The following is a 288,358-nucleotide window of genomic DNA, read 5'->3' as shown; positions in this document are numbered from 1 at the left end:
GAAAGGTTTGCCCTCACTCCTCTAAGACCTCTTCCCTCCATTAGGAAAGAAAAACAAAAACCAGTACACAAACATGTACACTCAAGCAAAACAAATTCCTACATCATACTCTCCAAAAAGTATATTTTATTCTGCATCTCAAGTTTATCACCTCTTTGTCTGGAGGTAGGTAGCAAGTTTCATAGTAGATCTTCTGGAATCATGATTAGCCATTGCATGGATCAGAATTCTTAAGCTTTTCAACATTGTTTGTCTTTACAATGTTGTAATCCCTTTTCTTCCTCCATAAAATAGGTCATGTTGTTCTTTTCTTCTAAAAATATCCTTCCCTCTGCTTTCTGTCTATTAAGGTTCTGTATTCAAGACCTGCCTCTCCTATGAAACTTTCTCTGAGAAGGCAAGGCCTCAATAATGAATAGATGTGGGACTCTTCCCATAGAGAAATTGGATCCTCTGAGGAAGAAGTAATTCTTTTGTGTTCCAAGGAATGAGGGCACAAGCCCACAGTAGTCACCAAGAAAGAAATCATCTAGCATTGCTCTAAAAGGAAAAAAATTGATATCCTTTTTCTCAGAGGGAAAAGTTTGTTAAAGGAATCTCTAGGGCTAAGAACAAGATTTGGGTTTCTGAACCACAATCTAAAATACAGGAAGTACAGAAGGATACATTTATAATCCCTGCTCCAGCAGAGACTGAATAACTATGAGGAGATCCTCTATAGAAAAATAAATGGCAAAAATATTCATGCTTGTTTCTCATAATTTCATCAAGAATATCTTCAATATATATGAATATTATTTTCAAAGATTCTGCAGGAATGAAAAAATTGGCACATAAGTTCAAGGGAAAGAAGATGAGAGCACCAAAGGCCGAGTCTTGAGGAAGGAAGTCCATATTTAGAGCATGTGAAGAGCAAGAGTAACCAGCAAACATCAAAAGAGAAGGGAAGCGTAGAGAGATAGGAAAGAATCAACAAACCTTAGTTTTAAAATATCACAGGAGAAAAAAGATTTAATAAGGATATTAAATGAAACTGAGAGAGATTTTTTTTTAAATGGAGAGAAGGCCATTAAATTGTCCATTGCAAGGTTGCAAGCAATTTCCTAAAAAAGCAGTTTCATTAACTTAGTGGAGCCAGAAGTCAAATGATGATGGGAAGGGAGAATTAAGGAGAGAGTAAATAAAGAGAAAACTAAATGAATTCAGGAAACAGACCATTGGCTGAAGAAGTTTGATGATGAAAAAGAAAGAAAAAGGAGAGCTTTAGAGAGTAGCAGAATCAAGTGAAATTTCTTCAAGGTAGGGAGATGAGTGGCAGGTTTGAAGAGATTTGAAGGAGAAGCCAGTTATGGAGAGACTAAAGATACTGGAAAGCAAAGCAGTAAGTATGGAAGCAAGAGACCTAAGAAGTCAGATAAGATTTGGGGAACAGCAATTAATAACTTGGAAATCCCTTGTACATAGTGTATCTCCATTTCTGTCTGGACCAGTCTTGGTTCTCCACCAGTTATCAAGACCAGACTTTTTCTCCAATAGCATATGGAAGTCTTCCATCTTGGTAAGATCTGCCAGAGCTTATGTTCCATTGGTATGTTTTTAGCTATGTTAATTAGTACATTTCTAGGGCACTGAAAGTTGTATCAATTTTTATTCAGTCAAATGTTTATCCTCTTAAAGATCATTTAGTTGAATCCTTCTTTCCATTTTACAGATGAGTAAACTGAAGCCCAAAGAGGTTAAGGGATGTGTGTGTATAGAGATAGATGTAATTTACTAATATCTAGTTATATAAATTTAACCTGCTAATATTTAGTTATGGAACATATAAATATATATAATATATAACCATATAAACTATATATATTATATGTTTTAAAATAAAATATATTTAAAATCTTAATCTGCTAATACCTACTTATATAACAATGGTATTCTCATTTCAAAGTCAGACATGATTCCACTCTATCACATTTCCTCTTCAATGATCTCATTCAATCATTGGTTTATAGATTTAGAGCTAGAAAGAACCTTAGGGGCCAGTTACTTCATTTTATAAATAAAGAAACTGAGTGGCTTGTCAAATGTTTCACACCTAGCAAGGGTAAAGGGTAAGATTTGAACCCATGTCTCCATAACTCTTGGGCCAGTACTCTATTACAAACACCATCTATTCTTTCTCAGTTTTGCCATGGAAGTCATGGAAGTACTCACAGAATCACCAGCTGGTTATCTGAGAATCATGGTGGGGAGGGGTAAGGGGGTGCCATTCTCCAAGTACAGTGACCTAGGGAAACATCAAAACACATGAAACCTTTCCGCATAGACTTTCCATGTGTCAGTAAATTCAGGGTAATATAGGGGCAGCTAGGTCGCTCAGTGGATAAAGATCCAAGCCTAGAGATGGATGGTCCTGGGTTCAAATCTGGCATCATATTCTTCTTACCTGTGTGACCTTGAGCAAGTCACTTCATCCCCATTGCCTAGCCCTTGTCACTCTTCTGCCTTTGAGCCAATATTGCTTCTAAGATGGAAGCTAAGCGTTTAAAAAAAATTCAGGTTAGTCTGACAAAGATGATGAAAAACAGGTCATATTTCCTGTAACTAGTGGGGTTGGTCATCCTTCTTACACACACACACACACACACACACACACACACACACACACACACTCACCACACTCATCTCTAACCCTTCCTTCCAGAAAACAAAGCTGAACTCCTGAACTTAGCTTCATGAAACGAGAAAATTGCCTCAGCACACCTGCTCAGATGATTCTCTTTCCTGTAACCATCTTCCTGATTTAACCTCTCTCAGAGGTTAGGTTCCTCTCAGAGCCAGAACCAAGGAAGAAATCCTTAGGATCAGAGCCAACCTCGGGTGGCAGAAGATTCTCCCCCACTGCCTAAGCAGGGACCCCTTCTGCTCCAAGTGACTGCCAGGGATCTAAACAGGTCCGGCTTACAGGTCTGGCTGCTTTTGCCAGCATTGACTCTTACCCGTGCCCAGTTCCCCACCTGTAAATCTCTGGTTGTTAGCAACACACCTAGACCTCAAAGAGGCTTCCTAATTGGCTACTTTCCCAAGGTCTAGGGAACTATTGACTTAAGAAGCTAATGACTAAGGAAAAAAGCAATCAAGCATAAAGGCTTATCATAAATAAAGCCTTAAAGATAAAAAAGAAGCCTGATAATCACTCCTGGAATTTTTTAAATTATTTCGTTTCCAAAGAAAATACTTTTTCTGCAAAAACTTTGTGAGATGGGTTAAAAGGAATATTTTCCCTATTTTACAGATGGGTTAGTTAAGTGGTTTACCTAAGTTCCCACAATTACTGAGAGTCAAGTACTCTAACTTCAAAATCTAGCTGAGAGATTTTTTTTTAAATACAGAGAGAGGGGCAGCTGGGTGGCTCAGTGGATTGAGTCAGACCCAAAGATGGGAGATCCTGGGTTCAAATTTGACCTCAGACACTTCCTAGCTGGGTGACCCTGGGCAAGTCACTTAACCCCCATTGTCTACCTCTTATCACTCTTCTGCCTTAGAACCAATATCCAATATTGATTCTAAGGTAGAAGGTAAGGGTTTAAAATATATAAGTGACTTGCCCAGGGTCACACAGCTAGGAAGTATCTGTGGTCAGATTTGAATCCAGGACCTCCCATTTCTAGTCCCTACAAATTGCTAATAACAAGAAAAACTCAGATTAAAAGAATTGAAGTTATGTTTCATTACCAGAAAACTAGAAAAAGATAAAAGATGGTAACTGTCATGTTGGAGGGGCTACAGGAAGACAGACATACTAATATATTGTAGCTAGATCTATGACTCAACTGTCTATAAAGATTTACCTGGAAATTCTACTGCTAGATTTATGCCCCCCAAGAAGGGCAAAAATAAAGATTCCATATATACAAAAAAAAATGTATAGCAATTGTGACAATGGAATCACTTTAAAAGACTGATATATATTAATTTAAGGTCGCCAAGGAATTCAGCTATGTAATTCCTAAATGAAAACTCAAGTCAGCTGTCAACCTTTTATGGAGTTTAATTTCAACAGGAGGAAGAAAGGAATTAGAGATAGAGAGAGAGAAAAAGGGAGAGAAGGGAATAGGGCTTAAATACCCTTTCTGTTTAGGCTGGGCCAAAAGGCCCAAGCCCTTAGATAGCTGAGGCAAAGAAAAGAGATCAGTCCCTATTACTCACGTGACCAAAATGGGAAACAGTCTCAGAGGCCCCCACCTTCAGCTTCCTTCAGAGCAAGCTTCTCAGAGTACACTGCCACCACTCCGACCAACTCCTCAACCACCCCAAGTCTTCAGACCCCCCCTGATCTTTAAGGAAACCATCCAAGTTGCCTCCCCTCAGTTTTCACATCTACCAATCACTGTCCATCAATTTCCCTGTGCCAATGGAGGCTCTAGCTTAACCCAGGACCGCCCAGAGGCTTTGCACATGTCTGTTGAAGGTCATATTTTCAAATAATTAAATCTTTGATCCTTTGCTACAGCCCTTTCTAAATCCTGCTAACCTGAGTAGGGTAGAGATTGGAATAATTAAATTTTGATCTAGGCTGCAGCCCTTACTCAATCCTGTTAGGACTGAATAGGGTGGAGATTGATTCCAAGTATCTCCATTGTATCAATTCTAAAATCAATCATGACTCAAAGAAATTCCTGTTCTATGCTTAAGCATAGGTCAAAGTCCTTTCCATTGTTCAGCAAAGGGTTTCTGTCCTAAAGTAATCTTAAGAAAGGAAAGGAGAAGGAACCTCCCATGCCAATGGGATTCACATTCCAATAGTCAAGACCCACTATCAATAGGAAATTTTTCAAGTAGGAAATTTCCCAATGGTGAAATTTCCAACATTTATAAGTCTAAGAAATTTTGAGGTTTACAATCCCCCCTGATGATCATTGGGAGACTAGTCTCCCCATTGATCATTTAACATAATCATTTTGTAGTTCTAAATTCACTTCCAACTAAAGATATACACAATATTCAATTTTCTAGGAGAAATTAGAATAGTGAGAGAGGAAATAGAAAAGAAAAGAAAGCAAAACCAATGTTTGCTAGGCGCATTGACAGAAAGCCAAATTAGGGGCAGTCCCTTTTGGCATAAATGTGTACAGTTACAATAAATGTTCAATCAAAAGTTCAGTCCAATCAATCACATCCAAAGTTCATTCTTGATCTTCTTGATGAAGTGTAGGTTTTCGGCATCTTTCTGCAACAGTTCATTTCCTGGATATAAAAGTTTCAAGCTTCTTTCTTGAAGATCTTTTCTCGAACAAAATCAAAATCTTTGAATTTTTTTTTTTATAAAAGTAAAATCTTAAACAAAATTCTTGGATTTTTATAAAAATACAATCTCAAACAAAAAAAAATTCAAAAATTCTTAGATTTTAAATTAAAATACAATCCCCCCTGAAGTAAGTATTTTAAAAAAAAATATCAAGTTTAGCTCAGAATGCAATGTTCAGTTATGGGGGTGTATGTGTCAATTATCAAAAGAATAGAAAAATAATAAAAAACATAAGAAAAATTCAAAATAGACCTTGTATAGGTCCAGTTTAAAGTAATTTCTATCCCACAAGTATGTAGGACAGAATGCAGTAATATTTCACTTAGCTATTTGTAGCCAAGACTACAGGAAGTTGCCATAATATAAGAAGAAAAGAATTAGAATTCTATTTTGATGGGGAAATGTCATTCCCTTGTCTGATTTTTTTCCTCAGGGATATAGGGAGCCAGCATGATAGTCAAGCTTTGTACTTGTTTGAGTATTTCGAAAAGAGTGTAGATACAAGGAAGTCCTACGACTTAAACATAAGTTAAGCGTTGCAACCTCGAGTCTCACTTTAATATTTCTTGTGTGCTCTATTGGCACTATTCAGGTTTAGTCTGTGCTCCTTGTTTTTATCCCTTTTCCTGGAATCAGACACAAATATTAATCACAGTCCTATAATATTTTATCAATAAATGGCAGGTTCCCATAGTTTAAAGCTTTTAGGCATATATTGATATTATAGCAAGAGTATATATATTAACTTGTATTACTGCAGGGAAAAATAATATTAGTAGTAATTATGTGTACCTTCAGTACAAAAAATGAGAAAAAAATCAAATATTCTGATCAAAAAATAAAAGAAAAAAATAAGAAAAAATAAGAAAAAAATCAGTAATTCAATATATTCTTGAAAAAAAAAAGCATCCATTTGTCTATGGATTATTATCTCCAATTCTTATGATAAGATAGAGTCACAATTCATATGATAGGATAGAGTCAATCAGTCTCAGCAGAAGATGCTTTCTTCACATGTGAGCAGTGAATCCAAGAGTCTCTTTCTCCAATCTTTATAGATGTTGGAGTAGTTAATAATATTTGGAATGGTCCTTCCCATGAAGGTTGAGTTGCTCCAGTTCGCTTGAAATTCTTGATATAAACTTTATCTCCTGGGTTCAGGTCATGCAGAGAAAAGTCTAATGGTCCAGCTTGTACTGCAGCTCTGGATTCATGAAGTTCACGTAGTTTGTGCTGTAACTCCTGTATATAGTAAGCAATAGTAATATCTCCCCCTAATAGCAATGTATAAGCCGGGGAGAAAGGCTTAGCCTGTATAGGCGGATGTCCAAAAAGCATCTCAAATGGTGAAATATGTAAGTCTCCTCTAGGCCTGCTTCTAAGATAAAATAGGGCCAGAGGGAGAATTTCAGGCCATTTTAAATGGGTCTCAGTGCATAATTTGCCAATCATAGTCTTAAGTTCTTTATTCATCTTTCCTACTATTTGGAGAGGAGAAAAAAAAACTGAAAAAGGTTAATCAACAAAATCAATACAATCTAAGAAGAATCATCTTTATTATACTGGGAAGTTCCCTGGGCACCCTCCTGAAGGGCACCTCTCTGAGGATCATTAGCACCTCGAGTATTTTTTGGACGAGCGCCATTTCTCATATATTGTTGTTGTTCATTATCATTATAATTTTCTTTAATTGGAACATTTTCATTAATTTCCCAATTCCTATTTCTATAATTCTGGTTTCTAAAGTTCTTATTTCTATATTCATTATAGTTATTTCCATAGTCATTATTATAATTTCTAGAATTCTGGTTTCTATAACCATTATCATCATTTCTATAGTTATTATTTCTAAAACTATTATTAAACTGTGTATTCCTTCCAAACATCTTAAGAAAGGTTCTACATTCCATCATTTTGTGGCCCTTCTTCTCACAGAAGTGGCAAGTAATGGATTGATAATTGGATTTCTGGAGAGGGGCAATTGTCGTTGGTTCATTATCATGCCCACTTTCTAATTTAGTCATCCTATCTATTAAATATCTTATTTTTTTCTTCACTTCCTCCATGTCATCATTATTTTCTTCCTCCTTTTCCTTGTTTCCCTTTAAAACATATATAGCTGTTTTTCGCAATTCTTCAAGGCCCATATCTGACCATCTTGGGCATTGTGTTCTAACATAATTCTTAATTGCTTTGCAAGAATTGTTTACAAAGATTCTTCTAACTTGTCTTAAACTACTCTCTTTTTTTTTTAATTTTAATATTATTTTATTTGGTCGTTTTCATACATTATTAACTGGAAACAAAGATCGTTTTCTTTTCCTCCCCTCCCCTCCCCCCCCCCCCCGCCTTTCCCTCTCCCATAGCCGACGCATGATTCCACTGGTTATCACATGTGTTCTTGACTCGAACCCATTTCCCTGTTGTTGGAGTTTGCATTATAGTGTTCATTTTAAACTACTCTCTTTAGTTAAGTCCCAATCTAAGTATCTGTCCCCAAACTCGATAATTCTGTCCATAAATCTGGAGGGTGTTTCTTCGTCCTTTTCCTTAATTTTTTCCAGTTCCATCCACTTATCTGTACTGTCTGCACATTCCTTCATAGCCGTGAGGATGGCCTCTCTACAACGGTATAGTTGTAGATAATCCTCAGGATTGTTATAGTCCCATTCGGGATCCTGAGATGGCCAATGTGCTGCATTACGACCCCGGGTTTTGTTGACATGGGCAATTATTTTATTTTTTTCACGTTCACTTAAAAAAGCCTGTAGTAAGTTCTCAACGTCCTTGTAAGACGGATTATACTGAAAAAATATGTCTCCCATCTTTTTTGTTACTAGAAAAGGATCTTGTTCATATGTGGGGATATTTCGTGTAAATTCATTTATTTCTTGGGGAGTAAACGGTATCCTATGTCTTAAAGTCACCACATCCCCATTCCATCCTATTTCAGGTACTTCTCTTAGAGGAAACAGGCCTCTAGTTGAATTTTGTACCTGTGGGTCAGTTTGACAAGGACAGGTTTCTCTAGGAGGACAAGATCTCCCTTGCATTGGAATTTGGTTTTCTGTAGGAGAGGGAACATGAGAAACTGGGATTGCAGGGGAAGGGTTTTGGGGATTAAATTCAGACAAGATTTGCACTACACGAGAGAAGCAGTCTGTTAACTGGGCTATAGGGAAGGTGTTTTCCATCTCTATTTCAGGGAAGGAAATTTCCTCATTCAAAGGTTCAGAAACAGGTCTGTTTCTGGTAGAGTGGTTGTTTGCCAATTGATCCTGTAAGAAACTTTTTAGATCTTCTAATTGGGCTTGCATTTTATCCTCAATTTTTCCTATTTTATCCTCCATATTTCCCATTTTATCCTCAATATTTCCTATTTTATTCTCAATATTTCCTATTTTATCCTCAAGTTTTTCTATTTTATTCTCAATATTTCCTATTTTATCCTCAATTTTTTCTATTTTATCCTCAATATTTTCTATTTTATCCTCAACATTTTCTATTTTATCCTCAACATTTTCTATTTTATCCGCATTTTGTTTTATTTTATCCTCATTTCGTTTTATTTTATCCTCAATTTTTTTTATTTTTTCATCTCTAAATATAGTATTGAGGAGTACAAAAATGACAGTACCTATTAATATAAAAATTTGGAGGTATCCTTCATTCTCCAATGCCCCTACTTCTTCAGCTGCCATATAATTGTCAAAGAATGTAGTACTCATTTTTTTAAATATATATTTTGTAATTCCACAAAACACGTGGGGAGCAGGGCAAAGCCACAAACTTTCCACAAGGTTGTTTTTTTTTTTTAATCCAGGAAGTTGTTCCTTAAGGGAAAGGATATTTAGAAATACCTCTTCCAGCCAGGAGTTTAGAGTCCTGTTGCTGAGATTTAAAACAGCTGTTTTCTGTCTATCAGAGTCACACAGCTGGGAAGTATCTGAGGTCCGATTTGAACCCAGGACCTTCTGTCTCTAGGGCTGGCTCTCAATCCGCTGAGCTACCCAGCTGTCCCTTAAGATTAAAGGGAAGAAAAAGAAAAAACTGCCGATTCCAATTTAACTTAAGGAGAAAAGAGAAAAGAGAAAAAAATTTTTATACTCACGTGTTCTAGCAGCTGTGTCTTTAAGCCAAGTTTTTTGTTAAAAAAAAAAAAAGGGACTAAGTGGTGAGACGGTATAGTAAAAAAGCAAGGAATTTCAAAAGTTTTATTGAGAGGATTCTTTAGACTCCCGTGTGGTCAGCCACAATGTGACAAGGGAATCACTTTAAAAGACTGATATATATTAATTTAAGGTCGCCAAGGAATTCAGCTATGTAATTCCTAAATGAAAACTCAAGTCAGCTGTCAACCTTTTATGGAGTTTAATTTCAACAGGAGGAAGAAAGGAATTAGAGATAGAGAGAGAGAAAAAGGGAGAGAAGGGAATAGGGCTTAAATACCCTTTCTGTTTAGGCTGGGCCAAAAGGCCCAAGCCCTTAGATAGCTGAGGCAAAGAAAAGAGATCAGTCCCTATTACTCACGTGACCAAAATGGGAAACAGTCTCAGAGGCTCCCACCTTCAGCTTCCTTCAGAGCAAGCTTCTCAGAGTACACTGCCACCACTCCGACCAACTCCTCAACCACCCCAAGTCTTCAGACCCCCCCTGATCTTTAAGGAAACCATCCAAGTTGCCTCCCCTCAGTTTTCACATCTACCAATCACTGTCCATCAATTTCCCTGTGCCAATGGAGGCTCTAGCTTAACCCAGGACCGCCCAGAGGCTTTGCACATGTCTGTTGAAGGTCATATTTTCAAATAATTAAATCTTTGATCCTTTGCTACAGCCCTTTCTAAATCCTGCTAACCTGAGTAGGGTAGAGATTGGAATAATTAAATTTTGATCTAGGCTGCAGCCCTTACTCAATCCTGTTAGGACTGAATAGGGTGGAGATTGATTCCAAGTATCTCCATTGTATCAATTCTAAAATCAATCATGACTCAAAGAAATTCCTGTTCTATGCTTAAGCATAGGTCAAAGTCCTTTCCATTGTTCAGCAAAGGGTTTCTGTCCTAAAGTAATCTTAAGAAAGGAAAGGAGAAGGAACCTCCCATGCCAATGGGATTCACATTCCAATAGTCAAGACCCACTATCAATAGGAAATTTTTCAAGTAGGAAATTTCCCAATGGTGAAATTTCCAACATTTATAAGTCTAAGAAATTTTGAGGTTTACACAATGCTGTTGAGAGTGACAAAGAGCTAGATCAAAATATATAACCATGAGTCATGAAATTGCTCAACAAATTGTCTATGAATGTAGTAGAATAGGAAACAGTTGTTCTACAGAAGTTAAAGAAAGATGGAGATTCTGTGTAATTATAAACATAAAGCTTGGCCTCAAAGAAGAGATATGACCTCTCCTTGCAGAGGGGGGACAACAGATGTGGAACATCACACATACTTTCAGACTTGACTGACATGTTAATTTTGCTGAACTGCAATTTGTTCCAAGGGATAATTCTTGGTCTTGGGGAGTAAAGAGGGATGTCTTGAGAAATAAAACTATTGCAAAAACAAAATATATCAATAAAATTCCATATAGATATAACTCTCTAAGTTCCATGGTCCTGTGAATTGAGATTTGTTTGTTTTTTTTTTTAAACCCTTACCTTCCCTCTTGGAGTCAATACAGAAGAGTGGTAAGGGCTAGGCAATGGGGGTGAAGTGACTTGCCCAGGGTCACAGAGCTGAGAAGAGTCTGAGGTCAGATTTGAACCTAGGACCTCCTCATTCCAGGCCTGGCTCTCCATCCACTGAGAAACCCAGCCCTGTCCTCCATGTAATAACTTTCAACACAGATTTTTCTGAAATATAAGATTCAAATTATCTCTCTGTTTCCCCTACTCCCCAGAAGGTAAGCTATTTGATTCAGTTTTACATGTATTATTATCATACAAACATAATTCTATATCAGTCATTGTTGTAAGAGAATAATACTCACATGAAAACCAAATCCCCAAATTAAAAACACAGATAAATTAAAGTGGAAATTGGTATGCTTTAATCTGCATTCTGACTTTCTTTCTCTGGAGGTGAATGCTATCCACATCTAGAGAAAGAATTGTGGGAGTAGAAATCCAGAAGAAAATATGTGATTTATCATTTATTTATATGGGTAGGTGATTTACGGTTTTGTTTTTAAAAGATTGCTCTTTTACAAAAATGAATAATATGAAAACAGGTTCAAGTGGTTATATATATAAGATATGTGTATATATATATATATATATAGATGTATATATATATATGTATGTATGACCCAGTGGAATTGCTTATCAGGTCTGGGAGGGGGGAGGGATGAAGGGAGGAAGAAAACATGAATCATGGAACCATGGGGGAAATTTTTAATAAATAAATAAGAATGGTTCTAGATCATTGTTTTCCTGAGAGTAGCTAAATCACAGTTGATCATTCCACAGTATTGCTGTTACTGTGTACAATGTTCTCCTGGTTCTGCTTATTTCACTCTGCATCAGTTCATGTAGGTCTTTCCAGTTCTTTCTGAAATCTTTTTTTCATCATTCCTTAAAGCACAGTAGTATTCCATCACCATCATATACCACAATTTGTTTAGTCATTCCCCAATTGATGGGTATCCCTTCAATTTCAAATTCTTTGCTACCACAAAAAGAGTAGTCATAAATATTTTTGTACATGTAGGTTCTTTCATTTTGAAAAAAAAATTCTTTGGGATACAGACCTAGGAGTGGTATTACAGGATCAAAGGGTATGCAGTTTTATAGTCCTTTAGGCATGATTGTATCACTTCACAATTCCACCAATAATGCATTAGTACCCCAATTTTGCCACATGTTAGACCGTTATTAGTACCTGTTAACCTCATTGGTCTACATTGTTCATTCTACTTATTATCAAATGAATCCTTGGTAACACATGAGTGAGTACTCTGAATTGTGAATTTGACAAAGCTCCCATTTAATGAACTCATCTCTATGCTAGAGTAAAAGCAGAATCTCCCTCTTCAACTGTCTTTCCTTTTTTACTGTCCTGAAATTTGAAGAACTAGGACCATCTCCCAGGTCAAATGGCAAAATAGTACCCTCTCCTACTTGAACTTCCTCATTTGGAGGCTCCCTATTCTCTTATGTGTGTCAGTATGAAATAATACAGTCAGGAATGCTTGCTAGAAACATCTCTGAGGCAAACATTACAAATCAACCTACTTCCCTATTCCTGTAATTCTTCTCTATTCATCAGAATCTATTTTTAAAAAGAATGAATTAATACCATGAATATATATTAACTTCATGAATGTGTATTTTGATTAGTTCTTTTTAGACTTTGATTTCTGAGGCCCCATTTATTGGCAATTGCTAGCCTTTCTATACAAATGGATTGTACTCTGAATTCTAGCTCTCTGCCTATATCGATTTTCTTTTCTTTTCTTTTTTTCAATCTTACCTTCTATCTTAGTATCAATTCTAAGACAGAGGAGTGGCAAGGGTTAGGCAATTGGAGTTAAGTCACTTCCCCAGGGTCACACAGCTGGGAAGTCTCTAAGCTCAGATATGAACCCAGGTCCTCATACTCCAGGTCTGGTGCTCTATCCACTGTACTACCTAGCTGCCCCAGTCATCACCAATTTTCAGGTGTGACAGCACCAATGTATAGTGTTTGGGGTCCTAAGGAGCCCTGTCACCTCATAGTATTGTGTGTGCCTGTGTCAGAGGGAGCCATGGAGTAATGGACAGAGAACTGGCTTCAGAGCCAGGAAGACTTTGGTTTAAATCCAACTTCCAATGCTTACTGGCAATGGGCTATGTGTAAGTCACTTACTGTCCTGCACTGGTAGGAGTCCACTCACCTAGGAATTCCCTATGCCAATGAATCATGGGTCCAGTTGCTAAGTCTATCATTATTCCTTCTAGTTAATAAATAGGTAGCTTGATGGCACAGTGGATAGAGCTGAGCCTGGAGAAAAGAAGACTTGGGTGCAAATCTGTTCTCAGACACTTACGAGCTCTCTAAGCCCTCATACTGGAATAGTTTCCCCAAGCATCAGATAGTATAGTAGGAAAAAAAACTATCAGTGGGAATCAGGAAATCTGGCTTCTAATCCCAACTTTGCCTCAACTAACTGTGTTTCATCAAAAAGTGACTTTGCTACTCTGGTCTGAGCTCTGAAATGATGAGCTTACATCATTAAGATCTCTTCCAACTCTGACACTTTGTGATTCTATCATGGTTATATTTGTCTGGGAATAAAAGTTAAAGAGAACAAAGAAATACTTCTTGGAGCAGAGAAGAGAAAAGATGTACCAGTTAAATGGATCCTCTCTGAAGCTAAATCTCAAAGTGCTATTACAATAATATTTAGCAATTGTTATGATTATTAACAACTAGTATTTATACAGCACTTTAGAGTTTGCAAAGCACTTCACATGTGTCCATTCATTTGTAATGTTATTTTATGTTACAGACAAACAATCCACTCATACTGCTTTATGGCCAAGAAAGATCAAGCCAAAAATAAAATAGAAACAGAGGAGCAAATCAGACCTTTACAACTGCAATAACATTAATGAAGTACAAGATTACAACGTACTAAATAAGATATCCCCAAAGAATCTGTGTCCATCATTTCTGAATTATTTACAGTCATCAAATCATGATAATTGAGAGGATCCAAAGATCATGGAGCCATGTTATGTCGTCACCACAAAGCACTAAGTCTCTACTAGACCTAAGAACCTATTATTGGAGTTTGACTCTGCATTTCTGCAGTACATCTGGTAATGGTTACACCCTTTAAACATATTAAATATTGGTCTGGATCGTATTAACTTACAGTGGCCACTTCAACTGGTCAAAAGCCCAGAGGTTCCATAATGATACCCACTAACCATCTCTACTAGTAGAGCCAATAGAGTGTGCTATGTTTTCATTTCTTCTAATGCCAAGCAAATGCTATTTGTGCTGAGCCAATATAATAAAAATGGAAATTCTGCCTAAGTTAATTTACATATTCCCTACCATACCAGTCAAACTTCCCAAAAATTATTTCACAGAGCTAGATAAAATAATCATAAAATTCATATTATTATCAAAATCATATCAAAATAAAAATAAAATTCATCTGGAAGAACAAAAGGTCAAGAACATCAAGGAATTTAATGAAAAAATACAAATGGAGGTCAGGATGTACCAGATTTCAATCTGTACTATAAAGCAGTAATCATCAAAACAATTTGGTACTAGCTAAGAAAAAGCATAGTGGGCCAATGGAATAGATTAAGTAATCAATACAAGACCATAGTAACCTATTACTTGTGTAAATGTAATAATAACAGGCCCTGTCGCTGCCAGATTCAATATGAGTAGAGCAAACATCCCTTCCTCCTTTTATGGAGAGAGAGAGAATTTCTGAGAATAGAAATTTGGGTTCCTAGACCTAGGATTAAGATACAGTAATGACTGGCTCATGCCCAGGGATGAAGTTCTTTTTCTAAGCACTTGGAAGCATATATTTGCTTAGAGATTTTCAGGTCAGACCAAAGAGGACTGTAAACTGAAAGTGGGAGGAGTGGAGGAAAATCTTCCCACATACAGCCCACTAATCCATATATCCCCTCTATGGAGAGGGAGGAAGTATTTGCCCTTCTCAGTTGTGAAAGGATATATGCAAGGAATGGATTCAGTCCTGCGGCAGTAAGGCCTCCAAAAGAAAGTTATCAGGCTCTTTCTCAAACTCTCTGATTCTTTACATCCCCATATCTAGGGAGAATCACTTAGAGTTTGGCTTTGACTCATGTGTGAGGTCTTCCCAAAGTGAGGAGTAGAGAGGTACTCTAAGGACAATGTAAATCAGATCTAGGACAGCTCTTTATTCTTGCACACAAGAAAAGTGCTTAATGTACATTAGATCCACAGGCACTAATTGACAGGAAAAAATAAATTAACCAAGGGGAAGAATATATTCTACTGAAAATAAACATCCATAAAGCTGGTTGTGGTACTGTTAAATAGGCATTTTATCCTTCACCTCATTTTTGTGCTTTTCAACCAATTCTCTTTAGACTCATATCTTCCAGTAAGTCAGACCAGGTAATTTTCTACCAAAGGTAATTTTCTAAGTACTGAAATAGTTTCCAGACATCCTTCCAGCTGCCACTTAGCTTCAAATGAGACCTCTTGAACTTTCCGAGTTATCTCCAAGACTGGAAATGCAGATCTCAGGATTACTTCTCAATGCCCTATTTTCAGGAAAGAAACAAAATAAGTGAGGAAATCCCAAAGTTTATACTCACCAGGGTAGAACATAATATTTTAGCTACCATATGCTTGCAATCACCAGGCTGCCAAGGGGCTAGTAGCTCCTTTCCCCTACTCCAGAGAGAGAGAGAGGCTTGAATAGTCTTCACTTGCTCAGCAAATAGAGAGAAAAAGATACCCGGGGGGATCTTTTTCAAGGTCTATTAACTCTATGGGTCTTCCTGCTTGGTGGCTAGCAAGAGAATTGCCTTGTCATTTCAAAGCACCAAGCTTCTTCATTGCTAAACTATACATGCAAACCTATGTGAAGAGAACTCAGCACACATACAAGACTATCCCCATGCATGTTCCATGGAGTACAACTTCTACTACATTAAAGAAAAATGCATGGGGGCAACTGGGTGGCTCAGTAGATAGAGAGCCAGACCTAGAGACAGGAGGTCCTGGGTTCAAATTTGACCTCAGACACTTCCCAGCTGTGTGACCCTGGACAAGTCACTTAACCCCATTGCCTAGTCCTTACCACTCTTCTACCCTGGAACCAATACATGATATTGATTCTAAGACAGAAGGTAAGGGTATTTTTAAAATTGTATATTGTTCTCCCTACTAGTGAAGGTGAAAAGTCTAGAAAAATACTTCTATGTTCTTCCTTATAGTAGAAGATGTAGTGTTCTTTGCAAGAATGGAAATATTTCATGTGCAAAACAAAAATAAAGAACATGAAGAGGTTAAAAGGATTCCAAGCCTGCCAGGAAATTGAAAAGTATAAGAAAATTTACAGAAAAAGAAGAAGAGGACCATTGAACCACTGAAGCTAGGTATAGCCAGGGTTTGGGGTATGTTCAGATTACCTAAATCCCACACATATGGGAGACACTAAAGACCTGCTTCTAGGAGACAAGAGGATTGGCACGAGATTAAACATTCTGTGTTAGCCTTCTCTATGGTTAAGGTTGTATGGGGTGTTTAGGGAGAACTGGCACTTTCCGGTGTGAATGCCAATATTCTGTGCAATATGATGTCACTTGGGTGCCCCGGGAGGACTAACACCTTTTGAGGTGCTAGGCACTCTGCCTCATTTAAATCCAATTGATGTCAGAGTCAAAAGATATCACCCAAGGGTCAGCTAGGTGGCTCAGTGGATTGAGAGCCAGGCTTTGAATGGGGACGACCTGGGTTCAGATCCAGGCTCAGAAACTTCCTAGCTGTATGAGACTGGGCAAGTCATTTAATCCCCATTGCCCAGCCCTTGCTGCTCTTCTGCCTTGGATTGGTACTTGGCTTTTTGTTTGCTTGTTAGTTAATTTTTAAAAGTATTATTATGTTTTATATAATTATAACTTTATCATTATTATATAATATAAAATTAAGTTAATTTAAGGGGCAACTAGGTAGTAAAGTTGATAGAGAGCCAGACTTGGAATGGGGAGGACTTGAGTTCATATCTGATCTCAGACACGTCCTAGTGAAATAGAGAAAGGTAAACTGATTAAACTGTTTCTTCTTGCAATCACTGCTGTCCTCTGGCTTTGACTAGAGAGCTGCTAAGGAAACCTGAAGCTGCTTACTTGAAATGGAGGTAGGAATGAGAAATGCTGAGGGATGCTGGTACACAGGGATGCTTCCACACAGGGGAACTGCTACACAACGGAACTGCTGATGGCTGATGGATCAATCTATTTCCTAACCTCCTTCCTCCCTCACCCTCTCCCTTAACCACCCTCTTCTGGAAGCCTTTGGTTTCCTCCCTCCCCCCTGAGTGGACTATATAATACTCTAATTTTCTTTCTCAGGTAAGGGGTTTATTGTGATAACAGGATGGGAAACTAAGGTAAGAGGGATGAGGATTTCCCTAAACTAAAATGAGGGTTTGAGAAAAAGTCCAGTCACAAGCTGTGACTCTAAGACATTTAGGGAGATAGAGGACAACAGCTGTTCAAAAATCTTCTTTCTTCCTCTTCACAAAATCAGCAAGGTCTCTCAGCTTAATTTCTGAAGATCCCCCCCCCCCGGGGTCCTTCAGTCTGAGACAATTCCCCAAGAAAGAAAACAAAGTTCAAAGTCTCTCAGTTTCTCCTGGCCAGCTCAACTCTTAAATAGACCACCAACTCAAAAGCCACGTTTCTTCTTCTTGTCAACTTCAACTGTCCAAAGCCAGAGAACCTCAAAACCAAGTCAGCCCCACCAGGGTCTGTCAGCCAGGTTCAACTTCCAGGGAGTGACTCCAAGTCAAGTCCCCTCCCCCTGGTCAGCTCAACTGCCAACTCCTGGGAACATTCCATTTTGGAAACTCCTTCTTGATTGACAGGCAGGTCCCCAGCCCTGGTTCTTGCATCTTGGCTTACAAATTCTCTCTCTCTCTCTCTCTCCATGCCTCTACCACACTAGCTATGTGAACCTGGACAAGTCACTTAACTAGCCTAGTCCTTACTTTATCTACTTCAACCTTGGAATTGATACTTGACATTGATTCTAAGACAGAAGGGAAGGGTTGTTGGGGTTTTTTAAGCTAATTCGAGGGGCAGCTAGGTAGCACAGTAGATAGAAAGCCAGGCTTGGAATGGGGAGGACCTGGGTTCATATCTGGTCTTAGACACTTCCTAGCTGTGTGGCCCTGGGCAAATCACTTAATCCCAATTGCTTAGCCCTTCTTGCTCTTCTGCCTTGGATTGATACTTGGTATTGATTGACAGAAGATAAGGATTTTTTTAAGTTAAAATTTTAAAGTATTATAATTTTTATTTTTTGTTATTATGTATAATGTAAAGTTAATTTTTTAGGTTAATTTAAGAGGCAGTTAGGCAGCACAGTAGATACAGAGCCAGGCCTGGAATAGGGAGGACCTGGGTTTAAATCTGACCTCAGATTCTTCCTAGCCAGGTGAGCCTGAGGAAGTCATTTAACCCCAACTGCCAAGCCCTTCTGGCCACTCTTCTATTTCAGAATTGATACTAGGATACAAGGTAAGGGTTTTTTTTTTTTTTAATAAACCACTGATTTGACTATTAAGTAGTTAAGTGATCCCCAAACTGAAGAATCATAATTGGTGGGGCCTCTAACCAATTACTGAAAACAGAGACCCTTCCACACACCCACTGGGGTCAACTGGTCCTGGAGAGGTACCGGAGGGTCTTAGAGAACTCAGGGGAGTGAAATGTTTCACACCTGATCCTCTAAGAGTAGGGCCCAAGGAAACCCCAATTACATATTTAGTAGGAGTTTGAGGCTCTCCCCAAAGAGCATAGGGCTGGCTTTTCTGAGAAGGAAGCAAGTTCTCCTCCATTGACTAGGATCCCCAGGTTCTGCCTGACAGGCTGAAGATATCTAATACTGGTCCCAGGAAGAAGAGACAGTGACTGTGCTGAAGCAGCTTCCCAGGCAATCCTGGGTCATCCTGATATGAGCAGCTGGGAAAGGTGATGTGGTCACAAAGCAGCTATAGGGGGCAACGGAAAAGCACCTCTGAGAGTTGGAAAACCCAACAACCACTTCCCTCTTCTGGGAACACCTGAAGAAAAGGGATCTAAAAGGTATCTCTAGAGATAATGAAGTCTGGGACCTAAAACGCAAGATCTTGGGCTCTATGCTTGGTGTTTTATTCACTAGGTGGTAAAGGGGAGAGAGTGCCCTGCCCAGAGCTGGGAACACCTGGGTTCAAGTCTGGTCTCAGACACTTCCTAGCTCTGTGACTCTGGGCAAGACACTTAACTTTGTTTGCCTCAGTTTCCTCATCTGTCAAATGAGCTGGAGAAGGAAATGGGAAACCACTCCAGTATCTTGGGATAGAGATCCTCGACTCATCCATGAAATATATGAAAAGACCAGAAAGGTGTCACCTCATGCCTGTATTTGAGACATTCACTTTATATCATTGATTCTGTTCTCATGGTAATAAAGTTATTATTTTAATATTTTAAATGACCCAAATGGAGTCATGAAGTCAAACACAAGTGAAATAATTGAGCAACATAACACTGTTATGAGGCTGAGCTTCAGACCAGAAAGGGGCATTTGGGAAGTGTATACCTGTCTGAGAATAAAATTTGGGCTCCTCAAAAAATCAAGAATTAAGATACAGTAATGACTGGCTCACATCCAGGGACGTAGTGCTTCTTGTGAACACAGAAGCATATATTTGTTTAGAGATTTTCAGGTTGGACTAAGAGGGCTTTAAACTAAAAGTGGGACCAGTAGAGAAAAATCTTCCCACATACATCTACTAATCCACATAAAACAGAGGAGCAGGTGCTACCTAGGAAACAATAAGCAGTACAAATACCCAGGGACTCACCACAGACAGAATCTGGAAAGAGAGAAAGCAATAATGCTCTTGCCTTTTGATATCAATATTTAAAAAAAAAGAGAAGAATATCAATCCAAAGAAAAGTGGGCAGGAGCCATAAAAGTAAAGACATAAATTGGGACTGATAGTTATATTGAAGTAAAATGGGATGTGATTCATGCCTGGATTTGATCATGGAGGAGTTTAGCTTATTTAAAAGGAAAAGATTGAAGAACATGATTGTGATATAATATATCAGGAAGTTCTCCACTCCGAGATGCAGCCAAGATGGGAGAGGATCAGGAAGGAGAGAGTCATCTTTCCAGGCCAAGTTGGCATAAAGAGACAGAGAGGTCTGTGTACGCTGGGGAGGGGGGTCTGGCCAGGAGTACAACAAGCTAGGAACACTTCAGGGTGATTGAGGCTGTGCACCAGGACAAGGGGAGATGCCAGATGCATCCTAGAGATAGGTACCAACTGGCAGCTTTGCTATCTACTATCAAGTTCCAGGACTCTAGAGAGACTAAGGAGTGTATCTGCACCCAGGGATGGCATTCTGGGGTAAAGAGTGGCCCAAGGAATGGCTAGGTGGCTCAGTATCCTGAGAATCAGGCTTAGAGATGGGAAGTCCTGGGTTCAAATATGGCCTCAGACCCTGCCTAGCTGTGTGATCCTGGACAAGTCTCGTAATCCACTTACTGACCTTCTGCCGTGGAATCTACCTTTTGTATCAATTCTAACACAGAAAGTAAAGGATTTTATAAAAGGAGGGGGAAAAAAGAATAGCCCAAAAGTCCCTGGCTGGAATGCCACTTCCTTTTAAATAAGCAAAAGCAGGCAGCAGTAATGTGGCTCCGATCCCAGGAGCTAAGCAAGGTCACAAGTCTACCTTCTAGCCCTTTTTAAAATCTGACGAGGCAGGAATCCCAGATAAAAGGGGAACCTAAAATTATGTCACTCAGAACCAACAGTTTTCTAGCTACTTGACAGTGGCTAAGTCAAGCAGCAGACTACTATTGCTCAAACCCAAACCCAGGTCAAGAACTTGCAGCCTTCGGATGAGAGGAGCAGTGATTAGACTTTGTCCTGGATAATATGGGAGAATTGACAGCTTGCAGGTACCAAACCCGAACTATCTGTGAGATCCTGGAATGCCACAATGCTCCTTACCCCCAAGAAAACAGCATGGTTGGCAAAGTTCTCAGCAAAAATGAGCCACGGGTGCCAGGTAACAAAAGCACTCTAAGAAGGAAAAAAAAACAAACCATAGGTCCATTGACCCCACAGAAGGACGAGTAACCTTCTTACAGCTCATAAGCTAAACAAAACAATGTATTCACTTATTCCAAGCTCTTAGAAACTAGTTCACTGGCTCTAGCAATCCACTAGACCCTGCCCCAAAGTCCTTGGATTTGAAACTCAGGCATAAAAATTAGTTACTGAACAAGGTTTCTAAAAACAAAATTGATTCCAAGAGGCAAAACTGACGCCAGACTGACTGTCTTTCCGGCTCTTAGAATTATCTTAACAAGCTAAGGACAATAAACTTCAAAGAAGACAAATGATACTTATCTTCATTGCAAAACCCGCTTCTGTGTTGGATGTTGGACTAGGGCCAGCTTTTTGAGCAGTCAGGCACTTACCTGGTATCTGACAAATACTGAGTCTTCAAATCAATTCATTCATTCAATAAACATTGGTTGAGCGCCTACTACACAAGCCAGGCATTGGTGAGGGAGACAAAGAAGGGTAAGAAAGTAGATATCCCTGAAGAAATCATCTTATATCTTTGCGCCTCTCAGTCTAGGGGCCTGAGATGGGATGAGACATGTGAAGCAATCTCTTGCAAAGAGTGGGCTGGACGCAAAACCCTCACAGATTTCACGGATTGGAAATTGACCCCTGGGAGCTGGAGTTGGGGGAAAGGGACCGAGTTAAGGAATGGGGAATGAGGAGGAAAAGGGAGAGGTGGCCATCATCCTAAGGCTGGGGAAGGAGATTAGTCCCAATTACATCATCAGATTTCCTTCTGGAAGACCATGAGAGTTGGTCAAACTGGTAAATTCATGTGATTGTATTTGCTTTATCACAGCTATTTCTGGAGCCAGATGAGAAAAAAAAAAACAAAAGCCAGTCAAGAGATGAATAAAAAAAGAGCCCTATCCCAACCTTACTTCTATTGGTGTTTCTCTTAAATTTATTCTGTTAGAGAATACGTTTGAGGCAGCTAGGTGGCTTTTTGGATGTTCTGGAGTTAGGAAGACCTGAGTTTAAATCTGACTTCAGACGTTTACTAGCTGGATAAGTCACTTAAACTTATGTGTCTCGTTTTCTTCATCTGTAAAACAAGCTGGAGAAGGAAATGGAAAACCACCTCAGTATCTTTGCTACCCCAAATGGGGTCAAGAAGATTTGGGCATGACCAAGATGACTAAATAATAACAACAAAGCTTTACAAGCCCAAAGACAGTCCCTGTCCTCAAGGAGCTTCCATGCTACTGAGGAAGATAATACGTAAAGGCAGCTGAAGGGGAAGGGGAGGAAGGAGAGGGTTCAAATGAGTAGACTGTCTCTTCAAAAAAGAATATCCAGTCTCCATCCAGAAAAAGAACTGTTGAAGTTGGAATGCAGATCAAAGCATATTATTTTTCAGCCTAGTTTATTTGTGTTTTTATTTAGAAGCTGTGGTTTTTATATGAGTATTCTCTTACAACAATGAACAATGGGGAAATGTGTTTTGCCTGGTAATATATGTATAATCTAGATCAAATTGCTTACCATCTCCAGGAGTAGAGAGGAAAGGGAAGGAGGGAAACAATTTGGACCTTATAACATCAGAAAGCATATGTGGAAATTGTTAGTACATGAAATTGGGAAAATAAAATATCTTTTAAAAAACAAAAAAGGGGGCAGCTGGGTCACTCAGTGAATTGAGAGCCAGGCCTAGAAATGAGAGGTTCTGGGTTCAAATCTGACCTCCGACAGTTCCCAACTGTGTGACCCTGGGCGAGTCTCTTAACCCCCATTGCCTAGCCCTTACCACTCTTCTGCCTTGGAACCAATGCAAAGTATTGATTCCAAGACAGAAGGTAAAGGTTTTTTATAAAATAAAAAATAAAAAAAAAGAATATCCCAAAACAAAGAAGACATTTTGATGCAAAATGAAGTGAGCAGAACCAGGAGTACATGTGTACACAGTAGCCACTATAATGTTTGATGATCAAGTGGGAATAACTAAGTATTATCAGCAACACAAGGATCCAGGACAGCCCTAAGGGATACATGATGAAAAAGCCATAGAAGGAACTTATGAAGCCTGAATGCAGTTGGACGCATGCCATTCTTCACTCTTTCCTTCATGAATTTTTCTCTAATGTAAGCAATATGTGTCTTTCACAATATGACAAACATGGAAATATATATAGTATGATAATACATATACAACCTTTATTGCATTACCTGCTGTCTTGAGGAGGAGGAAGAAATGGGAGGGAGGTAGACATTGTAAAATGTCAGAAAACAGTTATTGAAATTTTATTGACATGTTATCTAGAAAAAAATATTTTAAAAAAAATTTAATGCATTTGCCAGATTTAATATTACTTCTCATAAACTCTTGTGGCCAGCCTTGTCCATTATCACTGCATGTCCCTTGGTTTGTGGCACAAGATGGAGGACTGACCTCTGGTCAGTTATTAGAGATTTGTGCTTTCTAACTGGGGGCCTAACACTAGTCATTTCATATTTACCCCTCTAAGTATAGAATCACTATAAATTCAGGCATAAAGTTACCTCATAGACATAAGTCCTACTAACACATGAATATATGAAAAATCAAATATCAATATCAAACATATAATAGTGCCATGATTAGGAATTGTATCAATGGTTTCATTGATAAAAGGAATTTCTCTATGAGGAAATACCCTCTAAAAATGCAAGTCGGAGTCTTCTCTGCAGTTTACTATATTAGATCTAATAATGCCTAAGGAATGGCAAAGGATGAGACAGAGAGTGTCATGGAAACGAAAAATATGAATTTAGACAGACTTCAGGAAATAGTGGAAGGCAGGAGGGCCTGGCCTGCTAGGGTGAGGTCATGAACAGTCAAAAACAACTGAGTCATCAACAACAAAGAGGACAGAGGGTCAAAAGGCCTTTCCTGGAACCACTTGGCCAATGTAAAATTTAGATTTGAACTCTGGACTTCAATCCCCACAAGTCCTTGCTCCACTTCCCCAAAATGCTTTGTAATCTCACGAAATTCTGAGGTGGGCGAGATAGAGAAGGTATTTAAGCTGATTATAAAGGCTTTTGGTCTTCTCTTGGACTTCTGTTTTGGGGCAGATGTGGCTCTTTCCATAATGTAGGTGAGGTCTTGTCTAGGCCTCTGGCCTAGGCACGTGTTTTTTCTTACTTGTATATTCTTAAATTCTCAACCTTTAATAGACCTCATAAAATATAATACTCCTTGCAGAGAGAAACTAATTTCTACCTGACTCAGTCTCCCCTAAATTTTAATCTTTACACCAATAGATGCCAGAGGCAAGCCCTGAAAGAGGATCTCAGGCTGGCTTTCTATCCATCCTGTCACATAGCCAACAATATCAGAGATTAAATGAGACAGCATAGGATCAATCTGTTAAATGAATAATAGGGAGAAGAGAAAGCACTAAGAATTCAGAGGAGAGAAATATCAGTGGGGGATGAACTCTTCTAGAAAGTTTTCATGGAGAAAGAGAGACTTCCTGTGGGCTTTGTAAGATAGGTTTGGTTTTAGACAAACAGAGAAGAAGGATAAAAGGCTTTGGGAGGTGGAATGAAATGAACAAAGGACTGGAAACCAACCAGTGCTACCATCTTGACAGTTCTACCACCAGAAACTCCTGTTAAAATGCAAATATTCCCTGGGTACCTATGGGTATACCCTTATTAACTAGCATTGTAACCAGAAATTTTTTTATTTCTCAATATTATTATTATGAATCAATTTATTGATATCAATGCTTACTTATCTCTAAAAAATTTTTAAATTCAGAATATTTTTCCATGGTTACATGATTCATGATCCCCACTCCCTTCTTCCCTCTGTAAAGGATAATTTTAGCATTGTGACCTAAACTATATTAATTATTTGATCACCATGGATATCCCAAATATAAAAAAATACCCAAGTCAGCTGGAAATTTATGGTGATTTAATTAATATAGTGGAAAGAAATTAAGAAGAAGGAAGAAGGAAAGGGTGTAGGATTTCTCCTTCCTCGCTTGTGCCAGAAGGAAGACCAGAGGCTCTAGGAACATAAGGTTTTGGAGAGTAAAGGAGGAAGGAATCAGCCTGAACTCCAAGAGGGCTCAGCCAAGATGCCTGAACCTGAATCAGCTCAAGGGCAAACTCATCATCAAAACCCAGACAAACAGCTGCCACTACGCCAAGATGTCAGAACACTTAGCTCACTGCCAGCCAGAGTCACCTCTCCGGGGAAAAGAGGGCGAAGAGAGGAAGTGACGTGCCCTATATAGATGGTTTTACATCACTTTCCTGTGTCTCATCTGTACCAATGATAGCTTAGCTTGACTTAGGACAGCCCAGGGGTCTGTCAGCTGTTTCTGCACATGTCTGTTGAAGGCCATCTTCTTAGATACTTAATCCTTGAGTATGTGTGCAGACATTCCTGACCTTCTTAAACTAAGTAGGGTGGAGCAGTGTAGAGTTCCCAAGGCCTGATTCTGTTAGACCAAGTATCTCCATTGTTACAAATCAGGATAGCTAAATCAAATCTTCTAAAATATGGTCTGAGTAGGGTGGAGTAGTTTTAAAATTCACACCTCCCCCCTCCCAGAGCTAACAAGCAATTCCACCGGCTTATACACATATAATTGTTCAAAACCTATTTCCAATTATTCATATTTGCAGCAGAGTGATCTTTTAATATCAAAACCTTAATCATATCCCTATTGAACTACATGATCAATCATATGTTTTTCTTTTGCATTTCTGTTCCCACAGTTCTTTCTCTGGATGTGAATAGTGTTCTTTCTCATAAGGTAATCTGGATTGTCCTGGGTCATTGCACTGCTGTTAGTAGAAAAGTCTATTACACTTGATGGTGCCATGATGTATCAGTCTCTGTGTACAATGTTCTCCTGGTTCTGCTCCTTTTGCTCTTCATCAATTCCAATAGGTCTTTCTAGTTCACATGGAATTGCTCCAGTTCATTATTCCTTTCTGGCCTTCTCTTGGGACTTGTATTTGGACTTCAAATATTTTGTTTAGGTCTTATTCCTCAGGAATGCTTGGAAATCTTTTATCTTATTGAAAAAATGAATTTTTTCCCCTGAAAGAATATACTCAGTTTTACTGGATAGGTGACTCTGGGTTGTAAACACAAATCTTTTGCCTTCCTGAATATCATATTCCATGCCTTTTGATCCTTTGATGTAGAAGCCACTAGGTCCTGAGTGATCCTGATTGGAGCACTATGGTATATGAATGGTTTCTTTCTGGCTGTTTGAAGTATTTTTTCCTTGACTTGGTAGCTCTTGAATTCAGCTATTATATTTCTGAAAGTTGTTATTTGAGGATTTCTTTCTGGCAGTGATCTGTGAATTCTTTCAATTTCAATTTTATTTTCTTATTCAAGGAACTCTGGGCAGTTATATTTTATAATTCTTTATAATATGGTATCCAAGGTTTTTTCTTGATCAAGGCTTTCAGGTAATCCAACAAGTCTCAAATTGCCTCTCCTAGATCTATTTTCTAGGTCAGTTGTCTTTTCAATAAAATATTTCATGTTTTCCTCTATTTTTTCATTCCTTTGATTCTGCTTTATTGTTTCTTGATTTCTCATGAAATATTAGTTTCTAGATGGTCAACTATGATTTTTAAGGCCTGATTTTCTTCTGTTATTTTTTGGTGCTCCTTTTTCAATTGATCCATTTCTTCTTGTATTACCTTCATTACTTCTTGCTTCACATTCCTTTCTCCTTGTATCACTTTCATTTCTCTTTTCCACTTTTCCTCTGCCTCTCTGAATTGGTTTTTGAAGTCCTTTTTTTTTAACCCTTATCTTCCACCTTAAAATCACTACTGTGGATTGGTTCCAAGGCAGAAGCACAGTAAAGGCTAGGCAATGGGGGTTAAGTGACTTGCCCAGAGTCACACAGCTAGGAAGTATCTGAGGCCAGATTTGAACCTAAGACTTCCCATCTCTAGGCCTGGTTCTCAGCCCACTGAGCCACCCAGCTGCCCCCAGAAGTCCTTTTTGAGTTCTTCCAGAATCTGTGTCCAATCCATATTTTTCTTTTGGGCTTTGGGTGTGTTTCCTTTGCTTTCACTGTCCCCTTCTGCTCTTTATCTCCATAAAAATTCTTTAGAATTAGGTGCTTTTTTTTGTTGTTTGCTGATTTTTCCTATCTAATTGTAGTTAGGCTTGGGGGGAATGATGTGATGGTCTGAGGGATGGAGAGCTCTGAGTGTTGCCCTCCCCCTACTGGTTCAATTGACCCGCGTGATGCTGACAGCTGAAAGACTTGCCTCAGACGTAGGGGTAAGCTTTTGATCTCACTTTGTGTATGTGTGTGTGTGTGTGTGTGTGTGTGTGTGTTGCTAATTTTTTTATAACCACAACAAACTAGTACATAGGATGCCCTGTACAATAACAACACAATAAAGGTTTTAAATCTCTAGGTGTTCCCATGGCAACACTGAAGCTAGTTCAGTCTCTGGTATTTGGAATTTAGGCTGCAGTCCTTGTGATTTAGATGGCTCTCTGGGCAGGAAGCACAGGCCATGCTCTAACCAGACTTAAACAGAAGAATGGTGACCTGGCCCAGGTAGAAATAAATGAAGTGCTTTGTCTCGTGCGTCACATAGCTGCCAAAGTTCCTCCCATGATGCAGTGCCAAGTGGGAATGTACTTCTTGTCAAACTCCTTCTTGATATGGGCTGCTATATCCTTCTCTATGTTGTACTTTACAGGGCCTGGGTGGCACACTCTACAGAGTCCTGCTGTATCTCCTCCAACATGTCCACATTTTTTATCACGGCCTTGTGGTCATACAGGGTTACCGCGGGTCAGGGGTGCTGGAGGCTGCAACAGGTCCCAGAGGGAGGGAGCAGCAGTAGTGTGGCTCAGACACTCTGTCTAACCTGACAGGTTTTTTCACTGCCTAAGCCATTGTGCATCCAAGGCACCCCATGCCAGATGCCACTGCTCTTCAATCTCACTTTGATCTTGGTCAGGTCAGGGACTGATCAAATTCTAGCCTCAGGCTTAGTCTCAAGTTTTTGGTCTCACTGTGTACTTGATCCAATCAGGCACGCCCTTGATTGTCCTGTCTTGGAGTTCCACCTTGAGCAAAAAAATCAGTACTTAGTACTTAGACCCCAAAGTGTGAATTAAATCCTTGTCCCAAGCCCAGACTAGAATTCCCTGGACTGGGGCTCCTGACTCCTCCACAGGTTTGAAATTTCAAGTGGTATGGGTTGGTTTTTACCTATATTTGCTCAGGCAGGGTCTCAGGATCTAGATGTTGGTTGGGACATAGGTCCCCAAACCTCAGACAACAGATATGTGGCGGGGGGGGGGGGGGGGGGGGGGAGTGGTGTTATGGATCATTCTTGCCTTGCTCTTCCCTCCTTTCTACACCTTTTTGTTGGGTCTGCTCTCCTCCCACCCCAGTGCCCCATATGTGCATTGCCTACCTTTTGGGTTTTTCTTTTCTTGAAAGTTGCTTCACTCTGTCTCCTTGTTGGTTCTTTCACTCCTGTATTCATTTTGTGGTGACATTTTAATCTTGACTGGAGAGGATTCTCATGGTGGCCCAGAGCTGCTGAGGATTACTCTAACATCTAACGCTTACTTATCTTTAACCAAGAGTAAGGGCATCTACAAATGGAAGAAAAGTTAGGTACCTTCAAAACATTAGGGATCAGGAATAAAGGGCAACTTTTGTCTTTGTCTACTTTGTCTACAACAGATTCATCCATACCAGCAGGATGGCTACAGACATAATTAAGACAATAAAAGAGAAATGGAGGTGAAGTTCTCTCAGACTGAACCTTAGTCCAGAAGTCCTACATGTGGATGAGCAAGCAGACTGAGGGTTTTCATCCACAGGTCATAAAGTTTATTAACATATAAGCTGTAGGTGCTTATTGCACAGACTAAATGAGAGTGTGCTGGGCTTCATCCTCCCCTTACCATTAAATATTGATTACTCACTCGTGCCCTCTTGTCCTCAGAATTGCTTGCTGAAGCAATTCTTGTGACTAATTAAGTCCTACAAAGTCCAAAGTTATGTTTCTACAAATCCTTAATCAGCATCACTAACACTCCAAAGTTCTAATTCTTTTCCTAGTATATCTTCTACCAAAGCTTTTTGCTCTAGCTGCCTTCAGCACCATAATGGGTCAAGGAATCCTAGTCAAGATATTGAGAGGAAAGAAGGAAGGAAGGAAGGGAGGAAGGGAGGAAGGGAGGGAGGGAGGAAGGGAGGAAGGGAGGAAGGAAGGAAGGAAGGAAGGAAGGAAGGAAGGAAGGAAGGAAGGAAGGAAGGAAGGAAGGAAGGAAGGAAGGAAGGAAGGAAGGAAGGAAGGAAGGAAGGAAGGAAGGAAGGAAGGAAGGAAGGAAGGAAGGAAGGAAGGAAGGAAGGAAGACAAAATAAGTATAAAAGAAACTCAGATAAAGGCCCAAATGCTAGATAGTAACAAGATTTTAGATATAAAGTTGTCAAAGTGAATAGAGCACTGAGCCTATAGTTAGGAAGATCCATCTCCTTGAGTTAAAATATTGCCTCAGACACTAGATATTTGACCCTAGGAAAGTTACTTTTTGCCTCAACTGTTTGTTCCTCATCTGTAAAATGAATTGGAGAAGAAAAGGTGGACCACTCCAGTATCTTTGCCAAGGAAACCCCAAACAGGGTCACAAAAAATTGGATATGACTGAATAACATCTCCACAAAATAATAATATCTGACATTTATATAATACTTTGAGGTTTGTGAAGTATTTTATCATGGCTCTGGGTTCAGGAATACTCTACTCATTCTTGGAAGATTCTGACCCTTAGAAGAGGACAGGCTTTTCTTTAATTTTTTTTTTACTCAAATATATTTTATTTTCCCAATTATATGTAATTATAATTTTCAACATGTGTTATCCAAAATTATAAAATCCATACTATCTCCTTCCCTTCCCCTATACTCAGAGAGGATAAGTAATTTGATCTAGGCCATAAGCGTATTATCATGCAAAACACATTTCCATATTGGTCATTGTTGGATGAGCACACTCATACAAAACAAAAGCCCAAAATAAAGCCATAAATACACTGATGTGGAAGATGGTATGTTTTGATCTGCATCCATCTAATTCAACAGTTCTTGCTCTGAAGATGGATAGCATTCTCCATCATAAGTCTTTTAGAATAGTCCCAGATCATCACAATGTTGAGAGTAGCTAAGTTTTCACAGTTGATCATCATACAATGTTCTCTTGGCTGAGCTTATTTCACTCTGCATCAGTTCATGCAGACCTTTCCAACTTTTTCTGAAATCATCTTGCCTTATCATTTCTTATGGCACAATAGTGTTCCATCACCAACATGAACCATAATTTGTTCAGCTATTCCCCCAATTGATGGAAATCCCCTTAATTTCCTATTCTTTGCCACCACTAAAAGAGCAGCTGTAAGTATTTTTGTACAACTAGGTCCTTTCCCCTTTTTTATTATCTTTCAGATGCAGGTCCAGTAGTGGTATTACAGGATCAAAGGATATGAACACTTTTATAGCCCTTTGACCATAGTTCCAAATTGCCCTCCCACAATGGTTAGATCAGTTCACAACTCCATCAACAATGCATTAGTGTCCCAATTTTGCCACATCCCCTCCAACATTTACCACTTTCCTTTACTATCATACTATACTGGCCAATCTAATAGGAGTGAGGTAGTACCTCAGAGTTGTTTTAATTTGCATTTCTCTAATCAGGAGGGACTTAGAACATTTTTTTTCATGATTATTGATAGCTTTCATTTCTTTATCTAAAAATTGCTTATTCATACATAGCCTTTAACCATTTGTCAATTGGTAAATGGCTTGTATTCTTATAAATCCAATATTTTCTATATGCTTGAGAAATTAGACTTTATCGGAGAAATTTCTACAACAGCTTCACATAGGAGAAAGGAGCTATTAACTGTAGGATTCTGCAGCTAAGGGAGAAAGGGGCTATCGATATCTGATTGGATAAGAAGATCTGGATTTTGTGAGTTTCTTGAATAGTGCAAATGTGAATGTGAATGTGAAAATGTTTGGTTTTTTTTTCCAGCAGTCCGACACAGCTATTTTTGCCCCTCAGGAGAATATGTGATGGGTTATTGTTTCATCTCTTAAATATTTATCAATGAATTCTCATGTGTCTTTTGCATTTTCAGCATTTTATTAGTGGGAAAGAAATAAATAGCTCTCCAATATCAGCTATTTACTTTGAACATTTAGTACATCTTTTAAAGAATTGAGGAGACTCTAGACATGAGCCATCTCTGAGTTTTGTTTAAGATTTTTTCCCCAAAACTCCAGAATGGGAGTGTAATGAGTCAAGGGGTTTGAGAAAAGCCTGTTCATATCAATATTAAACATATGAACACCAAATGGTATTGCCTCCAAATTTTTAAAGGAGAAATTAAATGAGCTTCAGGAGGAGACATTAAAACTATATTAGTGGGAGACCTCAAATCCCTTTCAAATCTAGATAAACCAAGCCAAAAGGGGCAGCTAGGTCGCTCAGTGGATTGAGAGCCAGGCCCAGAGATGGGAGATCCTGGGTTCAAATCTGGTCTCAGGCACTTGTGAAGATTAAATTTAATTCTCTCCTGATTGTGAAAATGAAATTAACTCTCCCCTGATTGTGAAGATTTAAATTGTAGCCCAGGCCTATTTTTAGATTTTAATCCCCAAAAGTGTAAACACCCTACTTAAAAGTTGCCTGTTTTGGGAGGCAGCTGGGTGGCTCAGTAGATTGAGAGCCAGGCCTAGAGACGGGAGGTCCTGGGCTCAGATCTGACCTCAGACACTTCCCAGCTGTATGACCTTGGGCAAGTCACTTGACCCCCATTGCCTAAAAAAAAAAGTTGCCCATTTTAGATTTAATCACTAAAGGTTCAAACACCCCATTCACACTTGAGCGGGGGAGGTCTGTGACCCACGTGTGCAATAGTGGGTGACAAATCCGAATCAACTGACTGCCTTCTGGGCAGTCCTAAAACAGAGCATCAACTGTGATTGGTAGATGTAAAATTAAGGGAAGACAGAGGAAGTGACACAAAGAGAAAATGTCTTTAAAAGGGAGTGACAACTTCCTGAAGGAGTTCAATTCTTCATGCTTTTGAGTTGAGGCTGGTGAAGAGGGGCAGAAGGATCTGCTGACTTGACCTGAGACCCTATTCCTTTAGACTGACACATGGTGAGTGAAAAGCTGTTTCTTAACTGCTGGATATTCAGAAGAGACTAACCTCAGGAGAGACCTATCCTCTTGAGAGAGATTCCCTGCATCCCCAGGGTCTCAGGTACAAGGGCTGAGGCCCCTCTGGTTAAGAACTAACTCTTCCAGCCCAGGGGCAGGGAGTAAATTACTTAGTATTTAGGCTAAATATCTTACCTTATCCTCTCTCTGATTTCTTATTCACTCTTTCTACATTTTGTAAATAAATTGTAAATAAAAATCTCTTTTGAATTAATTAAATTCCTGGTGACAAATAATCAAGTCCAACTCTTTTAAAATTAACCGCTTTTCCACCTTACTTACTTCTTAGCTGTGTGACCCTGGGCAAGTCACTTGATGCCCATTGCCTAGCCCTTACCATTCTTCTGCCTTGGAACCAATACCTAGTATTGATTCTAAGATAGAAGGTAAGAGTTTTTTAAAAATCAAACCAAAAAAAATAAATAAATAAACAAGAAAGAAGTAAAGGAAGTGAAAGAAATTTTAGAAAAAAGTTAGAATTAGAATATCTTCTACCAATTGCTCTTCCTCTTGGTCATAGCCAAGTAGTCATGGTGATCGATAAAGAATGGCTGTGTAAGTCTTTCAGTACAAAGCCAAGGGAAAATTTACTCCTGAGAACCTGACTATCATTTTGCTTCTTACTCATATTACAGAGAAAGGCAAGGTCAAAGTGACCCCTATTTAGGGATCTGCTCCTACCTGCTCTCTTTTACCTAGTAACTCTCCTTAACATATTCACAACTAGTTTAGCTAGGAGTCAACTGGATAGAACACTTGGGAAAATCTGAGTTTAAATTTAGCCTTAAATACTTAATAGTTGTGAGACCCTAGGCAAGTCATTTAACATCAATTTGCCTCAGTTCCTCCTCTGTAAAATGGGGACACACTGGAGAAGGAAATGGCAAACCACTCCTGTATCTTTGCCAAGAAAATCCCATGAACTGGTCTATGGGGTCAAGAAGAGTTGGAAACAACTGAATAACATACGAAAAAATGCCTAGTACCTAGAATACTACCAATCAATCACCAAATATTCCTTGAAAATCAAATAAGCATTCAACACTATTCTACTGTTACCAATAGAACGAATATTGCTCATCTCCCATATATAAAGCCTTACTCTATTACCATGCCCATCATTCTTGGTGTCAATATACCTACCAACATGACTAGAAGTAATGAAATACATTGCTGTACTACTCACCTCCTGAGAGAGAAGTGATGGACTCACAAGTGCAGATTGAGACTTTTTTGTCCCCCAGACATAGCCAATGCAGGAATTTGTTTTGCTTGATTGTTACATGTTTGTAAATGGGGTCATTGTTTTTTCTTGCTTTCCCGATGGCTGGAGGAAGAGAGTAGAATGAAAGATGAGAGAGAAAAAAGGCAAATTTTTCTTAGAAAAATACTTTTTAATAGAAATTCATCATATCTGGCCTCAGATACTTCCTAGTTGTGTGACTCTAGGCAAGTCACTTAACTCCAACTGCCCAGCCCTTACTGTTCTTCAGTCTTGTATTTATTGTATCTATTCCTGTAATGATACTACTTTAGAAAGAAAAAAACAAACAAAGAAAAAGGAAGGAAGGAAGGAAGGAAGGAAGGAAGGAAGGAAGGAAGGAAGGAAGGAAGGAAGGAAGGAAGGAAGGAAGGAAGGAAGGAAGGAAGGAAGGAAGGAAGGAAAATTCAATGATGCTGGGATTGTGGAAAAACATTCTATACATTGCTGTGAAAAAAAAAAATTCTACATTGCTGTAGAATCTCTTTAGTGTGCAGCATACAAAAGCCACAAAAAAAATCATACACTCTGATCAAGTAATTCCGCTGTCGGGATCCATGTCATCTAAAGAAAAAATAGTACAGTTAAAAACGCATATACCAGAATTATTTAAACTGCAAAGAACAGGAAACAGCCTAAATGTCCAACAGTTGGTGAATAACTAATGAACTGTAGTCTATCAATGTAATGGTATATAGCAAAGTCATTAAAATGATAAATTTGAGGAATATAAAGAAACGTGGAAAAACTAATAAGGAATTATGCAAAGCAAAACAAGCAGAACCATAAAAGTATACATATTAACTAGGACTACATAAAAGGAAAAATGTACATACAAATATAGAGATGAGTTAACAGAGAATGGAATGGAGAAAATAACTAACAAGCTCTGTTATGGTCATATAGTACATAGAAACTATTTTAAAGTGTAAATCATTGTAATGTATTTTTTATTTGACTTTGTTGTTTGTTTAAAGTTAAGTACATAATAAATTTTTGTTTTAATTTCAAAAAGAAAGAGACCTGCTAAGCAAGATGAGCCTAGAGGGGAAAATAAAATCCTTCCTCAAAATTTTACGTAGATAGAAAATACAAGGGCTTCTGAAGGCTATGAAATATGATGGTTTTTTCCCAAAACAAATTTGGTTAGAAATGTAACCAGTTTCAAGGGGCTCTAGAATGTCAGATACAAATACCCTGTTGGTAGACTTGTTGATTGGGTCAACCAATACAGAAAGGCATTTGGAATTCTAATTTAAAGGTGATGAAAATGTTCATGCCTTTGATCTCCCTGATGGGCAGAAATTCCAAAATATTCATAGCAGCTCTTTTTATGTTGGCAAATGTAACAACACACAACTGTACAGTCCCTAGAAACTTATGAAGATTGCTTTCTCCCGTTCAAGGAACTCAGAGTTCTGGACCCAATTCCACCAGATCTAAAACAGGCCTGGGAAAACTCTGGTCTCTAAAGAGAAAGGTCAGGTTCTTTTTAACCCAACCCCACACAGACTTCCAATAACAAAACACTTGCTTAGTCAGCAACTCCTAAGCCACAGCTGCCTTTACTGGGTTCCCCTATTCCCCATCCAGGTCCCCTTTATGTGCTATCTTCCTTCATTAGAATGTAAGCCCTGGAAAGGCAAGGACTGTCTTGCTTGTTTTATTTATATCCTTAATTTTATGACTAGGATATAGCAAGTGTTTAATAAGGGCTCTCTATCTATTTACTATTAAATTATTATTCTCTATTAATGTGTTCTATTATGTTATATAATATTATAACATATTCTGTGTTAATTGAATATTATATTAATTGCAATTATCATATATTAAATTAGTAGAAAGAATTTTATTATAGGAATCAAATAGGTTGCAAATTAATTGATGACCATTGCTTTGAATTTCCAAGGAATCTTGAATGAAGAGTTTGGAGATAGTGAAGGAGACAGTGAAATATAGAGCCAGGGATCATTAAGGGAGTTTCATGTCAAACAGAGCACTGAGACCTGAAAATATGAATCAGCATTCAATTTGGCTTAGAAGAGGAAATTTGCTTGAGTAGAAAAACTTTAGAGAGAATGGTTTCAGTGGAATGCTAGGAAACTTAACTTTTTTCTTATTTCCCCCCCTTAATATTACCCACTTAAGGGCATGATTTTTTTAAGGCTTAAGTCAGCTCTCTAGTTGCTTGCTCTCTTTTTTTGACCAATTTCTTGTGAACACTATGGAGGGATAAGGTCTAGATGACTCATTCTCAAGGTGTGGTCCACAGAACCTAGGAATCCCCAAGACCCTCTCTGGGATTCTACCAAGTAAAATCCATTTTCATCCAAATAAGATTTTTTTAAAATCCATTTTCATGATGATACTAAAAGGTTATTTGCCTTCTAAAATACTCCTCCCTTTTCCAATGACACATTTGTGTGAGATCAGATTTTCTTGAAATGTTTCGACCAAATATATCACAACACATAAATGCAGAAGCAAATGAGAATCTAGTTGTCTTCTCTGAAGCCAAACCATGTCTCTTTGCAAAAATGGATAAAACTAGGACAGCTAGGTAACTTACTGGATTGAGAACTGGACCTAGAGACCAGAGATCCTAGGTTCAAATCGGATCTCAGACACTTCCTAGCTGTGTGACCCTGGGAAAGTCACTTAATCCCCATTGCCTAGTCCTTACCACTCCTTGAAACCAAATTCGCAATTTTCTAAGATAGAAGGTAAAGATTTTTTAAAAAGTAAAACAATGACATTCATAAAAACACGTCACTTGTGGTATTGAGTACATTTTATCATATTCATATATATTTTTAAATTTCTCACTTTAATTCCTCATATAGAAAATATTAAATATTTATACATATATCTAATATATATCATATGTATTCCCAATATAGGAAATGTTGACTAAACAAAAGCTTTTGGGGGTCCTCAGTAATTTTCAAGAATGCAAAAAGGTCTTCAATAAATTTTAAGAATGTACAGTGGTCTTCCTAGCTGTGTGATCCTGGACAAGTCACAATCCCCATTGCCTAGCCCTTACTTGTTCTTGCCTTACAATACACAGTATTGATTCTAAGACAGAAGGTAATGATTTAAAAACAAAAAGTGTAAAGTGGCCCTGATATAAAAATACTTTGAGCACCGCTGTCTGGATGATAGATAATAAAGTTAGGTAGAATTGAACCTGTTTGAACATCCAGACTCAAATAGTCATTAGTGTATATCAGCTTAGAGACAGGTTTTCAGCATAGTGCTCCAGTATTGCTCCAAAGCCCTGCGCTGTTAATATTTTTATAAATGCCTTAAAGGCACGAACGACATGATTTTCACATCTGCAGAGGACATCAATCTGGGAAGAATAACATGTTGAATGACAGAATCGAGATCCAAAAAGATCTTAATCTGTTAGAACAATGGACCAAATTTAATACGATGAAACTATAAAGTGTTATACTTTTTAAAAAATCAATTTCAGAAGAAGAGGATTGAAGAGGTGTAGCTGAATAGTATTTATTTAAAGTCTGGGTGTTTTGTTGATTATAAACCCAATAAGTGTTTTGCCCATGCAATATGGCAGCCAAAAAAAGGTTAATGTGATCTCATTGTTCAGTCATATCTGATTCTTTGTGACCCAATAGACTAATTATCCGTGGGGTTTTCTTGGCAAAGAAACTGGAATGATTTGACATTTCCTTTCTCCAGTTTTATTCAGGCAAAGGTTAGGTGACTGGCTCAGGGTCACACAGCTAGTAAATGTCTGAGGTCAGATTTGAACATAGTCTTTCTGACTTCTGGGCCAGTGCTCTAGGCACTTTGCCACCTGGCTGCCTCATAATGGGATCTTGGGCTTCCCTGAAAGAACTGTGTCCAGAATGAGAGAAGAAATAATCCTACTCTCTTCTCTCCTGGCCTGACTCTAACTGGAGTATTCTGTTCAGTCCTGGATGTTACATTTCAGGAAATATTTTGATAAGCTTGAAAGTATTCAGTGATAAGTACCCAGGATTCTGAAGGACCTCAAGAGATAGGCATGTGATGTTGGGTTGAAGAAGCTGGGGACCTCTAACCTGGAGAAAGGGGGATTTAGAGAGGACAGGATCATTTTCTTTAAAAAGCTGAAGGGTAGTCCCTGAAACTCATCCTCCTGAGTTTAAATCCTGTCTCCAACACTTAGGAGGTGCATGACTCTGGGCAAGTCACAACCTTGGTTGCCTCAGTTTCCTCATCTGTCAAATAAGCTGGAGAAGGAAATGCAAACCCCTCCAGTATCTTCTTTGTCAAGAAAATCCCAAATGGGGTCATAAAGAGTCAGACATGACTGAAAAACATCTGAAAAGCAACAACTGTACCTGAAAGAAGGATTTGACTTGTTCTTATTTGTATCAGAAAAAAAAAATAAGAGAAACAAGTAGAAGTTGCAAAGAAGTATATTTAGATTTGATGGAAAGAGACTTTCTACCAATATGAGTTGTCCAAGAGTGGAAGACTGCCTCAAAGGAATATTTCCCTTCCAACAAACGTTGAATTGTCACTTGTCCAGAACCTCATAAAAGGAATTCTTTGGGTACACCTTGGATGAGATGATATCTGAGGTTCCTTCTCCTATGCTATTCTGGGTTTCAATTCAATACAAGGAAAAGTTCCTATTTTTGTTCAGTCATTTCAGTTGTGTTTAATTCTTCATGACCCCATTTGGGGTTTTCTTGGCAGAAATACTGCTATGGTTTGCCATTTCCTTCTCCAGCTCATTTGACAGATGAGGAAACTGAGGCAACCAGGTTTAAGTGACTTACCCAGGGTCACATAGTGAGGAAGTGTCTAAGGTCACATTTGAATTCAGGTCTTCCTAACTCCATACTTGGCTCTCTGTCCATTGCATCAATAAAACTTTTTTAATGTCCTTAAATTCTAAGAGGGAAAACATCTCCATGTTGTCCAAGACTGGGCTAAATGACCCTTTCCAGGTTCAAGATTCTTAGATATGTGATCTAATGCTGCTTCTTTGCTAAACCTCCACAATAGAGCCTGGAATCTAAGCTCTCTTCTCCACTCTATGCTATCCTACTCTTTCTTTCCTATGAGGCCATCCCATCATGGCCAAGAATCCTTATCTCCCCACCTCCAGTCAGATGGGTTAGGAGCCTTTGTGGACCCACCAAGAGCCCACTACTGATTTCATTCCCCAAATCAATGATCATAAAGTTGGACAATTAGTGGGCAAATGAGAACCTAACCCAAAAGAGAATCTACAGCCCACCCACAGAGCCTGGCCCTTGTATTATCCTCCCATATTGTCGCCTCCATCTCTACCATCATATGAGTCTGTGCTGCCCTCCTGTGGGTGACCATCAGTAGCACCTCCCAAATAGAATTCTAAAGAGTAGTGACCACAAGGCAGGATGGAGGCTTTGTTAACAAACATCACAATTTTCAGTCTAAGCTAGTATCTCACTGTCATCCCCCAATCCCTACCCCTTCAAAATAATTTCTTTGGTCAGGTGTTATGGCACAATACTTTAACCTTTGTTACTGTAGTGGCTGAGATTTGCTGGATGGATTGACTGTCAGAATTCTGAGCTCCAAAAGAAATATTTCCAGTCTGATGTCTAAACTAAATCAAGCACCAAAATGGTGAGCCCCTGGAAGCAAAGAGCCACCAAGGAGAAAGGAGACATGCTAGGTCAAAGCAAGTTAAAGCAGGTCATGATTGAGATAAAAATAAAACAAAAACACTTGAGAAGTTATTCCTAATAGCAAAGATTTAGAACTAGAAGGGATCTTCAAATTTATGCATTCCAATTTGCCCATTGGAATTTTACAGATGAAGAAATTAAGCTAAGTTATTTCTGTCTCAGTCCCTATGAGGATTAAATTTCATACTGCTGTGAGGATCCAAAGATGATTGGTATAATATTCAATGACTGAAGTGCTCCATTTCACTCAAAGAAAAACTGTGATGACAATTTCTACTTTAATTTTTCTCCCCCAATGTTCAACTATCGCTTATGACTATGTAAGTGTAAGTCTTACCACTCAGCAGACACTGATCAATCAATCAAACAACTGGCAAGCATTTTTTAAAGAACCTACTATGTCTCAGACATTCTGCTGGGCCTGGGGATAGAAAGATAAGAATAGCTTCTGCTCTCAAGGAGCTTAGATTCTTTTAATTTTTTCATTTATTTTTCTCAGTTACATATAAACAAAAATTTTTTACATTTAAAAATTTTTTGAGTTCAAAATTCTCTCCTACCCTCCCTCCTTGAAAAGACAAGTAAATTGATATAAATTATATATGTGTAGTCATGCAAAATATTTCTTTTTTGTTTTTATTTTTATTTATTTTTCCTTATTAAGTTTTTTATTTTTTTTAAATTTTCTGTGATTCCACAATTTATGTTTTCTCCCTTCCCTTATCCCTCCCCCTTCCCAGAGTTGACAAGCAATTCCACTTGGTTATATGTATATATATATACACATATACATATATAATCATAAATATATATATAATCACTTGAATCCATTTCTATATTATTCATTTTGATAAAAGAGCAATCCTTTAAATCCAAAACCATCAAATCATATACCCATATAAACCAGCAATAAGTCGTGTTTTCTTCTGGATTTCTACTCCCACAGTTCTTTCTCTACATGTGAGTCTTTCTCAAAAGTCTCACAGAATTGTCCTGGATCATCATGCAAAACATTTTCATATTAGCTATGTTGCAAAAGAAAACATAAACCAAAACAAAAAACAAACCCAAGAATGATGAAGAAAGTAAAAATAAAGTATGATTTGATCAGCATTTAGACTGTCATTTCTTTCTCTGAAATATAGCACTTTTCATTATAAATCCTTCAGAATTCTCTTGGACCCTTATATTGCTAAGACATAGCTAAGTCATTCACCATTGATCATGATACAATATTATTATTACTGTGTTCAATGTTTTTCTGGTTCTGCTCATTTCGCTTTGTATCAGTTCATATGTCTTCTCAGGTTTTTATCAAAGCATCCTGCACATCATTTCTGATGGTACAATAGTATTTCATCACAATCATATCCTACAATTTATCCAACTATTCCCCAATTAATGGACATTCCCTTCAATCGCCAATTCTTTGCCACCACAAAGAGTTGCTATAAATATTTTTGTGCATATAGGCCCTTTTTCTTTCATCTCTTTGTGGGTATAGACCTAGAGATGGTATTGCTAGGTCAAAGGATAATGGGGATGACATTATATATATTTGAGAAAACAATATGTATACATATAAGTGGATCCAAAGTAAATAGATGGCTTCCCCAATCCCTAACTTCTCATGTGAGAATTTTCCTCATATTTTAGTGAAAAAATTGAGGTCGTTCACAGAAAGCTCCCTCATTTCTCCTCATCTCACATTACCTAGATGTTTTCTGTTGCCATTTCCTCCTTCACAAGTCTCACATGAATGTTTGCCAAGGCCAAAACCTCTACATGCACAAGGAATCTCCTATTCTCCAGCAGATTGCCTTTCCTATCATACCCACTCTCTCTTTTATCTTCAGTCTCTCCATGTCTACTGGCTGTTTCACCATTGCCTATAAATGTGCCTCTGTCTATCCCATCCTCAAAAAACTCTTATTTGATTCATCCATCTCTGCTAGCTATCATCCCATGCCTTTCCTTCCTTTTGTGCCCAAACTTCATGAGAACATCCTTACTCCCCAATTTCTTTTTCATTTCCCACAGTCTGACTTCCAACCTTATTATTCAACTGAAACTGCTCTCTCCAAAGTTGCTAAAAGATCTCTTAATTGGAAAATCTAATGGACTTTTCTCAATCCTCATCTTTCGTGACCTCTTTGCAAACTGCTGACCACCCTGTTCTCCTAGATATTCTCTTTTTTCTAGATCTTCATGACATCCCTCTCTACTGGTTCTCCTTCTGTTTATCCGGCCAAGCCTTCCCCTTTGCTGGACCTTCAGCTATATTGTGCCTGATACCCAAAGGTGTCCCACAGGGCTCTGTCCTGAACCCTATTTATTCTCTCTTCCCTTTGGATTGATTTCACATGGTGATCTCATGAGCTCCCCTAGATTCAATTATCGGCTCCATGCTGATGACTCTCAAATTTAATTATCCAGCCCCAACCACTTGGTTGATTTCCTGACTGGCATCTTCAACAACTTATTGGACATCTGAAACTGGATGTCCCATACACATTGTAGCAAGAGAGAGATGACCCCCTGTGTAGGGAGACCTGAGAGCACTCACTCCATGTGTGCTTGTGTGGTTTACAGGGAGGTAGAATAAACCTCTCGCCTTTTCTCCCTCCACTTCTCCCATTCTTTAAGAGAAACTAATTCCTGCAAAGAGGGGAAGCAGGAAGATGGGGTGGGGGGTGGGAATAGAAGTATATTTCCCTGGGGGCAGCTAGGTGGCTCAGTGGCTAGAGAGCCAGGCCTAGAATCAAGATGGACCTGAGTTCAAATCTAGCCCCAGATACTTCCTAGTTATGTGACCCTGGGTAAATTATTTAATCTCATTTACCTAGACCTTGCCCTTCTGTCTTAGAGTCATTACTAGGACAGAAAGTAAAAAAAATTTTCAAAGTATATCTACTAAACACCAAAGAAAAACAACTGCTTGAATACATGGGTGGAGGGGATATGGTTGGGGATGGAGACTCTAAATGAATAGCCTAGTGTAAACAACAACATGGAAATAGGTTCTGATCAAGGACATGAGTAATACCCAATGAAATTTCACATTGGCTGCTAGAAGGGTGGGTGGAGGGGAGGGAGGGAAATAATGTGACTCTTGTAACCAAGGAATCATGTTCTAAATTGACTAAATAAATAAATAAAGCATATCTACTTGCTCCCTTAAATATTATTTGTCTCAGGGACATGATCAGGTTCATTCTAACTTTTTACTGCTTTGTCGTTTAGGGAGAAAGAGAAGGGGAATTTTATATCCAAGATTTGATACCTTCCCTACCTAATACTAGTTCCACAATGACCACACATAACCAATAGAAAGGAAAACTAATTTCTTCTTTTTTTTTTTAAGAAAACTTATTTATACAAATGAAAACTCAGAGAAGGCATGCATGTCCAAAATCTCATCCATGGGGAAAACTTGCCAAAGATACTAGTATAGCAGGCTGAATATAGGAATATGATAGAGATTGCCAACTCCTCTTATGTCTTCCCAGAATCTTTTCCTTCAGCAACCTGAAGTGGGATTGGCCTCTTCCATTTTCCCTCTCAAAGTTGGAAGCCAGAAGCATCTGAAGTGATTTGACACTCAAAGAAGACTTGAAACTTGTTAAATCCTCAAAGGGGACTTTCCCTGAAAAATCCTAAATGGGACAATTGAAGACTGATATTCTCTTATCTCTCACAAAGGGCAGGATCCTCATCTCCACCAATAAGGAGGTATTCCTGTACCAATGGGTTTTGGGAAGGGGTTACATATCTAAAACTGAACTCATCATTTACCTTTTCTTCAAAACTTTGCCCTCTTCCCAAATTCTCTGTTACTGTTTTGTTTTTATTTTTAATAATCCTTACTTCCTATCTTAATAACAATTCTTAAGACAGAAGGACAAAGTCTAGGCAATTAGAATTTAGTAAATTGCCCAGAATCACACTGCTAGGAAGTGTCTGAGGTCATATTTGAACCCAGGTCCTCCCCATTGGGGGCCTAGTGCTCTATCCACTCTGCCACCTAGCTGCTCCTAATTCCTGATTTCCACTGAAGGTACCACCATTTTTTCTCAGTCATAAAGAGTCAAAACCTATGTTTCATGCTTCACTTCTCACTTTTTTTCATACTTCATGTCTAATCCACTGCCAAAGTTTTTCATAAAATCTCCCTTTCTCCCCTCTGACATTGGCACCATCAGATGCAGGATCTCATAACTAGACTACTTGTAGGTGATTTTCCTGGCACAAGTTCCTCACTCAAGTCAATATTCCTCTATTCAGCTCTAAGCTCAGTTCTGACTATGTTACTACAATCTCCAACTCCCTAGAACTCAATAAACTCCAGGAGGTCCCTATCACCTTCATAATCCAATATAAAATTCAAAATCCAATATAAAATATAAAGTTCAAAGCCCTTCCTAACCTAGCCCCTCCACCTCTACCTTTCTAGTCTCCTCTCCTTATACATTACAACCACCACCCCTATATGCACACACACATTCTCTATGATGCCTTGGCAGTAGCCCCCTTCCTATTCCTCACAAGACACTCCTTTTCCTGACTGGAACTATCATCTTCCTCATCCTCTCTGCCCAAATCTGGCTTCCTTTAAGCCCCAGATAAAATCCTACTTTATAGAAGAAGCCTTTCCAAATCCCCCTTAATCTTGGGGCCTTCTTGCTCTTAATTAACTCGATTTACCCTATGTGTATCTTGTTTGTACCTAATTATCTCCCCCATTAGACTATGAGATCCTTGAGAGCAAAATTATCTTGTAGTAGAAGACCTAACTCTATTATAATGGAGAGGAAAAGAGGAAAAAGAAAAGAAGCTGAGGTAGAAAAATCTGACTTGATAGATTAGGTTTCCAACTTGGAGTTCTCTGACTCTAAGCCTGCTATTCTTTCCTCTAATTCACACTACCTCCCAGGATGCTGCTTTTTTGAAAAATTCTTTGAAATTCCTCTTTTATACCTATTTTCAGTGCAAGGAGCTGCATTTTTTTTTTAGTTCTTTTGAATAGCACCCAACATTCTTTTGGATATCCATTTAAAAGAATTCTATTTTCTTTTGAATAACTTCAGTGGTAGTTTTGGAAACAGAATGCAAATGAATCAAAAGAAGCCAAGTCTTGTGAGTAAGGAAACTAAATGATTAAGGTTGGTATGCTGATTTAGGAGTCTAGGCTTCTTTTCTGGGGGGTGGGGGGTGGGGCTGGATATGGCAAAGTGAGGGTTTGGCCCCAAATAAAATGTGACCATAAAGTAATGAGACTATTTTTCCCTCATGGTTCCAAGGCAATTTCAAAGAATAGATTTTGTTTTGTTTTTAATTTTTAAGTTTGTTTAAAGAGAAGGAGGGAAAATCAGTCTGATTACTTTAGAATCATACATACCATATCATTATAAGTAGCACTAGCATAGAGATTGTTTAGTCTAGATTCTGTGAACTTTTCTTAAAATATTTTGATACATTTATTTCAATAGAATTGGTTTCTTTTGTAATCCAATGTGTCTTATGTTACAGATTTTAAACAAAATTTTTCTTAGAAGTGGTTCATAGGCTTTGCCATACTGCCAAAGAATTTGTGACACATTAAAAAAGTAAAGAATTCTTAAAGGGAGAATGGATTTGCTTTGGCCTCCTGAAAGTATCTCTAGAAAAGAAATGAAAGTCAACGGTCAGCTACATTACAGATGGGGTCATATACCAACACTCTCACTAACTAATCTGACATTAGTTGGATTTACTTGGCATGGGGCCCACATATCCTCTGGCTCTACATAGGCTCCCCAAATTGGACAAGAAATGGGATTTGCAGCTAGGTGGCGCAGTGGATAGAATCATGTATCTGGAGTTAGGAATTCAAATTTGGCCTCCCTCACTAGGGATATGACTCTGGGGCAAGTCACTTAATTTCTGTTAGCCACAGTTTCCTCATCTTTAAAATGGGGCTATTAATAATTATTATTATTGTGAGAATCAAATGAAAAATAATTGTAAAATGCTTAGCCCCCGAGTGCCATATAAAAAAGTGTTTTATAAATATTAACTATTATTATTATTAATTTTCTTTGGAAAATGAGAGGGTTTAGGATATATCATTTCTGGTGACATACAATTCCAAAGGTCCTCTGATTCTAGGAACACAGCTAGTAAAACAGAATGAGGGAAGGAGTGGGTTGAAAGCAGAAATACTAAATCCCACAAGAGACTCCAAATTCCAGCATCAAGTACTGAAAAGATGGATGGAGAAGATGTCAGTCATTGCTGCTTGTTCTTGAGTCCCTGGGAGATAACAGATCTCTATCCTTTTCATTACACTTAAAAACTTCATCATGATTATTTTATCAAGAAGTCCTCCCCCTTCCCCCATCGTCCTTCCTCCCCGCATTCTGATATTTCTTCCTTTTATGGTAACAAGTTTTTGCAAAGAGATAGAATGGAAATAAAATTGGACTTGGAATCAGAAGATATATGTTCAAATCCTTGTTCAGGAACTTGCTGCATGACCCTGGACAAATGACAAAACCCCTCTCAGTCTCAGTTTCTTCATCTGAAAAATAAGAGTAATGTACTAGCTACCTAATAGGGTGGTAGTAAGAAAATAACTTTCTAAAGCTTAGTGTTGGCTATAATGTAAGTTTTTATTATGAAAAATCTTGTGGTGTAGTAGAAAGCACTGGACTTGGAGTTTTCAGAACAATACATAGTGCTCAAGTGGAGAATGTACCTCCCAGCCTTTCCCATTTCACCCAAATGTGCCCTTCGGAAGGTAAGAAAGAATAAACATTTGTTAGGTGCCTACTATGTACCAAGGTCTTTACAGATCTGATTTCATTTGATCCTCACAACAACTCTAGGAAGTGGGAGCTATTATTATCCCAATTTTACAGTTAAGAAAAATGAGGCAAAGAGACTTTAAACAATTTGCTCAGGATCACACAGTGTCTGAGGCAGAATTTCATCTAAGGTTTCAGCCTGACTCTAGGTCCAGTGCTTTGTCCATTTTGCCACCTAATTGAGGAGTCCTTCACTGCTCACTATAATGGAGAGTCTAGTGTCTGTCCCATGGGGTCTTCCTAATCACTTCCTAGAAGACAGAGAAACACTCTTTCTATTCCCTACTGTATTCCCTTCCATGGCATGGTGGTTAGTCTGTTAGGAAAACCAAATACTAGAAATCACTGCAGGTTCACTTAAATTCTAAATGGTAGAACTGAATTTACTAAAATTTTTTTAAGCTCACAAAACCCTCACAAACTTCATCTTCATTCTGAGACAGATTAAAAGGGGAAAAAAAATTATCTGATTACTCTCAAAACTTCAGCCCCAGGTTTGTAATATGGTTTGAACACCCACTATCTTCTCCGTGAGCCCTGTTTTAGGTGATGGGGGGTGTAGACATTCTGTCTCTATTATTTAATTTCAAGTTCAAACTTTATTATGACTATAGAAGATATATAAGAAATTCAATGGCAGATCATACAATTGCACAGATCTTCAAACTTTAACAAAAGAGATGGTACATAGGATAGAATCAGTCTATCACCAGCTTTCATTCTGTTCTCACAGCACATAGTTATTAAGAGTTCTCTCCCTCCTCAACTTCCATGTACTATACTTATTTTTGTACTTATTGTATTCCTCACTAGTCTTCAAACTCTGTGAGAACTGGACTCAGTCCATTTTTCTTATTATTTATCTCCAAAGCCTAACTTGGTAACACCTACACAAAAGAGTCTTAATAATTTCTGAGGTGTTAAATTGATATGTCCATTTTGGCTAAAGGATAGGTATTTTCCCATCTTAGGACCTAACATAAGAATATGTTGTATAACATAATAATTCTAAATTTCAGTAATTTTCACCAGATGCTTCAGTGGATAGAGCACCAGAGGCTGGGACAGGCTAGATCTGAGTACAAGTGTGACCTCAGACATTTACTAGCTATGTGAACTTGGGCAATTCATTTAACTTTAGTTTCCTCATCTGTAAAATGGGAATAATAATAATAGCACCTTGCCTTCCAGGGCTGTTGTGAGGATTAAATGAGATAATAATTATAAAGTGTTTATGTGTGAAATAATTTGACCCTTGGATCACTACTCTATCTGAGTTGACCCCTGCCTGATTGCTAAATCAATGATTTTATCCTTATGCTAATTCTTAATCAGTACTATCAGTTTAATGTGATTCTGTAGAGGAAGTGATTATTTCTTTTGTATTCACATCTATTAATAAACATCTACATATATACAGTAATTTTTATAAATAGTCTCTTGGATAGAAGAAGTCTCCTCTAAAATATATAGAGAACTTTGTCAAATATAGAAGAATATGGGCCATTTCCCAATTGATAAATGGTCAAAAGATATGATATGAATAGATAGTTTTGGGATGAAGAAATCAAAGCTATGTGTAACTATATATTGTAATGCCCTAAACCATTATTGATTAGAGAAATGCAAATCAAAAAAACTCTGAGACATCATCTTGCACCAATCAGATTGGCTAAAATGATAAAAGCGCAAAATAACAAATGTTGGAGGGAATATGGGAAAATGGAGATACTAATACACTATTGGTGGAATTGTGAACTGATACAACCATCTAGGAGAGAAATGTGGAATTATGCTCAAAGAATTATAAAACTGTATACCTTTTGACCCAGCAATACCACTACTCGTTTTATTTCCTAAGGTGATCAAGGGAAAGAGAAAGAACCTATATGCTCTAAAATATTTATAGCAATTTTCTTTGTGATGGCAAAGTACTGGAAACTGAAAGGATGCCTATCAACTATGGAGTGGCTAAACAAGTTATGGTATATGATTGTGATAGAATACTACTGTACCATATGAAATAATGAACAGATTAATTTTGGAAAAAAACATGGAAATACCTAAATGAAATTATGAAGAATAAAACAAGTAAAACCAAGAGAATATCATATACAGCAACAGAAATATTGCTTGAGGAATGACTTGTGCATGGCCACTTCCAGAGAAAGAATTGATTAATAGAAATAAGTAAGACATAGTTTTACATATACATATATATTTTTGTAAAATCATACCTTCTATAATGGGAGGGAGAGAAGAAGGGAGAGAGTTAACTAGGTATTTTAATGTAACATAAATAAATTTTAAATTTAAAAAGAATAATCAACCAGTCCTAATACATAATATAATTAGGAGTAATTAGATTAGGTTAAAAAGGTTCCTCTTTATATTTGCCTGACTACAAACTGTTCTAGCTAGATGATCTCCATCCACTGGGCTTCATGAGTAAGATCTCCAGACCTCTATCCTTGGTTGGAGCCAAAGGCTTCCATTGTAGGCCTTAACCATTTAAGTCCCAAATGATAGAGATATCATAAACCTCTTTAGAAAGTCCCCTGGTTATTTGAAGAGCCTCTCACCCTTTGCATTTCTCTCTGTTGCCCAACACTGGGTGGTATCTGCCTCACCACAGGCCCATTGCCCTTTTTCCATGGGCCAGTGAGGGGAGAGGGTAGTTCTGATGGCCTGTGACCAACAATGAGAATTTGTATTTTGTACTGCAACATCTGGACTGTCTGAGTCTCCAGGGTTATAAAACTTGTACTTTGGAGCAAGGAAGAATCTCAGATCTTGAAGAAAGTCTGGGATCCTATTAGTTGAAGGAGGGCAAGCCCCTTTAATCAATAGTTATTGGCTCGGAACTCTGCCTCAGTTGTTTTATTTCAGATTGAACAAATTTCTGGAGTTACACTTAGCACAGTGACTGACACAAAATAAATGCTATATAAATGTTAGTTATTGTTATTATTATTACCAAAGCATACTAACCACTTGATAGATTCAATTACAAAATATCCCCTAAAGAAATGAAGAACAATTTAAAAAGCTTGAAAAATATTCTGTGCCCATGGTTAGGTCATGCCAATATAATTAAAGTGACAATGATGCCAAAATTAATTTATACTTTTAATGCTATGCAAATCAAATTACCAAGAGGAACTTCATGAAACTTGATTAAAAATGACAAATTTCATTTGGAAAAACAAAAGATCAAACATATCAAGGGAAAGGATGAAAAGTAGTAGAGATGAAAGAGAAATAGCACTTCCAGACCTCAAACTATATTATAAAGCAGTAGCCATCAAAACCATCTGTTATTCCTGTTTAAAAATGGAGAGACTAGCCAACAGACTAGACAAGGGAGGTTCAGAAACAATAGGACTCAATAACTGAGTGCTTCACCAATTGGAAAACATAAATTGTCTAATGAAAAATTCCTTAACTGATAAAAAGTGCAAAAAGCACTGTAAAGCAGTTTGGCAGAAATTAGGTTTAGACTACACCTTCCACCATACTCCTCAATACAGTCTAAATAGATATGCAATTTTAACATTAGTGATAAGATTACAAAAAAATTAGAAGAGAAGCAGATCATATACTTCTCACAGCTATGGGTAAAAGATGTATACCTAACCAAACAAGTGATAGACACAATTACAAAAACTAAAACTGATAACTTGTATTATATGAAACTGAAAAGCTTCTGTATAGGCAAAATTAATGCGCCCAAGATAAGAAAAGTAGACAAATGAGGGGAAAACATCTTTGTATCAAATTTTTCTGATAATCTTTCGGTCTCCAAAGTATATATAAATAACAAATATATATGACTAACAATTATTCCCCAATAGATAAGTAATTAAAGGATATAAACAAACAGCTCTCAAAAGAACTGCAAAGTATTCACAACCACATGAAAGAATGCCCTAAATTACTAATAAGATAATTGACAACCCAAACAATCCTTTTGGTTTCTCCTCACAGCCTGTAAATTGGCAAAGATGACAAAAAGTGACAATTGCCAGTGTTGAAAGGATTATGAGAAGATAGACATACTAATACACTTAGTAAGGCTTATGTCCTAAGAAAGTAATTAATAAGAAAAAAGCCCTTAAAATATTTTAAACAGTACAATACTCTGACAGCAAAGAATTGGAAGCAAAGTAGATATCCATGGATTGGGGAATGGTTAAACAAATTGCGTGACATTAATGAGTTAGAATATTACTACTTTGTTAAAAAAAATAACGTATGCTGAATTCAGAGAAGCATGGGAAAATCTACAGGAACTGATTGAGTAAAGTAAACACATACACACACATATATACACACCCACTTACATACATACACACAATAACTACAAGTCAATGGAAAGAACAATTGACAAAAAATCAAAAGTGAATGTAACAAAATTATAAATATGGCAGAATTTGAATGAAGCGATTGATATGAAAGGATATTCCCTAAGCCACACCTTTGTGGCAGCTAGAGGTCTCAAGTGTTATAGATTACACGTTTACATGCTTTATCAAAGTATTGATCAGTGATCAGTTGTGCTTATTTTTTTCCCCTCTTTATAAAATTATTTGTTCTATGAGATAGCTCTCTGTGAGGGGCAAGTGAAGGGAAACTTGGGGTTACTGAGATAATCTAAGAAACAGAAGACATCAATAAAAACGTATTTTAAAAAAACAAATAAAATAGTCTTTAAAAACCATTCTATATGGGAACTTTCTGTTCAAAGAATTTCATTAGCAAACTTATATGTAGTTATCAAATGTTGGAAGCACACTAAATGTCTGATATAGGGATGTAATTAAATAAATCGTGGTACATTGACATATTGGTATACTATAATGCATTAAGTCCACCAACCAGTATAAAGAATAGGGAAAAAATGCGAAGAAGATAAAGAAAAAAGAGAAGACTTTAACGTATATTACAAGAAGCATTTAAGAGGAAAAGAGATGAGAATGAAACAAAATCCTATTGGGAGACAATTTATACTTTATGAATAGAAATTAATTTAAATGTAAATAGTTACTTAGCAAGTTTGATTTGTTTATGTTTAATATTAAGATAAAAAAATAAAAACAACTAAATTGTTAAGAGCACAGAGATTTCTCCAAAGATATTATGTGGAAAAATTTAAACTTCCAGGTAAGAGAAGCACCTAAATGAAGTTTGTTTTTTTAAGTGTACAATGCACAGGGAAGAAATAAGTCATCACCACTGAACACACTGGGTTTCCTCAAGTCACAACTTTTTTAAGTTGCCTTAAAATAAGCGCCTTAAAATTTAGATTTATTTTAAAAAAGAAACAAAATACACGCTCTTTGCCGTGCCATTGCTTCCACAATGCCGTGACTCGGATTCGAACCGAGGTTGCTGCGGCCACAACGCAGAGTACTAACCACTATACGATCACGGCGAGCTACCAGAGCGCTACGAGTGCACGTTCTTCTCAATGTTTCTTTTCAGCTATTTCATCACTTGCTCTGGTCTTGCCATTTTCAAGTTCACTGAAGGTCATTGTAAATAAAAATCATCCTTAATTATGAAGTGCCAGCCGATCGCCCCGATTCTTTTCCTGCACAAGAAGAAGAAACTGAAACTGACCCTGAGGCAGCCCCCTCCAGGAGGGATTGCTATGAAATCTATGCGACCGGAGAACAAGAATGGGGGGAGAAAGGACAATATTTATGAAACCACCAGTGTGGGAAGGGGAGGAGAGAAGCGCTACGAGATTTAAACTAGACTTTCTCCTTTCCGGAAACTAATAGGGGAAAGGAACATACACAAATAACTATGATTCAAAATATTGTATGATCAGTTCTCTTGTTGAGTGAATAAGCGAATGGATCGGTCAGTCAAGAAGCATTTATAAATTATTTTCCAGTGTTTGTTAATTATTTATTAATACTATATTCAGTAACTGTGTTGAGGGCCGGGGAGACAAAGAACTCCCCCTTCCCCAAACAAAACAGCCCCAACTCTAGGAGTTAGTTTAATGGAGGATATAATAGGCAATTTTACAGTCAAGCTATAGGTAGGATAATTTGGAGATAACACAGAAAAAGCACTAATATTAAGTGAGAACTGGAAAGACTTTTTGTAGGTGGCATTTATCTTGGACTTGAAGGAAGCCAGGAAATGAGGGAGGGACAGAGAGTGAAAATGCCTGGAGTTGGGAGATGGGATTTCTCATATATATAAGGAACAGCAAGAATGTCAGTGTGACTGGATCATAGTCCTCCAAGGTGAGTAAGGTCTATGAAGGTTGGAAAGGTAGGATGGTGGAGGGTTGTGAAGGGCTTTAAAAGTGAATGAGTGAACGAATGAATGAAGCAAGACAAAGTACTCCCTCTGCGAGGTCTGAACAGGAAGCTCATTACCAAACCTAGGTAGAAACCAAGATTTTACTACAGTGAAGAGGCACGCCCATGTCCAGTCATCTCACACATACACATCCCCTCTTCCGCAAGAAAGCCTCCCAAATTGCCCTTGGGCAAGACTCCATGGGGAGCTGGATGCGGCCTGAAGGGCTCCTCTAACTTGCTGGGTGCTTCCCCCCGCCTCATGCCCACGTGGCCCAGCCGAGCAAGGTCTCCCTCTTTTCCGAGTAGAGTAGTCACGTGGGGAATTCCGCTACCAGCCCCAGCCCCAGCCCCAAATCACCTAGCTGCCCGAGGGGAGAGAATTCTCCCCTCCCCCGCCCTCCCTCATCTCGGGTCCGAAGACGGAGCCATTCGAAAGGAATGGTCTCCCGAAGTCCGAACCGATTTGCCACAGGACGCGGAGGGGAAAGTAACCCGTGGTCAGAGGAGGTAGCAGACTTGCTTGCCTAGGGTCAGCTCCCGTTAGGGTGGAGCAAAACCAGAGCGAGTTGAACGGGAGAACCGCGCGCCTGCGTATCGCAGAGAGAGCCTGTGAAGGAAGCAGTGAGCCCAGGCGCTACACTGATCTATGAGAAATACGTCAGCAGTAGAGGGCGGTGCTTCATACTTAGAAAAGCCTGAGTGACAAATTTTATTGCCAGCTCCCCGGTAGCTTGCCGTGATCGTATAGTGGTTAGTACTCTGCGTTGTGGCCGCAGCAACCTCGGTTCGAATCCGAGTCACGGCATTGTGGTAAACAATGGCACGGCAAGGGGGCTAGATTTTTTTTTTTAATGTATTTATATCCCAATCCTGAACTCAGTAGTCTAGCGACAAGAAACCCTTAGAATCAAGCATATTGTTAAACCTACGGGGAAAAAAAAAAGCTATGAAATTGACGCATAGTAACTATTGGTCCCTAATGCACAATGAATGCGTCCCTTTTGTATTTGTATTTGATAAATCCTTTAATAATTACAAGTATAAAATATGTTTATAAAAACATGAATGTGTACAGAGGGAATTAAGAGCATAATGATATGTACAAATGATCTTGAAAAAAAAACTACAGCATAAATTGCACTGATTAAAAATGAGAAGTTCATTAAAATATTCTCCAAATCTGACTCATTTGATTGTTCTGGCTCGGACTCTTCGTTTGAGAATCTGGTGATCTGGTAATATCTAAAGGACTGGAGATCTGGCTTATATTTACCAATGTGTGTGTGCTCTACCCCCAAGCTCCAGGAGGGCAGAGACTATTGTTTTTGCTTTATATCACCAAGGCCTAGCACAGTAGGCGCTTAATAAGTACTTGTTGGATGGTATTGGATCTCCCATACCTCCCACAGGTTCTGGTTGGTGGATCAGAGATAAGTAAAATGCTCTGAAAACCTTTAAAGAGCTCTATAAATGTTAATTGTTGCTGTTATTATTGTGACTTTCTCCCCATAGGAGAAAGAAAATCTTCCTCGACTCCTTTTTAGTCATCCAATTTTTGTTTATGTGAAAATGTCAGATCCTTAGGATGGTTGTATCTTTCTTTGTATTTGTACCCCCCCCCCCAACAACCTCACTGCCTGTGATAGAGTAGGCGCTTAATAAGTGCTTGTTGGATGGGACTGGATCCCCAAAACCTCCCCTAAGTACAGATACTGGAGAGTAAATAAAATGAGGCAAACAATGCTTTGCAAACCTTTAACGCACTCTCTCAATACTAGTCATTATTATTATACTTTATCCATAAGAAATACAGAATATTCTCCTCTTGACTGCTTTCTAGGGACCCAATTTTTGTTTTTGTAAGAATGTCAGCTCCTGGAGATGATTGCTTCATTCTTTGTATTTGTACCCCGATCACCTACCTCAGTGCCTATCATCATATAGTAGGCGCTTAGTAAATGCTATTTGGTTATTTTGGTTTTCCCTTAATAACAATTCACGGCAGAATTTCTCTTTTCTCCCAACACTTGGAGGGAATTCTGCATTTAGGAAAGATTCCGAAAAGAGTCCTGTAACCGAGGAGCCCTTTTTTAGCTATCTAAAACGGTCCTTCCTCTGGTCCGAGACATTCAAAGCGTAACAATCCTCGGTTGCTTCACAGGCAGGAAATAAATGTCAGACTTTCTCTTCTGGTGGAGTTCTGCGCCTGCGCTCTTAGCGTCGGCCTCCCTTTGGAACTCCTCCTCGAAGTCAGAACGAAGAATGACGTACTGTTAGGGAGGGTCTATCACTGAAGAAGAGACTAACAGTAGAGCAAAACCTACGGGTCCCGGTTAGCTCGCCGTGATCGTATAGTGGTTAGTACTCTGCGTTGTGGCCGCAGCAACCTCGGTTCGAATCCGAGTCACGGCATTGTGGAAACAATAGCACGGCAAGGGATTCAATTTTTGTTTCACTCCGTAATTTTCCCCCCCTTGTATTCTCGGTAATCTTAACATGAAACAACACTTGAGCTAGGGCAACCGCAATTTTTTTACAATAGCGCAGAACCCCAAAAATGATCTTTAAAGAACTTGAATTTCGCTTAAGGTTCATTCTTCTGAGAATAGAATTCTTCTTTCTGCCATATGTTTCGTGTGTACCCCCTCGGGAAACAGCTCCCCAAAAATCTCCCTTGTATTTTAAGGTTCTGAAACCTTTACACGGAAGAGATTTGGGTTGCTAAAGGATCTCTCTAGAGCGAAAAGTCCGATTCCTAGCCCAATTGTAACCTCCTTTAGGACAAGATTGGACTTTTTCAGGCAGAGTAGTAGCATTTAGGGCTAGAAGGAACCTTACACTCCAAATATCTCATTTTGCAGAAGAAAGGTGTTGGATTTGGAATCAGGGAATCCGGTTTTTAACTTGTCTCTCGGACTTGATACTTTGGAAAAATCATCTTCCTGTTTCCTCATCTGTAAAATGAGAGGATTAGACTAGATGATCTATCAGGTTTCTTCCTAGCTCTAACTCTAGGGTCCATATATCTCATGAAAACTAGGACCAGAGAGTGACTGGATTTGCCCACGGTCACACAGCCAAAGAGCACCAAGTCTTTACAATACATTACACCACCCCACCACCGTTCATCTCTGCAGTCCCTCTCCTCTTTGCCTTGTCTTTGTAGACACCCAACAAATCCGTATTGAATTGAATAGATCTTTCTAATCCTATTAGCTAAAATCAGAAGATTAAGATTAGGGCTACTCTGAAGTCTGGGCTATGAGTAGAAATTGGGAAGATTAATTGATTTGAAAGCACCAAATCTAGCTGACTTCCTACTTCTCCGTCCGGTAGGTCTGACAATGGCAGACTTGGTATCTTCTACAAGTCATTGTAAGTGACTAGCATTCCACTGGAGCATGGTGATGTAGATGGAGCCCTTGGTCCCAGTCCTGCACACCGCTGGAGGTTTCTAGAGAATAGCTCTAGTTTCACATCTGTTTAAAGGGGCCAGAATGAACACTAGGGTATAGGGGATCCTAGAGGGATATTATTTGGGAGTCTGTTCCTGTGCTATCATTTCTGACGTCTTCCCAATGAACAATAATAACTCACAGGATTTTCTCAGGATCCCCTGGAAGAGATGCAGCTTCTACCTTACAAGGAAGAGATTTGGGTTGCTAAGGGATCTCTCTAGAGAGAAAGGTACGATTCCTAGCCCAATTGTAACCTCCTTTAGGACAAGATTGGACCTTTTCAGACACAGAGTAGCATTTGGGTCTAGAAGGTACCTTACTCTCTAAATCTCTCTCATTTTTGCAGAGGAGAAAAGATGCTGGATTTTGGAATCAGGGAATCAGCATTTGGATCTGTCTCTTGGCACCCCTTATATAAAATAAGGATCAGAATGAAGAAAACTCCAGGTCTTCCCATTCAAAATACAGGATTCATTTCACTACTCCTAGCTAACTACCTATTTGAACTAAACAATTCAAAGGGCTCTTGTTAAGCACTTCCTCATTTCATAGCAATCAGACATCTCCTCTGATATCTCCTTCATTCCTTGTCAAACAAGATCAGCCAGACTTGATCCCATCCTTCTCATCTTTTTTTTCCCCAGCAGATTACCCCCATGCAGCCACCTCAAAACACTTCAAAGAGAAACATTTCTTGGCAATATAAATAAACAAATTTTAAAATCGGGAAATGAACTTCTGTATTATTTTTCCCTTTGAGAGGAAAAAGAAGAAGCAAGAGTGTATGAGAGGTGAGAAGGTTGGGTTAGGGTAAGGGTGGAGTTAGCTTGAATAGACTTTGACAAGACTTTGATGAAGAGGGCCCTCCTGCTGAAGAGAAACCCAACCTTCTAGCAAGCCAGCAGGCATGTGGACCTCATGGCTTCCCAATGGAGACTAAGAGACAGGAGTTACAGTGAGATAAAGAGAAAAGGGAAATGAGTTAGACAAAAGAAACAAAGACCTATTTATGGTCCAACTTTTAATTGGGGTAAAGCAGCTGCTCAGGCTAACAATCCTTTTGGTGCACTGGTTGCAAATACTTCCTCTTTTTCCTAACTTTAAGAGAAGTTAATATCAGTGTTCAAAGGAATCTAGGATTTCTTGGATAAACTTGTTAAACTGCAGGGCCTGCTACTGGGAGGGAGTGGTGATAAGACATGGGGGGAGGTGTTATTATTAGATTGTTTAAGGAAAAGAGACAGAGGAGTATAAGCCAGGTTTCCTTGATGGAGAGGAAAGGAGGGTGTAGAGAAGTAAAGTGCTCTAGACTAAGAACTAGGAGAAATATAAAATTATGAGGGCAAGGGAGAGGAAGGAGGTCTTTTGTTTTTTTTTTTGTTTGTTTGTTTGTTTTTTATGAGAACAAGGGAAAATAGAGAGAAAAAAGATGGGAAATAAGTTATTGACAGATAAGAAAGATTACAGAACTACTTCTAGGTTACATTCAGACATCTTAGACTCTAGATATGCCTAGAAAATAATTTTTTTTTTCTCACATGGGGAACATAAAGACTATCTAGTTTAATCTTCTCATTTTGCAGTTGAAGAAACTGAGGCCTAGAGAGAAGTACCTTGCCCACAATTAGTCAAGTAAGCATCTGAGGTAGGATTCAAACTCAGACCTTTCTGAACTAGAGTCAAGTATACAGATGCCTGTCCCAGATCACCTCTGCTTGAAGTATCTCTTCTCTGAATTCCTATAACATAATTGGTGGGGTAAGTCATTTTGGTACTTAAATAGAATATCAAGCAATTTGAAAAGGGAGAAAGGACTAGTAACTGGAAGATTTATTAAAAGTTTCATGGGGGAAAAGGGGATAAAGGAGAGAGGGGAGTTAAAGATAACACTTATTTTATAAGGAAAACAACATTGAAGGGTTTCAGTATTTTGATGAATGCAATGTTACGTATCATACAACACAGGACTGATCATAAAGGTGCATCAAAGAGGTTGTAGACTACAGGTAAGGAATGGAGCATAAATTTCCAGACATTTTGCTTGACTATTGCTTTGTTACAGAGGAAAGGTGAATTAAAAAATGATAACCATGTTTTAAGAGGAGGGCATTACTAAAACTTTTTTTAAAAGAGAGTTAAAAATAATTCCTAACTCAAACTGAAGTGAACAGAACCAGGAGAATGTTGTACACAGCAATAGCAAGAATGTATGCAAATCCACTGTAAATTAATTATTATCAGCAATGCAAGGATCCAGGACAATTTCAACAAAAACCCTATTCACTGCCATAGAAGGAACTGATGAGACTTAATGCAGATTGAAGCATACCATTCTTCACTGTATTTCCTCCATCTAGTGTAAGTGAAATGTCTTCTTTTACAACATGATGAACTTAGAAATATGTATTGTGTGATAATACATGAATGACCTATGTCATATTGCCAGCCATCTTGAGGAGGGGAAAGGCAAGAGGAAGGGAGAGAATATGGACTGAAAAAATGTCAGAAAATTATTATTAAAAATTGTGTTGACATGTAAAATAAAGATAATTTTGAGGTTATAAACCTGTGAATCTTAAAAACTGCTTAGACTCTACTTTAGAAGATTTGGTTAAGCTATTCCCTTATTGTAACAAATGGATGTACTTACTTGATCAGGAATATATTGGGAATTTTAACATTACTCCACCCATACTTAGGCACACTTTAGGGGAAGATAAAATTGTAAACTCCTTACTGAACAATGAAAAGTCCTCAACTCATACTTATAGTGAAGCTAAAACCTTAAGCTAGGTCTATTTTTAGATCTCATACAAAAGGGTACTAAGTACCTATAAAGGTTAAATTAATCACTAAAAGATCAAGCAACTTATAAAGGGCAAGCTTAGCAAGAGGTGTGAAGGTTTAGTTTACTCAGGGAAGGCTTAACAAAAGAAGATATGAATTAAGAATGGACAGTCCTGTGAAAAATGTCTACTGTGATTGGTAGATGTGACAATTTAGGGGAGGTGACATAAGAGAAATATTTCTTTAAAAGGAACTGTCTGAATCCAGTTCAGGGGATTGGAGTTTTTGGAGTTAGTGTGGAGGAGTTGGCTCTCTGAACTTAGGGAGTTGAGTTTGGAAGCTGAATTGGAGGGTCTCTCTGAACACTAGAGTTTTGCTTGGAAGGACCTTGTGGTGAGTGATTAAAGACTGACTAGTCTCTCTTAAGGCTAAGGCCTAGGCCATTTGGCCTAGGCCTTTTCCTACTATTTCCTCTTACTCTGTCTCTCTCCCTTCCCTTAATTCCTTCATTCATATTAATTAAAATCTCCATAAAACCCAGCTGACTTGGGTATTTCATATTTGGCAATTTTTCCCATGGCGACCACTTATTTTTTATTTAATTCAAGACACTAAAATTATCTTTACAGTTTTGGCAATTCACAGTCTTGAAACCATATTTTTGTGGTCACAAACCTCAGTAACTAGGAGGATAATAATAATACCCTCAACAGAAATAGGGAAGTTTAGGAGAGGGGCAGATTTATTGATTTATTTATTTTTAAACTCTTACCTTCTGTCTTATTGGTTCTAAGACAGAAGAGTGGTAAGGGCTAGGCAATGGGAGTTAAGTGACTTGCCCATAGGGTTGCACAGTTAGGAAGTGTCTGAGGCCAGATGTAAAACCCAGAAACTTCCATAGAGGGGAAGATTTATGATGGAAGATAACGAGTTTTGTTTGAGGCATGTTGAGTTTGAGATGCCTAAAGATGTCTAACAGGCATTTGGACTGAGTTTAGGAGAGAGATTAGAATTGAATAAGGGAGGGGTCATAGAAGATGAGAGGAGAGCCCAGGGAAGAGCTTTGTAGAGAACTCAGATTTAGGAAGTGAGCGATGATAATGGGATGGAGAAGTAAGCCAGCAATTGTTATAGGTGATAGAAGGAAAACTGGGGGAGAAGTGTTGAGAAAGCTGAGGAAGGAAAGAGAAACTAAGAGGAGGTGATAGCAGTAAATCAAAGTGGAGAGAGTCCAGAATAATGATATAGAAATGATAATTGGCTTAGCAGCTAAGAGATATAATTTCCAAAGAGTGATGAATAGAAATCAGATTGCAAGAATTTGAGAAAAGGTGTGAATAGTGGAACAATAAAGGATTCAGGAATAGAAGATTGTAGGTCTAGGAGTTTGGCAAAGAAAGGGAGGAGATATAGGATAATAGCTCGAGGGGCTGGTCAGGGTCAGGGAGTTGTTTTTAAAGGATAGATATGACTTGAGATATATCTTGATCTTTAATTGTCTCACAGAATTCTATTTAGGCTTTCCAAAGAGATTATAAACTTCTTAAGGTCAGGGACTATTTTTTATTCTTTTAATCTGCCACAGCACTTAGAAAGAACCACGCAGGCATCTGCTTTTAACTGAACTATTCCTGTGAGCTGCTTCAAGGCAAGATAAATATTCTTCCCCCAAAGCTTCTGTTTGTTCACCCACAGCTGACTGGGACAGTGCTCAACAAAACTAAAATCCTTGAAGTTTTTGCTTAGTGCCCCAGGGTCACTGTTCCTCCCAGTAAAAAAGAAAAGAAAAGATCCTTCCTTCCTTAGACCTGCAGAGTACTCTGTTTATACTTTTCCCTATGTTTTTGTTCCTTTGGGTGAAATACTTATTTGTGTAAGTACATCTGCTCATCCTCTGGACTTCTAGACCATGTCTGAATTATCTTTGTAGATTTCTTAGGATCCAACAGGGTATCACACATAATAGACCTTAAATGTTTCATGAATGAATGACTGACTGCCCATGGTTCCCAGTTCTCACACCTTCTCCCTCCTCAAAAGAGGGAAGGCAATTGTTGGTTATTTGATGGGAAGGGGCAGGGGGTGGAAAAGATCAGAGACTGTTTTATTCAAACCCATCTTTTTGTGGGAAGAGATTTCCCTACTACCCCTTTAAACCCCTTTCTTAAGCCTCATCTGATGATTTTCCAGTAGGATTTTATCATTAACAAACCTTACTCTTCCAGAGAATGGAAGGGGCTTTGTATGAGAGTTCTGGAATGTCAGACTGGGTGGGGCCAGATAGTGGCAGGCCTTGGAAGCCAAGAAGAATGACCAAACTGTCTGGTTCCTCACCCCTAGGCATATATAGCAAGAAGTGAAAGCTAGAAGAAAATACTATTATGTAAAGTTAAGCAATCCCAAAGGGAAAAATTAGACCTATAATGTCAAACTCACTTAAAAGGGCTTCTCTGTGTTGAGAATAACTAAATTCAGTTAGTTTTTTTTTTTTACTGCATAGCTGTTTTCCACTTTACACAATAAATATGTTCCTGAAAAATATGCATGATTTAGGGGTAAATTGAATAATACTTGAAATGAAGCTGGGGACATTATAAAAATAAAACTCCGGAGAAATCTTTTTCTATAAAGTAGACACTCACTACCTAACATGTCTCCTTTCTAAGCTTAAATTTTATTTAATTAACAAAATTAAGGAATTAATAACATTATTTAAAATCTCTTTTTTCTAAGCTTCAAATAATAAGCTTGTTTTAAGAAGGGAAAACCTGCCTTCTCATCCAAGATTCCTCTGTGTCTACTTTGGTTGTGTCTTGTTTATGTACCTATACATGTACATATTGCCTCCCCATTACAAGATAAACTCTGGGAGGCTAGAGATTATTTTACTTTTATCTTTATATATCACCAATGTTTAGCCCGGTATCTGAAATATAGCAAGCATTTAATAAAACCTTGTTTATTAATAGATTCTATCAATTTGTTATAGTTATTTTTTGTTTAATCAGTAAAATTTGAAATTGGTTCTGTACTTATTTTGATCATGGAACACCTCTGTCTAGATTTAATGATCATTTCAACTTATTAAGTGCCTTAGTAGAACAGTGGAGAAAATACTGGACCTGGAGTCAGGAAGACTTCAATTCAAATCAGAAACCAAACAAGGTACTTTGCTGCTGTTTGCCTCTGGCTGTAAAATAATAATAGCACCTATTATATATATATATGTGTGTGTGTGTGTGTGATACATACACATACATATATATAAATATATATAATATATATATATGGCACTATGCTGAATGCTAAGGGAGATAGAAAATCCGTAGCATAAAGTCTCTACCCTCCTAAACTTACAATCTTATAAAAAAAAGAACCGATGTGCCCAAATAACTACTAAACAAAATAGGAAGAAAAAAAAACAAGAATAGGAAAGCTACAAAATCCTACAGGATATCTGGGAAAGGATAATTTCTAGGCAGACAAGGGAAGTCTTTCATGGAAAAGATGGTATTTGAGCTCAATCTCAAAGGAGAGCCAGACATTCAATACATGAAGAATTCAGGAGGAAGAACACATAGCATTCTGAACAGCAGTCAGATGGAGAGAAAGCTATATAACAGGGTTACCTGAGCATGATGATACATAGGTAGGTGGTGGGAAGTAGTTCAGTTTATCTGAATTACTGTAGGGTAGCAGGCTAGTCAGGTAGCAATCATAGGGTAAATGATAAGGAGCATTGTGAAAGAAGGTTGTAAAGATATGCTACCACCATACTGAGAAGAACCAAGGAATGCCTGAACTTAATTCTGTCCTGAATGGGGCCTCATACATCCTTCCAGGAGTCAGAATGACTGAGACTTCAGGCAAAAAGATACTGCTTTGAGTAGTCTCAGACCAGTCATGTGAAGTTGAGTCAATGAATGTTTTGTTAAATGCTTGCTATCTGTCAGGTACTGTCCCAAGGACTAAGGATAAAAAGAGAAAAGGAAAGGAGAGAATTTTTTTTAAAAGAAGAAAGGAAAAAACCTGCTCTCTAGGAACTTATATTTTAGTGGGACTAAAGAAGGTAGAGTACAGGGGGAGGAGGTACATAGAGCGGTCATGGTCTAAAAGTTCAGAGAATGAAGGAGAGCTGGTCTGGGCTCTTCCTCAAAATGAAACTTGAAGAAAGAATTCAACAAAGAAAGAAAAGGGGCCACAAAGGTGACGAGAGAAGGAAGCCGGTAAAGACAGGATGGTGAAATCCGGAAAATTAAGGATGACCGGTTTGGGCCCTTCCTCAAAGTGGAGATTCCAGAAAGAATTCACAATGGGAGAAGAGGGTCACAGAAGGCAGCTGCCCTGGGGAATTCAATTCAACAAATGCTTCAGATGTAGGTTATCATTTTTGTCTACGTCAAGCCCCAACATTTTGAAGTATAAACTACCATGCTAATGCCACAAATTAGCTTAGTCCAGTCCTTGGGGAGCAAAGACCTGCTATGGAATTTTCTACCACCACTTCCCCACACTTTGGAGTAGAAATACCAATCTAGTCATCCAACTGATGATCCAATATTATAGAACCTATGGCTAGCAAAGATGTACTCCTCACTACCATAATCCCAGTGAGTCAGTCACCGATTACCAGAGATAAAATCCTCTTCCTTGGCTTCGCATTTCCTCTAATTTATCCTGATTTAGTTAATCCTACTCTTCCCCAGATCCTTTCCTCCTTTGGCTTTCCATTCCATTGTGCCCTCTGAAATTCCCAAGTAATCATTAACAAGTAGCCCTTCATCCTTGATCTCTTCTTTACATACTCTTTTTATCATAGGCAGACATAGATTTTGGGCCAGGTAGGAGGTTGGGGAGCATTACTACTGGCCCTTTGTCCTGGGGGAACACCCACACTCTATGCATAGCTGTGCTTTTTATTCTAATTGGAGATCTGATCCTGTTATTCCCCTGCTTAAGAAGTTCTAATCTCTCCCTGTTGGATATAGGATAAGATGCAAACTGCTCTGGCATTTTAAATACTTCACAATCTGACTCCAGCTTCCTTTTCCTTCCTTACTGCTACTTATTCTCCTTCCTGTATTCTATGTCTTGGTCAAACCATCTCACTCACCATTCCCTTCTTTTTGACAAGGCTAACCTCTATATTCATACCCTTGAATCTCACCCTCTCATTCTTTCTAGAAATTTACTCCATGGATTATTTTCTCTTCCCATTCTGATCTTGACTCTCTTCCTTCCTACTGGTTCTTTCTCCACTGCCTATAAACATGCTCAGGTTTACTTTGTCCTTAAAAACAAAACAAACAAAAAAACTTGATTTGATCCTGCCTTCCCTCAGGTATTCCTTCCTTGGCTTTCACAACACTTCTCTCTCCTACTTCTCCTATCTCTCTGCCTATTTCTTAGTCTCTTTTGCTGATTCTTCATCCATTCTTCATTTATATCCTATCCCATAAGCCTGGTGTTCTCTAGGGCTCTGCCAGAGGCTCATTTCTCCTCTATCTCTTTTTTTACTTTTTAAAAAGATTCTCTTATATCTCATTAGGCCCCACATATTCAAATATTACCTCCATATTGATGATTCTGGATTTGTATATTCAGCTCTAATATTTCTCCTGAAGTCCAATCATATAATAAACTAAACATGTAGAAACTGAAACTCACTTCTAGAAACTTTCCAATTTCTAACCTGGAAAGAACTGCATGAACTGATGCAAAGTGAAGTAAGCAGAACCAGAAACATAATATACAGTAACAGCAATATTGTACAATGATCAACTATAGATGGCTTAGCTATTCTTAGCAATACAATGATTCAAAACAATTCCAGATGACTTATGATGAAAAGTGCTATGTATCTCCAAAGAAAGAACTGATGGAGTCTGTCTGAATGCAGATTGAAGCTTACTTTTTTCTACTTTATTTTCTTTGTGGATTTTTTGTTTTGTTTTATTTAAGTCTTGTTCCACAACATGACAAATATGGAAATATGTCTTGTATCATTACATATGAATAACAGATCAAATTGCTTACCATCTCTGGGAGGGGAGAGAGGAAGTAATGAAAGAATTTGGAATTCAAAATTTTAGAAAACACATACTTAAAATTATTATTACATATAATTTGAAAAAAATTAAATATTATATGAGAAAAAAAAGCTTTCCTATTTCTATTGTGGATACCACCATTCTTATCATCCAAATTCATAACCTAGGAAACATCTTTAGCTCTTCTTTTCTCTCATCCCCACCCCCATAAACAACCAAGTTTTGTCACTTTGGTCTCCAAAGTATCTCTCACATCTTTCTCTTTTTCTTTATTCATACAGTCACTGACCTACTTCCAGTCCTCACTGCTTCTTGCTTTAGACTTTTGTTGCTCTTAAGTTGATTACTCCTTTCCCAAACTTTGTGACCCCATTGATGTTTTCTTGGCAAAGATCCTGGAGTGGTTTGCAATTTCCTTCTCCAGCTCAATTTACATATGGGGAAACTGAGGCAAATAGACTTAAGTGATTTGTCCAGGATCACACTCTATCCACTGTGTCACCTAGATGCCCTTCTTGTCTAGACTAAGTCTTTTAACCATTCCCTTGTTTCCAGTCTCTTCCCTTAGCTGCACATAATTGTTAAAATAATCTTCCTACAACATCTCTAACTAGCTCACTTCCTTGCTCAAAAAACCTATAGGATAAAATACAAACTATTTAATTTACCACTTAAGGTCCTCCATAATCGGTTTCCTTCTTACCTTCCTAGTCTTATTTCACACTTCTCCCTCACAAACTTTACTTTCTTTTTCAAATAAATTTTCTTTTTCATTGAGAATTTGATCATCAACAAATGCAAATATTCCATTATATAAAAAGAATGAAACTTTTATAAGAAACTATGAAATTTTATCTAGAGTTTGTTTTTAATAAATATATATAAAATTTAGCAAGCTAATAGCCAAACAGCTCTATTTAATTTGTATTATCTTTTATACTTAATTTCTGAGTTTAAAAAATGTTTAATTCCCTTATTTGTATCCTTATCATTTACTTACTAATCATACCACTCCTTACCCAGTCAGAGGAGGAGCCCACCTTCACAAAAAATATATGTAGTCCTGAAAAACAAATTACTACATTGGCCATGTCTGTTTTTCAGCCAAACTAGTCTATTGGTTGCTCCTCAAAATCCCAATGCTGTTCATTTGGATAGGTTATCCATCCCACCCCTCCATGCCTTGAATCTGTGGTATATGGGGACAAAATGAACTAGTGTGGATAAATTGGGGTCTTGTGTTGAAACTTTAGAGTCAGAAACACCTGTGTCAGGTCCTGTCTCTGATGCACAATTACTGAATAACTTTGGCCAGCTCAGTAGGGGCAGCTAGATGCTCAATAGTGAGAGTGCTGGACTCAGAAGTCAGGAAGACCCAAGTTTGAATCTAGTCTTAAACCCTAACTATTATTACCCTGGGCAAGTTCCTTCATGTGAGCCTTGGTAAAGGAGAAAAATAATGGCATCTACTTCCCAGAGGGTAAAATTTGTTTTTGCAAACCTTAAAGCACCATGCAAATATTAGCTATTATTAAAATGGTGTTATCAAACTGACTTCTCAGTGTCCCCAGGCGACCCATCCAGACTGCACATTTCAGATGGCATAATAGGTATGAGGTGGTGTTCCCAGAAAGGAATTTCTTCCTAGGATTTCTCCAATACCAGTGAAATCAGTATTCCAGTTTAAAAAACAAAAACTGGGCCCCAGTCCTGGTTTTGCTGCTGCTATGACCTCTGACAACTCATTTATCCTCCATAAACCTCAGTTTTCTTGTCTGTCTAATGGGATGATAATAGTCTCACAACCTGCCTCACATGATTGTAGTGAGGATCAAACGAGATAAATAGATGTTCTTTGAAAAAGCACATATAAATACATATGCAATATATGCTTTTAGAGAATTTACAAATGAGGAAACGCCTTCTATAAAACAAATAGAGCTTGTCTTAGAGCATTGCCTGGGGGAGTAACAAGTTAAATGACTCTCCCATCCGGGTTGCCCTTCTCTTTATGAGCTCCATCCAGCTTGTCTTTCCAAAAATGTGGTGGCCACAAGTACTTCAGATGTGGTCTGTCTAGGGCAGAGTACAGTGGGACTATTACCTCCTTATTACGGGAAGCTAGGTTTTTCTTAATGCAACCCAAGACAGCATTGGTTTGTGTGGTTTTTTTAAAAGGACATAATGGCTGGGGAGAGGGGAGGAGAAAGAGAGACAGCACCTCAGGCAGGGGAGAATGGCATAAGCAAGTGGCCAAAATAGGAATTAGTAATTGTGTACAAGAGCTAGTAGTTTGACTTCTCTGGATCACAGGGACTTTGAGAATCCTTGCCCATTATTTTCAGGTTTACCATTACACCCTTTCTCTATTCTCTTCTGGGTCTGCATAATTACCTCTGGGGTCCCTTTTCCCCCAGACACCCTCTTTCTCTCTCCTAGCCCTTCCCTCATCAGCACCTCTCTCTTCTGGAGCCCCCTATCAACTCCTATACGAGGGTTCTCACTTCTAGAGGGCAAGGGAGAGGAAAGATCTGCTGAGTGGTGGCTATTTAAGTGTTTAGTTTGGGAACGAGGCTGTAGAAATCTGTTTCCTCAACAAAAGCATAATTCCAAGGAGCTACTGGGAGCATTGGATACACACTAATCAAGCACCTTAAAGGAGGAACTTTATTTCTATGATGGAGAAATATCTATAGCCTGAGTGCGTAATATTGAGTCTCGGTGGATAAGGGGCTTTGTGATAGACAGACTTAGAGCTGCTTCTAGACTTGATTTATTGACTTGTCTGTTTCAGTCTGTCACTGATCTGATTGACAGCGAAGCCTGAAATATTATTTAAAGGGAATTTGTGCGTTTGCTGGTGTAAGCATAAGCAACCTAGCTGCATGCGTATGAATGGTTTGTGCCTGTGACCGGTCGGTGTGGTGTGTCAGTGTGTGCCATTTGGTGTCGGATGTATATCTGAGATGTGAGCAGCGTATACGTGGGCATACCCGGGAACCTGTATGTGATGGGTGTCTATGAGAGCTGTGTGTGATGTAGGGGATTGCTATGTTTGGTGAAAGAGGGTATATGGAGTAGGGTTCCAACATTAACAGCATTTAAGAGTCTTATAGAGGGAAATGGGAGAAAGAGCGATTCGACTTGGTGTCGCTGCCTCCGCCTCCCCCAATCCCTCTCCGGATACATTTCCGGCTTTTGGCGGGTAGAGTCAGGCTGGAGGGACCCATTGAGGCCAGGAGATGGGATGGACTCTGCTACCTGAACCGCCCAGAAGCTCAGCTTGGGATGGGGGCGATGTGGAGGGAGTGCTTAAGGCAGCCTGTGATTCCGAAGAGGGAACCCCGGAGTAAGAGAGGGATTCGGCAGGGGTTGAGATTTTATTACCGGAGCCCAGTTTCCCTCTCTCTGCTTTCTGATCTAAGGCCGCCGGCCCCCTTTCCCCGCCTCCCAGCAGCCCAGTCCGGCCCCTGGCTATTGAGCGGAGCTCCGCCCCGCCCCCTCTCCCGGCCCCCTCCCCCGCCAACCTGGTGTTACCGAGCAGAGCTCCGCCTCCGGCTTTTCTCCCCGCCCCCCAGCACCCCCTCCTCTCTCGGCGCTCCCCTCTCCCCCCTCGGCTCAGTCTGGCCGGCCCCATGTTACTGAGCGGAGCTCCTCCCGCGGGCTCGGGCCCCGGGCCGCGGGGAGCGCAGGGGAGCGCGGGGGGCGGCCCTGGGGGGGCCCGTCGGGGCGCTGGGGGCTCAGGGGCCGGCCCCGGGGGGAGCGGCGGCGGGGGTGGCGGAGGTGTGGCCAAGTGGCTCCGGGAGCACCTGGGTTTCCGCGGGGGGAGCGGCGGCGGCGGGGGTGCCAAGCCCGCACCCCCAGAGCCCGACTATCGGCCCCCAGCGCCCGTTCCAGCCTCACCTCCCGCGCCGCCCCCCGACATCCTAGCCGCCTACCGGCTGCAGCGGGAGCGCGACTTCGAGGACCCCTACTCTGGGGGGCCGTCGGGCCCCGCCACTCCAGCGGCTCCCGCCGCTCCCGGCCCCACGCCGCCTCCGCGCCACGGCTCTCCCCCACATCGCTTGATACGGGTCGAGACCCCCGGGCCCCCGGCACCCCCGCAAGAGGAGCGACTCCCGGCCGGCGGGGACCGGGTAAGTGCTGGGATCCGGGGGCGGCCACAAGGGCGAGGTGGGGGTGGGGGAGAGTCCGCTGGGTATTCTCGGGACAAAGGTGGCCTCCGGGTCCCTCGTGTCACGGACGACCCTAGAAAGATGAGCTTTGTACCTGCCCCCCCCAGGGCTGCCCCCAGGACTCCAAGCTTTGTTCTGGGTCTTAGATGACTAATCTGGGACCAGAATCCCCAACTCTACCCACTCCTGGGCTCCATCAGTCAGAGCTCAAGGCCCGCCTTGCTCCCCTCTTTTTTCTGTTTTCTGTGCATCTCTGCCTCTGAAGCGAGCCTTTTCTAACGGATCAGAGTGCCCCAAACCCAGTTTGTTGTGCCTTTTCTGTGCCCTGGAAGGAGCAATGTCACAGCCGTTGTTTCCCTGCTCCCTCTCCCCCTCCCCCAAAACGTATGCATATATATGCACACTGTGGTCACCCCCCTACCCCAGGTCCGAAACAGCACAAAGCCCTGGAGTATTTCCTTCCTCTCTTTCACAATCGACCCCCCTCCTCTCTTTAACGCATCTCCCCCTCCTCCCCCGACCCCCCACCAGGTAATGGTTCTGTCTGTGGGAGGAAAAAAAAGGTTAAGGTATGAATGAGGCTTCTCACTTTGGCGCTGAAGCGAGAACTGAAGCTTTGAACTGCCTAGGTGAAAAGAAAAGCATAATAGTAATCAGGAAAAAGAGGGAATAATGTGGGGGACACCCTATCGTGGGGAACACCTGTCCAAGCTATATTCTGGGACCCTTGCCTGGTCAGCTGCACCCCCTATGCCCTATTCTTTGTCTTTCTCAATGGCTTAGGGAAGTACCTAATCTTGGAACCTGTTGCCTAGGCTGGCTCAGGATCTGTGTGCCCATTCCTTTCACCTTCTGTTGTAATTCTTTTCACCCTGCCCACAGCTGAAGTAGAGGAAGTGAAGTAGATTTTCCTTTGATTCACTCTCTGGGATAAGGTGGGGTAGATACAGAGGGTTAAGTATAGGGATCAAAGCAGTGGAGAATCATTTCCTGGCAACCCAGGTATTGGGGTGGGGAGAAAAAGTACAGGACAAGAATGGTCCCTTTTTCCAAGGGCCAGGGCAGTCCTGTGCCTTGAATAGCAGCCAGCCCCTAGTTGAGAGCCCATCTCTTGCAAATAATTCCAGCCTGGCCCCTCCCAATCAGAAAGTTAACTGCTGAGATTCTGCCTGGATTGTCCTAGTGTTCATTTCAGTTCCCCACAGCTCATTTCCCCCCCTGGTTAGCCCTCCTTTGGTTCAAGATCCTCCCTAAAGCTTTCTCCTTTCACTTCAGGAGGGAATGTTTCATTATTTGAATTGAGAGAGCAAAGTTGCTGTCCTAAACCATCAGATCTCTGGGGTTGATGATTTCAGAGGAGATAAGTATGCTGGTTTAGCTTCTGGATGAGAAAGATTCCTCAAGGTTTGAACAGAAAGCTTCCCCCCCCCCCCTCTTAGTTCCCACTATGGGGCATAGCTATACTTCCTAACCATTAGCTCTTGAAACCAAAAGGCCTGGGGTGGAGGGAGGCACCTCTAGGAGAATACTCTCCAGAATCTCTAGTAGGCTTTGTCTAATTTTCAAAGGTTTGCAGCTGTTAGATGGCATACGATGGGTACAGCTCTTTCCAAGTAGATAGAGGGGAAAATAGTCTCCCTGTTGTGGCGTGATCTGGACCATCTCATTCTTAGAATATCTCCTACTTCTTGCTCTGCACCTCACCCTATCTGCTTCTAGCACATGCCCTGTTTTCTGGCTCCTGTCTTTTCTCCCTCCTGCAGAGGATTGGAACAACAGATAGGACTGCCCAGTCTGTGGCATTGCTAGTCCTACCTCAGGGGCAGAGATTCAGTCCAGTTCCTGGTAGCAGAGTAGATGCAACCCTTTCTCTGAGGATTTCTTTCTGCAGCTTCTTCTACTTGAGCAACTGGGCAGAAATGGGAAAGAGAGCAGAGAATTCCTGCACCCACTTATAGTGTGTGTTGCATTGTTCTGTGTCCTATAAATGGTTCAGAAATTGAGAGAATTACAATTTTCAATCCCTTGTGCCAGTTTTGGGGTATAGGTCTAGGGACAGGAATAAGATCTGGCAGGTAGTAATAAGTTGGTGCTTATATGACCAGTTATAATTTACAAAGAGATTTACATTCATTATTGTTTAATTTTTGTGAGATAAGCAGTACAGCTATTATTATCATGATTTAATAGGTGTGGAATATGAGATTAAGAGTGATTAGGTGATTTGCCCAAGGCCACACAACTAGTAAAGAGAGGAACTGGGACTTATTTCTGGCTTCAACTCCTGTGTTCTTCTCCCTTTACCACAGCTGCCTAAAGAGCTCCCATCAGTCCCATTTGATGGTTTCTCCTCTTCCTTAGGTGTGAGGAGTTGGACCAGGGACATTTCATCAGCTACCACTAGGATCCAGAAATTAGATTTTGGTGGGGTTTTTACTCTCTTTCTGTTTTGTTATTCTTTGGTACTTAGTAAAAGTATGTATAGAAAAATCCTTAGATCCAAGACTAACCATATACCTCCTACCTTTCTGGAAGACCATCTCCCTTAATTTCTTTCTAGAGCTAAGCTAGAAGCAGCCAGGTGACTCAGTAGATAGTCAGGCCTGGAGTGGGGAGAACCTGGGTTCAAATATGGCCTCCAATGCTAGCTGTGTAACCCTGAGCAAATTGCTTAATCTCCATTGCCTAGCCCTTACCATTGTTTTGCCTTGGAAACAAAATTTAGTATTAATTATAGGATAGAAGGGAGGGCTTAAAAAAAAAAGTAAAAAGAGCCAGGTTAAAGGGATCTAGGGACCCTATCCCCCAAGCCAAAGAAAGAACTAACTGGGAGCTTTCTGAATCTTTTACCCCTCAACCCAAAAGAGTTTCATGTATTCTGGGGCCATTTTGAGTGGAGATTCCACTGGTGGTTTTCTGAAATGAGGTGGTCTTAGGTAGACTGTCTCTTGCTGTACCTGACTTTCTGACTCTCTTAAGCCTATGCCAGCATCTTTGCCTGGCCAAGCTCAGAAAGGAGCTCTCCTGTGTGCTTGGCATCTTCCTGGGCCTTTCATCTGTCTTCCTCTCTCAGTCTTATAGGCTTCCTCCACCTGTTACTTTCTTGTTAGCTCCTAAAACAAGATCTTGGCTATTATGCTATGATGGCCCCATCCCAGGCTGGAATTGTGGGGGCAGTTCAGGACTCTCCTGCCTTTGCCTGAGGTTTAAGAATTAGAAATATTCCTGTGACTAGTCTAAAAAGGTTGAGGGAATGTGTATGGTGAGCACAGGGTCAGGACAGGCCATAGAGACCCTAGGTTCTTTAGAGCTCTCTCTCAGGCTGAGTGCTGTCCTTGACTCTTGATGGAATCCGGAGATGTTTGAAAGGGTTGGCCTGAGGAATGCTTCCTGCTTGTGAGGCCCTGACAGCTTCAGGACCATCCATCTAGCCTTTCTTCCTGTGAAAGAATATCACTCCCTGTAGCTGGCATGGAGAGACCATCCATCTGGGTGGGCTGGGCTGGGCAGGTGGTGGTGCAGCAGGAGCTATTTATGTCATGGAAGCAAACAGGGCCCAACAATCTGGCCATGTGAAGGTGGGAGGCTGGGCACAGGTTTTGCCTCCAAGCTTGTCACTAACTCGAGGGCTAGGAAACCATTTCCTCCTATTTCTTCCTCTTACTCATGCAATCAACGAGCATTTTGGCACTTCATAGCTGTGTGACCCAGGGCAAGTCACTTAACCCCAATTGCCTAGCCCTAAGTGCTCTTAGATTGTAAGAAGGTATGGGTTAAAAGGAAAAATCACCAAGCATTTATTAGGTGAATACAATGTGTTTCATACTGAACCAAGCCCTAGAGATTAAAGAAAGGGAAAAAGGCAAACCCTTAGTCCTATCCTCAAAAAACTTACATTCCAATAGAGGAGACAATACCTAAATGCAATGCATGTTGTCCTTGACTCTACTTAGTTACTCCATTTGGTTTTTCTTTTTGGCAAAGACACTGGAGTGGTTTGCCATTTTATGCTCCAGCTCATTTGACAGATGAAGAAACTGAGGCAAACAGGGTTAAGTGACTTACCCAGGGTCACACAGCTAGTACATGTCCAAGGCCAGATTTAAACTCAGGAACATGAGTCTTCTAGACTCTAGACACAACACTGCCCACTGTGCTACCAAGCTATCCAAATGTAACACACAGATAAATGCAAGATTTATACTGAGTAGATGAGGGTAATCTGAAAGGGGAAAGCATTAGTGGCTGAGGGTAGGGATGAAGTAGCCAGGAAAGGCTCCTGCAGAATGCAGAATTTGAGTTATCTTGAAGAAAAGCAGGGAATGTAAGAGGTCTCAGAAGCAAGGAAATAGAACATTCCAGGCATGGAAATCATTCACCATTGCAAAGGAATGGAACTAGTGATAAAGTCTCCTGTGAGGAACAAGTGAGCCAGCAGAGCTGGATTTTAGAGTATACAGGGTAAAAAGGGTAAATTACAAAGAGCTTTAAATGCCAAAAAAGACTTTATATTTAATCCTGGAGGTAATAGGGAGCCATTGGAACTCACTGAGCAGGGGAGTGACATCAACAGATCTATACATTAAAAAATATCACCTTGGCAGCTTGGTGTCCACCAAGGTTGGATTGAAGTATGGAGAGGCAAACTCTTAGGAGACCTATTGCAATGATCCCGGTGAAAAAGCTGAGATGGTCCAGAGATGGCAGGTAGAAATTACAAGATTTGGTAATGAGTTGGATATGTGGCATGAGTGAGAATGGGTCAAGGATGACTCAGATTGTGAACTTAGACCTTAATCAGAAAGGCTCCGGAAAACCAGGCAAAATTCAGCAAAAGAAGATAATGAATTATAGGGAGGTGGCGATGATTAGATAAAGTCTAGGAAGCCACTCGTCTTGGTGTTAGGGATAGTTAGAGAGTAAGAGCTGGGTGTAGGGATAGAGACGGGACCAGGGATTTCATTGGAGAAAGGCAATTGCTGGGTTAGGGGAGCACCCTCTGCCTTTGGTGGTCTTATTTGCTGAGGGCACTGCCAGGATGTGGCAGTACCAGGAAGGACTTGAAGCCAGGACTGGTCCTCTCTGTGACCTGGTATTGTTTCTCATATACTGGGTATAAATGCACAGATACAAAAGTTTCTTTAGAGCCCGCATGATGGGACTTTATTAGTGAGCAGGTATTCAAGGACCCTGTGCTAGGCACTAGGAGAAAGGGAAATACAAATACATGAGAATAGAGTTCCTGCCCTGAAGAGGCATTCAATCTAAAACCTTTCAGCTTTGTCCATTTGGCATGGACCCTCCCTTGTGAGAGCTACTCCTTAGCCCAGGCCTCTTCTCTAGACACAAACAGGAAGGGGTATTAGGGAAAGAGAAGAGCTCAGGAGGGCAGATAGGTAGCACAGCGGATAGAGAGCCAGGCCTGGAGTTGGGAGAACTTGGGTTCAATTCTAGGCTCAGGGACAGCTAGGTGGGTCTGTAGATAGAGCATCAGACCTAAAATTGGGAGGTTCAAATGTGGCCTTAGACACTTCCTAGCTGTATGACCCTAGGCGAGTCACTTATCCCCATTTACTGCTCTTCTACCTTGGAAACAATATTTAAATATAGATTCTAAGACAGAAGGTGAAATTTTTTTTTCTGGGGGCAAGGGGGGGGTGTCTGGGCATAGATATGTCCTACCTATCTGACCCTGGGCAAGTCACTTAACCCCAATTGCCTAGTCTTTACTGCTCTTCTGTCTTGGAACCAATACTTAAATATAGATTCAAAGACAGAAGGTGGGGGTTTAAAAAAATCTGACCATAGACACTTCCTAGCTGAGAGATGCTGGGCAGGTCACTTAACCCCAATTGCCTGGCTTTTGCTGCCCTTCTGCCTTAGAACTGATGCCAAGACAGAAAGTCAGGAATTAAGAAAATAAAAAATAATTTTTAAAAAGAGGAAGAAATTAAGTATTGGGGGAAGACTACCTTATAGGGCTGGGGTGAAGAATAGGAGAGACTTCCCAAGGAAAGCGCTACTTTCTTGAACCCCTGTCCATTCCTGTTGTTAGCTAGCTATGACTTGACCATCCAAGCTTGCTCCATCTCTCCATCCCCTCCCCCATTCTCATACACACTAGAGGGCTGGAAGAAATCTGCTGCCAGGCTGCTGGCTAACTACACAATGACACCTCAACCCTGGAGTTATGCCAGCCAGGAGCCAGGAACAGCTGGGATATTGCAGGCTTTGTTGTGGTTGGGAAGGGGCTAGATGAACTGAGACAGCTTGATCCAGGGGCAGAGTCTTTAAGGGATACCACCTCCCTCCCAACCATAGCAGCTTTAGCAAAGCAACAGTGATAAATAGGGCCCCACCTGACAAGGTTATATGCCATAGTAAATGGGGGCTAGACTTGCGTCAGGAAGCTTTGGGATCAAATTCTGCTTTTGGTACTAACCTTCAGCAAATCATATAACCTACCTAGGACTCAAGTTTTCTTGTCTTTAAGGCAGGGAGATGGGTGAAGTTAGGTAACACAGTGGATAGAGCACCAGGCCTGGAGAGGAGAGGTCCTGGGTTCCAAACTGACCTCAGATATTCCTAGCAATGTGACCTTGGGCAAGTCACTTAACCCTAGTCACCTATCCCTTACTGTTGTTCTGCCTTGGAACTGATATTTAATGTCCATTCTAAGATGGTAAGAGTTAAAAAAAAAAATAAAAGGATGGATTCAATGGCTTCTCAGCTTCCTTCTGGTCCAAAATCTTAAGATTCTGTACACACTGAGCCAATGCTCCCCAACCCTACTCGCCAGCCTCCCTCTAGCCAGAGTAAAGGAGTTTGAAATTTAATTGTAACTACCAATTTCTTCAGGTATTGGTAGGCTCTCCCCCCTAAAGCAGATCCCACATCCGGGATAGTATGTATGCCTGGAATGTCTTTAGAACTCTGGTAAACCAGACTATCCCTGTTTTACAGATGAAGAAATTGAGGTTTAAAGAAATTGAGGCACTTTTCTCCATGGAAAGTTAGGTGGTGTAGTAGAGTGCCAGGCACTTACTAGTTATGTGACCCTGGGCATCTTACCTCACCTTGGTTTGCCTTAGTTTCCTCATCTATAAAATGATCTGGAGAAGGAAATGGCAAACCACGTCAGTGTCAGAAAACCCCAAATGTAGTCATGAAGAGTCTGACACGACTGAACAACGGCCACATTTTTCTGCCTGGAGTGTGAATGAAGTGGGAAATGGTAGCCCATTGGATTTAGGAGCTCAGCCCCAGCACATAAAACATTTGTCCTTCTCCTCCTCCCCCTCTCCACATATATATTCTTTATTAGCTGATCCCCACAATAACTAAGGAAAATAAGTAAAGATCCCTGTTCTACTGTTGTGATGACTGAGCCTAGAATGGTTAAGTGATCTTGGGCAAATCACTTCAAAAGGTATAATCAAAGGCATCTGAGATGATCCATTTTTTCCTGTCTAGTTCTGAGCTCTGATTCTGTGGTCTCTGCCTTTCAGCCCATCCTGAGTACCTGCCCCACAGAGTCATGAATGATGATGAACTGCCTCTAAACCCCAACCAAGCAGCAAATGACCACAAATCACTACTGGGACTCTATTGGTCACCTAGACATTGTGATGAGATCTTAGAGCTGAAATGGACCACAGAGACCATTGAGTCTGCTCACTTTACAGATAAGAAAACTGAGGAAATTAAAAAAAAATTCTATCTTTTTATATTAAAAATCTTTTATATCTAGTTGTTCCTCAGTTTTTCAGTCATTCAACTCTTCATGACCCCATTTGGGTTCTTCTTGGCAAAGATTCTAGAGTAGTTTGTAATTTCCTTTTCCAGATCATTTTACAGATGAGGAAACCGAGGCGAACAAGGTTGAATGTCTTGCCCAAGGTCACATAGTTTGTATCTGAATTTGGGTTTTAAATCAGATCTCCTTGATTCCAGATCTGGCACTTTATCCATTGTGCCACCTACCCACCCCATTCTTTACCTAAGGGTGACTACAAGAATCGGATGGAATTAATAAAAGGTAGTACCCAGGACTAGTGAGATGACAGTAATGTTGTTATAATTTACCCTGCCCACATCAAAACAGGAGCAGTGTTGTTAGGAATAAATGAAATGGGTTAAGCAAATCAATTTCCCAATTAAAAATGGCTGAACAGAAGTCTGGCTGAAAAAATTGAAGGTTAGTGGACCCCAGACTTGCTGAGAGCCTGTAAGGTGACATGACAGCCCCAAAAAAATTGAGATTCTTGGCTGCTTTGAGAAGGGCAGAGTATCAAGTTTAGGAAATCAGAGGCACAGTGCCTGGCACATAGTAGGCGATTAATAAATATTGTTTGGTTGAGAGTATTATACCTCTAATAACCAGTAGTGTGGTTCAGTATCCCAAAATCTCAGTGCAATTTTAAGTGTTAATAGCTTAAGCTGATTTAAGTAAGCATTTCTGTTAGGCTGGCATGGGTAGCCATTATAACTAAAGTTATTAAGGCTTAAAAACTGCATTAAAACTTTTGGAGAAATCTGTCTTCAATTTTAGGAGGGGCATTGATAAATTAACATTAAGATCTGAGGAAGGGTAAACTAGGTGGCTCAGTGGATTGAGAGCCAGACCTAAAGATGGGGGGGAGATCCTAGGTTCAAATCTGGCCTCAGATACTTTCTAGTTGTGTGATTTGGGGCAAGTCATTTTATTCCCATTGCCTAGCTCTTACCTCTCTTTTGCCTTAGAAATAATTGGTTCGAAGACTGAAGGTAAGGGTTTAAAAAAAAAATCAGAGGAAAGCCATCTGGCTGTTAAGGAGACTCACATTCTGTGACTTTGAGTGGAAGGACTTAGAGAGGCAGCCTGACCCAGTGGATAAAGGGCATTGGATTCTGGAGTCATAAATATCTGGATTCAAATCCCCTTTCAGACGTGTTTGACATTGTATGACATTGGACAAGTAACTTAACTTCTGTTTGCCTCAGTTTCTTCAACTGTAAGATGTGGATGATAACAACACCTATCTCCCAGGCTTGTTTCAAATGAAATAATTTTGCCAAAGTGCTTAGCTCAGTGCTTGGCACTTCATAGTGCTTACAATTTGTTGGTCAGTCATTTCAGATTCTTGGTGATTCCATTTCTTGGCAGAGATACTGGAATGGTTTGTCATTTTCTTCTCTAGGTTATTTTACAGATGAGAAAACTAAGGCAAATAGGGTTAAGTGACTTGCCCAGGGTCACACAGCTAGGAAGTATCTGAGGCTAGATTTGAACTCAAGTCTTTCTGACTCCTATCCTGGCACTCTCAGCCAATTCACTACCCAGCTATCTTTAATAGAGCTTGGAGTAGGAACTTAATAAATGCTTGTTTCCCTCTTCCCTTAAGCTGTAAAAGGAGAGGTTAGGCTCCCTGGCCTCTAAGCTCCCTTTCAGCTTTAGCTTTGTGATCTTAGGTTTATCTAGAGAAGCACTGAAGGTAAGGTGGGGGAACATTTTGATTGTCTTCAGCTATTTAAAGAGTCCTAGAGAGGAGAGGAGGGCATTAAATTAAACCCTTAGTTGAGGAGGGTAATAAAGCTTTGTTCTACTTGGCCCTGGAGGGTAGAAACAGGACCAATGACCAGCACCAAGGAGAGTGTAAGCAATAAGGAGGAAGATATCCGATTAATACCAGGATCAACTTCCTGACAGCTAAATCTGTTCCAAAATTGATGGGGCCTGATCAGTGGTAATGAGTTCCCAGTGACTATTGTCAAGGGAATTCATGCTTCACATGTAAACTGGGCCAGATGAAGTCTGTTTTTCCTTTCCAACTCGGAGATTTTGTGATTCAGGGATCTGGGAAGAGGTTTTCATAGCCAAGTAAAGATAACGGATGTAGGAACCTAAAGAGAAGGTGGGGGCTGGAAGTTATGGTTGCTTCTACTTCAGTTTTCAGAAGGAGGGCAGTAAGGAAACACAGCTAGACTTGGGCAAAAGAAGATTGGATTTTGATTCCTGCTACTGACTTATTAGATGTGTGACCCTGAGCAAGCCACTCACTCTTTTTGAGCCTCAATTTCCTCATCTATTAAGTTCAAGATAATAACAGTACTTACCCCAAAGGAGTAATTTGAGGTAGCATGCAAAGCACTTTGCAAATCTTTTTTTTTTTAATCCTTACCTTTTGTTTCAGAATCATATTGATTCCAAGCCACTCCTACTTTGCAAATCTTAAAGCACTCTATAAATGTCATCTATTATTCTTATGGCTGGAAGGCTAAACAACTGAGGTTGGATGACTTGTCCAGGGTCACATAGCTAGGAAGTGTCTGAGGCCAGGTTTGAACCTAGGAACTACTTATGAAGGTGCCTGATAGCCATTGAGTAAAATTAAAACATGAAGAATTATTTTAAAAAGGGCCTGGCTGTATTCTCTGAGCCACCTAGCTGCCCTTACTTTGCAAATCTTAAAGCACTACATAAGTACTATCTATCATTTTTATGGTAAGAAGGTAAGACAATTGAGGTTAAGTGACTTGCCCTGGGTCACAAAACTAAGAAGTATCTGAGGCTGGATTTGAAGCCAGGACCTAGTTCTGAAGGTGCCTGCTCGCCATTGTATAAATTTAAAACATGAAGAATTTTTTTTAAAGTCCTGTCTGTATTCACTGAGCCTCCTAGCTGCCCTTACTTCACAAATATCAAAGCATTGTATAAATGCCAGCCATTGTTATGGCAGGAGGCAGGGCATAGACAAACTGTCCATGGGCAGAGATAGATGGAGGCAGTTTACTGCCTGCCACAGTGAGGGAGAAGTCTAGGGAAAGTCCCACAGGTAGGACAGGTCAGGTATGTATGCTATGCCAGCTTGGGCGGCAAACATTCCTTGCTCCTGCTGGCTCCCTCCCTATGGGCGGGATCCTGTGGAGTGTCCCAACCCAGGGATGGGGGCAGCAACTTCCAGATGCAGGGTGTGGGAGCTGGGAACCGAATAGTAGAGTCATTGAGGTAGCCGCCACTCTGTCACCTGTGCTGCCTACAGGCACTGAGGTCTGGAGCTGAGGCTGTAGAAATCCACACTGCCACTCTGGGAGTGGTAGTGGCTGTGGGCACTAGCCCAGAATGGCATATAGGTAGGAGGAGAATAAGGTGCCAGGTCTGGGAGGATGACTGCCAGACCCAGGCCTTAGGAGCAAAAGCCTAGTGTTTCCCTTTCATCTAGAACCCACAACAGTAGCAGAACAAAACAAGGGATTGGCTGTGTGATGGATGGAAGGGAGGCTATTGAAAGCATGATAATGTTTATTTTTTTTAATTAAATGAAAATTTTAATCAACAAGCACTTCTTTTCTCCCTCCCCCAGCCCTCCCCCCCCATTTAAAAAGAAACAAAATAAAACCTCTCTAACAAATATACATAGTTTAAGCAAAACAAACTAACATTGTTGACGTACAATGATACAATTTTCATTCTGTATCTATCACTTCTCTCTGTCAGGAATTGGACAGCCATAATTCATCCTGGATCATCTGGAAAACCATGGTTAGAGGTTGCCTTGATCAGAGTACTTACCTCTTTTAAAGTTGTTTGTTTTTGCAGTGTTTATTATTGTGCAAATTCTGCTCACTCTGCATCAGTTCAGACAAGTCTTCCCTGGTTTCTCGGAAACTGTTCTTTTCATCATTTCTTCTGTCTCAAATAGATTCCATTAATTTCATATACCATAATTTGTTCAGCTATACCCCAATTGGGAATCCCTTTGGTTTCCATTTCTTTGCTGCTGAAACAAGAACTGCTACAAACATTTTTGTACATATAGGCCCTTTTCTTCTTTGATCTCTTTGGATCTAGTAGAAATATTAATGGGTCAGAAAGTATGCAAAGTTGAGAAGCATTTGAGCCATACTTCCAAGTTACTTTACAGAATGGAAGAGGTATTGGAGATCCTAGAGGCAGCTGGATGGCTAAGTGGATAGTGTTGGACCTGGAGTCAGGAAGATCTAAGTTTAAATCCAGCTATGTGAACCTGGGCAAGTCACTTAACCTCTGTTTGCTTTAATTCACTGGAGAAGAATATAATGGCAAACCACCCTAGTATCTTTGCCAGGAAAATCCCACTGATAGTATGGTCCACAGGGTCATGAAGAGTTGAACACAACTGATCGATTCAACAATGATTGGATAACCAACAGGGAGATTGAAATCTTATTCTAAGAATTGGAATTTTAGAACTGGAAAGAACTTTAAAAATCATCCAGTACAGAGAGCATCTAGGTCGCTCAGTGAATTGAAAGACAGGCCTAGATATAGGAGGTCCTGGGTTCAAATTTGACTTCAGATACTTCCTACCCTTGGCAAGTTACTTAACCCCCATTGCTTAGCTCTTAGTGCTCTTTGCCTTGAAACCAAAAACAAAGTATTGATTCTAAAACAGAAGGTAAGGATTTTTTCTAAAAAATCATCCAGTATAGCCTTTATTGTAACAGATCAAGAAACTGAGGCCCAAGGAATGAGTGACTTCCCCAAAGCACTCCTATAGAATGGGACAGAGCCAAGATTTCAGGCCAGGTCTTTATAGACTCCCAAACTGGCATTTTTCCCACCATTCCATAGTTCTGCTTGGTCTCGCTTCCAAATCCACTGAAAGTCCAGAATAGGTTAAATAAGACCTCAGCTCTGAGAGTAATAATAATAATGATAATAACTTGTATTTACATAAAACTTTTAGGTTTGCAAAGTTCTTTATACAAACTCTCATTTAAGTAAAGAAGAATTAAATTGCTCACATTCCACATCTTATATACATTTGAAGTGAGAAGTTCTCTTCAAGGGAGAAATCCCTGTCTGACACTCTGGGATTCTCCTTCATTCTCCCTTTTGCCCCATCATCATCATCATCCAACTGACATTTGTATAATTCATAATATGCAGGCACTTCATAATTATTATCTTATTTGATCCTCATAACACCACTGGGAAGTAGATGCTCTTATTATTCCCATTTTGCAGATGAGAAACTGAGGCAAAGAGAGTTTAAGTGACTTGCCTAGAGTCACACAGCTAGTAAGCATCTGAAGCTGGATTATTTTTGACCCAGCACTGGACCTTCTATCACCCCACCTAGCAGTCTGTTAGTAGAAGACCCTCCTAATGGATTTGCCTGGACTTTTGTAGCATTTTCCCAATAGGTTTTAATGTCTTTATTTTCTTTTTAACCCATTCAGTCCCTCTTTCATGTACTTGCTGCTGCCAGACTTCTTGTTTGTTTGTTTTTCAGAAGATTTTGTCTTCTGAACCATCATGTCATTTCTCAGCCCCCAAATTTCTTTGTTTCCCTAATGTTTACCAAGTAAAGGTCCTACTCTGGCATTCAAGGCTCCTCACCTCACAATCTGGTACCACCCTACCTTCACAGTCTTATTTCATATTACATTCCTTTACATGTTTTATGCTTCCACCAAGCCAAATTACTTTACTAAAACTATCCCATACTTTCTCCCATCCCTAACCTTTGCTTGGTTGGTTTTCTGTACCTGAAATGCTTTCTTTTCCCTTTTTTGCCTATTGGAATCCAAAACCACCTTTGAAGTCAAACTTAAATGTCATGAAGCTTTAAGCCCCAATGCTAACTCCTCAGCCAAAAAATTTGGTAATGGGCTTTTCCACTATTCCTCAGACTTCACATAATTCTTTGTCTATGTCTGCATCATAGTTATTTGTGTTTATATAATCTCTACCTAAGAGATTATAAACTCAGTGAGAGCAGGGATGATCCTATCTAAATATACATAAATTTTCAAGGTTTAACACTGAGCTCTTCACTATCAACTCTTAATTAAAGGGAGAAGGATACAAATTAAGTTGGAATCCTGAATAATTTATTTGGTTACTGTTTGTTGAACACCTACTACATACAAACACAATAGAACCAAAGCATCTCAGTGGTCCTTATGTTATTGAAAAATTATTATTTTTATTTATTTCATTAAATATTTCCCAATTATGTGGAAAAACCATTTTAGCATTCATTTAGAAATTTTTTGAGTTCCAAATTCTCCCCCTCCCTTACCTCTTGAGAAGCCAAGCAATAGGATATCAATAATACGTGGGAAGAGAGGCAGCTGGGTAGTTCAGTGAATTGAGAGCCAGACCTAGAGACATGGAGGTCCCGGGTTCAAATCTAGTCTCAATACTTTCTAGCTGTGTGATCCTGGGTAAGTCACTTAACCACCATTGCTTAGCCCTTCCCACTCTTCTGCCTTAGAACCAATACACAGTATTGATTCTAAGACAGAAGATAAGGGTTTAAAAAATAATAATATATGGGAAGTCCTTCAAAATATTTACATATTAGACATGCTGCAATTGAAAACACACAAAAAAGGCAAGAAAAATAAGAATCTCCCTTCCAAAGTATGCTTCCAACAGGCTTCAAGTTCATCAGTTCTCTCTTTGGAGGTGGATGATAGCATTTTTCACTGTGAGTCCATTGGAATTGCCTTGGATCATTGCCTTGATCAGAGGACCTAAGGCTTTCACAGTTGATCATCCTTACAGTATTGTTGTTACTAGGAACAGCATTCTCCTTGTATTGCTCTCAGTGGCACTTATCTTACTGACAATAGGGACTATTTCCTGGGTAGGTAGATGGCTTCTTCTGGAGGAGAAGAACGAGGAGGCATGATTCAGTCTGAGCTTGTAGGGAAAATTTGCCTTTATTATTAATTTCATAAGCTAAGAGTAATTAAGTACAGACAAATGAGAAGGAAATAAAGAAAGGGAAGGAACTAAAACTGGTGTAAATGGAGTTACAAATAACATTTTCCCATATATTAATATAAACAATTTGATCTTATTGAAGCCCTTAAAGAAGAAGATTTAAATTAAAAAAAATTTTTCCCCTTTCCCCTCTCTTTCTTATTTATCTTTTCATGTTTCTCTTAATTTTTGTGTTTGGATATCAAACTACTTAGTTCTGGTCTTTTCTTTACAAATACTTAGAAATCTTCTATTTTATTGAATGCCCATACTTTCTCTTGGAAGTATATAGTCAGTTTTGATGGGTATGTGATCCTTGGTTAAAGACTAGATTCTCTTCCTTTTCTGAATATCATATTACCAAGCCTTGGGGTCCTTTAGTATGGAAACTGCCAGATCTTGTGTAATCCTGATTGGTGAACCTTGATATTTGAATTGCCTCTTTTTTGGCTTCTTGTAAAATTTTCTCCTTAGAATATCTACCCTTTGATCCAGCCATAGCACTGCTGGGTCTGTACCCCAAAGAGATAATGGACAAAAAGACTTGTACAAAAATATTCATAGCTGTGCTCTTTGTGGTGGCCAAAAACTGGAAAACGAGGGGATGCCCTTCAATTGGGGAATGGCTGAGCAAATTGTGGTATATGTTGGTGATGGAATACTATTGTGCTAAAAGGAATAATAAAGTGGAGGAATTCCATGGAGACTGGAACGACCTCCAGGAAGTGATGCAGAGCGAGAGGAGCAGAACCAGGAGAACATTGTACACAGAAACTAATACATTGTGCTATAATCGAATGTAATGAACTTCTCCATTAATGGCGGTGTAATGTCCCTGAACAATCCACAGGGATCCAGCAGAAAAAACACCATTCATAAGCAGAGGATAAACTGTGGGAGTAGAAACACTGAGGAAAAGCAACTGCCTGACTACAGCGGTTGAGGGGACATGACAGAGGAGAGACTCTAAAGGAAACCCTAATGCAAATATTAACAACATAGCAATGGGTTTGAATCAAGAACACATGTAATACCCAGTGGAATCACGCGTTGGCTACGGGGGGTGGGGGGAGGAAAAGAAAATGATCTTTGTCTTTAATGAATAATACTTGGAAATGATCAAATAAAATATTATAAAATAAAAAAAATTTTTTCTCCTTAGCTTGGAAGCTCTTGAATTTAGCAATTACATTTCTGGGGATTGTCTTTTGAGGATTTAGTGTAGAGGTTGTTCTATGAACTCTTTCAATGCCTATTTTGCCCCCTTGTTCAAGTACATCAGGGCAGTTTTCTTGGATACTTTCTTGTAGTATGCTATCAAGATTTCTGTTTATATCTGGGTTTTCAGGTAGATCGATGATTCTCAAATTGTCTCTTCCAGTGGTTTTCCTGATCTATTATCTTGTCAGTGACCTATTTTATGTTTTCTTCTATTTTGTCAGTCTTTTGACTTTGCTTTATTAATTCTTGCTGTTTTGCAAGATCATTGGCTTCCAATTGCATGATTCTGGTCTTTACGGACTGGTTTTCTACTATAATCTTTTTATTTTCCTTTTTGGTTTGATCTCTCCTGCTTTACGTGGCTTCCAGCTATTTCTCCAATTGGGAGTTCTTGTCCTTTAAACTGTTCTTTTCTTTTTGAACTGTTTCCCACTTTTCTTGCCAAAATCCTTCCATCTTTTTGATAAGCTCCAATTTAAATTCTTCGAGAGCTTGTGGTCAATTTCCATTTTTTGGGAAGGGTTGGATGCATTTATTTGTATGTCATCTTCTGTTATTTCCTCTGTAGTCTGGATTTTTCCTCCATAAAAATTATCCAGAGACAATGCCTTCTTGTTTTTCGTGGTGTTGGGAAGTTGTTTTTCTTGGGCGTTGTTTGCCATCACTATGGTGGTTTTTTCTTCCCTTTCCAGTCAGAAGTCTGAGTGAGGGGGGCAGGCTCTCTGGGCATGGAGCTAAGGAGCATGGCTTTCACCTGAGGCCACCTCTCTGGTCTCTGCAGCTTCTACTGTTTACTGCCCTTCTCTGTGTGGGCTCCCAAGGTCTGCCCTCTTCAGCCTGCTGGGGTCTCAAGTCTAGCTGCTCTCAGGGGTAGGTCCTCGGTGGTCTCATTCAGCTGCCAAGGACCCAGAGATGCCCCTCACTTACTCCAGAGGTTCCTCTCACTCACTCACTGATTCTAGTGCATGTTGGCTCTGACTCTGGCTCTGTAGGTGGGGTGGGGAAGGGTGGATCAGCTCACATTTTGGTGGAAGCTTTTTCACCCCCTTATAGTGTGGAAATGCCCAAATCCTATGTACCTTCAATGCTGTGTCCTATTGTAGAGTCCCTTGGTTCATGTGAATTTGTTTTTTGTTGTTGTTGGGGTTTTTTTGCCTTTTAAGATAGCCTATATCCGTAGGTGGTGAGGAGAGGTGGAGTCCTGTGTCTAGACTGCCATGGAACAAAACGAGTTTATGGATTCATAGCTTCCACACTGGGAGGGTCCTTAGCAGTTATCTCATTTAACCTCTCTATTTTTTTATTTTTTTAAACTCTTACTTTCTACCTTAGTAAAAACTCTTGGGGGCAGCTGGGTAGCTTAGTGGATTGAGAGTCAGGCCTAGAGATGGGAGGTCCTAGGTTCAAATCTGGCCTCAGACACATCCCAGCTGTGTGACCCTGGGCAAGTCACTTGACCTCCATTGCCTAGCCCTTACCACTCTTCTGCCTTGGAGCCAATACACAGTGTTGACTCAGACAGAAGGTAAGGGTTAAAAAAAAACAAAAAACTCTTAAGACAGAAAGTCAAAGGCTAGGCAATTGGGATTATGTGACTTGCCCAGGGTCACACAGCTAGGAAGTGTCTCCACATTCCAGGCCTGACACTCTATTCATGGTGCCACATAGCTGCCCCACCCCCAATATTGTACAGAGAAGGAAACTTAAGCCTAGAAAATTAAATGATTTGCCAAAGTTCATATAGGTACTAAATAACAAAGTCGGAATTTGAACCCAACTCATTTGACTCTTAAATCCAGTTCTCTCTAGGAAACTGAAACAAGGAATTATGATTACTGAACTGGCCTGTCTTGTGGCACAGAAATCCTCAGTACAAAAGGGAGCTCCAGAAGGGCGGGTCATGGAAGTCTAGGAACCAAGAGGAGATATCCAAATTAGAGAGATTTTTCTCCATCTCTTGCCAGCTAAGGTCTCTTTGTGAGAGGCCAAGAGGAAAGAGAGCCATCCAAATCCCAGCTCCTATGCTCAGGTGTAATTTGAGTCACACTCAAAGCCTCTGACCCAATTGGATCATGCAGCCCTAATCTGTCCGAGACACAAACCCATTGCTGGCCTTGGGCCTCAATTCTGGCAAAAAGTGAATGGAGCTGCTCACATTCCCTCAGGCCCCTCAAAGCCGCTTCCTGCCTTGCTTTGTTCCCTTCCCATCCCACTCCCCTCTTTCCCATGTGGCTTGTTGGTATTGGCAGCCCCTCGGTGGGATGGGTGCTTTTGTCTCCCTCCCACTGGTCCCCCGGGAGCAGGGTTGGGTGCGACTGCTCCCTCAGCCTCTCCAGCCTTGTGCCCTGCTCTCAGAAAGGCTCCATTGTCCTCCAGACTGCACCCTGCTGCCCGCCTCTCCCTGGGGCTCCTGGGAGGAGAACATCAAGTATCTCTTAAGTTGGGTGATGGGGCCAACAGGGATTTTAAAAGCATTGTTGAGAAGTTCAAGAAAAGGTGGCATTGTGGGTCATGTTTGTAGGGGACAGAGAGGGATGATGTGGGCAAAGGAACCTTGGGAGATTAGCCAGTAGAGAAAGGGAAGGAAGGGTGAGTGTAACAAGCTCAATTCTTCTTTTATCTATTATAACCTACCCCTAATCCTTACCTTTCCTGTACCTGGGGCCAATGCCCTCTGCTCCCAGAGCCTGGTCCCTTAGTTCATTATTTACTTGACAAATATTTGTTGAGTACTCACAAGAGCCCTGGAACAACTTTCCACCAATGTACTACTCCAAACCCTGAACTAGAGGGTTTCTTCTTGCTTCTGTACCAATGCCAATGGACAGCTGGATGGCATAGCAGATAAGAGTGCCAAGCCTGGTTCAGGAAGACCTGAGTTCAAATGTGGCCTCAGATACTTGTGTGTGACCCTGGGCAAGTTACTTAACCCTATTTGCCTCAGTTTCCTCATCTGTAAAGCAAGCTAGAAAAGGACAAGAAAACCACTGTAGTATCTTTGCTAAGAAAATCCTAAAAGGGGTCACAAAGAGTCAAATATGACTGAGAACAACTAAACAATAACAAGAACCAATGCTAATAGGGTAAATCCCATCTCCCTTCTCCCTGACTAAATACTGAGAAATATTGGCTGGTGCTTATTCCCTGGTCACTCAGTTAATCCTTCTTCCTTCCTTCCTTCCTTCCTTCCTTCCTTCCTTCCTTCCTTCCTTCCTTCCTTCCTTCCTTCCTTCCTTCCTTCCTTCCTTCCTTCTTTCTTTTTTTACTTTTGCCAAGGCAAGATAAGGGTTTAAAAACTTTATTATGAAATTAAAGGACCCAAGGGTTCACAGCTTAAGTTAGTAAAGTTATTGTAAAGAAAGGTGATTTTATGCCATTTAATACTGTCAGCTTCTATCTTGAGTTCTTTGGCCAAACTCCCACTTTATCTTTTCTTCTGACCTTTCGGAGTCCTTCCAACTTGGTAGTTGAGGGGGATGCTAGGCAAGTGAAATCCACTCCCTTTGTGAAGATAATCAGTAGATTCCAGTGTATGCTGCAGCCAGGTTGAACCGGCTCTGAGCTGATTGTTAAATTTTCAGTGTGAGCATTTATATTTTAGAAATTGGAGAATCCTAAAATTTATTGATTTATTGGTTATTCAGACCTAACAAAATATTGGAGAAAATGTTAATAATGCAGATTAAACTTGTGTGTTTTGGGCACATTTCATTTTGCTTTGGAGAACCTATTGTTAAATATTTATCAGCACACTGTTTGGAGCTCTCATAAAGTGAAAGAAACTGTTACACATTCAACATGTTAAAAACAAAGTTTATTGAACACTTAAAATGAGAGATACTGAGGCAAACTGGAAAATGGTCCCTTATATTTCTACTTATATTTCTATACCTCTATCATTTTTTCATTTATCATTTGATTACCTGGCTTCTTGGGGTTTGGTTTTCTTAAACTCTTACCTTCAGTCTTAGAATTGTTACTAAAGGAGCAGAACCAGAAGAACATTGTACACAGAGACTAATACACTGTGGTATAATCGAACGTAATGGACTTCTCCATTAGTGGTGGTGTAATGTCCCTGAACAATCTGCAGGGATCTAGGAGAAAAAAACGCTATTCATAAGCAGAGGACAAACTGTGGGAGTAGAAACACTGAGGAAAAGCAACTGCCTGACTACAGCGGTTGAGGGGACATGACAGAGGAGAGACTCTAAACGAACACTCTAATGCAAATATTAACAACTTGGCAATGGGTTCGAATCAAGACATATGTGATACCCAGTGGAATCACGCGTTGGCTACGGGGGGCGGGGGGAGGAAAAGAAAATGATCTTTGTCTTTAATGAATAATGCATGGAAATGATCAAATAAAATATTATAAAATTTAAAAAAAAAGAATTATTACTAAATCAGTTCTAAGGCAACAGAGTGAAGGGCTCTAGCTAGGAAGTGTCTAAAGTCAGATTTGAACAAAGGACCTCCTGTCTCCAGCCTAGCTCTCTATTCACTGAGCCACTGAGCTGCCCCTTCCTTAAGAGCTCTTATCCTTTTGTCATGTCATGGACCCCTGGCAGTCCTGGGAAGTCTGGATCTCTTCTTCTCAGAACAATGTTATTAGATGCATAAAATAAAATACTTAGGATTACAAAGAAAAATAGTTATACTGGGAAAAGTTCTTTATTTAAAAAAATTCATGAACTCTAGATTAAGAACCTCTGCTTTATTTTTTCCTCTTTTATCTATAAAATTTTTTAAATTTATTAAGTATTTATTCTTCCTCTTTACCTTGCCCCCCAAAAAAGAAAAGAAAAAGCACAACCCTGATAAAAAGAAGTAAAGTCCCATGTTGGCCATGTCCAGAAAGGGATGGAGAATATTCATCAATAGTCTTGGAGTTGATAACTGCATTTGATCAGAGTTCTTAAATCTTTCAAAAACTGCTCATTTTTTGCAATTTGCATTATTACATTTTTATGTAATGTTAATGTTCGATAGGACATCCCAAAAGTTTTAATTCAATTTTAAAAAACCCTTACCTTTCTTAACAATACTGGATATCAGTTTTAAGGCAGAAGAGTAGTAAGGGCTAGGTAAGTGAGGTTAAGTGACTTGCCCAGGGTCACACAGCTAGGAAGTATCAGACCACATTTAAACCTAGGACCTCCTGTCTATAGACATGGGGCTCTATCCACTGTGCTACATGGCTGCCCCTTAGTGGAGTTTTAATTTTTGAGTCTCCTGCTTTAGGTAGAAAAAAACTGATTCCCTCTGAACCTTAATTTTCTAATCTATAAAATGGGAATAATTATATTTATCCTACACACCTACAGGGTTTTGTGAGGAAAGCTATCAGGCACTATGTGAATTCCAGAGAAGGTGGTAATGAAGGGAAATTTTTTTGCTCTCAAAATTTTCTTCCAGGGCCTTATCATGTTGTGGGGGATGACCTCAGAAAGTCCCAAGGCCTGCTATCAAAACACAAGAATCTACTAAAGTAGAAAAGCCTTAAATGCAGGCCCAATGACAGCCTGGGGAGGCTCCTCCATAGCACAAAGTTGGAGCCAAGTGATAGATTGATTTTGCTATAGCAGTTCCTGTAACCGTTTGCTAAGTAAGGCATGGTCAGGGGGAGCAGGGTGTGTGTGTGTGTAGCAATTAGAAGTACTGAAACAGAATCCGTGTCTCCCTCAGGGCCCAAGTCCACTGGTGGACTTGAGGTCAAACATGGAACTTGTGGACAGTTCTTGGGAGTGAGTGTCTCGGTCATACACTCCCTTATTAAAGCAGCAGAGGGCAGAGCTTTGCCGCTGGGGATTGGAGTGGAACTAAGGGCAAGGAAGCTACTCGATGGTATGTGTTGGGTCTTGGCTGCGGTGAGCCTTGGGCTCCTTTTGACAAGTGGTTACAAGCAGTCCTGCCTCTGCCTACACCCCCATCGAGATCCAAAACCATTTCCTGGCCAGTTAGTTATGCCCTGGCTCTAGGCTTCGATGGAGTGGGGGAACCAGAGACAGGAACAATGACAGGAAAGACACTTGGCTCAGGCTACAGCACGGTATTATTCACCGACTGCCTGGGGGCCAAGAGCTTAATAAATGAAAGAAAAACATTTATTAAATGCTTCCCTGATAAATGCCAATTGCCCTGCTAAGCGATGGGGACAAACAAAAAGGCAACCCCTGTTCTCAAGAAGCTCATATTCTTATGTGGGAAGGGCAAGGCATAGAGGGGCTGAAGGGCCACTGGAAAGTTCCCAAGGGTTCCGTTACAGGGCAGATGGCAAGGCCCATCTTAGGATGAACTGAGATTCCCAGCCCCATTGGAGTGGTCTGCCACTATTTGGGAAATTGGTGGAGGGAGTGGGAGTTTAGTGACACCGCGGTCTTCATTTAATCTAGGTACAGGGACTCCCTGTAATTCTGAGAGTAGAGTAGGACCTGGAGCATCTTTCCAGACTGAAAGGACCAATATCCTGAAAGTGTGGGTCTTCGTGGGGAGGAAAAAAGAAGTGGGGGTCGCAGATTTAGAGCTGCGAGGGCTTGCAGAGGTCCTCCAGTCCCCCTTCTGGTTTTATAGATGAAACTGAACTCCAGAAAATTCTAGTGGTCAGCTCAAGGTCAGGCAGGATTTCCATGGACTCAAAGCCCCAGGGCTCTTTCTGCTCTACTGCAATGGCTTTTATAGATGTTTAGGTGGTTGTCTAAATCAGGAGTTCTTAATCTTTTTGGTGTCATGGACTCCTTTTTGGCAGTCTTGTGAAGCCCGTGGACCCTTTCTCAGAATTGTCTTTTACAAAACATAATTTAAAGACAAGATCATGAACCTCAGGTTAAGAATCCTTGGTAAAGGGTCTGCATAGGCTCTCTCCCAGGCTCCTTTTATTCATCTCTTTCTCCTCCTTCCCTCCAATACCCTCGTTCCCCCTGCAGCTGGCAATCTTAGAAGACTATGCCGATCCTTTTGATGCTCAAGAAACAGGCGAGGGCCCAGCAGTACCAGTGGGCCCGACGGAGAAAATGCCGGAGAATGATGGCTACATGGAGCCCTATGAGGCTCAGAAGATGATGGCTGGTGAGCATCTGGGGAAGGGAGAACAGCACAAGTCAGGCAATAGATTTGAGAGACTGACATTTCCTAGTTCCTAACACCGTATGAGTCTGTACGTTTTCACTTGTCTTCTTTCTTCCAGCATTGTGCAATAATCATAGCGTCCAGAGCTAGAAGGAGCCTTCAGGATTACATTGCCCCATGCCCTCCCACATTACAGATGAGGAAAACAGAACAAATGTGCCAAGCGATTTGCAAAGTACTTAGCATAGTTCCTGTCATGTAGCAGGTGCTTAATAAATATGTTTCACTTGCCCAGTTACACGATCATGGCCCTAAGCTTTTTTGAAGGGGAAATGTGATTTACACCATCCGAGATCATGCAAGATAGGCCATAACCAAGTGCTGGATGTGAATGGTACTGATAAGAAGTGTTGGTCTGGCCTTTGGGGATATTCATAGTTGCTGGGAGTGCTGAAGGAAGTAGGCAAGATGATAAAAGAGATATTGAAGAAGCCATTAGAGAGGTAGAAGAATCAATATAAGTGGAGTTTTGAGGGCAGAAAAGCCAGGATGGCAGAATATAGTGAGGACAGCTGACCTTGATGCCAGGAAGACCTGGGTTCAAATCCTGCCTATGACACAGACTGGCTGTATGACCCTGGACTTAACCTAGTGCTCTGAGCGACTCTCTAAGACTGTTGTCCCCAAGCGTAGTGTTTCAGTCATGGCTTGTTCTTCAGGACTCCATGGGGGGTTTTCTCAGCAAAGATACTAGAAGGGTTTGCCATTTCCTTCGCCAGCTCATTTTTACAGATGAGGAAATTGAGATGAAACAGGTAAAGGACTTGCCAAAGGTCACAGAGCTAGTCAGTGTCTGAAAGTAGATTTGAACTCGGGAAGATGAGTCTTCCTGACTCCAGGCCTGACACTATTCACTGCTCTACCTAGCTGTCCCTAGAAGGTGCCAGCCAACCTGCACAAGGAGAGAGCTTTTCCTCACCTGGACGTTCCCTCTGTCAGTGAAATCACAGGTCTCCCATCATTGTAAAGACAAATCTTCCTGAAGAGGGGGTGAGCAGCAATGCTAAATGCAACAAAAACGGCATTCTCTGCTTGTGAGTGACACCAGTCCTACCTTACACCCCAGGACAATAGGGATGGAGATGGAGGTGGAACTCTCACGCAGGTCCTCATGCTGGATGATCCCGGGTCCTACCTAACTAGCCAACCCTTTCTTCTCTGGGCTTCCCCTTCTTTGTATCTCCTGCTGTCCATGTGGGGGAAATACGTAGCTGTGGGCTTCTATCCCAACCCTAACCAGCTTCCATGCCCAGGAAGGCTCTGTTGGCTCCTTTGGCGTAGCGGCTGGTCCCTTAAGCCCCAGAAGCTGCTCCAGGTCCTACCTTGTGCTCAGAAGTACAGATAGTCTCTGTACCTAAATTAAATGATGGGTAGGGTGCCATTAGGCTCCCATTTACACACACACACACACACACACACACACACACACACACACACACACACACACACGTCCCCTTTCCCAAATCAAGGTGGATAGAGTCTGGAATCAGGATAGATAGTTCAAATTCACATTTAGACACTTACTAGCAATGTGACCCTGGGCAAGTAACTTGACATCTGCCTCTGTTTCCTCATCTATAAAATGGTCATAATCGTAGCACTCTGTCTCCCAAGGTTGTAAAGATTAAATGAGATAATTGCACAGTGCTTACTTAGCGCATAGTAAGTGCTATATAAGTGTTAGCCATTATTGTTGTTGTTATTATTGCTTAGATTAATTGCCAGAGGAGAGGCTCTGAGCTGGTTAGGGCTTGAAGTTCCTTTCTTTTCCTCTTACTGCCTCACCCTGGCAGAGATCCGAGGCTCCAAGGAAGCAGCTGCCAAGCCCCTGCCCCTGTATGATACACCCTATGAACCAGCGGAGGAAGGGCTCAGCCCGGAGGGGGAGGGGACTGGTCGGCCCCGGGAGTCCCGTCTACCTGAGGATGATGAGAGACCCCCTGAGGAGTATGACCAGCCCTGGGAGTGGAAGAAGGAGAGGATCTCCAAGGCCTTTGCTGGTGAGTCTCTGAGCCTGGGAGGGAAGCCTCGTGGGTGCCCTGCTAGAAAGCTGACCTCTGGAGCCTCGGTTACTACCTCCCTCAAGGGTGGAGGTGCGGAGAGTAGGATGCCACCATATAGGGGAGGCAGAGCCATCTTCCAGGACCCTGGGACGCTGGGCATGGGGGGTCCTCTCATACCACTTTGTTTTAGCCTCTGGACTTTTCTTCAATTGTTATACGAGAAGCGCTGCTCAGTCCCTTATGCACGTCAGTTGTAGACTGAGCAGTATGGGAATGGAGGGAGTCAGGAGGCCAAAGGCGCTGGGCTCCCGAGTGGGTAACAGGGAAGGCAAACAGTATATTTGTTGAGCCAGAGTGTGTGGAGTAATGTTGGAAAGGGTTGAGTGGGTGTGGGGTGGGGAGGACAGAAGCAGGTTATTAGGAGACATGTGGTGGAATTTATTCTAAAGTTTTTCTGCAGAGCCCCTTGCTTGTCCATCTGGTATGAGGAAGATCGTTAAGGAGAAAGATGGCAGTTATGATGACCCAGAGTACTAAGTTGAAGGTGTTTGCGTCCCAAAGGTGCTCTCCCTTCTAAGCGACCCTGGAGTCTGTCTTAGAAAGGGGGAAACGGGGAGGGAAGGAAAGAGTAGGGGACACACTCTAACTCTTGAACTTAGAAACTAAATGCAAAGCTTTTAAATTCTGTTAGCCGGCAGCCGCCCACTCTGCCCCTCCCCAGGCCCAAGGGGAGTGGGTCCAGCCCCCTTCTTTCTCCTCTCTCCTTCCCAGGGATGAGCCCTTGGCTAGACTGAGAAACCACAGGTTTCTCATTTGCTTCCTAGGAGCCCCAGTGTATGTGCAACTGAGGATGGGCCTGTTTATCTCCTGAAGTCTCCTTGGAGAATCAATACTGTTTGTATTGCTTAATGGGAAAATCTATGCTCGTCATTAGGAAACCTCGTTAGCAATCCCGTGGCCGCCAGTGGCATCACTCCTCTAATTGGCGATGCTCTGGATCTAGGGGAAAGTTAAATTTTAATAATGTATCTCTCCCCACGTCTAGCTGCTATTGACAGGCTGAAAACTAGGATATACCCAACCCCACTCTCTGGAGTTGTGTGGTGGGGAGGGAGAACAGGGATTGCAAAGAGAGGAAGAGGGATTATAAAAGCCTCCTTTGAGAGGGCAGGGGGACTACTTCCTCTCCTTATTCCGCTCCCTTGTCCATGGATCATTTTTTTTCTTTCTAAACACCTATCAGAATAGATAGCTCTTCCTCCAGACCTGACTTTCTCTACCCTCTCCTGATGCCGGTCCCTTCACAGCCCCAAGCAGTAGGGGAGGGAAAAGAGAGGGAAATATAGGCAGGCAAAAAAGACCCCCATCTTGCCTCTTCCCTGACCCCTCCAGCTGAACTGACCAGGTCAACCACTGAAGTCCTTCCCAGAGGCTTTTACCAGTGTTGCTTCTCAGTCAGCTGGCCTCCCTTTCTGTCAATGAGGCCATTCTGAGGACCCCCCTGTCTCTGTGCCCACGTCTTCTGGTTCTTTCCCACTCAGCCCTCTCTGTGCATTCTTTTCATCAGGCTCTCCTGTACTCTGGGTTTCCATGTCTCAACCTCTATTTCTGTCTCTCTGTCTGCTTCTGTCTTCCTACTTCTGCCTCTGCTCCAGTTGATATTAAGGTCATCAAAGACCTACCTTGGCCACCGCCTGTGGGACAGCTGGACAGCAGCCCTTCCCTCCCTGATGGGGATGGGGACATCTCTGCTCTGGTCTCACCCCTCCTCCCTGAACCCAGCCTGGAAGACAGCAGTGGTGGGTTGTGAGACTGGGGGAATACTGGGAAGGGTGGGCCTTCCATAGGCTCGGTCACAGGGTGATGGTATCCTCTCTTTTCCCCGGGCTCTGAGACTCCTTCCTTCAGAACAGCATATGGAATGGGGGAAGGGAGGAGGGAAGTATAGAACAGAGTGGAACCATGTGTTGAAAAGAGGTATAGAGGGTAAAGAGGGAATCCCCTTCTACATAGTTAGAAATGTTTTGGTTCAGAGGAAAGATCCTACATTCTTCCCTCTTGGGTGGACAGGCAGGTCTCTCTATTATGGCCCAGGGTCAGCCTGCAGGGCTCTGTAGGGAGCCCAAGGCACATGCCCTCATTCCTTCCCAATATATTGAACTCCTTTTCCCCACCCAACTCATTTGTTTGGGTTACTGATTGCCCTCTACTTATATCTTCCTTTAAAATCCATATGCTTCTTCTGGGAAATAGGAGGGGCTAATAATACATGGAGTCCCTAACAATTTGTGAATGAATTTATCCAGTTAAATGATCAGGAAAGAATCTATCCAAACCTTCCCTATAGTGATTGGAGCAACCCATTGCAGGAATTCTTAATCTGGGTCTTATGAACTTGCCTTTTAAATATTCTGATAACTATATTATAAATATAATTGGTTTCCTTGGCAATCCTATGGCTTTTATGCCTTTAAAACTGTTATTCTGGGGGCAGCTGGGTAGCTCAGTGGATTGAAAGTCAGGCCTAGAGATGGGAGGTCCTAGGTTCAAATCTGGCCTCAGATACATCCTAGCTGTGTGACCCTGGGCAAGTCACTTGACCCCCATTGCCTAGCCCTTACCACTCTTCTGCCTTGGAGCCAATACACAGTATTGACTCCAAGACGGAAGGTAAGGGTTAAAAAAAAAAACCAAAACTAGTTATTCTGCAAAGGACTCTTTAAGTTTCCCTTGTCTGTCAAAGGGGACCCTGATACAGAAAATGTTATGACCCCTTTCTCTGAACTGAGGGCTGTGGCTTTGGCAGCATTTGCTGAAAGGAGGCTAAAAAAGGCACAAGGGAAAATGGGAAATACCCAAGGCTTGAGGTGAACTCCTTCCCAGTATTTGCCTATATCTACATAGTCACTGAAATGTCCACTGTGTGAACAGGACCCTGTCTTGTGAGAATACCTGCATGTATTTCTGAGTGCTGATGGCTCCGGCTACACAGCATACATACGTATGTGTACACTGGATAACATCAGCAGTCAGGCTTGCCCTGATCTAGGACAAGAGAGAACAGAAACAGCAGAGGCAGCTGGAGCCACATAGGGGGGAGGCAGGAAGGAGGCCCCCCCCTCCCCAAGACAGTGAAGAAAGTGATTTCGGTCCTTTAGGGGAAAGGAGGGAGGGCAGGCAGGCAAACAGAGGCTCTGGGCAGGATTAGCCTGTCAGGATGGCACTGAAGGGAATCTAGTAATTGTTCTAAGATCGATAAGTCATTTCTGGAGAGTGGCTTGGCAGGGTGATGTGGGGAACGGTAATGAACTCTGAGAAGGGGAGAGAAACAATATTATCAGCACTGAAGTCACCCTTAGGGGGATGGAATAGAGAAGGCTGCCTGGACACCCTAGAGGGAAAAGCTTAAGTGGTTTCTTGTGTTCTTCTCTCCTTTCCAATCTTCCCTTCCCCCTTCTCCCACGGCTTCCTCTACCTGACATTGTCATTGGGGACCCTGCATGGAAAAATACCATCAAATTCTGGAAGGGGGATTAAGCTACTTTATCCATGTCACAGCTATAGAAACTGAGGCAAGCAGGGAAGCAGTTTTCTCAGGGGTTTTCAGTGAACTGCTAGAGAGAGGGGCCCCCTGGCTTGCATGAGGTTCCTTGCACGTCCTTTGGTGCCCCTTTACTGCCTGTGGGAGGGCTAAAGGATAGGAGATCCTGCCCGTATCCATTCAGACCTGGGTATAGCCAGCTCCTGTAATAGGCTTTGTGTCTTCTCCACAGCCCAGTTTGAAGGGTCCGAGAACTGCTTGTCACCCAGCAGGGAAGAGAAGGGTCGGCCCCTTCCTCGGCTTCCTGGAGTGAACTCCAAGACAGTGAAGCCCCTGAGCATTGAGCCCAGCAGCCCCCTGGGGGAATGGACAGACCCAGCCCTGCCTCTGGAAAACCAGGTGTGAGTGTCTGTGTCCCATTGGGGCTCCCTCCCACCATCACCCTCACCCTCCTGCTGGGGCCAGAGCCTCTTGGACTTCAGTACTTATCCCTCTTCCTATCCCCTGCAATGGGAAGCCTCCCCTGGTCCCTGAGAACAGGCCTACACCTGCAGGGCATGGCCTGGGAGGGGGCATCCTGAGTGGGTGCTTCCCCCAGATCGCTACAGCCAGAAGGAGACAAGCAGAGATGCCCTCCCTCCTTCTCCCCCTCAGTTGGTACCATGGGGCCATCAGCCGAACGGATGCCGAGAACCTGCTGAGGCTATGCAAGGAAGCCAGCTATTTGGTGCGAAACAGTGAGACCAGCAAGAATGACTTCTCCCTCTCCCTCAAGTGAGTAAAGGTGGGTGGGAGGGCTGGCTGAGCTGATTGGTAGGGTGATAGAAGGGGAGCCCAGCAGGTTCAAGGAAAGAGCAGCTCTGACACATTGAGGGCAGGAAAGGTCTCTAAATTTCTAACTCCATATCCAGGCCAGGTTTGGGGTGTAGATGAAGCACAAGGCAATGTTCCTGGGGCTAAAGAAGGGACCCATATTCAGTCAGGAAAAAGGAATACAGTTGAGTGTCACTTAAGAACTAGAAGATAAAACCTAGAAGAGGCCCAAGATGAGCAACCCTCCTTTTGGGGTCCTCTTGTCATCATGAAGAGAGAAAAGACCTTAAGCTCTGATCTAGTCACTGAAGGGAGGCATCTAGGGCTGAGGAAGAGCAGGGCTTCCAATAGCCCAGAAGAACCTATGCTCCAGGAGAGCTTGCCAAACTGTCAGAAAGGAAGATGGCACTCCCCCATAACACCATTATGCAAACATCACATCTAGGAAAAGCTGCCCAGGATGGATCACTTCCACCTGCTCCCCAATGCTGACACCTCCAGTAGACATATCTCCCCCAGTCCCGACTATCAGTAAATATAAGACAGGAAAACTATCTACAAAAATATGTGATCATTCCTTTACGAGTGTTCAGCCTAAGATCACACTGGTAGAATCACTGAAGCTTGAGCTGGGAAGGATCATCACTGGATCATAGATTGAGCATTGGAAGGGAAGGTCTTCTAGGTAAGATACCAGAGGAAACTGACCCAGAAGTATGGGTTCGGGTCTGAACACTGCCACTTCCTTACCAAGGCCCTGGCAGGTTGGGGCTGGCCTCCCAATCCAGTGCCAATTCAGCTGCTAGCAGAGTTTGGTTTGTAGATCCTGTTCCATAAAGTGAGATGTTGAACTCTGGCAGATATGGCTGCCCAGGGAAGGGGAGGGAATTGTTTGTTCTTTCAGTGCTGCTCTGTTGGTACTGGGAGGGGGAGGGGTGGTGAGAGGGCACTTCTGGGAGGGATGAGGGGGCTGGCTGGAGGTTACCTGCTGTTGGTAGTAGTGGGGCTGCTGATCTGACCCTTAGAGCATCTGTCCAACAAAGCCTCATTTGCATATAAATGGGCCTCTCTCAAATATAATTATGGTTTCCCTTCTCTCCATAATGGAAGGGCCTTTGCTGGTAATTAAACAGCTTCAGTCCAGAGCCATCCCCAGCTCCTGCCCGGGGGCCTAGAGGCGCCCTTGGCCTGGTTCCCTAAGGAGAAAGTAGATTGGGTTGGACTAGGCATTTATATAGTAATAATCCCTTGAGGTTTTCTCCCTGGGGCTCTGTCTACTTTCCCTTTTATTTGCTTTTAGCTTCTGAGAAGAAGTCATACTCTAGAGAGGGGAGAAACTGAGACCCAAGAGAAGTCCTGGGTCATTCACTACATCAGTAGGTGAGCCTAGATTGCCCAGTGCACCAGCCACTAGACTGTGCTCTCTGGTCAGTCCAGATGTTGAGGGAAGCTCAGATCAGGGGCAACTCGGGAATTAATCCAGGCTCTGGGAAAGGGGTGATTCTGCCTTGTAAGGCTACTGCCTATAGGTCACAGTATTTGGACCTTGGGACAGAGGAGAGTGTTTTAGTTCTTTCTCTCTTCCAGTCTTTCATATACCTCATCCTTCTACCCTCTCACCAGCCTTTTTCCTAATTCCTTATTTCCTTTGGTGCCTGGGTCCAGTCATTATGTTCTTCAAAGGGGCAGATGGATGATCACCACCTCCTATGAGAAGGCTCATAGGGCAGCAGAGACAGACCTTACCTTGCTGCTGGCAAAAGCTTCAGGCTACAGTGAAAGAAATGGGATTGGGGAGAGGGGTGAGCTGCTCACCAAAGCTTGCAGGGAATTTGTTTTTTCCCCTCCATCTTACTCTCTTTCCCTTTTACCTAGTCTCTTTCCCTCTCTCCCCAAAGAAGTTCTTAGTTGGGGCCTAAAGAAAAGCCACTTCATACTCTGAGCTTTGCATAGAGGGGATGGACAGGCCAAGGAGGGGGTGAGGAAGCATGATTAGAATCGAGGCACTCTTAATAGACCCTTGCACCCATGGGGCTTGAAGGAATAGGAAACCCGAAGAATTTGAAGGAGCAGAACTGCTGTGGGGAGTTGGGGGGTGGATTGAGTTACTTTTTCCCATTTCTAATCTCTAAATCCACTAAACCTACCCAGGAGGGTCTAGTGTTAGATTCATGGAAATGGGCAGAATGAGTTATATCTTTTCCCCTCCCCCTCTAATTCCCCCCAATTATATAGCACCTGAAATAAGGCTGTTTTGCACCTTGCCATTGGGTTTTAGACTTGGTGTCCAACACTAGGGCAGGCCAAGTTCAAGTGGGAATTGAAAACAAACTCCAGTCTGGGTCTTGGGCTTTAGCATCTTTGCTCCGCCCAGGCCTGGACTCCACTTCCCATTTCAGGTCATTTGGGTCAGGAGTGCTCAGGTTGTCCAGACCTACATTAGATTAGGGACCGGGCACCATGGATTCTCTCTGCCTGTTTGCTAGACTGGAGCCAGGATTCTAGGGCAGCAATGGAGTATGTCTTCTATGGAGGAAGACGTCGCTGCAGCCTTGAGAAGAGATGACATCATTCCAGACTGATGGGGGGAGGGAAAAGGGGGGGATGACCAGAGGCTCAGGGGAGGTTCTCTGCCCTGCTTGGCCAGAGTGGGAGGGTGAGGGGAGGAGCTATCTGAGGACTTTGACAGGCCTGAGCAGCTGTGGAGGAGGGAGGGTTAGCATACTAGGTGGTAGGGAGAGGAATAGTTGGGAGTACTATGAAGCTAGGGAAAGGAGGGGGAGGGTGCAATGCAGCAACTCCCCCAAGCTCAGGCTTTTCAGGGAGACCTAGCTATTTCTGACTTCCTCCTAGATATTAGGGTTTAGCTGTCTCATCTGATTGCAGCCCAAAAGAGGGTGCCAGCTCCTAAGAGACACAAATGAGCAGTTTAAGCGTTCTCCCCACCCACCTCCACTCCCAGCCATAGACCATGTGCTTTTTTTTTTCTCCTGTTGTAAGCATAGGTCTGGACAGTCAGCCTACACCCACCTTCATACCCTGCTGTCCACCACACACTTCAAATAGTGCTCCCAGCCAGAACTTCTTCCCATTCATGCCTCCTCCCCATCTTTCTTCACCACCTATGTATACAGCAACTCACCCCATGACCAAAAGTCTCTCCCCTCTTTCCCTTCTCCACATTGTCCCCTTCCTCCCTGTCCCCTGAGACAGGGTAAATGAGGACTAGCAGCTTCCTCTGTTAGCTACAGGGCAGGCCAGCCACACTGGAGTTTACCGAGCTCTCCTCCCCTTTTCCCAGGAGCAGCCAGGGCTTCATGCACATGAAACTTTCTCGGACCAAGGAGCACAAGTACGTGCTGGGCCAGAACAGCCCACCCTTCAGCAGCGTCCCAGAGATCGTTCACCATTACGCCAGCCGGAAGCTGCCCATCAAGGGGGCTGAGCACATGTCTCTGCTCTACCCTGTAGCCATCCGGACTCTGTAAGGATGGAGGATCAGCAGCCATCACTTTCCCAGGGCTGAAAAGTAGCCCCCACCTAGGATCACTTCCAGTCCCTCTGGCTACCCCCTTCAACCAGCTGTTGAACTTCTTGGCTTCTTCCAAGGAGAGAAGTATCAGCCAGAACCTATGTGGCCCCTAAGGGCTCCTCTCTTCTCCCTGGTCCCCTCCCATTCCATTTTCCCCCAGAGGCTGAGAGGAAAGCTTCTTTAATTTATTCTAAAAGGGAAAGTCAAGGGTTTTGTGGGTAGGGGAGATGTCCCTGAGAGAAGAGTAAATTCCATGGGACAATGAGTATTTGGGGATGGGGCATCATTCCCTTTCTAAGGTCTTCTGGAGCTAGAAGCCTTTCTACCTCCTGGTGCTGGGATAGTTTTGACCTGAGAGGTGGTGAAGCCCTCTGTGGCACTCGCCTAAGGCTTCAGGAGGTCCAGGATGAACGACTCCACGACTTTCAAGACTGGAACCTGAATGGCAAGGAGGGCCTGAATCCTCAGCCCTGGCATTTGGAATCCTTTAGAGGGTGGGTCTGGGGCAGGTTTCCAGACCAATAAGTGGCCATCTCCTTCGGCTTCAACTCAACCTCCTCTCAACATTCATCACCATCCTCAGTCTTAAGAAAGTTCCTTGTCGGGAGGGAAAGAGGGAAGCTAAAAGGAGGGAGTTGGGGTCTGGTGATGCTAGGCCTTCCGAATCGAGGAGATGGGGAGAATTTGAGGGAACCGAGGGAGCCAGTTCTGCCAGTTGTCCGAGGTGCCAGTATCAATAACTGGTCCCCTCCCCCAATTGTCTGCCCCCCTACTTCCCAGAAAGACGACTCGGGGAGAAGAGACGCGGTGCTGGGGGTGGGAGGGGATCTGCAAGCAGCGAAGCTCGAACAGATTCTGTTGATAAATCAGTTTCATAGCAGTCACTGAACGGCGGTGAAAAGCACTTTCCGAAGCATCAAGTTCTTTTTCTTTGACTAGATGTCAAAACATTACCCTCTCTCAGCCCCCACCCAGCACTGCACTGGGGTCCAGGAGGCGTCTGGCAGCGGTAGCGGCGCCACGCGCTCTCCCGCTTCTTCCCCCCCCTCCTTCCCTGCCTTCCCCCGCTGCCTGCGCCTCCCAACGCAGCGCGTAAGAGCAAGACTCCCCTAGGAGCGCGTTCAATTTCCTGTCAGGAATCATTTGTTAAGGAGGAGGGGGAGCTGGGGAGAGAGACAAAGAGCCGGAGACAGACACGCAGCTCTGGAGAGGGAGGGAGAGTGGAAGGGTGGGCACACGGGAGGGGAAAGGAAGGAGACCTTGACACGCGAAAAGCTGAGCACCAGGGGGAGGGGGAAATCCGGTCCCGGGCTGGGGAGTCGGGGTGGAGGCTGCCGGGACAGGACGGGGAGGTTGGTCTCCTTTGCTTTCCAGTGGGCGGTTGGGAAGCCTGGTTTCCTTCCCTTTCGTATTTCTGTCCTGGCTGCTTCATGAGGACCAACCATATCCCCGTGCAGTCGCAGGGAAGACGGAGTTGGGGGTAGAAGCCGCCGAGTCGGCGAGCAAAGCCAGGGCTGGAGCTCTTCCCCCTTGCCAACGGCCGCATCCTCGAGCGCAGAGCCAGCGCGCCCTCCCTGCCCCCTGCTGGAGGCCGCCTGTAACTGCGAGTACGAGAGTTTGGGGGACTAAGGGGCCTGGCCGCTGAGGTCTTTGGGCCCCGGTTGGAAATGGGTTCAGTCTCTTTTCTTCGACTCGAGAGGACTTTAAGAGCTAAGAGAGGCTTTAAAGATTACCAACTCCGCGGGTTCTTGGGGTTGGTGAATAAATTTCAGGGGGGAAAGAATCACATCCTTATTTTCATAACCACTAACTGAAATTTAGCATTTCTTTAAATTATTAAAAATATTCCAAGGAGTCCTTAAGGTTTACTCTGAGGTTCGGGACACAAAAAGGTGAAGGACCCCTGATCTAGTCCGACTCTCTAATTTTAGAGATGAAAGGAAGCCCAGAGGGAGAGGTGGACATGCTCTGTGTCCTAGTTAGCTCCTAGGATATTAGCCAGACCAGATCTTACAGTATAGGCTCTGAAGAAGGAAGTGACACATAACTGGCAGCAGCTATAGAGTTGGCTGACTTTGTCATGGATACCTACCATCCGGTCTGCCCTAGCCCATTATAACACACTCCCCACCCCCACCCCAACCAGGAAAGTATTGATCACTCCAACAACCACTGGCTAAGTAACAGCAGAAGTTCCCTGGTGGATCTTACAGCAGCTGGGGGTGCTCTACACCAGACTCATCCGATCCTGAAAAGCCCACAGAAACCCTGGGAAATTCTCCATGACATCCTGATCTAGGCTATCAGACCCACTGCATCATGAACCAACCTGCTGTTTGTTCTTCCTAATCAGAGCAGCTTTGTGGTGCATGGAGGTTCTTGTGTCGAGACAAAGCCCAAACTTTTCTTTTACTGTCTGTCCCATGTAGGTCTCTCTCCCAAGGCCCCAAAGAACTTGAATAAATGCTCTCCGTGTCTCTGGACTCTGTAAGCATGAGATTGATCTGTTGTAGGGAAATATCTATGGAACCTCACTTTCCTTAGGGCTATGTTCTCCATTGGCTCAGAAGGGCAGAGTCCATTGGAATCCTCGGCACTGATGGGACTTGAGAAAGATGAGGGCCCTTAAAGGAATAGGAAGTGGGCCAGGATATCAAAGAATGTCTTTATTGTAGGTTTGGTCTCAAGCACTACTTCATAATTACCTCCTTCCTGGGACTACTTTTGCTATGTTTATAGCATTTAGAGGTTTACAAAGCATTTTCCTCACAGTAACCTTGTAGGGGTGCTGCAAGTATTATACCCATTTCACAGAAGAATAAAACTGGCTGAGAGGTTAAAAGGGCTGCTTGAGGCAACAAAGTAATTGACAGAACCAGGACACAAACCCAGGTTTGTTGACCATAGATTAAAGTCTTTTCATTATATGTCTACCCCTCTTACCCTCAACCCAATATACATTTGCATCTTCTCTCACCTAAGGAGACCATAACTTTTTATTTTAAAATTCTTACCTTCAGGGGCAGCTGGGTGGCTCAGTGGATTGAGAGGAAGGTCCTAGGTTCAAATTTGGCCACAGATACTTCCTAGCTAAGTGACCCTGGGCAAGTCACTTAACCCCCATTGCCTAGCCCATTGTTCTGCCTTGGAGCCAATACACAGTATTGATTCTAAGTTTGAACATAAGGGTTTAAATTTTTTTTTCTTACCTTCTGCCTTAGTATGAATTCTAAGAAGAACGGCAAGGGTTAGGCAATCAGTTCAAATGACTTGCCGGGAGTCACACAGCTAGAAAGGGTCTGAGACCGAATTTGAACCCACGTCCTCCTGACTCCAGGCCTGATGCTCTATCCATTGTACCACCTAGCTGCCCTGAAACCTTAATTTTTAATGGATTTGAGATCATTTCACTTTTTATCTGATAGAGGTTTGGGGGACTGGATAAGAAACTTCCTCATGGGAAAACCTGTATTCTTTTCCTTAGCTCCCTCCCTGGTGGGAATCATGACAGACTAGGATTAGTGTTGGGCCCCAGGCTCCCTGGGCACAGCCTGGCTAAGATATCAGCCCTGCCCAGCTTTGGAGGGCCCTATTGCAAGCATTGGCAGAATCAGTGTTCTTGGGTTCTACTGGCAAGAGGGCAGAATTAAGAAACCCCAGAAATAAGAAGGGCAGGAAAAATTATTTATTTGCATACAACACTAAATGAATGGAATGAGAATATTCCAACTGAAACAGGGAGACGGGCAACCTCAATGAAAGGAAGAGAACAGGAAGCCCCAGGTCAAGTTCTAGGAGAATAAAATGGGCTATTTAAAAACTTGGATTAGGATCCTGAGGGAAGGCTAAGTGGGGTCAGAAGGGAGAGTGTGCAAATCCAAGGAGAGGTAAAAGGTTAGATGGTCCCACTCTTGCCCCCTTTCCCATGTCATCCATTGTTCCTCAGTCACATTGGCCCCATAGCAGTGTCAGAGGGGGCTAATATCTAGCCTCTCAATAGCATTTTAAGGTTTGTGAAGCTCCTCACATGTGTTTTATTGCTTATGTGGAGTGTGGGGACCTCAAAAGATGCCAGCATCTGTACCCTAGGAATGCTCCCACTCCCAATGACAGGGAATAGCACAGAAACAGCTTACAAAGGAAAGGATGGCTTTTTTCTCTCTCCCCTCTTTCCCCCAAAAGTAATAGTTTCCCTCCACCACAGCCCCTGATGTTCATGTGTTATTCACCCCATATCAATCATGGTGCCAGGTCAGTGGGCCTGGGCATAGCCTGGGTTCTCACATGTGACCAAAATCACTTGAGAGACTTCAGTGGGCAAAAGAGGTGCTTAGGCTGGGCAGAAGAAGGAACAGTTGTCTGAGCTCCAGCTTAGCAGAGGTAGGCAGTGAGAGGCCCTCTATCCAGCCTCAGAAATTCTCGTAATGATGGGAGAAGTGAGTCCCGTCCTGCCGGTTGATGAGCTGACAGGCCTTCTCTACATTTTTGGTCATGCCAGGGGGACCACAGCTGAATACCCCAATTTTCCGAACCTGAGTAGAGGAAAGGGAAAGGCCAAAGGGAAAGGTTACGGTTCTGGCCTGGCACAGCCTGAGCAGCAAAGGGGGAAGGAGTCGGGAACCAAGTCTGGAATGGGGGAATCGGTGCCAAGGTGGAGAAGAGTCTGAGAGAGGCCCCCAGAAGGCATCAAGGGGGAATAAATAACCAGGTGTAGTCACGGAGGGACAGTGCTGGGGTTAGAATCCAAGGGCTTTTAGAATCCCATTAAAAATTAATTTAATTTAGCAAGTCTTGATTAAGCACTCAGGCACTGGGAATTCAAAGTCATAAATGAAAAGAGCTAGTCTGTTTGCTGATCTTCATACATAATATTCCATCTTCCTCCATTCATTTGCAATAGGCTGGCCCCCATGCCTGGAATGTACTTCCTCAGCATCCCTGACTTCTTTTAAGGCTTAGCACAGGTATTGCCTCCTACAGGAAGCCTTTTCTGATTCTCCTATTAGTACTGTTCCCTAATTACTTTGTATTTCTTTTGTATCTGATTCATATTTGTGTACATGTTGTCCCCTTCCTCTAGTAGCATGTTGGCTCTTTCAGGAGAGGTATTATTTCAAATTATTTTAAAACCCTTTCTGTCTTAGAATAATACTTAGTATCAGTTCCAAGAGAGAAGAAAAGAAAGGGCTACGCAATAGGGGTTAAGTGACTTGTCCAGGGTCATACAGCTAGGCAGTACCTGAGGCCAGATTTGAATTCAGGTTTTCCTGACTCCAGACCTAGCTCTCTCTCCACTCAGCCATCTAGCTGCCAGGTAACTCAAATGTTATTAACACCTTTTTGCAAGAGGAGGAGGAAGAAGGCCTAGAAAATTAAAATGACTTCCCCGTGGTCCCTTGAACCAAGATCTTCTTGACTAAATCCCACATACTCTGCACCATTATGCTATGAAAGGCAGCTTGCTGAAGAGGGTAGAGAGCTGGCCTCAGAGCCAGGAAAACTGAGTTCAGGTCCTGCCTAGGACACATATTGGCTGCAGGAGCTTGAGCAAGTCATTGAAAGGTGACTCTTGGATACTTTCCAAGTGTATCCTGAATTTGATTAAAATGTAACTGGGAAATATTTAACAAAATAAAACGCTAAAACAAAGGTAATATTACATTTTAAAACAAAGCCAACATGTGGCTGTAGGGATCCATATGTACAGATTAGAGGCTCATTTCTGGTTGAGTCTGACACCACTGCCCTGGGCAACTGAAAAATTAAAAGTTGCTGAAAAGGTACTAACCTGCTCTGGTAGCAGGGATTTCCTCACATGGGAGTTCCCCAACACCAAGGAAATCACAGGTCTCATCCTTATCTACTACACTCCCTGCAGGGCATCTTCCTCTTGGGCAAAGCAGCCTCATGGCCTTCTACTCCATCTCCCAAGGTGGTTGGTATCTAAAGCTCTCCATTTTCTTCCCCACCTCCTGGACTCCAGGACCTTAGTGGCAATTGATTCTATCTGTCAGAGAAGTCCAGGGAACTTAGTCCAGGACTCTGAAGGGGCTATGGGAGGAGGTTAAGGGTTTGGGTACTTGCCTGTGGATGGACCTCCTGCAGAGAGCTGAAGAAGGGGCCAAAGGGTGGGCGACCAAAGTGGGTGATGGAGCGCAGGCCAGTGAAGAGGCTCCGGTTCAGCACCTTCTGGAAATGTCGCTCACAGATATACTAAGAGAAGGAAGGAAGGAAGGAAGGAAGGAAGGAAGGAAGGAAGGAAGGAAGGAAGGAAGAAAGGATGGAAGGAAGGAAGGAAGGAAGGAAGGGAAAGGAAGGGAAAGGAAGGAAGGAAGAAGGAAGGATTTATTTAGTGTCTATTACATGCCAGGTGATCCTCTCAACAACTCTGGGAGGTAGGTGCTATTATTATCCCCATTTTATAGTTGAACAAACTGAGGCAAACAAAGGTTAAGTGATTTGCCTGGGGTCACATGGCTCATAAGTGTCTGAGACCAGATTTGAAATCAAGTCTTTCTGACTCTAGGCCTCAAGCTACCTGTAAAAATGGGGCCAGGGATAGAGTAGAGGCCAATAGGTAGATTACCAGGTGGGAGAGGGGAAATGAATGGAAGCAGGCAAGTGAGCAGGTCATGGCCAATCAGATACGACCTTCTCTCCCTGCTCCCAGCCAGTTCTTACCAACATAGTGGTCCTGAGATCAAACTTCTCAGCCAGCTGAGTGATGTAGATGTGCACAGACACCAGATCCTGCCGGTCATTCTCCTCCACCTCCCGGATGATGTCTGCCAGCCACTCAAACTGCTTTTGAGTCCTCGTCACCCAGATGAAATAGATCTAAGGACACCAGCTTACAGTCAGCACTCCTAAATTCACAGTCTTCACTCTCAAGGAACCTCAAAACCTGAAGGATCTCCCCCCTCTCTCTCTATTTACCCCCTGCCCTCACAGACACCGGGATACCTCTCCAACTCATCATGTCTATTAGTCCTCTCCATATTATCCAACAAAGATGTTGTCCCAGATTAGGGGAGCTCCTGGCCAAAGGACATGGCTATGACCAGAAACTGGGGGCAAAGACAGGAAGAGGGAAGCTAGAGAAAGATCTTGGCCTCTGATGAGAGGTCCCAAGCCCCTTTCAGACTCAGCGAGTGGAGAAAGTGGGAATGAGGCAGACTTTATGGGGTATCTGAAATTGTTAATCCAGGGATGGAAGATTAAGGAGTCTTTGGAATGACTACTCTGGGGTGTGATGGAGGAATTCTGAGATATGGGGAACATCTGGTAAGGAGCATTCTTCATATCTGATACTATTCTCCTGGGGTCTTTCTCTCTCTTTTTTTAAACCCTTATCTTCTAGCTTAGGTTCCAAAGCAGAAGAGTGATAAGAGCTAGGTAATTGGTTTAAATGATTTGCCCAGGGTCACACAGCTAGGAAATCTTTGAGGCCAGATTTGGACCCAGGATTTCCCATCTCTAGGCCTGGCTCTCTATTCACTGAGCCATCTAGCTACCCTAGCCCAGGGATTCTTAACCTGAAATATGTAAAACTTAGATTTTTAAAAAGTATTTTATTTTATTTTGTTAAAGAAATATATATGGTTTTTATTCATGAAAGTGGCGTTCAAGAAGATGCAGTCATCAGTCTTGCTTCTTAACCAAGGTCTATGGTGTCTTTCCCTTCAACTTGCTGCTGAAACTTTCTATCAGCTTCTTAAAAAGTATTTTAACAATATAGCAACATAATTGAATAGAAATATAATAACCATGTTGATAAAATTAGTTTTCTTTGGAATCCTATTCATATCTTATACATTTAAAAATGTTATTCTAGGCAGGGATGCATAGGCTTTTCTAGACTGCCAAAGGGGTCCGTGGCACAAAAAAGAATAAATGCCTCTATTGAGAGAGAAAGAAAGGGATGAATCTAGAACCTTAGATGCTCTCCCCATTCTCCACTGTGGCAAGTTCAGGTCTATCTGCCCAGAGGCAGATTGCCTCCCCCGTGGGAGAAAATGACAAGCATTCTTGAGAAAATCTTGCACCCTATATCTGTAGAGGTCACGGATGGTTTAGGCCTGATCTCAAAGATGAGAGGGAGCAAAAGTGGGTTCAAATGCCTGTAAAAATACAAGGCTTAAGTGGGAGCTTTCCCATATACAGACCTTGCTCAATTCGGGGTGGGGGGTTGGGGGATTGGGGGGGCCTGGAAGAGAGAATCAGCAGACACCCCAGAGGAATAGGTCCCTGACATTTCAATGCTCAACAGGTGGAAATGCTGAGGAGGGGTGGTTAGGGGAACTAAGGGGAGAAGGAAAAGAAATGACTTACCAGAGGAGGAGAATTTACAAAGCAAGTTCTCTGTCATCCACAGATTGCTGCCTGGGTAATGGGCTGTGCCTCTGCCTGACACATTCCTGCCCCAATGACTCACTCAACTGAGCCTAGGGAGGCGAGCAGGGGCCTGCCACTCAGGAGCTAGGCAGGGGCACAAGGGCAGGGGCTCTTGTATCATTGGAGACCAAGTAGTTTAGACTGACTACATGGACCAAGGGTTGTGCCCTCCTTTGCTTCCCCAACCTCCCCAAAGAATCCTGCCCAGCCTCCCTGGGTTTCCTGTCTCTACTCCTCCCCAATATCCCCAAACTCCAAAAGAAAGAGAGTTTCATGGAGCCCCACCTCTGTTTCTCCTCCCCCATTCCCAGGGCCTGGCGATGCTCCAGGTGTCTGCTCTGTTAGGGGGGATCCACCCTTTCCCATCCAATCCAACCCCTGACTAAAGAGAACCTCAGAGACCTAAGAGGGCAGGGGGAAATCACAGAACCTCAGAACTAGAAGTGGCCAGTTTGTCCAACCAGCAAGTGGGTTATTCCCAAGGCAGTCTGATCCTTATTGGGTTCACCCTAATTAGCAAGAAGATTTTCCTTAGGTCAAGGCCAAATCCTTTACAATTCCTAGTTCTGCCTTCAGGAACCAAGAAAGGCAAGCGATCCTCCCCTTCCCAAAGACAGTCCTTCAAATACATGAAAATGACCATCACATCCTCCTTGGATCCTCTGCTCTGGGACAACTAATCCTCACATGACATTTTCTCCAATTCTCTCACTCTCCTGGCTACCCTCTTCTGAATGGTAATGTTCAGTTGTTTCAGTCGTGTCCAATTCTCTGTCACTCCATTTGGAGTTTGCTTGACAGAGATCCTAGAGAGGTTTGCCATGTTCTTCTCCAGCTCATTTTACAGAGGAAGAAACTGAGGCAAACAGAGTTAAGGGACTTGGCCAGGGTCACATAGCTAGTTAAGTGTCTGAGACCAGATTTGAACTTGGGAAGATGAGCTCTCTCTACTTGCACCTAGCTGCCCTGATTGTTTAGACCTTTTAGTTATGCCTTTAATTCGTTGTGACTCCATGGACCATACCTAGCCATGGGGGTTTTCTTGGCAAGAATACTAGAGAGGTTTGTCATTTCCTTCTCTGGTGGATTTTTTTTGGTCAGGTAATCAGAGATTAAGAGACTTGTCCAGGGCCACACATAGGTGTGTGTGTGTGTGTGTGTGTGTGTGTGTGTGTGTGTGTGTGACTTCATTTAAACTTGGGTCTTTCTGACTCCAGGCCCAGAATTCTATCCCCTGAGCCACCTAGCTGTCTTGTTCACTAGTTAAATAAAAATGTTTTGAGGGCCTACTATGTGCCTAACTAAGTGCTGGAGATAGAAAGGCTGAAATCATCCTCTGTTCTCAAGCAAAGTCTGATGAGAGAGACAATGAGCTATTAACATTATATACAAATAAAATATCTAAAGGATCATTTGGAGAAAATCAACAGAAAGAAGGCATTAGCAGTAAGGGGGATCAGGAAAGGCTTCCAGTGCAAAGGCTTTGAAGGAAGCCAGAAAAGCCTGGAGGAGACATGAGGAGGGAGAGAATTCCATGTTTAGGGAATAAAAATACCCAGAGAAAATGTCCAGAGTCTGGAGATGGAATTTCTTAAAGCTTAAGGAAAAGCAAGGATAGAATTCACCCCAGAATTATCTTGAGCGCATAGAATTCCATTCTACAACTTGTCTACATGTGTTCTAAAATGTGGTGCCCAGAATTAAACTCAGTACTTCAGATGAACTAAGCAGCTCAGTGAATGGAATGCTGGGTCTGAAGTTAGGAGGACCTTTGTGCAAATCCTGCCTCAGACACTTAAGAGCTGTGTGACCCAGGGCAAGTTGTTTAACCTCTGCCTCAGTTTCCTCATTTGTAAAATGGAGGTAATTATAGCATTTATCTCACATGATTATTGTGGGAATCAAATGGACAAAATGTGAACTTGGAAAATCTTAGAGTTTTATCTGTTGTTTAGTTGTTTTTCATTCATGTTCAACTCTTTGTGACTCCATTTAGGGTTTTCTTGGCAAAGATATTAGAGTGGTTTGCCATTTCCTCTTCCAGGTCATTTTATACATGAGGAAACTGAGGCAGGCAATGTTAAATGATTTTTCCAGGGACCCACAGCTAGGACATGTTGAAGGCCAGATTTGAATTTAGTTCTTCCTGACTCCAGGCCCAGCACCCTATCCACTGAGCCACCTCGATGCCCAAAGAGCTAGATAAATGCTGCTTATTGTTCCTGTGAGATCCTTGAGAGTAAGACTGTTTTTTGCTTCTTTGCCTCTGTAGCACTTAGCATGGTGCCTGACATATCGTAGAGGCTTAATAAATGCTTGTTGCCTTAACTTTATTGGGGCATTGTAGAATATGATGATTCCTCTTTTAGTTTGGACACCATGCTTCCCAATTCATCCCGGAGTGTTGGGCTTAGGGTCAGGAAGTTTCCCCTTGGACACACAATAGCTGTGTGACTTTGGCTGGGCACAGGGGCCCCAGGAGGGATTTGCTGCTGTCACTGTTCTTTTTCCTCAGAGCTGGGGCCTGGGAGAGGAGTTCTCACCTTTTTACAGGGCATTTGGCAGCTTACTGATGACTTGAAGACAAGGTCTTTGAGGATGGAGGCAAAGGGGGTGACTCCAATGCCTCCACCCACCAGCACAGACACCTCAAACTTGTGCCACTCTTGGTGACCTTCTCCAAATGGCCCATCCAGGTATAACTGTCATAAGGGAAAAGAGAGAAAGTATAGTCTGACCACTCAGCCTTGTACTGTGTCAGACATGAGGTAATGGGACAAAGGAGATTATGGGTAGGGAATTACCAAGCCTTTCACTGCTCTGAGTACACAGTGTGTGACGGGGGTTTCTAGAATTATGGGCCCTGCATCAAGGTTGGAGGGATCCTTTGGGGAATCTCTTTAGAGTATAAAGAAGAGATTCTGGGTATTTATAAGGTACCTTAGGGTATTTGATGCTGCTGGTGCCTGGTGGAGGAGAATAGATCTCTCTGAGTCGGGTGGTCCAAGGTCCCACAGCCCTGATGTGCAGGCTGAGTGTGTCTTCATGGGGTGCTGAGGTGAGTGTGAATGGATGGTATTCTGTGGTCCCCAGGGCTAGGCAGGCTATACGGACCCACTGCCCTGACTTATACTCAAAGCCCTGGGGTCGCTGGAATCGAAGGTGAGTCACACCTGGGGACAAAGGAGACAGCCAAGGGAGCATCAGGCATAATTACACCTACAGTTTCCAGGAAGCCTCCACCTGCAGTCTCAGCCCTGCTCTACCTGCTGGAACCACATTACACGCCTCCACTCGCCAAGTTCCATTCCCTCCCTAGGGATGGGAGGAAGGGAGAGAAATTGAATTAGACAACTTTAGGGTAGCCAGAAAGCAGAGTGTGAGAGACCCCCATGATGCCTCTTTCACCAGAATTTCTCATTGGGTTCCCTGAGCTCTGTTGCTCATTTCCCCCTTCTTCATCATAATATGAAATGTTCTGGGGTCTGGGGGCAGAAAAGGACACAGGAAGGACTTTGTGTCACAATAAGGGCTTCTCTCAGACCATTCTTGCCTTCCCAAGGATGCCCTAAAAGGTTGGATGCTAATTGTCCCAGCATTTCTGTCATGGTATTTGGGAGAGGTCAGATAATGGGTGCTTAGCAGATCGTGGGTGCATAATAAATGCTGCTTGACTGATTAGAGGTATCTTGAATAGAAATGTGTGGTAGTGAGACATGAGCGGCTCATAGGGTCATATATTTAGAATTGGAAAGGGCCTCAGAGGTCTTTGAGTCCAACCCCCCTAATTTGATAGATGAGGAAATGGAGGCCTCAAGAGAACTTACATCTCTTGCCCAGGATCAGACAGATACTATGTCTGAGGCCAGATTCAAACCCTGGTCTTTCTGACACTGAGTCTAGCATTCTACATATCCCACCATGCTACTGTGAGAGGAGAGAAAACGGATGAAGATAGGAAGAGGACATCTGTACAGCTCAGTCCTGGGTCTTTCCCCCCTTATATTAACAATGTGGTGTGTTGGAGGGTTCATGGGCATCCATGATAGTTGAGGGGTTGAGGCTGGTGTAACTTCAGAACCCACATCGAGAAAGACAGCTAGGTGGAAAAGTAGATGGAGCACGGGGTTTGGAGTCAGAAATACTCATCTTCCTGAGTTTAAATATGGCCCCAGATACTTAGTAGCCATATGACCCAGGGCAAATCATTTAACCTTGTTTGCCTTGCTTTCTTCATTTGTATAATGAGCTGGAGAAGGAAATGGCAAACCACTCCAGTATCTTTGTCAGGAAAACCCCAAAATGGGGTCATGAAGAATCAGACACGACTGAAAAGGTCAAGACAGAATTGTGGGAGCAAGTGATGGGGTAAGGGTATGGGATCATAGACCCAAGAGCAAGAACCTTCCATCTTAGAGATGAGGAAACTGAAATCCAGGGGAGTTTAAATGACTTGGCCAAGATTGCCCAGAGAGAAAGCAGCAGAGATAGGAATTAAATGGAAAGTCTCTGGACTAATGTGCTCTACACTCACTTTGGCTACATATGGTAAGGTCCAGCCTATAGTTCCCTGTCTAAAAGGTACAAGTTCAGCTTGCTCTTGATTTCTTGTCCCTAGAAAAGGATATCTAGGGACAGCTAGGTAGCATAGGTCTGGAGTCAGGAGGACTTGGATTCAAATTTGGCCTTAGATACTTCCTAGCTGTGTCACCCTAGGCAAGTCATTTTCAATTGCCTATCTCTTGCTGTTCTTCTGCCTTAGAACTGATTCTAGACAGAAGTTAAGGGTTAAAAAAAAAGAATAAAGTGGGAACTGGGCATGTAACACACTCCCTGTTGTAGGCACTCAACTTGGAGTCTATGCATTTAGTGTAAAATTTTTCTTGATAACTGTATTTCACTATAGTTGATTTCCTTTGTACTCTTCTGCATTTATACATTTAAAAATATTATCATGAGAAGAGTTGCATAGACTTCACCAGAATGCCAAAGGGATCCTTGACAGAATAAACAGTTCAGAGCCCTGATCTGTTGGGAATGTATCATATGCATTAGGAGCCTTAGGAAAGGCTCATTGAGCCAGGGATCTTTATATCATCCATGGCCTCTATGAGGGCAACTCTCCCTTCTAGGTATCTCCTACCCTACACCTTTCCCCTAGACCCGTGGCTGAGGCTTGCCAGAACATCCTAGGCAAGGACGATGCCCCATCAGCATTCAGGGGGGCTTGTAGATTTTCAGTTCCTGAACATGGTCAAGGAAGACAGTGGTGGAGTTGACCAGATGGCCCAAGCATCTTAGCATCTGAGCCCAATCTGCCCAGACCCTGATGATAGGATTACCATTCCCTTTCCTTTAGGTTATACCTGAGGGAAGCAGTTCAGCCTTCACCACACTGATTTCCACCTTCTTCCAGCTCAGGCTCACCAGTTTGTCCCCACCATAGATAAGAGCTGGGGCCAGGAAGAACATATGGAATCGAGGTAGCTGGATGAGGGCAAAACTGCCATGAATAATGAGCTGAAAAGACAGAACTAGTTAGTACAGTGCACATCCAGGGATAACCTTCCCCATTCACCACAAAGGTCAAGATAAGAGACTTTTGTACCAAGCCCTTGCCTCACACATGTCCACCTCAAATACTGAGCACATGCCATATTCTCAGGTAATCGGGATAAATCACATTTAGTGATTACAGGACCTGGACATCAGAAGTTAGCAGAGGCTGGATGACCAAGTTAGCAAGAAAGATTCTAAGAGAAATCTCTGACTTCCTAAGCCAATAAAGATGGATGAGACTATTTTTAAAAAACCCTTACCTTACCTTTAAAACCGTACCTTTTTAAACCCTTACCTAAAACCTTACGTTAGAATCACTATGTATTGGTTCCAAGGCAGAGTGGTAAGGGCTAGGCAATGGGGGTTAAGGGACTTGCCCAGGGTCACACAGCTGGGAAGTGTCTGAGGCCAGATTTGAACACAGGAACCCCACCCTCCCATCTCTAAGTCTGGATATCTATCCATAGAGCCACCCAGTTGCCCTCCGTATGAAACCATTTTTAGACTACAGTGAAGGAAGTTCCACAACCTCCTCTTTTAGAAAATTGAGAGCAATTCTTTACCACATTTCTATCTTTTTTTTAACCCCTGCCTTTTGTCTTAGTAACTATTCTAAGACAGAAAGTGCTAGGAAATTTGGTTTGTGACTTGCCCAGGGTCACACAGCTAGGAAGTCTCTGAGGCTAGATTTAAACCCAGGTCCTCCTGACTCCAGGCCTGGAGCTTTATCCACTGTGCAACTTAACTCTTCCTTTTCACCATTTCCACAAAATGTCTTAGAATCTTAATAATGGAAGAAACTTTAGAAACCATCTAGTCTAACCTTTCCTCCTCTTCCATTAAAGGAATCCCTTTCACAAATTTCTTGTTACATTTAGTCATACAGCCTCTGCTGACCTTTAAGCAACCATCAAGTGGTTCTGATGTTGTTTCCTCTAGATTGTCTGATCACTGCCATATTTCTTTTCTTTTTTAAAAAAAATTAAACATTTTTTCCAATTGCATGTAGAAAAATGTTTTGACAATTGTTTTCTGACATTATATAATTCAGATTCTCTCCATTCCTCTCTCCCCACTTTCCCCAGGCAGTAAATAGTCTGCTATAGGTAATACCAGTGCTTTCATGCAATTTTTCCATATTCCTCATGCTGTGACAGAAGGCACATTATCACACATTCAATAAAAAACTCATGAAGGAAATAAAGTGGAAGATGTCATGCTTTGATCTGCAGTCAGACTTCAACAGTTCCTTCTTTGGCTGTGGGTAGCATTTATTATCATGAGTCCCTTGGCATTATCTTGGGACCATGTCTTGCAGATAATAGTTTAGTTCCCATCGCCTTTCATCATTGGGCTTTTCAAACCAATCATCTCTATCACAAGCCTCTATTTCCCCATCAATCCTTTCTCTTACTATCCTCTTGTAGTCCAGCTTCTGTCCCTGCCACTCTATTGAAACTGGTCTCTCAAAGGCCATCAATGACCCTTTCTTTTCTTTTCCTTCCTTTTCTTTTCTTGAAACTCTTACTTTCTGTCCTAGAATCAATACTGTGTATTGGTTCCAAGACAGAAGAGTGGTAAGGGCTAGATATTGGGGGTTAAGTGACGCCCAGGGTCACAATGACCTTTTCTGATGAGCAAATCCAAGGATCTTCCTCCCCACCCCAATCTTATCAATTTTGACCTTTCTATAGCAACTGGCCCTGTTAATCTTTTATAAATTTTATATTTATATTTTATCATTACATATAATACATATTTAATATTAATGTGCTATAATATTAATTATGTTATCTATTTATACTTTATAATAACTTATTTAAATTATAAAACAAGAATTGCAAACATTAGACATATTTTCATAGGGTAAAGGCCCTGTTAAACCTTTTTTGCCTAGAACCATGCTAGGTGCTGAATTGAATAAGCACTCAAAAAATGCCTGTTAAATTGAATTGAAGGGCTCTCTTCTACCAATGCCTTTTATTCTTCCTTTTCTTCAGAATTATTCCCAAATCTCTTAACCTTTCCTCACAAAACTAATTTAAAACCTCTCGAAAGCTATGTGAATTCTCTCCATTTTCTCCATAAACCTCCTTTATAAAGCATTCAACCATCACTGAATAAAATGAGAGGCTGACTTTACGCTCTCGTTGATGCACTCAATCTTATGCTGACTTTTTTTCTTTAAACCACAGGGCTTTATCAAAGATTCATTGTTGTCTTGGAGTTTCACCATGACACCCAGGTCATTTACTGCTCTATTAACTCCCAGTCTTCTCTTGTCTCCTGACAGTGAGGTTTTCTGGTTCACTCCTGGTCTCTTCCTCTGTACCCCAATCCTTTAATTGCCACCTTGACAATGCTACTGAAACACCCTATTTGCATCAAGGAATCTCCAAATTCAAGAGCTATATCTGAGCTTAGTGAGAGATTCTCTGGTCCTACCTAGCCCACAGTGAAGAATAGAAGGAATTAGGAGGACGATTTCAGAGCAGTTGAGCCTAGAGTGGTCTAGGAGAGTATCTTGGAATGTCACTGGCCTCCTGCCTCCCTGGACCAAGCAAAAGAGATGACTGACAGTCCATAACTTAGATAAATCAGAAGAGAAGGAAGGATCTTGATCTCAGGGAGTTAGCTTTTTCACACTAGGGTACTGGGTCAGGTAGCACCCATTATCTCACATTCTTCTGGGTGTCCCATACATATCACAGTTGCTGATCTATTCCAAAGAACTTAGAAAATCACTTCCCACTCCTTGCAGAGACATAGCTGGAAAGAGGCCAAGGTTCCACCCATTGTTGAGAAGGTAGAGATGAAGGTAGTAGACACAATTTCTTTTAAAAAAATTTAAAACATTTACCTTTTATCTTAGAATCAACACTAAATATCAATTCTAAGGCAGAAGAGCAATAAAGCAATTGAATTTAAGTGACTTGCCCAGGGGCACACAGCTAGGAAGTGTCTAGGATTGAATTTGAACCCAGATCCTCCAGAATCCAAGACTGGTGCTTTTTCCACTGTGCTACCTAATGGCTCCTAGCTATTTCCACTCTTGGAGACATTTAATTAGTGGGGAAAATGTCCAAAAATCAAGCATAAAACAACCTGTTTGGTATTTCCACTTAATAATTACATCTCTGCCTTCTAGGGCCAAAAAACCAAATCTAATTCTTTTATAAGACAGCTGAAGATAGCTCTCCTTTTCTAATTCTCCTTAAAACACACACACAAAACTCTTAACTTCTGTCTTGGAATCAATAGTAAGTATTAATTCCAAGGCAGAAGGGCCTTTAAGGCTAGGCAATTGGAGTTAAATGACTTGCCCAGGGTCACACAGCAAGGAAGTGTCTCAGGCAGATTTGAACCCAGGTATTCCTGACTCCAGACCTGACACTCTATCACCTGTACCAGTTAGCTACCTCTCTATTTCTCCTTTCCTCCAACCTAAATTCTTTAACTCCAAGCTCACTTTTCCCCAGGACTTTCCACTGATCCTCAGAAGGATCTTGAGGTCCTTCTCCATCTTGGTTGTCTTTCTCTGGATACTCTCCAGCTTAGCAATGTCCTTCCTAAAATATGGTCCCAGAATCCAAGACAATACTTCTTTTTTTTTTTAAATATATTTTCTTTGATCATTTCCAAGCATTATTCGTTAAAGACATAGATCATTTTCTTTTCCTCCCCCCACCCCCCATAGCCGACGCGTAAGTCCACTGGGCATTAGATGTTTTCTTGATTTGAACCCATTGCCTTGTTGATAGTATTTGCATTAGAGTGTTCATTTAGAGTCTATCCTCTGTCATGTCCCCTCAACCTCTGTATTCAGGCAGTTGCTTTTTCTCGGTGTTTCCACTCCCATAGTTTATCCTTTGCTTATGAATGGTGTTTTTTTCTCCTGGATCCCTGCAAGTTGTTCAGGGACATTACACCGCCACTAATGGAGAAGTCCATTACGTTCGATTATACCACAGTGTATTAGTCTCTGTATACAATGTTCTCCTGGTTCTACTCCTCTCGCTCTGCATCACTTCCTGGAGGTTGTTCCAGTCTCCATGGAACTTCTCCACTTTATTATTCCTTTGAGCACAATAGTATTCCATCACCAACATATACCACAATTTGCTCAGCCATTCCCCAATTGATGGGCATCCCCTCGTTTTCCAGTTTTTGGCCACCACAAAGAGTGCAGCTATGAATATTTTTGTACAAGTCTTTGTGTCCATTATCTCTTTGGGGTACAGACCCAGCAGTGCTATGGCTGGGTCAAAGGGTAGATATTCTTTTGTCGCCCTTTGGGCATAGTTCCAAATTGCCCTCCAGAATGGTTGGATCAGTTCACAACTCCACCAGCAATGAATTAATGCCAAGACAATACTTCTTAAGGGTCTGAACAGGACAGAAAACAGCAGGACCCTTTCTTCCATATTTATGGAAACTATGCTTAATGTAGCTTAGAAGCTCATAGTTGGAGAGAAGACAACAATAAGAGAGTCTAGAATTCTTTGATGCTAATAACCAGGTCTTAAGATGGGGTGGGAGGAGAGTTACAAGGGCTTAAAAACTTAAAATAGGGGCAATGAGAGATCCAGGCCTCGATCCAAGAAGTTCTGACTTTAAATCTGGCCTCAGATACTTCCTAGCTGTGTGAACCTGGGCAAGTCCCTTAGCCCTGGCTGCCTAGCCCTTATCTCTCTTCTGCCTTATTACCGAATCTAAGACAGAAGGTAACTGTCAGAGTATAAATGCAGATCAAGCCATGCCATTTCTTATATTATTTCCTTCATGAGTTTTTTCTTACATGTGCGACACTTATGTCTTCTTTCACAACATGAGGAATCTGGAAATATGTATTCCATGACAATGCTGAAATAATAATATATTAGATTGTTTGCCAACTAGGGATGGTGGAGGGGAGGGAAGGAGAGAATTTGGATTTCAAAAGGTCAGGAAAGCAATTGTTCAAAAACTACTTCTATATGTAGTTAAAAAACTAACGAAAGGAATGAGTTGGTTTAAAAAAACTCAGTATAGTTTCTGATTGCGATTTATACTACAAGGGGCCATTTTTATGAAAATGGTAAAATAGATGGACTCACACAGATCTGACCAAAAGCATTGCAAAGAAACAATTAAAATCAGTTCAGAAACTAAATGGCTAAACAACCTGACTCTTCCTTCTTCTTTGAGAAAAGAAGATGGGGGCAACCAGGTAGCACAATGGATAGAGCTCCAGGCCTAGAGTCAGGAGGACTTGGGTTCAAATTTGACCTAGTTGTATGACCCTGAGCAAGTCACTCAATTCCAATTGCCTAGCCCTTGCTTTTCTGATGCCTTAGAATTAACAACATTATAGGAGATGAGATAAATTAAAAGAAAGAGAGAGAAAGGGAAAGGATGTAAGAAGAAATGAAAAGAATGAGTAAAAGGGGAGAATTAGGTAGGAGAGGAAATAAGAATAGAGGAAAGAAGAGAATGGAGGAAAAGGGAAGAAGACAAATGAAAAAAGATGAAGAGGAGAAGAAAAAATGGAGGAGAGGACAATGGAAGACAGGAGACATGATGAGAAGAAACTGGAAGATAGGAAAGGAGAATAAGAAAGAGGGGAAAGGAAGGGAGGATGAGAGAGATAAGGAAGAGAAGAAGAGAATAGATAAGAACAGAGGAGAATGGAGAAAAGAAGGAGAGGAAGAAGTAGGGCAGGGATAAAAATGAAGAAGAGAATGGAAGGAAGAAAAATGGAGAGAAAGAAAAGGAAAATGGAGGGAAAGAAAGGAGAATGGAAAATAGAAGAATGAATGAAAAGAATGGTATGGAGACAGGGTTTCTGGGGAGAGGAGGAGGGGCAGGTTGCAGAGGACAAGAAGATGGGTGGAGTTATATAATATTTTTACTGGCAATCTGTGCAATGGAATTCTAAGCAAGCTCATTAATTTTCCAAGTTCATAATGCTTAGCTGGGTGGGGTTACTAACACCCTGAAAGTCAAAAACAGAAACAAGGTGACCTTGGCACATTTAAAAAAATATTAGTCCAAAAGAGGATAATGTTCCAATAAGGAACAGATAGATGCAAGGTAGTCTACACAGAGAAGCAAAACAAACCACTTAAGAAGATGGAAGATTGGCATGGGAAAGAAAATTATGCAGGGTATTGTAGGGCCCCACGTTAAACGTGGGTCTATAGTATAGAGCTGTTATTGACATTTGTAGTTGAACAGAAAAGTTCTTCTCATCAGAATCAGACTACTAGATAGTCAATTTTTGTTTTAAAAGGGATGTGGGAGGGGGCAGCTAGGTAGCCCAGTGGATATAGTGCCAGACCTGGAGTTAGGAAAACCTGGGTTCAAATTTGATCTCTGACACTTCCTAACTGTGTGACCTTGGGCAGGTCATTGAACCCCGGTTCCCTAGCTCTTGCTGCTCTTCTGTCTTAGAACTTAGATACTAAGAGGGCAAGGTTTAAAAAAGGTTGCTTGTTTGTTTTTAAGGATGTGGAAAAACTGAGAAATCATATGTCAGAGTGAGTAGGCAGCTGGACTATGAGTCTGGATAACCTAGGTTCAAGTCTTAGCCTTGACACATACTTGTTGTATGAACCTATATAAATTACAGGCCTACCATAAATGTCCAAAAACATTTCTATAGCACCTCTTTTTGTAGTGGCAAAGGATTGGAAACTAAGGAAAATCCCATTAATAGTGAGATGGCTGGACAATTACAGTATATGAATACAATGGAATACTCTTCTGCTATAAGAAATGAAGAAAGGAATGAATTCAGAGAAATCTGAGAAGACTTGTATGAACTGATGCAGAGTGAAATGAGCAGAACCATGAGAACAACTTATACAATATAACTACATCATAAAGATAAACAATCTGAAAGACTTAAGAATTCTGATCATTAGGGGGCAGCTAGGTGACTCAGTGGATTGAGAGCCAGGCCCAGAGATAGGAGGTCCTGAGTTCAAATGTGGTCTCAGACATGTCCTAGCTGTGTGACCCTGGGCAAGTCATTTAACCCCCCCTGCCTAACTCTTACCACTCTTCTGCCTTAGAACCAATATTGATTTAAGATGGAAGGTAAGGGTTTTTTTAAAAAAGAATTCTAATTGTAATGACCAGCCACAATTTTAGACGACCAATGTGGAAAACTCTACACATCTTCTGATAGAGAGGTAGTGGATGCAAAATGAGACATATAATTTTGAAATTAGACAGTGTGAGAACTTGTTTTTCTTGACTATGTGTATTTGTTATAATGGTTTGATTTTTCTTTTAAACATTAGGAATAGAGTGAGAGGAGGAGAAAATAAATATTTGGTAATTAAAAGTAAAATAAAATTTAAAATGTATAAACTTAGGTCTGGACCAAAGCAAATTGAGAAACTATAGAGCACCAAAGTGATCAATGAACTGATATTCTCATCCTTCTTTGCTTCCTGGGATTACTGCCCAGCTCCCAGCAACAGTGAGCTGCCCTTACCAGGATGTAGAGCAAAATGTAGAGGTGGTGGGTCAGCCAGAAACCTCGGAAGCTGCGCCGGCGGAAGTGGTGGGAAGCAAAGACATACATGATGGCCAGGACCATGAGCAGGATAACTCCTGTTAAGCCTAAAGAGCAGGAACAAGGGGGAAAGGAGCAGAGAAAATGAATGGGAGCAGGTGAGAAGAGCAAGGATGAGTTGAAAGCATACATAGGGTCCCCTTCCCCTCTCCATGCCCCAAGGCAACAGAAGCAGCCCAGAGCTTCTCTCCCAAGGTTCAGTTTTCCACCTCATCTTCAGCAGAGCTCAAAAACCTTCTGTCATCAACACCAGCATGTTTGACCTGGTTGCCATGACAGCATCACTCTTCCTGTCACTGTTAATCCTTGTTTATTGTCACAGCTAACCATGTCATCAGCACTATCACTGTCCTTAGTCAATGGTCTCCATCCCTGTAAATGTCACTGCCTTCCATCTGTCATTCTAACTTCCAAGTACCAGAGAGTCTAGAGCACTATTTTTTAATGCCTTTATCTTCTGTCTTAGTATCAGTTCTAAGAAAGATGGGTGGCAAGGGCTAGGCAATGGGGGTTAAGTGACTTGCCCAGGGTCACACATCTAGGAGGTGTTTGAGGCCAGATTTAAACCCAGGTCCTCCTAGCCCTGGCACTCTATCCATTGTGCTACTTGGCTGCTCCTAGAGCAGTTTCCAATGTGAAAGACCCTTTGTCTTATATTGGGATGTCTTTGGATCTTGGGCACTAGACTCTAGCATGTAAGGACCCAGAGCCCAGAGCCCAGATTCTGTAAACCCCAAATCATTTTGCAAAATGTAAAGTCCTATACAAACATGAGGTAATAAGAGACAATATCCACTTTCAAGCTGTGTGGCTCTAGGCAAGTCACTTAACCACCATTTTGCCTAGCCTTTGACAAATAGATAATAAGACCGAAGATAAGGGTTGAGAAAAGGAGTGAGATAAAGGGAGGGAGGGAAGGGAGAGAGCAAGAGAGAGAGAAACAGATAGATAGACACAGAGACAGAGAGAGGGAGAGACAGAGAGAGACAGGGAGAGGGAGACACAGAGACAGAATAGAAGGAGAGACAGACAGAGAGGGAGAGAGAAACAGAGAGAGGGAGAGACAGACAGAAAGAGGGAGAGGGGAAGACAGAGAGGCAAAGATGGAGAGAGAGAATATGATATAGGAACTAAAGAGTTGATCTTTGAGACAAGAAAACTTAGGTATGGGCCTGGCCTCTGATACAATCTGGCTATGAGATCTTGGACAAGTCAGACTGTGAGATTCCTTGGAAACTCTCTAAAATGATAAGTTGCATTGAAAGTCTATATTCATTGGTAAAAGGAGTTTCTTTGTTGGGAATTCACTATACAAAAGAAATCACAAGTTTGGTCACTGTTCCCTGCCCCTTACCCCCCAATAAGGTAACATTATGATTAGCAGCTCTACCTTTTCCTGCACCTCAAATACTTCAGGATATTCTAGTGACCATAACTCGTGAAGAATGTAAGAGAAGGAGGCAACTAGGTAGCTCAGTGGATTGAGAGTCAGATCTAGGGATTAGAAGCCCAGGGTTCAAATCTGACCTCAGATACTTCCTATCTGTGTGGTCCTGGGCAAGTCAATTGCCTAGCCCTTAGTGCTGTTCTGTCTTGGAACCAATACACAATATTGATTCTAAGATGGAGGGTAAGGGTTTATTTTAAAACAACAACAAACCTAACAGAAAAGATTCAGGGGAAAGTACTTAAAATAACTAGAAATAAAGGACAGATTGCAAAGAGAATGGAATGGCAAACTCAGAGAAGGTTAAAGCCTAAAAACATCCTCATGACTTGGAGAAAGGGTCCATAGATTCATCCTCTAAGTCCTGAAACTGTGAAATTAGGATGTAGAATGGAAGCTCTTTGTGGGCAAGAATTGCTTTGCTTTGAATCCATTTCCTGACTGCCTGGTGCCCATCATATTTGGTTCAGAACTGTGACTCCATCAATATACAGGATCTCCCAGGGAAGCTTGTTGTAGTTCAGTCATTTTTCAGTCATATCTGACCCTTTGTGGTCCCATTTGGGTTTTCTTGGCAAAGGCACTGGAGTAGTTTACCATTTTTTTCCTCCAGCTCACTTGACAGATGAGGAAACTGAGGCAAACCAGGTTAAGTGGCTCTGACTTCATTGGTATAAGGAGATCCCAGGAAAGAATCTCCCTCAACCAGTGCAAATAAGTTGCTGTTTTAGAGTCTTAAAGAGTTGCCTGGAGACCCAGAGAACTTAAGTGATTTGCCCAGTATCTCCCAGCCAATGTGATCATAATGTCAATGGCAGGAATCCAAGTCTTTTGGTTCCAAGTCTTATATTATGCCATATGGCATCAGTTTGCACACAGTAGATGCTCATAAGTAGTTGCTGAATTAAATTAAGAAGCACCCATTAGAGTTTGAAGAAACTAGTTTTAGGGGAGAAAATGAATGAATGAGAAAGCATTTATTAAGTGCTTACTATGTGCCAGGAACTGTGCTAATTGTTAGGTATACAAAAACAGGGGGGGAAAAGGCAGTATTACATGACGGGTTGTGGAGGAGAGAATTTACAATGCATGCAAAGGATGATGTCCTTTGCATGCGTTGTAAATTCTCTCCTCCACAGGGTGGTCATTTTTTATAACCTGTCACCCCAAGAGATAAGCTAGGCTAAAAATAAGAAAAAGTTCAAGAAGCTTTTAGAGAAGCGAGGTTCTTCCCGAGTTCAAATCCAGCCTCAGACATTTACTAAGTCGTGTGACCCTGGGGAAGTCACTTGACTGTTTGCCTCAGTTTCTTCATCTGTCAAATGAGTTGGAGAATGAAATGGCAAAGCATTCCAGTATCTTGCCAAGAAAACCCCAAATGGGGTCACAAAGAGTTGGACCTAACTAAAACAACTGGATGACAACAAAAGAAGATTTTAGAAACACTGGTGGATGATAGATTTGCAACAAGTAACCAATTTAATCAACAATGATTATAATAGGGGCCGTAAGGTAGCTCAGTGGATAGAGAGAGTTCTGGAGACAAAAGATCTGGCTTCAAATCTGGCCTCAGATTCCTAATTAGCTACTTACCCCCAACTGCCTCAATCTTACTGTTCTTCTGCCTTGGAACTGATACCTAGTATCAATTCTAAGACAAAAGGTAAGGGTTTAAAAGGGGGGGGGGCAGCTGGGTGGCTCAGTGAATTGAGAGCCAGACCTGGAGATGGGAGGTCCTGGGTTTGAATTTGGCCTCAGACACTTCCTTTCTGTGTGATCCTGGGCAAGTCACTTAATTCCCATTGCTTAGCCCTTACTGCTCTTCTGCCTTAGAACATAGTATGGATTCCAAAATGGAAGGTAAGGGTTTAAAAAAACTCCTATAAAAACAATGATCATAATACTGGCAGCTACAATACAAGGTCAGGAATATGAGTTCAAATACTGTGTGACTTTGGACAAATCACTTAATCTAAGTGTGTCTCAGGGTCTATGAGAAAAATGGGGATAATAATAGCACCTGTCTCACAGGAATAAATAAAGTATATCTGTAAAGCACTTAGCACAACACCTAGCACACAGTAGGTGCTAAATAAATGCTTATTTCCTCCCTTCCTTCATAATAGCATCTGGGATTCTTAAAAGCTCTGCCATTGGAGCCTAAACTCCAAAAATTTCTACTGACCTGGAAAAGTTTTCGGTTCTGGACTCAAGATGGACCTGTAAGGACTAGTCTATGTGCAGAGATTGGCTACAAGAAGAATCAAATTTTTCAGCCATACCAAGAGAGAAGGGTTGTAATCTGTACCCATGGAGAGGGGAAAAGGAGCTCTATACTAGTGAAATATTAGATTCCCGAATATTGAATAATTGCTCATGTCTCCACAGTATTTTCATAGTTGACAAAATACTTTTCATATACTCTCTCCTTTAATCCTCACAACAACCCTATGCGGTAGTGCCATTGGGATTATTCCCCAAAGCAACTTGCCCAAGGACACACAGCTTTAGAACTTTGGGACACTTGGGATATATCCCTTGGGTTACTCAGTCATAGATAGGATAGAAATGTAATATAAACCACACTGGTTTATAGGGGAGTCAGCATTTCCACAACCCATGAAAAGGACAGGGTTTCTGGAAGGTCCCTGATAACAGAAAAAGGAATTTCCATTTCTCACAGTGGGAAAAAGAAAGGCACAGTACGTATGGGACCTCGGTCAGTGTTTCACAAATACAAGATCACAACACAGAGACTTCCAGGGTCCCCAAGCAAACTAGAACTAACCAACTTTCTCTTTCTCTCTCTCTTTCTCTCTCTCTTTCTTTCTTCCTTCCTTCCTTCCTTCCTTCCTTCCTTCCTTCCTTCTTTCCTTCCTTCCTTCCTTCCTTCCTTCCTTTTTCTCTCTCTCTTTCTCTCTTTTTCTTTCTTCTTTCTCTCTCTCCTTTCCTCCTTCCTTCCTTCTTTCCTTCCTGTCTTAGAATTCATACTAAGTAGTGGTTCCAAGGCAAAAGAGCAAAAAGGGCTAGGTAAACAGGGTTAAGTGACTTGACCAGGATCACACATGAAAAGCGCATATGTGAATCAGAACTTTTTCTAACACAATAGCAATGGGTATCAGAGCTCGGGACCCAGAACCTGCAGCATACCGTCTAAATCCAGAGCCTATATCTCAGATCATGAAGTCAATTAGTCCAAAGCACTTGCTATGAATCAGGCACTGTGTGAAGTGCTAAGATTACAAAGAAAGGTAAAATGCAGATTCTCCTCTTAAGAAGCTGAGTCTAATGGGGAAGACAACATGTGGTGGAATTCAACATCTAGATCCTAGAGCTTAGAACCTTAGGTCCCTAACCCAAATCCAGAGTTTCTAATCTAGATCCTGGAACCCATCATACAGGCTCATAATCTTGAACCTAAAATTCAGATCCTAGAACCCAGGATCCAGGCTCAACATCTCAAGTCAGCAGAACCTAGAGTCTAGATTCTAGAGTCTAGAACCTAAAGCCCAGACCTATAACAATAGGTTTAATCATGTGAGGAAAGAAAAGTTCTCACCTGGGACTGTCTGGAAGAACCACCAATAGTATTTCTGAGGCAATTCAGACCTGCCAGGCAAGAAAGAGTTACTAGGGAGGCAAGAATTTATTAATCCTTTCAATCTCTAGTCTCCAATGTCCCTCATCTCTGCCCTCCTGCCCTGCTGCCCTCTCCTGTCCAGCCCCCCAACAGCACCTGGGAGCAAAAAGGATTCAGCAGAGCTGAGTAAGGTTCTACCAAACCATTATCCCTTCCCTAAATCAAAAGCATCCTTGAGCTTTTCTATACCTTAGAGGGCCAGTTGATGCCTTAGTCTACCCCCTTTTATGCCCAAGGGAGCCTATACTCACCCATCATCCTGGAAGTATCCAGGGAAAAGACAGGACAGGACACTGAGTGGACTGACAGAGAACAAGTAGACATTGACCACGTGGCCCATACTATGTAGGACTGAGGAAGAGAGAAACAGCTAAGGTCATGGAACATCAAAACCAATCCCTTCTTTAGCCCAAGGTGAAAGGAACCTAGCCCAAAGTGGGAAAGGGCTTGACTAAGAATCTTGTGAAGGGGCAGGTAGGTGGCACAGTGGATAAAGGCCTGAAGTCAGGAGGGCCTGGGTTCAAATCTGGCCTCAGATACTTCTTAGCTGTGTGATCCTGAGTGAGTCACTCAACCCCATTTGCCTAGCTCTGGTCTTTCTGTTTTAGAGTTGATACTAAGACAGAAAATAAGGGCTTAAAAACTCTTGGGGGCCCAGTCCTCTGACTAAGTCCTATCTGATTAAGAGAGTCAAGGAGAGTCCTTCAATTCTCTCTCTCCCACCTAGGGGTCCCAGAAACTGAAATTCTACCATAATAATTCCTCCCTTCCTATACCCTATCCCACATGCCTCTTTGTTTGCACCTTACTAAAGCTTTGGATCCAATACCTCAAAGACCAGCAACTGGGTGTGGAGGGGGGACTATCTTCACTAAAGTAAAGCACAATCTTCAATAACCTGCAGAAAGAGTTTTCAAGAATGGCTGTTATGGAGCCTTAGATCTAGATCTGTGAGGGAACACAGAAGCCAACTAATCCAACCCTTTTGTTTCATAGAGAAAGAAACTGTGGATTAGAGAGATAAGTGTATCTAGCTAGCCCACAGGATAGAGAACACCATCCTGAGTTCAAATCTAGCTTCATATGCTTACTAAGCTGTGGGACCCTGGGCAAGTCCCTTAACCCTGTTTGCCTCAGTTTCCTCATCTGCAAAATAATTTGGAGACAACATGAATCATGTAAGTTTGGAAAACTTATGTGTAAATTTGTTATGGGAATAAAATAAAGAAAACATTATTTAAAAAAAAGAAAGGAAGAAAATTCCAAATGGGATCATGAAGAGTTGAACAGGACTGAAAAACATGTCCTAGGACTCCTTGTGTATCAGTTTGTGGTCCACATTTCTATTAGAGTTCGACACCAATGATCTACACTATGCTTTCTGCCTCTCTTACAGTCACTCAGTAGGAATTAAAAAAAAAAAAGCACACCTTATCTTTTGTCTTAGAACTGATACTTCATATCAGCTCCAACGCAGAAGAGTGTTAGTGACTTGCCCAGGGTCACACTGCTAAGAAGTGTCTGAGATCAGATTTGAAGCCAGGACCTCCCATCTCCAGACCTGACTATCTACTGAGCTATCTATCTAGGTGCCCCCACGTAGTAGGAATTTAATAAATGTTTTTAAAATGGTTGCTCCAAACTGACCAGGCTAGCCCTGACCTCTGATCACCCCAAATGACCATTGACATAGAATTTAGAACTAGATCTTAAATCATTTAGTCCAAGTCTCTCATTTTCCAGATGAGGAAATTGGGGCCCCAAGAGATTAAATAATTTGGCCAAGGTCACACAGATAGTAAGTGACAGCACTGGGATTTGAACCCACCTCTTTTAGCTCCAAATCTAGGCCTTTTTCTATTGTGCCATACATCAAGTGAGGTCATAAATAAGCATTCACCAATTACCTACTATTTGTCAGATAGTGCATCAAGCAAACAAGATTTAAATCAATATGAAACTTGCACCTAGTGCAGGTAGGAAAGAAGGAATAACAAACAGGAAAAAAGGAAGAGGGAGAGCAGAGCATCCAGGGTAGTAAATATATCCCTGGCTCTGAAGTCAGAGGACTGGGGTTGAATCCTGGTTTTGCCACTTATGACCTACATGATCCTAGACAAGTCATTTCCCCTCTGTAGGTTGACTCAGTTTCCTCACTGTAAAATGAAATGACTGGACTAGAGAGCTTCTTGGCTTCCTTCTAACCACGTCTATGCTCTTATAAAAGAGCAGATCTGGGGAATCTGGGGCTGAGTTTGGTTCATCCAAGCCAGACTGGAGGAGGAGGGACCTCCCTGTCCAGGGCTGTCACTCCCAGCAGCCCCAGACACCCTAGGCCAGGACAGACCAGGAGGCCCTCCCTCATTCCCTTTCTTGGTCAGGGTCTTGTGGGAGAATGGCTTTTAGGAAGTGAGACCAGAGGGGAGGGGAGGATAAGTAGGAGCTGTTCTCCTGGTTCAGTGGTCCTGGGGCTTTCCAGAGACTGACCTGTGAGCACAATGGCTGTAGCAGCAATGATTCGGTGGAAGTCCACTGCAGCATCGAAGGGCACAAAGCGGTTGAGGAAGGTCTCCCGTAAGAAGGTGATGAGGTTTCGGCACATGGTGAGCAGGATGTAGGAGAACATGAAGGAGATGCTGGCTGCTGTTCCTCGGGACAGGATGATGCCTACCCGGGTGGTGTCTGTGATGCTCTTGTGGTGGGCCGCAAAGGCATAGACTAAGGAGATGAGAGTTGAGGGAGGCAGACTCATCAGAGCCAAGTTGTTGAAGGAAAAGCCCTAATTTGGCCTGTTTCAGCCCCAGGGTCTGTCACAACACACCCACCTTCTTCACAGGTCACTCAGACAAGACCCCTTTGCCATGACTGTCAGAGGATAAGACTCAAAGTCAGAGCTACAACTAACGTGAGGCAGAAGATGCCTTGTTCCATGGGGTGACGGGGACATCTGCTTCGTCTCCAGGGCCATAGATTTCTTTACCACCCCATAACTATCTCACAGAGCACTGGCACAACCAGTCAACACTCTTAGAGTCCCATCATCATGGTGCCCTGCCTCAGGGGTCCACCATTCTCAACAACTGCACAGGAGAAGGGCCAGACTCAGTGGGGATGAATCACTCCATCTCCCCATGTACCCAAGATCGGACTATGCTCTGAGCCATACCCGCCTAGGCATAGTCACTGTTAGTTGTGGCTCTACTCATTGAAAACCCCAAGAGTTGTCACTCACAGTAGGCTCTCTCCAGAAAAAGTCCGCCAGCAATGAAGTAGAAGACAGCAGCACAGCCAATATGCCTACGGTAGTTCTCTATGAACCGTTTGAATTGCTGGACAGTCTGATGCCAACGACTTCGTTGCAATTTTTCACGACGTGCTTCTGTGAAGGGACTGGGCTGGAACGATGTCAGCCTGCATGACGAAGTGATTGAGTTCTTGACTCCCAGGCACCCTCAAGTCTAGTTGCCCTGGTCATCTGGGGCACTCCAAAATGGATTCTGGGGAGCATCCCAGTGCTGTTGGGTGCCAGGAAGGGGACAGGAGAATAACAGCAGAAATGATTCTCATGTAAATGTATCAGAAAAGGACAAATAGATGTACACTCTAAGTATTGGTGAGCAACATAAGAATGTTTTGCAAATTGGTTCTGGGAATAAAAAATAAAGAGGATGGGTATTTGAAAAAAAGTCTCCCAACCCCCCCACCTGCCCCTATCCCCACCCCAAGATGGACAATAAAACATAGATTTAGGGCTGGAAGGGGTATTAGAAGCCATCAAGTCTGACCTACTCATTCTGTAGAAACTGAAGAACAGAGAAGTTAAGTGATTTGCCTAGAGTCACAGAGCTAGTTAGTATCTGAGGCAGGATTCAAACTTGCATCTTTCTGACTCCAAGTTCAATGTCCCATCTATGCTGCCTCTTGTGGCGGGAAGTCCCTTCTTTTCTCTTCATTCCTGCTCCAACCTTTATGAATACTCTGTCCTCACTCAGTTCATAATTATGTGCGCCCACCTCTGTAGGGCTGGAAGGAAGGAATGGGACATACTTTTTGCCAAACCTCTTTCGGACCTCCTGGGGTGAGTCTGTATCTTCTGGGCTCTTGAATCTCTGCATTGTCGATTCATCAGCTAGATCACTAGGGAGACATTCAAAGACTTGAACAGGATACAAGGTAGGGGTAGGAGACTGCAGTAGTAATGACCCAAATTTCAAGGGACCCTTCCCAACTGTTCAGGATTCTAAGTTCTGGGAGAAGGGACAGGGGCAGGAGAATAATAAGGGCCAATAACAAAGCCACCAGGACCCTTTTGATTCTCAGTTGTTCCTATGACTGAGCCCCAGAGTCATAACTAGCAGGACTACCAGACCTTTGCCCTAGGGCAAATTCAGTGGTCCTTTTTTTTTTTTCTCCTGGGGATGGGTGGAAGCTTCCTTCCCATAATGATCACAGTACTATACTTCATGGGCCTAAATCAGTCCATCAGCTCCCAGAGAACCATGATTGTGGTGCCCATCTCTAAGGGACTACACTTTTCTCACCCCCAACCCTTGTGCAGCTCTACCCAAGGTCATATTATCCTCTCCATTTTCGCCTCTTCCTTCCTTCTCTACCCTCTCCCATGTGAATTTTCTCTAGACACTAGAATTCTTAGTTATTGCTTTGTAGACCTCAGACCTGAGAATACAGGGTAAAGGGCTATGCCCTCAGCTACTGGGAAAAGGTAGATGTTTCCCATAAACCAAGCTATAATCTCATCATAGAGTGAGTAGTCCCTCCATTCTAGAGAAAACCATTCAATGCCCCAAGTCCTGCCCTTTGCCCCCATCCCCCAAACTACAGATATCATTCCTATGCTATGCTTACCACATTTTATCTTGGCTGATGAAGGAGACTCGTCGGCATAGTTGTTTAACAACTTCAGGAACTTCAACACCTACAAATCCAGAAGAGAGCTAGTAAACAGTGACATATCCAACCTGGAAGCCAGAGAGAGAACTGGCCCTGGACCCTTTTCTAGATACCTGGAATTCTCCTTGGCTCTCTGATGGAGCATGGATTCTCCTGCTTTCAATCCCTAGTTAGGTTCCACTTAAATCTATTATCCAAAGATCTTTCTCCAATGGTAGTCTTGGCAGGGAATAGTTGGAACCCTAACATGCACCTTCCTGACTCCATGTTCCAAAACAGCCTGCACAAACTATTTTTTTAAACCCTTACCTTCCATTTTAGAATCAATACTATGTATTGGTTCTAAGGCAGAAGAGAGGTAAGGGCTAGGCAATGGAGATTAAGTGAGTTGCCCAGGGTCACACAGCTAAGAAGTGTCTGAGGCCATATTTGAACCTAGGACCTACCATCTCTAGGTCTGGCTCTCAATCCACTGAGCCACCCAGTTTCCCCTGTCCTGCAAAGACTATTTTTCACACCCTGCCACTCCTCTGTATCCCCCCTTTCAGCACAATTTCTCTGCCCCATGAGGCAGAGGAAAAAGAAATGACTCTAGAGTCAGAAAAATGGGGATCAAATCTTACCTCTAATACTTGCTATCAGAGTGATCTCGGGCAAGTCCCTTAACTCCCTGAGGCCTCAGTTTCCTCCATCTCCTGACTCCAAGCATTTTTACTGACCATCTGTCACCCAATTCCCATGCCCAGAATGTTCTTCCTTCTCATCTCTGCCTTCTAACTTCTCTGGTTTCCTTCAAAGCCTTTCCCAACCCTTTTTAATCTCTGTGCCTTCCCTCTGAGACTATCCCTAATTCATCCTGTGTGTATATCTTGTTTGCATGTTGCGAACTTTAGAGTGGGAGTTGTTTGAGAGGAGGGAGAGTTTTTAGTTTTTATTCATATGCTCAGCACTTAGCACTGTGCCTAGCATATAGCAGATGCTTCATAAATGCTAGCTGACTGACTGACAATCCCTGATAATTTTTTCTTTTTGTTTTGTTTTCTGTCTTAGTGACAACTCTAAGACAGAAGGGCAAGGGCTAGATAATTGGGATTAAATAACTTGTTCAGTGTCACACAGCTAGGAAGCATCTGAGTCCAGATTTGATCTCAGGTCCTCCTGACCACAGCCTGGTACTCTATCCACTGTGCTACCTAGCTGTCCCCTTGACACTCTTCTATGAATGAGCTTAATTGCTCATGAATTAATGAATTCTCTTCCTATAGGTGGAAACTGCTTATTATCATTCTATTATAACATTTGTGATATTTCTAAGATAAGATTCTGAACATGTAGGCTTCCTGAATGTGGGGATTCTCTCATTTTTGTCTGTCAGTCAGTATAGTATCTGACACTTGGGATACCCAGTATGAATGTGAGCTATTATTTTATTGCTAATTTCTGTCTGAGGACACTTGGTTAAGAGTAATCTACCCCTGTGTAGCATTAGAGATTCTTCCCAATACTTTCTGTTGCTTCTGCCCTATTCTTGCAAATACCTCTGTGCCCTTATCCTAGAGATCCCTATGGATCTCAACAAATTAACTAACTGATTGGAAGGCTGCTACTATTTGGTGGGCAGCTAATGCTTAATGAGTTATCCAAAGAGAGTATCAGAGGGGCAACTAGATGGCTTAGTGGATAGGGCACCAGGGAAGTGTTGGGTTCAAATCTGGACTTAGATACTTCCTAGTTGTGTGACCCTAGGCAAGTCATTGAACCCCAATTGCCTAACCTTTACCACTTTTATACCTTGGAACTGATACTTAGTATCCATTCTAAGAGAAGACAAGGCTTTAGAAAAAGGTTTTACAAACATCTTTTCTCACAATCCTGGAAGGTAGATGGGTAATGTGAGCATTTGTATCGCCTTCATTTTATAGATGAGGAAATTGAGACACCAAGAGGCAAGGTGACTTATCCAAGGTTTCACCAGTACCATTCAAACCCAGCTCTCCTGATTCTAAGTCTAATGCTTGCACCACTATATGACACAGGTAGTCTTCTCCTTTTAAGTTGAGTGAGCTGAATTACTTATTAATTACTGGGTATATGAAATTATAGGCCAATGCCTTTATGGTTGTTTTATTGGTTTTTTCTTAAAGTCCTAATAAAGTTTCTTTGGGGAAAAGAATGTTTTAATCGAAGGGACTGGTCTACACCCAGTTCTAAAGAACTAGGGGGAGCTGAATAGCAATTCAAGTCAACAACAGTAATAAATGTAGTTATGCTTTCTTTGGCAGCACATATACTAAAAATTGGAATGATACAGAGAAGATTAGCATAGGCTCAGGAGCAGGTAGGCGGGTGGGCAGATTGAATGTCAGATCCAGGAATGAGAAATCCTGGGTTAAAATGTGACCTCAGCCACTTCCTAGCTGTGTGACTCTGGGAAAATCCTTTACCCCACCATTGCCTAACCTTTACCACTCTTCTGCCTTGGAACCAACACATAGTATTAGTTCCAAGATGGAAGGTAAAGGTTTAAACCCCCCAAAAAGATTAGCATGGCCCCTGCACAATGATGACATTCAAATTCATTAAGTGTTCCATGTTTTAAAATAATAATAAGAAGAAATGCAGTTCCTCTTAGATGAGGGGTTCTTAACCTGGGGTTCATACACTCCTTAGGGATTCATTGATAGAGTTTATAACGGGTGTGTGAACTTGGATGGGGAAAAAATTACATCTATATTTTTACTCACTCTTAACTGAAATTTAGTACTTCTTTCAATCATTAATATAAGTAACAAATATTATTCTGAGAAAGGCTCTATAGCAGTGATGACAAACCTTTTAGAGATGGAGTGTTTGGCCCCTCCTTACCCTACCCACACAGGGGAGGGAGAAAGTGTTCCCATTGGGTTGCTGGGTAGAGGGGCAGAGGATGTGGAAAAATGTTGTCAGGCATGGTGGAGAGGGGGAAGGGAGAAGCTCCACCCAAGTCCCTCTGCCTTTCTAGTAACCAACTCTGGGGGGTAGGGGAGTGGGTGAGGAGGGTAACTGAATGCCCATAGACAGCACTCTGTGTGTCGCCTTTGGCACCCATGCCATAGGTTTGCCATCACTAGTCTATAGGTTTTACCAGACTGCCAAAAGGAACCATGACACACACACACACACACACACACACACACACACACACACACACACAAATTAAGAACCCCAATCCTAGATAGATCTTGAGGGGCTGAGCCTAATTCCCAAGGTTCAGCAGTGATAGTGCCTCTCTTCTGAAAGATTCCCTCACATCTTCCTCAGCTAGATCTATATTTTTAAAATCCTGAGGAAAAAGACTCAAATGAATAAACCTCTAATAGGAGGTCAGGCACACTGGCTGGCATATATCTAGGGGGCAGCATACCCTAACTGATGTCCTTTAAATCCCATTGGGCAGGCAACCATCTATTCACCTTACATGTTAAGGCTGACTCTACATTCCTATACTGTATCTTATCTTTTCCCACCTAAGCTTTCAATCCAGGCTTGAATAGGTTCTTATACATTTCTGGATTTTATACACTCAGATTTGAAACTAAAGACAATAATCTTTCTTATATCCAATATGATCTTATCACTCCTCTGCTCAAACATCTTCAATGGTTCCTCTTGCTTCTAGAGAAAGTTCAAACTCTTCAGCCTGGAATTTGAGGATTTTCACAACCTGATACTAACTAATGTTTTGAGGCATCTTAATCTTCTCTATTCCATGCACTCTGTGCTCTTGTCATACTGTACTACTTGTCCCCTCTAAACACATGCAATTGTGCCATTCCTGTTATCTTTGCTTGAGATGCTTGAACCCTACACTTCAAACAACCCCTTTCCTTCTCTTATCTATCTGGTGAATTTTTATCCTTCCTTTAAAGCACCCCTTAAATGCTATTGCTTCCACAAAAGCCTCCCTTGATAATGAGCTTCACTCTCAGACTTTAGGTAGACATTTGCTTCTCATCTCTCCAATTAATTGTTATATTTGTGTATGATTGTTAGATCCTAAGCTCCATGGAGGCAGGGACAATGCTTTAGATAAACTTTGTATCTCAGCATATAGCACAGTGCTGTGCAACACAGTTTAGACTTCTTAATGTTTATCGTATTATATTATCTTGTTCTCCATCCTAGAAGATGGTGAGTTAGGCAGCAAACTAAAGGACACATAGAAATGGATAACTGTTTGGGGTGGGGGAGCAATACAGATTGGACCTAAGTCATAGATTCATGTGCATAGTGGTCTGCTCCAATAGAGATCAACTTCTAGTATTGAGGGCAGAACCAGGTATGGAAAAGAAGGGAAAAGGAGAGTTAGGGGATAGATAGCCCAGTGAATTGAGTGCCAGGGAGTCAAGAAGATTCCTTTTTCCTGAGTTCAAATCTTGCCTCAGATATTTACTAGCTACGTAATCCTGGGCAAGTCACTTAATCCTGTTTGCCTCTGTTTCTTCATCTGTAAAATGAGACTGAGAAGGAAATGACAAATCACTCTAGTATTTTTGCCAAGAAAACCCGTAGCCTAGACATTTACTAGCTGTGTGACCCTGGGCAGGTCACAAAACCCAGTTTGCCTCAGTTTATTCATCTGTAAAATGAGCTGGAAATGGCAAACCATTCCAATATCTTTGTCAAAAAGCCCCAAATGGAGTCACAAATTGTCAGACAACTGAAAAACAGTGAAACAACAGCAACATTGTATGATACAAGCTCATAAGCTTGAAGAAAAAAACTAAGCTCAGCCTAAAATACTAGTAAAGAAGGCCTCTCTGATAAAAAATAAAACTCTCTTCTTCCCTTCTTTCCTATACCTGGTTCTGCTTTTGGTACCAGAAGTTGGTGCCTCATACAACAGACTCCTAAGTTTGGGCCTTTGACCTAGAATCAATCTATTCTCTCATTCATTCCTAGGTATCCTTCAAACTCCTGCTTAACTCTGTCTTCCAGGATAGAAGCCAAAAATCGCAATATCCTAAACTTCCAGTGCTTAATCAGTCCCCCAAATTGCCAGAATCATAGGATTTAGAGCAGGAAAAGACCTCTGGTTTCATTAAATCCAATGTCCTCATTTTATAAAGAAACTGCTAATGAGTGACACAGCTAATGAGTGACAACCTCAGGATTCAAACTCAGGTCTTTTGACTGTAGGTCTAGGGCATTTGCTTTCCACTGGGCCAGGTTTCCATGATAATTCTGTTCTCATTCCACCGGTTGTCTGTGTCTCTGACTTGCTCTCCCCTTTACTCCACCAGCATTATAGTATGGATTGTCCAAACACTCATAATTCTGGGAGAGGCTGGGTTTAGTCTCAACATGTTTCCAGCATGATTCTGAGCCCAGAAGCCACCAAAATGTGACTAAGTCCAGACTAGCCCACAGATCCTCTCTCCATATGGACACCACCTAGCTGACCTCTACTTTTAGTACCCTTGTCCAGAGTTCTAGCAGGTCTCTGTTGGGAGGAACAACAGAAATGCAGTTTCCCATCACAGCCTCTAACCTTAGGGCCCAAGAGAAGGTGATGGGATGGGGGTGAAACTTTTACTGAGTACCTCCAAGTCTTCTCTGGCTTGGGGGGTGTGGTTGCAAAGAGAGAAGACGTTGTCCCCCATGTTCCCTACCCTTGCCCCAAGCTAGCTGATGGACCTCAGATACAGAGTTGTATAAAACAGAATACTATTCTCCAGTTTAGGTCACTCCTCTCCCTTTCATTCTGTCTCCTCCCATCCCAGAAATCCACCTTTAATGCAGAGTTGGGTGAAGCGGAGCTCACTATCGTGGTCCCTCAGCATGAAATGGAAGTCCTCCCAGGTCAGCTCCTCCTTGTCTTGGAAGCCAGATTCTCGGAACATGGACTCCACTACCTCAGCCAGCTGGGCTTTGGACAGGCAGTTGTTGGAGATCTCGATGAAGGACCTGAACTCAGAACCAGAAATAGAGAATCAGGCCTAGGGAAGTGAGGCCCTGGTAGGGAACAGGCCAAACTAAGGAGTCCTGAGTTCCAAGTCTCCGGGACTCTGTTTGAGTGCCAACATCTGCCTAAAACAATATAGACAGGGCAATAATCTAACCTCCTCCCCCTTCACATTACCTGTATCCTCCCCCACTCTCAGAGTCGAGGCGCCCTCTCCCTCTCCCCCCCCTCACTCCTTCCTTCTCCCCCCTCCCTCTTCCCTCTCTCTGTCACCCTCTCCACCCTCTCTTCTCTCTTGGTAGCTGTCATGGTGCTGACCTAAGCATCCTGATGAACTCCTCCTTGGAAATGAGGCCATTGCCATCAAAATCATACATCCGGAACATGAGACGGGACTTCTCCTCAGGGGAGCCTGGGTAGAGGAAAGTCCCCATGGATCATTTCCAGAGGAAAACCTCCCATGATCCCCCAACCTAGATAAGCTCATGAGCCATGCTGGAGGAATTTCAGCTTTAGAGAGATCTCACAGCAGCAGAGATCACAACCATGTCAAGAAACTGGGTTCTAGGTACCTCATTGTTAGACTAATACCAGTAGCACCTATTTCTATAGTGCCTGAATATTTAGTGTTTCCTTCACAATACTTCTTGAGTAAAGATGAAATTGTGCCTATTTTCAATGACTTTTCCACAGAAAGTAAATTTCAAAGCCAGTACTAATTGACTCTAAGTCCAAGGCTTTCTCCATTAAATTTATATCTCCTGGCACCATATTTCAACTCCCAGGCCCCTTAGTCCCTACTCTGCCATTGCTGGAGTCTCTCTCTTAGTAGTCCCTTAGAAGTCCCACTTCCCTATTGCAATCCTATCTCCAACAGGGTAAGCTCACCAAGCATCCCCTACCATCACCCTGAACAGCTCTCCTTCTAGGCTCGAGCTCCCTAGGCCATGTCCTCCCTAGTGAGCCTCCTCGTTCCCTCTTCTACCAGTCTAGCCTAGATGGACAACATCCTCACTCTTGTCCTACCTTTCATGAAGACCACCAGGATGTCCAAGAACTCCCGGAAGGATAAGTAACCATTGCCATCTTTGTCAGCCAGAGAGAACATGGACTCTACAAACATGGCCTGAGGCTTGAGGCCAAGGGACTCTGCAAACTCTGCCCTGCTCAGCTCACAGGCCAGGGCCTCTCGAACTTTCTGAGATGAGTCCAGGGGCAGACTCCCTGCATCTGCCTGGTCAATGTCCAGCACCTGCAGTTGGATAATGGGAGAAATAAGAAGGAAGTGGGTCAGGAAGCATATCTGGATTGGAGACCTGAGAGTCTGAGCTAGGCTGGAAAAGAAATGGGCTTAAGAGGTCTGGAGAATTCTAGTCACAGGCTCTCTACAGCAATCCAAGAGCCAGGGACCCTTGGAGGATACAAAAGGCAGATGGGGAAGATTAAAGTTATAGGAAGAAGGGGAGTTGTCAGGTCCCCTTTAATAGCTAAATCCTAGTCCCAAACTATCTTTCCAGTCTTATTCTGTTACATTCCCTTCTGATATGAGATCCATCCAAACTGTCCCTCCACACGACATTACAAATCCCACCTCCTTGCCTTTTGCATAAGCTGTTCTCCATGCTTAGAATAAACTTTCCTCACTTCCACCTCATAGAATCCCTCTGTTCCCTTTAGAACTCTTCTCCAGTACCCTCTTCTATATAAAAGTCTTTCCTGATCCTCCCAGCCCTTCCTCCCTCCCTATTTAGCAACTTCATATATAGTCTCTTTATATTTAATCTGTATAACTTTTCTACCTGTTTTTTCCTCCGCTTAGGATGAAAACTTCTTGAGATTAGAGATTGTTTCATTTTTTTATATTCATATCCCCAGTGTCCATCAGCACAGTTCCTGACCCAGAGTAGGTACTTAATGAATGCCTATTGGGGCAGCTAGGTAGCACTGTGGATAGAGCACCAGGCTTAGAGTTGGAAGGACCTGGGTTCAAATCTGACCCCAGAATTTCCTAGCTGTGTGATTCACTCCAGCTGTCTAGATTGCTGCTCCTCAGCCTTAGAATCAATACTTAGAATCTTAGTATTGATTCTAAGATGAGAAAGAAAGGATTAAAAAATAAATAAAATAAATGCTTTTTGGCAGACCGATTAAGCAAATTACTTAAGATCAATGAGCCTTGGGGGCAGCTGGGACCTTCAATGAATTGAGAGCCAGGCATAAAGATGGAAGGGCCTGGGTTCAAATCTGGCTTAAGATACTTCCTAACTGTGTGTCTGTGGCAAGGCACTTAATTCCCATTGCCTAGCCCTTACTACTCTTCTGCCTTGGAACCAACACTTAGTATTAATTCTAAGATAAAAGGTAAGGGCCAAAAAAAAAAAAAGATCACTGAGTCCCTATTCTTCATCTATAAAATGAAGTATTTGCACTGGACGGGTAATTAGATCCCTTCTAGCTCTAAGTCTAGGGTTCTATAATTAATTTAATCCAATAAACATTTATTAAGTGCCTTCTAAGTGCTAGGGCAGCTAGATAGCACAATAAATAGAGTGCTGAGCCTAGAGTCTGGAAGAATCCTCTCCCTGGAAGAATCCAGCCTCAGACACTTACTATGTGACCCTGGGCAAGTCACTTAACCCCATTTGCCTCAGTTTCCTCATCTGTAAAATGAGCCAGAGGAGGAAATGGCAAACCACTCCAATATCTCTGCCAAGAAAACCCTAAATGTGGTCATGAAAAGTCAGACCCAATTGAAACAATTGAACAGCAGCAACACAGATATTAGGAAATATTAAACAATCTTTTACCCAGGACAGGATATGCCACCACTAAAAGCCAATATCTGCTTTCTTGCTCATAGGAAAGAGGGGGGAAAAGAGTGCCCCCAGGGTCTTTTGATTACTTCTCTCTTTTCTCCCATAAGCAACAGGAGCACAGGCAAAGTGGCAAAGAGCTCTTCATATCTTGATTCCATCTGAATTCCAGGGCAGTTGCAGAGACAGTGCCTAGGCCCTAAGGAGCGAGTTAGTCCAGCTGAGCTTTGCAAAATGAGAGGATCAAGGGAACCCAAAGCCATCCTCTATAAAGTCATGAGACAAGTGTCAGAGAAACATTGCTACAATTTTTCCATATAAAGTTAGAAGAAAGAGTGACAAGAACACATTTCAAATCTCAGAGGAATTTCCTTTGAAATATAACTTATGACTGTTTGGAAGCAATATTCCCCTCCAACCCACCTAGCAATCTGGTTGGGGTTTTTTCTGTCACACTAATGCACTTATAATCTAATTGCACAGGGTGTCCCAAAGGTCTCAGAGCAATTAAAGTTCTTGGAATACTCTGTATATGTGTTAGCTTTCATAAATAGGAAAGTGCTTTGAAAGTAAAGAAGTACATATATTATGAGGCTGCTAGGTGGTACAATGAACAGAGCTCTGGACCTGAAGTCAGAAAGCTGTTTAGTTATTCCAATCTTGTTTGATTCTCCATGATCCAATTTGGGATTTTCTTGGTAAAAATACTGGGGTGGTTTGCCATTTTCTTCTCCAGTTCATTTTACAGATGAGAAACTGAGGCAAACAGGGTAAAGTGACTGCGTAAAGATACTGAAGCAGTTCCCCATTTCCTTCTCCAGCTCATTTTACAGATGAGGAAACTGAGGCACACAGGATAAAGTGACTTGCCCAGGGTCAAACAGCTAGTAAGTGTCTGAGGTCAGATCCAAATCTAATGAGTCTTCCTGACATCAGGTGATCTATCTACTGCACCACTCAACTGCCCCACGTTCAAATCTGGCCTGAGACATTCACAGAGGAGACAAGTCACTTCTGACATGAGGATGGCAGTTACCTGAGTTATCTCAGTAGTTTTATCTACAAAGTCATTGCTGGGTGAAGTAAGTCTCCCCAAACTAAGGGAAACCCAATTCTTGGCATATTTGCATGTGGTTGTTGCTAATAGAAGACAATGTATCAATTATGAGATCTCCAATTTGGCCCAAACCTCCCTGTTCAGCCTTATCTTCCACAGCTAATTTAGACGAATCCTCTGCTCTAGGCTCCTTCGTCCCCAGACATGCCCTGCCCCACCCTGCCTCTTCCACTTGGCTCACACTCTTTGCCTTTATCTAGGTTTCCTTCTTGGCTTCTCTCCTCCTAGTCACATCCTACCTGTCTTTGAGGGCCCAGATCATGCCCATCTCTTTCATGCTGTCTTCCTTAACAATAATAAAAAATTATGATAGCTAGAATTTACATAGTGCTGTAAGGTTTACAAAGTTCTTTACAAGTATCTCATTTTATCCTCACCACAATTCTAGGAGGTTAGGTGCTATGATTATTCTTTTTTTACAGATGAGGAAACTGAGTCACAGATTGGTGAAGTGACTTTCCTTGGATCACATAGCTAGGGAGAGTCAGAGACAGGATTCAAAGTCAGGTTCTCCTGATGCCAAGTCCTGTATTCCATACATTATTCCACCTAGCTGCTCAACAGTATACCCCAAAATGATCTTTCCATCTAAATTCCCAAAGCTCCTTTAGCCCATCTAGTCACTAAGTCGTTGGCTCACAAGACTCAGAGCTGTCACAGACCTTACAAATCATGTGAATACTGCTTGTGGATAAGTTATCTTTTCATGTGTATATGTTGTTGTTCAGAGTTTTCTTGGCAAAGGTACTGGTGTGGTTTGCCATTTCCTTCTACAGCTGATTTTACAGATGAGGAAACTGAGGTTTCCTTATTATAGGCCCAGTGCTCTATCTACTACACTACTTAGCAGCCCTTGTATATATTGCTTCTCTGCAATTAGAATGTAAATTAGTTGAGGGTACTGTATTTCCAATCCTTCACAGTACTGGGCGCTGGGGACACTGTGGGGCAGAGAGAGGGGTGGGGTGGGGGAGGGAGAGATAATGGGGAGGAAGAAGGTGAGGGGAGGAGGGAGGATAAGGGAAGGGAAGAAGATGACAAGGAGGAGAAAGAACGAGAATGAGGGAGGGGGAAGTTAGAAAGACACCTGACTTAGCCTTAGAGCTAAGTCTTGAAGGAAGTCGATCAAAGAGGCCGGGGTGAAGATAACAAGAGAAGGAGAAAGAGACACAGACACAGACACAGACACAGACACAGACACAGACACAGACACAGACACAGACACAGACACAGACAGCCAGACAGGCAGAAAGTCAGAGACAGAGTCAGAGACAGAGAGGGAGAGAGGTCGTCTATGGATGGGGTTGTGCAGGAGGGATGGGTTTGGAGATGTAAAAATTCTTGTGAATCCCCAGGCTTATTTCAGAACACCAGGAAATGGCTGTAGGGGCAGTTTTGGTTGAGTGGAAGTTTATAGACCAGGCTGAGAACAAGGATTGGTGATCAAGGAAGCATGGAAGGAAGGATATGACTGGAGACTGAGCTTTATGTTTAGAGATTAAGTGAGAAGAAGTTTCACTTGTATGTCAACTTCAGAGCTGGATGGAGGAGTGATTTCTGGCTAAGAGTGATTCAGAGGATATATGGTAGAGAGTGCAAGTGTGAGTAAGCAGATGCATGTTAGGGCAAGAGTAAAGCAGAAAACCTCAAATGTACATTAGCTCCAGAGTGAAAGAAAATCCATATGACCTTGGCCCTAGTGTCATCATCCACATACACAATCACACATCAGAAACAGAACTTTGATGAAAAGCGCATATGTGAATCAGGAGATTTCTGAGATCTGTGGCAAGTAGTTAGTGGTGATAAGGATCAGGCCCTTCATCAGGGTGGTAGCATATTGGAGGACAGAATAGAAACCAAACAAATAGGGAGAACAAAGACAGCAAGAAGGGGGACAGCTGGGTTAAAAAGAGACAAAACATAGATGGAGCCTCTTCTTAAGTTCATAGATCTAGACACAGAAGGGAACTTGGAGGTCGTCTAGCCCAACCCTTTCATTTTACATATGAAGAAAATGGGGACCAAGTTGGATATAACTTGCCCAAGTCCAGGTAGGTAATTTTAGAGGCAAGAACTGAACCAAGATCCTCAAATTACAGAGTCAGTACTCCTTCCCCTGTACCATATTATTTCTCCCTCCAACTTGGGCATATAAGAAAAGTACTCACAAAGACTGAGATGGGTAGCCAAAGAATATAACTTGGAAAAGAAATGCAAAAAGGGGGTTAACATTTTTCTTCAAAGAGTGTTTAAACTTTTAATGTAAGGCATAGCAAGAGATGACACAGATGATTCTCAGAATATCCTGGGCATAGCTTCAATAAAATAAATGGGACACTGACTGAATTTGTAGGAATTGCTCTAGGGCTGAAGGGAAGGAGCAACAAACTCCACCTGGGGTTGAGAAGCAAAGAACAAAGACTCATCTTGGGCACTGGAGTTAGGCTGAGTTCATCTCTGGGAGGTGCCCGATGCACATTTTTCAGCCAGTTTCTAACTAAGGGTGGGGTTTGGTCATTAAAATAATTAATGAAGCAACTATGAATCAAAGTTGGTCAGGTCACCTTCTTTAGGGTATGCCAACTCTGGACAAAATCCCTTGGAGTTTTTTCCTCTTCAGTAAAATGGGGATAATGTGGGGCTACTTATTTCCATAAATAATTCCATTTTGTTTCTATAAAATAAGAAAGATTCTTAGTAAACTTGAAAGTGGTGTATAAACATGAGGCAGCATTCCAACTAGAGTGAAGAGAATGCTGGACTTGGAATCAGGAAGATCTGGGTTTGAAGCCTACCTAAGACATTCATTAGCTGAGTGACCCTGGGAAAATCACTTCAATTATGGGGCTCAATTTTCCCATCTATAGTCATAGGAACTACTTCACAGGTTTGCTGTGAGACTCAGATACCGTAGATTATATGTACTGCATTACAAAACAATAGAAATATCATTGTTATTGTTATCACAATAGATTTATAATTTAGTTTAATGTTATCTGAATGCATGTGTGAAGTTGAATATGTTATGTACCGAGAAAGAAATGGAAGGAGGGAACTTTAGGGAACTCAGCCTGGTCTTAAAAGGAGAGTAGAAGCCAGATTGGTCCTAAAGAGCATGGAGAAGGAGAAGGAAAAGAAAAGGAAGCTAGAGGGAAGGAGGGAAGAAATCGGTCCCATCTTGGCCTCTAACAACCACACTTTCCTACACTGCCTATCTTCACTCTAGTGCAAGACAGGGTGCATGGTAAGAGGCTATGTGTGACTGAAGCAGACTTGGGCAGTCCCTTTGGGAAAAAATCAGTTCCATGCATACATTTGGATAAGTCACTTAATCTTCAAAAACCTCAGTTTCTTCATTTTTTGGACTACATAGTCTCTAAGGTCCTGTCACATTCTAGAGCTATGATCCTATAACCATGGTGGTAGCAGTCTTTCATATCTGCCTAGAATTTTCAGAGCTTTTTCATACTCATTTTTCTCATTTGGCCCTTTCTGGGGCAGCCAGGTGGTAGAGTAGATAGAGCACTAAGTCCAGAGTCAGAAAGACCTCCTGAGTTCAAATGTGACCTCAGACACTTACTAACTATGTGACCCTGGACAAGTCACTTAACCCTATTTGCCTCAGTTTTCTTATCTGTAAAATGAGCTTGAGAAAGAAATGCATCTTTGCCGAGAAGACCCCAAATGGGATCATAATGAGTCAGATACAATTGAATCTACTGAACAATGAACAAAGAGCCTTGTTTACAGGCTGGATACATGCTAGCAGCCTCATTTTAATGATAAAAGACACAGAGAGGTTAAGTTAAGACCAAGATCATTGAGAAAGTCAATGATGAGCCTAGCCTAGAACTCAGATCTTTTAAATCAAATTCAGTCACCCCATGACCTCACTCTCTCTCTCTCTCTCTCTCTCTCTCTCTCTCTCTCTCTCTCTCTCTCTCTCTTTCTCTCTCTCTCTCTCTCTCACACACACACACACACACACACACACACATGTATGTATATATACCCTCACTCTACAATCAGACTGCTCCATACAACACCTGGGAGAAGAGATGTCTGAAGAAGGTCTCCAAGATGTGGCTTCGACGCTTCCTCGTCACAGCTGCCCTCATCATTTCCTGTTCTCGGAGCTCCCACTCCTGGAAACTCAGCCCACTGTTCTTCAGGGTCTCCTGAAGGCTCTGAACAAAAGCTTGACGATTCTCCTCCAGGTTAAAAAGCAACAGCTAACAGTAGGAAGAGATCACAAAAATGAGCCAGTGTGGTTCACTCAGTTCCCACAATTAACCATTTGTCCTAATTCCTCTCATTTTCTCACAAGAATAGGGGACAAAAAGAGAAGAGGCTAAGGGTAGTTGGGCTTGCTGCTCTATGTTTCTGACTTAGCCTTCCACCAAAGACTTCCATATTCAATAGGATCTCAAATAATATGGGGTTGGCAGGTCTCCTTAGGGTCTCCAGATAAGGATCTCCTTAGAAAGAGAAGACCCAGAAAAGAAATAATTGTCAGAAGGTATTGAATAAAATCATAAGAGAGACCTTCTGAGACCTGAGGCTAGATCAGACTAGATCAGAGTCTTTGACCTAAATGGGTGTTGATGGTGAAGGATTAATAACAATCCTGTGATTTTTAGTAATAATTTAGTGATAATTAGAGTAACTTTGGGCAGGATAACTTCATTTGAAGTGTGCTAGCCCTGGCCAAATCACTTAACATTCCTTTATAGGGCACAAGATGAAAAGTAGGAGTAGTGGTTAAACAGAGAGATGTACCAGGTCATACTCCTTTGGAATCTTGAGCAGAAGTGCTCGTCGGCCCCGGTTGTTGGACTGGATCAAGTTCATCTTCTGGGAGTCCCGGAACTGAATGACCCGGAGTAGTGAGAGACGGCCACACAGGACTTGAAGCTGCCCAGGCTGAAGATTCAGGAGCACAGGCCGGCAGGGCTCTTTCTTGCCCTGCCACTCAATGGCTGGCAGGTGTACAGACACAGAGAGACATAGTCAGGCAGAAGAATCATTAGGGATATATGGGGGAAATGATGATCTCTTAGCTAAAGAGGAGCCTAATGGAAAGCTAGAAACAAGGTCCAGGATCAAGGAATCTGCCAGTACATGATTTTCTCCCTATTTTTTCTCAGGTCCTTAGGAGATGCTCCCCCCCCCCCCCCACCAAACTCTGCTTTATAATTGGACATAGACTGACTATAATCACAAGGAGGAGAGGAGTTCTATAGCCAAGGGCCAAAAAAGAAAGGATTTCTAAGAGTTATGGGAGTCACATTTTTTCATAGAAGAATAATTTAATAGCATTGTAGACCTTGCAGTGGGTCAGGGTAGGGATGGACTAAATGACCTTGAAAGTTAATCATAATGACAATAACAATTTATATAGTGCTTACCACACATTGGACACTGTATTAAGGGCTTTACAAATATCATTTGTTCTTCACAACAACCCTGGGAGGTAGATACTATTCTTATCTCCATTTTACATTTAAAGAAATAGAGAGAAAAAAAAAAGAAATAGAGGTAGACAGAGAGAAAGTGACTTGCCCAAAGTCACATAGATAGTAAGTGTCTGAGGTCACATTTTAACTCATAGCATCTCATTTGAGCTTCACAACAACTCTGGAAGATAGATATTATTATTATTTCCATTTTACAGTTGAGAAAATAAAGACAGAAGGAAAGTGATATGCCCAAAGTCACTCAGACAGTAGGGAAACACTAAGCTGGAATTTGAACCCTGGCCATCCAATTCCAAATCCAGCACTTATACCTGATCACACTGTCTCTTTTCCCAGTCCAGGTGGGGCCATATGATTTGTTGTTGTTTCCTTGTGTCTAACTCTTTGTGACCCCATTTAGGGTTTTCTTGGCAAAGAATCTAGAGTGGTTTGCCACTTCCTTCTCTAGTTCATCTTAACAGGGTTAGGTGATTTTCCCAGGGTCACACAGCTAATAAGTGTCTGAGGTCAGATTTGAACTCAGGAAGAGGAGTCTTCTTGACTCTAGGTCAAGAGCTCTATCAACTGTGCCACCTAACTGCCCAGGGGTCACATGGTAACCATTGAATAAGCCCTGGAGAGATCTACTATTGCAGACTATTGGGAGGAGAATTTTCAGGAGTGGGAGAGGGTAGTTTTGGTGATACTCTGCAAGAGATTTAGCATCAAGATGTTTGTTTCTAGGCTGATATTCTTCTCTTTGTATTCCCTCAGAAAAGGGGGACTACAACACTGGAGAATGTAAGCTCTTTGAAGGCAGGGACTTTTTTTTTCTTTCCATTTTTGTCTTTGAATCACCAGTGCCTAGTACAGTGGCTGGTAGTGCTCAATAAATGCTTATTTAATTGAAATTAATACAAGGTGACAGGCAAATCACTTCTAAGAGGCCTCCTGGTTCTCTAACCCCAGTCTCCTGCATCTAAATAAGCATAAGATGTTTGGAAACAAGAGATTGCCATCTCTTCTTCTGGGCAACTCATAGAGTAGCTGGTAGGATGGCATTGCAGCTCTGATTTTGAAGCACCCTACTTTCTTTCCTTCTGAATCCTTTATCTACCCTCACCTCCACCCCACATACCAACCCCAGGCCTACCTTCCACACCCTCCACGAATTTCTCAGACATGATGCTGTGTCGATCCTGAGCCTGAAGCCTCTTAAAATTCCTTCTCCGGAGTCGAGCAACAATCCAGGCACTCAGCAGACTGACTGTAGGAAGAAGCAAGGACAGGAGGGAACTCAGGTATTGAGTAAAGGATGTAGCAAGAAGGAATTAGTTGAGGGAAGTAATGAGGATTTTAGAGGAAAAGAATGAGTACAAGATTTAGGAAAAGTCTCTGGAGGCAAGGATGGGAAGTGAGATTAGAGGGCAGACTGCCTTTGTCTCATTCTTCAACTTCTCCCTTGTTCCTCTATCGCCTAAGGCCACAGTTCAGCAGAAAGACCTCTTCAGTTCTACCTTAATCTTTCAGGCCCTTGAAATCTGGCCCTCCTAGGACCTCTCCCTCCACCTTGGGCTGCTTGGACCCCCCCCTCCCCATTAGAGCTGATTTTGGACCAGGCTCTGGAAAGGATAAAATTAAGGATTTGCCATTTGCAAAGCCCAGTATCTCCCCAAGACCAGCTTGATCTGATCTGATTCCACACTCCCCTGACTTTTAGGGCCGGGGCATCAGAAGTATTCTCTGTTGACCTAAGGCCAGAATTCCACACAATTGTCCCCTATAATCCATGGATGGCTGTTATACCAGACTAGCTCATTGAAGAAAGGAATGATAATAAGGCTTAAACCATTGATGGTTATCTCCCAAAATAGTTCAAGGGAAAAGGCAGTAGGGATGGGGATAATATAATAACAACATTTATTTAGTTTTTTTTAAGGTTAGTGAAACATTTTACATTTGAAAGGAAGAACATACTCACTTATTAAATTCTTACTATGTGCCAAGCATTTTGCTAATCACTTCACAAATAGTCTATCATTTGGTCCTTGACAACAATTCTAGGAGGTAGGTGCTACTACCCCCATTTTACATTTGAGGAAACTGAGACAGACAGAGGTTAAACGACTAGTAAATCCCACAGCCAATAAGTGTCAGAGGCTAGATTTGAACTCAAGTCTTCCTGACTCCAGGATCAAAGTATAATAATAATAATAACAATAATAAACTAAAATTTATAGAGTGCTTATAGTGTGCCAGTCACTGTATTAAGCACTTTACAGTTATAATTTCATTTTATCCTTGCAACAATAATGGAGGTAGGTGCTATTATTATCCCCACTTTACAGATAGGATAACTGAGGCAGAAAGAGATTAAGTGATATGTTCAAGGTTACATATCAAATATGTGTCTGAGGTGGGATTCCAGGTCGGGTCTTCCCAAATCCAATCCACTATAAGAGGCTGACTGCCTTGGGAAATGGTAGTAGTAGAGAAGGAGGGAAAATCGTGGCTTAGAAGAAGAGCAAAACCAGCTGGCCATGGGAGCAAGGGAGAAGGCAGGAGCTATCAGTGTTGTATCTTGAGTGGCGGATTAATAATTAAAGCTTAGATGAAGAAATGCCAACAAAAATGTTTTTTCCCAGATCTAATAAGGCTGGGTGTATAGGTGGGTGGGAAAGACTTTGAATTTTAATGACTAGTTAAGTGAGGGAGGCCTTCATGTGTCACTTCGAGGGTGAAACTAGAAATAAGGACAGCGAATAAAATTGTTTCCAATTTTGTTGAGCTCAAGAGGGCATTAATTATGACCCGTTGGGTGCCATAGTCTCCCTGGGTACCGAAACTGCCCCTAATTCCTAGACACAGATGGGGAAGAATAGAATAGATTACAGAATATTAAAAGTAAAAGGGAGTGGCAGCTAGGTGGCTCAGTGGATAGAGCACTGGGTTTGATGAAAGGGTGTGAGTTCAAATCTAGCCTCAGATACTTTCTAGTTATGTGACTCTGGATAAGTCACTTAATGCCCATTGTCTAGCCCTTACCGATCTTCTGCCTTGGAACCAATGATTAGTAGTGATCATAAGACAAAAGGTAAAGTTTTTTTTTTTTAAGTGAAAGGGAGCTGAGAAATCATCTATTCTACCTTCTTCACTTTATAAATGCAAAATGATGTAAAAATGGAGACTTAAATCCAGGACTCCAGTCCCAAAAAGTCCTTGCTCACTTCCCAGAATGCTTTGTAATCACACTGAACTCTCACCTGGGTGAGATCACAAATTATTATTTAAAGGAGTTCTCCACCTACTGAGGCCTCTTTCCTACTTCTGCTTTGCAGCAGACACATCTCATGATGTGAGTGAAATTTGAATGGGCCTGTCGGCCCACCTAGCTCGTGCTTCTCTTACTTGTATATTCTTAAATTCCTTATCTTAAATAAAACTCTAAAAATATAAAACTCCTTGCAGAGAGAAACTAATTTCTACCTGCCTCAGTTTCCCTAAATTTTAACTCTTACAATAAGACCCAGAAAAATAATCTGTGTGTGTAAGACTAGAACTCAGGCCCCATAACTTCTCTTCTCATCCAGCCTCCTTCAATACTATGAGGTGTAGTGAAAAGTGAAGAGGACTGAATAAAAAACTCTGGTTTCCTTACTCACTTCCCTATTCACAGGTGAATGTGGAAAAATCATTTCAATTCTCTGAACCTCCATTTTTCATATCCTTAAAATGAAGCCTGTGTCCCTGTCTGCTTACCTGGAGTCATGAGCACCCAATGAAATAGGATGGGTGAAAATGCTTTATTTCCATTATCCTTTTCCACTGCTTACCTCGTTCCTTGGTCTCTGACCTGCCCAACCATGGGGAGACTGGAGAACATCCAGTACCCTAGTTACATTGTGGTTGAAGAACAGGAAAACCTATAACCCCAGGAATGTATGGCTGGACTTGTCTGGAGGAGCTAGGGGAACATCTTTTGTGCCCCACCCTAAGCCTTGCCCTGTTTTGGGCTCGCAGACTATGGAGCTATGCCAGGTGAGAGTCTTTGGACTTAGGTAGTTTTGGGGGGAGGGGGATGTGCATGTCATAGGACAGAATACCAGCTTTCAGTGAGTATAAGAAGACTCTATGGGCCATGTCTGCAGAGAGAGAATCAGACTAAACTCAGAGTGATCTGGAGTACTGGGTCCACTTTCCAAAGTCTCTGGGAGTAAACCCCAACCTTTGGAGACAGGATTATATTTGGGAGGGAGCTTGTGTCCTGAGAAGGGGCACTCCTTCTGAGTATTGAATACTCCCTATTCCCTTTCTCCATTTATCCTTCCCATTTTCTGTCTCTTTGATTTTCCCCAGAGGAAAGAAGGAACTGTCCAGTGTGCATTCCTCACCAGCCTGAGTTGCCTCTTCTTCATAATAAACCCTCCCAAGTCCCCATCCAGACCCATGTTTCCCCGAGTAGGACCTCCTTACCCAATGGGAAGCAGCAGAGGGCCCCAATTGTGATACCAAATCCAAAGCCACTGCCTTTGAAATAATCCAACACCACCAGGGGTACACAGCTGGGCAGCCCTTCAGCTGTGATTTGCCCAGGTTGTGGGCAGGGGTCTCCTAGTAGGACAGAGAGATGAGTGTCAGGAGCCAGCAGAAGAGTTAACCACAAGCAAGATCATAGGATCATAGGTTTAGAGAAGAGGCCATTTAGTCCATTTCCCTTCATTTTACAGAAGGAGAAAGGGAGTTTGGGAGTGATTTGTCCCAAGGTCACACAAGTAAGGAGTGGCAAGTACTGGAGCAAGCTTGAATTGACACCAAAGAGCTGATTGTTAAATTTTGGTGGTGAGCATTTATGTCTTCCAAATCATCAGCGTTCCAAATCAGGGATTAATTTGTTTTGCAGATTGTCTAAACTTAATGAAAATAAAGGAGAAAAATTTAATAATGCAGATGAAACTTTAAAATGGGTCATGTAACTTTGGAAAACTTATGTGTAATTTTTTTATTGGAATAAAGATAAGATTTTTAAAAATAAAACAAAGCACATCAATAAAGCTTTAAAAAAATCCTAAAATAAATAAGTAAACAAAATGAGCCATGGGACAGCTAAGTGGCTAGTGCTGTGCCAAGCCTGGAGACAAGAGGTCTTGGCTTCAAATATGACCTTAGATACTTCCTAGCTGTGTGATCCTGGGCAAGTCACTTAACCCCCATTGCCTAACCCTTTTCACTATTATGTTTTGGAACCAATGCTGACTAGTGATTCTAAGACAAAAGGTAAAGGTTTAAAAAATCACAGAAGTCAAAAGTATAAGGCAGGATTTGAACTCAGATCCTTTGGATCCAATGCCCTTTAGACCATAACATAGAACTGTTTGCTGCCAAGGGCAGGACCAATGTCTCTCCTATATCCATATTTTGCTTTCAAGCTTCATTGAATCAAACCCACTGGGAGAGGGAAACAAGGGAAGAGGGATAGAATTTCATGCCAGCTCATCTCCCTGGCCATTCTCCACAAGCCCCTTGCCCTCTGCCCACAGTCACTTACCATCTTTCCAGACAAAGACTTCGGGTTGCAGGGCACTCAAGCCCACGTTGGTGACATCAGCCAACACATCACGGAAGGAGGTCTTTCTGATCTTGGCCACCTCTTCCTTGGAGAACAAACTGGGAGAGGAACATTGAATTGGTTTTGAAGGAGAGGAAGGCAGCCTGATGATACCTTTAAAATCCAAGAACAAAAGTGAAAAGGAGGTAGGAGAGTAGATGGAAGAATGGAAAAAGTAGGAGAAAGGAAGGAAATGCAATAAGGCTGATGCCCAGGATTCAAGGTGAGGGGTTCATAGGGAAGAGCTTCTGGAATTCACAGTAGACATGAGGCTCTGGTGTGAGATGGGGTCTGAGGTCCAGTTCTAGAGGTAAGTGTCAGAAGAAACAGGAGCTAGAACACATAGTCAGGACCAAGATTGGGAAATGGAATTCCAGGCCAAGTCTCACCCATTCTTTGTGTTTTCAAACCAGTATCGGTCTCCATCTCGAAGTCGCATAAACTGATCAAGGATGATGGCAGTGAAGAGAGGTCCAGGATCCCCTCGACATTCCAGGAGCCCCCCAGGAAGCAGTTCCAGACGAGACAGGTCATGATGGTACATGGATGCTGTTGCTTCCAGAACCTGGGGCCATATTGGGGATAAGAGTGAGTGGTGGATCAGGATATTGGCCCCATGTGAAAAAAGGTGATACCAAAATCTCCTCTACCCCGAACCATTCTCCCAGGGTCCTAGATCAAGGAAGAGGAAATTCACCATATCTGGAGAAATAGGACCTTGTATGACCTCAGGAACCCTGACATGCAGAGCAGAGCACCCTGCCTGCCTGGGAACCCTCTATATCGTGTTGAAAAAGAAATAATTGGACTCTGCTTACTCCTAGTGCCTACTCAATTCACTGGGTCTCCCAAGCCCTCCCTTAGTTTTCCCACATGCTTTCCCTCTTCCCCAGCCTCCACTTCATTCTCACAATGCCATTCCTTTGAGAAAGTTCAGGGTTGATATCTTGCCACTGGGTAACTGGGGCTAACCCCATGGCCACCCTAGCCTGGTTGTAAGAGGGCAGTCCCAGGTCCCGTCCTCGTTGTAGCCAGCTTGCTGAGTAGTCAGTACGAGAGAACTTCAGTGGCCCCGGCCAGAAATCTGGAAATGAGATAGTCCCTGGATCAAACCCCAACTAGGTTCTAGCCCCAGTCCATGCCCCAGATACTAAACTCCCCAGTTCTCAAACCTGCTAATTAACTCCAACCAAGCTCTCTCTACTATTAGACCCAGTTTCTGGCCCTCAGGTCTTTAGTCCCAGTTCATGATTCCCCTACCAAAAGAGACAGCAATGGCTACAGGAACGTTCATTAGTTTGGTTTTATTGAGAAAACTGGGGAGAGTAGGGACTTTGCCTCAGTAGTACCTTTCTGAAGCTGGTTTACCACCCCAAGGCAATCTGGGCCCGAGATTCTTGGGGGGGGGAGGAAAACGGGTGAAGGGATGGTGCCCAGGGAAATCAGCTCACCTCTAAGGTCCTCTACTACCACATGATCCTCCCTCTCAGCAATCTGGGACGTCATGCCCAAAAGTAGTGCATCCACACCTCTGGTACTGTGCAGGTTTGGGTTCTTGGAAGAAGAGAGGGGAAAGAAGGAAATTCGATGATGGGGCTGGAGTCTGGATAACCATATTCTGTCTGACTGCCTTGGCCTGCTGTTCCATGCTTCAGGAAAAGAAATCTCCCCCTTTGGAGAAAGGAGGCCTCACTCCACCCCAGGCATCAGTTTTCCCATATTACATATAACCAGGCCTTCTCTCAGAGGTTTCCTTTGAACTCCTGTTCCAAACTGGCAGGCCAGCCCTCCCCTGCAAGCTCTTTTCACAGCCAGGATTTGTAACAGCTGGCCAAAAGCCAGGGCTATTGAGTGTCAGGTAGAGATAGCAAAGAAGGGAATGTTCCTATGATGAATGTCCTTTACAGATTTGTTCTTGTGGCTAGCACAGTATAGTAGCAAAGGCCACAGGCCAGAGGCCAGGAGGCTAATTTTTTGTTTTTTAAACCCTTCTCTTCCATTTTACTATCAATACTGTGTATTGGCTCTAAAGCAGAAGAGTGGTAAAAGCCAGACAATTGGGGTTGAGTAACTGGTCCAGAGTCATACAGGTAGGAAGTATCTGAGGCCATATTTGAGCCCAGGACCTGGTCTCCAGGCCTGACTCTCTATCCACTGAGCCACTGAACTGCCCCAGAAAATTATATCTTTTCAAAATATGGACACTGGGGCAGAAGACCACTCTGGGTCACCTAAAGAATGAGTATCAGGAGCTTCTGCAGTCAGAAGCCACCGTCTGTGTGAACTTGGGCAAGGCTTCAAATAATATATTTAATTTAATTAATATAAATTAATTTAATAAAACATATAAACAAAATGTTGACTAAGACAAAGTCTATGATCTTATGATCCTTCTCTCTTCTTTGGGCACAATCTGGCAGAAAAGCAAGGAAACGTTGAGGCATAGAATGGAAAAGAGAATAGGGAAGAGTCATAAGAGGAACACTAGACTTAGAATGCAGACCAGAGTCTTACTAAGTTGTGAGAGGAGAGGCAGTTTGGGGTCATCGATGGAGAATTATTGGCTTTGGAACTTTGGAGTCAAGAAGAACTGAATACAAGTACTGTGATGTGCATTAGTTGTGTGACTCTAGATAGGTCATTTAACCTTACTGTCCAAGGCAACCCTCCAAGACACTAAGCTACAGAGAAGATGCTGTCTTGTATTGATAAAAAGAACACAATGGGAACTCACTACACCAATGAAATCACAGGTCTAGCCAGTTAAAAAAGGTTGTGTGAATGGTCAAGAATAAGGATGCTGAAGAGAGCTCATGGACTCTCCAGCAATCTCTCAAGGAGCACTGAGAATTAGGGAATGGCTAATCCCACTTGCCTGAACTTCTCAGTGGAATGAGTTGGGTGGGGATCATTCTAGAATGCCTTCCCCTTTCTCATGACGTATCAGCCACTCATTCTTAATCATCTAGACTCTATTTTCCAATAGCATCTTCCAATGATACCTTCCCCTCAGCACAGAATCATCTCCCCAGCCATAATAATATTCCTTTACCTCTCGATTCCAGTAGCTGTTGCAGACCCTGAGAGCTGGGAAGACTCCTGACTTCCCATTGGTGATCTCCTGAAAATGGCAGCTGGAATTTCTAAAATGGGGAGGGGGGAAGAGGAGGAATGCTTTTACCAAAGAGGTCTTCCAAGCTGATGGTTCCCTGCTCTTACTTCTCTGGAGCAGAGAGAAGATAACTCTTATCCTGAAGAGACCTCCCCTAGGAAGCACCCTACAACTGCAACCCTCAAACTTCAATCTCTTGTCATTGTTGCTTAGAAGTAGAGTTGAGAATTGGGAAGCTGAGGCCTCCATGTAGATGCTACTTTCCATCTTCCATTTCCACCCTTCTCTCTGTTTTCCTCTCACTCTGCCCTTTCTCTACCTTTTTGCCCCTTTCTTTGTGCTTAGAACCATAGAAGGAAACTTTTTTAAGCCTTTACTTTCTGTCTTAGAACCTCTAAGACAGAATAGTGGTAAGGGCTAGGCAATGGGGGTTAAGTGACTTGCACAGAGTCACACAGCTAGGGAGTATTTGAGATCACATTCCAACCCAGGACCTCCCATCTCCAGGACTGGCTCTTTAATCCATTGAGCCATCTAGCTGCCCCACATTTAATAACTGTTCATCAACTGGCTGAATATCTCTCTTCAGCTTCTGCCTCTTCCATCCTAGCCTTTCCATTCACCTCTTGTAGACACCAGGAGGCACCAGAGTGGAGAAGAATTGTTTGGAGGCTGCCAGAAACTCAGGGGAGATGCTGGGATCCAGAAATGATCGATACCCTGAATAGGGGAGTAGAAGGCAATATGACACTGGGCTCATGATTCCCTCCAGGCATTGTCCATTCCCAACTAGCTTCAGCCTCAGTCCATGCTCCCTCCTTCATGCTTACTAGGTGTTAACTTTCCCCTGCTTCATCTCACCTCCATACTCCGGTGTCTTTTTCTGTAGGAAAGTGGGCAGCCACTCATACAGAACAATGTTCTAAAAGAAGGAGAAAGATGAAAGGGATTTATGGGAAATGGAGGGAGGGAAGAATAGAATTTGGTTTTCATTTCTTACTCTGCATTCCCAGTAACTAGAACAATGTTTTGCATATAATAAATGCTTAGATAACTTAGTTTAAATTAAGTAATTTGCTTAGTAAATGCTTTTTTAAATGGCATCAAGTATTTTGGATTTTTAAAATACAATTTATTTTTAATTAATGAAAATAGATTTTTCTCTCTCTCCCATTTCCCAAAAAAATCTTGTAACAACTATTCATAAGCAAGCAAAACAATTTTTCATGATGGCTATGCCAAAAAAGTCTCAATATGCATCCTCAGCCTACTGCCTCTTTGGCCAAAGGTGGAGGTGAGGACTAGAGAGGAAAAACGGAGACAGCAAAGGGGCAAAGAAAGGAGTGAGGCATTATTTGAGGGAAACTTTTGTGGGAGCCTTGCTGGTAAAGTAGAGACCTACCTTTGCTCATGATCTGTTCTCTATGAGTTAGACAATATCTTATATTCATAAAGGATTTGCCATTTTATATAGTTCAAAATATTAAACTATACCATAAGAAACTATGCAGAGAAACCTAGGAAAATTTGTATGAACTGATTCATTTGGGGGAAGTATGGCCAGTGTAGAAAGTTATTTTGTTGGCTTAGATATAATTGTTACAAAAGTGGTTTTTTTTTTCATTGAGAGAGATGGAAGGGAGAAAAAAAATCTGTTTTAGTTCGTTAAAAATTTTTATTTAAAAAACAAAACAACCCTAAGTATTCAATCCAATCTAATAAACATTTACTAAGCACCTTCTACTTATATGAGGTACTGTTTTAGACACTGGGAATGCAGAGCTAAAAAATGAAAACAAGCCTCTGCACTCAAGAAGCTTATATTTATTAGCAAAGGAAAGACAAAGGCATTTATGGGGCAACTAGGCAGCACAGGGTCTAGAGTGCCACATCTGGAGTCGGAAGGATCTGGGTTCTAATCTGACCCAAGAGTCTTCATAGATGTGTGCCCCTGGGCAAGTCACTTAACCCCAACAGCCTAGCCTTTGCCCTTCTGTCTTAGAATTTACTAATGCAGAAAGTAATCTTTTTTTAATTTTTAAAATTATTTTAGAAGATATTTATTGAGCACCTACTATGTGCCAAGCACTTCGTAAATATTATTTCATTTGATCCTCATAAGACTGGAAGGTAGGTGCTATTAGTATACCCATTTCACAGTTGAGGAAACCTGAGTCAGTCAGAGATTAAGAGACTTCTGCAGGTCCTACAACTACTAAATATCTGAGGAAAAATTTGAATTCAGGTCTTCCTGACTTCAGGTCCAGCACTCTATCCATTGTGTTACTTACCTACCTCTGGGGAATACAATATCACTACCAGGTTTGCATGCCAAAGGAAAAAAAAGGAGGAAAAGATCCATTTGTACAAAAATATCGATAGCAGCTCTTTCTGAAGTAGCAAAGAATTGGAAATTGAAAGGATGTCCATCAATTGGGAAATGTCTAAACAAATTATAGTATATGATTATAATGAAATACTATTGTGCTATAAGAAATGATGAACAAGAGGATTTCAGAAAAAAAAAAACAACCTGGAAAGTCTTACATGAACTGATGCAGAGTGAAATGAGCAGAACCGGGAGAATATTGTACATAGTAACAGCAATATTTGATGATAAACAACAATGAAGGACTTAGCTATTCTCAGAAATAGTGATTTGAGATCATCCTAAAGGACTCATAATGAAAAATACCATCTGCCTCCAGAAAAAGGATTGATGGAATCCCAATACAGATAGAAGCATCTGATATTTCACTTTCTTTCTTCATCCTTTTTTTAAAATGACTAATATGGGAAGATGTTTTACATGACTACACATGTAAGATCTATTACAGATTGAATACTGTCTCAGGGAGGGGAGAAGAGAGAAGGAAGAATGGAATTTTGAACTGAAAAAAATTTTAAATGAATGTTAAAATTATTTTTATAAATTATTAGGGAAAAATAAAATATTATTTAAAAATATTTTTTAAAAAGACTCTCTCCTGGTAGGACTTGAACTAGGATGGGATTGGAAGTGTCTCTAAAAAGTATTCCTACGCCTTGTAAGCCATGAGTGGGTTTCTAGATCCCAGAATCTTAGAGAGGCATGGGAAATTAGCCCATTTTAACTTTCCCCTCACTTTATGAGTGGGGAAATTTAGACCAGAAGAAAGACTTGCTGAAGTCATATGACCAGTTGGGAGAGTGTAAGGGCTCCATTCCTAGAATGTCAGTTCTCAGAATTCCCAAACCAATGTTCTTTCCACTACACCTGTGGAACTGTGTGTTGCACAGAAGGATATGGCCTCTGGGCTGACCTGGTAGGTAGCGATGACCCTCTTTCGGGCATGCTGGAACAGCTCCTCATCTCCCCAGGTTGGGTGCTTCTGGGCCAGCCTCTTAGCCCACAGATTGTGGTATCGGAACCAGAGGAGGCTCAAAGCCTGCAGAAATGGGTTTTGGTTCCCCCTCTCAGCCCCAAAGGCTACAACCAACAGGAAGGAAAGAAGACATTAACTGAGGTACTGATCTCCAACTCTCATATGATTCCCTCCAACTATCATTAATCCAATGAACTCAGTCTCTCACTAACCTACTGTCCCCTTAAACCTTTTCTTAAAAATTTTCTATTTTACCCCTCCAGATACCTGGAGACCTCACCATATAGCCTTTGGGGGCCTCGTTGCCCAGTAGAAGGATCTGGTGCTGTCCACATGAGGAAAGGTCCTTGAGTATCCCTGGGGAAAGCAGGATCTGGCCCTGATGCCAATTTGCCACCAGAGAAGCTCCTCAGGGCATCACTCCAAGAGTGAGAGGAGCCATAGATGGCACTGCCATCTAACCAGCCAGTTACTTCATTCGTCTAGGAATCAAGTGATAGACATAAGAGAAGGCATAGTATTGGCTGGCAATAGCCAAGTTCATAGATCAAGTACTCACCTGGGGACACCACAGACATCGTCCCCACCCCACTCTTGCCCAACAGGAGACCTCCAATGATAATCCACTGTCTTTTCACCCCTCCCCATCACTATTATAGTAGCTCTATAGTATATAGAGCTTTGGAGACTGACTAGATGGCCATCAGGGAAAAAAGAGGGTATTAGTGATGGCTACTACCAACTCCCATCCTCCCAGTTATATGTTGGTCCCCACTTATCATCTCACCTGGCCTCGGGGGTTGCTAGGGCTCTGTCCAGTTTCTGGGTCCCATTGGCTTCTCTGGAATGGGAGGACCACATCTCCCCTGTCACTGGGGTCAAACACTGGGTCCCCAGCTGGGATACGAATATTCAGGAACTCAGTAGGACAGCCTGCCCGCTCCACACTCACCACCTCTGAGAGTACATGGTACCCTGAGAGATAGGGAAGACGGTCAGTTGAGGATCAAGGAAGAAGAATAGAGGCTTTACTGGTTGACACCCTATACACTTGGGCCCCACACAGAGGCACCTTCCTGTAGTGGATAGAGCACTGTACTTAAAATCTGAAAGGTGAAGGTTCAGTTCCCATCCCAAATATTTACTGTGTGATGCTGGGCAAGTAATTTAGCTTCTCTGAGCCTTGATTTGCTCATCTGTAAAATGATAGCACCTACATTACAAGTGTGTTTTGAGGATCAGATGAGATGATATATTTGAAGTGCTTTGCAAACTTTAAAGTAATCTCTAGGTATCAATTATTATCCTACCCAGCTCTCTCTTGGAACTTCTGAAAACTCACCTCCCCAAGACAGACAGTCTCCAGCCCAGTCCCGCACCTCCTTTGCCCTGCAGCCCAATTTCTGTTGTGTCCATACTGTTGTCATTTCCAGTTTGGCCTTCTCCTTGGCAACCAGGGAGGTGCCCAGTGAGTTTGCCCTGACAGGTAGGTTGGCAAAACCCGTTCCAACATGCCAGCTGAGAGCCTGCCCAGGAAGGGCCTGCCCAATCTCAGTGGCAAATGCAGTTAGGTGAAGAGAGAAGGGCATCCTTGCTTGTGAGCATGTGAGCAAAAGAATAGCTTGGTTGGACTGAACCCAAGAAGGGCACCAGAGTGGGTGCTCTGTTTTCTTACAGATCAAGGCTGATAATATGTACTTCAGTTTCTTCTTTTTAAAAATGAGGTTGTTGACTTATATCCCTCATATTTTAGACAAAGTCTTGCACATAGTAGGTGGTTGATTAATGTTGAAATGAATTAAATTGAATCTGCTACGTCATAGACTCATAGATTCAAACAAAGGATCTAGTCACAGGATCATAGATTTAGACTTGGAAAGAACCTTAGAGGTCAAATCCAACCATAGATCTACAATAAGTATTTGAAGCAGGATTCCAACCTAGGTCTTCTTGACCTCAGCTCCAGACCTCTGTCCACTGGACCACCTGGCTGCCTCTCAACTCTAACTCCTTCATTTTACACATAAGGGAACTGATGCATAGAAAGGTACACTCAATAGATCTAATAATCACTTATTAAGTCCCATTCTTCCCTTAGGAACTTTCCCTCAGCTTCCTTAGATGGACATAATCCCTGACCTGGACCTAAAGAGCCACAGGGACCCAGACTTATGATTTTTAGTTACTGAATGAAAATCTTTCCTTTCCCAGAATTTTAGCCAAATTATATGGGAAAGTCTCCCCCTTGGCTCCCACCTAATCCCACAAGAATCTACAATTCCAGGCAGGGTGGAGATTTGATGATATGATTCCTTTTTCTGCCTTTCCCCCTCCCACATCTATCCCCAGCTAACAGAACTCAGCTGCTCTCCCTTATCTCCTTCTACTTACTATCTCCTTAGGTCTTCAATCTTCTTCCATTCTCCTCCCCCTCCAATAGCCTTCTTTCCTTTCAAGTTTACCCCAGTTCCTTTTTACTGCTCCCCCCTCCCACTTGACTCTCACCAAAGAAGACCCAGATCACTGTTCGGTTTCGAAAAGAGGGCTTCCCTGATGGACCCTGCATGGCGACATTGCTGAGATTTCGAGGATTGGGCAGATATGGCTCCTCCAAAGGCTGGAACACACCATCTGCATAAGTGGCAGGAACCAGCCGCCGTAGCCGGGAGCCTGGAAGGATAAAAAGAATGTGGACAATTAAATGTCCAAGTTTGTCCTTTATCTGGACACCTTCTAAGGGATTCCCATATAGATAGATGTTTGTAAGATTCTAAGATTGTAGACATATATAAGATTGTAGACATATAGCCGAAAGGTGTCTTAGAAGCCAATAAGTCTAACTCTCTTATTTTACAAATGAGAAAACTGAGGCAAAAGAAGGTAAGTAATTTGTCCAGGGTCAGAGCTAGTTAGTGTCTGTTGGGACTTGAACCCAGGTCTTCCTGACTTCAAATGTCTAATCCACTATTCCAAACTGCTTCTTAAGGAAGGACACCCCCTTTCACCTCCCCCACTCCCATCTCTGTCTTTTCTTACCCTTCTGCTTCCATATTCAGTCCTTTTCACTCCTTTCTTACTCCCTCCCAATTCCTACTCATTCCATTTTCCCCTTCAGTCCCCATAAACCCCTCTATTCTGATCAGAGTTGGCCCTGGGGAACCTATCTCAGACTACTTCCCACTTACCTTTGCTGCCCCATCTGTGCTCTGCAAGATTGTTGTACCAGCCGTCGAATCGTTGTACCTCCCAGGAAATGGAGCTCTGGGCACCTGCAAAAGATAGGCATGTGGTGGGGAGAGTCTGTTTAGGAGAGGGTAACAATGGCAAGTAGAAGCTGGACACTGTAATCCAAGCAGGGAACCCCAAGTTGGCAAATAAATGGAAAGAACATGAAAAAGAGAAGGCCTATGCTGGGGATTCTTAACCTTTTTTGGGTCCTGAACCCTTTTGGCAGTCTGGAGGGTCAATGGATTCCTTCTGAGAATAACAATGACTATTAATTCAGACTCTTCACTGGAAGGACAAATACTGAAGCTGAAGCTTAAATACATTGGCCACATTATGAGGAGACAAGAGTCACTGGGGGAAAACCCCCTGCTGCTGGTAAAGATTGAAGCAAAAGAAGAAGGATGAGATGGCAAAAGGTAAAGGATGAGATGGATAGAGAGTGTCATGGAAACAATGAACACAAACTTGGATAGATTTTGTAAGATGGTGGAGGGTAGAAGGGCCTGGTGTGCATGGGGTCCTAAAGAGTTGGACAAACAACTGAACAACAATAAATATAGTTCATTAAGGTTTATAGAGAACTTTACAAATATTACTCATTTTATTCTTCCAGCAATCTTGAAAGGTATTATTATTCTCATTTTACAAATGAGAACACTAAAGCACACGGAGAGTAAAAGACTTGGTCAGGGTCAGAACTAGTAAGTTTCTAAGGCAAGAATTTAGCTCAGGGTCTTCCTTGAGATCTTGAGTTTTAGCCTGTGCCCCACCTAGATGCCTCTATGCTTTTAAATGCATAAAATACATTTAATTTCAAAGAAGACACATTATATTGAAAGTCACCAATTTTTTTTTTATTCAAAGATCCCAGGTTAAGAACCCTGGGCCTACAAGGATGCCCAAATCAATACCTCTGTTTAGAGCCTGCTGGGTGCCTAGGGCAAGGAATCCCTAAAAGTCAGAGAGGAATTATTAACCAAAAAGGGGAAACTAGGATACTGAGAAGTCTGCTGAGGGCAGTGGAGATGGAAGGAAAAGAGGGGGGAGGAAAGGGCTAGAGAAAAGAGTACAGATAAAGAGGCTATATAGAGGAATATAAGGTCTGAGGAGCAGAGAAGGGAGACTGAAAGAAATGCAATGCATAACAGTTCAAGTTGTAACAGTACAAGAACCACTTAATGCCCCCCCATAATATCAAAAAGCTACAGGATGAACTGATTTTAAACTTAAAAAGAGAAGCAGGCTGCCCATAATAAAGACCTACAGTTTCACTTAGAACTTCTGTTTTACAATGTATCTAGAAGTGCTCAATTTATTTATGCTTCCATTCAGAATAAAAATAAAAGATCACTAAGAAAAAAGGGAGGGGGATATTAGGAGGAAGATCCCAGCTCTACCCCACAGGGGAGACAGGAAATGTCACTTCATTATAAGCTCAACCTCCTCATAGGGGTGTCATTGGGTGGGGTCAGGGTTGGCTCTTACAGATCTGGCCCAGGGCAGGGATTGGAGTCAGAGAGACCATGGCATTTGTAGCCTCTTCTTACCCTGACTCTTCTCCCAGTCCCTGGGAGGAATTGAGGTCTGAACTGATGATACTGATAACTTCACCCTCCAAATCCTCACTGAGCACCCCACTTCCCCTGAAATTTTTAACACCCCTCCCCGGGATCTTGTATCTCCTGGGTCCCATAACATTGCTCTCTAAAACCTGGTGGATGGGAGAGAGGGGAATAGGAGGCAAAGGGGGTAGCTTCTTGGCTAGTAGGAGAGGAGTTTAAGGGCCTAGGATAAAGAATGGGAGGGGTCCTGCCAAGCAGAAGGTAGAATTGACCCTTGTTCAGACTCCTCACCCCAAATCATGAGACCATAGAAGGGGAATTCAGCAGCTTACCTGCCTGGAAACGAGAGAGCCTTTATGGGCAGGTGCCTCCTCTTTGACTCTTGGCAACAATTTCCCTCCTCTTTGCCTCACCCCCCAGCCCATCTATCTCTGCCACATGCCCACCAAGCATAAGCATGGGGAGCATTAGGGCAACATGAGACATGAGTCACTCACTCTCTGGAGTTTGAGTAAAATACTGAGCCATCGATTTAGGAATTAAGGGATACAGATCAGGGTGGTGACAGAGCAAGACCAAGGAAGAAGGGAAGAGAAAAAAGCCTGGGAAAGAAAAAGTGAAAAATCAAGGTCAAAAAGAGAGACAGAGACAGTGATGATCCTAGGAGTCTGTGAGTCCCCAAGCATTTATTAATTAAGGACTTAATATGAGGCTTACATACTTACTATGTGTGTGTTTTGACATTTTTCAGTCATGTTCAACTCTTTATAACTCCCATTTGGGGTTTTCTTGGCAAAGATACTGGCATGGTTTGCCATTTCCTTCTCCAGCTCATTTTATAGATGAGCAAACTGAGGAAAACAGGGTTAAGTAACTTGCTCAGCTATATAGCTAATGAGTGTCTGAGGTCAAACTTGAACTCATATCTTCCTGATTCTAGGTCCAGCACTGTGCCACCTAGCTGTTAATATTTTTAATAATAACTAATATTATCAACATGCTTGATAATATTATGATATGTTTATCATTAATGGTTATTATCATTAATATTGTGATACATAATATTATTAGCATGTTTAATATAATCAAATTATGTTAAATGTATACATATATAGAGAAACTTTATATTTGATCCTAGAGTTTAGGATTGAATCATTAGAGCTGATTGAGTAGTTGGGTGAACACAGACAGACCTATACCTTGGAAGAATCATCTTGGCAACTGAATGAAGGCTAAAGGGGAGTGAAGAAAAATGAGGCTGAGAGGTTGATTGGAAGGCTTTAAAATAGTCCAAATGGACTATGCCCAAAGGGGGCTAAAAAACTTATCTGCCCTTTGATCCAGCCATAGCACTGCTGGGTTTGTACCCCAAAGAGATAATAAGGAAAAAGACATGTACAAGAATATTCATAGCTGCGCTCTTTGTGGTGGCCAAAAATTGGAAAGTGAGGGGATGCCCTTCAATTGGGGAATGGCTGAACAAATTGTGGTATATGTTGGTGATGGAATACTATTGTGCTAAAAGGAATAATAAAGTGGAGGAATTCCATGGAGACTGGAACAACCTCCAGGAATTGATGCAGAGTGAAAGGAGCAGAACCAAGAGAACATTGTACACAGACACTGATACACTGTGGTACAACCAAATGTAATGGACTTCTCCATTAGTGGCAATGCAGTGATCCTGAACAACTTGGAGAAATCTATGAGAAAAACCACTATTCACATTCAGAGGAAAAACTGTGGGAGTAGAAACACTGAAGAAAAACAACTGCTTGAATAAATGGGTTGAGGGAATATGACTGGGGAGGTAGACTCCAAATGAACATCCTAGTGCAAACACCAACAACATGGAAATAAGTTCTGATCAAGGACACAAGTAATACCCAATGAAATTGCGTGTTGGCTGCAGGAAGGGTGAGTGGAGGGGAGGGAGGGAAATAATGGGATTATTGTAACCAAGGAATAATGTTCTAAATTGACTTAATAAATTAATTTTAAAAATAAAATAAAATAGTCCAAATGGGAGGGGATGAGAACCTGAACTAACATATAAAGCCCAAATTGGCTGTATAAGTAGAGAGAAGGGGACAAACTGGAGAGATTTGGGAGTGGGTTGGATATGTGAAGTGAATTAGAGTGGAGAATTAAGGATGATGCCAAAGTTGCAAGCCTAGATGGCAGAGAGGGTGGTGGTGCCCTCTACAGTGATAGAAAAATTAGGAGAGGAGAGGATTTCAGGGAAAAGATATGAGTTCTCTTTTTTGATACTCTGAGTTTCACATACCTGTACGATATCTAATTCAAGATGTCCAAAAGGCAGGTGGTGATACAAGACTGGAGTTTAGGAGAGAGATTAAGACTGGATATCCAGATCTGGGCATGGAAAGAGCTCACGGAAGTTGATGAAACTAGCAAGTAAGATATAGAAGAAAAAGAGAAATAGTCCCAGGACAGAGTTTTATGGGGATCACCCATAGCTAATGGTCTCAGGGCTCTTTTGAAGCTAGCTCAATTTGAACTAATTAAGATGAGACAAATGCTACAGAAAGGTGAAAAAGAATAAGAACTGAGAAAAAGCCAATGCATTTTGACAATCAAGAGCATTAGTTTCTTTATTAGTTATGTTAGAGAGGGCAGTTGCAGCTGGATGATGAGATAGATGCTAGACGACAGAGAATTTAGAAGAGAGAGGAAAGGAAGTAGAAGCATCTTGTAGAGATGACCTTCTCAAGGAAGTTAGCTGAAAAGGTGAGGAGAGACATAGGACAATAGCTTAAAGGGATAGTAGGATGGAGCAAGGCCTTTTTAAAGGATGGGGAGATGTGGGCAGGTTTTTTTGTTAGTAGAGAAGATACCAATAGAGAGGGAGAGATTGAAGATTAGAGAGAGTGGGAATTAGAATGGGCATAATCTACCAGAGAAGACAGGAGTCAATAGATTCAAAGTTGCATGTAGAGGGATTGGCCTTGGCAAGTAAAACCTCTTCTTCATGTGTGACAGGAATCAGAGAGGAGATGGTATAGGAAGACATGGGACTGATTTTGCGTGGCAAAATCCCATCTCTCTCCCACTGATAAAAAAAAAACAACCACAAAAATCTCCTATTCTTAAATACTTCCCTACATATATCCAATAAACTTCTTTCCATTCCTATTTTTCCTACCCTTTTAAGTCAGGAATTCCTTTCTTGTGTCTAACCTAATCCCTTTTTGTAGCAGTTTATGTCCACTGCCTCTCATTCTGTCTATAGAGATAGAAATTACCGAATTTACCATCTTCAGTTTAATAATACTCCAAAGATTCGAAGACAACTATTTAGCCTTCCTTCAGATGTTTATCTTCTAGGCTAAACAATTCTAGTTCCTCTAAGTTTACTTCCATTTTTTTTTGGCCTCTGTGTGTGTGTGTGTGTGTGTGTGTGTGTGTGTGTGTGTCCTGTTGTTTATATATATAGCTGCCTCCCCTCTGTTCTCCACATTTCAGAAAGTGGGTAAGACTAGTAAAGAGTTTAACCAGGGTAAAGTGTAGCACTATGATGTCCCAATAAATTAAACTTCTGTCAATCATTTTTTAACACTAATTTGCCTTCAGTTTTTAGGTCACTCTGACCCTTTCCTTTCTCGACCTACAAGTGTTAGTCATTCTTGTCCTATCAAAAGTCAGAATCAAATTCTAGAAGCAGATGAAAGATGAAAGGAAGAAGAACATAAAGTCTTCAGGATGAGGAGGAATAGATTAGGAGGGATGAAGGAGACAAGATAGGCAAAGCTATTTATTGAAGCATCCCCAGGCTGCATAAAAGGGGTGAGAAACCTGGGATTCCAGAATACTCTCAACTCTGAGGTCCTGGATTATGTCCCTATTAGGATTTGTATAAATTTATAAGATCAAGAGTTATTCCTCTAATGGAGAAGTAGTCAAAGGATATAAACAAGCAGTTATTGAAAGAAGAAATAATCATATGAAAAAAATGTTCCCAATAAAAAATAATGAGAAATGCAAATTGAAACAATTCTGAGGTTTCACCTTGTAGTCAGCAGATTGGCAAAGATGACTAAACAGTAAATGTGGGAGTAGCTAGGTATGTCAGTGGACAGAGAGCCAGGCCTGGAGATGGGAGGTCCTGGGTTTAAATATGACCTCAGGGGGGCAGCTGGGTAGCTCAGTGGATTGAGAGCTAGCCCTAGAGACGGGAGGTCCTAGGTTCAAATCTGGCCTCGGACACTTCCCAGCTGTGTGATCCTGGGCAAGTCACTTGACCCCCATTGCCTAGCCCTTACCACTCTTCTGCCTTGGAGCCAATACACAGTATTGACTCCAAGATGGAAGGTAAGTGTTTAAAAAAAAATTTAAAAAATATGACCTCAGGCATTTCCTAATTTGGGGACCCTGGGCAAGTCCCCCATTTCTTAGTCCTTACCACTCCCTTGCCTTGGAACTAATACACAGTATTGATTCTAAGATGGAAGGTAGGGATTTTTAAAAACCCCAGTAAATGTTGAGAAACTGTGAAAAGACAGCCATATTAAAGTATTATCGGTGGAACTATGAAAACATCCTGGAAAATAATCTGAAATTATATATATATATTTTAGTTTTTTTTAAACCCTTACCTTCCATCTTGGAGTCTGTGTATTGGCTCCAAGGCAGAAGAGGGGTAAGGGCTAGGCAATGGGGGTTAAGTGACTTGCCCAGGGTCACACAGCTGGGAAGTGTCAGAGACCAAATTTGAACCTAGGACCTCCTGTCTCTAAGCCTGGCTCTCAATCCACTGAGCTACCCAGCTGCCCCCTGAAATTATATATATTTTAAAAGCCATTAAGCTATACATAACCTTTTTACCATCTACTGCTAGTGGTATATCCGAAGGAAGTCAAAGAAAGCAAAGAAATGTTCCTTAGATCCAAAATTATTTCTAACAGTGCTTTTTGTAGTATTAAAAAAATGGAAACAAAGTATATGTCTGTCAATTTGAGAATGGCTGCACAAACTTTGGTATAAGAATTCAATGGAATATTGTTGGGCCCTAAGAACCAACAAATGTGAGAGATTGAGAGAGAATTGGGAAGACTTCTATAAATTGATATAGAGTGGAGAGAACAGAATAAGAAAGCAATTTACATGATACAGTTTTCAGGACAGAGGAGGGATAGAATAAGAGAGGAGTCAAGATAGGGAAAGCAGTAAAGAAAAAGAAAATTGAAAGATTTCAAGCCTCTGATCAATGCAATGGTGAGCTGTTACTTTCAAAGACTCAATGGTCAAGTATATCTCCCTACCTTGGTAAAGAGGTGATGTGCCCATTATCACTGTTACAGTTTAATATTGTACTATTAATTAATTAATTAATGCTAGCTATAGCAATAAAAGCAGAAAAAGAAACTGAAGGAATTAGAATAGGCAATGAGGAAACAGTTATCACTCTTGGCAGATTATATGATGTATATATAGAGAGAGAACCCTAGAGAATCAGCCAAAAATCTAATAGAAATAACCAACAACTTTAGCAAAGTTTCAGGATACAAAATAAATCCACATAAATCATCAATACTTCTATTTATCATCAACAAAGTCCAACAGCAAGAGACAGAAAAAGAAATTCCATTCAGAATGATTGTAGACAATATAAAATACCTAGGGATATACCTACCAAAAAAAAAACATGGCAACTATAAGAACACAACTACAAAATACTTTTCACACAAATAAAGTCAGACCTAAACAATTAGAAAAATATTAATTGGTCATGGATAGGCTGAGGCAATATAACAAAAATGACAATCCTACCTAAATTAATTTGCCTATTCAGTGCCATACCAATCAAACTCCCCCAAATTATTTCATAGAGTAAGAAAAATAATAACAACATTCATCTGGAAGAATAAAAGGCCAGAAATATCAATAGAATTAATGAAAAAAATATGAAGGAAGGATGACTACTCATACCAGATCTCAAACGATACTATGAAGCAGTAATCATCAAAGCAGTCTGGTACTAGCAAAGAAATGGAGTAGTGGTAAAGAGGTGACAGACAACAGATTCGAAATAAGGCATATATTTTCAGACATGACAAATATGTTAGTTTGGTTTGTTTGACTATTTGTCACAATAATGGGTTCTGGCAGGGAAGAGGAGAAAGCTATTGAAAAGTGATAGTGATGTTAAAAAATGAAAATACATTTTTCTATCTGTGTCTCAGTTTACTCTTCTCTCAAATGGAGATAATAATAATGCCTACCCTATCAGCTTCACAAGAGAGCTATGAGAATCAAACAATAATGAGTAGGAAATAATTTAAAGTATTTTAAAATATATTAAAAAAGGGAACACCTTAAAATTTTTAGGTTCCCTACTTCTCTCCAATTTAGTATGCTACTCACCTTCACAACCCCATAGGGCAGCCAGGAGTGTCCATGCCAGTCCTAACTTCCAGCTCATGATGCAAATTATAGCAGGTCAAGATGCTGGGAGACTCCACACTGGAGACCTTTGAAAGAGAAAGAGAAGAAAAGATGGGAGGACATAGACAATTCAAGGGCTTTCCAGACACAAGCAACTCCAAGGGAGCTGGGGATAAGGCCACCCTGACCATCATGAAAAAACTGACAGAAGGGATCTCATTTATAGTTGGGATTAATTGAAAATCCTGTACTGGGTCTGTTCTCTTCATAATAATCTCTGGTGAAGTCAGTGAGTCAATAAACTTTTATTAAGTGTGCTGTACTAAAGCTGAGGGTATGAAGAAAGGCAAAAGGCAGTCCCTTCACTTGAGATGCTCACAATCTAATTGGGGTGACAACATGCAAAGAACTGTGTACAAACTACATACAGGATAAATAGGAAATAACCAACAGAGGGAAGACACTAGGATTGAGAGAAAGAAAGAAAAGAGTAGAAATCAAGGATCTTGGGTTCTAGTCCTAACTTTTACTATTAATGGTGTGTGACAGTTTTTTATCTGTGTTTCGGTTTACTTTTCTATCAAATGCTGAGGTTCAATGATAATGAGTGTAACTCATTTTTAAAAAATCTTTGCCTTCTGTCTTAAAAGAGGTATTCCATTTTAAGGCAGAAGAGTTGTAAGGGCTAGGCTACAGGGATTAAGTGACTTGCCCAGGGTCACACAGCTAGGAAGTGTCTGAGGCCACCTTTGAACCCAGGACCTCCTTCCTCCAGACCTGGCTCTATCCACTGAGTCACCTTGCTGCCCCAAGTTCAAAATCATTTTGAAAAGTTAAATACAAGTTTAAGGGATGACAACTACAATGATGATGATAAATGACATTTTTGTTTGGATGTCCCTTAGACATTTCAAACAGTATGTCCAAAATATAAATTCACTTTCATCCAAACCAATCCCTTCTCCAAGCTTCTGTATTACTGTCAAAGGAAGTTAATTCTATCTAGTTGACCACAGAGCTTTGTAAATTCAGTTACCCTTCTCACTTTTTTCTTGATGTTAATTATGTCTCTAGATATCCATATTTAATCAGTTGCCAAGTCTCATCTATTCTTATCTATTGTCTCTCCACAAAGAGCATCCTTCAAATCGGTTCTCTTCCCTCAACTCATAATGGTTCTACCCTATTTCAGTTCTTTACCACTTCTTCCCTGGACTATTGCAATAATTCACTTATTGTTCTCCAGGTTGCCCATTTCTCTGCTCTCTAATTTGTCTTCCATGGAGCTGCCAAATTATTAATACAAAATTACAGAATTGATCATGATGCTCTTCTACTCAACAAACTTCCATTCATCCCATTCCTTATGATTAATAATTCCAATATTATTAATTTATTATTATTATCCCAATTGCTTCCAGGATAGTCCTCAACCTGGCACACATCCTCCATAATCTGTACTCAAGATAACTGTGGCCTATGAAGAATTATATACTGGGCAATAGTATATGACAATGGGGACATGCTAAATTTCCCACAGAGATACTATTTTCCAAGATATTGTCTCTTCAAGATCCCTGCTTCCTGTATTCAAAACTAATGAAGCCCTCTCCATCCCAAGGTACTCAGTACCTCAAGATACTGTGGGGGGGGGGCAGCTAGGTGGTTCAGTGGATAGAGAACAAGGCCTGGAAAAGGGAGGTCCTGGGTTCAAAAGTGGCCTCAAATATTTCCTAGCTGTGTGATCCTGGATAAGTCACTTAACCTCACATGCCTAGCCTTTACAGCTCTTTTGCCTTGGAACCAGTGTCCATTCTGAGTTTGTTTTGTTTTTTTTTTAAGGATGTTTGCGGGCTGGATCTTCACTAGGATTGAAGTAGAATATAAGTATCTTCTTTACATTCTACAAAATCATAAAAGAAAAAATTGAAGTTTATGCTGAAATGGTCTGTCAAAGTCTAAGAACTTCAGGGCAATGATAAAAACTCTCTGGTGCCTAGAGAACAGTCGACCCCAGGATATTCTGATGGGAGTAGCCCTGAGTTTGAGGTAGCCCCAACTCTGAGCTTCAGGGACCCCTTTTTGAGCCTATTAGTGCTATCCCTACTGAACAAAGCTACCACATTTGGTATCGCCAGCATTCCTTGTGTCCCCAAATACTTAGGGGCGGAAAGGGAAGTGAATAATGAAGGGATCATTTCTGGCGGAGAGGAGAGAGCTCTGTAGAATTGGAGATGGAGAAAGGAGGAGGTCTACGGGTCCCATTTTTTAACCCTGGGAGACCTAAAATGAGAACGAAATCCCTGCACCAAGGGCTGAAGCTGGAAATCCACCATTGCCCTCCAGAAACGTAACTGAAGAGGAGTTACTCATCAGTCAAGGGGCCTCAGGGATCGCCCCCACCCCCTCCCGGAGTCAGGCCCCCTTCACTGTGCTAACAACATCTCGGGAGAAATCCTTCCCCTCATCTGACCTGAGAGCTACTCTCTTCCCTGGCCTCCAGAGTGCAGCGTGGCTCCAGCCGGCCGTCCGGTCCCAGACTCTACTCCCGGCTCGGTTTCTGAGCCGGGGCAGGGCGGAGTTGAGGAGAATATGAGTGGAAGGCGCGGCCCAGACTCCGGGGCGCGGTGGGGCGGGCACTAGGAGCTGAACCCCACTGGGAGGAGCAGAAAGGTCTGGAGAGGAGCGGAGGGGTGCATAGAGGAAGAGGTGAGACGTCTCTGGGTCCGGGCTAGTATTCATGCCGCAGGAAAGCTAGGGTTGAGGTCACATCAGGTTTGAGGTGAAGGAATGAGGCGGGTGGCAGAGTACCCACGTCCTTTGGGGCACCTTGAATTAGGGACGGAGGAATCTGCTCTTTCGAGGCTTCTCTGTGGCGAAAGGGTAGGGATCTAAATGATCTAAATACCCGAGGGCAAGGATCTAAATGAGAAGGGATTCCACTCCCACCTCCATTTCCAGTAGTCTCTAGACAATAGTCCCCAGACCATACCCAGCTAGATCAATTCACGCTTTAAAATAGGGGGAAATAAAGAAAACCGCCGCCACCACCACCTTTTTCCCTGCGCCAAGCAGGACGTAGCTAAAGTAGGACTTCTTAAAACCCAGAAGTCATTTGTGCGATTCTTTGAGCACTAGTCTCTCCCACTCTCCACTGCGAAGTCCCCAAGAGGTCCCTATGATATCTCTGGAGATCAACACTCTCACGACCGGTGCGACTGGACTGTACGCAATCTAAGGTTAGAGGGAGTGCGGTAACTGCACTGGGAGGTGGTGAATTGAAGGAGATAGACCCGGAAAGGGCATGAGAGGAAGAGGGTCTCAGAAAAGGGCCACTGAGCTTGAGAACACTAGATGTGACCACAGTTGTAGTCTGGGGCCAAATAGGGAGGCATGCGAGAAAAGTTGAGGGCTGCTGTTTCTACCTGGGCTCCCAGTTTCTGTACTCCCACCCTCCAGCCCACTTGACCCCAGTGCAGCCCATCCGGTGGGCTGGAATGGAAAGAGCCTCACATTGTGGGAAGGACCCAGGATCTCGGGCTCTTTCAACCCAGCCCTAGTTTTGGTGAGTCCGGAGAATGGGGGAGAGGGAAGGTTCAGAACGCCGTTCTTGGTTTTAAGTCTGAGAGAGGAGAGGATGAGACAGAAAGAGGAGTGAGGGTCAGCAGGAACCCGAATGGTGATAGTTAGGGAATCTAAATGGCAGACACACTCAGGGTGTCTGGTACAGCTACTTAATGCAGAATTTAGTGTTACTGGGAAATCAGTAAGTTAGGGGACACACAATTCTAAGTAAATGATAAGAACTTTCAAGTAGTTGTGAAGAAGACCTCAGAAAGGAACAATGATCCCCAAATTTCTCCATGTGATACCTAGTCTAATAGTCAGGCTCATGACAGCTTTTGAGAAAAATATTTTACCTAAGCAGTGGATTCTGAAAAAGAAAATGTGGGAATTTAAATCATTTATTTACTTAAAAGAAATTGGTGGTAACTGATGGAAGCTACTGTCTCTGGTGGAATTTTTTTTTTTTGGTAAGGGAGCTGACCTGCAGGTCTGGTTTGAGGATGGGTGGAGCTCAAGCTATCTGGAAAGGCAAGGAAAGGCAAGGAATAGATGGGGGGAAGGGAGAGAATGAGGGAGGTAGGAGAATAGAATGGAGACTTGGAGAACAGAATGGAGACTTGTCAAGAGATAACCTTAGTTGGAAGAGGCTCCTACATCCTTAGCTCTCTTGATTCGATTCCTTTTGGCTACCCACTGTCTCTGCTTCAGTTCTGTGACCCTCCCAGGGTTTGGTGGGTCATATAGTGGATGTCACACTTGCCACTGTAACAGCCCAGTAGGGTCCTCCCTGATACTGATTTAATTACACAACCATTTATTAAATCGATACTATATGGAAGATTCTAGGAGTCCAGGGCAATTACCTTCCAAGATTTTTTGGTCCCACATCGCCATCAGTTTAGAAAAATAAAAATAAAAACTTTTGGACATATCTCCACAATATTTTGGAAGTCTAGTGCAGTTTTACACTACTAAAAGCCTCAAATTTCACCAAAACTTTAGGAACATCCTGTATGTGTATTTATATGCGTATAGACATGCATTATTGTATGACTTACATTATGCAACCCCAATACAAAAGGTCCAATACAAAAGGGGGTCCTCTTACTCCCTATGTAACCACAAAGTCCATGCTAAGAGTTATCTGCCTACCAAAGGCACAAGATTGATCCAAGGGACACAGGGTGGGTATGCCAGGAAGGGTGGAGAGGGGAATATTTGTAATGGCATATGTGCAGTTTCTGCTATAGGTGCTCCAATAATTGTTTAAAGTATAACTGCCCTGAGGGGAAATAGGGGAGAGGTTAAGAACTTGCACAACAAAAGTGGGGGCAAAGGGGAGTGGAAAAGAGGAAAGTAGACAATATTAAGGGTAGTGTGAAGGGTAGAATGGTTAGGGTAGAAACAAGGGTGGTAGGGTTCAGGTCACCTTCCCAATCTTCAATTGATTAAACAAATACCTCTTTGGGTCATTCTAGGACTTCCTCTTTAGAAACCTCTGCTTTAGCTCACTCTGTTGGGCTTCAGTTCCTGTTTCAAGGAACCACAGGAGGATCTGGGTTTAAATATGGCCTCAGACATTTCCCAGCTGTATAATAACTCTGGGCAAGGCATTTAATACCAATTGTCTAGCCCTTGCTGCTCTTCTGTCTTAGAATCTATATTTAATATTGAAGACAGAAGGTAAGGGAAAGGAAGGAAGGAAGGAAGGAAGGAAGGAAGGAAGGAAGGAAGGAAGGAAGGAAGGAAGGAAGGAAGGAAGGAAGGAAGGAAGGAAGGAAGGAAGGAAAAGAAAACACAGGTTTTGAAATCACAGAACCTAGATTTATATCCCATTCCTCAAAATTCCTACTTTTGTAACATTGGGCAGTTGTATCACTTCAACTCTTTGGACCTCAGTTTCCTTATCTGTAAAATGATGGGTTTGGACTCTGAGGGATTTCTTAGATCCAGGATAGGGAATGGACTGATGCTTTAATTCATATAGGGAACTCCCAGGCAAGTAAACTCCCTCTATCAGTAGAGGATTGGATCTCCTCTGTAATTTTCTATCTTAGACTTCTACACTATCATGCAGCCAGTACACGCAACACACTATAGAATGCTTTCCTTTGTGTGTGTGAGTATTTATTTGTATTTTGGTATGGAAGAGGAATAACAAAATAATTTCATAGTTTTTTCTTCATATAGATAGTTTATTCTCTGAAAAATTCCCAAGATAAAATTGAGCAGGTTAAGGTTATTTGTTGCAAAAGTAATGAATTTATGAAAAATGGGTTGGTGATAGGCCTAACTTCAGGCCTGAGACCTTTTTTATTTTTTGACATTAAAAATTTTTTTGAGCTCTAAAATCTCTCTCTCTCTCTCTCTCTCTCTCTCTCTCTGTCTGTCTCTCTCTCTCTGTCTGTCTCTCTCTTTCCCTTCCTCACTTCCAGGTTTTACTCTGATATCAATTTTACATATGTAATCAAATGTTCTACTATTTAAGAGTTTTTCAGAAATAGCTATTTTTTTAAGGAAAACCAAAGTCAAGAATATTCCATCCAATTCAGCAAATGTTTATTAAGGGTAGGCAATAGAGAATACAAAGTTGAACTAACTACATTCTCTATCTTCTGGGAGTTGACCTTCTAATGGGTACACAAAGCACACCAGCACTGCTTTCTGATTCAAACCTAACAGAAGTCTAGCCAAGTTTGTTTTGACAGGCATAGCTTAATTCTGTTCCTTCTCTCCATCCTTATCTTATGAACTCTTTCCCCCAAATCCTTAAAAAACAAACAAAAAACCTCGCTTTCTATCTTACAATCTATATAAAGTATTGGTTCAAAGGCAGAACTACAATAAGGGCTAAACAAATTGGAGTCAAGCCCAGGATTACACAGCTAGAAAGTATCTAAGATCAGATTTGAACCCAAGACTGCCAGTCTCCAGGCCTCACTCTCAAAAGCCACTGAGCCACTTAGTTGCCATCAAAATCCTTTTAACCTAGGTTCACTTTCCTTTCAATCTCCTTTGTTCCCTTCCCTCTAGGGAAGGTCTTAGAATAGAGCTAGATCTCTAAACAGGAAGAAAAGGGAATAAATATTTATTAAACACCTACTATGTGCTAGATGGAATGCTAAGCACTTTATAAATATCTCATTTTATCTTTTTTTAAAAAACCCTTACCTTCTATTGATTTGTGTGCCACTCTTCATCTGAGAAACAAAGCACCTCTTTTCAATCTTTGCCTACACATTCAGAGCAACACCCCAAAGAAACTTTGCCTGAGTAGTTGCAGAATGTCAGAGCTGGAGAGGAACTTAGAGATCAACTCAAGTCTTAGTGTTTGAATTTATAAATGAAAAGACTGAGAATGGAATAAAGTGATTTCTCCAAGGTCATACAGCTAGTCATGAGTTCAAATTCAGCCTCAGACACTTAATAGCTGTGACTGTAGACAAGTCATTTAATCTTGTTTGCCTCAGTTTCCTCATCTGTCAAATGAGCTAGAGAAGGCAATGACAAACCACTCCAGTATCTTTGCCAAAGGGGGAAAAAAACCCTAAATGGGGTCAGGAAGAGTCAGATAAGATTGACACAACCCAACAATAACAACAATATGAGGAAGAAGGTGGGATGGATGAGATGGGCACTAAGTTTTCCATATAGCTCTAAGATTTCAGGACCCAGAAACCCACTCCTTTCTCACAAAGCACAAGAACACTTTATAGAGGAGAGACATTTCCAATCCTGTCTGAAATGACTGAGTAGCAATTGAATCTCACTCATATTTACATTCTCTAAACCATAACCACCCCCTTCCCTGAACCATTCTCCATCTGTAGAAGTTGTAATACATACTAATTGTACACTTAACTGGCAGTGTGTGTTGGATTACTGAATTGGAAGAAGATGCCTAGGCATTTGTGTAACCCTTTGTGTGAGAAGCTTAGCATTTGGGGAGCAGAGAGGCCCCCTGGCGGACTTCTAGTCAGTGACAACATGAAAGAGGACCCAAGAATTCCAAAAGGCATTGGAGTTTCCAAACTGGCTTGGTTAGCCCTCTAATCAATCCCTGTTTAGTCAGAGTCTCTGTGTCACTGTTTCTGTATGTGACCATATTTTATGTGAACATGGATGGGTTCTGTATTTGCATGTTTTTATTTATCTATGTTTTCCATCCAATTTTATACAAATACTTGTTTAAGGTTGTATTTTTCCTCCTATTAATGTTTTAAAAATTATTTTATTTTTTCAATTAGCAAGCCTTTGTTTTCTCTCCCTCCTACCAACCCTTACCAAGTGAAAAGAAAAGTAAAATAAAAACCTTGTAACAAATATTCATAGAGAAGCAAAACAAATTGCTACATTATCCATGTCTGGAAATGTATGCCTCATCCTACATCTTCAATCTATCACTTGTCGACTAAGAGGTGCACAACAAAGAGCATCAGTCCTTTGCAAATGGGTTGGGCCATTACATTGATCAGAGAGCTTAATTCTTGAATGTCTGTTTTTGTGTGTGCCTATTTTATTGTTGTTCAATTGTTTTAGTCATGTCCAACACTTTATAACCCCATTTTGGGGTTTTCTTGGCAAAGATACTGGAGTAATTTGTCACTTCTTCAGCTCATTTTATTTTATTCTTTAATTTTTTTATTTAATTGATTTTTACATTAAAATTCTTTTTTACTTACCATCCATCTTGGAGTCAATACTGTGTATTGGCTCCAAGGCAGAAGAGTGGTAAGGGAGTCAAATGACTTGCCCAGGGTCACACAGCTGGGAAGTGTCTGCAGCCAGATTTGAACCTAGGACCTCCCATCTCTAGGGCTGACTCTCAATCCATTGAGCCACCCAGCTGCCCCCTTACATTAAAATGCTTAGATATTGCCTACTCTCCCTCCTGTCTCTGCACTAGGGAAGGCATCATTTATCAAAAAGATATATGTATATATAAAATTATAGATGAGGAACTGAGACAAACAGGGTCAAGCACCTTGGCCAGAGGCACACAGTGTCTGAGGCCAGATTTGAACTCACGAAGAGGAGTCTTCCTGATTCGAAGCCCTGTGAATAAGTTTGTGTATTTTTCCAAATCCTTGTGGTGAATCCAGGGAGATGGTGGATAAATTGAATAGAGATTGGTCCATCTGGGATTAAGAGAGAATAGTGGTCCCTTTTCTGTGAAACTAGAAAGGGAAGCCAAGAGTAGACAGAGAGAAGAAAGGGTAGGGTCTAAAAAAGATGATCAAGAATAGGAGAAGTGGGCAGTGGGACAAAGAGAAGGGAAGATACTGGACAGATGGGGGAAATGAGGACAGGAAATAGAAGAATCAATTTGGAGACAGAAAAAATCTCAGAAAGCATGGAGTCTAGGGCCATGGTTATGAACCCAAGCTCTAGCACAGAGTTTGCCAGAGTTCATTACTAGAAAGCCAGAGGGATGTGGGCCTGGGCTGCTCCCTTTCCCCTCTCCACATGTGCCTGAGGACATTTTCTGCCCCTCTAAAAGGTTCACCATTGCTGGTCTAGGCACAGCCAGGTGGCTTAGCAGACAGAGTACTAGGGTTGGAGATAGGAGATCTTGAGGTCAAATATGGCTTCAGACATCTCCTAGGTGTCAGACCCTGGGCTTAACTTAACCTCAGTTGTCTAACCTATAATACTCTTCTACCTTAGAATTAATACTTAGTATGGATTCTAAGACAGAAGGCAAGGGTTTTTTTTTTTTAATTCAAAAAGTAAAGAACGCCTTGAGTCTAATCTCATTTCAAAGATGAGGAAAATGAGGGCTAAAGGACTTGGTGATTTGCCTAAGATAAATCTAGTTAGTTGCAAAGCTAAGTCTCTTGATTCTTGTTCAAAACTTTCTCTTCCCCCCCCTTTAAATCCATACTTTTTGTCTTAGGGACAACTCTAAGACAGAAGGGCAAGGGCTAGGTTAAGAAGGTTAAACGACTTGCCCAGGGTCACATAGCTAGGAAGTATCTGAGGTCAGATTTGAAACCAGGTCCTCCCAGCTCCACATCTGGTATTCTATCCTCTGAACCACTTAGCTTTCCCTTGATACTCTAAGAAGAGGTGATAGTATTTCAGTAAAAAGAATGCTGGTTTAGAATAGGTAGGAAATGGATTCATATCTTAGCTCTGCAACTACTTGTATGATGTTGGACAAGTCATTTGACTTCTCTGGACCTCAGTTTCCCCTTTTGTATAGTAAGAGTGTTGTACTGTACTTGATGACCTTTAAGGACCAATCTGGGGCTAACCATGATGCCATGACAGGAGATATCATGCAGTAGGCATTTATTCATTTCCTTGGACTCAGAATTGGAAACTTAAAATAAAACAAAAAATTGCCCCTGCCCTTAAGGAACCTTTAGACAGATGTGCAAGGACATTTGAGAGGAGGAAAGAAGATTAACAGTGAGGGAGATCAGGAAAACCTGACAGTAGGAAGTGGTACTTAAATTGAATATTGAAGGAACCTAAGAACTTAATATGTGGAGCTGAGAAGGGATTGCACTGCAGGCATGGGGCATTGTCTGTACAAAGACACAGAGGAGGCAAATGAAATGATGAGTGTGAGGAAGAGTTATTAATCCAGATTGGTTGGAGAGTAGAGTTCATGCAGGGGAGTAGTATGGAATAAGACTGGGAATGTAAGAAGGAGCTCAATAAAGAAGGCTTTACTCCCTCTCCCCTTCCCCCTGCCAATAACATGTAAAAACAATTTATAATGTTCTATTTTTGAGTTCCAAATTCTCTTCCTTCCCCCTAATCACCTATCCTCGCCACCCTCCCCCAGGTAGTAAACAATCTGATATAGATTTTACTTATGGAATCATGTAAAACATTTTCCCATAGCAATCACTTTATGAAAGAAAACTTGAGCAACAAAATGAAGAAAGTGAAATAAAATGTGATTTGATCTGCAATCAGACACCATCCCTTCTTCCTCTGGAGGCAGATGGCATTTTTCATCTTGCATCTTTTGGGATTGTCTCAAGTCACTGTATTGCTGGGAATAGTCAAGTCATTCATGGTTGATCATTATATGCTATTGCTATTACTGATGCAGAGGGCTTTAAACAATAGCCTATGGAGTTTGTATTTTATCCCACCGGCAGTCGGCAACCCCTCAAGGTTTTTGAGCCAAATGTCAGCCACTTGGAGCCATGTTCTTTCTTGTGCCTTAGAGTACTTTGGCAGCTGCATTAAAGTTATGTTGGAGAAGAGAGAGACTCATCACAGGAAATCAGTTAGGAGATTGTTATAGGAATCTAGTTGAGTAATGATGAGGGTCTGAACTCAGGCGGTGATTGAATGGAAGAGAGAGGACAGATGCAAGAGGGATAGAATTGGGAGGTTTTGGCAGCTGAAAGTGGTGGGAGTGGTGGTTGCTATTGACCCCATTTCAGTTTTTCTTGGCAAAGATACTGGAGTGATTTTCCATGCCCTTCTCCAGCTCATTTTGCAGATGAGGAAACTGAGGCAAACAGTGTTAAAGTGTCTTGCCTGGGATCACACAACTAGGAAGTATCTTAGGCCAGATTTGAATGATGAGTTTTCTTGATTTGAAATATGAATCTTCCTGACTTCAGGCACACAGAGGTACCCATATTTCAATTAGGAATTGCCCATATTTCAGCCTCAATGTTACTTGTAATAGAAATCACCTATATAGTAAATATTGTTCTTTTCATCAACTTTTTGCCTGTGTAATTGGGGCAGGAAGCATATAAAAGTGGGGTTCGGAGCATGTCTTGAGACCATAGCCCCAAAACTATAGATGAAAACACAAAGTTCCAGGTGGTAAAAGCACTACTTTGGGGAACCTGAAGGTTATCCTATAGTATCCTACTTAGTATCAATTCTTTCTTTTTATCTTAGAATCAATACTGTGTATTGATTACAAGAGAGAAGTTCGGTAAGGGCTATGCAATGGGGGTTAAGTGACTTGCTCAGGGTCATACAGCCCCAAAATATCTGAGGTCAGATTTGAACCAGGACCTCCTATTTCTAAATCCACTGAACCACCTAGCTGCCCCTACTTAGTGTCAATTCTAAGACAGAAGATAAAGCTTTTAAACACACACACACACACACACACACACACACACACACACACACACACACAAAGATGTCAAAGAAAACAATGATCCCTTAGATGCCAATTACATAACCAGTGGGGAAGAAAAATAATAGATGGGGATGAGAAGCTGGGGCTGGGGTGCTAATCCATGACCCTGTACTGTTACAGCTGTCTGCCTCCTGACCCAGCGCCAAGATGTCAGCCCTTGGACACACATTCCCCTTCTATGCTGGCCCCAAACCCACCTTCCCCATGGATACCACTTCAGCAGTCATCATCACAGTCTTCTTAACCCTACTGGTCACTTTCATCGGTATCCTGCCTGGTATCAGAGGCAAGATGGTAAGAGATATGCTCCAACCTTGACATAACCCAGCCCGAAGGAACCCATGCTCCAAGAAAACTCCAATCCCAGCCCCAAATCTAACTTCAACCTTAGGGAAACCCCAGCCTAACTAAGATGACTCTATCCCTGGGAGACTCCAACTCAGAGTGACCCCCAACTCTAGAGATACCCAATTCTCAATTCAGGGGGAGACCTTAAAATATTGTTCTTTAGAGTGGAATGGGGAGGGAGGGAGGGATCTGATTACTGACCTCATCCCATAATTCAGAGGCTGTTTTGGCTGCTTCGGGTTGTGACCAGCCTATTCATTGGAGCAGCCACCCTGGGTGAGTATGGATGAAGTGAAACCAAATGCCCATCCCTGAAAATGTGACCTTCCATTTCCCCCAATTTTCCCCACCCCCACTTCATTCCTTTCCTTGAAACACAGATTCTCATTATGTTTGAGAAACATCTAAAAGCCAGTTACAGTGGTGGCATATACCTATTACCAGGGAAACTGAGGGTGGTGAATCATTTGAGCTTGGGGAAATTCTGAGCTACAGAGGGGAAAAGCTGATCTAGTGTCCCAACTAAATCTGGCACAATATGGTAATCTCTCTCTCAAAACTCTTACCTTCTGTCTTAGAATTGATAGTTAAGTATTGATTCTAAGGTAGAAGAACAGTAAGGACTAGGCAGTGGGGGTTAAGTGACTTGCTAGGAAGTGTCTGAGGCCACATTTGAACCCAGGACCTACCTTTTTCAGGTTCCCTACCTGTCCCAAATATGGTGATCTCTTGAGAACAGGAGTTCACCAGGCTACCTAAGAAGTAGCAAACTGATTCAGCTGGGAAACAAGAGCTTCCTTGTCTTAACAGTAGTAGGACAGGACCTGTGAGGGACTGCTAAACTGCTATCCTAGGCAAGATAGGAAGACCAAGTCTAAAATTCTCTCTCCCTCCCTCTCTCTCCCCCCCATCTCTCCCTCTTCCTCTCTCTCTCTCTCTCTCTCTCTCTCTCTCTCTCTCTCTCTCTCTCTCTCTCTCTCTCTCTCTCTCTCTCTCTCTCTCTCTCTCTCTCTCTCTCTCTCTCTCTCTCTTTCTCTCATTCTCTCTTGTTCTCTCATTCCTCATTCTCTCTTTCTTGATCTCTCTCTCATTCTCTTTTCTCTCTTGTTCTCTCATTTCTTTCTCTCTCTCCCTCCCTCTCTCTCCCTCCCTCCCTCCCCCCCCCTCTCTCTCTCCCCTTCCCTCCTCCACCTCTACCATACCAAATACTCTCTCTGAAGAAGAAACAAGAGATAGTGAAAATAATCATAAATGAGGAGTCTAGAGTCTTGGTTTCTAGTTTCAAGTTTCAGATCTGCCATTAATTAGCTGAATGACTTTTGAACAAGTCACTACCTCTTTCTGGGCCTTGCTTTCATATCTGTAAAAGGAGGGAACTGTATTAGAAGTCCATGAGGCCCTTCGTAGAAACAAATTCCATAAATCTATGAATCTATAACATCCTTTTCCTGTTCTCTTATTGTCACTCATCTTCCTGAGTTCCAAACTGGCCTCAGATATGTACTAGCTATGTGACCCTGGGAAATTCACTTTAATCTTGTTTGCCTCAGTTTCCTCATCTATAAACTGAGCTGAAGAAGGAAATGACAAACCACTTCAATATCTCTGCCAAGAAAACCCCAAATGGGATCAGTAAGAATTGGACATAATTGAAAGGTCTGAACAACAACAAATCTCATTTGATTTTCTTTCTTCTTCTTCTTCTTTTAAACCTTTACCTTCCATCTTGGAATCAATACTGTGTATTGGCTCCAAGGCAGAAGAGTGGTAAGGGCTAGGCAATGGGGGTCAAGTGACTTGCCCAGGGTCACACAACTGGGAAGTGTCTGAGGCCAGATTTGAACCTAGGACCTCCCATATCTAGGCTTGGCTCTCAATCCACTGAGCCACCTAGCTGCCCCCTCATTTGATTTTCTTAACAATCCTGGGAGGAAGGTACTATCATTATTACCACTTTACAGTTGAGGAAACTCAGGGTCATACAGCTAGTAAGTATCTACAGTTGGATTTGAACTCAAGTCTTCCTGATTGGGGCCAACATCCAGTGCTCTATTCATTGTGTCACCTAACTGCTTCTCTTTGTGGTATGGTGCTAAAACCCTGGGGTTACAAAAGGACAAAGTTGTCTAAGCATTCTCACTCCTTAACATTTTGATGTAGTTGAAATCAAGTTAAAGTAAATGCCTGAATCTAAGATGTCCTTGTAAGAGTGTGGTAATAAAAATGGAGAAGTGGATGACTTCTTGGTTACAGTGAATAGAAGAGGAGTTTCCATATTGATGCTATTTATTCATTAGGGCAGCTATGTGGTACAGTGTAGAGTGCCTGATTTAGAGTTTAAACTCAGGAAGACCTGAGCTCAAAACCATTCTCAGACTCTTATTATCTGTGGTGTCCTGGGCAAGTTTCTTAACCACTCCCTGCCTCAGTTTCCTCATTTATAAAATTAAGATGATAATAGCACCCTACCTCCCAGGGTTGTTATGAAGCAACAAATGTTAAGTGCTTTGCAAATCTTAAGGCAGTATATACATGCTAGTTCTTATTAATAATAATCCCATCCATGCTGATTCATTTTTCTTTTCCCCTTTTGCTTGGGATAGTATCTCTCAAGGGAGTGGGTGGGGACTCAGACAAAGGGGAGATCACACCTACCCCACCATGCACCCATGATTCTCATGCCATCTCCCCATTCTTCCTCTCCTCTCCTTTCCAGCTGTGAACTTCAGTGGGGAGTGGTCTGTGGGCCAGGTCAATACCAATACTACATATAAGGCCTTCAGCCCCTTGAGGATCAATGCAAATGTAGGGTTGCAAATTGGTCTTCGAGGGATCAATATTACCCTTACAGGTAAAAGGATGTGACTGGGGGAGTCCTGGTAGGATTTGATCTTTGGAAGTCTGGGAAGCAAATGGGATTTCTGTGACTCTGGGCAAGTGTCTTAACCTTGTTTGCCTCAGTTTTCTTATCCGTAAAATGAGTTGGAGAAGGAAATGGCAAACCACTCCCATATATTTGCCAAGAAAACTCCAAAATAGGAGTCACAAAGAGTCAGACGTGACCTAAACAAATGAACAAAAGAGGGGTTATGGAGCAGCTAGGTGGCCCAATGGATAGAGTGCTGAAGTTAGGAAGACTCCTCTTCTTGAGTTCAAATCTGGCCTCAGACTCTAGTTGTGTGATCCTGGACAAATCACTTAACCGTTTGCCTCATTTCCTAACTGTAAAATTATCTAGAGAAGGAAATGGCAAACCACTCCAGTATCCTTGCCAAGAAAACTTCAAATGTGGTCATGAGGAATCAGACACCATTGGAAAATGGCTAAACAACAAGAGGGAGTTAGGGACACAGAATGTACACCATGGCAAAAACACTGGCTCTGGAGTCAAAGAAGATGGGTAAATTTCTGCCTTCAAAGATTCTGTGTGGCCAAGGCCAAGTTACTCAACTTCCTCATCTTTGTTTTCATTCATTTATTTTTTATTACCATTACCTTCAGTTTTGAAGTAAATAAGAAAGAACAGCAAGGGCAAGGCAATTGGGTTTAAGTGGTTTGCAAGGGCTAGACAATGGGCATTAAGTGACTGGCCCAGGGTCACATGGCTAGGTAATGTCTGAGGTTAGATTTAAACTCAGGTCCTCCTGACTCCAGGCTTGGTGCTCTCTCCACTGTACTACCTAACCATCCCAGTTTCCTCATCTTTAAAATGCAGAACCCCAACTAGAAGGTCCCTGAGATCTCTTGCTTTTTGTGGTCTAAAATTCTATGATCCCTGAGACTTGCTTCCTCCCTTAGCCATAGCCAAGGTTTTCTCCCCTTGCTCATTCCCATGCCAACAACTCCCCAGGATGCTATCTTTTCCTTTTGAATCTGTCCCTACTGAATACACAGGACATAGGGGATTATAAGGCACTCTCTGAATGTCATAGGGGACTCCCACACAGAATCCTCATGGTCCTGTTTCCCCTTGGTCCTTGGATCTTGGCCTTCCTCCCTTGTCCCTTTGCCCCAGGGACACCAATACGGCAACTGAATGAGACCATTGACTACAATGAGCAGTTCAGATGGCATTTTGGACAAAATTATGCTGAGGAGTACATTGAAGCGCTGGAGAAGGGGGTGCCTGACCCAGTACTCTACCTGGCAGAGAAATTTACTCCAAACAATCCCTGTGATCTGTACCGCCAATACCGGCTGGCTGGACACTATGCTTCTGCCACACTCTGGTAAGGATAGAGGGCTGGGCAGGGAGGCAAGAAGACCCAAACTTTAGACAACAACACTCCTCTTGCTATCCAGGAAACCCTGGTAGGAGGGACTGGCACCCTAGGCACAGAGTCAGATTAGTACTTAGCCCCACGGTCCAACTGGGTGAAGCAATCAAACCTCCCCAGAATCTTGTGGCTCCCCTTCTTCTCACTTGAATTATGTCTTACCAGGGTGGCATTCCTCTGCTGGCTATTATCGAATGTGCTGCTATCCATGCCTGCATTAGTTTATGGTGGGCACATGCTCCTGGCCACGGGAGCCTTCCTCATCTTCTCATTGCTCTTCTTCTCCTCGGCCACCACACTGACCCCACTGTGCCCGCTCCGCCTGGGCTCTGCTTCCCTGCACATTCAACGTGGACCTGCCTTCTGGATCACACTGGCTACTGGTGAGGACTCTCATGGAGGGATTGCAGGAAGGGGACCCAAGAAACAAGAGGGAGGAATGGGGTGGCCTTTCCCAGTGAGAAATTTTAATTTAATATAAATTTTGACATGTTTAACTTTTAACATTTAATATATTTTAATTAATTACATTATATAATTATATATAATATTTATCTAGAAAAGAAATTATTTTATTATTATAGTTATATATAATTATCATAAATGTTATATATAATATATAAAACATTATAAATATATGACATAGATAAATATATACATAGTCCTTAGCATATCTTAATGTGCAAAATATAAATACTGGCTATTACTGTCCCTTTACAAACTCTTGGCCCAGCCATCTTTCAAGTCCTCTTGTTTATACTCCTTCCTTCATCCTTTAAGGACTAGATAAACAATTACTTCTCATTTACTATGCACCAGGTATCCTACTCAATTCTGGGGATATAAAGATAACATCAATTCTTGTCCTCATTTCAATGGGATGAAACAACATGTAGACCTCTGACTGTACAGTGTGTTCCAAGTAGATAACAAAAGAATTTGGGAAGTCACTAATAGCTCTTCCTGTAGAGGGCAGCACATGAGCTGTGTATGCTCTGAAGCTGGCCTTTGATGTAGGAGAGATGACTCCAGCATAGGATCTTAGATAGAAGGAAATGGAGATCAGAGAGGGTACCTATGCATCAGAAGCAGGATTTGAATTTAGCTCCCTAGGACCAGTGCTCTTTCCACTGCTTCACACTATCTCTCTGCAGCAAGGCAAAGAGGAGATGAAATGGAATATTCAAGGAACAACATTTAGGATAGAATCTATCTTTCCAGACCATTCACTGATTATTCTCCCTCTCCCACTCACTGTAAGGGAGAACTATTTGTGATTGGTCTGAAAAGATAAGCTAGAGTCAAATTGTAAAGGGCTTTGATGCCAGATTAGAAGAATCTGCATTTCATCCTGGAGGGAATAGGGAGTCACCTAGGCTTCTTGAGCAGAAGAATGCCATGATCAAACTTGAAATTTAGAGACCATCAATTTGGCACCTAGGTGGAGGAGAAATGGGAGAGGAGAAAAACTATTTAGAGAAATGATGGGGGCGGGGTTTGGGAAGATAATGAATTGTTTGGGGGTACAGCACAGTATCATATTGAATTTGAGATGGTTATGGACCATTCAGCTGGAAATGTCAAGTTGTTGGATATTCAGGACTCAGCATATAGAGGTCTGGATAAATTGAGAGTCAAACTGTATACAGGTGATAATTGAGCCCATAAAACCTTATGAGATCACAAAGGCAACTAAGTTGCTCAGTGGATAGAATGCTAAGCCTAGAGATAGGAGGTCTTGGGTTTGAATCTGATCTCAGATACTTCCTAGATGTGTGATCTTGGGCAAGTCATTTAACCCCCATTGCCTAGCCTTTAACCGCTCTTTTGCCTTGGATCTAAGATGGAAGGTAAGGACTTTAAAAAAAAAAAAGACCTTATGAGATCACCCAGAGAGTGTATCCAGAAAGAGAAGGGAACCCAGGCCTGAGCCTTAGGGTACACCTATGAAAAGAGTCTGGAGTGTGGATAATCATCCCAGTGTGTGCTCTTCCTCCCCTTGTTTTTGTCCTGAGTTATTCTCTCTCTCCTTCCTCAATTGTACCCAATGTTGTTCCCATTTCTTCCCGAATGCCTTCCTTTCATATTGAGTGCCCTTCCTCCACCCCTTTCCCACCTCTCCTCATCTGTCTCAGACTTCTTTGCCAACTCTCCTTCTCCTCCTTAGGGTTGCTGTGTATTCTGCTGGGCCTGATTGTGATGGTAATGCACAGAATACAACCTGACAGGCTGAAAATTTTCTTCAACCAAAGTGGGATCGAAGAACCTGAAAAAGGAGCAGGTCCAGAGGAAGGAGGACTCTTGAGTCCCCGATACAGGATTTCCCAAGAGAGCCCTGGGGACCAAGACATAACTCTGTCAGAGGCTCCCAGTGAGGAGTGCCCTAGGGAGGGACCCATCAGTCCTGTAGAGGATCCCCTGAGAGAGCCAGAGAGTTGCTTATAACATTCTATCTCCTATACCACACTGGATTTAGGAGTTGAAGAAAGTCTGGAGATGTTCCGTCTCAAGGGTTTACAGTTAGCATGCACTTTTACCCTTCCAAATTGTCACCATTGGAGACTTTCTTTCTAGTTCCAAATCTCCCTTAACTCATTGAAACAATGATTGCCACCCTAAGTTTATTGCTGATATCTTCCCAGAGAGACAATGTGGTATGAAGAAAAAGATCATTGGACTTGGAGCCAGATCTGGATTCAAACCCTAGCTTGAATCTGGTACACGAATTCAGTTTAAAACAACAAGCATTTATTATATGCCAAGCATAATGCAAGGAGATATAATGACCTAGCAAGAAAGAAACAGTTCCTACCATGAAGGAGCTTACATTCTGTGTGTTAGCTGTGTGACTTTGGGCAAGTAATTTCACTCCTTTGAGCCTCAGTTTGCTTATCTTTAAAATGGTGGAAGAGAATGGATTAGATCAGTCATTACGGATTTGTGGGTGTATGGGTCTTTAAATCCACAAGGTTATCAAATAAAGACATTTCAGTCTTTACCTCCAACAAAATGTCAAGGGGGTGGGGGAAGGTTCTGGCATTTTTTTTATGGTAAAAAGAAATTCTTTGACCCTCTGATCCTCATATTTAAAAGCTCAGGAACCACCAGACTTGGGGGAAATTAGGTGAAGACCCCTTCCAACAGCCTAAGATTCTAACTCTTCCTGTGGAAGTCTGAGCAATGAATCTGAGCCACAGCAGGTGGTTTAAAGGCTAAAGGTCTTGTGCGGAACAATCAAGTCTCTTCACCTCCCTTGGCCTCAGTTTCTTCCTATGTAAAATAGGACAGTTGGACTAGATGCCTTTCCCAGTACCTAGTCGCCCTCAATCTGTGATGCTATGATCCCTTCTACCAATACCAGATCAAAGATGAAGGCACTTTGAGTTCTCATTTCAAACTTGTCTGCCTGGTTTTTTTTGTTGTTATTTGTTTGAAGAAAACTTCCTTTTCTCTTTGAAGATGCTCTGGACTTCATTTTAATTTGCTTTCTTATGGTTCATTGTGTTGGAGGGCATCTTAATTTGTCTGACTCTACTCCACTGAGTAGACACTATCATCTCCTTCACCTCCAATTTCTCCATTTGGCAGTCTGCCTTTTAATTAGGCCCCTAGTCCCACCACCACGTACACTTGAGAATCCACAAGGATTTAGTGTAAAGAATATTGAGTTAAGAGACCAGTGTTCAAGGGGGTTGCCTCCCCAATTCAATGGCTATTTTGTAAATTAGCCTCACCCCAAAGGTCTAGCTAGAAAGAAATTGAGGGAATAATAATCTCGGAAACTTCTCTGTTTCTCACCCTCCCGGTCAGGTAGGGACTCCCAAAGAAACCCGAGGGACCTAACGAACTATACAGTCACATGATTTAAGACTGGGAAATGGACTTATGGGAGAGAATCAAAAGTGATTCCCCTCAGAGCCCACTTCCTGGGCTACTTTGGGGCTCCTCCCTAGCTCCGGGCTACTGCAAGTGAGAAAGCCACTGCACATGGTGCAGAAGAAATACACGCTGGGAAGAGGAAGCCACTGAGGACTAACGTAGAAGGCACAAGATGTCCAGGTCTAACCCGACGTTTTACGCTCGAGATGGTAGAGTGGACTCTCATTCCGAGACAGATTGTTCGCAGTTCGGCCTCTCCGTACCTCCACTAGGGGGCGGCACGGGCATCTCAGAGTTTCTCCCCAGGCAGCGTTGTTGCCCTGCCGGGTCGTCGGATCAAGGGCATCTGGAGTCAGACCCAGCAGAGAAGCTGAGGCTTTGTGTACAACCCCCTCCCCCTTTTGTAAGGTCGGGACCGCGGCCGAACTGTCCCCAGCATAGGGAGCAGCACTCGGGGATGAGGAATCTTAGATGGCTAAGGCACGATGCAATCCCAGAACCCTCCCAGGCTGCGGAAATCATCAGAAGGGTTTTTTTGTTTTTGCTTTTTAATTAAAAAAAAAAAAAAGTATTTACAATCGCCGCCCAACTGCCCCTACTCTTAGAGGGGAGACAGCTGCGATGCCTTCTCTCTCCGCCCGCGGAGAGTGGAGGGGGGAGGTCCAAAAGGCCCCTTATATCCCAAACGACTCCCACGCACCCTCTGAGCTGGGGAACAAAAGTCCGGAGCGTAAAGGTCCGCTACAAGTGAACAGTGAGCTGTATGTCTGGGGTCGCCTGTTTGCATTTTGGGGACAGGTGAAGCGGATTGCTGTAGAAATGGGGTATCTCGCTCTTGGCTTGGACTACGTGGTCGTCGCTCAGGTCCAAGAAAGTTCGCAGGGCGCTAGGCTTTGTGTAGTGTAGACACACCACCATCCCTCCCAGAAGGAGGCATAAGATACCTGCAACAGATTGAGGAAGGGGAGGTGGTGTTAGCGGCCATGACTAGAGCCTGGCTTTAACCCCAGGACCTCAGACTGCACCTAACCTGACCCTCACCTTTATTCCTTTTTAGTTTGCTTTAAACTTTTGTTCTAACTTATTTTCAACTGTCTATTCTATTTCCCTCTCACCTCTTTCCCCCATAAAAAAACCAAAACCAAACAAACAAAAACTATATCCAGCTTTATTCCCGAGTTCTCATCTGCGTGGCCCTTTTCCTTCCTCTTTTAACTCCCTGCAACCTCCCAATCTCGGTATTACTCTTAGAAGCCCATTTTCCGGCCCCAGATCCCAGTGGATTTCGCTCACCTGTGGCCAGCGTGATCCAGAAGGCTACCCCATAGTGGGTGGTGAGAAGTTTCGAGCCTAGGTGGATCGGGCATAGGGGCACACTGGAGATGGAAACGAAGGAGAAGATAGCAAAGAAAACGAAGGCGCCAGCGAACAGCAGAGAGAGCCCTCCATAAAGTGGGACCGGCATGGAGAGCAGCGCGTTGGAAAGCAGCCAGAAGCAAAATGCTACCCTGCAGAGGAATGAGTGAGAAAAGTGAGAGCAGGCCAGCAATGAAGACCATTCTGTTGGGGCAGGACCAAGAAATCCTGGGAGTAAAGAAGCGGACTTTCCAGCGTGGCCTGGCGATAAACTGCTGGCCTTGGGAACAGGTAAGACCTAGGTTCAAATTCTGCCTCTGACAGTTGTTAGCTATCACCTGAGTTTCCTAATTTGTAAAGACGAGGGATTGGACTTCGATTACATTTAAGGTTTCTTCTAGCTCTAAACCTTCATATTGGAAACTGGGAGAGAAGTCGCCCCGCTTCAACCGTCAGAAGATACTAGACCTCGGCTCCAGCCCCACCCTGGAGGAGCATCGCCTGGATTCAGCGATAAAAGAGAAGCTCTCTAGACAGACCCTTCCCCCACTGCCTCCCAGCCCTCCTGCAGGCAATCGGAAATCCTAATTACAGGCTAGATCCTGACTGGCTTCTGTAGTCCTTTTGCCAAAAACGAGATGGGATGTTCAGCGGGTGCTGGGATTGAGACAGGGAGGTGAGGGGCCCCCGGGACATGAATAGATGGAATGAAGTCCTAGTTTAGGTAAGGACTAAAGGCCTGCGGGTGGTTGGTGTCAGCCACCGGAAAAAGCGGGAGCGATTAGTTGGGACCTGCTGACCCTGGGGGTGATAGGAGTTCCCAGTTTTCGTTATTTGGTTCCCTGGGCTGCCAGGCGGGTCAAGCCGGTTGAGTCCGGCGTGAGAGCCCGCCTCCTCGCGGGGTGCTCCTCGAGGTCCACTTGTGCACTCACCAGAGTGTAGCTGAAGCATAATGTCCCGCCAGTCGGTATTGGCGGTACAAGCCACAGGGACTGGCCGGGGTGAATTTCTCCGCTAGGTAGAGCACCGGGTTAGGCAGCCCCCGCTGTAGCGCCTCTTCGTATTCCTCCTCGTACTTGTCTCCAAATCGCCAGCTAAACTTTTCGTTGTAGTTGATGGTCTCGTTCAGTTGGTACACTGGGACTCCTGGAGGGAGGAGCCATAAGTGGAATCAGCCAGGATCTGGCCCAGCCAGGATCTGGCCAAGCCAGTCTCTACGCCTCGTCGTGGGGGTCTTTGTGCGCAGTGGGATCATCCAACAGCAAAATGGGAGTGGGAAACGCGGCCGCAGAACGGGACAGATGAGCCGTTTGGCCAGTGCAGAGAAAGAGGGAAGCTTTTCTTGGAGGCCTCAGGTCCCAGTTCTGGAAACCTTCGTTTGCCCAAATGTCTACACACCCAGATACAGGGCTATCTTCCCCCTGCCTAAGTCTCCATCTCTGGTTATGTGCTAGAATAAGCCACGGAGTCACCTCCAGAATACAGAGGGGGCCAGGGAGAAGCACTTCGGTCTTCCTCACCTCTGAGCGTGATGTTGACTCCTTCTAATCCAACTTGCATGCCAATATCTGCATCGACTTGGGCAGAGGTGAAAGCCTTGTAGGAAGTGTTGGCTCTTACTCGGCCCACATACCATTCTCCGCTGAAGTTCACCGCTGAGAGGGAACCAGATTTTTTTCCCCATAAGGATGTGGAGGATTGTTTGAAGAAGGAGAAGTGAGGGGAACATGGGGGTGGGGGTGCTTGATGGTGAAGTTTAACAGTGGGGACGAGGCATGGACACGTAGGGGCCACGATGAAGGGGACATGATGGGAAAGACTGGGGAGGGGGGCACAATCCATGGGAGAGACTAGAAATGAGCAGAAGACACTCAGAGAGAGTGGCAAAGGGGGCAGTGTCTGGCAGTTCTCCTAGTCTCTCTGCTTTGCTGGGCCACCCATCACCCAGAGACAAACACTCACTCACCTACAATCTCTGCACCTATGAACAGACTGATGAGAATGCGAACACACCAGTACCAGCGCTGCAAGGACAGAAAGATCCGTAACGATGAGAAGATGATTTTTGTACCCCAACTCCCAAGATCCTTCCTGCCCCCATTATTTACTCTTGTTCACAGCCAAAGGGACAACCAGCTCCTTATAAACCTTTTCTCCCACCTTTTAGAATGAATCTCCAAACTATTAGAGACTGACTTCAGTCTTGTCAGACTACAGAGCTGCCTGCCCCTGCTAGGCACCTGACCCAATAAAGGCATTTTTCCGGTTCTGAAATCATTCTCTTCGGACACTCCTCACACTCCACCCCTCAGAGTCATAGCTCCAGGAGCTTATCTCCTTCACTCTCCATTTCTTTGCATTCCCCATTTCAATCCACAGGCTTGTCCCTCCAGGCTCTTCTGGTAAAATGGGACTCACAGATTCCAGGGGCAATGAGAAAGGGTGGACCTACCCTGAGAGAGGAAGGTTCTGTGACTCAGTTTCTGAGAAGAGTAAGGAGTAATAAACTCAGAGACTGATCCAGTGACACTGACCTCTTTGCTGTTCACCACCCATATTCCAATTCTACCATTTTCACCAGCTGCCCCCCTGGAAAGCTCTCCTCACCTCCACCTTCCGACTTCCCTAGCTTTTTTTCAAGTCTCACCTCAAGTCCCACCTTCTTAACCTTAGGGACTCCTGAGGTTATTTCCAATTTTTTTCCTGAATACAGCTTGTTTGTACAAATTGTATGTGTGTTGTCCTTCCCATTAGACTATTAACTCCTTGAGACTATCGTTCACCTTTCTTCACATCCCTAGCATTTAACATAGTTCCTGACACATAGTAGGTGCTTACAAAATGCTTATCAGTGGATTCTCACAAGAATCCACATAGAATGATTGTCAAGATTAGTTTGCTTCAACAAATTTTTGAAAAGCAAATTCACAATTTAAATTCAATGGGATCATGAAGGAAAGAGAACTTCGATCCCCGAAATTCGAATTCCCAGCGTTGAATCTCTAAGACTTGAAAATGAAAGACATTCACCCACATCATAAGAGAACTCCTAGAGATGTACACAACAGAGACATACTAATAAAACGAGACTGTTCACTACATCCAGTCTTGTGCACTTATCCTAAATCCTCCAGCAATCTTAAATTTAGTGCTCCAACAACAAGTTCAACATTCTGAGAAAGATTACAATGGGACGGACACCAAAGGGAAAAGGGATTTGAGCGTTTAAAGGGCGGAGGAGAGAGAAAAGGGTCCTGGACAATCAATCCATAGGTTGACATTCTTCAAAGCTGTGATCAGCTAAGAGCATTTTGGTTCTGGGATCGCTAATCTGTGATGGTGCTGGAAGCTTTCCCAATAAGTTTAGGGTTCAGGATTGGAGAAGGGATGCTCCTTGATTCAGATCTCCACTCTTCTGGTCAGCTCTGTCTATGCTTCAGTTTCCCCATGGGTGATATTCACTGCTCTCCCCACCCCTGGCCCCCATCCCAGAAGAATGTCAAGCTTCACCAGTTCCCACTGTTACTGGAGACTTCAAGGTCACCCAAGAGGAGATGGAGATGGATCCCTCCTCTCTCGGCTCTCACACTCAGCCCCCTAATTCCCTCGTTCCCTTACTCCCTTGATCCTAATGTGGTGCTCAAGCCCAGCCTCACCGAGTGACCGCGGATTCCAGGAAGAATGAGTAGGAAACTGGCTGCCAAAGCCAAGAATACTACGATGACCACTAACAGGGGCACGCTGATACCGGCGGCAAAATGGGGTCTGGGGTAGAAAGGCAGTTCTCCGTTGAACAACGTCATGTTGCCTATCACCAGAGGAAAGATCAGGGGGTCCGAGTGACAGAAATCCACTTGTCCTACAGCCAGCAACCTGAGATTAGGAGAGAAGGAGATTTTAATATGGTCCCCCTCCCCACGTCCTTCCCTACATCTTTCCTCAGTATATTCCCACAGCATCTCACCCTCTGGCTACATACAAGGGAGCAGGGGCGGGTGAGAGATATCCCAAACACAGCAAGCTGGTCAATCAGACCCAGAACAGAGCTCAAGGGTTCTTCTCTCTCCAGGAGAGAAGGTGAGAGCCGTCCCCATGGGCACTGCTCCCCCCAGGCGCTCCAGTTCCCTTCACACCGAGCGCCCTCAAGAGCTACTCTATGCTAGGGCATCCGAGGCCAGAATCCGGCTCTTTCTCACCGGTGCTGTCCAGCTCTCTACTCTCTCTCAGTTTTGTCTGCTCCGTCTAGCTTTTTGAGAGTTCCGTTTCAGGCTACAGACCCTTTTATAGTAGAGCGGTTCAAGTGAGCCCCGATTTCCCCCCCTGGAGTCCAGGACTAGAGGTGGGGAAAGGGGGTTATGCAAATGAAGGGCGGGGTGTTAGGTCAACTGGTCATACCTCCGGGTGTGATTTTATGCAAATCAGAGGAAAGCCCTCTCGGGCGGGTGGACCTGGAGCTGTAGACTAGCCGACAGCCCAGAGGCTCACATTCCGGGCCAGACTCGAATCTGAGCGGACCCTTGACAGGAGACTACAGATCTTCAAGAAAACGAGGAGGGCTGGAGGTAAGTACACAAACCTCTAGAGATCTAGGGAAGGAAGGGCAGCCAGGTGAGGGAAATGGAGACAGATCACAAGGTAAGAGGGACGAAATCTGTAGCTGAGAGGGTAAGAGGAATGACCCAGCCCAAACCCGTGGTTTTACAGATGAGGAAACGAAAACCCAGAGAGGTTAAGTAATTTGTCCGGGTCACACAGCCGGGGAGTCCTTTTTCAAATCCAGGTCAGGTGCTTTCCTTGCCACACCGCTTTGACAGAAAAAGAAACATGAATAGGGTTTCATATACTATGTGAAGATTGAAGGAGTTCTTTCTTCTCCTTTCAGAAGGGGGCCTTCTAAGGAACTGATATTTGAGGATCGCCCTCCCCATACACACATACCCCACTACCATATTCCTTTTGTATTTTGTGGTCATTCAGCTCCTTCCAGCAAGCACAATGGCTCTAGGAGCATCTGACTAACTGGCCCTCAATTCTTTATCCTACATATTCCTACTCCCAGTCCACTAATTAATACTGACCCCTTGCCCCCATCTTCATTTCTGTTCCCTTCTTCTCACTCCTGAGTGATGTGGAGTTGAGGAAAGAACAAGGAAGCATCAAACCACAGGGAGGAAACAGAATATGTGAAACCCTGAAGGTTTTTAATAGGTGTATATATGTGGGGTGAGGAATCATAGACTTTTGGGGGCTAGAAAGTACCATAGATACTGATAGTACAGGCCCTTCATTTTTACATACGAGGAAAATGAGGCTATGAGAGATGTGTGAATAGGAAAACCAAAGTTAGGAAGAATACAGGTCTCCTTATTCCTAACCTAGTGGCCTTTCCATTGAGCCATACTGGCGTAGTGGGGGAGGAAGAAGGGAAGGATAGAAGCTTATGAAGAACAGCAGATAAGTGTCTCTAATAGAAACTTCTGGCCCAGTGTCAGAGGAGATTGGAGGGTCTACTTTGGAGAGGCCTACCTACTTTGATTCTATACCAGTTTCACTTTCTATAATGGGGGCAAATAGATGCTAACCATTAAGACAAGTGTTGAGGAGAGATTTGTGGTCTCCATGCCTGTACCGACTGTAGGAGTAGGGGCTTGTCTATCCCAAGCAAGTTCCATCCTCCTTCCATCTTGCCCCCTAGACCCTGGGATCATCATGTGCAGTACATGGCTTCTGGTACTGCAGATTGTTCTGATTGGACACTGGGATCCAGTGGGTAAGTATGAGATGCCCTGAAGGGAGCAGAAATTCAGATGGTATAAGCCTCTTTTCCTCAGTTTCTCCTTCTGGACCTCAAGATGGGAAAAGCAGAAATCAAGGTGAAGGGGAAAGGGTCAATACTCTTCCTCTGAAAGGCTAGAAGACCATTTGAATCAGCTCCCAACTCAATGAACCTTACCTTCTCTCTGACCAGCCTCCATTCAGGTCCAGCTGGTTTGGGCAGGTTGGGATACTCTAGACTTTAGGGGTAAAGACAGTCATTATTCTTGGGGAGAAGGGAATCTACATGTCCTCAGGCAGGCTTTAGGAATGAGTAACTGGGGAGGGCCAGAAGCAATTACCAGATTCCTGAGGAAAGAGGGGGAACTCCTTAAGGACATTGGAAGTCTAAGGAAGGAGAGAACAAGAAATTCTTTGCCTGCAGGGGCCCAAAAGTCTCTCAACATATCCTGGGAAGTCCAGCGCTATGATGGCTGGTTCAACAACCTGAGACACCATGAGCGAGGCTCAGCAGGTACCTAAAGGACTTGAGTTAACCAGGGAGAGGGAAGTTAGTATGGTGATGGAAAATTCTTGGGACAAGCAAATTCACTTTCTTGAGATGCTCATTAGGCTGCAGTGGGAAGTTTGGCCAGTAGGTGGAATGAATTTGCTCTTCCCTCTGGAACTTCACTCTGATGTAGGGCAGAACTGGGAGGACCAAATCTTGGCCGGAGCAGGGACGGGGAGGTTCAGAGAATTCTTTAAGAGTTAGTTAATAAGATCCTAACTTTGGATAGAGGAATTGGAAGTTGACTAGGCCTGGGCCAAGGGGTTCTTGGCCAGAAGCATCACATCTATCCCTCCCTCCTGGTCTCAGGCTCCAAGCTCCAGCGTTTGGTCCCTGCCACATACTCAGATGGTGTTTACCAGCCCTTGGAGGAGCCATATCTGCCCAACCCTAGAACCATCAGCAACTTTGCCATGAAGGGTGCTTCTGGGAATTCCTCCTTGCGTAATCGAACTGTGCTTGGGGTCTTCTTTGGTGAGGAGAATGTCCCTGATTGAGAGATACTTCCCTGGATAGAGGAATAGGGAGGGTGGTTGGAACCTCACTCTCCTCAGTACAAGTCCCACTGTCAGGTGTGAGCTTAGTCCTAACCCTGACCTTGCCCTCTCTTCAAAGAGACCTAGTGTTGAAAAAACAGATTTATAGATTCCAAGACCTTATCCACTTTCTCCTTGTTCCCCTCCCTCTTGCTCACTCTACTCCAAACACAAGCTCCCTGACTATAACTATTGGCCATGGATTCCCCAGACCCTCCCTCTGAAATTTAGCTAAAATAAAAAGAACTTCTCTCTGATACAGTGATCAGTTCTTAGGAAGGAGAGATGTTCAGATTTTTCCTAGCTGACCCTTGACTCTCCCTGCCTGCAGGCTACCATGTCCTTTCTGAGGTGGTGAGTGTGGAAAGGCCAGGCTGTCCTGCTGAGTTTATGAATATCCGAATCCCCAAAGATGATGAAGTGTTTGGCCCAAACCAAACTGGAGAGGATGTGGTGCTGCCCTTCCAGAGAAGCCAGTGGGACTCACAAACAGGGCAGAGCCCTAACAACCCCCGAGACCAGGTCCTCCTAGAAGAAGGGTCCCTAGACCCAAGGGGCTGGGGGGGGGGAGAGAGGCTCAAGTCAGGCTTCCAATTTCTTTCAGGTTCTGGATGATGATAAAGAGCAGAGAACAGAGTTGGGCACTGGAGGGTTCTTTTTGTGAGGGAGGAGTGAGGGATTGTGGGACTCCAGGGTAGATATTTTGTCTCCTATCATCTGTTTATTACTTCACAGCCCCTCATATTGTTCCTGATGTCTGTCCCCAGATCAATGAGGTCACCAGCTGGCTGGATGGCAGTGCCATCTATGGCTCCTCTCATTCCTGGAGTGATGCACTGAGGAGCTTCTCTGGTGGGAAACTGGCATCAGGGCCAGATCCTGACTTTCCCAAGGACACTCAGGGATCCCTTCTCATGTGGACAGCACCAGATCCTTCCACAAAGCAGGATGGCCCTCAAGGGCTATATGGTGAGTCAGGGGAGTTTGAAGATCTGGGAGTCTGGGAGTGGTATGAATTGGGAGGAAAGAGGAGGTAAGAGGAGAAGGATGCAGGTCATTTTGGAGTTTGGGATCCACAAGGGTGATAGAATTCACTTTTTTCTCCTCATGTTGGTTGTAGCCTTCGGGGCTGAGAGGGGGAACCAAAACCCATTTCTGCAAGCAGTGGGTCTTCTCTGGTTCCGGTATCACAACTTCTGGGCTCAGAGGCTAGCTGAGGAGCACAAGGACTGGGGAGATGAGGAGCTGTTCCAACATGCCCGAAAGAGGGTCATCGCTACCTATCAGGTCAGCCTCATGCCTTTTGGCCCCCCAGACAGGATGACCCTTCTTTCCACCTCAGCACAAAGAGCTGTATCACAAGTAGAATTCATATTTATGTGAGACTTCATAGGTTGTCTCTTTGTTTTAGTTCAAAGCAAAAAACATTTGATCAAACAGCATAGCAGACAAAAATGACAAGAAAAAATGTTTGAATGCACACATGGAATTCTCCCACCAGTAGGTTATCATTCTACCACTGGGGCAGAGCATACATGCAAAGAACATGTGACCAAGGAACAAACACACATGGAAGACATCCTTGTAGGGGACACATATAGCTAGACTTGCCTAAAGGGGTCTTCTTGTTGGTTTTTAAAAATCTTTTCCTTCTGTCTTAGAAAGGATAATATCAATACTAAGGCAGCACAGATAGGGGTGGGTAAATGGGGTTAAGTGACTTGCCTAGGGTCACACAGCTAGGAAGTATCTGAGGCCAGATTTGAACCCAGGACCTCCTGTCTTCAGACCTGGCTCCCAATCCACTAAGCCACCTAGCCATCCCACTTCTCCATAGACCAGGATCTCTAAAAGACTTCTAAGGAATGTAGATGGGATAGGACACTGAACTGAGAATCATAGAACCTGAGTTTGAATCCCAGCTCTGCCATTTTCTGAGTATGGCACACTGGACAGGACACTTCTGGGGCCTTTTGATGAGGGGATTGTCCTTTTAGATCTAAATCTTTGATTGTGTGAGCCCATGAATAGCATCTTCCAAAGGTCTCTTTCCCTTCTCCCATCTCTCTTGCCTAACTCATTCTCACCTCTTTATTCTTACCTCCTCCCAATCCTCCCTTCTCATTCCCCTGCCCCTGTGGTTCCCATCAACCTCTCATTTCTCTCCCATTTCCTCCTCAAACAGAACATTGTCCTGTATGAATGGCTGCCCAGCTTTGTGAATAAAACTCCCCCAGCATATGAAGGTAAGAGGAAGTAGGGAGAGGGTTCACCAGTAGGGACTCTGGGTTGGGTATGGGCAGAGGGTATGGAGTGGTGGTGTAGGCAGGATCTTGAGGAGTGAAGAAGGGCTGGGAAGAAACCAAAGCTCATGATTGTACTCTCTCTAGGGTACAAGTCATTCTTGGATCCTAGCATCTCCCCCGAGTTCCTAGCAGCCTCCCAGCAATTCTTCTCCACCATGGTGCCCCCTGGTGTCTATATGAGGTAAGGTGGGGGTGGGTAGGAGTTGAGTGGGCTTGTGATGGAGAGGGGCAGGGGTGGTATTTCTTCTTTAAGACATCCCTCTACCCACTTCTGAATCCCCATGTAACCATCTCCAGAGAATGATGACAAGAAAGGAAAGATAGGCAAGAGATTAGAGGGCAGGAGTTGGAGTAGGATTGAGAGAAAGCACAAGTGGCAATCACTACCTCTAGCATGTATCTTCTAGAATATAATTGTGATGCCATCTTTAAATGAAGCCTTCTTTGATTTCCTCCCAACCCATCCAGAGGGGTTGTTGTCCTCTGATACTTAAATGATTTGTATTTATTTTGAACCTATTTACATATGTATATGATGTATTTATTTTTATCTATTTACATATGTATAGGTTGTCTGCCCCAATAGAATGTAATCTCTTTGAGGAGAGGAACTATTTCATTTCTGTCTTTGTAGAGCTAGTGCCTAGTACATAGTTTAGTTGTTATTCAGTCATTTTTAGTCATGGCCAGCTCTTTGTGACTCCATTTGGGGTTTTCTTGGTAAAGATCTTAGAGTGGTTTGCCATTTCCTTTTCCAGCTCATTTTACATATGAGGAACTGAGACAGAGTTAAGTGAGTTGCCCAGGGTCATACAACTAGTCCCCAGCTAGATCTGAGCTCATGAAGAGAAGTCTTCCTGATTCCAAGTCCATGGTGCTTTATCCATGGTGCTACCCCCTTTACTAAGTAGTAGATATATAATAAATGCTAGCTGATGAGTGATTGTTAAACAACTTTCCTTAAAGAAGGATTAGAGTAAGGGTTGGATTAAGAGCTGGAATAACCAGGGTGGGAGCTAAGGGCTTCTATTCCTCCACCATCCATTCAAATATTCACCGATCACCTTCCATGTGCAAGGTCTTTCTACAAATTTCCCAACCTCAGCCTTCTCAACAAACACTCCACCTCAATCCACTCCTAACTCAGATTTCTGATTCCTTTGGACTATTTTGGGTCTTTCCTTCTGTCTCCTTTTGACTTCCTATCACTATTCCCACTGTTCCCTCTGTTTCAGAAATGCCAGCTGTCATTTCCAAAACATCACCGAGGAGGACCAGAACTCAGCAATAGCAATTAGAGTCTGCAACAGCTACTGGAATCGGAAGGTCAGCTGGAGGTGAAAGGGGGTTGGGAAAGGAAAAACTGGTGTTCTAGGAGGAGGGTGCTGGTCAGTCTCCTCCTGCTCTTAGTTCCAGCAGAAAGTGATAGTTTCAGTCTTCTGGATTCCATTATTCCAAGATGATTGTAGGGATGATAAGAATGAGTAAGAGGAGTCTTTAGGGACAGCTTCTTCAGAGTAAGGACCAGTACAGGATAGAGATTTGGAAGAGATTTTATCTAGTCTAATCTAGAACTGAAGAGGAGCCCACAGTACAGCACTCTGAACATGTGCTCACACAGTCTCAGTTAAAAAACCTTCAGTGATAGAGAACCCACTCTCATGGGGGCAGCTGGGTGACTCAGTGAATTGTGAGCCAGGCCAAGATACAGGAGATCATGGGTTCAAATGTGGCCTCAGACACCTCCTAGCTGTGTGACCATGGGCAAGTCATTTAACCCCCGTTGCCTGGTCCTTACCTCTCTTCTTTGGAACCAATACACAGTATTGGTTTAATGGGGGGAGGGGGGCAGTAAGGATCTACTATCTTTCAATTTAACCCATTCCCTTTGTGGAAAGCTTTAGATCTTAGGAATTTCCCCCCTATATCTAGCCAAAATCTGCTTTTCTGAAACTTCCACCAATTGTTCTGGGGGTGAGAAACAGGGACCTAATACATGAACCTGGGGGAAGTGGCCAGGAGAGGGTCTTTTGTACTAAACCTTGACTATTATGTCCTCATCCAGAACCCAAATCTGGACAGTGCTGAAGCAGTGGACAAACTACTCCTAGGGATGGCCTCACAGATCTCCGAGAGAGAAGACAGGATTGTAGTACAGGACCTGAGAGGTAAGGAAAAAGCCAGCAGACTGAAATCACTATGGACTGACCCTATCTAGGAGCTAGAGAGGTCTTAGGTCAGGAAAGAAAAGTAGATGTGATGAGACATGAGTAGGTAGAGCTTTTAGAGTTGACTGGAAAGGAAATGATTTCTTGGCCTATCCAAAGGATGACTGAGTCAGGATCAAGTCAGTGTGCTCCCACTAGTCAGATTTAGGAGAGGGAATAAAGATTTGGGTTTCAGGGATCCCCAGAAGCTAGGGGGTGATGATGGTTCTGTCTATCAACTATTTATAGACTATTAATTCTACTTATCGCTAAGTCATACAATGAACCCTGGTGGGACATTCAGTGGTAATAACAATAGCTAATGCGTATGCACTTGCGCGCGCGTGCACACACACACACACACACACACACACACACACACACACACACACACACACCTTTGAGGTCTATAAAGTAATTTACAAATATTGTCTCATTTTTTCCTTACATCAACTCTGGGAAATAGGTGCTATCTTTATCTTCATTTTACAGATGAAGATACTGAAGTAAACATCAGTCAAGTGATTTGTTCAGGGTCACATGGTGTCCAAAAGCAAGTTTTTCTAACTCTAAGCCCAGTGTTTTGTCTACTATGCCCCTAAGCTTCTTGTGTCTATAGGGGATGGCTCTTCTCTTCCCCTGGGGTTACAGTGACTAAAGACAAAAGAGAAACTGGTGAGGTGAAGAAGCGTTCTTGATGGTGCCAGGGTCCCCAGCCTGATCCAGCCTCTTATTTGGGAATGACTGTTTATCTGCTTTTTCTAGATTACTGGCCAGGCCCTGGAAAGTTCTCACGAACAGATTATGTGGCCAGCAGCATTCAGAGGGGCCGGGATCTGGGACTGCCCAGCTATAACCAGGCCCTTGAAGCATTGGGGTTGGAGACCCTGAAGAACTGGAGCACCCTCAACCCCAAGCTGGAGCCCAATGTGAGGAATACTTTCTAGCTAGGAATGGTCCCCAGAAAAGCCTTCCTTCCCAGTCCAAGAGCTTCCTGGTTCAAGCTCCCTTTAGGTTGAAAACTATCCTGGGCCAAGCAGGACCCCAGAACAAAGATCAAACTCACTAATCCTCAGATATCTGACAGTGACTCAGAGTGCTCATAGAGAAGCACAGAGCCCTGAACCAAGAGGATTAGGGGAGAATCTCTCTGAAGAATGACCAGGATCTTCCCAACAGAGTTGAGAGGGAGAATCAGGAGTCAGGAATAAAAAGTCAGACTTGCTGCAGACCCAAGGTCTCAAAGGACTATCTTTAGGGCTGGGAAGTATAAGTAGGAATTTTAGCATCTGGGACACATTCATTCAGGAGATAGAGAAGGGAGGAAGGCATGCACCCTCTGCCTGAGAAGCTGCCCATACCCCTGGGGGAATTGTAAGGGAAGATAAGAAATCTTAGGGGAGGCAGCCTGACTTCTAAGTACAGTGATGGGCAGAGAGTCTACTTCAACTTCTTTTGAGGCCCTTCCCCAACCCCCTATCCACAAAGAGAGAGGCTGATTAAGGATCTCAAAGTAAAGGGATAGCAGTCTACAAGCCACATGAGGAGGCAACATGCCCACCTATCTTGGCTTTTAACACCTTTTGCCTTTTCGTTCACAGGTCTTGGAGGAGATAGCCACCTTGTACAACTGGAGCCTGTCTCTTCTAGAGATGCTCCCAGGGGGCCTCTTGGCGAGCTATGGGAACCCTGCACCCCTGTTCAGTACCATCGTCTTTGACCAATTTGTTCGGTTACGAGATGGAGACCGTTATTGGTTTGAGAACACAAAAAATGGGTGAGAATCTGTCTAGAATTTCCAGAGACTTTATCCCATAGCTGGTCCCAGTAGAGATACCAAATTTTCTTGCCCTCCAACACACAACCCTAGTCTAGGCTTCCATCCCTTGCACACAGTTCCCTTGTGTGAGACCCAGATATTTCTTGTCTGATGAATGCCCCCAAAGTGGTGCTTTGTCCTTGTTTCCTTTTACCTCTCCCATGAACCTCAAGTCCTTGGATCTGCTATAAATCTCCCTCTCATTCTTTTCTACCCCTCCCACTTAACCTCCTTCCTTCTATGACTTTTTCCTGATATTAACTCCTGGGGCTCTTGATGGTGCTATGGATCTGCCTTCCCATTCCTTCATTCTAATAATTCTCAATTTCTCTCCTGCCTTCACTTAGGTTGTTCACAAAAGAAGAGATTGCTGAAATCCAAAACACGTCCCTCCATGATGTCTTGGTTAATGTCACTAACATTAGTCATGATGCCCTGCAATCCAGTGTCTTTTTCTGGCATGAGGGTGAGTAACCATGGAAGAGGGACCATGAAATAAGGGACCTTGCAGAGATTTATCAGGAGGAGTGACCCCCAAAGGGAATCACTGTGGACATGACCATTATTGCATGCCCATGGTTGAGTGTGACCCAGATAAGAGCCTTGGAAGCCAAGTCTATCTGATTTAATGTCTTGTCCTGTTCAGGGCTGCAATGTCTCAGGTAGGAATAATCTCAAAAACTCAGTGGTATGTCCTTGGTAGTAGTTGCAAGGAGTGTGTGTGTGTGTGTGTGTGTGTGTGTGTGTGTGTGTGTGTGTGTGTGTGAATGAGAGGCTATGCTATGCAGTAAGATCAGTTAGATGTGCAAAGAAGGAGGCAGAAAATCCCAATGTCTTTGGTGCTCAAAACAGAAAGAGGGAAACTGGGGTGAGGAGCAGAATCTTTAGGGAGCAAACCCTTGCCTCAAGTTCTGATGTTTCTCTTTTCTCCAGGAGATCCATGCCCACAACCTCAGCAGCTTACAGAAGATATCTTGCCCCCTTGTGCACCCATGACAGTGTTAGACTACTTCAAAGGCAGTGGTCCTGGCTTTGGGCTTACTATTGTAGCCCTCTTCTGTCTCCCCTTAGGTAAACCATTTCAACCCACTATTTCTCATCTGTTCTCTCTATTTTTCCTTCTTCAGACTTCCTCATATTATGAGTCTTTCCCCTGGCTGTCCCAGAGTTCCTGTCTACTACATCCCAATATATAATACATGAGTCACTCAGACATCCTTTTCTGTGCTCTGGCCTCAAGGATGGTCGGATTATAGAGGAAGCAATGGCATATACACTCAGGGAAAATTGGGGTGAGGGTGGTAGTGGTTTCTACTTCTCATAAGTTTCTGATGACTTTCACGTGTTTCCTTTCCCCTCTCCACTCCAGTGAGTCTGTTCATTGCCTGGGTGGTAGCACATTTCCGAGGCAGAGAGTTCAAGAAGCTACAGAAGAAAGAGAAACAGAACTCAAAGAAGGAAATACCCATGGAGGTGGTACCAGGTGAGAAAGGAAGTAAGGAAGAGGCCAGGTGGGGTAGGGTTGAGCTGAGGGAAAGCTTCTTGGTGAGGTGGAGATCACGTCAAGGAGGGACCAGGTGAGGTGGGATCAATGGAAGGAAGAGATCCAGGTGAGGTGGGGGTCAGGTGAAAGAGAGACCAGGTGAGATGGGAGTTAAAGGAGAGAAAGGATCAAGGTGAAGGTAGGGTCTAGATGAGGAAGCTTTCAAATGAGAAGGACCAATTGAAGTGACAAAGAGGTAGGGGTCAGTCTAGCCTTCAGCTCTCCCTCTTTCCATCCCACCCTCATTCCTCTCTCCTCACCAGCAATGGAGTGGCCAGGCCCAGGCATGAGGAGCTCTCCTGTATATCTAGAGCTACTCCCAGAGAGATCTCTCCGAGTGCTAGATGAACAGTCTTCTATGATCCGGTCCATCCAACTCCAGCCTTTAAAACAGATGAATCTGATCCAGTCAAACAACCATGGCTGTCGGACACTGCTACTCAAGATCCCTAAAGAATATGACCTAGTATGGTCCCTATGAACTTTCCCTTTGTTCTTCCTTCCCTCCCTTCTTCTTATACCCTCTCTGCCAATACCCCAGATTCTTTGTTTTCTTTTTAGAAGTAGCCCAAAGGGAAGCCAGGTGGCTCAGTGGATAGAGTCAAGCCTAGAAGTCTTGGGTTCAAATGTGGTCTCAGACACAGTGACTCTGGATACATAACTTAACCCCCATTGCATAGCTCTTACTGCTCTTCTGCCTTTAAACTGATACTTAGTGTTGATTCAAAGACAAAAGGTGAGGTTTTCTTTTTAAAGTGATCCAAACCAACTTATTCTATTACAGTCTCCCCTTGCTAAGTATCCTTAGTTAACCTTTCCCCAATTGTGACTATACTGGGGAGGACTATTACACCCTTCCTCATTCAAGTCAAGGCCCCCTGGGTTTGGGTGGGAGACTGAACTAGAAGCCTGAGCACCCTTTCTTTTTACTCTTTCCCTAGGTGCTGATGTTTAACTCTGAGGAGGAGCTGGGTACCTTCGTCCAGCACCTTCGGGGTTACTGTGGTGACTGGGACCTGGACTTTGGGCTGTCACATATGAGGGAAGAAGACCTATTCAAAAAAGCTGTGACCAAGCAGCAGCGGGAGCATATCCTTGAGACCTTTTTCAGGCACCTTTTTGCACAGGTACCCTAGCTGATGGAACAGGCAGGAGGTGGGGAGCTGAGGAGAGATGTGGAGAACTTGAATTGGGACAGAGAGCTCTTCTAAGATATAACCCGATCTAGTTCCTGCCATCTCCCCAAATTTCCTGTAACAAGGACAAATGGGTGCCTTCAAAGCTGGCAAAGGAACAAGACCTCTGCTTACTATTCTTCCAAATAGCCCTCAACTTGAATCATCTTTCCTCAATCTCTTTATCTCACAGTTCCAACAGAAGCCTTCCATTTTCTCCTAGTTCTCCAGCCTCAGGGAGAAGTGGACTCCCAAGACTAACAGTCAGGGCTCCAATTTTCTTGTCTATTCTCAAGCAGCAAGTACCATAGTCCCTAAAATCAGAAATCTGGAGAACAGATAGATTTACCATGGAGATGAGAGGTGGTGTTTCATGTGTGAGTAACAGAAATAAAGATAGTTTGGTCAGATCCTAGTGTGTGGCAGGGGAAGCTTTTGGATGGCCCAATGGATAGAGAGCCAGACCTGGAGATGGAGCCAGTCCTGGGTTCAAATATGGATTCAGATACTTCCTAAATGTGGGACCCTGAACAACCCCATTGCCCAGCCCTTACCACTCTTCTGTCTTGGAACCAATACACAATATTTATTCTACAATGAAAGGTAAGGATTAAAAAAAAAAAAAGCTAATCAGGGACAGCAAGATGACCCAGTAGATAGCCAGGTCTGGAGATGAGAGTCCTGAGGTCAGATCTGGCCTCAGACATTTCCTATTTGTGTGACCTTGAGCAAGTCACTTAAACCCAATTGCCTAGCCCTTACCTTTCTTTTGCCTTGGAACTGATACTTAGTATTGATTCTAAGATAGAAGGTAAAATTAAAAATAAATAAGTAAAACTAAGCAAATTAATCATGTGAACTGTTTCCTTCTTTGTACTTGTATCCCTAGTGCCTAGCACATAGTAGGTGCTTAATAAATACTTATTTGTGAGGTGATCCAGTCGGGGACCCTGTCTTCTTTCAGGACAATAACAATAATGCACTTTATAGTCTACAAAATATTTTCTTTTCGCACAGACCAAAAAGCACTGGATTACACTTCTTCAAAGTAATAAAGTCAACTTGTTATAGGAGAAAGTGTCCTGAAATTAGACTTTTGCTTTCCTTCTCTGTTCCTGTTTTCTAGTGTGTAAAATGAGGCACTTTCTGGGATTTCTTACAACTCTAATGATCCAATGATCTAGTTAAAATTTCTGGAGCCTACCTTGGTTCTCTAGCCATGAAGCATCTGGTTCCTCCATGACTCCAGGAGAGAAGGTTACCTCCCATAGAACACTCTCCTCCATCTAGGATTTGTCTATTTAGGATCTCATGGCTCTCCAGCTCAAATTCCATGGTTTATTTGAGTGATTCCAGTTTTATTCTCTCTCTCTTTGTTGTATTGTATTTTTATTCATCTTGTTAGACATTTCTCAATTACATTAAAAAAAAACAACAACAACCTTCCTTACTTTCTGTCTTACAATCAGTACTGTGTATTGGTTCCAAGGCAGAAGAGCAGTAAGGGCTAGGCAATGGGAGTTAAGTGACTTGCTCAGAGTTACACAGGTAGGAAGTGTATGAGGCCAGATTTTAATCAAGGACTCTTGTCTTCAGGTCTGGCTCTTAATCCACTGAGCCACCCAGATGCCCCTTGATTATATTTTAATCTGATTGTAGCCCGATTATGAAATTTTGCCAGAGAGTTGCTACCAGGGCCTGTAAATGAGTACTTTTTTTTTTTAAACCCTTACCTTTTGTCTTTGAATCAATATTTTGTATGGGTTCCAAGGCAGAAGAGCAGAAAGGGCTAGATTAAGTGACTAGCCCTGGGTGACACTGCTAGGAAATGTCTAAGGCCAGATTTGAAACCCAAGACCTTCCATCTCTAGGCTTGGCTTTCAATCCACTGACCCACATAACTACCTCCATCCCATTCCCTGTAGTCTCTCTTTTTTGTTGCTTTAATTTTTTCCCCCTGAATTTAACAAACACCAAATAAAATGGTCATTTGCTTATCAAAATAGAATGAAAAAAGAAGGTTGTATTTGAAACTACAGATCCCTTATGTACTTGCTTATCTTTTTTCTTTTTAACTAATTTATTTTCAAAATATTTTTCCATGTTTCCATGATTAATTTTCTCCCCCCCCCCCCCTTTCCTCCTCTCTCCTGGAACCAACAAGCAAATCCACTGGGTTGTACAAATGTTATCACTTGATACCTATTTCCATATTGTTCATTTTTGCTATAGAGCAATCTTTTAAAGCCAAACACCTATATCATATACGCATATAAACAAGTCATGTCATAAGTTTTTCTTTTGCATTTCTATTCCCATAGTTCTTTCTCTCAATGTGGATAGCATTCTTTTTGTTTTTCTTTTAATGCATGTTATTGGTTCAACTTCTAGTCTTCAAAGTTTTTCAAGTTTACTCTTAACCAAACAGAAAACCTCCACATTATTGGCAATTTTTTGGTTAGTCCCTTAGCTAACTAGAAATTTCCACTTCTTTGAACCCAAAGGGGAAGGCAAAGTGTACATAATAGACTCTAATAAATGTTCTTTGTTCAACTGAAACAAATAGCATCATTGTTTACAACTCTCCCCCAAATATCTGTTACACTTACCCCCAGGAAGGGGAAATGATACTTATAGCCAGGTCTGAACTCCTCTTTCTCTCTCCCTCTTTCCTCTACTTCCATTTGTAGGTGCTGGACATTGACCAGGCAGAAGCAGGGATCCGGCATTCAGACTCATCTCAGAAAGTTCGAGAGGCCCTGGCCTGTGAGCTGAGCAGGGCAGAGTTTGCAGAGTCCCTTGGCCTCAAGCCTCAGGCCATGTTTGTAGAGTCCATGTTCTCTCTGGCTGACAAAGACAACAATGGCTACTTATCCTTCCGAGAATTCCTAGACATCCTAGTCATCTTCATGAAAGGTAGGGATGGGGAAATGATGAACTAGTCTGAACTGGACCTGGCCACACAGCCAATCAGCCTCAAAAATTCAAGAAGGCACACAGCTTCCTTCCATGCTCTGCCCTGACTGTTCTCTGATCCCTAGGTCTCCAGTCTGACTTGAGAGCTTAATGGAGTTCTCGTCTCCTGGAATGGACTCTGACATGAGAATGGTGCCAAGGCTAGGAAAGCCAAAGGTGGGGGGCATCTCAAGTTCTCTCCCTTTCCTCCTAGGCTCTTCAGAGGACAAGTCTCAACTCATGTTCACCATGTATGATCTGGATGAGAATGGCTTTCTCTCCAAGGAGGAATTCTCCACTATGATGAGGTATGGGTTCCAAAAAAACTGTCACAGAAAGGGAATTTCATGGGTAGAGAAGAATGTACTTCCAGAAGGAAATTAGAATGAAGCCATGGGGACTATCTGGGGCAGAAGAAATTTTAAAACATGGAAGGAAATGCAAGGGGTCTTTCCATAGTCTTCAGAAAGGACTGAACCTAAATTACCAAAACAGACCCTCCCAAAAAATCCCATTTAAAAATATCCAGGAAGAAAAATTGCAATACTTCCTCTGAATATCTTTAATACTCCCTAATGGTGCCCACCTCCACCCCAGAGCCATACTGAAATCCCTACTGTAATACTATGAATATAAGAAATGTTGAATAAATAAATAAATACTAAAATCATAGGGATTTAGAAATGGAGGAACCAGGGACATCATAATTTTATTAGTTGAATAAATGAACTGGATGAATTATTTATTTTTTTATTTTTTTAAACCCTTAGCTTCTGCCTTAGAATTCTGATTCCAAGGCAGAAGAGTGGTAAGGGCTGGGCAATGGAGGTTAAGTGAGTTGCTCAGGGTCACACAGCTGGGAAGTGTCTGAGGCCAGATTTGTATCTAAGACTTCCCATTTCTAGACCTGGATCTCATTCCACTGAGCTTCCCAGCTGCTCCCTGAACTAGATGAATTAAATGAATCTCCCTCAATCATCTAGCTCCCTGCTAATCTGGCAAACAAAGCATTCTTCCTTATGACCAACCTGGCTTTCTTTCTCCAACCTAAGCCCATTCTTTTGTTTGTTTATTATACTGTGGAGTTTGAGAACAATTAATGAGCATCTTTTGCATAACAGTTTCAGCATATTTGGAGACTATTCTGATGTAACCCATAATCTTCTCTTCAAGATCAACAGCCCAAAGACCTCTCTAAACTTCTTGTCTCAAAGAATTGCTGTTGCTCCAGGCCTCATCCACTTTCTTTACTTTCTTCTCAAACTGTAGAAACCCAAATTAGTGTTAAAGTAACACCAAGCATAGTAGAAAACTCACTCCCTCATTCTTGCAAATTGCATGGTGATGCATAACGGGTAACTGAGGTATCTCATATCATCAAGCATCTAAGATCTAACATCATAATGGGAGAATTATTGGAAAGACCTGGGTTCAAATCCCATCTCTGCACTTAGTGCTGGAGAAGGAAATGGCAAACTACTGCAGTGTCTTTGCCAAGAAAACTCCAATTACAGTCATGAAGAGTCTGGCATGACTGAAGCGATGGAAGAACAACAAAAATATGAGACCTCAGTATTAAGAGGAAGTATCTGGGACTGACTTAGACAAGGGTCAGGAAAACTAAGCCCACCCAATCAGTGCCTTGACCTGTGCAAGACTGTGGAGGTCTAAGGTGGGTAACTCAGTGGTTCAGGCTTATCAATATAGATCTGGGGAGACATATTGTTCTCTGAGTGTCCAGTTTTCTCATCTGTAAATTAAGGTTAGCTATAGGTACATTAATAAATAGCTGAAATAACTAGCATTTATATTGCATGTGTGTGTGTTTAAACTCTTACCTACTGTCTTAGAATCAATACTAAATCTTGGTTCCAAGGTATAAGAGCAGTTCGGACTAGGCAACTGGGGTTAGGTGACTTGCCTAGGGCCACACAGCTAGGAGGAGTCTGAGGCCAGATTTGAACCCAGGACTTTTCCATCTCTAGGCCTGGCTTTCTAACCACTGAGCCACCTAGTTATCCCCATTTATATAATATTTTAAGGTTTGCAAAATGCTTTATAAATTTTATCTTATATCCTCATGACAGCCCTGGGAGGTAGGTGCTATTTTTATTCAAAATGTATCTATTGGATTTATTATTTTTATTACAGATGAAGGAACTAAAGCAGGGAGAGGTTAAGTGATTTGCCCAGGATCACACTAATAATTGTCTGCGATTGGATTTGAACTTGGGTCTTGTTGACTCTAAACCTAGTACTCTATCCATTGTGACACCCAGCTACCCCTAAACTAGTGTTTAGTTGACCTCTAAGATCCTGTTCTCATCTATGATTCCATGACCTTCAATGTCTTTCTTTAATCGCCAGTTTTTGAAGACTTTTATCCACTCTACTTGCCATTCTCCCAATGGTTCCTGCCAATGAAGGTGGGAAAAGCACCAATAGAAAAAAAGATGGACCAGACAGGGAGAGAGGACACAAGGAAGGCTGGTGTTATCAGTCACATCACAGGTTCCCACCAGGGCTACGATGTTCTTTTGTTGGAATCATAGGTGGGAAGACTGAAGTTTATAGATAGAAATGAAGTGATTTCCCCAAGGTTATACAGCTAATTGGTGTCAGAGTTAGACTTAAAGCTCTCAGCTTCCAATACTTTTTCTAATGGGTTATCTTACCTTTTTTTTCTTAAAAAAAATTATACCCTTACCTTCTATTTTAGAATCAATACTAAGCATTGGTTCCAAGGCAGAAAAACAGTGAGGGCTAGGCAATGGAAGTGTCTTGCCCAGGGTCCCACAGGTAGGAAGTATCTGAGGTCACATTTGAACCCAGAACCTCCCATTTCTAGGCCTGGCACTCTATCCACCCAGCTGCCCTCGACCCTTGCTTTTTATTTTTTTTAAACCCTTACCTTCCATCTTAGAATAACTACTGCATATTGGTTCTAAGATAGAAGAGCAGTAATGGCTAGGCAATTGGGGTTAAGTGACTTGGCCAGGGTCACACATCTAGGAAGTGTCTGAGGGCAAATTTTAACTCAAAACCTCCCATATCTAGGCCTGGCTCTCCATCCACAGAGCCACCCAGCTGTCCCCTACCCTAGCTTTTTAGATGGTCTATTTCTCCAGTTGGTCAAGGTCACTTTTAGTTCAATTCCAGTATTCTGAGTTTAGCCAGTTAGTCACCCCTCCCAGCTTAGTGTCAACTGCAGACTTTTTAACATTTATATTCTCAGTCCTACTTCCTGGGTCACTGACAACACATAAGCTAATCCTCTGGTCTGCCTGCCCTGCCCTGAATATGATCGGTCTGGCCTGCCTGGAGCCTGACCGCACTGGGTGACTGCTCACTTACTGGCCCTCTTGCTCTGTTCTCAATCAGGTCCTTCATCGAGATCTCCAACAACTGCCTGTCCAAAGCCCAGCTGGCTGAGGTAGTGGAGTCCATGTTCCGAGAATCTGGCTTCCAAGACAAGGAGGAGCTGACCTGGGAGGACTTCCACTTCATGCTGAGGGACCACGATAGCGAGCTCCGCTTCACTCAGCTTTGTGTGAAAGGTAAAGGATGAGGAGAGAAGGAAGCAGAAGGAATCATCATCATCATGATAACAGCTAGCATTGGGGCAGCTGGGTTGCTCAGTGGTTTGAGAGCCAGAACTAAAAACAGGAAATCCCCGGTTCAACCCTGGTCTCAGAAACTTCTTAGCTGTGTGACCCTGGGCAAGTCACTCAACCCAATTGCCTAGTCCTTACTGCTATTCCGCCTTGAAACCAATATACAATATTGACTCTAAGATGGAAATTAAGGTTTAAAAAATAATAATAATAGCTAACATTTATATGGCACTTCCTATAAGGCAGATACTCTGTTAAGTATTTTACAAGCATTCTCTCATTTGATCCTCAAAAAATTCTGGGAGGTGAGTGTTATTATCTCTATTTACAGGTGAGGAAACTGAGGCAGGCAGTGGTTAAGTGACTTGCTCAGGGTCTATAGTTAGTGAGTATTTAATGCCTTATTTGAACTCAGGTCTTCTTTTTCTTTTTTTTTTTTTGGAAAAATTTATTTAATTAGTTCATTTAGAATATTTTCCCATGGTTATAAGAATCATGTTCTTTCCCTCCTCTCCTAACCCCCTCCCATAGTTGACATGAAATTCCACTGGGTTTTACATGTGTCCTTGATCAAAACCTATTTCCATATTATTGATATTTGCACTGGGGCAATCATTTAGATCTACATCTCCAATCATATCCCCATCAACCCCATGTGATCAAGCAGTTGTTTTTCTTCTGTGTTTCTACTCCCACAGTTCTTCCTCTGAATGTGGATAGTGTTCTTTCTCATAAATCCCTCAAAATTGTCCTGGATTATTGCATTGTTCCTAGTAGAGAAGTCCATGACATTTGATTGTACCACAGTGTATCAGTCTCTGTGTATAATGTTCTCCTGCTTCTGCTCTTTTCACTCTGCATCAATTCCTGGAGATTATTCCAGTTCCCATGGAATTCTGCTTGTTCATTGTTCCTTTGAGCACAATAGTATCCCATCACCAACATGTACCACAATTTGTTCATCCATTCCCCAATTGAAGGGCATCCCCTCATTTTCTGATTTTTTGCCACCACAAAGGGTGGGGCTATAAATATTTTTGTACAAGTCTTTTTTTTATTATCTCTTTGGGGTACATGAACTCAGATCTTCTTGTCTTCTGACACTCTATCCCCAGTACCATCTCGTGACCCTTTGAGGACAAGAGACCTAAGGAGAAAATGGTCATGCAAGGGATGCAACTAAGATCTCTCTTGTATTTTTGTATACACGCACACACATACCTAAATTATGCATAATTTAGGTATGTGTGTGTGTATGCATATGTGTAAGTGTGTATTGCATGGAAAAATATTGGATTTGAAATGGGAAGACTTGGGCTCAAATGCTTTTTTTTCTACTTCACCCACATGACATTGGGAGTGATGCCATGGAGGGTCACTTAGGACATGACTGGTAAGAGGATTATAGGGCAAATAGAAGACTAAGAGAGAAAACTTTGGCTTGGGTCAGGATTGGTTTGGGGGGCATAGAAGTGAGGGGACTCTACTCTCTAGAACCCAGGTTTTTTTTAATTGTCTAGAGTGATTTAAAAATAGATATATTCTTACAGGATTCATTTTTTCTCCCTCTCCTTTTCCCTCCTGCCTCCCAGAGTCAACAAACAATTCCTCTGGGTTATACATGTGTTATCATTTGATACCTATTTCCATATTATTCGTTTTTGCAATAGAGCAACTTTTGAAACCAAAACCCCAAATCATGGACCCATATAAACAAATGATAAGTCATATGTTTTTCTTCTGTGTTTCTGCTCCCACAATTCATTCTCTTGATGCGGATAGTAGTCTTTCTCATAAATCCCTCAGGATTGTCCTGGATTATTTCATTGCTACTAGTAGAGAAGTCCATTACATTTAATTGTGCCACAATGTTTCACTTTCTGAGTACAATATTCTCCTGGTTCTACTCATTTCACTCCGCATCAGTTCATGGAGGTTCTTCCAGTAGAACCCAGGTTCTTAACCTCTGTTTGTGCCATTGACTCTTCTGGCAGTTTGGGAAAGTCTATGGACTCCTTCTCAGAAAGATGCCTTTAAAATGCATAAAATAAAATACCTAGGATGGCAAGGGAAACCAATTATGCTAAATATAGTTACCAAAATATTAAAATCATGTTCTTGGTGTTCATGTTAAGAATGCCTGCTTAAAGTAAGAGATTTAGACATGGCCAGGTTACAGGCAACAGAGAAAGTAGTTAGGTGGAGACAGTGCTGTGAATATGAGTCAGGAAAACATGAGTACAAATCCTGATTCATCTACACTTACTAGTTGTGTGACCCCCACCCCTACCAAAGTCTCACTTTACCTTGACCTTAGTTTCCTTATCTATAAAGTGGTGATAATAATAGTACTTATCAACCTATGATGAAAAATGCTATCTACTTCCAGAGAAAGAACTTATAGAATCTGAATGCAGATTGAAGCATATTATTCTTTAACTTTTTAAAAAACTTTTCTATTTTCTTTCACAACATGACTAATATGGAAAAATAATAATGTCTACTGCACAAAAATGTGAGGATAAAATGAGATATATTAAATGATTCATTTTGTATTTATTATTAACATTAAATATTAAAGTGCTTTGCAAACCATAAAGCACCATAAAAATGCCCATCTTCATTATTATCATTAGAGAATGACCTACCCTAGAACTCCAGGAAATGCTGTCGGTAGTGCAGTGCTTAGTGTGCATGACATAGAGTCAGGAAGACCTGAGTTCAAATCTTACTGACAATAGAGGAGCAGCTAAGTGGTCCAGTGGATAAAGAGCCAGGTCTGGAGAGAGGAGGTCCTGGATTCAAATCAGGATTCAGACACTTCCTAGCTATGTGGCATGCTTTTACATATGTACACATATAAAAATGTATATTTATGTACGTATATAAAATGGCAAGAGAGATCTTGGTTACATGCTTTGTATGACCATTTTCTCCTTAGGTCTCTTGAAAGAGTAGCTAGGTGATACTGGGGATAGAGTGTCAGGAGACAAGACAACCTGATTTCAAATTAGGCTTTAGATACTTACTAGGTATGTGTCTGTGGACAAGTTGCTTAACCTCTGCCTACCTCAGCCAGTTTCCTCATCTATAAAGCCACTTAACCCCAGTTGCCCAGCCTTTACTACTCTTCTGCCTTGGAACCAATACTTAGTATTGATTCTAAGATAGAAGGTAAGGATATTAAAAAAATATGGACCTCAGACACTTAGTAGCTATGTGATCTTGGGCAAGTCACTTAACCCTATTTGTCTTAGTTTCCTCTTCTGTAAAATGAGCTGGAGAAGGAAATGGCAAAACACTCTATCTCTGCCAAGAAAACCTCAAATGGGGTCAAATTTCTCTTTCTGGAGTTTTGTTCAGTCATTTTTCAGTTGGTCACAACGTGAGTCCAGTAGAAAAAAATCCTCCCCTGGCTACTTATCCCCATCTGTCTTGGTCTGAGCCCCAGGGAAACGTGTTCATTTGCTTGTTTTCCTCCCCAGGTGTTCCAGATATCTTTAAGCAGAATATCAGCAACCGAGTTTCTTTTATCAACAAAAAACGGACAGGAGGGTGAGCAAGGGACCAGGGCTATGGGATGTCACTAATGCTGGGCACAATGATCTTTCCCGAACTACCACCTCCAGTTTCTTCACTGCATAGGAAAGTGCAGACAGCTAAATCACCCCTTAGGGAAGCAGCAAGATTGTATCCCTTTTCAGGTCCCCACCACTATATAGCCTCCATCCATAGGATTTAGAGTTGGAAGAGAATGACATCTTTGATCATATAATCCATTACCTTTATTTTGTAGATGAAGAATTGACTTGTTCAACGTTAAGGCAGGGTGGTAGAAGGCACTGGCTTTGAAGACAAAAGACCTGGGTTCAAGTCCTAGCTCTCTCTCACCTGTGCCTGATGTTCTCTGAACCCCAGGTTCCTCATGTGTAAAATGAGGTTGGACCTTTAGACCCCTTCTAGCTCTAAAAGTCATGATGCTATGATCACTCAGGTGGCAGAATTCAAACCCAGATCTCTTGATTCCAAATTTAGGACTCTGTTCCCTACTCTCAACTGTCTCCAGGTCTAATTGAAAGGTCTGCTTATTTATCCCCCCCCTCACCCATCCTCCAGGATAATGCTGGAGCCATCTCTTACTGGCTCCGAGAGCCAGTTGTTAAATTTTCAGTATGAGCATTTATATATCAAGGAAATCAACAAACTACAAATTATGGCTTGGTTTATTGTTTTGTTGGTTATCTGGACCTAAAAAAATGTTAATAATGCAGACTAAGCTTAAAAGTATGTCAAGCTACATTTTTCCCCTGGAGAGCCAATTGGGAAACATTTGCCAGCACACCATTCCAACCCACCCCCATCCCTTCTTAAACATTTATCTCTTTCATTATTACAAGATCAAGGAGATGGATGGGATCATGGCAGAAAAGAGGAGCAGTAATCCAAATTCATTTATATATTGTCTCTCCCACTTTCAAATTTCTGATCAGAACTTGGAATCAGGGCCAGAGTTGATGTAAGATTATTCCTTCCCTCCTCCTCCTTCATTCCCATCCTAACCCTATCCTGCTCAGGTCTCTAAAAGACAGATAAAGGGGGGTAAAAAAATATATATATATATATTTTAATAATATATAAATATATATATATATGTATAATGTGTATAGTATACATCTCTATTATATATATTTATATACATTATATGTATAATATATCTATATTATATAGTAATATATGTATACATATATATCTCCCTTTTTTCTTTTCACAGCATGAATACCAATGGAGTTGAGATTTTATCCTCGGAGACCTCAGACCCTGGCAGCACTGGGACAAGGAATAGGTTTGTCAAGAAGTAAGTCTTGGAACCTTCAACTGGAGACAGAGCTCTTGAGCCTCGAACAACTTACCCGTGTGTGTGTGTGTGTGTGTGTGTGTGTGTGTGTGTGTGTGTATGTGTGTGTGTGTGTGTGTATGTGTGTGTGTGTGTGTGTGTGTGTGTGTGTGTGTAAATCCATGCTGGAAGGATTTGAATCAATGGCTTTGAAAGTTGAATTCTCTCTATCTTTTCCTTGGCTAATGAAGAACTGCCTTGGGAATCACTCTCTTTGAGAACTGATCCCTAGGAAACGTTCAAGGGACTACCTAAAACTCTACTTATTCTGTTATAATCAGCTTTTGTGAGCTCCCCTCATAACCAAACATGTCCTCCTGCCCAAAGGAATCCATTTCAAAAATCAGATCCATTCCCAGATCTGGTAATACATCATTGGCTCCCAAATCTTGGGAAAGAGAATAGTGTCAGGAAGTACATATTTTGAAGAAGATAAAGGGAAGGAAGCTCAGAAAGTCAGTTGTCAGATTTTTTAAATAGCCAAAGGGTAAAGGAAGGATTAAGAATCTGAAATAAGGGGGCAGCTGGGTGGCTCTGTGGATTGAGAGCCAGGCCTAGAGATGGGAAGTCCTGGGTTCAAATCTGAATTCAGACACTTCCCAGCTGTGTGACCCTGGGCAAGTCACTTGACCCCCATTGCCAAGCCCTTACCACTCTTATGCCTTGGAACCAATACACAGTATTGATTCCAAGGCTGAAGGTAAGGGTTTAAAAAAAGAAGAATCTGAAACAAGATGGAGTAACCTGTAAATGATTGGAGTGATAGAAAGATGGCAGTCAGCCTGAAAAAGAAAACTTTCTCCATGCCTTCATCTCTCCCTGGTCCCTAAAAACCTGACCTCAAGGGAATGGGCACTGGAAACAAAGTGTTATCTGTGCTTTTACTGGGGATAGTTTGTGTGAAATCAGGGCAGTCCCTTCACCACTTACACTTGGGTCATGGGCCAAGGTTATATCATCTTTGCCTTGCCTTTGGGGGTAGAGGGGTGTCTCTCATGCCTGGATTGTTCTTTCTCCTCATCTCTCTTTGCTTTTAGGAACCCCTAGTGTCTTTCAAAGCTCCATTTCAATGCTCCATCTTACATGAGGCCTTCTCTGAACTCCCCATAACTGCTAGTGCATTCTCTTTCCTCTCAAAATATTGTGTATTTATTTTATATATTTACTTTTAAGTATATTTTAATGGATATCTTTTGTCTTTATACCAGTGAAATTTTTCCCATTCCTACTACTTCCCAGAGTCCACCTTTATTACAAAGAATGTCTCTTATATTTACTTCTGTGCGTAAATGTTGTCTCCCCTGATTCATTATAAACTCCTTGAGGGTAGGAATGGTTTCATTTTTGTCTCTGAATCATTTTTACCTAGGAACTAATTGATTGATTGACTGATTGACATTCTCCCAGGGTAACCACTCGTGCACCCAGGCTATATACAGAGGCCCAAAGGGAAAAGCTTCCTGGAAGCCAGTTTTCTCAGAAGCTGAAGCAATTTAAGCGTTTTGTGGAGAATTATCGGCGACATATTGTCTGTGTGGCTATCTTCTCTGCCATCTGTGCTGGTCTGTTTGCAGAGCGGGCTTACTGTAAGTGTCTCTAGGGTCTGAGAGTTGGGAGAGGGGGAAGGAAGGGAATAGCATCTAAGCCCATGTTGGTGAACCTATGGCAGGGAGGGAGCTGCTCTTTTCTCCCTTTCTACTGCACCCGAGGACATTCCTCACTTCACCAGTCCAATGGGAGCGTTTCCTCCCTTCGCTCTCTCGGGTAAGGGGGAGGCTCGCATGCAGTCTGAGGGTGCAGTTTGGGCACTTTGATTCTAAAAGGTTCACCATCACTAACCTAGCTATTCCAATCCAAGAAAAAGAGTCTCTCCATGAAAATAAGGCACCAGAAAAGAGAATTTGACCCAAACTCCTTTCAAACTTCACCAGACTGTACAATCTGACACAGGAAAATAGGAATCAGTCCATAGACATTTATTAAATACCTACTAAAGATTTGGCACCATGCTAACTATCTAGAAATAAAAACACAGAAATGAAAGTCAGCCATCAAATCTCAGGAAAACAGTATATATGGTTAAGTATATACAAACACATAAAACAATTAAGGATAACAAGGGGAAGGGAGAAGGAAAGAGTTAATTAAAGGGAAAAGAAAGATCTCATACTCAAATCTGGGCTCAGATACTTCCTAGTTGTGTGACCCTGGGCAAGTCCCAGTTGTCTAGCCTTTACCACTCTTCTGCCTTGGAACCAATACTTAGTATAGATTCTTAAAGGAAAGGTAAAGTTTTGTTTTTTAAGAAAAAAGAAAGAATGTAATATCTTGTGGAGGAGATGGTATTTTGAGCTGAACTTGGAAGGTAATTGGGCATCTAAGAAGGAGAGGCAAAGGGATGGGAATTCATTTCAGGCATGGGGAAGTATTTGGAGTGAGGAAATGGAGTATTGGGTGTGAGAAACAGCAAGTAGTTTAGTTTGGTGGGAACAAAGAGTGGCTGAAGAATGATGAGAAATAAATCTGGAAAGGGAAGATGGAACCAGATCAGAGAGGATTATCAATGCCAAATAGAGGTGTTTGTATGTTATCCTAAGATCAAAAGGGAGTCCCTGAGACTTCTTGATCAGGGGAGTGTCATCATCAGACTAGATCTTTGGAATATCACCCTAAATCAAACCCAAAAGTTTTGCCTCCATTATAATTCCTTCCATATCTATGGTGTTATGATAACAGGGTCCTGTCCATGACAAGGCCTTACTCCCCAGGAGCCCTTTGTTTCTGAGCTTCTATGGCTTGAACCCTGACCCAAATACATCCACTCTAATTCTGTCTCTAACTCTTTACCTCAGATTATGCCTTTGCCTCACCAAGCTCGGGCATCTCACAGACTACACTTGTTGGTCTCATCATCTCCCGGGGCACAGCAGCCAGTGTTTCCTTCATGTTCTCCTACATCCTGCTCACCATGTGCCGAAACCTCATCACCTTTCTACGGGAGACCTTCCTCAACCGTTATGTGCCCTTTGATGCTGCAGTGGACTTCCACCGATGGGTTGCCATGGCAGCTCTCATCCTAGCTAGTAAGTGACCCACGAAGATGTTCAGAAACCCTCATCCCCATTCCTTCTTCTTCTTTCACTCATTCAAGCCTCTGCTTTGGGTCTCAGCTGTGGTATCATCAACCTCAAACTGAGATGACTTCCTCAACTCACTCTTTTCAGCCACAAAGATGTCATAGGGAGAGGAGAAAAGATGATAAAATTTTATAGGATCACAGATTTAGCTCTAGAAGGGACTTTGGAAGCATTTGGGGGCAGCTAGATATCACAGTAGATAAGGCAGCAGACCTGGAGTCTGGAGGACCTGGGTTCAAATTTAGCCTTCGATACTCTCTAGCTGTGTGACCCTGGACAAGTCACTTAACCTTGATTGCTTAGCTATTGCCACTATGTTGTCTTAGAATTGATACTAAGAAAGAAGGAGAAAGAGAAGGAGGCAGAGGAGAAGAAAGAAGAGGAGGAGGAGGAGAAGAGGAAGAAGGAGGAGGATGAGGAGGAAGGCAATAACATTTATGCTAACAATATCACTTTACAAATTAATGAAGTGAGGCATAAAGAAGTTAAATGATGCCCAACTAGTAAGTCTTTGAGGATGGATTTGCACCCAAGTCCAGGACTGAATTCATTACTCCTCACTGCTCTCCTGCCTATGTCTCTAGAATATATGGGCTCTCTCTCTGTGTCACTGATTGATCTTGTCTTTTTCTTTCTTAATCTTCCTATTTCTCGGGCTTAATCCTTCTTTCACTTTCTCAGTCTCATTTCCCCTTCTATGCCTCGATTCCTGAGTAACCATATGTCTGTCTCTTGCAGTTTTGCACAGTGCTGGCCATGTGGTCAACGTCTTCATCTTCTCCATCAGTCCACTCAGTGTGCTCTCATGCATCTTCCCAAATGTCTTTGTGAACAATGGGTCAGTACAGATAAAAATAAGTCCAAGGGTCAAATGGAAATCATAATAAGAGGCTATGAGACAATGTACTCTTGGTAGTTTCTGGAGGTAGGAGAGACAGAGAATAGAAATGGCTCTAGAATCTCTACCTATCTGTCCAAACAGCTTTTTGGAGCTCACTGACTTCCTGGGGAACTATGCCAAGAAGTGTCTGAGGAGTAACTCAGTGGGACTACAACTTGCTTCAAGTGGGAACAGCTGTGTTTCTCTGGGCTGGGGGGCTAGCAATGTTTTTTTTTTGTGTGTGTGGTGGTTTTTTACCCCTGGAGCAGAGTTGGAGAAGCTCCTTTTCTGGTTCTCTTTGGAGCCAGAGGAAGAAAGCCGTGGGAATGTGGCAGATTCTATCTTGTCTTTTGGATTTATCACGTCTCTGCCTGAGCATAGCTACCCAACACTCAACCTGGGCCAGTCTGGGGTAGGGCCAGTTACTCTGCATCCTATTCCTCCACTCCATCCATCTCTCTCTCTAAATTACTTATAGGACAAGCAAAGGCTATGGGATGGAAAGAGAAGAGAGAGAGAGAAACAGAAACAGAGACAGAGAGATGTTGAGGCACTATTTCATTCCTTGAAGAGATCAGCATCTTTCTAGGCTAGGGAAAGGTGATCCTCTATGGAAGGAAAGGGTCCAGTATTTAAAGTTAAGTCTCTCTTTACCCATCAGGTCCCAGCTGCCCCAGAAGTTCTACTGGTGGTTCTTCGAGACCGTCCCAGGTAAAGAGTAGGGTGGAGAGGGATGTGTGAACCTCAATTTTACTATTTGTAAAGTGAAGGAGTTGAACTAGTGAACTTCTAAGAGTCCCTTCCAATCCTAACATTCTGTGATTCTATTATTTTTCTCTTTGTGTTTCTCAGTGTCTACAATCATAAGAGAGAAAGTTAATGGCATCTTCAAATGTCTATTCTTCCATTTGAGGACACAAACTCACTTATTCATTTCAATGGGAGTAGAACAACTAAAGTCTAGTCCTTCCCATGGTCCACCTGGCTATCTGTATAGAGTATACTCTGGGGTCTTGGAAGGAATAAGCTAGCCAGCAGAGTATATTTATTGAGGAAGGGAATTCTTTCTCTACTCAATAGGAGACAAGATAAGGAAAGCCCAGTCACAAAGATAAGGGCAAGGTTACTTCTGTGGACTGATCATTTCCATTTCCCTAGGCATGACAGGAGTGCTTCTTCTAGTGGTTCTGGCAATCATGTATGTCTTTGCCTCCCATCACTTCCGGCGACGAAGTTTCCGGGGCTTCTGGCTGACCCATCATCTTTACATCCTGCTGTACATCCTGGTGAGGGGTGACATGATGGAGGCAGGGTCTAAGTGAAAGAAATGAGTGTCCCAGAAGAAGAAGAGAATGAATGGACAAAGGGACTTGTTACATTCAGGCTCTGGTTGTGGTGGAACCTAGAAATTCAGGAGTCTTCTTGCTTGAAATCAGTCCTCAACTCAACCCTGAACACCCTGGAAGGGGCCTTGTATGAGAGTAGAGTAGGGAAAGAGCTGGGGGATTCCACTGGGTCTGAACTACCCTAATGGGCTTTGTTTTCTAGCTCATCATCCACGGCAGCTATGCTCTGATCCAGTTGCCCCGTTTCCACATTTACTTCCTGATTCCTGCTCTAATTTATGGTGGGGACAAGTTGGTGAGCTTAAGCCGGAAGAAGGTGGAGATCAGTGTGGTGAAGGCTGAACTGTTGCCCTCAGGTATGGGGCTCTGCCTAGGCATGAGACCTTATCAGCATAGTACAGGGGTGAACTGCTAGAGGACCATGGAAGTGGGATCTTATGGAATCACAGAGACCCATGAGTCAAGCTTCTCTACTGTGGTCCCTGAATTGTGTTTGTTGTGTTTTTCCTAATGGAATTAAGCTTATATTTGTGCCAGGGAGAAAATAATTGATAAAAATTGATATTGAAATAATATATGGAGAAAACTAGGAAAGGGAACAACTGACATGTCTGAATCAGTCAACTGGTCTCCATAATTGAATGTTTACTCTGTGCCAAGATCTGAGGATAAAAAGAAAGACAAAAATCATCCTGCCCATAAGGAGCTTACCTTCTATCAGGAAGACAACATATAAGATATATGATAGGGCCCCTGTATTCCTCCTTTTATCACCTCCACATACATGTTGGGTAACAGACAAGATGATGAGATCATCCAGAGAGAACTCTTTATCTCTCAAGAGTATGAGATTCCCCTGGTCTAGGGGTTCAGCCTCAGGAATCTAGAACTAAAAGGCGGTAGTGTCTGAGCTAAGTGGGAAGAGGACTTGAGAGAACAGGGAGCATGGAAGCTCTAGAATTGGCAAATAGCTGGGTTCTGGGTCATGCTATTAGATGTGAGCTCCTTGAGGCAAGGGACTATTTTGCCTTCATATCTCACAGGGACTTACACAGAGCTTGGCACAGGGAAGGTAACTAAATATCTTTTGATTAGTTGATTGATTGGTTAAATTGATTGGGTAAAATTCATTGATTAGTTGATTGATTGATTGGGTAAATTGCTCAGGAAAGGGCAAACCAACATGACTGCTTACTTCCCTGGCCAACTCTTGCCCTAATATTTCTCTGGAACCCCAAGAAAGACCTTCATGGTTCATAGGGATAGGAAAAGATCACTGCCAGCATTCATCTTTGAGAGAAATTCCCAAGAATGCCTTCTGATCTTGTTCAAACTAGTTCTTTGATCAATGTTTGTTGAATTATAATAACATTTTCCCTCTTTCCTGTTCCCTCTCTCAATAGGTGTGACCCACCTGGAGTTCCAGCGGCCCCATGGCTTTGAATACAAGTCAGGGCAATGGGTTCGTATTGCCTGCTTGTCCCTGGGTACCACAGAGTACCATCCCTTCACACTCACCTCTGCACCCCATGAGGACACACTCAGTCTGCACATCAGAGCTGTGGGACCTTGGACCACACGACTTAGAGAGATCTATTCACTTCCACCAGGCAACAGCTGTACCATATATCCTAAGGTATCTCCCCTTCCTAACTCTGGGGGCTAGAAATGCCAAATATTTTCAGGATCCCTTCAGCATAACCTGGGGTTAATGATAGTAGATTCCCCAAAATTTACTTCTGACTTAAGTCCAAAGCCAACAGCTCCAAATGTTCTAAGATTTTCCTTATACTCCCTACTCCCTGGTAGACAAAGAGGAAGCAAGAGTGCTTCATTAGAAGTCAACCATTATTCACTCACTGCATTCTCTTCCCTTTCCCATTTCTCACCTTCCTCTTCCTTCTGGCAGTTGTACCTGGATGGCCCATTTGGAGAAGGCCACCAAGAATGGCATAAATTTGAGGTATCCGTGCTAGTGGGTGGGGGCATTGGGGTTACTCCCTTTGCCTCCATTCTCAAAGACCTGGTCTTCAAGTCATCAGTCAATAGCCAACTGCTCTGCAAGAAGGTGAGTCTCTTACTAATCCCACATAGGCTGGAGGAGAGATAATTATTCCCTTATGCTGATTTGGGGGTGACAAGGTAGCTGCCTTGGTTAATTGTAGTGAATTTACATTTTTCAATTCAATTCAATAAACATTTTTAAAGCACCAAGAAAGGACACAAAGACTAAAGTCTACATTTATCTGGAATATTAAGGAGAAAGCCCTGAGGGTGGAAAGGAGGATACATACCATTAGGGACTTCTCTGGGATTGACATCTATTAGCTAGGCACTTCCTCTTCACTTATTTGCTATGGGAGACTACTGGGGAATCTGAGGGAGGTGTTTTGGGTGCTAATTGGAGGATCCTAATCTTGAGGTCCCCTTGAATACCACATTCATCACCTCAATATGACTTTGGTTTCTCAAGATCTACTTCATCTGGGTAACAAGGACTCAAAGGCAGTTTGAGTGGTTGGCAGATATCATCCGAGAGGTGGAGGAGAATGACCTTCAGGAGCTGGTGTCTGTGCACATCTACATCACCCAACTGGCTGAGAAGTTTGACCTTAGGACCACCATGTTGGTGAGGGCTGGCTGGAGTTCAAATCTGCACAGCCTTGACTCTAGCTTCACTTCCTTTTCCAACCCTCTCTCTTCCCCTACCTCTTTGCCCTTCCCTCCAACCTCAGTTTCTTCATCTTGAGCTTTGTGCTCTATCTTTGGGTGTAACCTAAGTATCTCTCTTTCTCTTCTCAGTACATCTGTGAGCGACACTTCCAGAAGGTGCTGAACCGCAGTCTTTTCACTGGCCTGCGCTCCATCACTCACTTTGGTCGTCCCCCCTTTGGCCCCTTCTTCAGCTCCCTCCAGGAGGTCCACCCAGAGGTTAGTTGCTAGTACTGGGGAGCAAACCCCTTTCTATTCTGATCTCTTGAGTTATTGTCAGATAGAGATTTCTTGGGTCCCACTTGTATAGAGTGAAGTCTACAGTTTGGAATTCCTACTACTACTCTCTACCTCTACCCCACTTTGACTCTCTATGTCTAGGGTCAGGGTCCCATTCCCTCTGTACTATAGTATCAGCCCTGGGTAGCCATTTCTTTCCTGGGGATTCTGTACTTCTAAGCCTGTGTTTCTTTGTCTCCTCCAAACTACCTCTAGGTTCGGAAAATTGGGGTGTTTAGCTGTGGTCCCCCTGGCATGACCAAGAATGTGGAAAAAGCCTGTCAACTCATCAACCGACAAGACCAGGCTCACTTTATACACCATTATGAGAACTTCTGAGCAGCTCTATTTGGGTCCTGGAGATCATGGAAAACTTCATGAAGGAGGGCCCTGGCCCCAATCCCACCATGCTGATATACATACATACATATATATATGTATGTATATATACCATCTTCATTCCATGTTTTTGTGTTCTATCTTTACCTGAAGACCTGGAACTTCAACTCCAGTTCCTACCCTGAGCCACTTGGCCTTCATCTGATCAGTGAATATTCAACATAACTATCAAACCCAGACCCTCTCTGCTGCTAGGCCATCTTCAGGCCATCAGTGCATGTATATAGCACTCTTTTCCTACCTCCTCCCCATTATTTCTCCCTCATTTTCCTCTGGTTGAAATAAAATTAAAATTACTATTCCTGGAAAGGATGGATAAATTAGTTGCCCTATGGCTTCATTTAACATTCCTGTGATTTCCTTAACTCAAACACCCACCCTGTCTACCACTCCCCTATGGATGTTTTTTTCCCCTCTTAAAATGTAAGCCACTTGAGGGCAAGGACTGTTTTGGGTTTTGTATTTATATCCCCAGTGCTTAGCACAAGTCCTAGGACATAAGTTCTTAATAAATTTTTTTTTGTTCATTCAAAGAGGTCGCATTTGATCTGGTCCTTGACAAATAGGGCTTTGACAAATAATAAGAAGAACTGTCTTAAATATTTTCCCTTCTATAGGGCAGATTGTCCTCTGCCCATTCTCTCCCAACAGCTTGTCTTTCTGAATGACTTGAACACTGGGTGGGAAGGGGAACCTCATCCTTCCAGAGTTCCATCTGGAGAGCTAGACATCCCCTTTATAAAATTGTTTCTCTGTATCTTCTATAATGATGCCCCCAAAGTGCCTATTCTTATAATCAAAATGAGGTAGACTAAGGTACAAAGTTCTAAGCACAATCAATTTATTAGTAAAGCCTGATTTTACCTGTAAATGTTATCTTAGCTTCTCCAGCTAAGCTAAGAGCCCTAGGGACACTTCTCTTTTACAGTTTTTTGAAGTACAGAACAAAGAACAAGATTTCATAGGTGGGGTACAAGTTATGATTACTTAAAAGAGCTAAGACTTCATGAATGATGAAATCAGTATAATTGGTTACAGAGTTGAGGTGTGGGGAACAATAGAATTAGTTGGAAATCAGGAATGAGAAGCTAGAAATACCCCCCCCCCCCAATGACTAAGAAATACTCCTTGTTTGAGTCTACCTGCAAGATTAGATATAATGGACCAGAATTCTTTGGTTAACAAACCAGACATCCCTGATGGATAGTGTAGTGATGCAAAGATACTAGATCAGACTCCCTGGTGTCTACTTGCCTCCTTTAAGGATAACACATTTCCTTGAGGCAAGAATAGAACAGTGATTAGCAGAACAGAATTTCTAAGCTTAACTCATTATGATTCAGCTGAATTTCTGAACTAAGTTCAGAGACAAAGAACCATGATTTGGACAGCAACTCGTCTTCTAATTCTAGAACTAATGTTCTTTCTATTGAACCACAAGTCCAGACTCTTTGGCCTGACCTTCAAAACTCTCAATGCTCTCATTAAAAGCTTTGTTGTCTATCATTTTTTACCTTAAGAATTAGTTTTATTTTTTAATAAACAGAAATCTATTTTCTCTTCCTCCTATTCCCTACTCCATTGGGAAAAGAAAAGAAAAACATTCCTTGTAACTAATATATATAGTTAAGCAAAATGAATTCCCTTATTTGCTGTGTTCCAGATATACATATATATATGTATTATATTTATTATAATTCTCATTCTGCACCCTGAATTCATCACCCAACTGTCAAGAGGTGGATAGCATGCTTTATCATTAATCTTCTGGAATCATGGAAAAGGGAGTTGGAATGGCCTCACTGGCTTCCTTTAAGTCTCAGCAAAAATCTAACCTTTCCCAGAAAGTCTTCCCTAACACCTTTAATTTTAGTGCCTTTCTTTGGTTAATTATTTCATATTTATAGATTATATTTGTTTGCATGTTGTTTCGCCTCTCCCCATGGACAGGGATTGTCTTTTGCCTCTATTTGTGTCCCCATTGCCTTGCACATAGTAGGTGCTTAACAAATGTTAACTAAGGGGCAGATAGGGAACACAGTGAATAGAGCACCAAGTTTGGAGTTGGGAGAACCTGGGTTCTAATCTGATCTCAGGCACTTCCTGGTTGTGTGACCCTGGGCAAGTCACTTTATCCCAATTACCTAAATAGATGGAGAGACAGACAGACAGACAGACAGACAGACAGACAGACAGACAGACAGATAGATAGATAGATAGATAGATAGATAGATAGATAGATAGATAGATAGATGTTAAGGGAGGGAGAAACATACACTAAGGAAAAATAGAGGAAGGATGGGGAAAATTATAATCCTATCATTCTTCAGACTTACCAATTTAGACTGCACCATGTTCATTACACACACCCTATACTTTTCTGCTTCTGTACTTTGACTCACATTAAATATATCATCATCATTCCCTCCTAAGAGGGAAAGGATGAGCCGAGTATAAAGAATAAGAGCTCAAATGGACAAGCCACGTAAGTGTTCCAGATGGTAGTTAGATGATCCTCTTTTATGTTGGATTTATGGGAGGACAAGAATCACACAGGGATTGGTTGTAATCTGCACTATTGGAAGGCATCCCTCCCCACCATCAATGAGACCAGTAATCTACTGAAATTTTGAAACACCTTCTCTCTAAAATATTTTCCTACTGAAATCCTATTTATCCTTCAAGGCTCAGCTCTTTTATGTTTTCCATGATTTCTCAACTGGATGCTACCTCTCCCTTCTCATTACATTTTTCTACCTCTTTCATAGTCCGTAACATTTTCTGCTTTGTTTTATAATTATTTATAGAACTTGTTTGTCTGTGCACTAGATTCAAAGTTCCTTGGGAACAAGGACTGTGTTTTATTCATTCATCTCCCTACAGCACCTAGCACAGAAATTTGAATTTCATATATACCCAACCAATCTTTGTTCAATTGAATTCACATGATTGTGAATGACATGCTTTATTCAAATTCCTCCCTGTGGCTTCACCCATCCAGTACCTCCCCCACCACCATTAGCAAGTCACCAATCTAGTCCTTTAATTTCTGACCCCAATTTCATTTTTCCTTTTAAAATTTTACATTTTCCTAATTGTAACATTTAAAAAAATATTTATTTTTAGAAATTTTGATTTCCAATCTCCCTCCCATCCCCAAACAAGCAATTTGATATTGATTATACATGTATAACCATACAAAATAAATGTTTATAGTCCCAACCCCAATTTCTATACCCACATCTGATATCTCTACAATATCCTCATGCCCATTCAAAGATCTTCCAGAGCCTAAATTTGTACTCTTATTTTTCTTTGTGAATTATGTACAGAGCATCCATAAGTATATTCTCTACTCATGTACACTTGCACATAAACTTAACTGTCAATATGGATGTGGTACCATTCCTGCATCTATTCATTAATCACTGGACTAAAATCTTAGGTTTAGGATCCTTACAATTAAAGTAATATTCATAGAGGTCAACAAACTGTGTGATTCATTGTATCATCTGTCACCTTTTCTACCACCCTGACCCTGCAGAAGTAGTTAATCAACAAGCATTTCTTAGGTTTTTATTCATCAGGCACTGTGCCAAGTATTAAGGTTGCAATGAAAGACAAAATTAGTCTCTTCCCTCAAGGAGTTTATATTCTAATGGAAAAATAATGTGCAAATAACTATGCACATTCAAGATATATGCAGTATAGGGAGCAGGTAGATGGCTCAGTGGATTGAGAGCTAAGCCCAGAGATGGGAGGCCCTGGGTTCAAATTTGGCCTCGGACATTTTCTTGCTACATGACCCTGGGCAAGTCACTTAACCTCCATTGCTTAGCCCTTACCACTCTTCTGCCTTGGAACCAATACATAGTATTGATTCTAAGATGGAAGGTAAAAGCTTTAAAAAAGGACATATGGAATGTAAACAGAAGAAAATTTCAGAGAGTTCATGCAATCAGATGTCCAATCCTCCAAACAGCAGCGGAGAGATCAGGGGATACTATCAATTCTATTAAAATCAGATAAAATAAAACGGGATAAAATAAAAATCCCCTGGTGTAATTGCCAGATTCCTTCATTCTTCTCTGAGGCACCTCTTCTCTTTCCTTTTTCCACAAGCCTCCCTCTGTCTTCTCTTTCTTCTCTCCATTCCTGTAAGTATCTTTTTTTTCGTGATCTTATTTTCATTTTCTATACTCTAATTCCACCTTTCCCCACTGCTTTTCTCTCCTCTGAACTTTGGCTCACAAGGAAGATGTCATAATTTTCTTTCTCTCTCCCACTCTGCATATAGTAGTGCCTGGTGGAAAAAAAGAAGGATCCCAGTCTCCTCCTGTTAAGATTAAAATTCTCTGGAGATAGTATCTTAATTTGTAATTATTTGTTAAATAGTAAAAAGCAGGCCAGAAAGAGAAAAGGCAGCAGCCACATGCAGCTAATTAAATGTTCTTTTCACAAGCTTCTTATGTAAGCCAAACCTCAGAGGCGGTGACTCTCTACTGACCAGCCCTGAGTCCATCCTTGTTTGTATCAGAGCTCCTCTAGTCAGCACTTGGCCATGCTGGCACTCTCCTAGCCACCTCCCCCAGAGCCAAGTGCATAGCTACACTACAGGCAAGCCAGCACTCTTTGTCTCTCCATGGTTCTAAGGCAAAAAAGACCTTCTTCCTTTCCTGCTCCATTTTATGCTCCTTGTGACAACCCTTTCCTGAGCCCCTCTGACCTCAATCTATATTAGAGGTGGGTTTTCCAGACACCAAGAGTCACCGCAAGGTCCTTAGAATGGTGGCACTGGGTTCAATGTCTCCCAACATTGTAGGGAGGACTCCACCCACAACTTCAGAGAGGTATGGTTCAGAGGTTCAGAAATAAGGTCCTTTGTTTTAAAATCCAAAATTAACCTTGGGTATCAAAGAAAAGGGTACAGGCTAGTGTTAATTTTCACATTCCTGAGCAAGTGGCAGAATCAAAAGACCAGACTGTGTGGAGCTTCGGGTTAAGATGGCGGCTTAGAGAAAGCTAAAGCTCAGATCTCCGGAAAACCCTTCCCGACCGATCTCAAACGATAAGCTCCTAAGGCGCCGAAATTCAAAACGATCAACAGCACAGACCCTGGGAACCCTCCTCCTGGACCTGGACCCGGTTCAAAAGGTACGGCTCCCCTTAAAAGCCAGAACCCGAGATCACTCGGACCTCAGGGGTAGGAGCGCAGAGTCCAAGGCTCCCGGAAGCCGCAGCCCGGCCGGGCTCAGAGAGCAGAACCCTCAGGGCCTTCTACAGTCCCGGTGAAAGTTACTGCCTGGGGCTTCCGCTGCAGAGAGCTGGTCGAAACAACAGCAACCCTCAGGGCGGGCAAGACAGCCTCACAGGCTGGATCCTGCTATCCAAGTCTCAGTGAAAGTCCTTGCCCAGAGCTTGGGGAAGCTACAGCCGATCCCCCGCAGGCTGACGAAACAGCCTCACGGCCAACGATTCTGAAGGCAACTTCCGGAAAGCGAGCCGGGGGGAGAGTGTGGCCTCGTGGTCCGACCCTTCCATTCCAGTTCCAGTGAGGCATATTCAGTTTAACCCAGGGAAAGCTCATAGAACCATCTGCCCAGGACTGCCTCTGAACACCAGACAGAGGCAAGAAAAACTAATCCTCCACATTCAGAAATGGCAAACTCCACAGAACCACAGAAGCCCCAAAATACCAAGAAAAATAAGAAGAAAGGGGCGACTTTGGACACATTCTATGGAGCCAAAATACAAAATACAGAGCAGACAGAAGATAATATAAAAGAAAATGCTCCAAAACCTTCCAGAATCAAAAGACCAGCTTGCTATTGAGTCCTTTCTCCACAACTACTACACCAAACTGTGAGATTGAAATTACTGTCTAAACAGAATTTCATGTATTAGATTAGATTAGATTAAGATTGGATGGAGAAAGAATGACTCTGTGGTTGACCTGCCTCATTTCTCCGGAGTCTTAGGACTGTGATGATGTCACTGGATAATGGTGCTTAACAGGCAATTTGGGATTTGCATGGAACAGAGATGGGGTTGTATTGAAATGATTAAGCATCCCCTGCTAGGATAAGCTGGAGTTTGAGGCTGGAGTCCTCTTTCCTATTATGTAAGGTAAGACTTTGAGGTCTCTACTGAGTCAGTCATTTGATCAATCAATATGCATTTATTAAGCACCTACTATGTTCCAGGTACTACAGATGTGTCAAAAGAGAGTCCATGCCCTCAAGAAACTACATTCTAAGAGCTGGGAAGACCTACATGAACTGATGTAGGGTGAAATAAGCAGAACCAGAAAAATATTGTACACAGTAATGGCAATATTGTGGAATGATCAACTGTGGTAGACTAAGCTACTATCAGCAATACAACAATCCAGAACCATTTTGAGGAACTTATGACAAAAAAATACTCTCCACCTCTGGAGAAAGAACTGTGGGAACCAGAATGCAGATGAAAGCATATGATTTTTTAATTATTTATTTGGGTTTATGTTTGTGGGGGTTGGATTTTATAAGATTACTCATTTACAAAAATGAGCAATATAGAAATTTAAAAAAATTCTTCCTGGGGCATTCCATTGTGCTCCCAGATAATAGAATATATGTAAAATAGATATATAGTGATTTGGGGTAATGGGGTGGGTTTGATTAAAAAGTTGAGAATTAGGCAAGGCTTCTTCAAGAAAGTAGAACTTAAATTGAATCTTGAAGGGAATTACGAGTTCTAAGTGGAAGAGTTGAGGAGGGAGAATTTTATAGGAACAAAGGATAGCCTTTACAGAGACAGAATGAAGAGAGGGAATGTCATGTATAATCTACAACAATGGTGTCAAACTCAAATAGAAATGGGGGCCACTAAACCATACATAAGGATATCTGCAGGCCACATATTAACTTAGCTTTAAAAAATAATATTATTTAATTTTAAATTTTTTGTTAAATATTTTCAAATTACATTTTAATCTGGTTCTAGCTACACTAAGGGATGCTTTAGGTCACAGGTTGAAGGTAGCATATTTGACACTTTTGGTCTACAAAATTGGTAGGCCAAATTGCCAAACAGAGGCATTTATATTCTATCCTAAAAGCAATGGTGAGTCATTAAAGTTTATTCAACAGAAGACTAGCATGGTCATTGCTATGCTTCAGCAATGTCGATTTGGCAAATATTTGGAGCCAGGGTCCACAAACTTTTTACACAGGGGACCAGTTCACTGTCCCTCTGATGGTTAGAGGGCCAAACTATAAAAAAACAAACAAACTATGAACAAATCCCTTTGCACACTGCACATATCTTATTTTAAGGAAAAAAAAAACCAAAATGGGAACAAACACAATAATTAAAATAAAGAACAAGTAAATTTAAATCAACAAACTGACCAGTATTTCAATGGGAACTACAGGTCTACTTTTGGCTAATGAGATGGTCAATGTCCAGTTCCATATTTGTCACTGCTAGCCATAACAAGTGATGCAGGTGTGCATCAGTTAGTCTAGATCTGATTGGAGATTTCAGATGTTTCATTCTGGAAAAAGTCTGTTCACAGACATAAGTGCTGCCAAAGATGGTTGCCATTTTGAGTGCATGATTCCTGAGATTAGGCTATGTCTCAGAGGGGAGAGATGCAAATTAGGCAAGCTGCTTGACTTGAATGAGTCTTTCAGAGAGTCACAATTCTGCAATTCAGCCAGTTCTATTTGGTAAATTGTATCCACATTTTCAATGTCAATAGAAAATGGGTTACGGGAAAGCTGTATCTCTTGTTCATGGAGATGAAGCTCTTTAAATCTGAATTGGAACTCCTTTTGCAACTTTTCCAGTGCATACATACATGTTTCTTTTGGGAATGCAATCAAGGGTTTTTTTGCTAACAGATTTTGAGGTAAGGGGAGATGGCAGAAATTTTCCTTCTTCACTTGTTTGATAAGGAGGCCTAATTTTACTTCAAATGCTTTCACGTGTGATTCACATCACATCACAGACGAGCTTCCTTTTTCCTTGAAGTTGCACATTGAAACTGTTAAGTAGCTCTGTTATATCTTTCAGAAAGGTGAGGTGCCATTTCCATTCTGCATCATTGAGCTCTGGTACTTCTTTGTTTTTTGAAAGCATAAAAGCTCTAATCTGTGGAAATAAGTCATGGAAATGTCTCAAAACTCTCCCTCGACTCAGTCAACAGACTTCTGTGTGGTACAGAACATCTGCATAGGAAACATTTAGCTCAGACATAAATTCCTGAAATTGTCTGTGGTTTAGTGCATTAGCTCTAATGAAGTTAACACAAGATACCACAATTACCATAACAGAGTCCCACTTCAGTGATTTACTACATAGCAGCACTTGTTGGTGGATGAGGCAGTGTATAGCTATTGAATAAGAATGGTTACGTTTGTCCATCTCTTAGTTAATGTGAGCAATTATTCCTTTCTTAGAGCCCACCATGCTAGGAGCACCATCAGTTGTCACACTGGCTAGTTTAGCCCAGTCCAGCTCCAAATCCTTCATAGTTTGGGAAACATTTTCATAGATATCCTCTCCTGTAGTTGTTCCTTTGATGCTTTGCAGTATAGCAAGCTCTTCTGTGACTTTGAAATTGTCATTTGTCCCACAAATAAAAATTCATTCAGATCCATGAACATCATTGCTCTTGATGAGTGCCAAGGAAAAATAGGAAAGTTTTCTTGAAGAGTTTTGCAAATGTTGATACAAATTATCTCCCATTTCTTCAATCCTTTGTGTAATTGTAGATCCTGAAAGACTAACTGTACTAAATAAGTCTGCCTTTTCTGGACACATCTCTTTGGCAACAGAAAGAAGGCACTCTTTAACAAATTCTCCCTCCAGAATTGGTCTGCCAGTGCATGCTATTAGCTTGGCAACTTGAAAACTTGCTTGCAGTGTTGAAATATTTACCTGTTGCTGCTTCACAAAAGTATTTTGCTGAGTTGTCAATGTATTTTTCAGTTTTAATATTTTATCTTTTCTCACATCTCTAACCAAACAATTATATTTATCTTTATTTTGAGTTTGATAGTGTCAATGCAAATTGTATTCTTTGAACACAGACGTGATATTCTGGCATATCAAACATATAGCTCTTTTTTTGTACTGCATGAAAAAGTAATCATAAGTCCACTGTTCTTTGAATATCCTACACTCTGAGTCAATTTTTCTCTTTCTTGACATCATTGTTTCCTAGGGATTCCAAATTCCTATTAATAAAATACCTATATACATATGTATGTATAGATATTTATATATAGTCCTACAAAAACATATACCAACAATAATTTTGCCCACACAGAGGTATACAGACTGCATTGCCAATCAATGCAGTCTGATCTGTGTCCATCAATTCAGCCTTCCCAGTTCACATCATTTCAGCCTCACCAGTGGCCATATTGGTAGAACTCCACTTTTACCTTAGGCTCACACTGGTTCAGTGTGGGAACCGGCATGATTACAGAGCCAGTTCCTCCACCACCTTTCCAGTTCACACTACCCTGTGTGAACCTCACTGAGATCTGTGAACTCATACAGGATTCTGATTGCATAGGTAAGACCCAAATGCAATCAGGTTCCACAGCAGGAAAAAAGAAGTATCCTCTTGCAATCCGTATTTATGGATCTGTAATTATAGACCATAATACAAAAAACACATGCCTCATTTCCCCCACATAGTACAATGGCAACCATATTCCCCCAGATGCACAACATTGTGGCCCCTGTAATAGTATATAATATATATAGTATATAATAATATAATAACATTATGTTATATATAAAATATAAATTATATAATAACACAATATAATAAAATAATAACATTATATTATTATATACTGTATATATAACATACAATATATATTATATACTATTATAGGGGCCATTGTGTTGTGCATCTGGGAGAGTATGGGGGCCATTGTACTACTGTGTTTCCCCGAAAATAAGACATTGTCTTATATTAATTTGATCCAAAAAAAATACAGGAGGTGTCTTATAAAACACCCAGTGGCAGTGGTGGGCTTCTCACAGTAGAGGCCCACCGCTGATGTCACAGGCCAGATCACCGCTATCTGATGCCTGTATATAGTACTGGAGGTGGTGCTGGGCCTGTGACACTGTATCCCGCTGTCTGGGATAGCGGAGGCTGCAGCGCTGGCTGTGTTGGGCCTGTCACACCTTGCACAGACTCATCACTGCCACCACTATACCAGGCAGCCGTATACACAGTGCGGAATCCCCTCCCCCAGATCACCACTCACCATCCCGACGTCTTCCATTGTGCAGCCACATAATCCTTTGTGCAGCACCTTGTTCTCATACAATTACTCTCAGAACAAGGTGCCACACAAAGGATTATGTCACTGGAAGTAGTATTGTACATGAGCGCCGCCACATGCCGCCACGCACCACCACATACAGAACTCCAGGAGCACAGGATACAGATGCATGCTGTGCATCCTCTCACTGACCACCAATGAAAGAGGTGCCCCTTTTGGAAGTGAGGTGGGGGGTCAGATAAATGGCCTCAGGGGGCCTCATGTTTGGGGAGCCCTGATTTGGAGGATGGATTGGAGAGGGATGTAGAGATTGGATGCAAAGGGAATCAATTAAAAGGCTACTCCAATCATCTAAAAGAGAAGTGATGAGAATTTGAACTAGGATGGCTGTGAAGTGACTTAGAGAAGAGAATGAAAGTGAGAAATGTTGAGGAGCTAAAATTGGCTGATTGGATATAAGGAGGCAAGTGAGATGGAAGAGTCAAGGACATCATAGTTTGGAAATCTGGCTGGTAGAAGAATGGCAAATGACCTCAACAGAAATAAGCTGAGAAAAGATGTTAGGAGGAGAGGTGGGTTTAAGGGGGAAGATCATTAGTTCTTTTTAGGACATGTTGAATTTGAGATGCCTAAGGAATATCCAGGAGGAAATGTCTAGCAGGCACTTAGAGATATGAAACCAGAACTCAAGAGAGAGAGAGAGAGAGAGAGAGAGAGAGAGAGAGAGAGAGAGAGAGAGAGAGAGAGAGAGAGAGAGAGAGAGAGAGAGAGAGAGAGAGAGAGAGAAAGAGAGAGAGAGAGAGAGAGAGAGAGAGAGAGAGAGAGAGAGAGAGAGAGAGAGAGAGAGAGAGAGGGAGAGAGAGACGAGAACTGGTTAAGTTGATTTGTAAGTCATTTACATAAAGATTATTGGTGAACCCAGGATATCTGAAAATTTTGCTTTGAGGGAGATAATAAGAGGAGAAAGCCCAAAACAGCCTGAAGGTTTATCCACACATCAAGAGGCAAGTATGGATGGTGATCTTGAAAATGAGACTGAAAAGATAGCAATATCACCAAAGTTTAGGAAGGAAATAGTCACCATAAGGAGGGAATAATCAATGGAGTCAAATCCTACACATAGATAAAAAAGGATGAGGACAGGGGCAGCTGGGGGACTGAATAGAGAGCCAAGCTTTGGGATGGGAGGTCCTGGGTTCAAATCCAAGTTCGGACCCTAGACAAGTCACTTAACCCCAATTGCTTAGCCTTTACTGCTCTGCTGCCTTAGAATCAATACTTAGTATTGATCCTAAGACTGAGGGTGTCACCTAGCTGCCCCTAGCCTCATTTATTAGCTATATAACCCTGGATAAGTCACGTAACTTCATAATTTTGGATAAAAGCATTTAGTTCCCAGGGTTGTTGTGAGGATCAAATAAGATTCTAATTGTAGGGGCAATTGGATAGTCCAGAGGGTAGAGGCAGGCCAACCTGAAGTTGGGAGAACCTGGGTTCATATCTAAACTCAAACACTTCCTGGTTCTGTGATCCTGGCAAGTCACTTAACCCCATTTGCCTAGCCACTCTTCTGCCTTGGAACGGATACTTAATATTGAAGAAAAATATGAGTTTTTTTTTAAAAGATTTTAATTGTAAAGTGCTTAGCACAATGCCTGGCACATTGTAGGCCCTGTATAAAGCTTATTCTCTCTCCTTTCCACAGTACACACTTTTAAGTTTAATCTGCATTATCAATATCTTCTTAAGTTTAGATAATTAACCAAATAATAAATCAAGCCCCAATTTGCTGTGATTGTTAGATTCTAAGGTCTAAATGCTTAGAGTAAAAATTTAACAAGACTAGTAGAGCTGGTTCCAGCATTTCCTTGGACAAAAGTCAAATTGCAGGGCCCTGAGAGGGGAGAAAATGGAACATAGGAAGAGTCATCCTTGAGGAGAGGAACTGATGGTCAGGGTTTGGCAGTTACTTTCTCCGTTGGTGATAGTAAAAAAATTAGGATCAAACAACTTTGTATAAAGCCACAATGGCTAGCTGCCAAGCTAGTTTATGTCATTAGGGCGAGGGAGGACTATTGATTCCAGGGAAATTTACTAGGCATTGTGTATTGAAAGAGCAAAAAGCAATGGAATTCTCTTGAGTATTTTTTCATGAATTTACCCAAGTAGTGCTTTCCAGTCAGACCGCCAACTCTGCTCTAAGTGCCTGTCCTATAGTAACCTTCATTTTCCTTATTTCTTTCCTGTTGGGGAATGTAAATCAATTTAGCTACTACCTTGGGGAGAGGGACCTTTTCTGCTCATTGGTTTTTTTTTTTGTTTGTTTGAGTTGCCTCTCCTTTTCCCTAATTGTCGCCATAAAGAAAGAAACTGTGTACACTGGCACCACCTGTCCAAGTACCCTACAACCTATCCTGGCTTTTCTTAGAATTGGTTAGCACAGAAAGAAGGAAGAATTGATTTATAGGCCCTCTCACTTGACACAGTATTCTGCTAATTCCTGCTGAGTGGGTGCAGAACAGTAAATGGACACAAGGCTCAGGATGGAGATAAGGATAAAAAAGGGGATGGAAATGGAGATGTAGATTAACTTTTAGACACAGATTGAGGTAGAAAGGGGAGGGATAGAGCTGGGAATTTTGATGAGGATGAGGATGGGATAAAGACTGGAAAGAGGAGTAAGAATAATAGATAGAGTCTGGGAGAGATGGAAAAATGGAGCCTGAGGGATAGAGTGTACACAAACTGTGAATTTGGATACAGGGTCAGAGAAACTATCAAATAGATTATTTTCTCCGTTTTCTGGAATCCCAAGTATTCTTTTTGACTGTCCAAACCCAGCTACAGGGTGAAGTTGCCATCACTCTTTTCTATCAAGAGCCTTTTACAGAAACGATTTCCACATCATCTGCTTTCAAATAGTTTCTGGCTTTGTGGGTTGGGGAGAAGTAGCTTATTCAATCCATGAGAATTCAGTCTATCTTTTCCATTTCTCTAGAAATGAGTTTGATTTTTGTGCAAACCAAATCCCTCCCTTCTCATCCCCACCATGCTAGAGAGGAACAAAGATGTATCAGATTAAAATCTCCTGTCTTCAAGGTACATAAAGTCTAGCAGAACAGGGAAGCTACATATGCAAGTCATTATCATCCTTACTCCTCCCAAATCTCCAATAAATAATAAAAATATATAAACAACTAAAATTACTGGAGAGCCAGAGCACTGACTCAGACCTCTGCTGGGAAATCTTATCTTCCAGTGACATAGGATTAACTATAATTAATCATAAACAGGCTATCAAATCTCAGAGACAAAGGGAAGGCCATTTTCATTCATTCTATAAAAGGATCATTTTTCAGTATTCTAAATCCCTCCTAATTAAAAAAAAATGTAAATTAAAACAATTCTGTGGTACCACCTTACATCTGGCTGATGGGCCAATATGGCAGCAAAGGAAAGAGATAAATGTTGGAGGGGATGTGGCAAAATTGGGACACCAATATACTGCTGGTGGAGTTGTGAAATGGTCCAACCAATCTGGAGGGCAATTTGGAACTATGCCCAAAGGTTGCTAAAAGACTGTCAGGGGGGCAGCTAGGTAGCTCAGTGGATTGAGCACCAGCCTACAGACTGGAGGTCCTAGGTTCAAATCTGGCCTCAGATACTTCCCAGCTGTGTGACCCTGGGTAAGTCACTTGACCCCCATTGCCTCGCCCTTACCACTTTTCTGCCTTGGATCCAATACACAGTATTGACTCCAAGATGGAAGGTAAGGGTTAAAAAAAAAAAAAAGACAGTCTGCCCTTTGATCCAGCCATAGCACTGCTGGGTTTGTACCCCAAAGAGATAATAAGGAAAAAGACTTGTACAAGAATATTCATAGCTGCACTCTTTGTGGTGGCCAAAAATTGGAAAATGAGGGGATGCCCTTCAATTGGGGAATGGCTGAACAAACTGTGGTATATGTTGGTGATGGAATACTATTGTGCTCAAAGGAATAATAAAGTGGAGGAATTCCATGGAGACTGGAACAACCTCCAGGAAGTGATGCAGAGTGATACGAGGAGAGCCAGGAGAACATTATACACAGAGACTGTACAATGTGGCACAATCAAATGTAACAGATTTTTCTTTCTTTTCTTTTTTCAAATTAAAACCTTTACCTTCCACCTAAGAATCAATATTGTGTATTGGTTCCAAGGCAGAAGAGTGCTAAGGGCTAGGCAATGGGGGTTAAGTGACTTGTCCAGGGTCACACAGCTGGGAAGTGTCAGGGGCTAGATTTGAACCTAGGACCTCCCATCTCTAGGCCTGACTCTCTATCCACTGAGCTACCTAGTGGCCCCCTAACAGACTTCTCTACTGGCAGCAATGCAATGATCCAGGACAATACAGAGGAACCTGTGAGAACGAACGCTATCCACATTCAGAGAAAAAACTGTGGGAACAGAAACACAGAAGACGATCACATTTTGATGGGAATATTATTAGGGCTTTGAGGTCAAAAGATTACTGAAAACATGAATAACATGGAAACATATTTTGAACGTGTATAACTCAGTAGAATTGCTAGTCAACTCTGAGAGGGGGGATGGAAGACGGGTGGGAAAAATCATGAATCATATAACCATAGAAAAATATTCTAAATAAATATTTTTTTAAAAAAAGAATCACTTTTCTTGGGACTTAAATTAATATAAAGGAAGCCATCTTAAAAGCAAAGCACTGCCCTCAATTTCTCTAGCGTTTATATTTCCTGGCTAGTTATTATAAGCGGTCACGGGTTCTGGATCCTAGGCTTCAGCACCCTGGCTGTGTGACTTAGCAAATTCATTATCTCTGGGTTTCAGTTTCCTTATCTGAAAAATGAGAGCATTAGGTTAAATTCCATCAGTCCGTTAAGCCCTTACCCCTTTCAGTCATTCATTTGACATATATTCTTTCAATGATGTGTGAGGTTTTCATAAATATCCTTTTTTGGTTCTTTATTTTATTGTGAAGGCTGCTCCAGGAAAGCATAAATACTGGCAGGTTTTACCAAGCTGGAAATGTTTCAGAGATCCATTCAATATAATTACAATTAGGCTCATCACCAGAAGATTTGACTACTAGATTATTATTTTTTGACCATGGAGATCCATGAAACAAACGTACGAAAAAGGAAACTAGCCCCCAGTCCCTTGTGTCCTGCTTTAGCTAAGGCCTTTCACAACCTGTCTCCACCAGCTCCTTTCCAGTCTTCTTCCATTTCTTGTCCTTTCCGGACGTCTACATATCTTATCCAATCTCACAAAAGTTGCCATCTCCTGTCTCCTTGGTTTTCCATTGACTGTTCCCCAAGCCTGTGTAATGGGGGTCTGGTGCATTTGCAGACCTCACCAGTCTGCTTGGCTGATGTAGCCGCTCCAAACTGAGGACAGTGGGGTTTGTTTTGGGGAGAACTATGCTGGTATTTAAGGAAAGTGCCATGGAGAGACTGTAGAATGTGTCAAGACATTTGGTAACTAGGTTCAATAGACTAAACATGTCTTTCAAGCCGGTTAGCCAGAACTGTCTTTGTTTTTAAAAGACCTGTTGGCATCATCCATTTTTCTTTTCATTTCATTTCCACTTGGGGAAGCTTGGTAACTGTTCCTCTTCTGGCATCTGGTGAGGACTTTCTTTTCCTTTGAAGTGATAATGACCTCTGAGACACAGGCCTCATTGTTTGTTGTTTAAGTCTTTATTCTAGGTGGAGGGTATAAAGGGAAACTCTAACCTTGGTGTGTAAGGATTAAATTGGGGTTTTGACTACATAAAAGAGTTATAAATTCAATGTTGTGGTCATAAAATTCAAAATATTATCCATAAATCAGAAAAAAAACTATTAGCAGCTTTTATTTATAAAGTTTGGAAGTATGAAATGTAGGAGAGAAAGAGTTAAGGAATTGCCTAGCCTACCCTAATTGCTGATTCAAAGAAATTCAGCTTGTTCCCTGACAATGTTCCAATCTCCTCGTGGAAGTCTGAGTCACTCACTAGGAAGCCACTGTAAGATCCAAGGAAAAAAAGTCTCTCCGCAGAAGTCAGAACTCAGAAAGGAGTGTCCCACCAAAGTGCCAACAAGCAGAAAGAGTGTTCCTGCAGAGCCACCAAGGCAAGAATCTCTTCAATCCAGAAGTTTGAGAAGTCCAAAGAAGTCCCAAGGAGCTGTCCATCAAAGAAATCCAAAGGAGAAGAGATGAGGAGAGGAAGTTTCAGACTTTTTAATAGTCATTTTTCCCTGTTACTTCCTGTCCCTTCCCTTCTTCGCAGTACCAATCACAGCTTCCAAATTGCCTAGCACTGCCCAGGTGGGCAGTGTCTGCGGGATTCACCTCCCATCCTCTGAGGGTATAAATTCTTATCAAAGAATTCACAAGTTTCTGACTGATTGAATTAAAAGAGTGGAGTGACTTGTGAATTTTCTTAATTGGTGGTTAACAAAGTGTTAAGTAGGGGTTTCTTGATTTATTAACTAAAATAGACAAAGAGAATAAAGAATTCCCTTTTACAGAAGGAAAAGTAAGTCACAGAGGTCACTAGCCCCTAACAATGAGGCTAACAGAGTCAGTTGGGGTTTGAGCTAGTGATGATTGACAAGAGATTAGGTCTACCCTAGAATCCTGGTGGGCTTGGTTCTGGGAGTGAGAGACCAAGCATATATATCACTCCAAGAATGTTCCCCCTCCTCACATCTACCACCTGGATTTCCTGACTTCCTTCAAGACTCAGATAAAATTCTACTTTCTACAGGGATCTTTCCCCCTACCTTCCCTCTCCCCTCTCCCTTGAATTTACTTACCATAGTAATTCACTAACTTGAGAATACCTTCCATTTATACACTATAAATCTTTTATATGTATAGTTATTCTGTATATTGTTCCCCCCAAAGGTGTATAAACTTCTTGAAGGGAGATATTATTTTCTGTCTTTCTTTGAATCCTTAGCACTTAGGATAGAATCTAATAAATATCAAGAGCTTACTAAATGCTTGTCAACTGACTTCTTTAGTACCAGGGTGGTGGAAAAGGTGACATAAGCTGCCACAAATCACATGATTTGGATCTCTGCAAATATTACTTTAACTTTTAATTTCCTAAATGTGAAGTCTTTGTCCAATGGCCTGTGAATATGTATATTGTTAAGGGAACTGGATCACATATATGTTGACATTTTTAGAAAAGAAATGATACATCATAGAGGTGGGTGAGAGTTGTATTTCATCAAGGCATCAAGTAGCATCTAATCATGAGATGCTTGTTCATTTCCCCTTATAGTATCCCTCCCCACCAGGGCTTATGATTACATAATTTTTTTAATCAGCAAAAATCCACTTTCTTTCCCTCCCACTTTACCAACTCCTTATAAATGAGAAAGAAAGAAAAACAAAATCCCTGTTACAAATATATATTGTCAATCAAAGCAAATTCCCACATTGGCCATGTTGATCCTTTCCCCCAGACTCCAAAAAAAAAGTTTATTTTGAAATGTTAGTTCTCCACCACTCTATCAAAAGGTAGGTAGCATATTTTATGAGTCTTCTGGAGTCATGAATGGACATTAACATGGATCAGAGCTCTTAAATCTTTCAAAATTGTTTGTTTTTGTGATAATGTTGTTATCTTTGTATAAACTATTCTCTTGGTTCTTCTCATTTCATTCTGCATCAGTTTATATCAGTCTTCCTAGATTTCTCTGGAACTGTCCTCTTCATTTCCTTAAAACTTTTTAAATTTTAATTAATTCATTTAAACCTTTACCTTCTGTCTTGGAGTCAATATTGTGTTTTGGTTCCAAGGCAGAAGAGGGGTAAAGACAAGGCAATGGGGATTAAGTGGCTTCTCCAGGGCCACATAGCCAGGAAGTGTCTGGGGCCATATTTGAACCCAGGATCTCCTATTTCTAGGCATGGCTCTCAATTCACTGAGCCATCTAACTGCACCCTCCCACCTCATTTCTTACCGCACAATAGTATCTCATCACATTTATATGCCATAACTTGTTTAGTCATTCCCCAATTAAAGTACACCATCAATTTCCAATTCTTTACTACTTCAAATAGAGCTACAAATATTTATGTACATTCTCAGAATTTGTTCTACTCAGGACCAATCCCTCCCTGAGTCTATCCTCTCTTTAATATGCTCCTTTCCCTTCTTCCCCTTTCCTCCTATTTCCTCTTAGAGTGAAATGTATTTCTTTACCCAATTATGTGTGTGTTTTCCCTGCTTTTAGCTATTGTCCTTTAAGTCTCAACTAATATCCCACCTTGTGCAGAAAACTTTTCTTAACCCCTCTTAACTCAGTGCTTTCTCTGTTAATTGTTTCCTATTTATTCTGTATATAGCTTGCATTGTACAATTATTTGCTTGTGGTCCCCTTCATTAGATTTTAAGCTCCTTAAAGACAGCTACTGTTTTATAAAATTTCTTTTTTGTATCCCCACTATTTAGCATAAAGCCTCTTACATAGTTAGTGCTTAATAAATGTTTGTAGATTGATTGGTTGCTGTAAGAAATGAGGAAAATTATTGCAAAGACATGGAAAGATTCATTTGAATAAATGAAGGGTGAAGTGAACAGAACCAGGAGAATGAATTCTATTGTGGTAGCAACACTGCATACACAAGCATTTTTTAAAACTATAAGAATCTCACAGAATGAAAGGACATGCATGCTTAGATCAAGGAATGAACCTGGGCAGGAAGTTACATGGGATCATGGGATCAAAGATTTAGAGTTCCAAGGACCTTATAGGTTGTCTAATCTAAACCTCCTCATTTTTCAGATTAGGAACTTTGACCAAGAAAAATTAAATTATTTTCTCTTGGTCATTCAGGTAATGAGTGGAAGAGCCTGGACTTGAACAAAAACATAAACAAAAACCAGTCCAACCAAGTCCTTCCATTGCATGGGCCCTTTTTGTCCTCACCATTTACTTCATCAAGATTTGGGGTGACCTAGTCTACAAAAGGGGAAACAATCAGTGAAAACCTGACTGAGATAGCTTATGTTTTTTGAGCCAAAGAATCCTAGAGGAAGCTGGGTTTCATAAACCAGCTAATCTTCCTTTTCTTAAGTGTCAGAGAGGGTCAAGTAAATAATTTTCTTTAGCAGTAGGGAAACTGTGGGGATCCACCCACTTGAGGCATAGTCATCCCTTCTAAACTATGAAATGATGGAGGAGTAGCTGAGATCTCTATAAGCCTACCTCCTCATTAAAATATCCACCAATCAAGAATGCCAAGAGAGGTCCAAATGATGAGGCCAATTAGAACCTAAGTATAAAATTGGGGGCAATTTGGTGGCTCAGTGGATTGAGAGCCAGGCCTAGAGATGTTAGGTCCTAGATCTGTGATGGCAAACCTATGAGACACATGTCAGCACTGTCACACATAGCCATCTTTGATGACATGTGCCCACGTGTGGCCGCATACAGAGAAGTATGGGGCCACATGCCGAGAAAGATGTCTCATTCTCGGCTCCTGCACAGCCAGGTGAAGTAACCAAGGATAAAACATTTGCTGTAGTGTAGTGTATCTTCTATCACTGTCCCCCTGATGGAGAATCCAAAAAATAAAAAACCAAGGTTAAGTAAAGCAAGTGGTAGTAGCAGTAGCCAACCCTTTGAAGAGACATGGACCAATAAGTATGGCATTATAGAAAAAAAATGGCAGATCATTTTGCATTCTATGTACTGAAACAGTAGTAAGCAGAACATGGAATATAAATAGACATTTTGAAGCTAATCATTCCCAGCTCTTGGAAAAAGTGAGGATGAAAGGAAGGAATAGATTTCCAGGCAGCTACACCTTTATAAAAGTCAATCTACCCTACACCAAGATAAATTCAAAATGGGTGACTGATTTGAACATAAAGAAAGAATCTATAAGTAAATTAGGCGAACACAGAATAGTATACATGTCAGACCTTTGGGAAGGGAAAGATTTTAAAACCAAGCAAGACATAGAAAGAGTCATAAAATGTAAAATAAATAATTTCGACTACATCAAATTAAAAAGCTTTTGCACAAACAAAACCAATATAACTAAAATCAGAAGGAAAGCAACAAATTGGGAAACAATCTTCATAAAAACCTCTGACAAAGGTTTAATTACTCAAATTTACAAAGAGCTAAATCAATTGTACAAAAAATCAAGCCATTCTCCAATTGATAAATGGGCAAGGGACATGAACAGGCAGTTCTCAGCCAAAGAAATCAAAACTATTAATAAGCACATGAAAAAGTGCTCTACATCTCTTATAATCAGAGAGATGCAAATCAAAACAACTTGAGGTATCACCTCACACCTAGCAGATTGGCTAACATGATAGCAAAGGAAAGTAATGAATGCTGGAGGGGATGCGGCAAAGTAGGGACATTAATTCATTGCTGGTGGAGTTGTAAACTGATCCAACCATTCTGGAGGGCAATTTGGAACTATGCCCAAAGGGCGATAAAAGACTGTCTGCCCTTTGACCCAGCCATAGCACTGCTGGGTTTGTACCCCAAAGAGATAATAAGGAAAAAGACTTGTACAAGAATATTCATAGCCATGCTCTTTGTGGTGGTAAAAAATTGGAAAATGAGGGGATGCCCTTCAATTGGGGAATGGCTGAACAAATTGTGGTATATGTTGGTGATGGAATACTATTGTGCTAAAAGGAATAATAAAGTGGAGGAATTCCATGGAGACTGGAACAAACTCCAGGAAGTGATGCAGAGCAAAAGGAGCAGAACCAGGAAAACATTGTACACAGAGACTGAAACACTGTGGTACAATCGAAGGTAATGGACTTCTCCACTAGGGACAATGCAATGTCTCTGAATAATCTGCAGGGATCTAAAAAATGCTATCCACAAGCAGAGGATAAACTGTGGGAGTAAAAACACCGATGAAAAGCAACTGCTTGACTACAGGGGCTGAGAGGAAATGACAGAGGAGAGACTCTAAATGAACACTCTAGTGCAAATACCAACAACATGGAAATGGGTTCAAACCAAGAACACATGTGAAACCCAATGGAATAGTGCGCTGGCTATGGGAGAAGTGGTGGAAGGGGGGTGGGGGGAGGAAAAGATAATGATCATTGTTTCCAATGAATAATGTTTGTAAATAACCAAATAAAATAATGTTTAAAAAGTAAAAAAAAAAAGAGTCAATCTAATTCCATCCTTAAATTTGTAAAAGACTCTACAAATTTAACATCTGCATGTTTGAGCATTGCTCACTCCATAGCTCAGCATGGAAAAGCACTCAGTGAGGGGGAATTTATTAAAGAAACTCTCCTAAGATGTGTACCAATTTATTTCACAATATGCAGAATAAAGATGCAATTAAGAGAATATCTGAGTTACCACTGGGTAAAAATATCATAAAAGACCAAATAATGAGACTGAACACAAACGTACATCAATTAAAGAGAGACATAAGTAATCGTAAATATTTTTCAATCTCTCTTGATGAAACTACTGATGTCACATCACATGCTCAGTTGATCATTATTGGTCTATATTCTGATGGTCTCACAATGAGAGAAGAGTGGATGAAGTCAGTATCAGTGCCAGCAAATACATCAGGATGTGAAATATGTAAGGTTGTTATACAAACATTCCATGACCTAAGCATTGATATCTCTAAAGTTGTGTCATTGACAACAGATGGAGCACCAAACATAGTGGGGAAAAAAGTCGGATATGTCAAATTGTTTACAAAAGCTATTGGACATCCTATTTTGCCTTTTCATCCTATTATCCATCAGGAGACTTTATGTGGCAAGGCAGGTTTCACCAACTTAAACAACTTAATGTCAGTTGTTACAGAAACAGTTAATTTACTAGTTGCTCACCCCCTTCACAAGTGAGAATTTACTGCACTTTTACTGGAGGTTGATTCTATCTACAGTGGGCTGCTGATGTACAATAATGTAAGATGGCTGAGCTGAGGCAAAGTTCTGGAGTGCTTTGAAGAAATTAAGGTATTTCTTGAGGATATACATCTGGGAAACTTTCTTCAGCTCAATGATAATAAGTGGGTCATTACCCTGATGTTTTTTACAGATTTTTCTGTTCATATTAATGAACTGAACTTAAAGTTACAAGGTTTTGCCAAAAGTATTGATGTTTGAAAGTAAACTTAAAATTTTCAAGTGAGATATAGAAACTAAAACTTATAAGTATTTTCCTTGAGTAACAAAGTATTTTGAGAAGGCCAGTGCAGTTGTACAAAATTAAATGAAACCCATGCATATAAAGTTCTAGCATGTTTTAGACTCTTTACTTGACCAGTTCAGTGATAGATTTAATCAATTTAGAAGCCTAGAACAGACCATGAAAATAATTAAATATCCTGATGTAGTAGTCTACAGTAGTTTGGAATTGAATGGTTTCCAATGGTTGCAAATTGATGATTTGAAGATGCAACTTGCAGAATTTCAAGACAGCATCTGGGCTCAGGTGTTTGTTGACTTGAGGTCAAAGTTTGAGAATCTGGAAAGGTGCGACTTGGAGAATCAAGAGGAGTGCCACTATAAACAGGAAATTTGGAGTTCCTAGAACCGATTACCAGACACTTTTAGCACCCTAAAAAATACAGCAATGGCTTTACTCACACGTTTTTCTGCTACATACTTTTTTGTGAGACCTTATTCTTAGCATTAAATAATATCATGCCACGGGCAAGGTCCAGCCTCACTCGTGACTCCAGGGGTTCCCAACAGGTGGCCAATGATCAGTCAAGAAAATAAGAAATGGAAGACTGCTGTATCTTTATGGCCATGGGTATACTTTGCATCTGATAGCTGCTCTGCCATCCCCAAGTTTTATGTTTATTTTTATACCCATTTTCTTGGCACACAGATACATTACCCAACACACATGTCTAAATGGAGATAATTGGAAAAGTGATACATTAACTTTTAACAAATCACTTGATTAACATTCTATATTCTTGTATTGTGATTATAGACTCTTGACAGAATAAAGGTTTCACTCAAGATGAATGATTTTGTCACAGGAGGCTTAATTTTCTCACTACCCTGTGAGAAGTTTTGAGCTTACAAACAATCAAGGAAAATTACTTATTGCTTTTAATAAAAGGAAATAATCAAGAGTTTTTAAAAGACAATTCAACAATCATATCATTGAGGTTGAGAGGTACTGGGAACACAATTCAGATTTAATATTAGACTGATAATTTTTCAGGGTTTACTAGGGAGTTTCTGAGTTACTGGTTTGTGAAATCGAGTCACTGAGGTATATTGAAGCTTGGTGTACCTGTACATTTTGTATGGGCCTTTATGATTGATTTGTGTGCTGACTTCATGAGAATAAGTTTCTGTAAGTGGGAAAGTTCTGGGCTTTGGCTGCGGTTTTACTGGGAATTATGTACCTAAGTAAAAGTTAATCCGTGATAGTCTTTTGGGATTGGGTTTGAGGGTCTGATCTTTTGGTGATGTTTTGCAGAATTAGGGTACAGGTATTTTACTCTTGCATTATTCCTTCTGCGACTAGGGGGAATGAAAGTCATGTCAATTCCATAGGTAAGGGATGTTAATGAAAGATATCATGCAAGGGGGACTGAATGGGCAATCACATCTTGCCAAGGGCCACTCTGTGGCCTCCTTAGTTAGCTACCATGCGTGACTCTGTCAAGGCATCGTGGCCTCATGGCTCCCAGCAATATCAAAACCAACAAAAGAAACAGACTGACAGATGAAGTTAGTAGCATTTGCTTAGGCTTGAAGTGTACAAAATACCAACCTTCAATTGAAGATTTAGCCAATGAAATTCAGCAACAAAAAAGTCACTAATAGGCAGGTTAGTTAAAGAATTCCCCCTCCCTCTCACTTAGTTCATGGTACCCCACACAAGTTAAATAATATCAAGATCAACAAAGGAAACCAACTGACAGATGAACAAAGAAGTCACTAAGCAGGTAAGTTAAATAATTGGTTTTTGGTTTATTAAATAGTTATTTATTACGATTATACATTTTTGTTATTTAAACTATAAATATCATGAATTATGTTTTTTTTTTTCTCAAAGAGACACACTACTTGAGTTATGCTTGTTTTTTTGGCAAATTTTGACACACCAAGGTCACAAGGTTGCCCATCGCTGTCCTAAGTTCAAATATGGCCTCAGACACTTCCTAGCTGTGTGACCCTGGGAAAGTCACTTAACCCCCATTGCCTAGCCCTTACCACTCTTCTGCCTTCAAGCCAATATAAAGTATTGCTTCTAAGACAAAAGGGATGTGTTGTTTTTTAAAAATCTTTTTATTTTTAATAATATTTTCCCATGTTTACATGATTCTTTTTCTTTCCCTCCCCCTTCCCAGACAAGCAATTCCACTGGGTTGTACAAATGTTATCACTTGATACCTAGTTCCATATTATTTATTTTTGCTATAGAGCAATCTTTTAAAGCCTAAACCCCAAATCACATACCCATATTTACAAGTGATAAGTCATATGTTTTTCTTTTGCATTTCTATACATATAGTTCTTTCTTTCAGTGTGGATAGTATTCTTTCTCATAAATCCTTCAGGAATGTCTTGGATTATTGCATAGCTACTAGTAGCAAAGTTCATTATATTGGATAGTTCCACAATGTTTAACTTTCTTTAACTTTAACAATGTCCTCCTGGTTCTGCTCATTTCACTCAGCATCAGTTCATTGAGGTTTTCCCAGTTCATATAGAAATCCTTCAGATAATCAATTCTTACAGCACAATAATATTCCATCACACCAGATATCATGATTTGTTTAACCATTCCCCAATCAAGGGACCCTCCCACCTCATTTTCCAATTTTTTGCCACCACAAAGAATGCAGCTATGAATATTTTTGTACAGATATTTTTCATTTCCTTTTTTGGGTACAAATCCAGTAGTGGTATTGCTGGATCAAAGAGTATACAATCTTTTAAAGCCTTTGGGCATAATTCCAAATTGACTTCCAGAATGGTTGGATTAATTCACAATTTCACCAGCAATGCATTAGTGTTACAATTTTGCTGCATCCCCTCCAACATTTATTATTTCCCCTTACTGTCATATTAACCAATCTGCTAGGTTTAAGGTGGTAGGTAAGGTTTTTTTTTTTTAATATATAAAATCAATCTGGATCTTTGGTGCAAATGGAGGCATGCCATTGATCTCTACTTTATTAGAAGATCACATGTACCTATTAATAAACAATATTATACTTGGAGAAATGGCTTCCTTTTCTTATTAGTTAAAATGCTGGACACTATAGTGTTCTTGACTCCAGACCCACACTCTGTCCTCTAAGTCCCCTAGCTGTATCCTGTGCTGATGTACAGAAAAGAAAATGGCGTGACCAAAGGGATTTCAAGATTGGCTAAAAGAAAAGAAGCAAGAGTTAAAAAGAAAAAATAGTAGCTTTTTGTGTGTTCAAAGAATTAGAAGCCAAAGGAGTATTCATCAGTTAGGGAATGGCTGACCAGCTTATTGGATATGAAATATAAAAGAATACTATGGTATTGTAGGATAGAGTCCCAGGCCTGAAGTCAAGAAGGTCTGAGTTCAGATTTGACTTCTGACTTTACTGGCTATGTGATCCTGTCACTTAACCACTGCCTGCCTCAGTTTCTTCAAATGTAAAATGAGGATCATAATGTAGCATCTATCTCCCAGCGTTGTTATGAGGACCAAATGAGATATTTATTTCTGAAGAGCTTGGCACATAGTAGCTATTTAATAAATGTTTGTTTTATTCTTCTTTCTCATATTAAGAAATGATTAATTGGAGATGTTAAATATATATATGAAGTCTGTGGGTCTTATGCAACACAATACTCCTAAGGGCTACTCAAAACAGAAATTTTAAGCAGCCAATGCAAGATATATTAGAAATTCTAATGAACAGATACAGGTCATCAAGACCAGTTAATTGCTCTGAACATAGAAAGTATACTCCTGAAATCAATATTTAAAGATTAATATTCTCAAACTACAATGTAATCTATGATCTGTCATCTTCTTTGCCTATACCTTGGCATGGGTTGTTCCCCATACTTGGAGTCTCCTTCCTTTCCCCTTAGTGCAAGTTCAGGTTCAACCTGCTTTGATCCGTAGTTCTTGATTTTCCCAGCTGTTAATCATTCTCCAAATTGATTGTGCATTCATTTTGTCTATAACCTATATTTACTCATCTGTGAATATGTTGCCTCCCCTAGTAATATGTTAGCTTGTTGAGGACAAGGATTGCTTAGCATAGTATCTGACAGATAACAGGTTCTTAAAAACAACAACAACTTTCCTTCCAATACTGTGTATTGCTTCCAAGGCAGAAGAGCTGTAAGGGCTAGGCAATTGGGGTTAAGCGACTTGCCCAGGGTCATACAATTAGGAAGTGTCTAAGGCCAGATTTGAATCCAGGACTTCCTATCTCTAGATGTAGCTCTCAATCCACTGAGCCACCTAGCTTCCCCCCACATAGCAGACTCTTAATATATATGTATTGATTAGGTATTGGCACTACCAAGAGAAAGATTTTACCTCTGCTTATATTGCACTTACAATTATAACATGTACATAGATAACTATATTTTTATTTACTTTTATTTTTCTGGTTTATACATGTATTGGCATACATTTGCAAATTTTCATATTGTTCATTTTTGTAAGTGAATAATCAAATAAAATCAAAACCCCCAAACAAATAAACAAGTGAAAAATCATATGCTTTCATCTGCATTCTGACTCCAACAGTTCTTTCTCTGGAAGTGGATACCTTTCTTTGTACCTCAGAATTGTCCTGGATCATTGTATTGCTGAGAGTAGCAAAGTCTATCACAGCTGATCATTCTACAATATTGCTGTTACTGTGTATAGTGTTCTCCTGGTTCTGCTTATTTCACTCTGCATCAGTTCATGTGGGTCTTTCCAGTTCTTTCTGAAATCATCCTGTTCATCATTCCTTAAAGCACAATAAAATTCCATCACCATCATATGCCACAATTTGTTCAGCTATTTCCCAATTGATGGACATCCTTTCAATTTCTAATTCTTTGCCACCACAAAAAGAACAGCTATAAATATTTTTGTACAAGAAGGTCCTTCCCCCTTTTTTATTGTCATTCCAGGATACAGACCTAGTAGTGGTATTACTGGATCAAAGGGTATATATTCTTTTATAGACTTTTGGGCATAATTCAAAAATTACCTTCCAGAATAGTTGGAACAGTTAGAAACTCCATCAGCAATGCATGTGTCCCAATTTTGCCACACCCCCTCCAATATTTAGCACTTTCTTTTACCACCATATTGGCTAATCTGTTAGGTGTGAGGTGGTACATTAGAGTTGTTTTAATTTAATTTCTCTAATGAAGAGGGATTTAAAACATTTTTTTTTCAAATGATTATTGACAGTTTTGTTTTCTTCATCTGAAAACTGCTTATTCATATCCTTTGACCATTTATAATTGGGGAACGACTTGTATTCTTATAAAATTTGACTTAGTTCTTTATATATTTGAGAAATGAGACCTTTATCATAGAAATTTGTTATAACAACATTTCCCCAGCTTGTTGTTTCCTTTCTAATCTTGATTACATTGGTTTTGTTTGTACAATGCCTTTTAAACTTAATATAATCAAAATTATTCATTTTACATCTTGTAATATTCTTTATCTTTTGTTTGGTCATAAATTCATCCCTTCTCCTTAGATCTGACAGGTAGACTATTCTGTATTCCCCAAATTTACTTATATCACCCTTTATTCTAAATCATATGTCCATTTTTACCTTATTTTGGTACATGGTGTGAGATTCTGATCTATACCTAATTTTTGACATAGTGTTTTCCAATATTCCCAGAAGTTTTTGTCAAATAGTGAGCTCTTATCCTGCAGATAACTAGGGTAGGTTATGTGGAATACATCTGTTTCCCTATCTGTAATTGTGACTGGTATCTCCTTTTCTACTTTTTTATTTAAAAAATTATATGGGGGCAGCTATATGACTCAGTGGACTGAGAAATAGGTCTAGGTCTAAGTATGACATTGGTCAAGTTACTTAACCCCATATGCCTAGCCCTTATCAGGCTTCTGCCTTGGAACTAATACTTATTGATTCTAAGACAGAAGATAAGGGTTTAAAAATTATATGATCTTCTATATCTAGGTCTGTACCTATTTGGAGCTTATTATGGAGCTTGTATATATATATATACCTATGACTGACTTTCTAAGATCCTTTATAGGGTTAGCTCAGGTTGGAGAGTAGAGGGAATTCCTCTCAGTAGAGAGGCAGTTTCTCAAAACTTTCATCCTAATTTGCTCCCTATACTATGATGGAAGAACACTGGACCTGGGATTCACAAACTATCTCTGACATTCTGTGTGATTCTGGGCAAGTCCCTTACCCTTACTAGACATCAGTTTCATGTGTCAATCTCTGACCAGGACAGAGGAACCAGGACCTCAAACTAAGAATAACCCAGTGAATTTAGAATCCCTACTAAGACCAGAGGAGTCAAGGTCTAATTAAGACAGATCTCTGATTCAGAATAAATAAAGCAGAGGAGTCAAATTGTTTCTTTAATTGGACAATACAAGGAGATGCTCCAACAGCAGGTACTGTTCCACCAAAATGCCCAATGCCCTTTACAGCATAGGGACCTCTAAAGCAAAAATCACAAAGGGAAGGGAGCAAGAGGGGCACACTCAAATGACAGAGAACAGGATGTAGGATATCATGGGATTCAATATAAAATGATGGGTTTTAAAAGTAGAGGCACAGGAACCAACATGATTGGTTGGAAGTTTGGTGACTGGAGCCTAGCAACGAACTCCATCTTTCTCACAGGAATTAAGAAAAACTCATTATTGAAGTTCAGGTATGAGAAAATGGTCCAGATGTTTGGAGAGCAAACCAGGCATCCTTGGAAGATAATTTGGTAGCTAAAGATAACAGACCCGGCACAACTTTTCTTTCACACTCCAAGGCCAACACAAATTATTAGCAGGAGAGCTGGCTTTCTAAATTTAACCCATTAAAGACCAGCTGAATTCTGAACTAAGTTTAGAAACCAATATTCAAGATTTAAATAATTCTAGGAGATTGGTAAGAGGAAAATTTTGGTCCTCAGCTCAGATCTGTGATTGGTCAGGCCAAAGCATCTTTTAAAAAACAAAACAAAACAAAACAAAAAAAGGAATTCTGCTGAGAGAGTGGAAGGAATGAGTTCATTTCCATATATGATGGTTAATTAGTCATATTAATAGGACTCTTATGAGGAAAGTTATTTGTAATTTGTAAAACTTAAAGTGAATTGTTATAATTTTATTTTGTAAAAGGCTTTTTCTGTGTCTATTGAGATAATCATGTGGTTTTTGTTGGTTTACTTCTTGATATGGTCAATTATGTGGATGGTTTTCCTAATATGGAACCATCCTTGCATTCCTGGTATAAATCCCACCTGATCATAGTGAATAACCCTTGTGATGACTTGCTGGAGTCTTTTTATTAGTATCCTATTTAAGATTTTTGCATCTATGTTCATTAAGGAGATTAGTCTATAGTTTTATTTCTCCATTTTTGACCTTCCTGGCTTTGTAATCAGTACTATATTTGTGTCATAAAAGGAATTTGGCAGAACTCCCTCTTTGCTTATTATGTCAAATAGTTTGTATAGTATTGGGATTAGCTGTTCTTTGAATGTTTGATAGAAATCACTTGTGAATCCATCAGGCCCTGGGGATTTTTTCTTAGGGAGTTCTTTGATGGCCTGTTCAATTTCTTTTTCTGATAAGGGATTATTTAAGAATTCTATTTCTTCTTCTGTTAATCTAGGCAATTTATATTTTTGTAAATATTCATCCATGTCACCTAGATTGGCATATTTATTGCCATATAATTGGGCAAAATACTTTTTAATGATTGCCTTAATTTCCTCTTAATTGAAGGTGAGCTCTCCCTTTTCATCTATGATACTGTTAATTTGGTTTTCTTCTTTCCTTTTTTTATTAGATTGACTAGTACTTTGTCTATTTTGTTTGTTTTTTTAAAATACCAGCTACTAGTCTTATTTATTAGTTCAATAGTTCTTTCACTTTCTATTTTATTAATTTCTCCCTTAATTTTTAGGATCTCTAATTTAGTTTTCTTCTGGGAATTTTTAATTTGTTCTCTTTTTCAAGTTTTTTTATTTGCATGTCCAATTCATTGACCTCTGCCCTCCCTAATTTATTAATATATGAACCTAAGGATATACATTTTCCCCTGAGTACTGCTTTGGCTGCATCTCATAGATTTTGAAAGGATGTCTCATCATTGTCATTTTCTTTAGTGAATTTATTGTTTCTATGTTCTAGCTCTCTAACAAACTGATTTTGGAAAATCATATTATTTAATTTCCAATTAATTTTTGATTTGACTCTCCATGTACCCTTACTGATCATTATTTTTATTGCATTGTGATCTGAAAATGTTGCATTTATTATTTCTGCTTTTCTGCATTTGCCATGTTTTATGACCTAGTACATGAATATACCATGTGCTGCTGAAAAGATGTATACCTTTTTGTTCCTATTTATTTTTCTCCATATATCTATTAACTCTAATTTTTTTCTAAGATTTCATTCACATCTTTTACCTCTTTCTTATTTATTTTTTTATTTGATTTATCTAAATTTGATAGTGGTAGGTTTAGGTCTCCCACTAGTATAGTTTTACTATCTATTTCCTTATTCAATTCCACTAGTTTCTCCTTTATAAATTTGCATGCTATACTATTTGGTGCATACATGTTGATTACTGATATTTCCTCATTGTCTATACTCCCTTTTATCATGATATATTTACCTTCCCTATCCCTTTTAATCAGATCTATTTTTATTTTGGCTTTGTCAGATATCATGATTGCAACTCCTGCCTTCTTTCTGTCAGTTGAGGCCCAATAGGTTTTGCTCCAACCTTTGATTCTAACCTTGTGGGTATCTACCCACCTCATGTGTGTTTCTTGTAGGCAACATATGGTAGGATTTTGGATTCTAATCCACTATCCTATTTGTTTACATTTTATGGGTGAGTTCATCCCATTCACATTAAAAGTTATGATTGTCACTTGTGTATTCCCCAGCATTTTGATATCCTCTCCTAGTTCTGTACTTTCTTCTTTTGCTATATCCTTTTAAACCAGTGGCTTACTTCTAATCAATCCCCCTTATCCCCTCCCTTGATATGCTTCCCTTTCTGGTCCCTCTCTTTTTGGTCCCTTCTTGTTTTTTGGGGGTCTGTTAAGTTCCCTACCCCCTCCCTTTCCCTCCTTTTTTGTACTCCCTCCCCCCTACCCCCTTAGTTTTCCCTTCTCACTTTCCCTGTAGGATAAGATAGAATTCAATACCTCAGTGGATCTAGATGCTCTTCATTCTCAGAACTGATTTCACTGAGAGCAAGGTTTAAGTATTACCTATTAGCACTCTCTTACTCTCCTTTTTATAAGAGTATTCTTCCCCTCCCCTTCCCATGCTCCTGGTGCCATCTTCAATTCCTCCCTCCCTTTTTCTTTTTTTTTTTTGCATATCATCTTATAGCATTTATTACCCCAATCTCTTCCTGTAAATGATTCTTCTAATTACTATAATAGTGAATATCATTTTTGAGAGTTACAAATAACATTTTCCCCATATATTAATATATATATATATGTATATATATATATATATATATATATATAATTTGACCTAATTGTAGCCCATAAAGAAGAAAGTTTGAATAAAAAAAACCTTTTCTCCTTTTCCTGCTCTTTCTTATTTATCTTTTCATGTTTCTTTTGATCTTTGTGTTTGGATATCAGACTTTCCACTTAGTTATGGTCTTTTCTTTACAAATGCTGGGAAATCTTCTATTTTGTTGAATGCCCATACTTTTCACTGGAAGTATATAGTCAGTTTTGATGGATAGATGATCCTTGGTTGAAGATCCAATTCTCTTGCCTTTCTGAATATCATGTTCCAAGCCTTGTGGTCCTTTAGTGTGGAAGTTGCCAGGTCTTGTGTGATCCTGATGGGTGCTCCTTTGGTATCTGAATTGTCTCTTTTTGGCTTCTTGTAGAATTTTCTCCTTAGCTTGAAAGCTCTTGAATTTGGCAATTACATTCCTGGGAGTTTTCTTTTTTTTTTAATTTTTAAACATTATTTTATTTGGTCGTTTTCATACATTATTCACTGGAAACAAAGATCATTTTCTTTTCCTCCCCTTCCCCCCCCCCCCCCGCCTTTCCCTCTCCCATAGCCGATGCATGATTCCACTGGTTATCACATGTGTTCTTGACTCGAACCCATTTCCCTGTTGTTGGAATTTGCATTGTAGTGTTCATTTAGAGTCTCTCCTCAGTCTTATCTCCTCCAACCCTGTAGTCAAGCAGTTGCTTTTCATCGGTGTTTTTACTCCCACAGTTTATCCTTTGCTTATGGGTAGTATTTTTTAGATCCCTGCAGATTGTTCAGGGATATTGCATTGATACTAATGGAGAAGTCCATCACTTTCGATTGTACCACAGTGTATCAGTCTCTGTGTACAATGTTTTCCTGGTTCTGCTCCTTTCGCTCTGCATCACTTCCTGGAGGTTGTTCCAGTCTCCATGGAATTCCTCCACTTTATTATTCCTTTTTGCACAATAGTATTCCATCACCAACATATACAACAATTTGTTCAGCCATTCTCCAATTGAAGGGCATCCCCTCATTTTCCAATTTTTGGCCACCACAAAGAGCGTAGCTATGAATATTTTTGTACAAGTCTTTTTGTCCATTATCTCTTTGGGGTACAGACCCAGCAGTGCTATGGCTGGATCAAAGGGCAGACAGTCTTTTATCGCCCTGTGGGCATAGTTCCAAATTGCCCTCCAGAATGGTTGGATCAATTCACAACTCCACCATCAATGAATTAATGTCCCCACTTTGCCACATCCCCTCCAGCATTCATTACTTTCCATAGCTGTTATGTTAGCCAATCTGCTAGGTGTGAGGTGATACCTCAGAGTTGTTTTGATTTGCATCTCTCTGATTATAAGAGATGTAGAGCACTTTTTCATGTGCTTATTAATAGTTTTGATTTCTTTGGCTGCGAACTGCCTGTTCATGTCCCTTGCCCATTTGTCAATTGGAGAATGGCTTGATTTTTTGTACAATTGATTTAGTTCTTTATAAATTTGAGTAATTAAACCTTTGTCAGAGGTTTTTATGAAGATTGTTTCCCAATTTGTTGCTACCCTTCTGATTTTGGTTACATTGGTTTTGTTTGTACAAAAACTTTTTAATTTTATGTAATCCAGATTATTTATTTTGCATTTTGTAACTCTTTCTAATTCTTGCTTGGTTTTGAAGTATTTCCCTTCCCAAAGGTCTGACATGTATACTATTCTGTGTTCGCCTAATTTTCTTATAGTTTCCTTCTTTATGTTCAAGTCATTCACCCATTTTGAATTTATCTTGGTGTAGGGTGTGAGGTGTTGATCTAAGCCTAATCTTTCATACACTGTCCTCCAATTTTCCCAGCAGTTTTTATGAAATAGTGGATTTTTGTCCCAAAAGCTGGGATCTTTGGGTTTGTCATATACTGTCTTGCTGAGGTTGCTTGCCCCCAGTCTATTCCATCGATCCTCCTTTCTGTCTCTTAGCCAGTACCAAATTGTTTTGATGACCGCTGCTTTGTAATATATTCTGAGATCTGGGACTGCAAGACCCCCTTCCTTTGTATTTTTTTTTCATTATTTCCCTGGATATCCTTGATCTTTTGTTCTCTTTGTTATGGTTTTTTCTAAATCAGTAAAAAAAATTTTTGGAAGTTCCATGGGTATGGCACTAAATAGATAGATGAGTTTGGGTAGGATGGTCATTTTTATTATATTGGCTCGTCCTACCCATGAGCAGTTAATGTTCTTCCAATTGTTCAAGTCTATTTTTAGTTGTGTGGAAAGTGTTTTGTAGTTGTGTTCATATAGATCCTGTGTTTGTCTCAGGAGAAAGATTCCTAAGTATTTTATTTTGTCTAAGGTAATTTTGAATGGGATTTCTCTTTCTAGATCTTGACGCTGAGCTGTGTTGGAATTATATAGAAATGCTGATGACTTATGTGGGTTTATTTTGTATCCTGCAACTTTGCTAAAGTTGTTGATTATTTTGATTAGCTTTTTGGTTGAATCTCTAGGATTCTTTAAGTAGACCATCATGTCATCTGCAAAGAGCGATAATTTGGTCTCCTCCTTGCCTATTTTAATGTCTTCAATTTCTTTTTCTTCTCTAATTGCTACTGCTAGTGTTTCTAATACAATGTCAAATAATAGAGGTGATAATGGGCATCCTTGTTTCACTCCTGATCTTAATGGGAATGGATTTAGTTTATCCCCATTGCAGATGATATTAGCTGATGGTTTTAGATATATACTGTTTATTATTTTTAGGAATGACCCTTCTATTCCTATGCTTTCTAGTGTTTTTAGTAGGAATGGGTGTTGTATTTTATCAAAGGCTTTTTCTGCATCTATTGAGATAATCATGTGGTTCTTGTTGGTTTGCTTGTTGATATGGTCAATTATGTGGATAGTTTTCCTAATGTTGAACCAGCCCTGCATCCCTGGTATAAATCCTACTTGATCATGGTGGATGACCCTTCTAATCACTTGCTGGAGTCTTTTTGCTAGTATCCTATTTAAGATTTTTGCATCTATATTCATTAGGGAGATTGGTCTATAATTTTCTTTCTCTGTTTTTGGCCTGCCTGGCTTTGGAATTAGTACCATGTTTGTGTCATAAAAGGAGTTTGGTAGAACTCCCTCTTTGCTTATTATGTTAAATAGTTTGTATAGTATTGGGATTAACTGTTCTCTGAATGTTTGATAGAATTCACTGGTGAATCTATCAGGCCCTGGGGATTTTTTCTTAGGAAGTTCTTTGATGGCCTGTTGGATTTCTTTTTCTGATATGGGATTATTTAAGAAAACTATTTCTTCTTCTGTTAGTCTAGGAAATTTATATTTTTGTAGATATTCATCCATATCACCTAGGTTGGTATATTTATTGCCATATAGTTGGGCAAAGTCGTTTTTAATGATTGCCTTAATTTCCTCTTCATTGGAGGTGAGATCCCCCTTTTCATCCTTGATGCTGTTAATTTGCCTTTCTTCTTTCCTTTTTTTAATTAGATTAACCAGTACTTTGTCTATTTTGTCTGTTTTTTCAAAGTACCAGCTTCTAGTCTTGTTTATTAGCTTAATAGTTCTGTCACTTTTGATTTTATTAATTTCTCCCTTAATTTTTAGGATCTCTAGTATGGTTTTCTTCTGGGGGTTTTTAATTTGTTCATTCTCAAGTTTTTTGATTTGCATTTCCAATTCCTTGATCTCTGTCCTCCCTAATTTGTTAATATATGCACTCAGGGATATGAATTTTCCTCTAAGTACTGCCTTGGCTGCATCCCATAAGGTTTGAAAGGATGTTTCGCCGTTGTCATTTTCTTCAACGAAATTGTTAATTGTTTCTATGATTTCTTCTCTAACTATCCGATTTTGGAGTATCATGTTATTTAATTTCCAATTAATTTTTGATTTGGGTCTCCATGTACCCTTGCCGATCAATATTTTTATTGCCTTGTGATCTGAAAAGGCTGCAGTTATTATTTCTGCTTTTCTGCATTTGAGTGCCATGTTTCTATGACCTAGTGTATGATCTATTTTTGTGAATGTGCCATGTGGTGCTGAAAAGAAGGTGTATTCTTTTTTGTCCCTATTTATTTTTCTCCATATGTCTATTAACTCTAATTTTTCTAAGATTTCATTCACCTCTTTTACCTCTTTCTTGTTTATTTTTTGGTTTGATTTATCTAAACTTGATAGTGCTTGGTTCAAGTCTCCCACTAATATGGTTTTACTGTCTATTTCCTCCTTCAATTCTCCTAGTTTCTCTATTAAAAATTTGGATGCTATACCATTTGGTGCATACATGTTGATTAGTGATATTTCCTCATTGTCTATACTCCCTTTTAGCAGAATATATTTACCTTCCCTATCCCTTTTGATCTGGTCTATTTGTGCTTTGGCTTTGTCAGATATCATGATTGCAACTCCTGCCTTCTTTCTATCAGTTGAGGCCCAAAAGGTCTTACTCCAACCTTTAATTCTAACCTTATGAGTGTCAACCCGTCTCATATGTGTTTCTTGAAGACAACATATGGTAGGGTTTTGGGTTCTAATCCAATCTGCTATTTGTCTACATTTTATGGGTGAGTTCATCCCATTCACGTTCAAAGTTATGATTGTCATTTGTGGATTCGCTGGCATTTTGATATCTTCCCCTAGTTCTGACCTTTCTTCTTTAGCTTCTCCTTTTGAACCAGTGATTTACTTTAGGTCAGTCCCCCTAGTCCCCTCCCTTGAGATGCTTCCCTTTCTAGCCCCTCACTTTTTATGCTCCCTTCCCCTCCCCCCTCTCCTTCCCTCCCTTTTTATACTTCCTCCCCCCACCCCCTCCTTAATTTTCCTTTCTTTCTTGCCCTAATGGATAAGATATAATTCAGGATCCCACTGGATCTAGATGTTCTTCCCTCTCAGATTTGCTTTCACTGAGAGTAAGGTTTAAATAATTCCACTTCACGCTCTCTTCCTCTCCTTCTCATATGAGAGTTCTTCCCCTCCCCTTCCCATGTGTATCTTTATATGGGAAAGATTATTCTATTGAGTCCCCCCCCCCATTTCTTGAAGTTAATCTTAGTATTATCGACGGTTCCCCCTCCCTTTTCCTTTCTTTGCCCCCACTTTCCCCAAATCTTCTTAATGCTCCAATCTTTCCCTATGCATGTTTCTTCTAACTACTCTTATGATGCTACAATTTATGAGACTTACACAAAATATTTTCCCCACATATTAATATATATAATTTGATGTAAATGTAGTCCTTATAGAAGAGAGTTTGGCTTAAAGAAAAAGATAAGATTTATCTCCTTTTCCCTTTCTTTCATATTTACCTTTTTATGTTTCTCTTGCTTTCTGTGCTTGGATATCGAACTTTCCACAGAGCTCTGGTCTTTTCTTAGCAAATGCTTGGAAATCTTCTATTTTGTTGAATGCCCATACTTTCCCCTGGAAGTATATAGTCAGTTTTGCTGGGTAGTTGATTCTTGGTTGGAGACCCAACTCTCTTGCCTTTCTAAATATCGTGTTCCATGCTTTGCGGTTTCTTAGTGTGTTAGCTGCTAAGTCGTGTGTGATCCTTATGGGAGCCCCCTTATATCTGAAGCTCCTCTTCTTGGCTTCTTGTAGGATTTTCTCCTTTTCTTGGAAGCTCTTGAATTTGGCAATTACATTCCTAGGGGTTGTCTTTTGGGGATTTAGTATAGAAGGTGTTCTATGAATCCTTTCTATTTCTATTTTCCCCCCTTGCTCCAGAACGTGAGGGCAATTTTCTTTTATAAACTCCTGTAGAATAATATCGAGTTTATTGTTTATCTCTGGTTTTTCTGGGAGACCGATAATTCGGAGGTTTTCTCTTCTCCCTCTGTTTTCGATATCTGTGACCTTCTCAGTGAGATATTTTATGTTTTCTTCTAATTCATTAATTTTTTGGGTTTGCTTTATTGATTCTTGCTGTTTTATCATCTCGCTTTCTTCGAGGTGCTTAATTCTGGTCGTTAGGGACTGGTTTTGCTTTTCAGCCTTGTCTGCCCTTCTATTGGATGCTTTGAGTTCTTTTTCCAATTGAGCATTCTTATCTGTCAGACTGCTGATCTCTTTCTCCCATTTTTCTTTCCAGAAGGTTTCCATCTTTTGGATAAGTTCCAATTTGAGATCTTCCAGAGCTTGTTGATAGTTTCCATTTTGGGAGGCATGTTCTGATTTTTTTTGGATTTCCTCCTCATTCTCCTCTTTTCCTTGGGTACTTCCACCATAAAAGTTTTCAATAGTCATGTTTTTCCCTTTCTTCCTGGAGGCTAGATTTTGGGCCATGTGAGCCATCCCTTTGGTGGTTTTATTCCCCTTTCCTTTTTGGTCTGGGGTCTGAGTTATATGGGTGGTTTTTCTGTGAATTTAGGTTGCTTCAGACTAGTTCTTCCCAGCCTCCGAGGTTTCTTAGAGCGCTGGGTCCCTGATCACAGCCACACTGCCCAGGTGTTCAGCTCCACCCAGATAATCAACGTGTGGTCCCCACCTGGTGTTTAGCTCCGCGGAGATGTTCAGCGCAGCCGCCCCAAGTACAGCTCCGCTGACCCCCGTAATCAGCGCCGAATTCTCCAGTGAAACCGCCCTGAGACGTTTTTTCCTGGCAGTCCCCAGATCCCAAGGACCCTGGAGTGGCCCCCCTCAGACAGAGACGTTCCCCACTCACTCGCTGTCCCGGTGAGCGCTCAGGTAGTTCACTCTGGTTTGGTGGGGGAGGTGGGGTGGGGGAAGGGCGGCTCAGTTCACTTTTCTGTGCAAACTTTTCCTCCTTATTATAGTGTGGAAATGTTCAAGCCCCATGTACCTTCGCCTCTGTGGAGTACTGGGAGTACTGGGGTGTCCTTCTGTTCCTCCAAAGGTGATTTTTATGCTCCTTTGACGTAGTCTATTTCGTTCGGTGATGGGGAGAGGAAGCATGTGGCATCTAGATTGCAGCCATGATTACCCGGAAGTTTCGGGAGTTTTCTTTTGAGGATTTAGCGTAGAGAGTGTTCTATGAGCTCTTTCAATGTCTATTTTGCTCCCTTGTTCAAGAACAGCAGGGTAGTTTTCTTGGATAATTTATTTTAGTATGATGTCAAGATTTCTGTTTATTTCTGCATTTTCAGGTAGACCAATGATTCTCAAATTGTCTCATCATGATCTGTTTTCCTGAACTGTCATGTTGTCAGTGAGATATTTTATGTTTTCTTCTATTTGTTCAGTCTTTTGACTTTGCTTTATTAATTCTTGCTGTTTTGCAAGATCATTGTCTTCCAATTGCCTAATTCTGGTCTTTAAGGACTGATTTTCTGCTATAATCTTTTGATTTTCCTTTTCAGTTTAGTCTATCCTGCTTTTCATGGCTTCCAGCTATTTCTCCAATTGGGATTTCTTGTCCTTTAAACTGTTATTTTCTCTTTGAATTATTTCCCACTTTTCTTGCCAGAAGGCTTCCATCTTTTTGATAAGCTCCAATTTAAATACTTCAAGAGCTTGTGGACAGTTTCCATTGGGGGGTGGAAGGTTTTGGGTTTATTTGAATTTCCTCCTGCATTTCCTCTGTAGACTGGGTTTTTCCTCTGTAAAAATTTTCCAGGGTCAACCCCTTCTTCCTGTTTTTCTTGGAGGGAGGTTGTTGCTCCTGAGCATAATTTGCCATCACTGTGGAGGCTTTTCTTTCCCTTTTTAATCAGAAATCTGAGTGAGATGGGCAGGCTCTCTATGTATGGAGCTAAGAGCAAGGATTTTGCCTGAAGCAAGCTCTCAAATCTCCACAGCTTCTGCTGTTTGCTGCCCTTCTCTGTGCTGTTTTCCTGTGAGCACCCATGGTCTGTGCTCTTCAGCCTGCTGGGGTTTCAGGTGTACCTGCTCTCAGGGCTAGGTCTTTGGTGGTCTTAGTCAGCTCTCAAGGACCTAGAGGTGCCCCTCACTCACTCAAGAGGTGCCCCATACTCACTGATTCTGGCACGTGCTGGCTCTGACTCTGGCTCCGTAGGTGGGGTGGGGGAGGGTGGATCAGTTAGCAGTTTTGGTGGAAGCTTTTTCACCCCCTTAGAGTGTGGAAATGCCCAAATCCCACATACCTTCCATGCTGCACCCTACTGTAGAGCCCCTTCGTGCTTGTGAATTTGTTTTTTTGGGTCTTTTGAGGTAGCCTATATTGGTGGGTGCTGAGGAGAGGGCGAGTCTTGCGTCTAGACTGCCGCCATGTTTACCCGGAAGCCCTCTGGATTGTTATAATTTTAAATATCAGGTGTGTTATCGATTTTTCTTTACCCTTGGACCCCGGGATCCCACTTCTGAGATTAAAAAGTAATTGGTCAGAGGGAAGACACTTGAACCTTCTCATAAAACGAGGTTCAGTTGTTCCCTGGAATATCATTTATCTCCTCTAATCTCCTTTCTTTATCTGTTATCAACTGACTCAGAAGGAAATAGCTTTCTTCTTAGAGGTTGCAACTGATCTCAGGAGTTCTCAGGAACTAATGCTAGGGTTAGAGAAGATCTTAGTAACAGAAGTCCCAGAATTTAAAGCAGAATCATCATCCCGTCCAAATTCCTCACTTTAGAAATTCAAACTGAAACATCAATTTTCTAAGTAGAAGAAAGGGGAAGGTAAGCTAGACAAGAGTTCATCTGAGAAAGTTCTAGAGATATTAACAGACTACAAAGTCAGTATTGCATCAAAGAAAAATAAAACTTATGCAAGGAATGATTGACAGAGCATAAGACTCAGAATCTTCCTCAGCCGGGTTGAGTCAGAACTCCTAGGGACAGTTGATTAATTGTCACATTGGACCTGAGAGGAGGAGACAGGTGTATTCATGAATCATCTTGAACCCATCTGTCAAACAACTGACCTTGAGGATTTTCTAGCTGTGGTAAAAAAAAATAATTGGGTAAACACAGAATAGTATACATGTCAGACCTTTGGGAGGGGAAAGGCTTTAAAACCAAGCAAGATATAGAAAGAATCACAAAATGTAAAATAAATAATTTTGACTACATCAAACTAAAAAGCTTTTGTACAAACAAAACCAATGTAACTAAAATCAGAAGGGAAACAACAAATTGGGAAACAATCTTCATAGAAACCTCTGACAAAGGTTTAATTACTCATATTTATAATGAGCTAAATCAATTGTACAAAAAATCAAGCTATTCTCCAATTGATAAATGGGCAAGGGAAATGGATAGGCAGTTCTCAGATAAAGAAATCAAAACTATTAACAAGCACATGAAGAAGTGTTCTAAATCTCTTATAATCAGAGAGATGCAAATCAAAACAACTCTGAGGTATCACCTCACACCCAGCAGATTGGCTAACATGACAGCAAAGGAAAGTAATGAATGCTGGAGGGGATGTGGCAAAGTAGGGACATTAATTCATTGCTGGTGGAGTTGTGAACTGATCCAACCATTCTGGAGGGCAATTTGGAACTATGCCCAAAGGGCGACAAAAGAATATCTACCTTTTGACCCAGCCATAGCACTGCTGGGTCTGTACCCCAAAGAGATAATGGACAAAAAGACTTGTACAAAAATATTCATAGCTGCGCTCTTTGTGGTGGCCAAAAACTGGAAAACGAGGGGATGCCCATCAATTGGGGAATGGCTGAACAAACTGTGGTATATGTTGGTGATGGAATACTATTGTGCAAAAAGGAATAATAAAGTGGAGGATTTCCATGTGAACTGGAACAACCTCCAGGAAGTGATGCAGAGCGAGAGGAGCAGAACCAGGAGAACATTGTACACAGAGACTAATACACTGTGGTATAATCGAACGTAATGGACTTCTCCATTAGTGGCGGTGTAATGTCCCTGAACAACTTGCAGGGATCCAGGAGAAAAAAAAAACACCATTCATAAGCAAAGGATAAACTATGGGAGTGGAAACACCGAGGAAAAGCAACTGCCTGAATACAGAGGTTGAGGGGACATGACAGAGGAGAGACTCTAAATGAACACTCTAATGCAAACACTATCAACAAAGCAATGGGTTCAAATCAAGAAAACAAACATCTAATGCCCAGTGGACTTACGCGTCGGCTATGGGGGGTGGGGGAAAGGAAAAGAAAATGATCTATGTCTTTAACGAATAATGCTTGGAAATGATCAAATAAAATATATTAAAAAAAAATAACTCCAGTCTTTCTGGTGGACAGCCAGACTAGGGAAAAGATCACTAACCTGCTGGGACATCTGAGGACATCAGCTGGATTCCTGTTTTTGGCTCACCAAGGACTCGTTGTAAGAAACTGATCCCCTGATGAACTTGTCATTAGATAACTTAGGGTTTAGTCTAGTGTAAGTCAGATATTGATTAGTTAGTGGGTAAAAAGCAGTCAGATTTCACCCTTTCCCTTTTCCCTTTCCTTCATCCCTTCTATGTTAAAATAAATTTAATATTTATATGTTTTTCCCTCTGTATTACTTTCTTTCTCCCTATCTAAAATTATAGATACTTTAAACAGTTTATTAAATTTATTCAAATCTGGCCTCAGACACCTCCTTAGCTATGTGACCATGGGAAAGTCACTTAACTCCAACTGCCTAGCCTTTGCCACTCTTCAGTCTTAGACAGGAAGTAAGGGCTTTTAAAAAAATTAAGTGATTTGCTCCAAGTCACACAGCTAATTAGTGACATTGATGACTAGAAATCAGATCTCCTGAAACCCAGGCAATCTCTTTCCATCCTACTTCACCACCTAGTTCTCTATGACACCATTAGGACGTCAGAAATGGAGCAAATGGGAAAGCATTGGATTATTGAGGGCATGAGTGATTTCACTATTGGTTTCCTGGAGATATTCCCAAAAGAGTAGTCATAAAAGGAAGAGAAAGCAGATATCTTAGCATATCTTCTATACATTATGGCACATCATCTATGCCCCACCTGCATGGACTTAGGATAGGAGGTGCTGGGGCTTTGAGGGTTATACTTTACTCGCTTAAAGGTGACCTTGAATGTTTAGGCAGTAGAGAAGGATCCTTGGAACAGGGAACTAAACTCTAGGACAAGATTGAGGAGGCAGAGCTAAGATGACAGCTTAGGAGTAGGAGCCTTCTGAATCTCCTTCCAACCCATCATTACAAAGCATCTCAAAAGGACAGAAATAAAAATCAGATGAGCAAAGGGGCTCTCCCACGGGACACAGACTTAAATATAGGCAGTGTTTGGGGATTCCCACACTATAAGGAGGTGAAACTGCACTTATCAAAGGGCAAGGTTGATCACCTGTTCCCAATGCCACCTTCTGTGCCAGAAGTCAGAGTGAGGGCCTGGGCAATCTCTAAATTCTCAGTGGCTGGCTGAAAGCTCCACAGACTTACCCCTGAGGGCAGTGCAAGACCTTGGCAGCAAGAGTTGAGGCCAGAGGCAAGGCTGAATTGCTCAGAGCATGAGCAGTGGAACTTGGAGTTTAGGCAGAGACAAGGTTGGACATAGCTGAGGCAGCAGGGGCTAGAAAGATAACTTTGGGGCAAAACACTTTAAAGCATGCTACACAAAGAACATCACATTATCGGCTCTCACTCTGGTTTCTGACTGGGAAAATAAGATACTACCAAGGCAAAGCCCTACAAGATAGAAGCTAAGAAAGCGATCAACATGCAGGAACTTCAATCCACTAGTGGCAAAAGGAACCAACAGCAGAAAAAAAAACTTTTGACTGTGGATAATTTCTATGGAGAAAAAGAGCAAAAGTCAGAAGCAACAGCAGAGAGTGACAAAGAAGCAAACACATCCAAACTCTCAAAAAAAAAAAAAGGAAATTGGTTACAAGCTCTTGAAGAACTCAGAAAGTAGTCCAAGAACCAAGTAAGAAAGATAGAAGAAAATGGGAAGTGGGAAAAAGAAATGAGAGTAATACAAAAGGAAAATAACAGATTAAAAGACAAAATTGCCCATATGGAAAAAGAAGCACAGAAACAAAACGAAGTAATAGGCACATTGGAGACCAGAACTGACCTGCTGAAAGCCATGAAAAGAAGAATAGACCAAACCAAAAAAAGGAAAATCAAAAGATCATAGCTGAAAATCAGTCTTTAAAGACTAGAATTGGGCAATGTAGGAAAATGTATGTAGTAAAAATGAATAAATACTCCCAGTATATAAAAATATATAGGATTTTTAATAATAAGTCAAATGAGAGGGAAAAGAAAAAAGGTTATTTCAGTCAAGTGAGCAGAGCAAAGGGATCCAGAGACTCATACCTGCAGCACTTTACCAAAAGCACAAGCTCCAAAAAAAGAGCCTTGCAGCATGGGTCTCAACCAAATTTATCTCCTAAGCATCCTTACATAAAATGAGGATGTAACTTAAAAGGATGCTGGGAATTTAGCTCAGGTGTTGCAAATTTTCCATCTGCACAGCAAGTAGAAGCTAATGATCTCAAGAGATAGTAAGAATTAAGAAAGCAAAATCAAAAGAATGAAAAAATAGAAGGAAACATGTAATATCTTATTGAAAAGATGACTGACCTGGAAAATAGATCCAGGAGAGAAAATTTGAGAATTATTGGTTTACTGGAAAGCCTGGAACAAAATAAAATAAACTCCAGGACAAGGGTCCAAGAGGTGCCATGGGCATCTGTGAAATAGAAAATGAACCAGACTGGCTTGGAGCATAGAAACTTTGATCTTGAAAATCAATTCTACACAACAGGCATCCAACCAGCCACCCCTTGAAATATGACTAGGAATTTGGTGTACCTGCTTCCAGCCCCAATGTGACAGTGATTAAAAATCTAGATTACTTCCATGTATATCCCTAGAATTTATCCATGGAACATAGTTCAGTGGAAGATCTACTGTAACTTTTTTAAATGTTTTTTAAACCCTTACCTTCTATCTTAAAATCAATACTAGGTAACAGTTCTGAGGCAGAAAAACAGTAAGGGCTAAGCAATTGGGGTTAAATGACTTGCCCAGGGTCACACAGCTAAGAAGAGTCTGAAGTCAGATTTATATCCAGACCCTTCTTTCTCTAGGCCTGGTTTTCTATCCCCTGAGTAACCTAGCTGGTCCCACTCTCATGACTTTCTAAGCCTTTTAAAAATTCCTCCCACAAATACACTGAAGAGGGAAAGGAATACACATTTATTATGTGCCTGGTATTGTGCTGAATGCTTTTCAAATATTATTTTATTTTATCCTAACAACTGGGAAATAGATGCTATTAGGAGTCTCATTTAACAGATAAGGAAACCAAGGTAAATAGCAGAAATTAAGAGACTTGCCCATTTAAGTGTCTAAGACTGGATTTAGTCTTCCTGACTGTAGACTCAGTGCTCTAACCGTTGTGACACCTAATACAGTTCAGCAAGAAGTGTAGAGAAGCAGCATAGTTTTTTGTTTTGTTTTTTTTAATTTTTAAACATTATTTTATTTGGTCGTTTTCATACATTATTCACTGGAAACAAAGATCATTTTCTTTTCCTCCCCTCCCCCCCCCCCCCACCTTTCCCTCTCCCAAAGCCGACGCATGATTCCACTGGTTATCACATGTGTTCTTGACTCGAACCCATTTCCCTGTTGTTGGAATTTGCATTATAGTGTTCATTTAGAGTCTCTCCTCAGTCATATCTCCTCCAACCCTGTAGTCAAGCAGTTGCTTTTCATCGGTGTTTTCACTCCCACAGTTTATCCTCTGCTTGTGGATAGTATTTTTTAGATCCCTGCAGATTGTTCAGGGTCATTGCATTGATACTAATGGAGAAGTCCATCACCTTCGATTATACCACAGTGTATTAGTCTCTGTATACAATGTTTTCCTGGTTCTGCTCCTTTCGCTCTGCATCACTTCCTGGAGGTTGTTCCAGTCTCCATGGAATTCCTCCACTTTATTATTCCTTTTTGCACAATAGTATTCCATCACCAACATATACCACAATTTGTTCAGCCATTCCCCAATTGATGGGCATCCCCTCATTTTCCAGAGAAGCAGCATAGTTTTAAAAGAATAACAAAGATACTTATTGTGTACTTTTTTTAAAAAGCAAGTTTGTTTTAAGTAAATTAGGGGAATAGAGAATAGTTTACCTATCAAGACCTATGAAGAGAGGAAGAATTTATGATCAAACAAGACAGAGAACATTACAAGATGTAAAATTAATAGTTTGGATTCTGGTGGAGTTGGTGAATTGATCCAGTCATTTTGGAGGACAATTTAGAATTATGCCTAAAGGGCTATAAAAGAATGCATACCCTTTGATCCCGTAGTACCACTACTACGTCTATATCCTGGAGTGACAATAAAAAAAAGAGAAAGGGCCTGCTTGTACAAAAATATTTATAGCTGCTCTTTTTGTGGTGGCAAAGAATTAGAAATTAAAGGGATGTCCTTCAGTTAGGGAATGGCTGAACAAATTGTGGCATGTGATAGTGATGGAATACTATTGTGTTATAAAGAATGATAAACAGGATTTGAGAAGGAGCTGGAAAGACCCACATGAGCTGATTCGGAGTGAAATAAGCAGAACCAGGAGGACACTATACACAGTAACAGCAATATTGTAGAATGATCAACTGTGATAGACTTTGCTACTCTCAGCAATACAATGATCCAGGACAATTCTGATGGACTTATGAAAAAGAATGCTCTCCACCTCCAGAGAAAAAACTATTGGAGTAAACATGCAGATGAAAACATATGACTTATCACTTGTTTATTTGGGTTTATGTTTTAGGGCTTTGGTTTAATAAAATTATTCACTTATAAAAATGAATGATATAGAAACATGTTGTGCTTGATAATGCATGTGTAATCCAGATTGCATTGTTTGCCAGTTCTGGGAGCAGAGAGGGAAGAAGGGAGAGAGACAATTTGGATTATTTAACTTAGGAAAACTCATGTGGAAATTTGTTATTAAAATAAAAAATGTTTTAATAAAATTTAAAAATTAAAAAGAAATTTTGAAATGAAGATTTGAGATTTCTTATATAATATTCTTTTTTATTCTGATAGATGTATAGAAATGCCTTTTTTATTAAAGCTAAAGATTTTAAAAATTAAATGTAAATTAAAAAAGAAAGAAACCTCTCTCTAACCCTCCAAGTAAAAGCAGAAGAATGGACATAGGGAGAAACCACCATTGCAACAGCCTGATAGGGGGACTTGGCTAGACTTCTTGGTCTCAGAAAGGAGAGCTTTGCTGAGCTCCACCCACCCACCCACCTACCTGTATTTCTGATCCCACATATGTATCTTTTGTCCCTCCACTGGGGTACCTTCTGTCCATCTGGCCCCTGCAAGGTTCCCTTTCTGCCTCCCTCCTTTCCCCAATTGTGTGTAAATTCACAATATGGGGAACATCCATTTAAAGTGAGAATTGTCCATATTTCCTCTTTCATTCCAGTTTCTGATCCAGAGATATTCCTTCTCCTTGCTAAATTCAGTTCTCTGGAAGAACTGTTGATCTCATTTGCTCCCTTCATCTCTAGGAGATAGCTTCTGTAAATAACCCTAATCTCTCTTATCTTCAGTCTCTTATCTACTGGCTTCTTCTAGCTAAAAACACACCCACTTCTCTCTGTCTTTGACTGTCTGTCTGGCTGTCTATCTGTATCTGTCTATCTCTTTTTGTTCTCCTTGGCTCTAGAGTGGATAAGAGCTAGAGGACAGTATACTTAGGTGACCTCGATCCTGGGTGAATGGTTAGACCAAAAGAATACTATAAGCCAATATAATGTGACTTTAAGTCCATTGACTTAAAAGATTTACTTGATGCTAGTTAACAATCTCTCTCTCTCTTCTTCATGACTAAACATTTTTCTTTTATTTTTCTCAGTTTTAACTTTTTTTTTTAAATCCTTACCCGCTCTCTTAGAAATCAATAGGCAGAAGAGTGGTAAGGGCTAGGCAATGGGGGTTAGTTAAGTGACTTGCCCAGGGTCACACAGCTAGGAAGTATCTGAGGCCAGATTTGAACCTAGGAACTCCTGTCTCTAGGTCTGGCTCTCAATCATTTTTTTAAATGAGTTACAAATTCTCTCTCTCCCTCCTGCCTCTTCCCCATCCAGTGAGAAGTCAAGCAATATATCAGTTATATACAAGAAGTCATGCAAAACATATTGCCATATTAACCACATTGCAAAAAAAAAGAAAAAGAAAAAAGAAAGTGACAACAATATCCTTCAGTCCACAGTCTTCTCTGTGGAAGTGGACAGCATTTTTCATCATCGGTCCTTCAGAATTGTCTTGATCACTGCATTGATCAGAGAAGCTACACCATTATAATATTGCGGTTACTCTGTACAACACTCTGGTTTTGCTCACTTCACTTTCATTAAGATTAAAATTCACTGGAGACTGTATATTAATTTATAATTATTTATTAAATAATGAAAGTGGGTGGAGACAGAAAAGGCACATAATCAGATGACTGGTCACCAACCAGAGCACCATGCTCACCTAATATATCCATTCACCTGAAAAGAGATGAAAAAGTTCTCCAATTCATAACTTATGCCCCCACTGATGTCACTTTTTCTAACTCTGCATGGCTGGAAGGACTTGACCTTAGTCTGGGTCAGAAGCCAGTCTTCCAGATGCTAGGAATCTTATGGGACAAGAGGTAAGTGTCCTCTGGGACACTGGGGAGCCACAAGGTTTCTTCTTTATTCAGATAAGCCTCAGGTCTTGTTCTTAACCCAATCAAAGAGTTGGGGGAGGGGGAACTGAAATAGATTTCCAAATCTTTCCTTTTAAAAAGAAAAGAGGGGTACAAATTTTTGTTAAATTCTCACACTTTGCATGAGTTCATATAAGTCTGTCTTCCCAGGTCTTTCTGAAACCACTGGCCTTGCCATTATACCACAAGAGTATTCCATCACAATCATATACTATACCTAGTTCAGCTACCTCTCAATCCATGATCATTCCCCATCAGTTTCCAATTCTTTGCCACCACAAAAAAAAGCATTGACTAAAATTTTCATACAAATTGGTCTTTTTCCTTTTCCTTGATCTCTCAAAGAGTATACACAATTTTATAACCCTTTGGGCATAATTCCAAATTGTTCCCCAGGGTGGTTGGGTCAGTTCACAATTCAGTAACCATGTGTCAATGTCCCAATTTTTCCACATCCCTTCCAGCATTTATCATTTTCTTTTTCTGTCAAGTTACCCAATCTGTTAGGTGTAAGGTGGCACTTCAGAGTTGTTTTAATTTGCCTTTCTCTAATCGGTAGCAATTTAGAGCATTTTTCCAAGTGACTATTGAGAGTTTTGATTTCTTCTGAAAACCACCTGTTCACATCCTTTGACCATTTATCAGTTGAGGAATGACTTTTATTTTTTTATGCATTTAGCTCAGTTCCTTATATATTTGAGAAATGAGGCTTTTCTCAGAAAAAAACTTGCTGTAAAAATGTTTTCCCTGTTTCCTACTTCCCTTCTAAATATGGCTGCACATTGGTTTTGTTTGTGTAAAAGTTTTCTAATTTCATTAAATCAAAACTGTGCATTTTATTTCCCACAATACTCTTTCTTGTCTGGTCATAAACTCTTCCCTCATCCAAAATCTTACAGGTAAATTTTTCCATGCTCTCCAAATTTGTTTATACTATTGCCTTTATACCTAAATCATTTACTCATTTTGATCATTTTTTTGGGCTTATCTATGCCCAACTGATCTTCAGTTTTTCAAGCATTTTTGTCAGATGGTGAGTTCTTGCCACCAGTTTTAATTTTTAGGTTTATCAAACACTAGATTACTATAGTCATTTATCAGTATGTGTTGTGTATCTAATCTATTTCACTGGTTTCTATTTCTTAGCCAGTACCAGGTTGTTTTTGACAATTATCTCTTTGTAATAGTTTGAAATCTGGTCCTACCTTCCTCCACACTTTTTTCTGGTTGATTCCCTTGATATTCTTTATTTTCTATTCTTCCAGATGAATTTTGTCATGACTAAACTTCTTGAAAACCCATCTATACTGCCTCTTCTTCCTCTCTTCATATTCTTTTTTTAATCCTCTTTTATGTGGCTTCCAAAACTCATTATTCAAATAAAATTACCTTCTCCAAATATACCAATGATCTCTCTCTTTTTTAATTTTAAACTCTAACTTTATGTATTAGCAACAACTCTTAAGACAAAAAAGCAAGGACTGGGCAAATGGGGTCAAGAGACTTGTCCAAGATCACACAGCTAGGAAATGTCTGAAGATAGATTTGAACCAGGTCTCCAGACTCCAGACCTCTATCCACTAAGCCACCTCACTGCCCCCTCCCCATGATCTCTTAATTGCCCAACCAAAGAACCTTTTCTTATTCTTGATGCCTTTAAAAAAAAAAAGAAGAAATGATCAAGAAAAACTGCCTTGATGTTTTTTTTTAATTTACTTATTTATTTTTATACCACATGTAATACATTCCCACATAAGTTTTCCAAAGGTATATGATCTAAATTGTCTCTCTTCCTCTCTTCCCTCCCCTTTCCTGGAGCTAGTAAGCAATTTGATCTGAGTTATACGTGTATTATCATACAAAACATATTCCCTTATTGTTCATTTTTGTAAATGTCATCTTATAAAACCAAAATCCCCAAACAAAAACCCAAACATACAAGTGAAATATGATATGCTTCCATCTGTATTCCGACTCCAACTGGAGGTGAAGAGCATTCTTTGTCATAAATTCCTCAGAATTGTCCTGGATCATTGTATCTTTATGCTTTGTTACCTCATATCATTTAATACCATTAATAATTCTTCTTACATAATCTCTCATCTCTAGACACTGCTCTTCTGGTTCTCCTCCTACCTATCTGACCATTCTTTCTCAATCCCCTTTGCTGATTTTTCATCCATGTTACATCCACTTGGGTGTGCTTTTGGGCTCTTTCCTTGACCCTCCTCTCTTTTCCCTCTGTTACACCAGCTAGTATTAACCCGTGGTCCTTGAATTTGTTTTTTTTTTTAAAATTGGTTTTTACATATATTTTAATGGGGTGTACTTTGTACTTCTAGTAATCTTATTTTATCCATTTAGAAAATTAGTCTTGGAAAGTCAGGGACTTTTATCTCTTTTTGTATTCCAAGAATGTAACCGTGTGTGACACATAATAAGCTTACTTAATTATTGTTTATAAACTAACTGGCTACCTACTTACTTAAAAAAAGAAACTAGTAGCAACAGTACTTTCTATAGCAATATTGTAAGATAGATTGTGTAAACATTGCATCCACCTTTACTGATGAAATTGAACAGAGATTAAATGATTTGCTAAAAAAAAAAGGTTTGAAAAGAGCTTTATTTACATAAATGTTCTCAACTCTGTGAAGTAAATGCTGTTAAAATCCCCATCTTATAGATGAGGAAACTGAGACTTATTGATATAACTAAAAAGTTTCAGGAGCAAGATTCGAACCTAGTTCTTTCTGATTTCAAGTCTAGCCCTCTGTACACTGCATCAGGGTGTATTGCAAACTCTAAAGACCACTAATGTCCTCCTCTTTGCAACTATGGGCTTCCATTAAAGGGATTAAATTAAAACTTCAGATGGTCAAGATAAAGATGATACCAAGAGTCTCAGTTGAGTCAAGGAAAGGGTAATCTAAAAGGAAGCTGTTGAGGAACCAGCAAAAGGTCTGTATCTGGAGGATGTGCCTTCCAGACTAACTTTCCCTATAGTCAAAGGATAGACTAGTGACTAGAGGAAGGTTCTCCTGGGCCTCCAGTCCAGTTGATGATTTCTCTTTTTTGTCTTCCCAAGAAGCCCCTTCCAATCTCATCTAATATTTTGTCTTGTACCTCTCTAATGAACTTATCAAATATATTGTGCATGCATTGTTCTGGGATAGAATCTAAGTTCCGAGAAAGGACAAGGGCTACTTTGTAAATCTGAGGACATTCTATGACTTATTAATACCACGATCTCTTCCCCTCAGCCCCTAGAAATGTTTTGTCGGCATAATTTAATAATCATTTAAGAATGAATATATGTATGAATGAATGAATGAGGCGGGAGCTCCCTGTGTCATTTTCCCTACTCTGTAGCCCTTTCCCACCTCTCTGGGTCAACCTGGCTTTGCTTTTCCCTGCTCTGGTTTGAGGTTGCTTCTCCATGCTGAAGTCTTAGAGTCCACTGTGGCCTATTCTGACCTCCTTCTGGTTGTTAAACCTGGTTCCAGCTGATCCCACTGGGTGGGGTATTGAATGTTGACTGAGAACCAGGAAGGTGTTAGCACTAGTGACAGAATACACAGAAGCCAAGACTGATCCAGTCCTGAGAGTTTAATTCTTCTGGCAGGGGCTCTGGGAAACTCTGCTGAGTGACCACATTCCACAGGCTCTGTGGGGGGAAATTGATTACCTTCAATCTCTGTCAATCAATATTTATGAAGTTTACTCAGAAAGTGGGAGGGGATAGCCTGCATTCTTGCTTTGCTTCCTAAAGAGTTTTTCACTTAAAACTAAAGGAAGAAATAGCAATGGAACATTAATTCCATTCTGGCTAGAGTGAAGCCACAGATGATGTAGAATGGTTCAGGTTGAGGAAGACTAGTAAGAACACAAAAGCTGAACTAGATGTCTCTTTCTTCCATGCAAAATGTTGTGGAAGGTAGTAGAGGAGAGGGGAGGGGAAATTTGGATGGAAGAGCCACTAAAAATAATTTTAGAGTCTTTTAATCTCCCCTTTCTCTGGAACATCCTCTTCAAGTACTCTTTCCATCTAGCAAATGAAGTTCCTAGAAATTATTCTAGTGTTAGTCATTTACACTGTAGTATGAATTGAAGCCCAGGTGGCATGTACCCCAAGATATAATTGCATTTAAAGCCTCTGGTTGTGCAAAGATTTTTGTGACTTGTAAAGGGAATTTCTGGCAGCACCAAGCAGGTAGAGAGGGACTTTTCTGAAATTCCTGAAAGTGTAGGCAGGAGACTGATGACAGATAGAATAAATGCTACCTGAAGTCAGAGGACCTGGGTTCAAATCTCTGTGATGCTTACTGCTACCTCTAGGACCTGAAAGTCAACTTACCTGAGCTCCATCCTGTTTCTTTACCTGCAAAATGAAAGGGCTAGATGAGGTGACATCTGAGGTTTTCTTCAGTTCTAAATCTATAGCCCTAGGCATTCTGATCATCTGAAATACCCTACTTCTGGGTAAATGAGCTTACAAGTATACAAATTCCACTTTCCTGAAAGATTGTGTGGGGAAGTTTGTCTAAGTATTAATAAGGGCAAAACAGCTTTGGGTTCTATCCCACCACTGAGAATTTTGGGGGACGTGAGTTGAGGGAGGTATAAGAATAGTCAGAGCCACAGGATCCATCCTGCTCCTTCCAATGGAGGATGAGTCCATTCCAAAACAGATCAGAAAATAGACCACTTAAAAAAACCCCAACTCATTTCAGGGTGATAATGGCAAGAACACTGAACCTAAAGTCAGGTGGGGTGGAATCCTGGTACTGTGACATATACTAACTTTTTGTCCATAGGTGGGTTATTTCTGAACCTCAGTTTTCCTAGTCTGGAAAATGGGAGATGATCCTTGTACTATTTGCATCCTCTCTGAGTGATATAGAAAGCATTGTGAACTATACAGCTGTTTAAAGGTGGATAATCACAATCTTTGGGCTCCATCAGGAATATCTGATTTGCATTTTTTGGACAGCTAGGTGGCAAAGTAGAGAGAGCACCAGGCCTGGAGTCAGGAAAACTCCTTTTCCTGAGTTCAAATATGGCCTCAGACACTTACTATCTGTGTGACCCAGGGAAAGTCACTTAACCCTGTTTTCCTCAGTTTCCTCATCTGTCAAATGAGCTAGAGAAGGAAATGGCAAACCACTCCAGTATCTTAGTCAAGAAAACCCCAAATTGGGGGGGGGGGGGGGAGAGGCAGCTGTGTAGCTCAGTGTATTGAGAGCCAGGCCTAGAGATGGGAGGTCCTAGGTTCAAATCTGACCTCAGCCACTTCCCAGCTGTGTGACCCTGGGCAAGTCACTTGACCCCCACTGCCTAGCCCTTACTACTCTTCTGCCTTGGAGCCAATACACAGTATTGACTCCAAGACAGAAGGTTTAAGGGTTTAAAAAAAAAAGAAAGAAAGAAAACCCCAAATGGGATCATGAAGATTTGGGTAGGACTGAAAAATGACTAAATGACAAAGCATGATCTCCCCTCTTTAACCTGTCCTCCCCACAGCTGCCTAATTGATTTCTTCTTCATTCCCCTTTTCAATATGTAATGATTAAAGTTAACCTCAGAGACTGTATATTAAATTATAATTATCTATTAGTAAAAGTGAGAGAGGGGAAGCAAGAGCAGTCTAAAAAGTCTCCAAGTATGACTTGTCTCTGACTTCAGGTTTCTAGTTGTGCCATCTCAGGTCCTAGCATGACTGCAAATGGCCACTTCCTAGAGATTGCTAAACTAGATAGGTCGCTCCCAGTGCAAGACACAGAGACTCTCGTGCTTCTCCTGCTGGCTTTTCAAAATTATTCTGATCCCTCCTGCTTGGATCCCTAAGTGGTCAGGTTTTTACTTCAGTCCCTGTCTTGGAGTCTAGACAGGTCACCCATGGGGATTTTCCTGATATGTAGACTTGATATCCTTGCCATTGTGCTCCCCATTACCTTCTATTTTGCACATACCTATATTTCTATTGTTAAAGATGAATTAAAAACTCTGGTCCTTAATTTCCATAGAGTTTATTAATATTTATTTGAAATACAGAGAGATATTATCCCTATTCTAATCTCACCACATGGGCACTCCCCTCATGGCTTTCTATCTCAGCCATTATCTTTTCACTGCCTCATCCAAGGAAATAGAGAGAGACCACTTCCTAGAACCCCCTCTTTTATATCTTCTCCTTTAACCCTGGATCCATAACCTTTCTTTTCGGGGTTAATGTGCTTACGTCACTGTCATTACTCATGCTGGAATGATCATGTGATATAAAGCTATCACAGGGCATAGGCAAGACAACCCTACTACATGGTTCCTGGGGCAGTGTTCCCTTTACACAACCCCCCCTTGATTCTTTGGAAGACCAGAAGTATGTTAAAACCTCCTTATTCAGGTTTTCTGTAAGATTAACATGTCAGGTCTCCCCAATGAATCATTTACATACATGTAGCTTATACCTCTAAAGCTTCCCTTACTAGATGTGTATAAAAATATTGTATTTTACAAAGAATAAATTACAATAATTTGAGAATAAGAGGGAAAGAAAAGAGAAAGAAAACAAAAATGATTGATAGATGCATTGACAGAATGCCAATTAGGGGCATAAGTTTACAATCAGAATAAATATGTTAAACCCTCTTCAGTTCAGTTCATTATATCCCAAAGTTCACTCTGGATCTCTTGATGTAGTGTATAGTTTCTGTAGGCATCCTTATGGCACCTTCTCCAAAAGATCTACTTTCTTGATTTGGGGTGTTGGTGATTTTCTTTTCCTAAAATTGCTTTAAAGGATTTTAAACCTTGGATTTTAGGATAATTATTCACAATCTTTGTCTTCCCCATAAAATGTAAGGTTCTTGAGGGTAGGGACACTCACATTTGTCTTTGTATGTCTAGCATCTAACATAGCTGGCGTTCCATAAATGCATTTGGTTTTTTTAAACCTTTAACCTTCTGTCTTAGTATCACTTCTAAGAAGAGGAGACAGTGGTGGTGAACCTTTTAGAGATGGAGTGCTGGGTCCCACTCCCCATGTGCTGTGCCCCACTCCTTGCTGGGTATACCCTGCCCCCCATTTACCCTAGACAGGGGAGGGACAATGAACTCCCACTGGGCTGCTGGGCAGAGGAGTGGGTGATGTGAGGAATGTCCTTAGTGATTGGGTAAAGAGAGGGGGAGGGGGATGTCTTGAGCACTCTGCTCCCCTCCAGCTCTGCTCCCTGTGAGCTGCCCACATTATGTCCTGTGCACTCCCATTGGGCTGCTGGGCAGCGAGGTGGGGGAAGTGAAAAATGTATTCAAACACAGTGGAGAGGGGGAAGGGAGCAGCTCTGCCTGAATCCCTCTGCCTTTCTAGCAATTAACTGAGAAGGGGGTGGAAGGGTAGCCACATGAGCACAGAAAGTGCTCTGAATGACTTGCCCAGGGTCACACTGTTAGGAAGTGTCTGAGGCCAGGTTTTGAACCCAGAAACTCCCATCTCTAGGCCTGTCTCTCAATCCCGTGAGCCATGGAGCTGCCCACCCTGCACCCCTCTCCCCCATTACATTCTAATTTGGTTCCTGCCACAATGGAGAATGTTGTGGACCACAGGCCAGGCAGGCTCGTGTATGACACCTCTGCTGAACTTTGTTTTTTGTTGTTTGTTGGTTGGTTGTTGTCCTTTGTATTCAAAGATGAACAAAATTACATCACTGGGTAATATTGGGGTTGTTTTTTTCCCCCAGATTACAAGTTGATACAATTTTAATAATTTTTAAATAATTTTAATAATCATATTCTGACATTTTGCAATCCATATTCTCTCTTCCTAAGCCATCCTCCTTCCCCAAGATGGCAGGTAACATAGATTGTACATGCGTTGCCATATAATATATTTATTTCCACATACATTGTGTTGTGAAAGAAAACACATAATACACTAGAGAAAAATTCATGGAGGAAATAAAGTAAAGAATGGTATACTTTGGGGCAGCTTGGTGGCTTAGTAGATAGAAAGCCATGGAGTCAGGAGGTTCAAATCTGGCCTCAGAGATTTCCTAGCTATGTGTCCCTGGACAAATTATTATTATTTTTTTAACCTTTACCTTCTATTTTAGAATCAATACTGTGTATTGGCTCCAAGGCAGAAGAGCAGTAAGGGCTAGGCCATGGGGGTTAAGTGACTTGCCCAGGGTCACATAGCTAGGAAGTACCTGAGGCCAGATTTGAGCCCAGGACCTCCCATCTCTGGGCCTGACTCTCTATCCACTTAGCCACTTAGCCACCTAGTTGGGCCCCTGAATGAGTTATTAACCCCTGATTGCCTAGCTTTTGACACTTCTGTCTTGGGGTTGTTACTAGGACAGAAATTAGGGTTGTTTTTTTTTTTTCAAAGAATAGGGTGCTGCCACCTACATTCAGACTCCATGAGTTCTTTCTATGGTAGTGGACAGACTTTTTTGCCAGAAGTACTTGGATTTGTCCTGAATCCTTGCATTGTTCCTAATAGTTAAGTCATTCACAGTTGATCATGGCACATTATTTCCGAGTGATGTTTTTTGACTTGTGCATAAATTGGATTTAAGTGAGGCAGAGTTGCCCAAAGTCTTAGGCCTCAGGTTTTCTTTCTAAATCATTGAAGTCCAGTGGCCAGTCAAAAGTCAAGATAATGCCATGGCTCAGGATTCAGGAAGGAAATGGGTGGGTCTTAACAAGAAGAACCTGCTTTGACTGAAATCTTAATTCTTCAGCTCCGTGTACAAGAAAGTCTCCCTCGAACCCTAGGAAAGTCCTCTTTCTGAGACTCTTCTACGACTTCATGCCCAGAAGTGATAGGGAGGGCAGGAAAGTCTGGATGTGAAAGCCATAAAAAAATGACATAAGTAATCTTCCTCTCCTGTAGCTAGAGAACAGACCTGTGGCCTGGGTCCACTGAAATGTGAGCTCTTTGAGGGAAGGAAATGTGTGCACTTTTTTCACTTTTTCTCCCCAACACCTAGAATTGTGCCTAGCATATAGTAAGAGTTTAATGGATACTGAATTGAATCAAAGGACACAGAGGCATATAAACAAAATGTATTACTCACTCTAAAGTCATCTCAGAATGCTTGTGATCACAGATTCCTGTCACCTCAGCTTCCCAGAAAATCAATCAAAAATAGTGCAGAAGGGGCAGTGAGGTGGCTCAGTGGATTAAGAGAGCCAGGCCCAGAGATCCTGGGTTCAAATCCGACCTCAGACACTTCCTCGTTGTGTGATCCTGGGCAAGTCACTTAACCCTCAATGCCTAGCTCTTAACCACTCTTCTGCCTTAGAACCAATATACTGTATTGATTCTAAGATGCAAAGTAAGAGTTCAAAAATATATATATATTTCAGAGCTCTCTACATGAGCTAGAGGCTGTCGACTTTGGTTTAGTCCAGTCATACCAGGGAAGTCTCTAGGGAACAGGGAGACCTTTCTTGAGGTCCCAAAGAACCATGGTTTAGGTAAAAGGGAAATGACACCCCAAGGTCTCAAACTCCCTGTTTAATGCCCCCAGCAACGCTCAGAAGGCCATGGTCTCTCTCTGGCTCTTGGCCCCAGCTTGAGTTGGAGGCTGGCAGAACTTCAGCAGGGGATGTGTGTAGGGAGAAGAAGGAAAATCAAAGGAGGGAGAGGATGGGGAACAATGACAGAGTGTAAGAAAAATCTCTTAAGTGTGACATTTATCTTTCATTGATTAGAAAAAGATTTACATCTGCTAAAACTGGAGAGGTACTGCAGAATTAAATGGAATTGTTTGTTTTTTAAATCCTTACTTTCTGCCTTAAACCAATACTAAGAATTGGTTCCAAGGCAAAAGAGAGGTGAGGGCTAGGCAACAACTTGGCCAGGGTAATATAGCTAAGAAATGACTGTGACCAGATTCAAACCGAGGACTTCTTGTCACCAGGTCTGGCTCTCTATC

General features: G+C 41.5%; 5 protein-coding genes, 4 non-coding genes and 1 pseudogene across 14 annotated transcripts; 6 read left to right on the top strand and 4 right to left on the bottom strand.

The window, feature by feature from the left end:
* Positions 1–26,798: 26,798 nt before the first annotated feature.
* LOC130458970 (dynein light chain 1, cytoplasmic-like) lies at positions 26,799–27,930 on the bottom strand (annotated as a pseudogene).
* Positions 27,931–51,573: 23,643 nt separating this feature from the next.
* TRNAH-GUG (transfer RNA histidin (anticodon GUG)) lies at positions 51,574–51,645 on the bottom strand. Its single transcript has one exon. It is a non-coding gene; the product is annotated as a tRNA-His (tRNA).
* A 1,622-nt stretch (positions 51,646–53,267) lies between these two features.
* TRNAH-GUG (transfer RNA histidin (anticodon GUG)) lies at positions 53,268–53,339 on the top strand. The gene has a single exon. It is a non-coding gene; the product is annotated as a tRNA-His (tRNA).
* A 1,535-nt stretch (positions 53,340–54,874) lies between these two features.
* TRNAH-GUG (transfer RNA histidin (anticodon GUG)) lies at positions 54,875–54,946 on the top strand. The gene has a single exon. It is a non-coding gene; the product is annotated as a tRNA-His (tRNA).
* Positions 54,947–68,441: 13,495 nt separating this feature from the next.
* Positions 68,442–104,465, top strand: SHF (Src homology 2 domain containing F). 3 transcript variants are annotated; one of them, XM_056810385.1, is made up of 7 exons: positions 68,442–68,965; positions 91,892–92,033; positions 93,887–94,093; positions 95,752–95,895; positions 97,870–98,038; positions 98,292–98,411; positions 101,752–104,465. In XM_056810385.1, exons 1-7 carry the CDS (start codon positions 68,465–68,467, stop codon positions 101,936–101,938), a joined length of 1,470 nt encoding a protein of 489 aa, XP_056666363.1. In that variant the 5' UTR covers positions 68,442–68,464; the 3' UTR covers positions 101,939–104,465. The 3 variants fall into 3 exon arrangements, with proteins under 3 accessions (XP_056666363.1, XP_056666365.1, XP_056666364.1); XM_056810386.1 differs by lacking the exon at positions 95,752–95,895 and having other exon boundaries at positions 68,447–68,965; XM_056810387.1 differs by lacking the exons at positions 95,752–95,895; positions 101,752–104,465 and having other exon boundaries at positions 97,870–98,036.
* Positions 104,466–104,927: 462 nt separating this feature from the next.
* LOC100012836 (dual oxidase 1) lies at positions 104,928–174,685 on the bottom strand. Its single transcript, XM_007472477.3, has 34 exons — positions 174,581–174,685; positions 172,087–172,193; positions 164,098–164,181; positions 163,418–163,582; positions 161,700–161,887; positions 161,193–161,394; positions 160,850–161,016; positions 158,409–158,469; positions 158,171–158,267; positions 157,488–157,578; positions 155,887–155,989; positions 155,347–155,519; positions 154,825–155,000; positions 154,376–154,494; positions 153,304–153,441; positions 149,984–150,097; positions 148,154–148,353; positions 147,421–147,606; positions 140,468–140,693; positions 139,760–139,853; positions 139,268–139,443; positions 133,453–133,522; positions 132,634–132,723; positions 131,819–131,997; positions 131,074–131,304; positions 128,838–128,937; positions 128,506–128,555; positions 123,419–123,546; positions 115,743–115,896; positions 113,317–113,549; positions 112,920–113,078; positions 108,664–108,819; positions 108,067–108,195; positions 104,928–106,514 (listed from the first exon to the last, which is right to left on the bottom strand). Exons 2-34 carry the CDS (start codon positions 172,142–172,144, stop codon positions 106,392–106,394), a joined length of 4,620 nt encoding a protein of 1,539 aa, XP_007472539.2. The 5' UTR covers positions 172,145–172,193; positions 174,581–174,685; the 3' UTR covers positions 104,928–106,391.
* On the top strand, positions 135,992–136,095 carry LOC130456692 (U6 spliceosomal RNA). Its single transcript, XR_008915742.1, has one exon. It is a non-coding gene; the product is annotated as a U6 spliceosomal RNA (small nuclear RNA).
* Positions 174,649–191,842, top strand: DUOXA1 (dual oxidase maturation factor 1). 4 transcript variants are annotated; one of them, XM_007472479.2, is made up of 8 exons: positions 174,823–175,346; positions 175,567–175,672; positions 183,926–184,099; positions 184,372–184,429; positions 186,870–187,004; positions 188,169–188,382; positions 188,596–188,813; positions 190,598–191,842. In XM_007472479.2, exons 3-8 carry the CDS (start codon positions 183,953–183,955, stop codon positions 190,873–190,875), a joined length of 1,050 nt encoding a protein of 349 aa, XP_007472541.1. In that variant the 5' UTR covers positions 174,823–175,346; positions 175,567–175,672; positions 183,926–183,952; the 3' UTR covers positions 190,876–191,842. The 4 variants fall into 4 exon arrangements, with proteins under 4 accessions (XP_007472542.1, XP_007472541.1, XP_007472540.1 ...); XM_007472480.2 differs by lacking the exons at positions 174,823–175,346; positions 175,567–175,672 and adding an exon at positions 174,649–174,816; XM_007472478.2 differs by lacking the exon at positions 175,567–175,672.
* A 988-nt stretch (positions 191,843–192,830) lies between these two features.
* On the bottom strand, positions 192,831–200,303 carry DUOXA2 (dual oxidase maturation factor 2). Its single transcript, XM_056810384.1, has 6 exons — positions 197,322–200,303; positions 195,632–195,689; positions 195,186–195,320; positions 194,598–194,811; positions 193,603–193,817; positions 192,831–193,253 (listed from the first exon to the last, which is right to left on the bottom strand). Exons 1-6 carry the CDS (start codon positions 197,622–197,624, stop codon positions 193,051–193,053), a joined length of 1,128 nt encoding a protein of 375 aa, XP_056666362.1. The 5' UTR covers positions 197,625–200,303; the 3' UTR covers positions 192,831–193,050.
* On the top strand, positions 199,750–230,284 carry LOC100012658 (dual oxidase 2). Its single transcript, XM_056816020.1, has 32 exons — positions 199,750–199,954; positions 200,300–200,464; positions 200,858–201,048; positions 201,294–201,495; positions 201,647–201,813; positions 202,712–202,772; positions 202,917–203,013; positions 204,068–204,158; positions 204,898–205,000; positions 205,805–205,968; positions 206,641–206,816; positions 207,206–207,324; positions 207,792–207,929; positions 208,228–208,341; positions 208,665–208,867; positions 209,343–209,528; positions 212,267–212,492; positions 212,746–212,839; positions 215,913–216,088; positions 219,631–219,700; positions 220,917–221,000; positions 222,447–222,625; positions 223,892–224,122; positions 224,915–225,014; positions 225,718–225,767; positions 226,215–226,342; positions 226,605–226,758; positions 227,806–228,038; positions 228,312–228,470; positions 228,876–229,031; positions 229,205–229,333; positions 229,610–230,284. Exons 1-32 carry the CDS (start codon positions 199,750–199,752, stop codon positions 229,730–229,732), a joined length of 4,674 nt encoding a protein of 1,557 aa, XP_056671998.1. The 3' UTR covers positions 229,733–230,284.
* The last annotated feature ends 58,074 nt before the right edge of the window (positions 230,285–288,358 follow it).

Source organism: Monodelphis domestica, chromosome 1 (assembly GCF_027887165.1).
Source record: "Monodelphis domestica isolate mMonDom1 chromosome 1, mMonDom1.pri, whole genome shotgun sequence".
Lineage (NCBI taxonomy): Eukaryota > Metazoa > Chordata > Mammalia > Didelphimorphia > Didelphidae > Monodelphis > Monodelphis domestica.
This window is presented reverse-complemented; position numbering and strand designations above follow the sequence as displayed.

Excerpts from the sequence above, each read along its gene's own strand:
- SHF (XM_056810385.1), top strand. The coding sequence starts at position 68,465 with ATGTTACTGAGCGGAGCTCCTCCCGCGGGCTCGGGCCCCGGGCCGCGG. Across the intron at positions 68,966-91,891 it reads TCCCGGCCGGCGGGGACCGG|CTGGCAATCTTAGAAGACTA; the intron begins GTAAGTGCTGGG and ends TTCCCCCTGCAG. Across the intron at positions 92,034-93,886 it reads GGCTCAGAAGATGATGGCTG|AGATCCGAGGCTCCAAGGAA; the intron begins GTGAGCATCTGG and ends TCACCCTGGCAG.
- LOC100012836 (XM_007472477.3), bottom strand. The coding sequence starts at position 172,144 with ATGAGCTGGAAGTTAGGACTGGCATGGACACTCCTGGCTGCCCTATGG. Across the intron at positions 155,520-155,886 it reads GGTAGTAGAGGACCTTAGAG|ATTTCTGGCCGGGGCCACTG; the intron begins GTGAGCTGATTT and ends TCTCATTTCCAG. Across the intron at positions 133,523-139,267 it reads CACCCAACTCTGCATTAAAG|GTGTTGAAGTTCCTGAAGTT; the intron begins GTGGATTTCTGG and ends CTGGATTTGTAG.
- DUOXA1 (XM_007472480.2), top strand. The coding sequence starts at position 183,953 with ATGTCAGCCCTTGGACACACATTCCCCTTCTATGCTGGCCCCAAACCC. Across the intron at positions 184,100-184,371 it reads CTGGTATCAGAGGCAAGATG|AGGCTGTTTTGGCTGCTTCG; the intron begins GTAAGAGATATG and ends CCCATAATTCAG. Across the intron at positions 187,005-188,168 it reads GATCAATATTACCCTTACAG|GGACACCAATACGGCAACTG; the intron begins GTAAAAGGATGT and ends CCTTTGCCCCAG.
- DUOXA2 (XM_056810384.1), bottom strand. The coding sequence starts at position 197,624 with ATGCTGTGGGAATATACTGAGGAAAGATGTAGGGAAGGACGTGGGGAG. Across the intron at positions 194,812-195,185 it reads AGTCAACATCACGCTCAGAG|GAGTCCCAGTGTACCAACTG; the intron begins GTGAGGAAGACC and ends TCCTCCCTCCAG. Across the intron at positions 193,254-193,602 it reads CTGGATCACGCTGGCCACAG|GTATCTTATGCCTCCTTCTG; the intron begins GTGAGCGAAATC and ends AATCTGTTGCAG.
- LOC100012658 (XM_056816020.1), top strand. The coding sequence starts at position 199,750 with ATGAGTAACTGGGGAGGGCCAGAAGCAATTACCAGATTCCTGAGGAAA. Across the intron at positions 212,493-212,745 it reads CCTAGTCATCTTCATGAAAG|GCTCTTCAGAGGACAAGTCT; the intron begins GTAGGGATGGGG and ends CTTTCCTCCTAG. Across the intron at positions 212,840-215,912 it reads GAATTCTCCACTATGATGAG|GTCCTTCATCGAGATCTCCA; the intron begins GTATGGGTTCCA and ends GTTCTCAATCAG.